The 204,173-nt window shown below is 37.8% G+C and overlaps 5 protein-coding genes across 16 annotated transcripts; 2 read left to right on the top strand and 3 right to left on the bottom strand.

Annotated features, from left to right (window-relative positions):
* Nucleotides 1-26,985: 26,985 nt before the first annotated feature.
* DRAM1 (DNA damage regulated autophagy modulator 1) lies at nucleotides 26,986-44,161 on the bottom strand. Its single transcript, XM_052669315.1, has 7 exons — nucleotides 43,875-44,161; nucleotides 38,054-38,121; nucleotides 36,717-36,859; nucleotides 33,841-34,018; nucleotides 32,732-32,790; nucleotides 30,482-30,574; nucleotides 26,986-28,229 (listed from the first exon to the last, which is right to left on the bottom strand). Exons 1-7 carry the CDS (start codon nucleotides 44,030-44,032, stop codon nucleotides 28,185-28,187), a joined length of 744 nt encoding a protein of 247 aa, XP_052525275.1. The 5' UTR covers nucleotides 44,033-44,161; the 3' UTR covers nucleotides 26,986-28,184.
* Nucleotides 44,162-54,967: 10,806 nt separating this feature from the next.
* Nucleotides 54,968-94,621, top strand: GNPTAB (N-acetylglucosamine-1-phosphate transferase subunits alpha and beta). 5 transcript variants are annotated; one of them, XM_052669296.1, is made up of 22 exons: nucleotides 54,971-55,133; nucleotides 58,954-59,039; nucleotides 62,800-62,919; nucleotides 64,708-64,749; nucleotides 65,672-65,877; nucleotides 66,526-66,590; nucleotides 66,878-67,012; nucleotides 75,136-75,297; nucleotides 77,103-77,282; nucleotides 78,304-78,474; nucleotides 79,819-79,942; nucleotides 81,380-81,583; nucleotides 82,659-83,764; nucleotides 84,783-84,982; nucleotides 85,229-85,448; nucleotides 86,474-86,587; nucleotides 88,296-88,381; nucleotides 89,340-89,438; nucleotides 91,161-91,328; nucleotides 92,520-92,610; nucleotides 93,285-93,364; nucleotides 93,688-94,621. In XM_052669296.1, the coding sequence occupies exons 1-22, from the start codon at nucleotides 55,017-55,019 to the stop codon at nucleotides 93,689-93,691; spliced, it is 3,780 nt and encodes a 1,259-aa protein (XP_052525256.1). In that variant the 5' UTR covers nucleotides 54,971-55,016; the 3' UTR covers nucleotides 93,692-94,621. The 5 variants fall into 5 exon arrangements, with proteins under 5 accessions (XP_052525260.1, XP_052525256.1, XP_052525258.1 ...); XM_052669298.1 differs by lacking the exon at nucleotides 93,285-93,364 and adding an exon at nucleotides 93,161-93,218; XM_052669299.1 differs by lacking the exon at nucleotides 54,971-55,133 and adding an exon at nucleotides 58,517-58,570.
* Nucleotides 94,622-94,733: 112 nt separating this feature from the next.
* Nucleotides 94,734-107,280, top strand: SYCP3 (synaptonemal complex protein 3). 4 transcript variants are annotated; one of them, XM_052669312.1, is made up of 9 exons: nucleotides 95,464-95,582; nucleotides 97,077-97,320; nucleotides 98,866-98,941; nucleotides 99,916-99,950; nucleotides 101,817-101,934; nucleotides 102,471-102,570; nucleotides 104,180-104,278; nucleotides 106,780-106,884; nucleotides 107,027-107,280. In XM_052669312.1, exons 2-9 carry the CDS (start codon nucleotides 97,191-97,193, stop codon nucleotides 107,078-107,080), a joined length of 717 nt encoding a protein of 238 aa, XP_052525272.1. In that variant the 5' UTR covers nucleotides 95,464-95,582; nucleotides 97,077-97,190; the 3' UTR covers nucleotides 107,081-107,280. The 4 variants fall into 4 exon arrangements, with proteins under 4 accessions (XP_052525270.1, XP_052525271.1, XP_052525272.1 ...); XM_052669313.1 differs by having other exon boundaries at nucleotides 95,496-95,582; nucleotides 97,176-97,320; XM_052669310.1 differs by lacking the exons at nucleotides 97,077-97,320; nucleotides 98,866-98,941 and having other exon boundaries at nucleotides 94,734-95,582.
* Nucleotides 106,890-125,662, bottom strand: CHPT1 (choline phosphotransferase 1). Of its 3 annotated transcripts, none has more exons than XR_008202937.1 (9): nucleotides 125,349-125,660; nucleotides 117,505-117,652; nucleotides 116,387-116,528; nucleotides 113,390-113,474; nucleotides 111,899-112,030; nucleotides 111,145-111,303; nucleotides 110,444-110,569; nucleotides 107,781-110,060; nucleotides 106,890-107,106 (listed from the first exon to the last, which is right to left on the bottom strand). XR_008202937.1 is itself a non-coding variant. In XM_052669307.1 (9 exons), exons 1-9 carry the CDS (start codon nucleotides 125,589-125,591, stop codon nucleotides 107,062-107,064), a joined length of 1,191 nt encoding a protein of 396 aa, XP_052525267.1. In that variant the 5' UTR covers nucleotides 125,592-125,660; the 3' UTR covers nucleotides 106,890-107,061. The 3 variants fall into 3 exon arrangements, 2 of the variants coding, with proteins under 2 accessions (XP_052525267.1, XP_052525268.1); XM_052669307.1 differs by having other exon boundaries at nucleotides 109,950-110,060; XM_052669308.1 differs by lacking the exon at nucleotides 107,781-110,060 and having other exon boundaries at nucleotides 125,349-125,662.
* Nucleotides 125,663-130,729: 5,067 nt separating this feature from the next.
* On the bottom strand, nucleotides 130,730-203,797 carry MYBPC1 (myosin binding protein C1). 3 transcript variants are annotated; one of them, XM_052668770.1, is made up of 29 exons: nucleotides 203,610-203,797; nucleotides 183,953-183,985; nucleotides 181,251-181,292; nucleotides 172,329-172,433; nucleotides 170,798-170,946; nucleotides 170,336-170,453; nucleotides 169,324-169,375; nucleotides 167,627-167,683; nucleotides 163,883-164,049; nucleotides 162,384-162,516; nucleotides 160,594-160,718; nucleotides 159,923-160,028; nucleotides 159,440-159,606; nucleotides 157,807-157,969; nucleotides 157,221-157,327; nucleotides 156,109-156,242; nucleotides 154,767-154,923; nucleotides 153,100-153,204; nucleotides 152,333-152,521; nucleotides 150,964-151,098; nucleotides 146,017-146,184; nucleotides 145,466-145,554; nucleotides 143,921-144,116; nucleotides 143,041-143,180; nucleotides 141,320-141,479; nucleotides 140,044-140,180; nucleotides 139,289-139,475; nucleotides 133,380-133,419; nucleotides 130,730-131,463 (listed from the first exon to the last, which is right to left on the bottom strand). In XM_052668770.1, the coding sequence occupies exons 1-28, from the start codon at nucleotides 203,632-203,634 to the stop codon at nucleotides 133,409-133,411; spliced, it is 3,357 nt and encodes a 1,118-aa protein (XP_052524730.1). In that variant the 5' UTR covers nucleotides 203,635-203,797; the 3' UTR covers nucleotides 130,730-131,463; nucleotides 133,380-133,408. The 3 variants fall into 3 exon arrangements, with proteins under 3 accessions (XP_052524730.1, XP_052524728.1, XP_052524729.1); XM_052668768.1 differs by lacking the exon at nucleotides 133,380-133,419 and having other exon boundaries at nucleotides 203,610-203,796; XM_052668769.1 differs by lacking the exons at nucleotides 133,380-133,419; nucleotides 181,251-181,292; nucleotides 183,953-183,985; nucleotides 203,610-203,797 and adding an exon at nucleotides 174,943-175,039.
* Nucleotides 203,798-204,173: the final 376 nt, after the last annotated feature.

Here is a 204,173-nt window from a genome sequence, read left to right as displayed (position 1 = left end):
TGCATATATTTGTCATTAAACAGTAATTTTGTTCATATAAGCATGCTGAATTTAATTGCTTAAGATATTTTTTGCAGGGTAGCTGTATTCTTTGGCACAGTTTGGTTGTGTTAGGCTTTTGGGAGCCTAAAGAAAAATGTTGCCACTTTGTTTTCTCTGCTGTATAGGTGATGGTATGCATTACAGTAAAAATCCAAATGATTGAACTATGGGAAAACAAGAGAAGAAGATAAAACCTTCTCTTTTACCTTCAGTTCATCAGCAGCCATATTTCTTCCACTGCCTTTGGACGCTCTTTCCATTAGCCTCATCTGCTAAGCTCATCCCTGTGCTTTTAGGTTGGAGCCAAGGCAGTCTGAGATGTTTCAGCGTAGGACACACGCTGATACAAGAATCTGTTCAGTATGGGAAGGTTGGTCTGTATTATGTCAGCTGTGTTAGTCCCTCTTGATCTACAGCAGTTTTCTAGTGAGCTGGTACTAACCCAGAAAGTTGGAAAATCCTTAACCACAAGCTAAATACTATAAGCAGGGAATATTCCAATTTGCTCATTATTTACCGTCTATTTTGGAATAGGAGGTGGATGGAGTACTTCAGTTTGGCTGTGTGGTGATCAGATATACATAGTCTGTTCAAGGGAAGAAGTCTTTTTAAGTAATTTTAATTTTCAGAAAGCTTTCAACAGCAATGATTTGTTAAAAATACTGTGTACAAAAAAATGTACCAGTCATATACGTCTAATGTACCCAAAATTTACATGGATTTACAATCATCGTGAAGGGCAATACTGCAATTTGCAGGCATGAGAACTGCTTCAGCTTGTTGCTGGAATAACTGTTGAACACACCTGTTAGTACAGACCATGTACTGCAATTGTAGCAATTGTACTGTTGTACTGCTAGTAAATTATGCAGTTCGTTTTTAAACAAATTATCACATTGCTGTCTTTCTCATTTTGCAGGTAAACTGAAATGCAGAGTACGTAGAGGTTAGTTTTTAAAGACAAGCATTTTAAATGCACGTAGGTGCTAAAGGCTTGATACATGCCTGTATTTATGTTCGGTTAAACCTCAAGCATGTCAAAGGCAAAAGCAACGTTTGGGCATGATTTTATCCTGAAGCACCGGTTTAGCACCTTAATTGTTGATCTGTTTCATCTCAATTGTCCTGCTGCATTTGAAAAGAAAGTAGATTGTCTTTTTTGAAAGAGGGTCTTGTTCTCTTGCTCGTTTTTCTTTCTGATGCATCTTGTTTACACCAGTGATTTTTGTGAACAAAATACCATAAGAAGCTATGGGCTGTATTTTGAAAAAGAGAACATCACCAAGATCATCAGTTTGAGTCACATGTGCTTTCCATGATGATATTTAGCAAGAAACTGAAGTTCATAACTGTCTTAATTTTGGAAGAAATACAGCTTTATCCCTGAATAACTGATAAAAGGATCGTAGAATATCTGGAAGGAACTCATAAGGATCATCAGGTCCAGTGTTGCAGTGCATTTGCCTGCACAACAGAGCATGTATTTTTATACTTCCCAGAAAATTTGGCAATTTCTTGTCTGACAATTACAAATCAAATGTTGGCACTATTACCCGAAATGTTATCCCCGTGATACTTAATGTTATGTTGTCTCCATTTGGACACTTTGTAGGTGAGATAGGAGCTACCACACAGCTCAGACCTGTGACTCACTTTGCCTTGCAGTTCTGTCTCTTATAAAAGTCAATTCTGAATGCTTTAACAGAAGATGTGAGAAGTACCACACTGCTCCTGTAGTCCCGTTGTCTGCCACCAGCTGTGAGCAGAGATTAATGCTTGGTGCTAGATTACAAGTTTGTTAGTGCTTCCAAAAACATTTGCATTAGTGCTGGAAGCTCTGGATATTCCTGCCTTGTGTTCGGCTGTCTAGCTTTGCTAATGTTTTAAGACAGTTTCAAGGATTGGTTCATTTTGAAGGAAATGAAGCAGAAAGTTAAAATTGTTACTCCGTGCCATACTGAAAATGAATGACAGAAACAAGCCGAGCATTGGATAACCCACATACTCTTATTTTGGCGTAACTTGAGGACAGATATAGCATGACAAACTTATCCATCTCTCTTTAGTCCAAAGAGATTATTTGGGGGGAAGAAGAGGCTGAGGAGAGACACTATTGCTCAAATACTTGAAACGTGACTGCAGCAAGAGTGGGGCTGGTATCTTCTCACTGCTGACAGGGGACAGGACAAGGGGAAATGGTCACAAGTTGCACCTGGGGAGGTTTAGGTTGGACATCAGGAAAAACTTATTTACAGAAAGGGTTGTTAAGCACTGGAATAGACTCCACAGGGAGGCGGTTGAGTCACCATCCCTGGATGTGTTTAAAAACCGTTTGGATGTGGTGCTCAGGGACATGATTTAGTGGTAGTTGTTAGAGTTAGGGTAGTATGGTTAGGTCATGGTTGGACTTGATGATCCTTAAGGTCTTTCCCAACCTGAGCAATTCTATGATTCTATGATTCCTTTTCAGTGTATTTCTCATTTTCAGGAAGTTTTGCTAATCAAGCTCTTGTATGATCCATTGTCTCAGCTTGCATTTGAATGCTCGCTGCTGTGTCTGAGGATATGTTGTTCTCTGTGAACTAGAAATCCCTATCTGTACTTCATTATCTATCCCAATCTGTGGGATCAGAAGCTGTAGTAAAGTGGATGCTAGGCTTGGGACCAAAATATACTGGAAAGAGCATGTATCTGAGTGCTGAAAAGGGTTTATCAAAGGAAGGGGATGTGAGAGTGCATTTTACATGTATGTGAACAGTGCTTTATGTTCTATCAACTGTTTAACAAACCTTACCCTTCATGTTACTTGTAGATGTGAGAATTACTTCAGTTAGACTGCTGTTATGAGTTCAGTAGCAGAAAAGGCCTGTTATAATTGATAAATCTACCAGTTGAGGTTATCATTTTTGCTTTCAAATTATCTCTAATATTCAGTTGACTTTCTCAGCAGAGTTCATAATCTGTGTTTGATTTCTTGTATCACAGTTTACATAATTTTTCAGGGACATGGAGAATCTTCCCCAGTGAGAGCTAAACTTTTCACAATGTGTTGAAGTGTTGATTTCTCCATATTGATTTCCAACAGCCCTTTGAAAACAAATAGTTTTGCATGCTGAGATGATCCTTTGATTTTTCGGGGCCAGTTTTAGGGTAGAGTTGAAGTAGGAAGGAGGATGGGTAGAGAAAATGAGTGTCTGTTAGTGTGTTATCATTTGCTATTTCCTCAGTACAGTGTTATTAGTGACTGCCAAATAGTAACAATGGAGACTTTTTCCGAGAAACCTTAAACAACGTTGTATCATTTACCCAGCATGGTGTCTGGCATCATCAAATTCAAAAAGAGAAATAGGCGACAGCCAGTGTTTTTGTAATAATTGATTAAGTGAAAAATGATTTGTAGTGCTTTATGATGTGTGTGGTGAATTTTAGAGAACTGATGTTAAAAGCTTGCCTATCCACACAAAAGCATTTGGTATATCACAAAGTTCATAGCAACTGAATGCAGTTAAAATATCTTTGTTGGGCCTGATTGTTAACACTTTTCTTACGGTGACTTCTCTCAGCCTCTGACTTGGTTTTCACATCGACTTCCTTTTCTGTTGTAAATGTTAAGGTTTATTATTATTCTTCCAGCTTCCTGCCATCCTTGCTCTTCAAATGTTGAGTTGGCTTGTTGTGGTAGGGGAAAGAGCAAGAATTCTCAAAATTGATGTGTCTGAGGACTTGATGTAATAAGTAACTGAGTAGGAGAGAGTGAAAGTGTATAGGTGTTTGAGCTGAGGAAAGTCTGCATCCCTAGTTCAAGTCGTTAGACCCCATAGACCTCATAGAATCATAGAATGAATCATAGAATGGCTTGAGTTGGAAGGGACCTCAAAGATAATCTAGTCCCAGCCCCTCTGCCGTGCGCAGACTTGCTAACCACTAGACCAAGCCTGGCCTTGAATGCCTCCAGGGAAGAGTATTCACAACTTCTTTGGGCAGCCTGTGCCAGTGCCTCACTACCCTCTGAGTGAAGAATTTCTTCCTAACATGTAACCTAAACCTCCCCTCTTTCACTTTAAATCCTTTCCTCTTGTTTTGTCACAATCTGTGTGTAAAAATTTGGTCCCCTCCTGCTTGTAAGCTCCTTTCAAGCATTAGAAGTGAGGTCTCATCTCAGTCTTCCCCAGGCTAAACAATCCCAACCCTCTCCTCTTCATAGAAGAGTTGCTCTAGCCCTCTGATCATCTTTGTGGCCCTCTGAACTCGCTCCAATAACTCCTCATCCTTCCTGTGCTGGGGGCCCCAGGCCTGAATGCAGTACTCCCAGTGGAGCCTCACAAGGGCAGAGTGGAGAGAGACAATCACCTCTCGATCCCTGCTGGCCACCCCTCTGCTGATGCAGCCCAGGCTACCATTGGCATTGCACACGCTGCTGGCTTATGTCCAGCTTTTCATCCATCAGGACCCCCAGGTCCTTCTCGGCAGAGTTGCTCTCTAGAAGTTCATCTCTCGGTCAGTACTCCTATCTAGGGTTGCCACAGTCCAAGTGCAACACACTTCACTTGGCCTTATTGAATCCGGTTAGGTTTTTGTGGGCTCACTTTTCATGCCTATCCAGGTTTCTCTGGATGACATCCCTTCTTTCTAATGTATTGACTGCACCACTCAGCTTAGTGTCATCAGCAGACTTGCTGTGAGAGTGCACTGAATCCCACATTCTAAGTTATTGGGAAAAATGTTGAAGAGCATCAGTCCCAAAACAGACCCCTGGCGAGCACCACTCATGACTGACCTCCAACTGGATGTAGAGCCATTGACAAAAACCATCTGGCCATGACCATCCACTATGGATGGCCATAACCATCTTTATCCACTGAACAGCCCAGTTTTCAAATCCATATCTCTCCAACTTAGAGTTGAGGCTGCAGTGTGAGACCATGTCAGAAGCCTCGCACAGGTCCATGTAGATGACATCACTTGCCCTTCCTTGATCACCAATGCAGTCACTCTATCCCAGAAGGCCTCACTCCATCTTAGAAGGCCAGTTAATGTCAGAAAGAGGTGTTATAAAGTACCATGTATGCTCTTCCTCTAAGGCCAGACCCTCTTATCAGCCAGAAACTTTTAGGTCTCTTTAGGTATATAGCCCTAATTCAATTCTAGAGTTGCCTCATGCATTTTCTTTATTCTGTCCATATTGATTAACGGAACCTCAGAGCACTGAACCATCTCAAGGGAGATTATGACCAGTGGCAGCCAATCTGTCTCACTGCTAGAATCTGAGGTTTTCTAAGCTGGGTTTCCATGAGTGTAGGGCCATGATTTGTTACTCTGGTGTAAGAAATATACCCTTAAAGAGTTTGCATCTTAGAAATCAAGACCAGTTGGACATGTATTAGAACTCCCTAGGAAGTCAAACTGTGTTAATTTCCCTTAGTGCTCACTGTTAGCATTCAGTTTCCAGAAAACATTTCAAAATGTGACCAGTTTGGATGAAGAGATATTGCCATGGTTTTGTGGAGACTGAAGCTTTGGCAGAGATGTCAGAAACAATAGGACAGTTCTCTTTGGGAATTATTTATACTGCGGGCCACAGTGTGCTAGTATTGTGTAAGGCAGTCCTCAGTAAATCAGGTGGGAGTAAAAGCTTATTTTGCCATGTAAACAGAGTGGGTTGCACAACACAACTTGTCTTTCTCCTATTCTGGATGGTTTTTTTTCCATCTGAATACTGTGTCTATATCATCATACATACCAGCACACATTGCTCTAGCTGTTTTTTCCAGGACCTGCCCTTCTGGGCATCTGTCTCTTTGCTCCATGACATGCTGTTGCCCTCCACAGGATTTTCAGGCATTACAAGGAACCTCAGCACCAACAGCAGAAAGTACAGCTACCCATTTTCAGGCCCCAGCTGGCGACTGCACACTGTGTCTCTAATCTCACCTCTCCCAGGGACTGAATTGCTCAATCTTGCCCAAGCGTTTGTCTCTGGATTCTTTCATCAGATGCCTTCACAAGGGCAGTGTGATAAGTAATGGAAGCACTGTCAGTCTAGTGGGATTTCCTATATTATATATAATGGGGTTCTGCTGACCCAATAACCTAACTCCAGGATCCTCAAGCCCCACCTTCCCTCGGAGGACTTCCCTTGTCCTTTCTTCAAATACGTTCTGACACGTTCTTGGCTATTATCTTCTAGTGTGTCTCTACTGGGCATCTTAACTACCATTTTATTTACAGAGTGAGCACACAATCAAGCTATATCAATTAACATCACAGAATCAGCCGTACAGTTTTGAATGCCACATTTCCGTTTCTCCTTATGCATTGTCACTGTGTAAGATTCATTGTCACAGAGGAGTCAGCATTATCATGATTGCACTGGCCATCACTTTGTTCATCCCTGTTGGGTTCCACATCTACTGGTTGCAAGCAATTGTTTCCCCATGTACTCTGTGTCCTTTCCCTGATAACACGTGTGCTTTTTACAGCTGGGAGACGACAGGCAGGATTTCTCATTTTAAGTCTACATAGCAGATTCACTTCAGTGTCAGTCTTCATTTAATCGCTTGGCCTGATCTTCTTCTCTATCCTATATATGAAATCACAGTGGAGAGAAAAGAGCACTCATGGATAATTTATTTGATTATGGACAACCTTTTTCCTTAAGTTTCAATAGCTTTTTTATTATATAAATTCTTTCACTTCACAAAAATGCATCTCAATGTACACTCTTCTCGCATGCACACTTCTGCCTTCCCAACATGTTTACATATTTTATTCCCATTTGCAACACTTCATCTGTTCCTGAGCAGTGTGTGCTTTTTTTATGTCCAAGATCCAAGCAAACAAAAATCCTTCAAACATCTTTCTGAATTAGTGGAGAAATGACAGTCAAAAAAAAAAAAAAAAAAGCAAAACAATTAAATTATCTCCCACTTAAATGAGAATTTTACTGAGGCTTGTTTTGTTACATCGTGTTATAGTGAAAACAGATGATATTTGAAACTTGGCTTTGAAGCAGTCCTCCCTTCAGCCTCTGCAGGCAGCCCGACGTATCCCCTCTGCACATCACTTCCAACAGCTCTTCAGTTCATTCCATGTTTATCCTCCAGACAAATTGTAATTGCTGATCTTAAGTCAGTTGTGTACAAAGAAAATGATGCGCTGTCAAGCCCAAATCCCATTACTCTCTATAAATTCCTTCTTTCATAAAGAATTAAATGAAATGAAGGGAGAATTTGTTGCATTTCTTCCTTTCCTTTTAAAATACAAGGATGGCTTTGGTGGAATCAGCTCCTCGGTGCATCAGTGAGCAGCATACCCAGTCAGCCCAGTTGGCTTCACCCCAGAGGGCTGAGCAGCGCTGCTGACACTGAGAGAGCAGATGTGGGATATACTTCTCCTAATCTGCGTTCTGTACAAAACGACTGTGAAACATTTATCAAAATGTTTAGCTTGTTTTGATAGCTGGACTAAATTGTAAACAAATGGTAACCACATGTTATTTACGGCAGAATAAGTTTGATTTGTTTGGTTTTATGACAGCGTTTACACAGTATTTTATGCAACCCTAGTGACCTACATAAGGTTTTGGCCTACAAGTTACACTCTTTTTCTGAAAAACGAAAGAATTAGTAAAATAGATTATGGCAGGGCTTGGTTTTAGCCATAGCAGCTGGTAACTCCGTGGGAAAAAAAGAACTTGAAAGATTTCCTTGGTGTTTTCAGATATCATAAATTCTCTTTTCTGCTGTCTCGATCGCCTTTAAAAATAACCAAGCTTCTTGTTGAAGTTCATTAAGTCGTGAGCTGATAGTATTACACATTGCAGTTCCTAATATCAAGTGAGTGCCCCTACTTCCCACCATCGCAAACCACTTCCTGGTTTCAATGCACCTTGGTCTGAAATGATTTTTCTTTCTTTTTTGTTTGTTTGTTTCTCAGGATTTGGGAAGAAGGGGGAATCTTGTGATGAAATCTCCTTCTGCAGAATCTTTGAAACTGTTACACCATGGTTATTACACCATGGCCTATTGGTCTTCAGCTGCGAGCCAAGATCAGACGTGTCTAGATCAGAAAAGAAACAGGGAAGGGAAAAGCCACAAAAGTTTTTCTCTTCCCTCACACTTCCATTCAAAGGTCCTGGAGGGAATTCACAAATCTATTAGCTCACCCTTGCAAAAATCCTTCCATAACAAAACAAATGTGGAAGAAAAAACAAAAATCGCAAAGCGAAACAGTAGGACGTGATACCTGAATTATTTCATAGTCATGTTGGAAAAGTTGTAGCTGAATAGATATGTGGCTCAGTGATTGTTTTCAAGACTGTTCCGTGAAGTTGCCTGAGACAGAACAGAAACCTCTTGAATGGGATTTGTAAATAGAAGACATCCTGAGGCTTCTGCCTCTCTGCTCTTCTGGATGATGGCACTCAGGAAGCCACTTGTAATTCCCTCTGTAAACAATGTGTGCTGCATGTGAAAGAAGGAAGAAAGAAAGGAAAAAAAAAAACAGGATAACAAACCCAATACACCCGCAGAACAGAGCACAGAAGATAAGTAATTTTTAAGTGTTTAATTTTTCAGGAAGGAGGGCTCCAAAGTTTGGTTCTCTGAGAAGGGACTGCTGCTTTGAGCCCTGTCAGCTCCATTTTTTCTTATCAGGATGACGTATTTATATATGAAGTGGAAATAAAATCACTCTGTGATTTTTCTGTGTTGCATGCACAGGGGTTTTCAATGAAAGGCAAAGGATTAAATCTCGGAGGAAAGTCTTTTCCCCATCGTTAAATCTCACTCAGCTTAAACAAGGACTGAGCTTTGGAGCCCATCATAGGAGTAGCCTTTTCGTTCCAGCTGCCTGGTTTATTTTCTTGATTCACAGGCTGTCACAGTCTTCCTTTCTTCTAAACCTCTTCTGTTTGTGATTCATTTACATAAACAGTCCCATGATGATAGTAGTAATGATGTTCAGCTCTTTCAGCTGAGGCATACAGCTCTATTTCTCAGAAGTAATTCAGCTCTGTAACCACATGCCACTTGAAGCTTCTGTCTCTTCTGTTACACTGTGATGGTGAACCTGTGTTTGTTGCAGCAACTCGAGTCAATTTTCAGCTCATGTTTCTCTGACAGGAGTGTATGGATCTCCCAGGGAAGGAAGCCTGATCAGCTGACTCCTTTTGCTTCCTCAAGCTCCTTTGTGATGCCTCACTGCCTTTCCCAATTGCCTCTTTCCTTCTTCTCTTTGTTCTATGGTCCCATTTCCTGCAAAATGGCACTGAAGCATTTATAAAAATTTCAGAGCTGCTCAACCTAATCTGGTGCTTGATGGTGAGGTGGTAGAATGGTGATGCACTGATGATGGTGAGCACTGGAATGGGCTGCCCAGGGAGGTGGTGGAGTCACCGACCCTGAAGGTGTATTTTGTGTTGAGGGACATGGTCTAGTGAGTACTATTAGTGATAGATGGATGGCTGGACTGGATGATCTTGACGGTCTTTTCCAACCTGTGATTCTGTGATTCTGTGAGGTGTTGGAACTGGCTGCCCAGGGAGGTGGTGGAGTCACCATCCCTGGAGGAGTTGAAGAACAGTGTGGATGTGGCACTGAGGGTCTGGCAAGTGAGCATGGTGGGGATGGGCTGGTGGTTGGACTGGGTGATGTAGACTAGTCTTTTCCAACATGAATGAGACTGTGATCTAGAGTGAGGCAAGCCTGACCAATGTGAGAGGTTGGAACAAGATGATCTTTGAGGTCCTGTCCAACCCAAACCATTCTATGATTTTAAGATTAAAGCAGAGTTTTAGAGCTGCCACATTTCAGCTGCTGGGGTGAAATACTCTTGGGATCACTTCTTTCTGACAGCTTTCATTCAAAATGGATTCTTTGGAAAGTTAGGGAGAAAAGATCAGTTGGTTTAGACCAGATTTTTAAAAAATATATGTTTTGGAGAAGGTCGAGTCTTCATTTTTACGTCAGGGAAGAAACCTCTGTCAGGGAGCAGCAGAAGAATGTTTCCTTCCCAAGAGAGGATGACAGGGAGCAGAGGTGGGGGGCAAAACTGGAGCAGAGCACAGAGCTGATCACACAGTAGCAGCAACTGATGTTGACCGAGAATCTAAAATACCCAGCAAGTCCATGGAGACGAGACAGGTCTGAAGCCAAACTGAATCTGCAGGTCAGGACCAACTCGCCTCAGCTGAAGAGCTTCATAGTGCCAAGTACAAAAACCACAAAGCAGTGGCTGCCCATGCTAGTGTCCAGGATGGAGAATGAATTTCTATGGAGTGTAGGCTCCCAATGGAAATACAGGGTATAACTATAAAATTCAGACCCAAATCTCAGTGTCTTTGCAGAGGAGTTTCAGACTGTATTTTCATACAGGTAGCTTTAAAACTGGCAAATTGCAACTTGACGTTTATGGGAAAAAATGCGTGATGGTTGCAAAGCCCAGTTTTGGCTTGAAATTTTAATACGTATGAGCAGTGGAGACCAAGAGAAAAGGATTGACTCATTCTTCTTGTGTGGGGAAGGATAGTGTGGAAAAGATACCAAATAGCACCTAATAAAAAATAGGCAGCAGTGCATATAAATTAGAGGGCTGGTAAAGCTTTATTTTTTGGCAGTAATAGCTTACATCGAAAGTCTCTCTGAGTATTGGAGGGGTTTCTTGAAAGAAAACTGAAAACTTCAATTGAAATAAAAAGAAATAGTTTTCTGACAGAGCCACAAAAAGGTGCAGCAACAAATGCCCTGATAAACATACCTAGTTGCCACAGGCACCTGTAATGCATCCTCTAAACACATTTTGGCTGACGAAGTGGAAAAAAAAGGCAAATCTAGGATTGAAGAATATTGCATCCCACTTTGCATGTCTGGAGGATGCCTGAACGGTATAAATTGTGTGTCTTGGCCATCCCCAAGTGTATAGGCAGGCACTTGAGGAAATGAGTTAGAGCTGCATTTCCTGATCATCAAAACTCAGTTGTAGTCTTCAGTAAACTTGTATTTTTCCATCTAGCACGGTTAGTGACTTGCATTCCTAGTGAAAAAAAAAGATATTAGCAAGTAATGGAGGACAGAAGTGGTGATGTCCAACCCATACGATTGCTACATTTTCTGTAATTACTTAGGTGGGACCACAAATATATTAAAGTTAGTTTTTCCCTAAAAATACAGCATAAAAACAAACTAGCAACCTAGTAAAACAGCAGCCAGCACAACTTTGTGTCATTCATTTGAGCTTGATGGAGGCAGTGGCTTAAGTTCCACAAATGTGAAACTCTCAGCCTTTGTGTGGAAGTTTTGTGTCCATCAAGTGAGTTCAGTTTATCTTACAAAGTGGATGTTTGAAAGATTTAATGGAAAGATCTGGAAATAACATTTTTTTAACTAGTTTTCTAGTTTTGAAACGCTTTGAAATACTTGGGAGAAGGTGTAATTGATTTGTATGAAACATTAAAAGAGTAATTATTGTCACATTTCCCTTGGAACATAATGAATTTTTATGGTCAGTCAGAAATAGTTGTGTAAAGATTGTCTTAATGAGGATATGATTATTTTATTCTTTTTATATTTACACTGTGAGATCTTTTGGGTTTCTTATTCATCCCACCTATCTGAAATTAAAAGTAGGAGTCTAGATACCTGTATTTGTTTTACATAGATCACATTTTAGATGAATTCATACTTAATCCAGAAGCAGTTTATTAGTGAAGCGGATTGAATGGTGAAGAGAGCCGACATTGTATTTGAAACATGCAAAAAGAAAATACTGTGTTGCATAGTTTGGCCTATTCAAAAAGCAGTAAGTCTTTCTAGTCTTTGTTATCATCGACACAACATTTGCAACATCTGCTTATTAGCAGATGCTTCCCTAGCGTCCATGCAGTGAAAGAACTACTACTTGCAAAATAAGGGATTGGTTTGCACCAAAGAAACCATTTCTGATGTACATAGTCGTACAGGTTTGTCTCATTCTTTCCTTTTCTTGTAGAGGATGATTTGCACATCTCTGAGAAAGATTCAAGGGAAAAGCATGACTGTGTGACAGCGTGGTGCAAGTATGAGTCCTTTGGTTTTTTGACATCTCTTGCTCTGCCTATACACTCACCATGGCCAGACAGAGAGAGAGAGAGCAATGTAGGCTAGCATGATAAATGTTTTTCAAGGAAGTGTGGGGCTCCTGCTGAGAAAACCTTTGTCCCACATCAGCACATGTGTACATGTGGCTAGAGGGTGACTTCTCCAGAAACGTGCTTGGCATCACTTGGTTTAAATCAATGAGCATTGTAAAAGCACAGCTGTGCTACCTAAATGGAAATGGTCACATCCGACTTGCTTCAATACAGCAAGGCAAACAAATGACAAAATGTGAAATTCCAAATGTCTGGAGAGCTTTTCTGCTGTCGGATCACTGTAAGGATCTCTAAAAAGATTTAATGTTAAATTTTCAGTTGTGTTTTTATTACATGTCCTGACTTGGCGGCGTTTGGTTCCAAAAGTGCCTGGTTTTGGTACAAATGACTCATAAATAAAATCTTACTGTAGAAGCTTAAGAGTTGGCACATAGTTTTCCACAAAGCAAAATCATAAGGAACTTATTCTCAAAATGGTAATACAAACACTGGAGTAAAAGCACAGGGTGGTTGGGGGTGGGACAGAGGAGAGCTGACTGCCTTTACTGCAGAAATCTAAAATTCTTTTTTGCTTCTTTACTGCCTCTTTTGATGGCAATCAGCCCAAAAGTGCTCAAAAGTCACATTCAATCAAAACTAATTCAGCATTTTAAATTTTTGTTTTCCTTTGTTTGAATTACTGACACAGACCTCAGGTCAAGTGGTAAAAGGTGCCAGACCAGTTGTATGGCAGACCAGTCAGTGGGAAAGGATTGATGAGATTGGAATCATTTCTTGTTGCTTTTGTGACAATAAATGAGGACTAAAACCAAACTTTTATAGAATTTCTGATTTTCCACATCTCGGATCTTTCCAGCCAGTTTATGGTTCCTGCACTCAAAACAGCAATGATTACCTTCCACTGGTGTAGGTCCACCAGGGGCAGAAGGAGTTCTCGTGGAGGGAATGCCTCAGGGCTGCCAAAGCTTTAGCTGCCATCTGGTCCCATGTATGTAAGCACAGGTCTGCATCTGCAATTTGTCAAGGATTTGTGCTGCTCAGACACACCTCATGTTGTCACAGAATCACAGAATTGTAGGTGTTGGAAGGGACCTGTGGAGATGGCCTAGGCCAACCCCGTGTCAAAGCAGCATTTCCCACAGTAGGGTCCATAGGAAAGCATCTGGACAGGTTTTGTTGTCCACCTAAGTAAGGAGCAGCAGGAGTGGGAGTTAAAGGAAAAATACTCCCTTGAGTATCACATCTATAGCAGTGAAAAATGCAAATTAGGATGAGGACAGAGCGAAGACTGGCTTTTCTTCACAGTCTACCACAATGACACCTACTCTGGATTTTGTCCTGCTCTCACCAATGGCACAGATCCTTCTGCCCTGGCAGCACCAAACAGGAGCACGGAGCAGATAGACACATGCAGCATCCAGCCCTCACACCAGGTTGCCCTCTCCTCCAGGCACTGCTGGCTCCAAGCTGTGCTCTTTCTTCAGAACCACAGCCCAAGCCAAGTTTGGAAGAATTAAGATGAACTAAACGTAGTGTGGTTCCATCCTTCCTGCTACTTACACTGGGCAGATGTGGGAACACCTCTTCTCGTTCATGTGCCTGCTCAACTTCGAAAAACAGTCCCGCCAGCCTCTGAGCTAGAAAGGTGAATACTCAATGTGAATTCTTTTTCTGGTAAAATGGAGACCACTACTCAAATTGTATTTTGATTTCAGTTTTCTTCATTTATTGTAGTTTTATTCACAACATAGTGACACTTTGGAAATACACTATGTGAATTTTCACCTATTATTTTAAAGAAATTATATGGACAGTAAAAAATAAAGGCTGTATTCTCCAGGTAATGCATTCTTCTCCCTGGAAGAACACATTTCCTGCAGCTGATTACATAGCAGGGAGAAAAATACGCTTCCTGAACTGCATGCTGCAAACCAGAGCGTGATCCTGAAAGCACTGCAAAATGAACTTAGCTTCTCTGAAAAACAATTGAAATAAAAAATATTCCAAATCAGTAATGATTTAAAGAGTTAAAGCACTGAACTACTGTCAAGTTCCCAATTATGTTCTTGCCTGCCAAGAGCTTGAAGTATCGGTCCTTTTGAGGATAGTTGCAGAAGACTATTGACCCACAAATTCTGCTTGGGAATCACTTTTCCAAACTGCAACTGAAATTTTAGCAACTAATAACTCAATTTTGGTGTCCATATGAGTGGCAGAAATACAGTATTAGGAGAAATTTCTTCTCAGAAGGAGTGACAGTGTGCTGGCACAGGCTGCCCAGGAAGGTGGTGGAGTCACCACCCGTGGAGGTGTTCCAGAACCGTGTGGAACTGAGGGACGTGGTCAGTGATGGATTATCAGTTGGCCACGATGATCTCAGTGGTCTTTTCCAACTGTAATGAATCTGTGATTCTATGATAGTGCCATGCAGCTATTCACGTGTTATTGTTTGCACAAGAACAACTGCCATTCTGGTGACTTCCCTGATGAACAGCTGTGAATGAGTGCAGCGTCTGCAGGTACAGCTGGTGATCGATTTACGTGGACATGGAAACACTGATGGGACTTGGCTTTCCTTTGGAACGTGAAGAATGCAATGTCAGCATTGTGACAGCTGTGTCACTGCTCACATTTTGAATAAACTTTGTTTTGGATTCCTGGGCCTGACTGCTTCTTAGCTCTGTATTTATTTTACACTTTGAAGTTCATGTTACAAGATAGGTGCTCCTGCCTCTTTTTTCCTCCATTTTGTTATAGATAAACAAATCTCAGTGTCACACAAAGTTCATAGAGATTACAGTTTGACTTTCTTCATTTGTTTGGCCTGCCTACAGAAAAGGACTAAATACTTTCTTTGAATTTGGTGATTTTAGGTGTGTTCTTTCAGAATGAATGGGCTTTGCTGCCCACAGTGTTGCCATTTGTTCCTGAATAAAACAGTCATTCCTGGACATACCAGCATTTTTTCATCTGCTGAGGTGTAACCTGGCATACAGTCAGTTATGGATAGTAGGTATTTCCTCAAATTCCTTCATTCTCAGGGAAGACTTTTCTTGGCTTGAATAAGCTTAGTGGGCATAATGGTCATTGGACTTTTTAGAGGTAATTTCCAATGATAAATGATTCTATCACTGTATGATTGTAATCTTGTCTAACACTTTTCTGTTCTAATCTAATTGAATTCTGTTGACCAGGAGTATAGATTTTTATGAGGAGAAATTTTCATCTGTCTCTGCTTGTTACTTTTTGAACTGCAAGAACAACAGGTTGAGTATTCAACAGTATTGGATTACAGATAACAGAACCAGAGTTACCTCTGGTTCACTGTTACCTCCACCTCCATGCATTTGTAGTAAAACTGGAAGATCTGTCTTCTGAATGACAGTGTTGCTTAGTTCATTCACAGGTTACACCCTGATCCCTACTATCCTGCACAGCAAATGTACTCTGTTCTAAGAGTGAGTGCCATCACAAAGCACATCCAGGTGATCCGATCCAACACAGGTTTGTGAAAGGCAGGATCTGCCTGACCCATCACACTGCGTGGGTAAAAGAGAGAGGGCGCATGCTGTTTACTTGGAGTCCAGCAGAGCATTGGATGCTGCTTCCCACAGCCTTCTGGATAAACTGGCTGCTCATGGATCAGATGGATGTGCTGTTTGCTGGGTGAAAACTGCCTGAGTGGCTGTACCCAAAGTGCCAGGGTGAATGGAGCTAAATGTGATTGGTGGTCAGTCACGAGTGGCATTTCCCAGGGCTCCATTGTGTTTTTGTTTAATGCTGGAAGAAGGAATTAAGTGCATCCTCAGGAGGTTAACAAACAACACCAAGTGGGTCAGAAGTATTATTTGTGTGATTGAGGAGGCTCTGCAGGGAGCATGACTGGGTTGATCAATGATTAGGCTGCACCTGTGTCATAAGAACCCCATGCAGCAGAATGGGCCTGGGGAAGACTGGCTGGAAAGCACACGGCAGAAAAGGACCTGAACGTCCTGGCAGCCAGCTGAACATGGGCCAGCAGAGTCCAGATAGCCAAAAAAACCAATGGTATACTGGCCTGCATCAGAAATAATGTGGCCAGTAGGACCAAGGAAGAGATGCCCCCTTTTTACACAGCAGTGGTGTGACAACACCTCAAATATGTGTCCAGTTTGGGGCTCCTTGCTGCAAAAAGGGCATTAAGTTACTTGAATACGTGCAGAGAAGAAAGACAAAATTGTTGAAGGGACAAGAAAACAGTTATGAGGAGTGGCTGAGGGAACTGGAGCTGCTTAGTCTGGAGAAAAGGAGGCTCAGAGGAGACCTCATTGCTCTTTACAGGTATCTGAAAGGGGACTGCAGCAAGGTAGGGATCGGTCTCTTTTCTCAGGTGACAAGCCATAGGACATGAAGAAACAGCCTCAGGTTGTACCATGTTTAGAATTTACATCTGGAAGAATTTCTTCATGAAAAGGGTGGTGCTGCTGTGGCACAGGCTGCCCAGGGAGGTGGTGGAATCACCATCCCTGGAGGTGATCCAGAGTCGTGTGGATGTGGTACTGAGGGACGTGGGCAGCAGGCAGTATTGGTGGTAAGAGGACAGTTGGACTAGATGATCTTAGTAGTCTTTTCCAACCTTAATGATTCTGTGGTTCTATGATTGTATGAAAAATGACATCTGTAACCTCTGCTGTTTACCTGCCTCATAAGTAAGTAACTATCAACCAGAAATAGTGAGCAGGATTTTTTTTCTGCAAATGGCTCTCAAAGGTCTTTTCAAGATAATTAACACTGAGCAGATAAGCGTGACAGGAACAGAATGTGATTTAAATCTGAGTGGAGTGGAAAGATTCCACAGGATTTCAGTATTTTTGAGTAAGTCCTCAAGTAAACATCCTTCTTAACACCATCGTTACCAGTCAGTGGTTATGAGATCTCCTTGTTCTTCTAGCACCAGATGTAACCACCTTCATCCCTGCTCCTTCTCTTAATGAATGTGGACAGGGTGGCTACTGGGCTCAGTCTGATTCTCTATTGTAATTGCACCGTTATCACCCGTAAGGAACCCATTAATGTGGACGAGGCTTTGAAACCAAAGTCTCCCTTTTCAGAGCCCTGATCTAGGAATGTTTTAAGGGTATATGCCAGCTCAAGAATCAGATTCATTTTGGTTCTGGGAATCAAACCACAGCCTCTGAAAAACAATGGAATTCATGGCTTGTTCCAGCAAGTTAAGCAACAACCTCAGCTTTTTGCTAAACGAGAGCTAATAAGGTTTGATGTAACATCAGAGGAGCTAATTCAGATCTAATAACAATAGTTGTTTTTTGAACAATTTAGCCTTTACACAAACAATTTCTCACTCCATAATTTTTCTTCCTAGGGCCTTCTTTTGGAATATTGTGCAGGCAGATGTCCTACTTAACAGGAGACCCCTCGTATTCTGCCAGTTTCCAGATATGTTGAAGTATTTGCTGATTGAGAACATTTCAACCATTAGGCAGAGAAGCCCCGACCATCTGTGTGGGATGCCAGATGTCAGCTGCAGTACTGTCTGCAGAGACAGAAGCTATCTCAAGTCTACCTGGCCAGTAGCATGGTGGGATTTGTCATTTCTGTCCTATTTGAAACAGCACTGTCCCTGTCTAGGAGTAGATGTTAGGAAGTAATGAATAATGAGTGACAGAGGAAAACTACAGTTTGCACTGCATCTGCAGAAATGTTGCTATGAACAATATGGAGAAAAGAATGCAGCAGCAAGCATGAAATGATTGCAAGAGAATGGATGTTTCAGAAAGAAACTGGACCTGTATCTCGGTTTGAGGACTTACTGCAGAAATGTTTGCTTCCCTCTTTGTAACTGCAGGTGCAAGCAACAGCCAGCTCTTATGAACTTTATAAGCAGCCAGGAAATAATGTAAGTTTATTTTGTCTCAATATGTTTTAAATTTGCTGTTCTGATAAGGAGTGGAAGCAAAGTCAGTTGGAGGAAAATAAGACTAATTTGTACCCTTTAAAATCACAGAATCACAGAATCACAGAATTGTAGGGGTTGGAAGGGACCTCCAGAGATCATCGAGTCCAACCCCCCTGCCAAAGCAGGTTCCCTATAGCAGGTCGCACAGGTAGGCATCCAGGCAGGTCTTGAACATCTCCAGAGAAGGAGACTCCACCACCTCCCTGGGCAGCCTGTTCCAGTGCTCCATCACCTCACTGTAAAGAAGTTCTTGCGCACATTTGTGCGGAACTTCTTATGCTGCAGTTTCCAGCCGTTTCCCCTTGTCCTGTCTCCACTCACCACTGAAAACAGTCTGGCCTCGCCATTCTGCCCCCCACACCTTAGATATTTATAGACCTGGATCAGGTCCCCTCTCAGTCTCCTTTTCTCAAGGCTGAACAGACCCAGTTCACTCAGCCTTTCCTCATAGGAGAGATGCTCCAGGCCCTTCACCATCTTCGTGGCCCTCCGCTGGACTCTTTCCAAGAGATCCTTGTCTTTTTTGTACTGGGGAGCCCAGAACTGGACACAGTACTCCAGATGAGGTCTTACCAGGGCAGAGTAGAGGGGGAGGATCACCTCCTTCGACCTGCTGGACACGCTCTTTTTAATGCACCCCAGGATGCCATTGGCCTTTTTGGCCACAAGGGCACACTGCTGGCTCATGGCCAACCTGTCATCCACCAGGAGGCTTAGAGGTGTGAGGTGGCTTAGAGACAAAAAAAAAATGAGGTGGCTTAGAGACAAAATTAAAAAAAAAAAATACTGGGAAGAAAATAAGTGAAAAAGATGGCTAGGCTTCCTGAATGGAGTTTTCACTGGAATTCGTGTCCTGTTCACAATATCTGCTGTAAACTTCAGCCTCTATATCTTCCTGTTCGCATTCTGCACAGTTCTGATGTAGCTACATGGAAGTGAACAAAGTAAGCTCTGTGTGCATGTTTATGCACAGCACTGGAAGGAAGATCACGAGCTGCAAATGAAATGGGTTTCAGAGCAGGCTTTATGATTATGCTTTAATTACCAGTGAGCCAACTGACCACTGCTCCAATCTGCAAATCTGAGATAAGCTGGTTAAAAAATGTGTTAAAATGCGAGGAAGTTGTAGGCGCTAAAGTGGCCATAAATAAAAGCTAAAGAAAACTAAAACTAGATGCTGAAATACAGACTCTCCAGATATGTTGGACAGGAGCCTATAAAAGCCTTCAGAAGAATTTTCTTCAGAACACTGTGAAAGTTAACAGGAAACTCTATAGGAGACTTCATGATAATTATGAAGATGTTGTCTGATGCTTTCTGAATAATGTGTTCCCTTGTTTAAAGAAAACAATACCAACAATTCACAATATCCCAAAAATAAACAACTGAGACAAAAGCCGTACTTTTTTTTCCAACAGCTCTGAGTCAAACTCTACTTGTCCTTTTCTTTCCTCCATTTTCTTATGTGAGGACTCTATCTTACCTGTTCTCTTAGCTTCTATACTATGGATCTGTGCTCACTCTGCATGTTCGAAGAGCAAGTGACAAAAATGCATGAGAACTGCTGGTCCTGTCATAAAGTTACATCACTTATTATAAGAGATAGTGACCCATCTCCAGCTCCCTTTGAGGAAAATCAAAAGATCACTAATTCTCATTTTGCTGGATCATTTAACTGTACAGTAATTTATGGCATACTTTCAATTCAATAACACAACCATAATATAGCTAGAATTTTGGTTTCTGAGACTTCTGCTCTTCCAGAACCCAAAGGCACGCTTAGAGACAGTGTGTCTATTCTTTCTAGAAAGCAGGAGAGACGTATCTTTCACCAGTCCTGAGCTGAATGATGCACAACGCTTTCTGCTCACCAAGTTTAATGGGGTGGTTTGAGTCATTCCTTTTTCATTCTTCTCCCCATACTCGGGAAGACTCAGCACTCTGCAGGGCTGCATTTTTATTCCACAAATTGTTCTCCATGTTGAATTTTATCTGACACTGCAATGAACAATTTCCAATCCTGTCTTTGTTTCCTTTCTTCTCACTCCTCTTTTGGCCTAACATTGTTAAATATTTTTGCAACCAGAAGGTATTTTTGGAGTGCATATACTGCCATGACTCTCTGTTTTCAATGGCAACGCTCAGTTCTGGCTGCCATGAGCAAACACAAAATGCCATGTAAAACTGCAAGTTGATTTTTAAAAAATCTGATTATATAATGTTATACCATTCCTTTTGGTTGAAATTCCAGGAAAGTAGCAAAGGGGATTTTGTATTGCCTACCCTAAATGGTAAGCATGCTTAAAATTCAGTTCAAGAATAAAAAGCTACACTAATACAATAACAACGTTCACATTTTAAAGCTCTTTGGCAAGGAGAGATACTGAAAAAATGTCAGCTTCACCCTTTGACAGCACTGGCAATCACCCTCCAAACTCTGCTGCAATACTATAATTGCCCCAAATATTTGGTTTAAACACTTTTAACCTAAGCAACTATACCAGCTCTAGGTAATATCTTGGTTCAGAGTTGATCTTGGTAGAGAGTCAGCTCAGAGAGCACCCATGACTTACTACCTGCATAGGTTCAAATTCCCCAGGCATCTCATGGAAACCACAAAATGGAGGAAAGTAATGCTAATTTGTTGACTGTCATGAAGAAAGATGAGTTCTGGAGCAGAATCATAGAAACCACATCCTAATACTAACATACTCAGAGAGCTGTTTGCCAATACAATTTGTGTGAATTGAGTATTATGTAACACAGAATGACAGAGGACAAAGGGAGAAATAAGAAATGGCGCCATCTCTGTGCCCCCAAAACCAACAAGAACCCGTGCCAATGGAAAGCTTCCACACTCCTGAGAAAATGAATGCTTTCTGATCCCTGGCTCCCATTTCCTCAGTTGCTTCAAAGACTGTTACAGCTACTTGGGGACTTCTCAGATCTTGCCACACTGTGATCATCTCTACACACAATAGCTTTTGCACTTGAATTAAATTTTATTAGAGATTAGTCAAAACAGCATCCTTTTGCAATCTGTGGGATTGGTATACCTCAGGTTTAAACACTTGACTTTGAACACTCCGTTTCCATTTTTTCAATAGGAAAACCAGTCAGGCTTAAGGATGAAGAGCAGAGCAAGCAGAGTCTTAGAGTTTGACATCTCCTTCAAATTTCTCACACATAAATAGTTATTTTCCAGATCCGTTCCAGAGGTTCTTCTACACACTCAAGAAGCTATCCAGAAAAAATCCCCAGGCCCCATGAACAATGTATGCACTTGCAGAGCAGTAGATGTACTAACCATTATAGTCTCAGTGAAAGACTTGAAATCTGATTTTGGCTGATTAAAAGCGTGATTGCTTTTCCTTGACATGGAGGCTCTTCTCTCTTACTGAATTTTAATCTGCAAAGAATGCCTATCTCTCTGTAGAAAAGAGTGATGTTTCATCAGAAGGAATATTTGAACTTGAGAGCTATGGTAAAAAGCCATTCTGAGCAGTGAAAGACTACAAGATTTTACATGTAAGCATAATGCAACTCCAGATCTGTATAATATTCTACTTACAACATATACTATGAAGGACTGTCCTGGGTAAAAGAACAAGAAATGTTTGAAGCAGTAACAAGCTTTCTCAGGTAGTCTATTTAAATTAAGCCCAGCACAGGTTGCTAGAAAAAGCACAGCCAGCCTGGAAATGTTGGGATGACGAATCCTGGCAGAGTAAGACCTTGTTTCAGATCATTTGATTGGAGCATTGGCGAAGTTTTTGAAATACCTGTACTTGGAAGTTTAGGGGAAAATCAGTTTGGTTTGAACAAAAATGATACCTCCAAATTGTGTTACTCGAGAATTGCTTTACGCACTCACCTGTAGGCAAATAGAAAATATATATTTCCGGATTCCAGATTCTATCTAACATGAACAAAAATCTAAAAGAGCTTCTATGCACAAAGACGAAAGCTAAGGCATGTTATATCTCATTACCAGTATTATTTCCTTTTTTCCTGGTTGGAATTTCCTTTGCCCTCTGCAAGATCTTTGAAGTAGTCTCTATAGACATTGATGTGGTTTCTGCCTTTACCGAGTGAAACCACAAACCAAAACCCTTGTTGCAGAGATGTTCTTCTCATCCCTACCCAACCCACCGTGCATATGTGTGTCTGTGGCCACTTTATCCATGCTGCCACCACCCTCATACTTCCCATTGCCACAACAAACTTGAAAATCATCTAATTTGTGTAAACTATTTGATGTACTGTAAGAGGAAGGGAAGAGATCTCTTCACATGGAGATCTACCAACTGTTAATATCTCTACTAAAAGTAGGCTGACGGAAATACTATTCTCCTGACTAGAACTCATGATGGAAAACAAGACATTCATCAGAGAAGCCTTGTTAAATGTAGCTTCCACTTAGCAGAGAATTTTATGAGTGTGTCTGTGGAGAGAACATGTTGTGAAGTAAGAAGGTCCCACTGCGTTAAAGATGTCTAGCAACAAAAAAGAACCCATACTCTGTTAAAGCATTTTCTATATTTGTTTAAAACAAACAGGCAACATTGTCAATGATTGTCTTTAGAAGTATATCTATGCTCAGTATTTGGGACTGAGAATGCTGAACTTCTGTAATTCCATGTAAAATGGTAGATGCTTGGAGGCCTCGATTACTGCTACACCCCACAGAAAACATGCAAAAAATGCCATTCAGCTGTTTAGTCAGGCAATGAAATAACTGGAAACAGACTTACTATGCATAAACAAAAGTAGATTTTAAGTAAATACAGCAGCTGTCTTCAATTTGGTTTTTTTTGCTCTTTTTTTTTTTTTTTTCAATCAATCTGGTATGTTACTGCTTCTGGGTAAGGTAACTTTAATTTTGAAATGTTGAAAGCTTGTATTTTCCATATTGCTGACACATGAATATGAAGTCTATCTTATGTTCCAGTGCTCTGTTAGAAAATGATAGATAAACTATTGAGTAAAATGTACCTACTATGCAATGAGGTAAGAAAAGTTCCTAAGGCAGGTGGCTTTAAAACAAAAGCTGAATTGCAACTCATGCCCTTGCTAACTACAGGAAATGTCTCCTTTGATTCAGGTTATTTAATTTGATTATTGAAGTTGCTGTGAAAATGTTGCAGTTACTAAATATATTTTCTTAGATTATGGTAGAAAGCGATGGAAAGGAAACTTACATCTGATTTTTTATTTTTTTCCACAAAGGCATAATAAAATATAAATTAAGCATCTCCCCATTTACCATTAAAACCAGCTAGAACTACCTATGAAGCTATTGTACTTGTTAGCAGTGGTCATGGTTTCTCCCTGAACATGGAAACTAGACTTTGATCATGTGGTCTCCTACCGCCATCTACTGTGTACAAGGAGCTATACACGTGCCAATGGTGAAAGCTGCCTATTTTCCCTTTTAATGCAACATGCCCTTTCTGCATCACAGTACTTGATGGAAAACATAGTGTTTGTGTTGTTGTTTTGTTTTGTATTTTACAAAATATAGAAATTGCATTCATTCATGTACATTGCAGCAACACACAGGACTTTAATGGTTGCACGGCTTCATCAAGCCATTGCTATCTGAGTAGGCATTTCTGTACAACTGTATGGGCACATGCACACACACACATGCACATACACACACACAGAGAGTGAAAGGCAGGCCCAGCTGTGTTAGTCTTAGTCACACCCGTGGAAACATTATCAATGAAAACACATTACTGATGGCTTACTCTATGTCCAAGAAGCTGCTGAGTGCTTTTCCCTCCCGGCATGACTATAGAATCATAGAATCATCTAGGCTTGAAAAGACCTTCAAAATCAGCAAGTCCAACCATAAACCTAACTTATCAAGTCCTACCACTAAACCATATCCCTTAGTGCCAGATCCACTCAACTCTCAGATACCTCCAGGGATGCGGACTTTACCACTTCCCTGGGCAGCTTATGCCAGTGCTTGACCACCCACTCCATGTAGAAATGCTCCCTGATATCCAATTTTATCCTCATCTGATCCAATTTGAGAACATTTCCTCACGTCCTATCATTTGTCAGCATGATGTGTCTGCAAAACAAAGGTCAGTAAATTCTGATGCTGCAAAGTCTTAGTGAGCACAGCAATTTGCTTCCACAAGCCAGGTGAGGAAGCACTACTCAGGGAAAGTCCCCACCTTCCTTTTCCAATGCTAAGATCTGAATTCCACCTTTCTTTTGTGGAGCTAAGTTTCTTAGCTAAATTGCACTCAATTCATCATCGAGTGGTGGCATAAATTTGATTACTCCTTCCTCCTGCTGTATTTGCCCTTCATACAGATTTATTGCATCTAGGTAACACATGCTGTATAACACAGAGCACTCAAGAGAGCAAAGACTTAATCTTTCTGATCGTTCTGTACATAGAACAAGGCTGTGTTTCTTCCACCAACCTTGCTATCTGCCTCTGTGGCTCAAGTTTCACTTGAGCTCTGGGTATGAGATTGTCACTCTGTTCAATCTCTGCTTTTCTGTGTTTTCTGGGAGAGCTCAGGTAATCCATTCTGCAATCAGAACTTTAGCATACTAGCATAAATTCTCTTCATCAGCTCTTTTGGGTTAATTAATGCTTTTTCCAAGTGAGCTTCGAGTTGGGAGTTAGGAGAGATTCTTCAGCTGTGGGTGATGGACACCAAACAGGGCAGTGATCATGGTCCTGAGCTGCCGGAGCTCAAGGAGTGTTTTGGCAATGCTTTCAGATATATATAGCTTACAGTTTAGGTGGTCCTCTGTGGAGCAGAAAGTTGGACTAAATGATCTGTGTGGGTCCTTTCCAACTTAGAATATTCTGTTTCTTCTTCCTCCATATGCCTTCTCACATTTAAAATCTCTCTTTTTGCCTGTGGCAGGACTCTGGAGTTTGTCTCACAGATTCCTGTTGGCCAGATCCCAGCACACTGATTCAATCTTCCAAATGAATATTTTGCTCTTCCCTGCTAAGATCTTCGGTGCTGGATTTCTTACAGTTTTCAACTGAGAGCCACTCTGAAGTCCATATTGGAGGGTGCTTTTCTGTAATCCTTTTGCTCCTGCATTCCTTAAAATAGCACAATATACTGTGATCTCTGGCTCAGCACACGTGGGAGACGACCAGAAAGTAAAGGTGTCCTATGATGAAGTGTTATTTAAGTAGTTTAAGTTGATTGGGTTTCATTTCCTTGTGATTTCTGACTGTGATAGAGAGTGGTAGCGTTCCATCATTAAAGCCAGCTGCACAGCCTAGAAAAATGAGGCTGTGCACCTTAGGAAGGGGTGGAGACAGGATTTAGTGTAACCATTAAAAAGATCAACTCTGATATGGTTTACTATAGTTTATACAAAAGTTTCTCATTCACTCATAATGAACTGACAGACAGAAAACATCATGCAAATGGAGTAGATTAGAAAAATATTTTTAGCATAGTTCCTAAGAAAGGAAGATCTCTATTTCTTGTTGCTAGGAAGTGTGAAGGCAATAGAAAAAGGGGCAACAGAATAAAGTAATAGAAGTATGCTGTGACATTATCTGTATGGCCTCTAGAGATCATTTGTAACAGATTGAACAGCATTACTCAACAAGAGTCATTATTCAGCTTGATAGAAGAAAATTCTTTGAATTGCTTGTAACATATGAACTCACACTGCAACTAAAAAATACATGGCATCTGGGATAAAAATATGCCTGGACTCAGAGAATAATCTAAGTATCTTCAGTGGTTGCTCACTGCACAGATGAAAAGGTCCATTGTCTGCACCTGCATGTTGACACCTCTGGCCTAATGAATTTAATGAAGAGGAAATTCTTGTTGATGTATTCTTTTGGGCATGACTTCAACTCATATAAGGTAGCATGTTAAGGCTCAGAAAAACTGGAGGATTTTATTAAACTATATTAGTGCATTAATTGAATTACTTTTGATTTTAGCAAAAAAGGTTTTAAATACATATATATATATATATATCCTGCTTACTCTGAAATGGATGTGGTTTGTTTTTTCTCCTCAGAAAACTGTAAGCACTGTGAAAGTGCTTACAGATTGGTTAAGATTATTTTGAGGAGAAGGGGATGTAGAGATTAAGTAAGCATGAACTCATTTCAGGAGACTTGTGTTGGGAATGATTGAAAGTTTTCTTCAGTGTTTGCTGCCTCTGCGCCTTAAAACTTGCGGAACATTGTAGTGATTTTTACTTGAGTCAATAAAGTCCAAAGAACTATTTTCTTGTGTAAGTGAATTCACTGTAAAAACATGTTAAACTTTACTAAAGGCTGAACTTCAAATTAGCATGATTTCTTTTGTCCATTTAAAGAGTTCCATAAACTGATGAGTTTACATCAAATCTCATTTGAAGTAATATTTTCAAGCTTCTTATACATTAGTTTGAGAGAACTAGGAATAAAAAGCCAAAGAACAAATCACAATACAATATCATAGAATCATGGAATCACCAAGGTTGGAAAAGATCTACAAGATCATCCAGTCCAACCATCCACTTACCACCAACAGTTCTCACTAAAATCTATGAAATACATAAAATACAGTCTTAACCTGGCCTTTGAAAATAACAGGATGTCATTTCATGGTTGGCATACAGTTTCTGATGAGTATTTCTGATCTTCAGACCAAGGAATATGTGCCCCTTGCAGGACACTTAACACGCAAAACAGTAAGTCTTGCATCTGATCTACGCTAAATATTATTTTCAGCATGATCATAACTATAAACTATAACATTTCAGGCTAACCTGAAAATTGTAGAAAGCAAATCTGTCAAAGGAAAACGTTTTTAATATTATTATTTGGAATAGCTTATTAAGAACACATGGATGCTTTTAAGTTGTGAAACAGATGAATTTATTACAGTTTAAAATACCCATTAAAGGAAATGCCAACAGAAGACTAGTCTTAAGGCATCACTCTCCAAAATTAACATTTTTTTTATTTTCACAAAATTTGATTGGTAGCCAGGTGGTTACTGCTTTAAGTGGAGGTCGTGAATCAGCCCATGAAAGAACATTTTGCCTTCAGATACTTGGTAACATGTGACTTCTCAGTTATGTCCTTTCCAAGTACTTCATCAGAGGAGTGCATTAATAGCAGTAAATGTGCCATATCTTAACCACAGAAGCTCTCCAGGATTATTTTTTTCATTTCTTTACATATATCACACTCATATGCTTATACATGAAAACTATCAGTGCCTCTTCTTGTTCTCTAGTCATTCTCAGTAACTTTTTGGAGACTTATTGTAGTCACTGTAGATTAAAACAAAGGCTGGAAAACTTCTGCTCCGTATTAACCACACAGCAGTATGATTTCTTTTTAGTACATCTCATATAAATGTAAATTTCCTTCCTATTCCACTTTAGTTTTGAGCTTCCTGTGTCCAGGAACGCATAAAAGGGGAAAAAAAGGGAATAGACTTTTACAATGTATATCGTGCAAAGATGATTAGAAAACATTTTTCATGCAATATAGTTAAAACTTCTACGATTTGTGTCCACCATCAAAAGCTTTTAGTATAGTGTTCCAGTCAACTAATTGCAAATATCAAATCTTGAAACAAAGTTGCCAGCTTCTGCTTCCTCCACGCTCCTTGCAACTTAAGAGTAGGAGTTCAGGTTTAGTGTTGTCCATTGTCTTTAAACTTTTCAAACTATTTCCAGGCTGTATTTTCTCAAGTTTAAAGCCAATGCAACTTATCAGACTACAACAAATGAAAAAGACTATGGCTCTGCCCAGAGGGGAATAACTGAGGAGGTCCACATCTTTTAAATGTTTCTGTAGATTACTTCTATTGCAGTATTTTGAATACATAAAACAATATAAAAATTACAGAATAATGCAAAAAGGGAGCAGGAATATTGCTGCTAGTATTTAAAATGTTTTGGTGGATGCTTTTAAAGATGTTGCAGAATTAATGGTGTGGGTTCTTCATAGAACTTGAAATCCCTGCTCCTCTGCAATGTTTTCCATAATAAAAAGAAACATAAAATATTCATCAATTCAAAATACAGCGTTCTCTGCTATCAGGAGTCTTCATGTATTTCTGTTGATATTCTTAAAGTAACTCTCTAAAAGAAAAATAAAAACAGATCAGCTTAAGATAAATTAATTTTACAGTTCTGTGATATACAAGGAATACAAGGAATTATAACAACAAAATACATATTTTAATGCAATATGTACTGTGAGAAATATTTAAAAATAACGAAGGATTATTTTTCTTATAGTCTGGTGTTTCGTTTCCTGGATTAATAGTTTGTCTTCCTGTGACACTGATTAAGACAAAAAAAGAGAATGCAATAAAAAAATGTCTTCGTCAAACATTGACACTATATGCCATGTTATTTTATAGCCTGTAAGTTAAAATATATACATTTCATTTAATTCTATTGCTTTTTTTTATTTATTGAGATCATAATGTTATATGTAGTTAAACTTTCAGTGTTTGAATTTTGTGATTTGAAGAGAGCCATTGACTAAGTTATTCTCTGAGCACTATGGTACTGACTACAAATGTGTATCTGCAAGGTATGACTTCAGTGGTAAAATCAATGCTATCAGAAATGTAATCATCAAACCATGGTGAACTGGCAGTAAATACAAGAGAAGACAAGTGGTAAATTTGATGATGGTGCTTGAATATTTTTTGTCAGTTTTGGAAGACAGTTACAGGCCCTTAATATAATTCATTCTGCAATTTTGATAAATTACATTTTTTTCAATACATTTATTTCAGCATAATACAGATTCCATTTTAATATGGGAAAACCCTACAGCCATAGCCTATTCAGTATTATTAGTCACAGAATCACAGAATGACTTGGGTTGGAAGGGACCTCAAGGATCATGACTCTCCAACCTCCCTGCCACATGCAGGGCCACCAACCTCCCCATTCAATACTAGACCAGGCTGCCCAGGGCCCCATCCAACCTGGCCTTGAACACCTCCAGGGACAGGGCATCCAGAACCTCTCTGGGCAGCCTGTTCCAGCACCTCACCACTCTCATCCTTAGCTGAAAACTGATTTTCACATATGCTCATGAAAGTTATGTATGGTTTATATATGGATAAACCACGTATGTGTTAACTATTCCCATGCTTAGCAAGCATGTAAGTGAAAAAGCAAGTTATGCTAATTACAAAATTTTATGTGATCTCATGTAAAACTTAAGTTTTATGACTTAGAGGGCTCCCACTATTTTCCTTACCTCCCATCTCCAAAAGACCCAGTTACAGTTTCCAGCAATTTATAGCAGCACCAGTTGGCTCGCATATGTGATCCCAAGTAGTTCTTCAGTTACACAAGTATTTTGTATCTATAATTTTTAACTTTCTGGGAATTGTGTGAGAGAATGGTATTTGTGAAAGACCTACATACGTGATACAGTGTCCACAGTGATTTAGTTCTTAGTTATGATGCAAAACAGCATTTCTCTGTCTTTTCTATCTTTAAATGATGCAGCCATGATATGGAGAAATCAAATATCCAGAACTGTGAGATGGGCAAGGAAACAATGATCTTCCTAACATGTACAGTGGCATCTTCAGTAGGCACTTACCATAAGCAGTGTTTTTTTATGTTTTTTGATGTTTTTTTACAAGTTCTTCTGCTGAATTTAAGCCTCGCATATTCATATTTTCAGCACTTAATATCCCTGCACTGAATCAAAAACCCATGAAACTGCAGCTAAAACATGATGGGTAAGCAAGAAAATGTGGGAAGAGTAAGCTGAAGAAACTAAGCTCAAGTCACATAAAAGTGTTTTCTTTTTAACTCATCTAATATTTTCTCTTCTTGTAGTCATGTTTGATGAATCACCAGAAACTGAAGCTACACGAAACAAAATGTTTTCATGTTAGTGCTATTCAAAATGTACTTGATATTCTTCACATTATGAGGGAACAGGTATCAAAATACGTAATTTGTGGAAATAAATGAAACAGCTACATTTGAAATAAAGTGCATTATTATATGAAATACCTCAGGTAGAAAGAAATGCAGTTTGAGTTGCAGCATTTGTTTTGGTGTTATATACTCTTTTAAGGGTCTCTTTCTACAAAGCCATTATTAAATACAGATACGCATTTATTGAGACATTTTTAAGACCAAACACCTATTAAACTGATTTATAACACTATTTTTTGTTTTAAAAAACAGAGGAAAATATATTCACAAGGTAGGCAGAAATGGCTTCTCACAGAAAATTTGTTTGTGTATAGCTTTGGTATTTCTAGCTCAGATAAAGAGTAGCAATTTTCTATTGCATTTGTTACTCAATTCATAGTTTTCAGTCACTGCTAAAAAATTCACATACCAACCTGAAAATCTTTAATGAATGTTAAGAAGAAGAAGACGAAACCAAAGGCCACTGTCCATTCACAGATTGCACTCATGAAATGGTAAGTATAATCCTGATGGAATGAGGCACAAAATAAATTTTCAGAAAAAACAGCTAAAAAAATAACTGTGGAATGTTATAAAAATAAGCTTGAGAATAGAAATTCTCATTGATGTACACAGCAGAAATATAGAATATTTCAAAGTAAGAGGGACTGCTTAAATTTTGCCATTAAACTTTTCTTATTATTTTGCATAAGAAAAGGAGATTCACAATAATATGAAACTTCATAAGGTATGTGTAAACAAATCCTTACAAACACCTTTCTACTCCCATTTTTTGGTCTGCGGTATGCAAACAGTTTTTATTATTTTTTTGCATATAAGACATCTTCTAAACCTGTAAACTCTGATGATGAATGTTGAAAAGGTTTTATTCCAGGCCACAGATTAGATAGTCTTACAGTGCCACCAGGTAGTATGGTGCTGGGAGTTCACAACAAGTCTGTCAGAAGCTTAGTGCTCTGAGGCTTTGAAAAGAGTAATCCCTAAAAGACAGTGTATGAGTTGAGAAAGGAGTCCATGTGCTTCAAATGATAAATCACTTGGAGAGATGTGTTCCAAGCTTATATAACAGGATCCTGGACTCTTGTTTAGGAGCTCCAACTTTACAATAATTAAACAGAACAGTACTATTCAAATACATAAAGATACATTCAAATACATACTATGTGAGCCTATATCACTGTAACATAAAAGATAAAATAAAAGCAATAACAAACCTAACAATCTTCTAAGCAACTTATACTCACTAAATTTAAGTGTGTTTCTTTTCCATCAATGAATCCACTGTGCTTGTTTTATGAATAGCTAGCGTTGTCACCAAATGTTATGCTATTTTATTTCAAAGGGAAATGAAACTGATTTCGTATGTAAAATCACATGTAGTTAGTTCAAGTCTTTATAAAGATAGGTATTGTTAAATGAGAAACATTCATAAATTCAATAAATATTCTAAGGCTTACAACTCATCATCCTAATGACTTATTGTATAAAAGTTAATAGATTTCATTTGTAGAAAATATTAAGTATATTTATCAAGACTGTATATATCCCATTAAACAATATGTCTTGTGCATAACTATGCAAATGCATGATGTATCTATAGTGTATAAATATGTAAGAAAATTACAGTTAGCACAAGATCAACACATAATTTTCACCTGATAAATATATGTTCATATGTAAAGAATATCAAAGTGCCCATATTCAAAACTTTAACTCAGAGTCAGTGAGTTCAGTAGTACAATCCCTTACAGGAAATTCTCACAATGTTTTTAAATGGATGGCAACCATTGTACGACTGCCCCTTATCATGGAAAGTCCTATATAGTATGACACAAGCAGAATTAGAAGTGTTTCTTCATGTGCTGTCAACAAGTGTGCCATCTTTCAATAAAAACATTTTTTCATTTCAATTAAAAAAAATAAAAAACAACAAAACAAGCCTCAAGAGGTAGCTATTACTAAGATTATCTAACTTTAGAAATACATTTATCAAATGTTTACTGTTGAAATACATTTACCAAATTTGCTTTTATGAAACACTTGAAGCTGGATAAACTCTCTGTATTATTTAAATTGATTTTGGAATATCTCCATGTGGGAAAGTTTGTACAAAAATAAAATTTGCCCTTCATAATAATCATTCTGATAACACCAAAAACCACTCAAATACCTGTTACTTAATTGAATACAACCACCCAATGTTTACCATGCTAGTAAAGATTAACTAGTAAGGAACGATAGCAAAAACTAAGAAAAGAAATGCAGCAGAAAAACTTGAAAGTGTCAGAATCAAATTGGTTCGCCTTTGTTCCATGTGTGAGATTCATTTTCAAGAACTGTGACCATAGAAGGAAGTAGAACAAGTCATTACCAGAACATTTGTTTTTTATGCTTTGTTCTACTGGTAAGTTTCTAGTGCCTAGTTAAAACGAAAGTCTAACTGTCTTCAGTTTTACCCATCCATGATTTCAACTAGCCACAATTTGCTAATGAAGAAATAACAGTAAACTAATAAAACCCAAAACACAGTGATCTTTTGTTCGTGAGAATGTACTCTTCAAAGTCTCTGAGGAGTGTGTAATGCTATACACTTTTAGACAAACATAACAGAATTCTGCAAATAGAATGAAACTGAGTAAGTTGGCTTCCTAATGGAATTTTACCTTTTCACTTGGAGTCCAATCAATTTTTGTCATGGAAATTCTTGAAGCAAACACAATCACTGGGGAAAAAACAGCGTAAAGGAAACTATAAAAGTTAATGACTGATAGCAAGAATGTCTGCTTATAAAAATAGATTCCATTTCCCCCTCCTATTTTCCCGTTCTCTAATACGAGAGATCCTGAACAACCAGAATATCACATCAAAATTTTAAGACAGTAAGTAAAGTGTGTTATTAAAAGGGAACGAATGCTAGCAATCAAAACAAATTTCTAAACAAATGAAGGTTTTGTGGAGTTCTTCCAAAGCACTGAGAGTATGGGGAGACATTCCAAAGCATAGCTCAAATTGATGACTGAAGACTGTGGCCACAGAGCCTGGCAATGTTGGAAGGGAAATGAGCTCATTTTCCATAGGTTCACAATGAGGACCTTGATACATTTGTATAATTTTCTCTCAGGATTGGCTCCCTCTTTAAAAATACTTTACAGCTGCTGAAAACAAAAGCAGACTGTAGCTGGATGACATGATAATCTGCTGCAACCAGATTTAACACTGGAAGATCACTTAAAATCTAATAAAACCAATGGAATTACTCAAATTTCAGCGAGCTATGGCAAAATCCAATAAGTGTATTGAGTGTGTCTTTAGGAGGCATTTGGTTAAGCCAAATGCCAGCAAACACGAACTAAAGCATCTGCTTAGGCTGGAAGGAAATCTGACGTATGCCAACAGTGTTTAGAGTGTCTGAATTAGATTTTCTATAGAAGTGGTACCCTATGTTTTGCAGATCTTCTACAACCCCCTATAAATGGAGGAGGTGGGGAAGCTGGTCTAGCTGACTTCCTGATGTTCCTTCCTATCTGAATTATTGTGTAACCCCATGAAGAACATCAGGGTATTGGTACATCTTTTTGAAATGACTCTGAAGCTTAACTTTATGCTATTAATAGTGTTCTGACAAGCTATCTGCATTATTATAGCGGAAATATTTGAGAGTCCTAAGCAAAGACTGTAACCTCATTTTCATCCTGTATTAGCAATGGTATAACTTCAAAGAATGATCATGAAGGCACAAAGGGAAAGCAGGGGGATACACTATAAAGGATACTGGGAATGAAAGAAATGCATGATATTACAGATATGAGCATCCTTATGTGACACACAAAATAAGTGTTCCATTGTGGGCAGGACTTGTAAGAGATGATAGATTGAAGCGTTATGTATACAACACCACAGCCAAATGCCACCAAAGCTCCTATGTCATGGACGCTGGGAACAGACAGCTCCTGGAAAGAGAATCAACACAGTGGTTAGCTGTTTATTTCTACCGTGGTAGGAGGCAGTGAGTCTTGAGAAGATGATAGCTACATTATGCTGAGCATGTAGAAGCAGCAGGAAACTCTCTCTTCTCCAAGTAATCTACATAGAGAAGATGAAAGAAAAATAGAAGGAGTAGCCCAGAGGGGTAGGCTAACCTTGAACAAAGCCAACAGGTCAAAGTCAAGCACAGAAAAAGCGCAGATAATTTTAAGTGCTGTTCAGCAGTTGATTATTGTTGATTACTGTTTTCACAGGCAGGAACTGGCTTGTGTTTTTCTTAAGAGATTCTTATACCTCCTTTTTCCCTTTACTTTGCTGAACATTTTCTTTCTTTAGTGTTGAAAGTTGAATCTGCACTTTTATGGCCACACTAACGGTGAGGTTTCATGGCAGCTGATATGAACCCTGACTGCTACGGCTTTGTCCCCCATGCTTCAGTGGGCAGTCACAAGGTCTCAGGAAATGAATCAGCAGAAAGATCTTCCACTGTCAATCTCTTGAATTATTCAGCCCTCTTACTCTTACTCTTTAGCACATCAACAGTAACTTTTATTAATTTTCCACAAGTGAAAATATCACTACATGTGGCCTGTATTTTTGTAAAAATCTGAACATAGAATATTCTCTCATTTCAAACACAAGCAAGTGAAAAATCTTGTAATGAAACAGTTTGAGATTCCAAAGAAATTGTTGTATTTCTAAATGTTAAAAAAAAAAATAAATAGGAACACTAAGTTACGCTACTCTGGAATCTAGCATCAAACAGAGACATTAGTTTCAAATTTATATTTTAATATCTTTTCTGTCTGGTGGCCACTGTTTTCTTTTTCTTTTAATGGGGATTATGTTCACATGTTCTGCTTCAATTTTTTTCTCTTTGCATTTTTTCTACTTATCTCCCTTCTGTCTCTCTGTGATGTATTAAGTTCTGACAAATTTTAAAGCATGTTTCTCACAGAGGCATTGCAGTGGTCTCTCATCTATATTTGGGCTTTCTTCTCCTCTGTCCCACTTTTTGCCTTCCATGCAGAAATGACAGTATTTGGTATAAAAAGCATTAAGCATAACTGCTAGCTTTTACATTCAGCCCTACATACAATATGCAGAGCTTTTCTTGTGCAGCTCTCAGTCTTGCTCCTTTCAAGCTGGCACAGCTTCCCTAAGAAACACATTACACATAACTCCTACAGAACTGTAGGAGATCTTGCTACATCTGGTGTGGTAAGCCTGCTAAGTCTTTTAGTCCAAGACAGTGAGATCTCTCTTTAATAATGTTTAATGTCCAAAAGGCAAAAACAAACCTACTGAGACCTGACTTTCTGCTTTGCCTCATTCAATAAGAGCTACAAGTCTTTTCATTCTATATCCAGTTGTATTCTTAAAGCTATCCCTTCACTGTCAGGCATTTCATTATTTAAAATAGAGAACAAACGCCTCATTCATGACCATAACTTATTCTTCCAGAATGTCTTTTGCTTTTAGAGAATTCACTGCTAGGGTTTTCTACCACTCTTATTCTCACTTTTGTTAAGTGTTCAGAAAGCAATGCCATTAAAATCCTATTCTACCTAGCATACCTTACCTTGCAGCAAAAGTATGAAAAATTTTCTTTGCAGCTAATTATACTGCTTAAAACTCATCATAAGTAGCATTAGATTTGTGTAAGTGTACATCTTACATATACATGAAATACAGCAGTATTTCTGAAGTCTTTTCAATAAACCAGGTATTTTGCTTAGGAAAGAGTGAAAATGAAGTGATGCCCAGAAATGTCAGTCAGATCTACTATGATACTTGAGTATGGAGGAAATATATGAGCAGGCAAGGACAGCCAATAAAGGTTAGATAAGAACTTCTGAAACATGAAGAGCAGAATTTCTACTTCCCTTACTCTCCAAATCACTTTGTATGCCTTATGTAGCTTTTCCTTATTAAAGCTGAGTTTGTTTTATATTTTAGGCCAGCAACATTGCTACCCATCATCTGATTTTTTTTTGTGCCACCTATAAATAAATTAAAATAGAGTAATATGCATTGTCTGTAATGTTTGCTTTCTACGTGCACTGCTTAGAGGTAAAAATAAAAAAGCAAGATAGCAGTCTAAGACAGAGAGATTAAATAGTTTGAAAACAGCATGTCAATTACATTCAAAAATTTCATTGGCTGATGCCTTCACAATCTTTGTTTTCCATTTCTCTATACTTTGTCAGGTTATTATATGAGCATAGCAGTCTTTACCAAAACATTTCTAAAAGTAGACCATCCTTTGAAGGAAATATTTTAGCTGTTCCCAAAGATTTAAAGGCAATATCTCAAGCTACTTGCCTGGTATACTTGATTTGACTCTGAGATGCAGAATGTATATGTAAAATATATTTATATATGAAGTTGTCTTCTAGTACAAACATGTTATAGGATAAGCACACATTGAGCCCCTTGCCTACATAGCTATGCAAAAAAAAAAAAAAAAAAAAAAGAATTGAGTTCAGAGGAGTAAACCAAGTCTGTAGTTTTAAAGCTGTTAAAAAGCCGGGGGCAAAAAAGACATTCTTGCTCCACTTCCCAAATATCCATACTAGAATAATATGAACCATTCCAATCGATTACATTTTTAACTGCTAAAAAACCTTTCATTTTATTTATGATATGAAAATATGATCCTACCTGAAAAGTTGCAACTATGCCCATTCCAGTACAACCCATCAGTCCAATACACAATGAAAACGTGTTGCATGAAGACCTAACAAAGCGCAGTGATTCATTCTGCTTCTCTATTATTAAATATCTGATATACATTGTAATTGCACCTGAAAAAAGAAACATTTTTTTAATGTTCATAAATCTCTTATATTTCTTGCCCTATAACAAATTTACATACAGAATTAAATGATAAGCATTATCCGATAAATAATACTGTCTTTAATTTTGCAACTATTCTTACACATCTTAAACTCAACACTGTATATCAGTGTCATCTAGAAAGAATTTCAAATTGGTTAAAGAAAATTATGAATTTGAATACCATACGAAGTACCAGGCACTGGCTTTCCACATTTGGAATAGCTGTTACAGTGAGAAGATCCACAACATGAAAATGGGAGAATTCCTTCCGCTTTGATATATAATTTTGTACTAGAACTACATCTTTTAATAATAGACAACCTGAAGAATTAATATATTTTCATAGTCTGTACACAGGAAAAAAAAGTAACTAGCTCTGTATTCAGAAAATATTCACAAAATTTTGAAGCAGTGTTGGCTAATCTTTCATACAACAGGGTCTCCTTTACACACACATTTTATTGCAACCTCTATGCAGTTCACTCCTGACAAAAACCTCTATTGATTTAGAAGGTCATGGTTCATTAGTGTATAATAAGTAGTAGACCAGATTCCATGAAAAAAGCAAAACTGTAATTCAGTTTGATAACACAGAACATTTTATCTACAGCTAGAAAATTAAACCACCTAATGTTGTTCGTGTACTAAGATGTTAATGAAATTCAACTAGACAGTATGACTGAATGAGTCTTTTTGAAAAAGTAAAATGTGGGATTTTACTCTGCATGAAGTTCATCACAGACTCCATACACACAGTCACATAGCTATTGACCCTCCATCCCCTAGAATTAAATAGGAACTGCCAAACTTTCTCATTCAAAATAAGCAGATATACTGGAGGAGTAGGCATCTTCACAGAAAACAAGTGTTGCCTTAACACCATTTTTTAACACCATCTTTCCTCCACTTCTTATTTCCAGTTACACCAACTACTTTGCACTGATTAAATGCTCTTAAGAGACAAAAGGGCCACTAAGGTGACAGTACTGGCAAGTACCTTGCCCTTGTATGGGAATTCCTTATCACTGATATACCATTAAATTGTTATTTAATTGTAGATTATTTTTTCTGCTGAACATTGCATGGACTCCAACACAAGCAGAGAACATTTGCAAGTTTACGTTGCTTTACTGTGTTCAGATCAAATAATTCATACATACCTAAAAGTGCTGAAATATTAATCATAAAGCCAAAGATACCACTCTCCGGAGGTTTAGTTCCAGTATCACTAAAGCAAGAAGAGAGAGAAGAAATTTAAGGTTAATTGAGATCTTTAAAACATAAATGAAATGGACAAATGAAGCCCCAAGAAGTATGTAGCTAGTGTGAACTGCTGTTATGTATGTATCACGTTTGAACATAAAAACTGTAACGTCACTTGCAGCATTCTTAAGCTTTCTTTGTAGTACTGAGACTTTGTTTTCAGAAAGAAATCACGTATTTGGAGCACAATATTTGAACTGCATTCCTTCTTCTTGTGTATGCAATATGCATAGATGTGTCAGATTGCAATACTTTCATAATAAATTAAATAAATGATTGTATAAATGATATTTTATCCACTGAACTAACACTGTGATAAACTTATCTAACGGCATTCAGTATCCTAAAATGTTAAGAGAATTGAGCTTAATTTCCTAACGTGTTTCAAAGGACCATACCCCAGAAGAGCAGTTGTGCTCCAACACCTGGGAATGTTGCTAGGCATTGTTTAATTTTGTAATGTAGGTGTAGCTTAAGAGTACTCTCAGTCCAAGATATTGCAAGCTTCTTTTGCTGAAGCAAATTGTTCTTTTAATGGATAATTAGAAGTTCCCTGGGCCAGAGAAATGGAGTGTGAGTGTGAGAATATCCATTCATTCATAAATGAATACATTCATATGAAAAATGTCATCTTTAAAAAATGTATGTTGCCTAGAAAATGGAATACCTTCATCACAGAATTCTTTTCCCTCTTTTCCCTACATAGGAGTTAACACCCATACCAGAGAATGCTTTTGCCTTACAGGACGGGCATACTCCTGGGAGGATAAGGATTCAAGTCCCCTCAAGTAGGACTCTTGAGATTATGTGAGTGCTCTGTGTAAATAAGAATACAGCAATGCCATCACCTCTTTGCATTATTTTTACTTGTCTAAAACACAACCAGTTGAGAATATCTATTAGATAAGACTCTCTTGGTCAAGCCAATAGCAAGTAGGTAGCTCATAAACCCTTAGATAATTTGGGTGTGAACTGAGTTTTCAATCCCCCACCGCTATTGAGAGGCTGTGGTGTAATTTCCTCATGAGTACTAACATGGTTGTGTATTGTAAACAAAGACACCCAAGGAACACTATTCTCATAAACACAGGGAAGATTTTAGCTAATGCCAAAATTCATTGGAAACTGAACATAGACTCTGAGAATGAAACTTTCTCTTAGCTATATGGTGAGGCAAGCAGCTACTAGCTAGAGATTTTCAGTATGTTTCACGAAGTTAAATCCGCTTCATTCCAGCAGAGGCTGGATTAGTTTTCATGCTGAACGCAGGCAAAATGACAGGATCTCATCATGAGTGCCTGTTCTCTAGCAGCCAAAAGAGAAAACTGTGTCTGCATACGCAAATGCTTTCAAATAAAGATGTTGACAATTTTGTTAACTTCAAGGCAGAAAATTATGGCCACAACAAAATATTTATTTGTACTATGAAACTACATTATTATAATTCCCTTGCACGTTATAGAAGCATCTGAGTTATCAGCTGACAGTATGATTTATAAAGAATGGGAGAAAGCTTGGAATGCAGGCAGAACCCTTTTCTATTACATGATACAAAACAGAACAATCTTTTAATTCCGTTTGATGTGATGGCTTCCAAATGTTCAGACAACGAAGGCTTGGGACACTCCAGCTTTTAGGCAAGTTTCTATAACTTCTCAAGCATTAAGAATCCCCACTCATAGGTATTCTCTTGGTGTAATGCCTTCTAAAGACTTGTTGCAGCTTGTATCCTATATTAGTTGTTTCTCTTAGGTATGGAATTGATGAAAAGAATACGGTGATTCTTATTTTGTTTGACGCTTCTGAAAACCATCTTAATCCTTTCTTTGTTTGGGCAGCTTTTTTAACCTTGAACTTCACATCTTTTCTTCATCTTTCTTGAGTGTTTTCATAAATACAGCTGAGGACTGCATTTAAACAGTGGGCCACTTGTGACAACCTTGAAGGACTTTTGCAAATCAGAGGCTGCTCTATGCTAAGTGACTGTGATCACTTCAAAGCTTTTGAAGGGTGTAGGTGAGAAGAGAATGGAATTGGAACATGTAAAGAAAGCAACCATTTGAAGTTCTTGGAACACTTCACCATAAGAGCAATCCAAATAAGCTGAAACTGCACAGATCTCCAGTCATTTTTTTAATTAAAGCTTTTCTTAAGCAAAATCCTTATAGGTGGTGAATTTTGCAATTGTAGACTTTTTAACTCAATGATTTTAGAAGTATGCTTTCAAGTTACTTCATACCGAGAATATTGTATCATATCTGCAATATATTTAGAAAGTATACAATCTTCCTAGCACCCTAATTTCAACCAAAAATATCCCTAAGACTAAATGAATACTTAGATATATTTTTGTTTTAATTCTGGTCTGTCACTTTGGAAAAAAAAGTTAAAGTATTCAGTGACAGTAACTGTCTTTTAAAGAAAAGGAAAAAAGAAAAAGGCACATGTGAAACAAAAAACTTGTGCTCATTTATTTGCAATTGTGCACAGGTGAGCAAGTCATGGACAAATGAGAAACGCAGTATGAAAATGACAGTATTTGAATCACCAGCTCCCGTAGCAAATTTTTCCAAGTCCAGCAGTCTTCTAAAGTCTTAAAAGAAGAGAAAGTAGAGCAGAAGGGGAAGAAATATTTTAGGGCCAAAAGACTCATCACCATCATCATCAGATTTTCTGTGTAGACATCCTAAGCTATTTCACTCTAAACGGAACACTTACATTTCAAGGTAGGAAGACTATATTCTGACATTGGCACAGTTTCAATGGCAAATGTAAATGTGGTCTTTCTCTCACTGAGGCAGCTGTCACATGATGAACAAATACAGTGAACAAGTTACCTGAAGGCATGCATAGGTTGCTTAAGAATTTAAAGAATTTGAGAAATGTTGAACTGAAAATTGTCAATACTTGTCTCCTTTGTCCAACAGGAATTTCCCCATGCAAATTCAAGTTCAGTTAAGATATTGCGCAACTGAAATCTTGCAACATTCTTCCTCTTTCTTTTTATCACATTAAGTTTCACTAAATCACTGAATCCCATGATTCAGATTTTCAGCCCAAAGCAACAATGTGCAAAATAAGTATGAACTATAAATATTGGCCTGAGTACATGGGAGGAACAACAGTATTCCCAAGTGTACCTTCTACAAAGATCATATGCCTGGACCATATATTTTTAGAACTACTTAAAATTCACCAACAGTGTAAAACCTGAGTAAAATGTTGCATTAAAAGATATTAAAATAAACGAAACATCTCTCTCTCAAAAAAAGATTTTTGCTAGATAATTCAGATGGCCTGAAATATTGCATTGGTTTGTTCATTTGTTTTTTATTGAAAATGTCTTAACTGTCCTGTTTGCTTTTTTTTTTTTTTTTTTTTTTTTTTTTTTTTTTTTTTAAGGTATATGGATATTTATAGATATTCCTTAGCTAAAGGATAAGAATGTTTTAGGGTGTTTGTTTTGTGCTGTTTTGTTTCATTTTTTCTACTTAGGTATTACCTGCACACAGCTTCTTCTTGAATTAACTGTGGCAGTTAGTTGCGATACCTTCATCAGTTTTACATCTGTGTAAATTCTTGATTTCATCTGCAACTTTAAAAAGAATGACACAAGCAACATGTCTTTGCTGTCAAAAACTTAACTGTAAGTATAATTGTACATAAAATATGCCCTATTCACTCATGTTTTACTCAAGGACTCGGCATATACTGCAACCATAGGAAACACTATTTGTCAAACTTTTTATTATAAAACCTCAAAGTCGTTCTGAGCACAAACCATGTACTGAGTGTAGACATAGTTACACCAAATGGTTTATTTTTCTTGGATAACACAGGAGAAATTGCATTTTTTGTGCCAATAAAACTGTATATAATCAGAGGAGAATGGAACTGTGACTGTGATTGTTGAAACTATAGATGATATTTGCATGTACAGGAACCAGGCTTTCTAAGAGCTGTATTTGAGTAGATGATCCTAAGAAGGATGACATAAGCATGAAGCTCAATTTTCTTTGGCTTAGTTTGAATGAAGCTCAACTTTCTTGTGGGTTGCAGTGGGTTGCATCACCTAACTTGCTTACGTTCACAGACTTAACTTTCAAGCAAATTTAAGTGTATATACAACTCAGGTTAGCAGTCTTACAAAATTGCATGTGTTCATAGATTCTGTCAAGGAATTTGACATAGATTTACTTTGAAACATGTAATTGAAAAGCTTCTTTAGATATCAAAAACCATTCTCAGATTTCTGTCTCACCTTTATGCTGTTAAGAGACAAATGCTAGTAATTTCCCTATTCGGATTTAAATGTTAACTACATATAAGCAATGATTTATACAAAACTGTGCTTCAATGACTAAGACAATGAGATGGAATGGAACTGAATAGAATGGAAAGGAATTGAATGAATCAGAATCATAGAATGACTTGAGTTGGAAGGGACCTCAATGATCGTCTAGTTCCAACTCTGTTCCATGGACAAGGTTGCAAACCACCAAATCAGGATGCCCAACACCCCAGCCAACCCAGCGTTGGGTGCCTACAGGAACGGGGTATCCACAACTTCTCTGGGCAGCCTGCGCCAGTGCCTCACCACCTTCTCAGTGAAAAATTTAACCCTAACATCTATTCTAAATCTAGAATCAAATTGAATGGAATGAAATAGAACAGAATAGTGCAATTGAAAGGATTGACAACAATCATTGCATCCAACAGTCTGATCACTTCGCCACCAGTATCCAAATACCTCTTGAATACTGGTGGGCATGGGGCATAAACCACCTTTGCTGCAAAGCCTGTTTCAGTGTTTGATCACACTCATGGTAAAGAATTTTTTTTAGCATCTAGACTGACCAGGTTTCTGGAGACAAGATACTAGAAAGAACATACCGGTCATAGAATAGAATCACAGAATCATAGGATAACTAAGGTTGGAAAAGACCAACCATCAGCCCATCTCCCACCCATGCCCACTGACCACGTCCCTCAGTGCCACATCCACACAGTTCATGAACACCTCCAGGACGGTGACTCCACCACCTCCCTGAGCAGTCTGTACCACTGCAACACCACTGTTTTTGAGAAGAAATATTTCCTAAAATCCAACCTGAATCTCCTCTGGTGCAACTTAAGACCATTATTTCTGTCCTATCACTGTTACATTGGAGGAGAGGCCAACTCCTACCTTGCCACAAACTTTCAGGTCATTGTAGAATAGTCTCCCCTGAGCTGCTCTTCTCCAGGCAAAACAACCCCAGTTCAGCCACTCCCCATCAGACTTGTGCTCCAAATCCCTCACAGCTCCATTGCCCTTCTCTGGACAACCACTCATTTCCCAGTTAGTCTTCTACATACATTGCTCCTATGGTGCAATTTTTAAAATGCCTACTTTTGTTTCCTAAACAAGCCAGTTGTGTCTCTACAAGTCACATCATCATCTGTTGCACTTTGGACCAGTTCTGGAGTTTTTCAAACGAACAAGGAAAAACCCTGCATTTACACAACTTAGTACAGAGCATTCAGCATCAGTTTCCCCAGGATCAGGCCAGCAGCACAACCTCGGCTCCAGCCAAAACCTCTTCCAGACCCTTTTTTGCACTTCTGCCAGCATGTAGATCCCGTGGCTCCGAGGGATCAGGATATGAGGAGGCAGTGCATGTAAAGCATGGTTCTGCCCGCTGAGCCCAGCGCCCCGGCAACCCCGGCCGTCCTCACCTGATGTAGGGGACGAGCGGCTCGACGTGACCAGCCAGCACGGCGATCACATAGGAGATGATGAAGGCGGCCGAGGACCAACCGACAAGCAGCGCGGGCACGACAGCCACCCCGGGCATAAAGCACAGCATCTCCCGCTGCCGCCCTGCCCCGGGCATCGGAGACCGCAGCCGCGGGGAGTCACCGAGGCCGCCTGGGGCCGGCCTCACCCTCCCGCCTCACGCGTGTTTTCCGGCTCCAGTTCGCTCGGGGATCCCCTCCCCGCCGCTCGCAGCCTGCCCTTATCGCTTTCGTTTTCCTCAGCGCTCCACGCCGACGGTGCCGCCCCGCCCGGCTAACGGCCGACAGCGGCCACCGGGCGGCGCGGGACGGTGGGCAGCTGGGGCCCGGCGGGCGGCCGTGGGCTTTGCGGTGTGGGTTTGAAGCCCTCCTCTCCCCCTCCCCCTCACTCCCACACACACACGCGCGTTCAAAACGCCTCTGACACACAGCGCGACCTCCTTTGGCACATGTCTGAGGTTTCACTTTTTCACACACTGAGAGGGGAGCAGGGTTTAATCCCAGCTCACGTTGTTCCATGTGCTCACTTTGGTTGAAGCCGAAGCTGTGAACAACTACTCAAGTTTATTTCTGTTTGCTTTGACTGCATGCTTTTGTCTGCATTCCGGACTAACACCCGTATGCACAGTCACTGTTCCCAAAGATGAGTGTGGGTGGTGATGTGAGGAGCCAGCAGCTGGGCTCGACAGTCACTGTGGGTCCCTTCCACCTCAGTGTGTGCTGTGGCTCCGTAGCTCCATAACCCATAACAATCTCATGTGAGTTCCACTTTCTGTGGAAGTTGACCAGAGAGGTTGTGGATGCCTCATCCCTAGAGGTGTTCAAGGCCAAGTTGAATGAGGCCCTGGGCAGCCTGGTCTAGTATTAAATGGGGAGGGTGGTGGCCCTGCATGTTGGCAGGGAGGCTGAAGATTCAAGATCCTTGAGGTCCCTTCCAATCTGGGCCACTCTGTGATTCTGTGAAGTTCCCTATACTGAAAGCATCGTAGGGTAGCAGCTCAGGACTCCCCCAACCTTCAGAGACACAAGGAACCAAGACACTTAGGACAGCACACCTGGGCGTAAATACAGAGAAGTAATGGCACAAACTGCTCTACAGTCAAGACTGTGGATATGCTGAAGGCATATTGAGTGCCTTTTGGAATAGCTCATACTGCTCATACTCTTCAGGTGCAACTTGAGTCTAATAATTCACTCATACTTCATGATTTTGCTGGAGTACTTTCGCACACATAAAATACAGCCCATCCATTTTCATGGTGGCTAGTTCAGTACTGCTCTGCAAGAGGGGTGTTTTAGATGTAGGAAAAACAAGGGCTTAAAAAAATACAATAAATCGCAGTTAATCTTTCCATAGCTCATCTGTCTCAATAATTGCAAGTAGCAGAAACTGTCTTGCAATGTATTTATTTCCTTATAAGTCAGAAATGCAAAAAAATAATGGGTGGAAATTAATATTTCACTTGCCTTAATATGCACTGTTATTAAGTTTTGTGTTAACCTCTGTGACAGGTAACCTTGTTTTGTCCTTTGAAACAAAAGAATACTGTTCAGGCACTATATCCAGACTCTGGTACAGTGAGCGTGTGTCAGACAACAGAAATACACTGTCCATGTATTAGACTGCAGAAGTGTATTGAGGTTTGCTTTAATTACAGAAATATATATATATATATTCATCAATAACTGTATGTCATTTTGGTTCTTTATAGATCCAACAACACATAAGTGTCAGTGTAGGAGACGTTGTTGGAAAAATGTCAAACATTTCATCCCCTGTTCTGCAAAACTATACTGGCTATGTTTCTGTAAGTGGCAAATAGCTCACTCTCAAGTGAGAGTTAAGTACTTAAATTCTTCACATGACTTTTTGCAGTGCTTGGGCATTGTTTGGTCTGAAAGCAGGTGGCAGCTTGCTATTTGATGATCACTAGCAAAGGCACTTTGTTGCTATGTAAACATTTATTATTGCTCATGTGATACATTTATTGCAGGAAGTAGTAAGAGCACAGAATTTGTAAGTGATGATCTTTGGATTCGTTTTGTCAGTGGCATTTTTACATAGTTTTTTACAAGATCATTAGCAGTTGCAAGGAGTAATAAAAACAGATTACTTACAAAGTTGAGGAGGAGACATTTTATTTACTGAGTTTGATAACATTAGTATGGTATTTCAGAGAATGAATTTTGATTTATTGCGCTTGGGACAAATTTTGTTAAAGCTCCAGCATGAGAACATGGTCTTTAATGTTACTGCTCTGGATTTAACAAAATGATTGAATTACTTCCTAAATATATGTAAAACGTTGGTATAAATTTTCATTTGCCAGAGTAATATTGTATCAGAATTACAAGAAAAATAAAGACAGGGTGTACAAATATTTGTGTGAGCTGAAAGCATGTAAGAGATCTAAAATAGATCACAATGCTGGTAGTTGTATATCTACTTCTATTTCATTTGCAGTCTTTTTTCCATTGGTTTTATATTCATTGAATATTTACATCTATAATGAACATAAATAAAAATAGAAGAATATTTTCTTTATCACATTACCTTCCAAGTAAAGTCAAGTAATTTCTAATAGCTAAGTTGTGTAAGGGATATTCAGTGCAAAATAAGAACTTCATTTATTTGTTCTATCACCTAAGTAGCACTCTTTGCTTTTTTGAAATACTTTGTCCTAGAATAAATTTTACCTCAGCATCTCCAATTTGAGGCCTTTTATATATTGATTTTTAAACATCTTCTCATTCTGCTCCCCTTGAAGTCCATAACTGTATTTTGATCCCCCAAAATGTACTTATTACTTGAATGCACACATACTGCCTTGTGGGTATGTAAACTATTAATTTGTCACTGGCAAAAAAAAAAAAAAAAAAAAAAAAAGCTGAAAGGTAATCCCTTTCCAGCAGAAACAGGCATAGATAAAACTAACTTGGATGGAAGGGCTAGTTTGAAGGGGCAGGACTGAAGCAACAGCTGGGCAATCACATTTCTAGCCATATAAACATCTCAACCAGACTATTGATTAAAAAAAAAAAGTGTTGAATACTTGCATATCACCTCTCTGGTATTTGTGTCTGTCAAACGCAGACCATTTTTTGTCTTGTGAATCCTCTCTTGTGAGAGGAGCTGAAATAGACATTGCTGAGGTCTTTGTTCCATCAATGTGGCCTTGATACCAATTTCTTTAGTCCTTCCACTTTGTGATCTAAAACTCTGTGCTGCCTGAGAAGTCTGCATGCACAGCTGCTGTGCTCTTAAGGGCAGTTCTTGGGAAATTAGTGTGTTTGGGCAAGTAGTAGACATCAGAGTGATCTCAAGCTCAAAAGATTCGGGTTACTGTAGTTGAATAAGTCAAAGAAGTAAGATAGAAGTTCTGAATACATTCCCTTCATCTGTTTTTACATAGCTCATAAACAGCAACCTAAATAAATTGTGTAAGCTGCATTGACAAGAAAATTATAAAAAAAAAAAAAAAAAAAAAAAAAAAAAGAAAAGGTGTGGGAGAAGATAGCTGAACTTAGATTTTGAAGGAGATCTAAATAAAAATGAGAAAATACTGTCCACAGTTTTTAATTTCAAGATCATTTGTTGTAAAGCAATGTGGAACACAAAAGACCTTCTTAGAAGTCACTCCCTTCCTGAATAAGTTGGTCTCCATTACTTTGGTTAGTTTTCAGACAGATTCTGTGGAGAACTGTTACAATAGCTTCTTCCTAATTTGGTAAGGAAGTTGCTGGAAGAGGTAAGAGCAAGTGAAACGAGAACATAGCAGCAATGGAAGTCTGCAATTTGAACAAAGGAGAAGCTAAGTACTTTGGTTAATTTTCAAAATCTTGTTTTTTACTATGCAGAAGCACAAGGAATAAAACTGTCAGCATCTCAGCAGCCTTGACCACTGAATGCTTAAACATTATTACCAAGACATGACAATCCTTTAACAAACACTACAGCAAAACCAAGTGATTTTTCTCTGACATATGTACTTTTAAAATGTGAGTAAAGGATCTGTCCCAGGCATCCTCTGGCTGTAATGCACAGACATTCAAAAACCCCAAATAAAATTGGAAACATTTATGTTTATATATATGTAAATATGTATATATCTATCCTTGTGGTTTCACCTTTTCCTTAAATTTGAGAGTGTTTCTGGAGTAAAAGAGAAACAAAAGGCTCTAAAATATTTTGAATACAAAAACAAGGCCTGCGCATTTTGAACTTAGAGATTATTTCTGGGGCTTATATATAAGAAACTAGGTCCAGGTATCTAGAGAGATCCTCAGCAACAACATAGCCTTTGGAATTCAGACTTATGGCTGCTAATAAGAAGAACTACATCTTTCCAGGGACCAGAGGGAGAAGAGAAAGTCTGTTGCTTTTCTAAAGAAAAGCAATGGATGGTTAAATAGAATAAGGAGGGTGCAAGAGTTGCGCAGCAGCTGGGCGCCACTATGGTAAAGATGAAAATGGCTGGAAAAAAATCAAATAAGTTGCCAGATGTAGGTTGTGCCAGAATTGGACATTTAGAGGAGGAATCAGATACACACTACCTGTGACTTCTGCAGAAGGCTTTATGAAGAGTTCAGGCTGGCCTTGTGGTACCTCTTCATTCTCAGTCACATGCCAAAGTTCTGCAGCCTTCTTAGTAATAAAAGCATATATCTGCAATCACTTATGCTGTGAGGCATTTATGATATTGTATTAATATTTCAGACAGGCAATATGTTTTAAAATAGTTGTCAGGTACTAACGAAGATGAGAAAATATATATTGCTCAGTTTGTTCTGGTTTCCTATTTGGTTAGCTAGACTGCTGTATCTAACCAGATGTCTAACCACAAAGCAGATAAAGTCTTTTCCACTCTCAAAAAAGAGCAGACACATCAAAACTATTGCAAAGTCCATTAAGAACTAGGAGAGGTAACTCCTGAGTTGCAGTTGTATAGTTTTCTACCTGACAGTAGCCTGATATCAGTAGAACTGATATTTCCCAACAATACTGAGATTGGGTAAGTTTTAGTCCAGAATTTCTGGAGAAGACTAACTCTCAAAAGGTATGTTTATAATTCATTTACTCTCTATTTTTGCTGTACAGCTTTAAAAGTGATGGTTTTCAAAACAAAGGTATTAATAGGGTAAACCTTATTTTCCAGAAAGCACAAGCTGCAGACTTCTCTGGGCTACCAGTAGCAAGAGAGAGATTATTCAGCTGCAGATGAGTCATTCTGCAGTGGCTTTGTGCTCTGAATGAAGTAGTCAACATCCTGAAGCAGGTAATGTGTGAATTTGTAGCTAGCATTTTAATTTCACACTGCATTTTTAGGAAAAAATGAACATGTTTTCAGGAGAAAGGCAGACATTCAAAATAAAATGGCATCTTTTTTACACGGCTTTGCCATCTGAGAGAAGTGCCTTTGTAGGTTTCTTACCAGAGTAAGGTAACTGACTATGACTTAGAACACAGTTGTTTGCTAAAGAGGAAGTCATGAAATTCATCACCTCGAGTTCAGTCAGGATGCAAAGGAATGAAAGAAAACAGATTCTAAACCGAGTGGATTTGATTGGTGTTGGAAATACTATTAAAAATATTTTTTTCTCAAAAAATGAGATCTTATTTTCATACATCTTCATACATTTTCATACAGAACCGAAATCTCTGTTCAGTTTCAGGATGTTGATTGGTCTTTCTCTACCACAGCATATTGCTAAATCTGGAATTTTCAACTATTTCTTCCTGTTTACACCAAGCTCACTCAGCACATTGTTGGCCTTAGTGTTTGCTCCTTCCATAAACTTCTTTCTTTCGAGTCTGTTGACACGAATATCTAGAACAGCCACAGAGATCAGATACAAATTCTTCAGGGTAACATTGTGAAACCTCTTTATGACTGAACTATTTGTTTCAAGTTGATACAAATCTAACAAACAAAATGTAATTTTACAAAACCTAAATGTTTTGTCAGATCCCTTTTGAGAATGTTTTTTTTTTTTTTTTTCCTCCAGTTGTAACAAACTCTGTTTTTCATCCTTATTTGGCCTCTGCCAACATCCTCTGTGGCTCTTCAATAACAAAGATTTGTGCAACTCTGATAAAACTAGAAAGAATATGAAATAAAGATAGGAGGATTGCTCCTCTTCTGTAAAAGTACGATGGCATCAATATAATGAGACATCAGTGAATGCTCAGCTTTGTACCTTGGGCACGGACACTGCAGTAACTTCAAGGAGCAGAGCAACATTTTGTATTATTTGAGTGAGAAAATGTGGACTTGAGGAAAAGTTCATTCAATTCTTAGGGAAAATGGAGAAAAGATTGTAGAATCTCAGAATTATCTAGGTTGGAAAAGACCTTAAAGATCATTAATTCCAATCATCAACCTGACCTTCTGAGTCCCATCCCTACACCATGTCCCCCAATATCATAAGTAGATGTTTCTTAAAAACTTCCAAGCATGAAGATTCCATTTCTTTTTTTCCCAGTGCAGCCTACACCAATGTCTAACTACTCTTCTCTATGAAGAAATTCTTCCTGATGCACAGTCTAAAACTTCTCTGGCACAACGCAAGACTCTTTCCTTTCCTAGCAACTCAAACGAGATCAGAAAGAATACGAAATAAAAATAGGAGAATTGCTCCTATTCAGTAAAAGTGCAATAGCATCAGTATTACTGGTCAGCTGAGAGAAGAGATCAACACTCTCCTTGCTGCGGTGTCCTTGCAGGTAGCTGTAGTGAGCAATACAGCCTCTCCTCAGCATGATTTTCAAATTTTTTGCAGTACTGACTGAAAACTCACTAGGTGCAGTTAAACAAAGTGCATGCACTCATGGAGCTACAGACTAATTCAGAGATAATCCACTACAAGGTACAACATCAGTTTCTGGAAGATGATTTTAGACCTCGATGCTGACCTCTGGGTGATGATCTCTGTGGGAATGAGTCTTATCAAAGACAAAGATCTCTGTAAACAGTGAGTCAAAATGGGATCCTTCTGAACGAGAGAATACAGATTGGTGTGTGTTACTTCACTCTGTAATGTCCTGAATGATTCATGTTGATTTTATCACTGTATTAGATAGTAATACTAGTACATTCCTTGTGCTGCACTGAACTACTTATCCCTATATGCCTAAGGTTCCTGCTTTAAAGAGGGCTTCAGAAGCATAAATGATTAAATTTAGTATATTAACATGTATTTTGGGGGAAGAACAGAGAGAAGACCTAGAACACCCTGCTATTGCCTCTCATCTCCTTTCCAGAGAAAGTAATAATGCAGCTCTTCAAAATAATGACAAATTCACCTGTAAGATTTGACTGCTGTTAAAGCCTTACCCCTCTACAGCACCCTCTGTTGATTTCCAGGAGCGTAGGGAAAGACAACTTCCTAGAGGAACAGGTCCTTAAGTACGTTAACATAGTAAATGAACATGCAACTGTAGCAGAGAAATCTTGACCTGCTTTAGTGAGGAGCTGTAGAGGAAGGCTGCAGATGGAATGAGGGCTGTTTAAAGTCTCATGTAGCCCACTGCTATTCTGTGTGTTAACAACGTAGTTTTATGTAGGAAATAAAATATTTGTACAAAGTACCTACATTGAAACATGGTTAAGAATGCAGAAACTCAGAAGTTACATGATTCCTGGGCATGTGCATTACAACAGAGTTAAAGGTGAAATATCTGGCTACTTTTTCTCACCTCCATTCTTCAATTGTGTTGGATGAACCTGTTCACAACTGTGCAGATCTTTTTTCTGCTGTGAGACCTGCTGTGAGTGGAGCAGGAATAGAAGTGATGGGTGCCTAATTACAATAAGCAAATATGAATTAGCCAATTACGCAAAACTTACATGACGATGGCCAGATCACTTCATACAAACTTCGTATGGGTAAATCATCACCATTCTGCACTTTATTTTTGTTGTCTGATTTGGCACACCACTCAGAAGTTCTGAGCATTCACAAATGTAAATGAAGTGTCTAAGAGCTCAATGCCGAGTCTTCAGAGTACTGCTGCTTAGCTCCTGCACTGTGGAAAATTAGTCCTAAAGTAGAAGGCATGAAGCTTGCAGAATTTAATCTCTGCCTTTGTGCTTGATAATATTTACTTCACAAAGATGCTACAATATATATTCTTGTTGTGGAACAGATCATACAGTGATGAACACTGAAAGCCTTTGAGGATGTTAATTCTTTCTTTAGAGCAAGATTTGAGGAGTGTGCGGTGAATATTATTCTTGGCAAACAGAGATGCTTAAGTGTTTAAGTTGATTGTTCTTGGTCCTCTGTCTCAACAACAGATAATTACATTATTGCCTCACACATTAAGCTCTTACTCTTCTCCCTTTCCAGTAAAGCAAACTGTAAAGATCTGGGAAAAAATAACTTCACAATACTTTAGCTTTTCTAAGAGAACAAAAGGGTGAGCAGTAGATTGCTATTTTCCCAGGGTAGCAATGAGGAAGAGTAGCAACAGCTCAAGGCTTACAGGATCTCCAGTCTCATTTAAAAGAACCAGTAAGTACTTTTTTTTTTTTTTTTTTTAAATAGGTTTTACTCCTCTCTTGAAAAGAAGGCCTAACTATAGACTTCAGAGAGCTTACTGAGATCTAAGACATAGAAGACAGTGAAGGCAACTTGCAGAGAAGTAGAAACAATATGAAATATGTTTTATAATGATTTGACTTAGGTTATTTCATATTCAGTGACAGGTGTGGCTTTGCTTAAAGTGCAGCTATGTGCTATGTGCATCTTCAAATTAGTAAGAATACAAGTACAGTTATCTAAATTATTCTAAGAGTCCATGGGTTTACATAGGTAGTGATTTGGCAAGGCCTTTAAGTATTTGCTTAATTATAGTTGCAGCCTGTAATTTTCAGTTATCCTGACACCTAGTGGAATTCATTGCTCCAAGCAGAATATATAGGTTAATCTGATAGAGCAACTGGAGAAAAATAAGAAAGTTGTGTAAGCCATCGATGGACAAAAATAACAAGATAGTCACCTGGACAACTACGTAAGCAATAAATTAGATAAAATGTGAAAAAGAATTTGACCCAATCCCTTCCCCTTTAGAAACATGCTAATAAAGCCAGACTAACTGTTGTACGGTCCCTGACCTGATATCTGATTTTTTAATGAAGATGGATTTCCTAGTTTCTTTTTATTATTACTATTCATTTTTGCTCCCCTATTTTTTTTTTTCTTTTTATCTTTTTCTTTCTATTTCATGTGGAGGCATCACAGAATTCAGCTTAAGTTACATTCTGATCTTCATTAATATAATGTGAACATACTGAACCCTTTTAGTGCCTCATCAGAAGGCAGAATCTGATTCCTTTCCTTTCCTTTCCTTTCCTTTCCTTTCCTTTCCTTTCCTTTCCTTTCCTTTCCTTTCCTTTCCTTTCCTTTCCTTTCCTTTCCTTTCCTTTCCTTTCCTTTCCTTTCCTTTCCTTTCCTTTCCTTTCCTTTCCTTTCCTTTCCTTTCCTTTCCTTTCCTTTCCTTTCCTTTCCTTTCCTTTCCTTTCCTTTCCTTTCCTTTCCTTTCCTTTCCTTTCCTTTCCTTTCCTTTCCTTTCCTTTCCTTTCCTTTCCTTTCCTTTCGCATTTGTTTCAGTTCAGATTCATATTACTTGAACACGAGTATTTTACAAAAGCAGACACAATTCCACCATCATTTGTGCATGACCTGTACAATTTATATCCTGGCTTGATATCTTAAGCACATTTTAGTCAATTTCTGTATTTATGTTCTTATTATTGACCAGAATGAATGTTCTTGTTTTCATAACTAGCATGCATGGCTGAATTCTCAAGCAAAACCTCAGTTTGCTCACCCAGAAACCCAGACCATCACTCACACTGCTGCTGTAATGCTGCAGTCAGTGTCAGTGAGGTGTTCCCTACCACTAATAATAGCTCTGTGCTTGAACTGGTGGTAGAGGTGAGGGAGGTACCAGCAAGTCACTAAAGATTACTTTCCTCCAGAGCAGTACTTCAGCACATTGAGGAAAGACCACACTTATGAGGAGAAAATGTTGGCAGTGCAACATAGTGATGAAATCTTGATTGGAAGATTCTTCATGCTGACACTGAAAGAATGAGTTACCATGGAGGGTACAATATATTTAATTAGCTTTATAACATGCAGTAAGGATGTGGTGCAAAGCACTTTGTGGTGACCTGTGAAGCTCTGAATGTAAATGAGAATAATTTTTTTACCTTTCCAATAAAACCTTGAGACTTTGGACTGTTTGGAGAAGGGCAATGGAGCTCTAAGGGGTCTGGAGCACAAGTCTTATGAGAAGCTGCTGAAGGAACTGGGGTTGTTCAGTCTGAAGAAGGGGAGGCTCAGGGGAGACCTCATAGCTCTCTACAGTGACCTGAAAGGAGGATGTGGTGAGATAGGGGTTGACCTTTCCTGCCAGCTAACAGTGATAAGACAGAGGTAATGACATTGAGTTGAGTCAGAGGAGTTACAGGTTGGATATGTTGAAAAATTTATTGTCAGAAAGAGCGGTGCTGCAGTGGCACAGGCTGCCCAGTGAGGTGGTGCAGTCACCATCCCTTGTGGTGTTCCAGAACCGTGAGGATGTGGCACTGAGGGACGTGGGCATGGGGCTGACAGGTTAACGGTTGGGATAGATGATCTTAGTGGCCTTTTCCAACCTCAATGATTCCATGATGCTATGACATAATCCTGAAGAATTATAGCTGCATGCAGTCCTCCCACAGCACAGCCACGTAAACACACCAGGACAAACTTCTGGAAACGGTCAGGCTCTGTTGCTCTGGGCAGGGCAAAAAAAAAGAGTCTCTTGAATGCCGACTGCTTCTCCTTCCTTGGCTCTGGTGACCAGAAGTGCTGATGAGACGTTTGTCAGCGGTGATCCCTACTCCGCCCTCCCGATCCCGCCGCCAGGTGGCGCCGTAGCGCTGCCGGAAGCCGTGCGGGACCATCGGCGGCGGCGGGACCCGCCCGCCCGGCCCGGCGCATGGCAGCGCGCTGAGGCGGGCCGCGCCGGGCCGCACCGCGCAGGGCCGCGCCTGGCCGGGTGGCTGCGGCGGCGGTGGCGGCCGGCGGGCCATGCTGCTAAAGCTACTGCAGCGCCAGACCTACACCTGCCTGTCTCACCGCTATGGGCCCTGCCTCTGCCTCGGTGGCCTCGTCCTCATGATCGTCTCCGCCCTGCAGTTCGGGGAGGTCAGTACGGCGTGGCAGCCCCTTCCCGCGTTCCCTTCCTCCGTGCGGCTGGGCTGGCGGCGCGCTGCAGCTCCTTCGCGCTGGGCGCCGCCTCCGGGGGAGCGGGGGCTCCATGGGAAGCGTACTATGCCCGGTGCTCCGAGCTCGTTTGGATTAGCAGCGGTGGAAGGGAAAAGCGGCTGCAGCTCGTGGGGGCAATCCGTCCCCAAGCCCGGTTTAAGCTTCTCGCACTTGTTGGCGCTGCTGGGTGCGAAATCCGCCCTCGCGGAGTCGTGCCGCTCCCCGGCCGCTTGCAGATACGAGTTTTGAGTGATTCGGAGGAGGTTGATAGATAGTTTTTAGCAGTCCCGGCTTGCTCCGGCACAGAGGAGCTGGGAATAGGCTGTGCGCCCCAGGTGTGTGCTGTCGTGACCTGTGCCACTGTTTGCACTGCCCTTCTGGGGTTTGTCAGTGCTGTTATTCTGGTTTTGGACGGGCTGGTGGGATTCTTCCACAGCCTTCACGTGGCAACCAGGAGCAACGGGGTCCTTCTCCCTTCCAGAGATTAAGGAGTTAAATATAGCCTGCACTGGACTGTGTTACACCGCTTGCTATTCAGTATAATTTTGTAAGCGATGGGATGCAACTTACTTGGTCAGTGTCACATGCAAGCAGACTGGTATTTCCTGATTCCAAGATTTCTGAAGGAACACTCTCTCGTTGTTGTGTGTTTGTTGGGTTCTCCTTGTTATCACCTGTTTTGTTTTGATCCACTCTTTCACACTTCAGAAAAGAGAAGAGCCAGTATTATCTGAAAGTCTGCAGTGGCACACAGTCAGAAGTTCAGTTTCGGTCAGAACTTGCAGTCTTGTCTGGCCGTGCTCCCTGCCTGCCGTCTTGCAGCCTTCAGAAATTCCTGAAAGGCTTTGTAACCAGGTGTGAGTTAATGATGTGATACTTTCAGCCATCCATTTGTTTGTAATTGTCAAATTGGTCTTGAAGCTGATTGAGATACATCTCTTGGTGCTGTTAAACTTTGAATAAGCCTTTGATTTTCTTTAGAATGAGGACTCCAGACAAGCTAGCATTTCTGAGAACTGCTTCAGTCCTTGTCCAAGTTATGGCTGACTTTGCTGAGTATCAAACCCACTAATTAGATGTTTTCCTCCCAAATCTTAGCTTTCTACTTCCAGCTATGTTACTATCAAAACTATTTAGAAATCTTAGGTACTATTTAGGCAACAAACAAATCACTGGCAAATACATGTACATACATTTTCAAAACTGTAAGTTAAGGAAAAAAAAGCCAGCTGACCAGAATTCTTCTAATGGGACTCTGCAAATGCATTCCTACTCCTGTCCTCCAAAAATAACAAACTGAACATCAGCACAAATACAAAAAAAAAAAAAAAAAAAAAAAACAACATCAAAACCACAATATCTTTTGTTGTCATTTTTAATACAAAAGTCAGTAAGAGATGTTTGCATGCATTTTGCTATTTATGTTTTAAAGTGTTCCTGTTTTGGCAAATAGTGGTAGTTAAAGGATTTGGTAGACTGAGCTTCTGAGAGTAAAACACTATTAGACCTCTTCTGGTAACCATACATAGAATAGAAAGCATTTCTGTTCTTTACTATGGTCTGCTAGGCAGTAGCTACTACAATATATGTAAGAATTTTATGCATGAAACCAAGACATCTTTCTAGTAATTATCAAATGAACTGTTTTTAACGTTCTGTGGGACCTTTCAAGGGCATGCAGTAATATGTTTCAGACCCTGTTATCTGAGCAGAGTATGTAGTTCCTTTTTTTTCCGCTGCACTTCAAAAGTAGATGATGACAGAAAAAACACTGAGATTGGAATAATATCCTAACAGCCTCAAAGATGAAAAAGAGCATCATTTCAAGAAAAAGATTAGCCCAGGGAAATAACAGTGCATTTAAGCATGATTTGGGAGCTACAGTGTACAGGATAGCCAGGCCTCAGCCAATGCTGTAGCCTGGTCATAAGTTAAACTTTGGAGTTTCACGACAGTTCGCCTACAAACAACTTGTAGCTGACCTTCCATTGATCACTCAGCCTTGTCAAATGTTTTTCAGTTAGAATAAGGGAGCCATTGTTTTCACACAGCTGATACAGTATCTCCTAATTGGGGGTATCTTCATTTTTCTCTTTTTTTTTTTTTTTTTGTGATGTTATTCCTTAGTGGCTTTATATATCTGTACGTAAAGTTGAAGCAAGGAGGCCTTAAGGTGCTAACACAGTGCAAAACAAACAGTAGAAAAAAAGAATGTATCAGATGGGAAATAGGTAACATCTTAATAGACGTCTATCTAAAGAGAGCTGCTATGGTTCTTTAGTATAGTTGCACAAACAGACAAAGTAAATGTTGGAATGGTTAATGTCACTCTAGTGGAGAGCAGTACAGCAAAACATTATTTTACTCAAATACTTCTGTACTTCTTCCAGGAGCAGGTCATTGTGCATCAATTCATAATTAACCATAATTACAAATGTTTATGTCTAGACAGCTTTCAGTGTGTATGGTTTTAAACTAATTATTTCGCAAAAGGACATAATGACTTGAGTGTGAAGAAGTGTAATAATGTTTTCGGTATTTAAGGAAGTAGGTATTTTTGCTCAACTTCCAAATCACATGTCCTTTGTCTAGGAGGAACGAGACTGTACAGATGTGATTGTGATTGCAGTGAGACCGTGTGCAGCTTTGGAAATAATTTTGATTGTCACTGACACATGATGAGGCTTCTCTGTCCTGTGTATGCTTTAGAACTCTTTAATTTACTTGAGCAGGCGTAAGGGTATAGAGACTCGTCGTCTTAAAATGGAGGGATGCAGCCTCAAAAATTATGGGTTTCAGTGCTATTTTAGAGAAATGGTGTGTTTCATAGTTGCCACAAGAAATAAGGAGTAGTGCTACTTGAATCTAGGCAAGTACTGCAAAGTAATACTATCATCTGGTGGTGTCCCATCCTCCCCCTCAGTACGTATCTGTAGGTATGTTATTGGATAAAATAAACCCCTACCCTTTTATCTCTTGTAAACATTGTGAGATGGTACTGTGGTTTTTCAAGTTAATCTTCTGCTGCAAAAGATATCGTAGTAAGTTTGTTTCAGAGTAAAATCTTTATTTTTTAAATTCATGTATTTTTCAGTCTTAAAGTAGTGGTCCATCTCCAAGACTTAGCTCACTGGCTCACAGGGCTGGGTGAAATTCAGTGTCAAGTTAAAGGGGGGAGGGAAGTTTGCAGCCTGCAGAAACACTGAGCTGCTGCATGAGCTGGGCTGCTGTGTGAGCCGTCACCTGCAAAGCGACTGACTTGGTTTGCGCCTGGGTTAATATGCATAATTTGATGTGTCCTGGCCTGACTGTTTGCTTTCAAAGGTCAGATTTCAGAGGTATGAGAATAGAAAGGAAGACCATGAAATTTGTGCAAGGTGAGGAAGTGGCTCTTGCTTGCTTTGAATCATATTCGCTTTAAGATCTCAGTTTTGAGAAATTGCTGTGTTTTGAAATGGTAAAAGGCAAGGCAGAGGTGATCAAAACAAACTTAAAAAGTGACTTAAAAACTACATCCAAAAAACGTGAAGCCCTTCCTTGCAGGAATAAAAACTAAGCTTGTTTTAAATCAAGCGTGCTGCAAGTTCTGCACCTGATTCCTACCTCAACGTAATAACTTAGGTTGGATTCATTTCTGGTCACGTGCATTAATACAGAGATTAGCTTGAATGAAAATGGTCATGCTTGAGCATTTCAGAAATAAATGCCTAATTTTAGAAGTTGGTGGCGTATAGTTGTTTATATTTTTTTTTCTTTACAGGTTGTGTTGGAGTGGAGCAGAGATCAGTATCATGTTATGTTTGATTCATACAGAGACAACGTTGCGGGCAAATCGTTTCAGAATCGGTGAGCTTTATTTGCAGTTGGAATATTGCATGTTTTACTGTTGAATGATTTCTCAAATATTTATATCAAGTATTCTAGATAAAGTAAGTAACTGTTGAGTATGACTTTTTGTATGGGCAATTGTATGAGTAATGAATTACTAACGGAGAGGTTCCAAAATTGTGAGTTAGTGCTTAATATCCCATTGTGAAAGTCTGGAATTTGTAATTTCTAATCATAGATATATAAATCTTAAATACATTTAATTCATCCAGTCTGTAAGGAAACAGCGAAATGACAATAATATTAACAGTGAAGGGGAAATATGATATATTTTCCATATTAAGATACAAACTTATTTTGAGCTTTCCATGACGTCTCAAAAAAGGGATATTATTTAGTAGAAAAGTCACAATGCTAACAAGAAGCAGCATTTTAAAGGTGAACACATTGAAGTCACCCACAGCAAATTGGAAGCCAAGTCAGATGGGTCATTTGCATCAGTTTTGCTAACTGCTAAGTAGGTTCTTGTGGTTTCTGAGTTTGTGTCTGAGTAGTCATGGGATCTGTTGCTCAGGAAGTCAATGGACTGTGAATTGGTAGGTGGAAGAAGCTACTAACAAGTTGTCATCTGAATCTTGAAGCACTGATGCACTTGACTGGAAAAAGCCCTGAAAGCAGATGTTTAATCTGCATTGAGGTTTGTTGAATCATGGGACAGCAGAAATGATCAGATCAGTTTGTCATGCTTGAGTGGGTAGGTGCAGGATAATTCCTTAAATGTGTGTTACATTGTATTTGTGAATACTACTCACTTCTATAACCTCATCTGACTTCCCTCCCCTAACTACCAAAGAAAGGCAGATGAAGACAGTGATACAACTCATATAGATCATTAGCTTTGCGTATACATCTTTCTGCAGAGTTGAAGTGAAAGTGTGATTGTCTGTACTAAAAGGTTGCCTTTGTGCTAAGTAATTAATGTTTTTATAAGATTGTACTGTCATGGTGTAGAAATAGTTAACTTCCATTTCTAGGCTGTATTGTTATATTTCATTTTGGATGTGTAAAGCATTCCTTAGTCAACTTTCACAGAAGTCAGCTCTTACAGTGGAGAGCTTAAGGGCGTAGTTGGACTGTACTTGTTCTTAAAAGAGGTTCAGCAAGGATTGAGATCACAATATGGTGGCCTGGGAGGGATCCAGAGGCTGCTGTACTCTTTAGCAACTGCAGACACTGAGACAATGAGGCTTTGTCTTCTGGCTCTAATCTCTGCTGCAAGCATGGCTCTCCCACATATGCAGACATCACTGGGATGGAAAATGTGTCCTGGCAGGTGCACAGACCTGCAGACAGCACACAGTGAGTCTCCTGTTCCTACAGCAAGAGAGGACTGCTCTGGCTTCATCTTCAGATCTTAGTTATGCTTTTTGATTTGTGTGTAGAGATAGGTACATTTTGGGAAAGGAAAAGTGTAAGGGATGATCTGAAAAAGATAAAAATCCTCAGTCTCAATGGTTTTTTTTCTGTTTGGTTGTTTTTTTGTTTGTTTGTTTTTTAGAGGCATTGAAATAAATCAGAAAGCTTTGAGAAGATGAATTCATTGCACTGTTACTGGTCCTAATTGGGGCCACTGTAAATTAGGAGCAACAAATTAATTATGTATATTTTTTATGATTATGTCTGATAGCCACTACTTTTCTCAAAGATGTATGCTAACCATTTTAAAATGCATTAAGAAATTTTTCCTAAGTATTCAGACAATTTGTAAACAAATAATCTAATGGATCTGCAAGCGAATCATTTATTTTGGTAGCTTTTTAAAAATTATCTCTTTTTAGCCATTGCTAATGAAGAATGAGCTTGCCACACAAGGGTTAATTCAGAGCTGTTATTCAGTGCTACAAATTGAGTGTAGAGAATTACATAGTTATATTTGCTGTTGTACAGAAATATGCTATTAGCAAATGATAAGTTGGGAAGGGTTTCACAGGTGTGTAAATAGTGCTAAAATTGCATCACACCATAGAACAAGTTGGAATTCAGTCTTTCCTTCTCCACATTTTATGTTCTTAAGTGAAGCCTGCGTAAATAAACTCTGCACTTTGCCTAGAAGACTGAGGGTTGTGATTTTGAAATCAGCTGACTTAAGTCAGATATGAAATGCTCCTCCTAGCTGTACAAGTCAAGGCATTGTCAAGCCAATAGTTTAATTGATCACAACAAATGCAGAACAGCTGATGGAGCTCCTGCCATTGAATTTCTGCTGCTAGACAAAATCTATGCAGAGATGTGCCTGTTAATGAACCAGAGGTTGCTCTGTCTCCTCTTGCTGGGTATTCAGATTGTCTTTAGAATGGCCCTCCAGCATCTTTTAGGTATCATAGAAGCTTTAGAGTTGGAAGGGACTTCTGAAGGCCATCTAGTTCAGCTCCCCTGAAATGAACAGGGACACCCCAGCTAGATCAGGTTGCTCAGGGCCTCATTTAGCATGATCCAGCCTTGCCATGAAAGTCTCCAGGGACATGGCATTAACCACATCTCTGGGCAACCTGTTCCTCACCACCCTCACTGTAAAAGAGTTTTGCCTTTTATCTAACCTAAAGCTTCCTTCACTGAGCTTGAGAATCAGAGGGAAGATGGAAGAGATGCTCGCCGTGTCTCTCTTTGCATGTTGTCTGAAGGGTGCATTGAGTGGGAAGGAGCACCTTTCCTTGAGTAGTTCATTGCTTGGTCCTGTAGATCTTAGCATTGGAATATTATCCAAATTCTGCTTTTCTCCTAGCTATGTCTTCACTTATCTTTCATGGAAACAAAGACATCAGAGCGAGAGAGAGAGATTAAATTCTGAGGATCTAAACTTATTAAGTACAACTTAATATGCTTGGCAAGCGATTGGATTGTTGCATTTTGCTGAAGTCTGCGTAGACCATCTACAGTTTAGGAAGATATTAGCGAGTAGCTTGATACTGAAGCTTCTGAAGTTACAGTTGTGGCTGCCACGTGTTGTGTGGGGCTGAAGGGTTTGTCTCTGGCAGCAGCCTGGAGCACCTGCAGAAACAAAGGTGTGGGCCTCAGAGTAGAGATAACCATCAGCAAATAGAAGAAAGGTACTCAGAAACCTTTCTTTGCTGCTTTTGCATTAAGTATGCTGGGACAACTGTAAGCAGTCAGCTACAATTTCACAGTATTAAATTGTGTCGGGCATAGATTTGATTGCTGTTTCTGGTATCTGAAGTCGTACAGCCTGCTGAGGTTGTTAGCTGGTGAAATCCCAAGTACAAGATCTAAAAGGTGTTCTAAGATAAAGACCTGGTACTTGTGAGATCTTACTCCCTCTGGGAAATTACCTGACACCACAAACGATTTAAGACTTTATATTTCATGCTGTCCTGTCTAATTTTAGCAGCTGGTGCATTAAGGATGTGCCTTAATGACGCTGGTACTGGCTTGAGAAATATTTAATGGGCTGTCGGGAGTTGGGTTATAGGTTAACATGTCACTGAAGTCTAGAGCATAAATTTCAGATTTCTTTAGTTACTGAGTTGTTATGCCTGTTCTATATCCTTTTTAGATTTTGTCTGGGCTGTTTTGCCAAAGGCTCATTTATAATTGAGGGGTGATATATATTTAGCTGAAGGGATGATTTTTTGCTTTGTCTTGTTTGCAGCTCAGACACGAAGTAATTTTGTTGTTTGACAGAAACTGCTATTGTAGGATGCCACAGACGCTTGTAATGTAATATTAAACAGCTCATGTAGCTTTCATCTGAATTATGTAGGCTTTGTTTACCCATGCCAATTGATGTGGTATACACCTGGGTGAACGGCACAGATGTTGAACTGATCAAAGAACTGCAACAGGTCAGAGAACAGATGGAGGAAGAACAGAAAATAATGAGGTAATAATCATATGTATTTTTTTCAATCCTACTGAAAACAGCAATCTGATGTACTAGCCCTCTTTCTTTTTTCCCATGTTGCTCAAAGCAAGTTTTTCTTTGTTTTGATTATTCTCAAATCCTTGTTTAAGTTCTACATTTAACTGGGAAACAGTGCCTAATCAAGAAGCTGCTTAAAATACAGAGCATAATAATTTGAAGTAATTAAAGCTGTTTTATCTTGAATTTGTAAAATGCTATTCAGAAAACTGTGCTTTGTGTACAGGTCATTTTGTATTGATTTCTGTAACTGCTTGCAAATAATAAAACAATCATAAAACTATACATTAAATTTTTGCTTGCACTGGGCTTAATAAAATATGTTTTTTTAAAGGCTCCTTCTTAAAATTTGATTTGTAGTCTCCAAACATAGAAACTGAGGAATATCATTCATACACATTAGAAACATATTTTTCAGCCTTCTAACTAAGGCAATAAGGAGGAAGATGTAGTGATTGTGCTACTCTGGCCTGTAAAAGTACTGATCTAAGGGCTTCAAGTAATACGTGGCTTTGTGTTTAACAAAGGCATTTTGCATTACCGTTGTCTGGGCATTGTAACCATTGATTTAGTTCTTTATAGACAACTCTGTGGTAATGTGTTCTGCTTGAACCAGAAAAATACTAAATGAAAGAACAAGGACATATTTTAAATATTGAACATAATATTTTAATTGAGAATAATCTGAAATTCACAAGTGAGTTTAAGATGGACCTGAATTTTGGCATGTTGTGACTTGCAATTAGGTATCTTTCACAAATGAAGTTGCTACTACATTGTTTAAACACCTTAAAGGTAGACAGGGCCTCTGCTCTGAAACGATTCTGCATTTATTATGCAAACATTTGTATTTTCAGCTCATTGATACTAATGGGCAGAGAGATGCTGTAATTCCCTGTTTTACTAAGAGGAAAACACACATTGTGTTCCCCCATAATGCTGATTTGGAAAGTGCGTCAAACTCAGGAGTAAGGTTCAAGTCAGTATCAGCTTCAGCATCTAAAGGGACAACCAGTTTCCCTTTTATGTAATGTTGGTTGGTTTTTTTTCCTGATGTATTACTGAATTGTTTAGCACAGTTAGAAGAAGTTATTTCTTGAAATCAAGGTAACTGCAGAAGGCAAAGGCAAAGAATCTGCAAATCTCTGCTAATGCGTATGTATTAAGTACTGCAGACTTAAACTTAGTAAATTGCAACTTTTTTGTTGATCCACTTGAGTTAAACTAGTCACTCTCCAGATGCTTTATTCTTCAGAAGGAGAGAGTAACTTGATGGATAGTGTGTGTAGGAGCTGCCCTTGTGATCACATTATGATGTTATTTTTTTCTTTTGCATGTGGCCAGTGCATGGTAGAACTTACCAGGACACACATGTTCACCAAAGCAGTGAATTCAGTCTTGTTTCAGCTCACTTCAGCCTGGTTTATTATTGTTGCTTTTCCTATAAACAGCAGTTTAATTAAATAATGTAGTAATAAGCCCTAAAAATCTTGTTGGCAGAGTGTCTCTGCTGCAGATCCAGCACAGCCAAGAATTTTTTGAGTTCTGCTGCACATGGGTGAACAGTGGGGAAGCACGTCAGCCTGCTCTCTCCTAAAGTAGGCCACAGGCCAGTCCTTGGCACTTTTATGGCTGGGCTATCTGTGCTTTCACAACATGTCCCTGACTCAATTAGAGCTCTGAAATTAGATTAAATTCTTTATAGTCAACTTAGTGTTATTTAATGTAGTTGTTTTAATTTTGTAATAGGGAAATCCTTGGAAAGAATGCAACAGAACCAACCAAGAAGAGGTAAGATGTTATTTTTATTTTTATTTTATTTTTTGTATTGGCTGTAAATTGAAATAAATTATGGTCTACTCACTTTCAGCTGAAAGAAAAATGCTGGCAGGGGGTAATGTTTATTTTTCTTATTTTTTTATTTTTTTCTATTTTTTTAATTTATTTTTTATTTTCTATTTTTTTATTTATATTATGCTTTCCTTCTATGCAGTTCCAAGAGGTCGACAGCTTGATAATATACATGCTAAATAACAGTAATGTGATAGTGACAAATATGAGCTCCTTAGTTGGACAATTTCTGAAGTTCAAAAATGATATGCTTGTCATTGGGTAGACATAGTTCATATTCTGCATGAGGATTTTTAATGTATATATATTTGGAGCTTTACAATTCAATGACATTAAGATTATTTTTTTTTTCAACTGTGTCTTCGCCTTTCATCTGTGTACATAGCACTGCAAGCACTTATTTGTGAGGGGCCAAGGCTCTTGAGTCTGAGTGCTGCCAGGAAGCAGCAGGGCCTGCTTTGTCTCATTCTTCATTTGGCTTAGTTGTTCTGCTGTTTAGAGATCTTTATAAGGTCTTATCTGCTTTGAATCTCAGCAAACTTTGAAATCTGAAAAATCTTCAAAATCTTAAAAAACAAACAAACAAAAACAAACAACAAAACAACACCATGAGTGAGAAAAGAAGTATTTGGTGGAGGGGCAAGGGGTGGGAGAATGAGTAATGGAAATGCAATAAACTGTAGCAGTGGGATGCATGTCTTCTGCAAAATAAGCATACTCTTTAATTGTTCCCTCCTTCCTCCAACAGACTTCAGGAAATAATTGTTCAGATTTTACAAAACCATCTTTTGTTGCACCTGATATTGATTTGTTTTGTGAATTTTATATTGATGTTAAATATACCTTTGTTATTTTTCTGTAGTGAGAAGCAACTGGAATGTTTGTTGACACACTGCGTTAAAGTGCCAATGCTTGTTCTGGATCCTGCACTGCTGACCAACATCACGCTGAAAGACCTCCTGTCCATTCATCCTACTTTACAAGCTGCTAATAATATGTTCTTTGTAGCAAAACCAAAAAATCCTTCCACCAACGTGACAGTGATTGTTTTTGATAACCCTAAGGATGGTAAGAGTCTGTCTGTCAGATTCCAGATGGTTTTCCAGAGTTTTTAATTTGGTTTTCTTTCATTGCTGACTCTGCCACTAATTTGCTTTTTGTCTTTAGCAAGTCATTTAGTCTTTCCCCCTCAGTCTCATCCTCTAAATGATGACATCAGAGATAGTGGCTCTTACCTACCAAACAGCTGATTATGAAAGATTAAACAGTTCTGTGCTTTAAAGTACTATTGCAAAAACAAACCTGTTATCTGAGAATCAGTGTTGCATTGATAATCTCACAAGACTGAGGATTAGATTTAGAAATGTTTTTTTAATTGTTGTAGTATATAGGCTGAATGTTGTGCAACAACATTCTGCCCTTCCTTAAATGATTGCACACCTTAAATTATCTGTATGTTCAACACACATAAGTAGGGTCTTGGACCAGGCATAGGCTTCTTATTTAAAGATGTAGTGCCCAGCCCATTACCACCCACTTGCCCAGACTTCACTAGTGTTTGTCTTGTCACAAAGAATTGTTTGCCAAGTATAAAGACAAATCTTCACTCCTTAAGCATTCTAAATTTTCAGTTTAAAAAAATGTACTGTAGTTACTGCAGTATAGAAGAAAAAAGACTTCCAGTTTTTGATTGCCAATGCATTTTATTTATCCTAGCTGAAGCTGCCCATTCTGGAATGTTGAAAGACAACAGCAAGCATATAGTATGGAGGGGTTACTTGGTATGTACTTTTAAAAGTTATTAATTCTTTTTGCTTTTGTGTATCTTAAACCTTGTGTGTTTTTAGGAAGTGTTTCTGTGCTATTCTCTCTCCATAGCTCACATATAGTAAGAAGTGAAAAATGTTTTAAAATTACCCTTATTTCAATTTTGCATTTTAAGTTAAATGACAAACTATATGCTATTAAATCTATCAGCTGCTGAAGGGTTGAACGAATGATGTAAATTACTATAGATGGTTAAAAAAAAAAAAAGAACTGCCTTTGTACCCTATATTCTTGTTTTTAGACTACAGACAAAGAAGTTCCAGGTCTAGTGTTAATGCAAGACTTGGCCTTCCTTAGTGGATTTCCAGCTACATTCAAAGAAACAAATCAGCTGCGATCAAAACTACCGGAGAGCCTGGCCTCTAAAGTAAAATTGGTAAGGACTTGGAGTAAAGAGTAACTTATTTGTATTGTTTTTGTTTGCTTATTTTGAATGCTTTCTACAGATCTTGCCTATCTAGCAAGAGAACTGTTGCAGTTGATGTCATCCTATTTCTGATAGTAATCTTTTTTTGTATGTATGTGAGACTCTTCTTGAGCTGTGAAGAATAGTAAACAGTAGATCAGTTGCTTTCAAAATGCCAATTTTCCTCTCTGTGACTGTAAGTTATTAGGTGTTAGATTTGTTAGCCTGCAATAAGTTAAATAAAATGGTATATTTATCTGTTTCTCTTAGCCATTTGCTATAGGCTACTGCCTTACTAAAGTGTACTGAATTACAGGATTGTTTGATGTGACAGAATTTTGTTTATGTGGTTTCTTAGCTTTTTTTTCTCCTTCTTTGGTTTTGGAAAAGTTATTGTAATAGTCAAAGCAATTAAATTTTTCACAGCTGAACATTGTATTTATCTCTTCCAGTGTTCTGTATGGTCCTAAGCCAGTTGTACATCAGCTTACCCATCTGCAAGGCAACAAAAGATCACAACTTATACGATTGTGTCACTCACTGACATTTTGTCTTTCATCCTCTTCTGTGTTTGCACACCTTTTGCAGTTACAACCTGGTTTAACAGACAGATAGAAAGCTGCAGAACTCTGTGAAAATCATTGACTTAGGCATTGGAGAGATGAGACTAAGCTCTCTTTCTGAAGTAAGAGCTTAACAAGGTGAAGAATAGCTGTTCTGCTACCAGTTAACTAAATCCAGTGTTCTGTAAAGGGAACAGCACAGAGACGGTGGTAGTGTGAGAGGGGCTGAGAGAGTGATGTGAAGGGAACTAAAGAGGTGTGTAGAGAATTGGGATGTCAATCCATACAAAAAATGTCTTCATTTGTCTAATGTCTACTTACAGGATGTGACAATTCACTTTATGACTTGTTGGTGCTTGAAAGAGCATGACTTGCTTTCCTTGTATCTCTTTAGCAGTCTATGTTATCAAATTGTGTATTGTGCTGCAGCTGAATAAAGCGTAACTGGTTTTGTAGGCTGGTCACACTCCAGATGAATGCAGTCTGAATTTCTTGTCTTGGCTCCTGTTAGAAGATTGGTTTAGAATCTTATTAACAGTGGTTAGGAATAATACTAAGTAAACATATTTGTACCTCTCTTCTTACTGCTCTTAAGTAGCTTAATATAAATAGCTCTTAATTAGCTTTTAAAGCTTAAATAGCTCTTCTCTTTTGATTTTGTTTACATCTTCTGTGTATTTGTGGACATAAGGTATGATGTTCTCCTAGCATTTTTTTGTTTCACTGGATCAATGAGGCAGTCTTCCCACAGTATTGGCTCTCCATTTCTCTTATCCTAATGACAGCCCTTTTCTGTGATGCTTCCACTGTGAATTTGTCTGTCTTCAAGATGATCAACTAGGATTTCATGCAGCATTTTAAATGAAGCATCACCAGAATTTTTAGACAGCGTACATAGCTAACACAAGGCTGCAGACTTATATGCTGTAACACACTCACTGCAAACAGTTTTGCCAGTGTTTCTGCGTGACATCCATTGTCTCCTTCTCCTGCTTTGTGTTAATGCAACTCATAAAATGGTCTCTTGCTGTTTGGGTGAACGATGGTAGGTGTACTTTACTGTGATAGCAGCATTCTTCCTCTTCTCTCCTAGTAGTTACATTGATTAGATTACAGTGGGTATTCATGAGGTCAGTCCAAAAGTCTGTGCTGCTTGTTTTTTATATGCTATCAGTATGTATATTTTCAAATTGCTTTAAACAAATGGTGTTTCCTGTAAAATCCCTGAGCTAAAATGCTATTCTTCATTTAAAAGCAAGTCGAAGCATCATTTGGCTCATATAACAATTATTCTCTGAAAACTGCTACCGCCAGATTCTCATTTCCTATGGGGTTCAGTCCCAACTTGTATCTGTAGACAACAGGAATGATAAATCAATAAAAGCAGCTTGCAGACTGGAATCATGCAGGCCTATCCATGTTGGCACATCTCACTTGCAATCAAAGACTGAAAATCTGCTTGGACGTACAGTATCTGAAGATCTTCTTGAGTACAAGTTCATCCTTTTAGGCATTCCTACTTCTTCAACACAGCATAGGTTAGAGGTTTCTGGTAGTTCTAACACCTGTGATTTAATGAAGCTGAATTGCTCAGAATACCTTTGGCATAAATTACCAGCTCTTTCCATTTATTCAACTTGCCCCTTAGCAATCAAGGAATTTAGTTACAAGGTGCTCTTTATTTTTCCTTCTGTTTTAATTTCAGATCAGTTAACTTACATTTTCTTCACCCAGAGTTATTTTCTAGGAGCAACTCTTCTGTAATGTCTTCATTAATTGACAAATTGGTATCTGAAATAATACTGCCTCAGTTCAGTGATAATTTGGTGGAAAACTATCTGCTTCCACATCTGGAAATATACTGGAGCACGATCTTAGATGATGTTTGTTCTGAGGAGCACTTGCTCTTCTGAAGTAGCATCTGGAAGTATATTCTATCTCCCTAGCAGAAGCTGCGTTCCAAAATAATTGACTGTTTTTATCCATAGTACCCTCTGTGTTTCTTTGTCAGAGTAGCTATTCTGTATCTTTCTTACATCATTAAGTATCTTTCTGCCCTTGATATTCTACCACCTTCTCATCTTACCTATATTATCTGGCTCATATTAATATTTTTTGCTGCTGAAACATTCTTTTTTTTTTTCAGTATTGGAATGCTGTTGTTTTGTGTTTGTTTTTTTTTTAATTCATCTCTCCTCAAGACACTTTCTAATTCTATTAGTTTTGATTATTTCTTTAAGCACATTTTCAAACTATTATTCAGTCAGTGTAAATGCTTCTTTTCTTTTTCTTTTCTCCTTTATGCTTCAGTCTGGAATTTTCCTCCCAGGATTGAGAAATTCATAATTTTCTCCAGGTTTTCTGCCACACGTCTGTAAAGCAGAGGCCTTATTCTCAGGCTAGCCTGTGTTTCTTGGGTGACAATGAAGATTTTTCCATCAAGAGATGCTTTCCTTAGTGGATGACTTAGAAGAGTGAAATACCTAGATTCCTAGATTTGCCCCTTATTACATTTGACTGATCTACTGGTTTTTATTCTCTTGTTTCAAGACTTGTTAGAGTGGAATGATTCTGCCTGGATCTTAATTTTTTTTACTGTCTTCTGCAACTACAGTTAATTATTTTTTTTTTCATTCCAGCAGTATTTCCTAGCAGTAGTCATTACTTCAGAAAAAGCATGGATAGGTTATTTCTGCATTTCAGTTCTGCTTCTTGCATCCAAGTAACTGGCTAGTCTGCTTTAACAAATTTTGAAGAATGCTATACTTTCTCTAGGGTTTTGGATTCCTTTTCAGATGAATGTTAAGATGCCAGAGATGCAGCGTATCTCCTTGTCTCTTCATGGGAATGACATCCAATGCCTCTTATCTTTCTACAGGATTTTTCTTTACCCTGTCTTGATTGTTCAATGTTTGTTAACAGTTGTCATTCTTTGTGTGCTCTTACCTTTCTGTAGACGTTATCATTGTGACCAGCTTATTATCTGTTCCTAAGAGCTCCTCTTCTGCAATTTGGTTAGATGTTTCTCTGTGTAAACAGTTTTTTTTTCCTCAGGAATCCATTGCATTCTGCAGATTCTCCACTTCGTTGTCATTGTGTCATTTTTGTCTGTGTTCCACCTGGTAGTAGAAGCTTTAGAGCATTTAACCTGAGATTAGTGTACTCTGTGTAGTTATAGTGAGGTAGGAGGCAGTTTCTTTGCCGACCAGTTGACTAATCATCAATTTATTCACGTTAAATCTATAACAGAATATGTGAATATAAACATAAGGTGCTTATTTACGGGGTCTAAAGCTTTGCATATTAAATGTAAATATAATTTATTGTTATAGACTCACGCTGGTTCTTCTTCTACTGGAAGCTGTAGATAGGCAGCTGTGATAAATATAACCAGGTGAGGTTCCCTCTTTACCAACTAGAGAGATGCTAGGTTAATGCTACTGCTAAGTAGAAGGGTTGGTTGTTCAGTCTCCACTGAATCATAGAATCCTAGCATGAACAAGCTTGGAAAAAGTCTGTAAGATCATCCAATCCAACTGTCCACCTAACACCAGTATTTCCCACTAACCATGTTCCTCAGTGCAACATCTAAAGGTTTCTTGAACACCTCTAGTGACTGTGACTCCACCATCTTCCTGACCATTCTCTTGGATGAGCAGTATTTCCTAACACCCAACCTGAATCTCTTCTGGTGCAATTTGAGGCCATTCTCTCTAGTCCTGTCACTAGTTACATGTGGAAAGAGGCCAACTTTCACCTCACCACAACTTCCCTTCAGGTAGTTGTAGACAGCTATTAGAAGATTGAAGACTAGTGATTTCTCTACCGTTGCTGCTTCTAGAATCTAAGGTCTGTAAAGTGCTGTGAGGTGCCTAGTGGAGAGGAATAAAGTTACACTTGCATTAGGCTAAACTTGTCTTATCACTACCTCCCATTTCTTAATGGATTCCTCCCGAGTCTCTTTAATGGTAGTTTCTTACTGCAGTGCTGAAAGCAAAGAAAAATTAACTTAAAATTTCATCTGTGAAAACATCTGAGCAGTTTTTAGAAGGGAAGGAATGTGGGAAGTGGAGACATGGAGGAATGTACCTTGCTGAGTATTGATAATGCTGCTTTAATCAGATCATTTTCATTTGATTTAAATCACTTCTGAATCCAAAAAGCAATAAAAATTGCTCTTACCTCTGGACCACACTTTTCTTTTTTTGTTCTAAAAACCTTCAGTGGTTCTCTGAGAGAATCAGTTGTGCTCATCAAGAGGAGGTTTCAAGGGTGTGTTATGTGTGTTACAGTCTCCTGAATTTTTGTATTTAACTGCCTGCGTTGCAGTGTAATAGTATGGAAACTTCACTCCTTTAGAAGGGTAAAAGCAGTATATCTGCTGTTGCATTTCTTGCTTTGCATTGCCTATGTTTTAACAGGTGTGGCTGGAAATGTTTGGCTTTCTATTATTTCCCATGCTTTCTTAATAGTGCATTAATAAACCACTAGGTGGGGATGTTACTCTGATTATGTGTTTGCTGCTAAGTGATTTTTGTTTAGAGACTGGAGAGATGTTAATTGAACTTAAAATGCTGAAGAGGAGCTGGTAAAAAATATTTTTTACTCTTCCTTCCCCTGTCCCTTACCTATGTTTCTAAATGAGACTGTTATTGTTCAGCCTAAAATAGAACCTTGTGACCCAAAAACTAGGGAGCTGGTAGTGATGTGAAGTTTGACAAGGGAAGGTTTGAAGGGTTTGGTTTGGTTTTTGAGACCATTGTACTTTTTTTTCTGCTAATATATAGTGCTTTTCTTTTTGCACAAAGGTGACTTTCTCTGAAGATTCAGTTTCCTTTGTGAAATTCTGGTTTCTCTTTAATGTGCACACACACACGTATGTGGACAAATTGTGTTAGAAACCAAGGTGCATAGTTGTCATTTACTGCCCTTATCTTACCGATGAAAGAAAATCTACATAGGAGCCTGTAGGCACTGTGAAACTCTGTGTTTCTGGATGCCCTGACAATGGAGTTCTGGGATTCCTGCTGCATGCTCTTATTGAAGGAGCAGACAGTTGGCATCAGGAGCTGTTGCTGTGTGTTCTCAAAGCCAGTTCTGGGAAGGGAGCCTTAAGGATTGTGTTGGTTTTGACTTTCAGAGAAGGTTCTCCTACTACATTAGTTTATAAACTTGGTAAGTGTACAGTGACCTCAGTATTTCATACTCACAAGAGCTTTTCCACCTCTTTGACATGACACAAGTCACCACCACCCCAGCCTCACCTCTCCTTGCTATGTGAGAGTGTGGCTTTTCCTAGTGTCCATATGGGAGTGTGGAAAAAAAAGGAGCATCTTACTTCCTATCCAGCTTACTTCCAAGTGTAGACTTAGCAGTGTGAAAGGTGTTGGCTCTGAAGGAGAACTTGTACTTGAAGTTACCTGATGTGGAAGATGCTGTTTTCCGTGGGTGGTGGTTGATATGCCATCCTGCTGGGGTGTCTTCTCAGCTGTTGCTGCTGGAAGCCAAAACTTGCCAGATCACTCTGACTCTTGGCACTTTACCTGCTTGCTTGTTTCTGTTCTGCTTTCACAACATCGCTGGTTTGTCTGACCAGTTTGATCAGGATGAAGGCAGTCTGCAGAATATCATATTTCAAGAAAATGGGTAACTGCATGCCTCCTCACTGAGAGAAGGATAATAGATATGAGACTTTAGAAAATCTGCAAGGGAGAATGCTATTTTACCAGCAACAGAAAGTTCCAATCAAAGCATGAAGAATTTTAAAGGTATGGTAAGTTATGTCATCGTGAGATTTCATTGGAATCTAAATTTATCCATAGCCATTCCTTATGAAAATACTTTTTTTTCTGAAAAAAACACACTATTGGTGTAAAAACTAACACAAGCTCCTAAGTTAATCAGTAGTACATACTTTTCTTCTACTTGTTTGTACTTGGACTGTTAATTTTAAAAACCTTAAGCTTAAATGCTATATTAGTTGGGAGCAATAAATCTTGTGGAAACAAGTTAAAGAGAAACTAAATAATCTTAAGTACTTCTTCTAGAGCAGCAATCTGGTTTGTCTTATGTATAGGTAACAGATTCTAAGGAACTGTGTGACACTGTTGTATTCCTAAATAAAGCACATGACCACTAATGGTAGCTTGGCAATCTGTAGTATTCAGATATTTTAGGGGTTGCTAGTTGCAGTCTGTAACTATACCTCAGCCACTGAACTACTGAAGCCACCCTTTCCACTCATAGGTTCAAATGATTCCCTGGAAGGTCTGAGATTTATCAGATTTTTCTAATGGCAGGCTTCATAAGTCAGATTGAAAGATCTCAAATAGCATATGACTCAAAGCATCAACAGCTTTAAAATGTCACAAGTGAGACAGCTGGTCTTGCTAAGGGAAGGGGTGCTGACTCTGGGACAAGTGGTGTTTTAAAATGAACAGAAACAGGCAAATTTAATAAATAAAAGAAAAAAATATCTGTAAGGGAATTATGAAGGTAAAAATTCAGTGTTTAAAATGTTATTAATTGCTTTTGCAGATAGCATCCAACTGTGAAAATCTGATAGATGTGCTTATTACTCTGATGCTGCATGAAAGTACAACAATTAAGCATTATATCTAATAAATATTGTTAGTGGTTAACTGCATTTATTCTCAATCTGAGTGTTGTTGAATGCAAGCATTTAGAGTGTGAAAGTGCAGCTGTACTTTGAGCACAGCATCTTCTCACATTCCTACATATGGTAAATACGGTGTTTTATTGGGGCTATGCTATATTTTTATGGAAATGTTTCACTGCCCTGCAATTTGTAAGTTATAATACTATTAGATGGGACATCTACTGCAAGCTCCTTCTTATCCTGTGCATTATGAAATCTGATAGCCAGAATTACTGGTGGCAAGAGATAAAAACAGCAAACAGATCAAACAGTCTCCAACTAAGAAATGACCTTAACAGCGTATTGGCAACCAACATTAAGGACTCAGAGACCTGCATGGATTAGTTCTGGAGCCCTTTGTATCTCAGATTTCTGAACTGTATGTTGATCTCTAAACCCTTCTGAATATTTCACGCTTCTGACAGCGAAGATGAATTGGTGGCCTTAATTTCATCAGAAAAGTAATAGTTGACTAAAAGGGGCGAAGTATGATTCTTTCAGCCATATGAGAGTTGCGGTGATTCACAAATTCACATTTTGTTGTTGGAGGTAGGAGACAATGGAGGAGACTTACTCACTTAAATATTTCTGACACAGCTTACTGTCACTGGATTATTGCGTTAAGTGCAATATTTGTTTTGGAAGGTGAAGGCTTTGCATTTAGAAGTGTTCTATATCTTAAAATGCTTTTTATTTCCTGTTTTGTTACCCCTTTTTTTTTTTGTTCCTTCAAAATTGTACTTCTCTAAAAACAGTGTTTACCAGTCATTTTTACTGATAATGCCAGCAAGAAAATAGAACAGAAAGATTGAGTTGGCCAAAGAACAGTGCTGCTGTGGGTACATGCCAAACATTATTTTCTCCATTTGTAGTTGCAGCTCTATTCAGAAGCCAGTGTGGCTCTTTTGCAACTGAATAACCCCAAGGGTTTCCATGAACTGAGCAAACAAGCGAAGAAGAACATGACTATAGATGGAAAAGAATTAACGCTTAATCCTGCTTACTTACTGTGGGACCTGAGCTCCATTAGTCAGGTAGGTAAACCCTGTTACAGAATGTAAAGGTTGCAGTGTGCAGACAAAGTGTGCTTACAATTAACTAATTAATGATGAGGAGCATGGGATTTCTTTAAAAAATTTGGGTGTGGTAAGGTATTTATTATGTTGTAATTAAATGCCATAAGAACACTGCCAAATTCTAAAATCAAAAAGGAGGAAGCATCATGAAGAGTGGCATTTCATTTATTAGACAATAAGGAAATTTCAATTAAAAATGTTGCCCTCTACATGTGTTTTTATAAGGTTGTGGGCAGTATAGTCCCAAAAAGCCTAATTGATGCTAACTGACAAACAGATTGCTTGTGTGTGGGAGAGAGACAGGGTTTTATTAACAAACGTGATTACCTTTTTCCCAGTATGCTTCTTAGGGTTTTGTTGTGGTGGGTTTGTTTTTTTGTTGTTTAGTTTAGTTTTGGGTTTGTTTTTTTTTTGCACAGTGATCAGTGTTACATTTGCTGAACAAATGCTGATCACTTCTCTTCTGTAAAAAATCAAAGAAATTAAATACAGGTGTCCATAGGGAAAAGAGTTCTAATTTGAACAAGGAATAAATGCAGGAATGCTAAGTTTATCAAAAGGAAAACAAACAAAATCACCAGGATAGCTCTTCCAAGATGAGATCTAAAATCTTGTTTTTTCCCTTAATAATGTCAAGTAGCATGGGTAAAGTTTCTAATAATGCTTAACTGGCTTTCTGTAGCCAGTTAACTTGGGTTTGGGGAACTTTTGCTTATTGGTACAGTCCATGAACTCAGACTTCGTATTTTCCCATGTTTACATTATTCATCAATTTATAAATGAGCACTTAGCTGATGTAGTTGTTTTAAATGTTTTCATTTATGTTTTGCAGAATCCATATGTTGTATTAATATATATTGGAAAGGAGACTTATTTACAGTGCATAGAATTTGCAGTGAAAATTCAGTGTTAGACGATTACCATTTTTTCCTCAAGTGTCCTTTTCTAATTGGGCATGCTTCCATACTTACTCTTTATGGCAAGTTTAATTCTCAGTTTAGGAAGAGGCCATTAAGTTCTTATAAACGGAGAAGAAATGTGGTAAAAAACATTTGTTATTTACCTGAGAAATTTCTAATTTCAAATGCTTCCCTTTAAAAAACTTATGGAAATCTTTAGTTCAGCTATTTGTAGTGAATATTAGGATTAGGATTAAATTAGCTGATTGCCTCCTTTTTTTTTTTTTTTTTTTTTTTTTTTAATGAAAGACCAGCAGATAATTGAAGAGCAGCTACATCACCACTCTTGCAGTATCTCTATATTAGGTGACACAGTTATATACGGTTTATGATGTGATGTGCTTGGAAGGCCCCAGTCTCTTAAAACAGCAGTTCTGAAAGATGATGTTACTGGTATGAAATGCAACTTGGCTTTTGATCAAGATCAGCAAATAATTGAGACTGATAATTCACGAGAGCAAGAGGGTGGGGTTTTTTGCTGTTTTTGTTTGGTTTTGTTTGTTGTTTTGTTTTTAACTGAGGTTCTTTCTCCAAGAGCTGGATCACATGAGGCACTGTCATCTTGCAGTGTGGTCAGCAGATGACTTAATGATGCCAAGTGGTGAGCCACTGATGTACTGTTCACCTTGACAGTTTAGTCAAGTATAATCCTCTAGAGGAATGTCAGTACTTGATCACTGTATTTTTATTTTTTTTTAATCTCTATTACTTGTGACCTGTATGGTAAAGGATTCTACTGTTTACTGGCTGGATTGGAACTTAAATGGTTTGTTTAAAATCTAAAAGATTCTTCTTTTTTAATAGTCTAAGCAGGATGAAGATATTTCTGCCAGCCGTTTTGAAGATAACGAAGAGCTGAGGTATTCCTTACGATCAATAGAGAGACATGCTCCTTGGGTGCGACATATTTTCATTGTCACTAATGGGCAGATTCCTTCCTGGCTTAACCTGGATAATCCCCGGATAACCATAGTGACCCACCAGGTAAAAACAAAAAACAAACCCCCAGAGATAAGCAACAAAAAACCTCCAACCCTGGGAGAGAAAAAACAAAGCAACAAAAAGCCACAAAGCCAATCAAAAAAAACCCCACCTAACAACAATAAAGGAAAAAGCACAAAAGTACCATCAGTAAAGATTCTGTTTTGAAATGCAATTAGCCCCTTTCAGCTGAAGGCTGCTTTTGTTAGGAACAAAGTGACCAACTCTCCCCCTTCCCATGCACTGTTTTGTTAAACCCCAATATGTTTTAGTACTTCAGATACAGATATCTCAGGTTAAGCAGGTAACTGAAGGTATATCAACCCTTCACTGAGTTAACTTCTCCAAATACTAAGATTTCAGCCAATGTGTGCTAATTTCCTTATAAAAGTATGTTTATTAAAAAACAACAAAAAACATATGGCAAGAAAAGATAATTTGTATCCATGAACTCAGAACTAGTGCTAACCTAATAAATTTGCTGACAGGGTGGACAACAGTTGTTGAAATGAAGAAGATGGCTCCAAAAATCAACTAGCTACGCATTCTGCAAGGCTTATTTAAAAGAGAAAGGGAATCCTGCAAGCTTCCCAAATAAGTGAAACAACAAAAATACTCTAGTAGTTTTTTAATACAAAATCAAGAGTAAGTTTGATCTGTGGATATGACATAGGAGCCATGAGCAACTTAAGTGGTAACAAGATACTAATTCAGCTTCTGTTGCTATCTGCTTGCTAAGTTATCTGAAAGAGATGGAAGAACGCTGTTTGAATGTTGGAACAGATTCAACTTGAAATTTTGTTCTTCCTGTACTGCGCAAGTAGTATAAATACATGTACGCTGGGCCTGATCCAGTAGCCAGTGAAATAGATAGTTTGTGTCTTTGCATTGAATGAGGTGCAGGTTTTTGTTAAGCATCAGACATGAAAATGGTTTTACATGGGAAAAGGAAATAGAGAAGTTTTAGTTTTTTGCTAATGTTTTCTCACTTTTTTCTTTTATATGTCTCTTCTTGTTCTTTCAGGAAATATTTCAGAATGTGAGTCACTTGCCAACCTTCAGTTCACCAGCTATTGAAAGCCACATTCATCGTATCAACGGTCTCTCTCAGAAGTTTATCTATCTCAATGATGATGTTATGTTTGGAAAGGATGTTTGGCCTGATGATTTTTACAGTCACTCTAAAGGTCAAAAGGTAAGCTCTTATGAAATAATTTTTTAGACTTGAAACTTCTCTGTGCTAATATAGCAAAAAGTGAAGAAACACTACTTGGAAAGAGAGAGAAAGGCACTATCCCTTCTCATCTTATACCTCTAATGGATCATTATTCTTAGATGGACAATTGGTGGCAAAGGTGCCATGTGATTGTATTGTGTTGATGCTTGGATTCTTGGATTGCAGAATTACCTTCTGGTATTTTCTCCCTGTTTTTTTTGTTTGTTTGTTTTGTTTTTTTTAATGGCATAATAGTCCTCTGTTTGGCTTCACTTTGTAATTTTTCTTCCACTTTCTGTGTGAGCACTCGGAAGACCAATTTCGTATTTGAAAGCTGCCAACTCATTCCATGAAAAAAAAATAATTCACAGGAAAATGTTCTGTTCCAAATAGATTCTTCCATGGTAATGCTGAGATCTGATGATGTTCAGACTAGTCTAATATTTAAATTTACCATTAACAATCTCTGTTCTAGAGAACTACAATTTCTTTGCCAAATCTTTGTAGAATTATATATAATTGTGTACAGAAAGGTAGTGCTTTTAGTGAACATGAAGTCGTTTAGTTTTTCAAAAACAAACCTATCGTGACTGGGCTTAAATAAAGAAAGCAGGCTGAGGACTATAGTTCAGCATAAAGACTATGGGGTACCAGCAGAGTTTTCAACCATCAGCTTGATCTACAGGAGTAACGTGGAGAAAAACTTTAAAACTTGCGTACTGTTTTAAATGTGCTACAGAAATCTTGAAACAGTAACGTCTAAAGGAAAATGTATGTGGTTTTTAATGCCCTCTCAGTTGAAAATGTACGTACTGACATGCCTTATTTTTATCTTGGTAATTCTAAGAATTATTTGATCAAAGAGAATCAGATGTTCAGTGTGTGCTTCTTATCTCATGACTGGTAAGTGATAAAGAAACATCTTTAGTTGTGGAAACAAGTGAACTTCAGAGCTATTTTAGAGTGAAATCTCCTCCTTTATCAGATTTTTTTTAAAAAGATAAAAATACTAATTTTCATTTGAAGATGTTTTGCAAAAGTGAATTTGGGATGTCCTGGTATGTCCTACTTCCTATTTTCAGCCATTGCTGCCATGCTCTGTAGCCAAGAGATCTCATTTAATATGAGGCTTGATCTCCTTCTGTTTGAAAGGGATAACATTTATTTCGCCTGATGAAGTTCAAATGCAGTTTAAAAGTTTAACTTTGCAGACACTGAAGACATTGTATACAGAGACTAATTATTTTAAGTCTATATTCCAAGAAACAAGCTCAGCTGACTTTTATTTGACAGACCTTGGCTCAAACTGTAATGTTGTTCCAGGTTTACTTGACTTGGCCTGTGCCAAACTGTGCTGAAGGATGTCCTGGTTCATGGATCAAAGATGGTTACTGTGATAAAGCCTGTAATAACTCGGCTTGTGATTGGGATGGAGGTGACTGCATTGGTAAGATGACAGGGTTAATTTAGGGCAAAAAAACCCACGCTTTCTTTTTTGTTAAAATTCTGTAATATGTGATTCTCCTGTAACTTAAACAAACAAACAAAAAATAACCTTCTGTAACAGGGGAAAAATAGTCATCCTAAATATTAAAGATAAATAAATTCACGTATACTAAAAGGTACACAAAAGAAACCTTTTTTTCTTTTAGCTATCAAAGTTGACTATGTGACAGGAAAATTTTTGAACCTCAGAGTCCAAATAATTTTGCACTTTCAAGGGAATTTCAGTCCTGGTTTCATTCCTTAACAAAATTGTCTGTTGTTCAGAGAAGAAAACAAGTAAGAAAAGAGAGATTGGTCGATTAATTAAGAACCATGAACAGAATATCACTATCTGAAACATTTAGTATTGTATATTGTAAATTGAAGTTCTGTGAATATGATGACAGTGTTTTGCACAGTAGTACAGGTTGTACTGTCTCCTTTCGCTTTCCTATTTTTTTAATATTGCTTGCTTCATATTAAGGTGAAATTTTAAGTTGACTTTGCATTTAAAGGTCTGACCAGAGTATTTGCTGGTAAGTCTTTTTGCACAAGAGTTTTATGATGCAGTTTAATTTTCAAAGTTCTGACCCACTTTCCCTTCATGGAGGAGGCTGTCTGTACACGCTCCTCTCCTAAATTTTACTTTATGTTTTTAAAGCCACAGTCAAATATAGTCTAAGTAGATATCATCACTTTTCTGATTCTGATCTGTGTTCCACTGCTTTTCCATTTTTGGATCAGTTTCCATGCCTTGAAAATCCTTAACACTATCTGGAAGTGAACACAATGGGGTAACTTTGATTACAAGGTTCATTTTTACTTCCTTTTCTATTGAACACTTTAAATAGATATTTATTTTCATCCTTTATGAAGCTAGAGGATGATCCCCTCTCTCTTTTCCTCCCAGAAAAGCCATGATGATTGTGACGTGCAGGAAAAGTGAATCATTTGACATGAAAGCAGTCAGAGCAGTCTAAGTTCATTGTGAAGCTGCACCTAAATTCAATTTTTCCAGGCTGTAGGTTATGAAAATGAAGTGAGGCTTCTGCACTGAGGAAGTGATGCAGTACTGTAGGGAACTGCAGAGTCAATAATGCAAGCAGAAGTAAATCAGTTTTCTGCCTACGTTTTTGAAGTGAATATAAAATACACTGCTGTTTTTGTTGCAGTTTTAAGTTGGTTTGCAAAAGTCTACAGTGAGATTTATATCTATATAAAATTATATAAAATAAAGATTGTACAATTGTACACAGAGTATTTAATTGGGTTTCAATTTTTCTGTTGATAAATAAGATTCTGCTGACTTTTCAATCCAGCTTTAACACTGTATACTAAAATGTCCTTTCCTCAGAAGGAAGAATTTCAAATGATTGATCTTTGTAATTTTTCTTTTTAGGTAACAGTGGAGGTAGTCGCTATGTTGCTGGTGGTGGTGCAGTAGGAGGTATAGGGAATGGACCACCATGGCAGTTTGGTGCAGGAATAAGTGGTGTTTCATACTGTAACCAAGGTTGTGCTAATTCCTGGCTAGCAGATAAATTCTGTGATCAGGCCTGCAATGTCCTCTCCTGTGGATTTGATGCTGGTGACTGTGGGCAAGGTATGTAAAATACATAGCTGTAAATCTTCTCTTGAATTGCATTAGGTTTTTTGGTTCCTTGTTCTCCAATAGTTCTAAGAGCCCAGCAGTGTCAAGAAAAAGAGCTGCCAGCAGCTGAAAGAAATAATCAGGCACTTCCTGTATTCACTAATCTAAATTTGAATTCATTTTTGCATGCTATTTTTGTTAATCTGTATTTACCAAGCATTGATAAGGTGAGGTGCTTGATGTCTTATGAAACAACGTGCATCAAAGTCATTACCCAAGAGGCTTACACTTAAAGTGCAGAAATTATATTTCAGCTATGCAAACTGTCTTTACTCAAATGAGAACTGCTGATTTGATGATCTCATAATGGTTAAAAAAGGAAATTAAAGGACCTCTGTGATGCTGAAGGTGAGAGTTAAGCCTGACTCTGCTCTCTTGCCAGAGGCTACTTTCAGTCACCTGTGGGTTCTGCTGGGGAGTGAGTTTTCTGCACGTGTCTTTTCCTTGTGTGCTGCTGGCTACAGAGGCTTTCATCTTATAATTGTGATGTTCAAATGCATAAGCAACTGGATTTAGGATGGGCTTTTGAATCTTACTGTGTTTAAGCCATGAGCTATGCCGCGAAGAAGGGGGGGGCGTCAGTAATGAATGCATGAGATTGCTATGTTTTCTCCGTGGCAAGGAAAATTTCATCTCAACGTGTCTGATTTTGGAAATTCCAAATCAAGATGCAATGTAGTAGTGAACAACTTTTGTAATGCGAGTGACAAAATATGACAAAAATGTAATATGAGCATGTTACTTACAACTGATACTTAATTTTTAGTGAGATGTAGTAATGAGCCAGCTAAGCTATTTATGTAGAAGGAGTGTTTTCTAGAATTACAGTTCTTTTTATAATTGCCACTAGAATGAATGCCAGGTTTATAATTCTGTTCTAGTAAACCATCATTAAATGCTAGTAAGAAATCAGAAGCCACAGTAAGTGTTCTTTCACAAAGTGGTCTCGCTGCTGGATATATTGCACCTAGAAAAGATTGGTGGAAGAAAAATCTCACTAGAAATTGACAGATTTATTTTTTTCCAGATCACTTTGAAGAAATGTACAAGGTGACACTTCAGCTAAATCAAACCTACTATGTTGTTCCAAAAGGTGAATGTCTGCCCTATTTCAGCTTCAGTGAAATAGCCAAGAAAGCAATTGAGGGTTCATATAGTGATAATCCAATTATCCGACATGCTTCAGTTGCAAACAAATGGAAGACTATCCACCTCATAATGCACAGTGGCATGAATACAACTGTGATCTATTTTAATCTTACGTTTCTAAATAAAAATGATGACGAGTTTAAAATGCACGTAGCTGTTGAAGTTGATACTAGAGAGGAACCAAAACTGAATACAACTTCAATGCAAAAATCCAACTCTGATTTTAAAACAACAACAATACCAGAAGCTGAGATGATATTTGAAGATATTCCTGAAGAAAAACGCTTTCCAAGAGTCAAGAGACATCGAAATGGCACAGGAGAGAGTCTCCATGAAGAGGTGATAATACCTTCAGTGAATCCATCTCTCCTTCCTGAAAGTGTTCAACTAGCACTGCAGAACCTAGACTTAAAACTAGCAAACGGTGATATCACTCAGAAGGGGTTTAACCTATCCAAGGCTGCTCTCCTGAGACCTTTTCAGTTCTTAACTACAGTAAGGAAGATTGCAGGTCTGGAAGAGAATGGAGTGCATTATAGTCTACAAGATCAGAAGAATGTAACCAGCTGGCAGAAGCCTCATGAAGATGTAAACAATGGCAAAATAGAAAAAACAAAAGCAAATGATGAATTTCTACCAAGGCTTACAGGAACAAAGGAGACTGGTGTGACAGTGAACACAAATAAACCAATTTCTAGGATAAAGCCTAAATCCGCACATCCAGCCCAGAGCATAGGAAATGAAAATGAACCAAAAGATAAAGTATTGAATGCGCTTATATTAAGGGGAACCCAGAAATCAAAAAATACTGCAAATGTAGAAGCTGGAGAAGATGCAGAGGGAATGGAAGGAAAGAAAGGGCATGTACAGTTGGATACAAATATAAGAAAGGAGTTAGTGGGAAGAAAATTGCAGTCTTATGCAGGAAGTTACCAAGGCTTTTTGCCATGGGAGAAAAAGAAGTATTTCCAGGACCTTCTTGATGTGAGTATCTCATACTGTTGTCTTAGTTAAGGCAGTAGGTTAAACCTGCTTATTAGACTAGTTAAAACTGCTTATTAGAATAGTTGCATCTTTCTGCATATTATTAATATGATTTGTAAATTTAGAATGTGACTTGCTTTTGATGCACCTATCAAGATTTTTTTGAAAGCTCTTCGAGTTTTCCTGTAAAAGCTAATTTGTTTATAATTTGGACCTCTCTCAGCTAGGTGGTAAAAGTCAAATAGCCATTTCTGTTCTGTTTCTACTGTGGGTTTTCTTGTGTATTTATTTATTTATTTTTAAAGTCAGATTCACTTCTTTTTCAGTGCATGTTGATGCAGTGATATTATTTGGATGCTATAGTACTCTAAAGAAACATTAGTTTTTTGGGGTTACGCTTATACCAAAGTGGATCCAATCCATAAAAGTATTCAAATACAAATGTGTTCTAAATGTTAAAATGAAAGTCTACCAAACTTCCACCCAAAGCATTTTGGCAGTTTTGAAAACCTCTAGAAGAGAAGATAGAGACTGTGTTTTGCAGCAACTGCTTTGCACTACTCCAGACAGCAAAGGTGGTATGTTTCTAAAAGCCTACCTCTTTCTGTTCTTCTAGGATTGGATTTTGCATGAGAAATCTCTATATTTGTAAGATCTCAACTACTACATGTGAAAAAAAATAAATAAATAAAAGGGCAGTATTACAAATATAGCAAAAAGTGACTGAAGTGTGTATATCAGAAGAGATGTCAGAAGAAAAATGAGTAATATCCACTATTAACTATTAATCACTTCTCCTCAGAGCATAGCAGTTTTAAGTAAGAAGTTATCTTCTATTTCTTTTATTTTTAAAGAGAAATCAGAAGAACACGAAGAAACATATTCAAAGCTTCTCTTTCCATTTTCACCTCTTAAAAAAGAACCAGCACCTGCCTGAAATGTCAACTTTCCTATGTGTTTTATGCTTTTGAGCATTGTTGATAATATAACATTAACGTATGCTTATCTTGCTGTTTAGGAGGAAGAGTCATTACTCAAAGAAATGTCATACTTTACTGATGGTAGACATCTTGGAAGGCAGCTGAAAGATACATTTGCTGATTCCCTTCGATATGTAAATAAGCTTTTAAACAGTAAATTTGGATTTACATCTCGGAAAGTCCCTGCTCATATGCCTCACATGATTGACCGCACTGTTATGCAAGAGCTGCAGGACATGTGAGTATGTCTTTCGTTGGAGATACACGTAACTAGATAATTCTGTATTTCTGTTAATGCTTTGTTATAATTACTTCTAATGTATTAGTAGCTATTCGTAAAAATCATATTTTGGAAAGGGAAACATGCTGGTTGTGTTTAGCTAAGGAGACTTTTGAGAACTTTTTAAAAATTTAGATGAAAATTTGTTTACAGATGAGCAATGTTTTACCAGAAACCAGTGTATTAACTTATCCTTTTATGTAGGTTTCCTGAGGAGTTTGACAAGACATCATTTCACAAAGTGCGGCACTCAGAAGATATGCAGTTTGCTTTTTCATATTTCTACTATCTTATGAGTGCAGTTCAGCCACTGAATGTTTCTCAGATCTTCGATGAGGTTGATACAGACCAGTCAGGGATTTTGTCTGACCGAGAGATTCGCACACTGGCCACAAGAATCCATGAACTACCATTAAGTTTGCAGGTATTTTCCTCAGTAATAACTATTCGAGTAATTTAATTTCTGAAATCCAAAACTGTTACAATAAAATGAATAAAATCTTTACTTTTCTTTAACATTGGTAACATCTGGCAATTCTTAAATTTTAGCTGGAGAATGCAGAGTTACTTTCTATTTCTTTACGGACCATTCTTCTATGGACTCAACAATTAAGTTGAGTTCTAGCAACATTGGAAAAATTGGTGACTGGTATCCTGAGAACAAGGAAGTGTGTAGTATGAATTTGTGAGGAAAAAATGTTCACTGCTAAAATGCAGCATGAAGTGTGGGATTCTGTTGTGCTTACTCTTGGGCTTGCACATAATTTATAAAACAAAACAAAAACCAACCACATTCTTGACTGTAAAACTTGTACCCTAAAGAAAGATGCGAGGAAAAGGGCAGCAAAGAAATGGTGTTACTGGTAAATACTATGACCATATAAATGATTCACATTTCTGTTTTTCTGGGAAACTGGTAAGAAAAGAGACATAGTTTTCTTGTGTCTTGTGCTCTTAGATTCAGTTGATAGAGAATTGTGTACTCCTTCTGCTTTACTGAGAGGGATCGGGGCACATATCAATAATGTTCTTGAAATGACATACATAGCTGTAATGCATCTCTGCTTTAATGTGTTCCTGGCCAGTACTTTAATCAGAAAATCTTCCTTTCAGTTTATTTTTTTTGGTTGCTTGATCTGTGATTTAATATGCCACCCCTGTATTGGGAATTCTCTATTCTCCTTTATATTATCTCTAAAGGTGTGTTGTGATCTCAATTCAACCAAGCATCATTTGCTTCACTGAAACATATGGGAAGTCCCATTAACTTTAGTAGTTAATGTACTGGGGTCTGCTAATGTGTTTTTTTTTCTTTTTTTTTTCCCCATAGTAGTTTGGAAACATTTTATGTATATAACATTAAATATGTGCATCCTTGACTTCAGGACTATCACAATGAGAAAGCAATATTATCTTTTTTTTTTTTTTTTCCTCTTCCATTTCTGATAGGATTTGACAGGTCTGGAACAAATGCTAATAAATTGTTCGAAATCTCTTCCTGCTAACATCACTCAGATCCATGTCATTCCACCAACTCAGGAAGCATATTATGATCCCAATCTGGTAAGAGATGTTGGTCCTAAAAGGTGTTTGATTTCTTTCCTAAGCAAGTAGTTACTGTGCTTGAAATGTTGGTGTGATTTCTAAAAGGAAATTATTCACAAAAATTTCTAATAATGTGTATATTAAATATTTAAATATGAAAGTTCTACAAGCTACTTTTAAAACTGTTAAAATTTCCTTCAAAATCAGAAAAGCTGAGCTTTAAAATTTTATGATATATGGGATTTAAAAAGTCATCCTTGTTAAGAAAATTCAGCATTGTGAACCAAAAAGACAGTATGTATAACACTTTCCTGATTAGAACTTTCTGATAAATAGCACATAGGACGTCATTCAAACAGACTTAAAAATCACTTGAAAATCTTCAGAGCCATCCTTCCTAATTCAGAGGCTTCTAAGTAACACCTTTTAACCTTTAAAGATTGAAGGCTTTGGACAAGAAATTCATTAAGGATTTATATACTGAATTTCTATTTTGGTTGTTAAATTCTCATTGAAATTTATGGGAATTGAGGAATTTATAGTATTTAGATCTGGCACTTATATCTACATTTTTTTTCAAGTGATGATTTAATTCCTGCCTCAGTCCATGCTTTTGAAAAACATGTGTGCATGAGCTTTGCTAAGTTCATCATGCTTTATACTTTAAAACCAGCACTGTATCAAAGCTAAAATAATTTTGAGTATAGGTCAAGAGCAACCATTGGATATCCCCCAACACATGCAAACCAGAAGCACAGGGTTCTAAAGTGTTTGTGTAGGTAAATGTATATGGAGCGTTGACTATTGATTGGCCTTGTTTTTTATGACACTGAACACCTATCCTGTCTTGATTTCTTGATCATATCATGTTACAAGGTTTTAAAAATATTTTTTCTCTAAGTATGAAGTCCAGCAAAACTGTATAAAATCATTGTGCCAGCTCGGTTTCATGAAATTAAAGTGTGGATTTGAGAATTCTGCATAATATGAGGATGTTACCTTTCTTTGTTTTGCCTCTTTACTTGCCTCTTTGACTTCTAATTAAGTTTGCAAAATTTTGTGAAAATAAACTTTTAAAGAGGCTGCCATGAGTTTGTTTTCAGACAGGATTAAAAATAAGTCTCCAATGACAAATTATTAAAATCTTGGAGAGTAAGTAAAATATTACTGTATGTAATATGTAAGCACTAATGCCTGATATACAAATTTTAAATGTTAAAATAGTCACAAAAATGTGTTAAGTGTTTAGCACAGAAGTCTTTTTTTTTTTTTAATTTTTTTTTTTTTCTTCTGTTGTCTGCAACAGATAAATTTCTAGGAGTGTTTTATTACCTTAGAAATGTCCTCTTAGAACAGGGATTTTTATTTCCCAGAGTAGTTTGACGATAAAAGTAGATAGAATTGTTGTGATGGAAATACAGTTAATGTGTATCATCTGTTCTGCAGAGTGCCTGGCCACTATTGTGGTTTCCACTGGAGGAATTTTAGAAGGAGCTGTGAAATGAGCTACAATTTCTGAATATTGTTCTGAGGATGAAATCTAGACAGTGTACCAGTATGATTTTTCTCAACAGGTGATCGAGAAACAGTATTATTTCTTTGTTCCAGGAGAATAAAGAATAAATAGTTCTTCACAGCTATAATGTAACTTTCTAGAATGCATTCCCTTATAACAGGCTTCATAAATACTTCAGTAACCTATAAACTAAGCCATATTTTCTTCCAGCCTCCGGTGACTAAAAACCTAGTGACTAATTGCAAACCTGTGACTGACAGAATTCGTAAGGCATACAAGGACAAAAACAAATATAGGTATGTTATGGCTCTGTGAAAATCAATACTAGCTTTTGTAGAGTAATAAAAAGAGGTATAAATACATAAAGTCCAAACATTCTGTATTAAAATAAAGTGAGCTAACACTAAAGTGGAACTGAAGAAATATAGTGATAACTGCTTATAATTATTTATCTTGCGGAATGATGTGTTTGTTTTTCCATAGTTTATTTAGTAGACTAAAGATTTCCACTGTACATGTTGGCCCAGACCCCAGCTTGCAGTACTCTAGTAAGAAGCTGGAGCATTCCAAGACAGCTACATAAATTGATAATATACGATCAGTGATGGCAATTAGAACAGCAGAGAAAGGCAGAAAGAGATTTTCCTGTGCTTTGAAATTCTATGCTGTAAATCTGCTTGATTTTCTATTAAAGCTTTAAAAATACATAAATATCTGTAACTGCTTTGTACTTTTCCTGCAAGAAGTAAAACAAAACAAAAAGCCCTAATTTCCATCCCCTTTTGGAAAAAGCTGACCAAACCATGACTTAGGTTTGTTTGAATAATTGTACATGAGCAGACCTGCCTAAAATCTAGATTGTGTATGATCTTTGCTCTTTGAAACCTGAAAACCAGTTTGCTGGCATAGAGCTTGTAGACCTCTCTTGTCCAATGCCTTACCAACAGGTTGGATGGGAAGAGTGCTGGGGCTCTTCTGAAGCATGCATTTGCCCCAGGAGCAGTGACAATGTCAAGTAAATCTGTAGAATTAAGAAGGTTACAGGTGTCACTTAGGGCAGCATTTGGGCATTGTTATCTGATCATTTATAGTACCTCAAGCTGTGTTGTGTGCTCTGTAAGAGAGCGGAAGGAAATCAAATGTCACATTCTAATGAAGATTGGACAGTTTGATTAGAAGTAAGTTGTAAGACTATTAGTATTTATTGAATCTGACTTCAAGCTGTTTTAAATAATGCATAAATATTTTAATAAGGTTTGAAATCATGGGAGAAGAGGAAATTGCCTTCAAAATGATTCGCACAAACGTGTCTCATGTAGTTGGTCAGCTGGATGACATACGAAAAAATCCCAGGTATCCTGTTTTGTAATTTGTACACTACGGGTCATCTATTTAATTTCTGTTATTATATATCTAAAACATTGAACATATAGAAATACTTCAACTATTTTTGAGGCTTTTGTTTTTGCCATTCTGGAGTTTACACAATTCATATTGCAGAAAATTTTTGTTACGGGAAAAAATATTTTGATCTGTTTTACGTAGCAATATTAAAAAAAGAAGTTTTTTTTATTGTAAAATCTGTTTTGTATAACTACTGTGCTTTCATGCTCTGTTACAACATAGCAAGAGGTCTTAAACATTTTTTTAATATTTAGTGAGAAGTGATCCATAGCAGGAAGTTAGTCCTTTGTTTCTCTACAACGTAGTGATAAAGCATTTAGATGCTCAAATCTGTGAGCTGATTTTCACAGTGCAACTTCTGCATTCCTGGGTCTAATGAACTGCCAGCCTGAGGGAGCCTGCCTGGGATAGTCTGGGGTAAATCCTCAGATACAGTAGACATCTGATTGCCATAACCAGATACTCTGCATAGGATCACCATAGCCAGCTAAGCTTCAAAAGGGAAGGCATATTTTGCTTTTCTCAGATGTGGCAACTCAGTTCATTGCATGAAATTGTCTAGAGCAGGATTACCAATTATGCTGTATTCATTACAGTCTGAGGAAAAGCAGTAATGTCCTCAGTAGGCAAATCAATGTGCTCTAGAGTTTTCCTTACATCCAGCTTCACATAGCAAGCCTGAACTTTACTCTGCTCTTCAAAAGAGCACACTGTGCTATAGAGAATGCAGCTGACCAGAACCACTTCTTCACAAAGATTAGCAATTGCAAAGTCATCAGATACAATTTTACCCTCTGGGAAAAATGTAAGGTCTTGTGTCTCACAATATAAATAAAGCACATAACCTTGCCCATATGGGGAAAGGGGAATTTTTGTCATCAAGTATACCAGGTCAGAATTGCCAAGGGCACATAGCAGCCTAGCAAACTAGCTGCTGCTTTAACTTCAGCAGTTTTCAGTAATGTAGATGCTTGGGTGTTTCTTCTATGAGAAATAACTCTCTGCAAGATATTTTATTGGGAGCATGTTTATTTGGTCATAGTGATTTCCACATGAATACTATTCCTATTGTTTGTATTTTGGCTGATTATACAAATTAAGTTTGGGTTCTCTGATTCAGGTCATGTTACAGTCATTTTTATAGTTTTCTCAAAAACTGAAAGCCTGAGGACCAAACTTTGCCTTTCCCTATACGTCTTCTAATTTTTTTTCGTTGAGCTTCTCTGAAGAATGTAGCATATATGGTAAAATATTAATAACTTAGTATATTTACATCCTATAATAGATGTAAAATTTATTATTTAAGATAACTAACTCATGGTAACTCTATATTAAAACTGTGAAAGAATTATCGAGATAATAATCCTTCTAATCTGCTGTCTACATCTAGTGTTAGGCTTTGAGATGATGCACACTAGTGCCCATTAGATGGCAACATTAATGTAAATAGAAGAGAGCTTTAGCTCATCAATGGACTCCTCAGTTTCTGACTCACTGTTAGCCTCGATGTACTCTGAATTGCAATCAAGTTAATTTAAAATAATGCAGCAATAAGGTAGTTATCAGTATCAAATATATCAATTTGGTTTTAAAGGTTTATGTTCTTGTCTTGCCAATATCTTTGCCATATTATCAAAGGAAATAGTCTAACAAAGCATTTTTCTTTTCTAGAAAATTTGTTTGCTTAAATGATAACATTGATCACAATCATAAGGATGCTCAGACAGTGAAAGCGGTGCTTAGGGATTTTTATGAATCAATGTTTCCTATTCCTTCCCAATTTGAACTGCCAAGAGAATATCGGAATCGTTTCCTTCATATGCATGAACTCCAGGAATGGTATGTTAGACAGATTCGCTTCAGGTTATTGCAGTGTACTAGTATATGATTATAGAGCATATTGGTACAAGCCCTTTTTTATCCCAGTGTTGTTGTGAAGGAATTAACAGTGAGGATGACATGAAAACATATTTAAATGGATTAAAACTTCAGATTTGCAGGATTTGGATTTTCTTGTTCTGAGTTGTTAATGCTTCACTGATTGTTCACAAGTCATTTAAAACAAAGTTGTTTTCTTTTAATTAAAAAAATCAAGAATTGTGGATTTTTTAAATGTAAAAAAGCCAGAACTGTTTAGAATGTGTATGGCAAAAACGAAATATAAATTCTGCTATTATTGCTAAGTAACTTTTTCAAGATGTTAGAAATAATTTAAAGATGTTTAATGATCATCAGAGAAGATACTCGTGCATCTTTCATATTTTTATTTAATGTGTGAAATTTTAATGTGCTTTCCCTGTGCCATGTTACAAACGATATTTAATTTAGAAATTGAGTAAGTTGATTTGGGAATATAAACAAAAGGTCATCAGGTATAGTGATTAAAAATGAAACAAGAAGAGTAGTAAAATAATTTTGTTGCTGATCAACGAGTTATGAGAAGTATCTCCCTGTGAGGAAGGAGAAAATATTAGAGTATGAGAAGTACTGTAGGTGAAAAGAATTGGGTGTGGACTGTAGTGCTACAAGTCCTGTTGTAGCAGAGGGAGTGGAGGGTAAACTGAATTCTGCAGTTAGCTGTATAAACTTTGGCTGGAGTATTAGAAGTATTCTTGGCTCTGTTTTTGAGGACCACCACCAGGACTTTTAGCTTCGGAAGGCAGCTTATTACTTTTTTGTGGTTGAAACAAATTTCTGCTGGGATGGTGGAAAGCATGTTGAAGTGCTGGTAGAAATCTTATCTGAAAAATAAGTTTTCTACCTTTATCATGTATGGTAATCATTTTTGGTTTAGGAACCAATGTAACTAAAGAAGATTAACAGTAGTTTCAATATTAAGTTGAAAGCAAGGAAAGAAAAGAAATATGCAGAACTTGAGTTATGAGCAGTAAATAAGCATTTTGCTTCTTATTTACGCATTAACTTCTGTTATTACAAAAACATTTTATTTTCTTTTCCTGTTTCATGGTAACCCTTTGAAGTTTATATCTGATTTATAATACATGAAACTCTGTTTCCATCTTTCTGCAGGAGGGCATATAGAGACAAGCTGAAATTCTGGACCCACTGTGTTCTAGTAACACTTATAGTATTTACAGTCATCTCATTTTTTGCTGAACAGGTAAAAAAATTATATCTTATCAAAACTATAACGTTTAATACGTTTTTTTGTACCTTCAGGGTACTTTAAGATGGATTTTTTAATAGAATAGCTAGAATTTTTATTAGTAAAATGATATGCAAATGTTGATTAGGTTGCTTCAACTTTTAAGCTATCATGTTGACATTCTTAGAGTAAGTATGACTACACCTGGGGGGGAAGGAGAATTGTGTTCCCTTTTCAGGCGTCTTGTGACAGTCAAGTACGTCAGAATGTGCTAAATTTGGGAATTCAAAATCAGTAATTGTTTCTGAAAGTCTTGGTCTATTAAGACATATTGTTTGTAGTGCAAAGTTACTAAGAAGAAAACTTGAGTAATAGCAATACCCTAGTCCTGGGAAGATCTTAAGGCATTTTAGGAGACTAATCCAATCTCATACTTTGAATCAGACACAAAAAGAAAAAAAAAAACCTCCCATTCTGCAAGCACAAAATGGTTTTCTTGAACATATTAACCCTGCAATACAAAGAGGGAGACAATGGAACAAATCACATGGGTAATTCTTTGCAGGTTGGGGCCTTAAGTAACCCTTTCCGTGGTCTGATGAAGAGGGTGTAATTCTTGAAAGGTTGGCTTTTGAATTTTTTTTCCCTCCACTTGTAACTTTTGCATGAATCTTTCCCTTAATTTTCAGCCTTCTGTATACATTGAAAACTCACCCTGCGTTAGTAACTTTATTTTGGAAGGGAGTATTCAACTCAGTAGGACAGCTAGGTATGTAAATACTACCAGCATTGTGTTCATCTTCTAGAAACTCAATGTAGCCTGCTTATGTAAATTAACTTCAAATAATCAGAATATACGTATACTGTGTTTTTCACTTTCTGCTTGTATTCTGATTATTGAGAAAATATGTATGTGTAACAGATGAATTTGAGTAAATAACTCTTTCTTCCTGTGCAGTGGAAAAAAAAAAAAAGAGTATTGACTGAATTACCATGGATGACAAAGATTCTATGGCTTCTAGGATGAAAGACTAACCAGCTGTGTACCTCTGTCCTAGAAGGGAACTAAATACTGTATTTTCTTCTTCTCAGCTAATCGCACTTAAACGAAAGATTTTTCCAAGAAGGAGGATCCAAAAGGAAGATGGTCATGAACGAATCAAAGTGTAGAAGAGCTTTATTTTGGAGATCAGACTACCTCAAGATGTGATAAGCATTTAAAATCTCTCTTGCATAAGTGTCTTTTATGGTTTGATATTTAACCGAGTTGATATGAAGAAAAAAAATCATGCATGTACATCTATAATCTCTGCAGTACTCTATGATATACAAGCTGCTGAACTGTGACAGAAAGCTAAACAAAAATGGCAGGAGCCTGTATATAGGCAAATTTCAAGTGATCTTACTTTACAAATGTTGGTTCATGGCCATGCTATCCTTTTTTATAAAAAGGGTTACCTAAAGAAATGTAGCTGCATTTATTGCAGAGGATGTTGCCAACTACATATAATGTTGGAAGGCAGAGTTGTTTGGGATGAGCTTAACAGATCCTTGATCTTGCATTCCGAAAGATTTCTGCAGAATTCTGTCACTGCTTTCTTTTTTTTTTCCTCCAGCCCTATGGGAATTACTTAATTTGTCATTTACCCTTAGTCTACATTTAATGCCATTGGCATTCCTTAAAGCACAGTGACAATTCACTCCGCCCAGTTTGTAGTATTTAATTGGGATTTTGAAGAAATGCATGCTAATAAGAATACATGGTAACAGAACAGGTAGTGATTATTTTAAAATTACTTTACATTTTATCTGGTGTATTATATTCCAAAGAATACAGTGGATGTCGTATCTTGATTACAAAGAGAGGGTTGTAATCAAGTGAAAGTGATTAAGTTATATTGTTTTAAAAGCACTGTAAATATGACAACAAAAGTGCCTCTCTATCTGAATGGGTAATGAACTGCTTTAATGTAGCAATGTGTGGGAGCAATGTTTCACTTCATAAAACAATATTTATACTGACAAATGAAGCTTTGTGGTTGTTTTTTTTTTTCTAAGTTTCACAGGACTTAGCCCTGTATTTGTTTGAGACATCAGACTGGTATGATTTTATGTGGGGGGAAAAAGATACTTTTCAGACAGAACTTTCTGGTGGTGTAGCTTCATTGTACAAGCAGTATTCAAAGAATGCTTCTTTTTTTCTTTTTTTTTTTTTTTTTTTTGTAATTGGGTGTACAAAATGTATGTGCATATGTACTGTAAAATACTTGGTTTGCTTTGAAATCAACAACTAAAATGTGATGAAAGGTTTGTCTGTTTCTGTTTTGGAGTACAATGAAACTCTCTCATTTTGATAAAATAGCCATTAATGCTTATAAATCCTTGTGGTACTTATTTTCTTAAAACTTTCCAACAGTAATAATTTTAATATTAATTTGATGCATGAATGGGTACTCAAAGTTCAGTCAAACTTCCCGACGCTGTAAAATGCGCTTTTAATTTAGGGTTATATTTTGTGCTACCGCTACTTAATACGCTGGAACGTGCAGAAACAGTGGAAGCCACTGCTAACAACCAATGGCGGGCAATGGCAACTGAGGTACAAACGCGAGCGCGCCCCCACCCGCTGCGAGCGTGCGCATGCGCTCTTGCGGTGCCTGCCGTCTTTCCCGCTTTTTTCTGGCTATCGGGGTAGCGGGAGGACCGCGCTCAGTAGCAGGCAGGCAAGGCCAGGGAGGGCTGCGGGGCGAGGCAGGGCAGGCTCGTTACCGCCTGCTGTGGGGAGTGAGTGAGTCGGAGGTAGGCAAGGTAGGCACTGAGAGCGTGGAGGGGGCCGTCAGCAGGCGGAGCGACGAGGCTGAAGGGTGGCTGGGTGGGGCAGGGCACCTCGTCAGCTGTGAGGCTGTCAATGGGAAGCAGTCCCGCACGTGTGGGACTCACAGATACTGCTTTATTTCAGATCTTTGCAGGCTGAGAGAAATAAGGAGGTGAGTGCCTCTGAAAAGTCGTCATTAAATACACATCTGTGGCTTGGGAATGTTGGAATCTACTAAAGCAAAGAGCTTTATCATGATTATATGGGGCTGCAACATTGTTTTATTGCATATAGTGCTCTGTAGGCTGGTGTTTTAGTACAAAGGAAGATGTCTGTGTGCGGTGTGAGATGCGTGTAAGCTGCTGCCCTGCTTCCATCATGTTTTCAGCAGCTGCTGAAGTCATTGAAGCTTGGAAGTTGTGCAGTGCCCCTAAGTTTTCTCTCACTTGAGGATAATTACAACACAAGAATTTGTGATCTTCCAATTAGCAGCAAAAGGTGAAATTTTAATTTCAAGAGAATTTTAAGTTCTAAACATCCTGGGTTCATGCTGTATAGCGAAGCATCAACCACTGAAGAAGCTGTGATGTCAGAAAATGTTTTTCACTTAACAGCTTAATGTGATTGTTTTCTGTATATATGGGATATGTGGCTTAAAAAAAAAAGTTTTTATAGCTATGAGCAGCTAGTTCAAAATATAAGTATGGAATTCAGGTGTGCACTACAGCTGTTGCTGTTGGAGGATCTCCTTGCCCTGGAAATTCTGAAGATCTTTACTGGAGTTCTCAGTTTTGTGTAAACTTAATGTTCAGAACTATATTTCCATGGCCTTTGAAAAATCTGTTGTTGTGTTGAGCTGCACTGAGAAAGAAATTTCTTCATTGCTAAAGCTTAGAAGACCAAGTACTTCGTGCTTGTTTTTTTGTTTGTTTTCTCTATTGTTTCCATCTACTATGTAATCCTGTGCTGTTTTTGGTAGGTTATTTAAAATTATATGTCCCGTAACACTGAATTAGAAATGCTTCATGCCTTTTGCTATGAGATAAAGCTAAAAGAAAAATATTTCAGTGAGGTCACTGTATCCTGCTATTTTCTGCTGCATTTGTATATGATTTCAGATATTGAAGTCCTAAGGAAAACATCTTATTTTTTCCTTCTTGCATTTAATGGCAACAAATATACTTTTCTTTCCTTCTAAGTAGACATTTTACTTCCTAAAATAACACATGGAATATATAAAAATGAGTGTTACTAAAAGAAGTGTATGTGTAAAAACCCAAATATGGAAGCTGCATCAGAAACTTACAAAGAGACGCAATGGCTAAAAACAAATAATTCAGACAGTGAACGTTGACCAACGTTAAAATTTATTTTTCTGCTCAGTGAGGAAAGGCTGTAGAGTCATAAATTTTTCTTGAGCATTTATGATATCTGTATTTTGTAGGATAGAATATCAGCACAGCTCTTTGGGAAGGTGGTATCAAATGTGAAAAAAATGAATCTTACCAGGCAGGGACATTATGAGCAGTCTGTTCAGAGCATTCCTTGCTTTTCAGCATAAGAAATATGATCCTGTTTTCATTGCTATTTTTGCTTATTTTTTACCTTGCTCTTAAAAAAACAGTGTCAAGGTTAATCCTGTGTGACTACTTGGATATCCTTACAGGTTACAGGGGAATATGTAACAGCTCAAGGTAAACACAAAAACACATTTATCTTCAAAATACTGTGGGAAAAGTTATGTTTCAATACTGTGCCTCAATAGGAAGAAAATTTCGTTATGGCACCATCAGGAAGAAAGCATTCAGGAAAAGCTGCTAAAGCAGCACAGGAAGAGCAAGCCAGATCTGCCTATGACTTTCAGGAGGAAAGGAAAGACCTGAGCGGATCAGAGGAAGATATTGGAGAAGGTGCTTGTCTGCTGATTATTATGATATTTTTTTTTTTTCTTAAACAAGGTTTGTAGTGTTTCCAACTCTGAGCAGATAGGAAGATATTATATGTCAGTGAACAAGCATGCTTCCTAATGCTTGTGAGAGTTTCCTGGTGTGTGGTTTGGATTAGTAAGAGAACACTATAGAGCTTAGTGCCCTGCTGTGTCTTGAACTTATTGTTAATGTCTTTATTAAAGCTAGATACTATTGCTAGGCTGCATATAATGCTGTAGGGTCAGGACAGCGAAGGAAAGCTCTGCTTGCTTGGACAGAGAGCAGAATTGGATATAAGGCAGAGCTGGGGTCTCACGTTCACAAAGTACTTTGGGAAGAATCTCAACAGAAAAAAAGCAAGAGGTACAGACGGCTGAGAAAAAATGAATGAAAGTCAGCCAAGGGATTCTCATTTAAAGTATGAGGGATTGTAGCAAAGAGTGGATTTAAAATACAATTCTCATTTTTCAAGTGATATTTTTTGGCAAAGTTTGATGTAACTTCTGGATTTTGTCTTTCAGCAGTCATCTCTGGGTTTTGTCTCTCTTCCTTTCCACTCCCCCCTCCCCCCCATCTGTCTGAACTAAATCCTTTTCTTCATTTCTATAAGACAGTGAAATGTAAGCGCAAATAATGAAACTAGCATCTTGAGTGTTCCCTGTGAAGTTTGCTGTGCTGCTTTCTGTGAAATATCTGACAAGTCTGGTCAGTATGTCCTAAGCTTCAAATAGCAGTGGCCACCCAGTTTGTATTAGCTGGTGTGTGGATCAGAATGTACATTTCTACAACCTCCTGAATGAGGGGGTTTGCAAAATTGGGAAGTAGGTATGGAATTGGGAAGAATCTTTTTCAGTTTTTGTTTAGTTTGCCAACGTAATTTCTCTAAGAATAGCTGAACAGCCTTACAACATTTATAGATGTCTTGTTTTCAGGATAGCTTGTATGGCTGTGTGCACTAATGCTCACTCTTTCAAAACAATCCATATTTCTAGGTATTCTTTCACAATTCTGTTTTTGTCTTGAATTAGTTATTATCTTTCTTGATCTTTTCCCCCACCTTTGGTAACAGAAATCTAACAGCCAATTAATTAATCTATTTTGAGAGAATGTAAATATATCTCTCTGTGGTTTTGCTTCCTTAAAAGTCAGAGTACGCAGTTTCAGTAGTTAGAGTAAAATGAAATGCTTGTAAGTCTTTTTTTCCATGATTTTTAAGATCAATTTTAGCTTTCTGATAATTGTTACATTGTGAAGCTCAAGGTAATTGTGTAGCTGTAGACTGAGGAACTCCAATTAGTGGAGACCAGCACTGAGGAACTCAGGGCAGTGCCAGCTCAAATCCAGGCATGTGGGGTCCATCGCTATCTGTCAGTTCTTTGCAGTCAAGTGTTAGGAGCTGGATGTGTAAGGGATGGGATAGATGTTCAAAGAAGTGATTTTAGTGAAAAGTAATTACACTTCCAGGAATTCAAAAGGCCCCACAAAATATAAAGTGTCTTTGTAAATCTTTTTGAAATTTACATTAAGGTGAAACACCAGTAATGGACAAGCATGGCAAGAAAAGACCTATGGTGACTACTCATGTGGTTCCAGATGATATGGGGTAAGGTTTAGAATATGCTTCTTAAAAAAAAAAATTAAGTCCTTAAATTTTTTTAATGGTGAATTTTTTTAAAAAAATTCTTTATTATATTTTCCCCCTCTGATCTCAGTTGCTTGAAGATATTAACAATATTTAAAATGATCTAAAAAATACATGAAAAATATTTTTGATAAATGGAATGAAAGTGAAAATGTATTGGCTAAATAACTACAATGCAAAAGTATGTGTTGCAGAAGCTCTTCTTGAGATTAAGGCCGTTGAGTTGAATTTTTTTTTTCTTCCTCCCCAAAAAACAGTGGTATCCTGTGGAAAAAGTGAGACATAAATACATAAACACAGTAACTGTTTTGTCAGCTGTCATACCAGTGCTTTACACACTGCTGATACCATCTTAAGTGCTATAAAAACAACCCTGCAATCATTTATCTTGGATGGTTATGTTGTGTTTTTTTTTTTTAAATTTCAGTTACATTAACTTTAATGAAGTTGTTCTCTGTTCTTTGATGCTCTGCATACCTTTTTCTTTGGGGATGGGGGAATGATTAGCTTTATTTACCATTCTCTTTCACTCAGGACCCTTTAAATGCCTAATCATAGAATCAAAGAATCATAAAATGGCCTGGATTGAAAAGGGCCCCAATGATCACCTAGTTTCAACCCTTCTGCTATGTGCAGGGTTGCCAACCACCAGACCAGGCTGCCCAGAGCCACATCCAGCCTGGCCTTGAATGCCTCCAATGCCTCTTTATTGAGAAGCTGATAGATTGTAGTAACCTTTTCATCAAGAAACTAATTCTAAAAGATTTTTTTGCAGGAGGGGAAGGAGGAGTAAGTTTTATTTATATCTTGTGGAGCAGTAACAACTCTATCACTGCTTACAAGTAACAGGCTTGCGATAAAATTAGTTTAAGGCATTTACATCAGGTCTTAATCAAAAGTCCAGAAATACTCAAAAATCATAAACTGTTTTTTAGGGGTGAAGTACAGAATATGCTGGAAAGATTTGGAGGTAAGTACACTCATGTTCTAACAAATTGAAAAGTAATGTTTAAGTTACAGAATTGGCAATAATTCATTTCTGCAAGATAACTTATGAGATTTGAATAAAATGGCTGGTGTTTGTAGCACTGCCTACAGCCAGTTTGCAGATGAGAACTAATATGTGATATGTCTGGAGCAGATGGATAGAAGAGAAGGGCATAACTGTATATAAGGAGAGAGAAAAGTATTGTGTGGACTCTGTTATAAAGGAAGAAGGCAAAGATGCATGAGTACTTTTGATGATCAATTCCCACTTTAAGGAGTGGTTGAGAGGCAGTGATTATATCACAGAGAATGTACAGTGTGAATTAAAAATCCATTGCCCTTATTCAATTTTTTGTTGTAAGAGTAGTGATTGCAAGACTGGAGTGAGGAAATGAAAGGCATCTAAAGCAGCTAAATGGAAAAAGTAACTCAAATTCAAGATAAGGAATGACTGTAAATTGTAGCTGTGATAAAATGGAGCTAGAAAGGTAGCAGTCTGTACTGCATCTGCAGAAGTCTAGAGAATCTGGGAACCTGTAGAAATGAGAATTTCAGCAGTCAGAAAGGAGAGTAAGAAGTTTCTAGCATAGCCAAAGAATGAGGGTATTTAATATTGGCCATGTAATGTGGAGGGATTTGTGTTGCCTATGTTGATTTAATTAAGTCATAATCAAGTGAAATCCTAGATGGCTTTACTTAACATTCAGAATGATGAACTGAATTCCAGACAACTGGCAGCTTAGAGAAAAAGTTCATTGCACTCGCAATGAATTCATTCATACAAATTGTCTAAAAAAGCATCAAAAAGGGAGAACATTGTAATGCTGGCATTACTTAGTATCTGGTTGATAGTTTCATGTATGAGATAAAAACTAACTACAGTTGTTGTTTGCATGCAAATCTCAAGGTGAAAGAGTTTGAAGAATTCTTTAATTAAGGAATTAACTTTTTTTTTTTTTTTTGCAGTTAATATACATGTTAGTATGCTATTTTGGATCTAGCAGTATAGACAAGAGAGGGATTTCAGTGTTTAATATTAAAAAGCTGGGATTGCTTTTTAATCAGGACTCAAAAGATGGAAGGAAAATAATGAATCAAAGAGAGGATTGATTACTGATTAAGAGTAATAGGGTTGGCAGTAGCAGGGGCAGATGCCTCAGCAAATTAGAGAGATGTTTTCCAAAGGCTACAGTAGGAAGGAAAAGCAATTGCTTTAAACACCAACCTTAAGCTAGCTGTGACTTGTTCCTTAGATCTCCAAATGTAAATTAAAATGAAATGAACATATTAACTTAGATTAACCTGAATACTTCTTTAAAAATACTGGAGTCTTTCTGATGTATAAGTAGTAGTTTGACATTCATTCATTCAATATGTTGACAATGGCAGTAATCCCACACAACCTCTTATTTCTGAAATCTAGGCAATTTGCTCGGATATTACTCTTCAAACATTTGAGCCAGTGTTCTTTCTTGAGAAAAATCTAAGAAGCATTGGCCTAGCTGAATTAGTGGGAGGCCTGGAAGTGTTAAGCTAATTGTGTAGTGAAATAAATGAGGAGAAGGGGTGATGTCCAGTTGCTGCTCCAGATGCCTGGTGTAAGGTAGGCTCTATGGGGGGAATAAAGAAGCAGCTCTCATACCTGTGCCAGCAGCAGGTGGAGAAAATTCGTAATTTAGCAGACATGAGCCCAGATCATGTGAGCTTCTTTCTGTTAGAACATGCCTTGCTTGCTTTTCCAAAGCATAAATTCATCAGCATCTTTAATAAAATGCTCTGGTGTCCAAGTATGCTTAACTTCTAGGTATGCTTAAGGTATGCTTAACTTCTAACTACTCTTTGATTCTAGCTGACATTAACAAAGCTCTCTTAGCCAAGAGGAAAAGATTAGAAATGTATACAAAAGCCTCACTCAAAACCAGTAACCAGAAGATTGAACATGTTTGGAAGACACAGCAGGAGCAGAGGTAACATTTACCCTTGGTTTTGAGACCTGTGATGTCTGATACAATAAGCAGAGCAAATCGTAAAAAATGAGATGGAAAAAGTGCAGGACTTGCAGCTGTCTTTTTGGTTTTATATATTTGAAACTTGTATTAACCAAATGTTGTTTACATAGAGAGACTACAGCATCATGAACTAAAGAATGGGCTGATTTTCTTTTCATTATAAACTTGTCGATGCCAAAATCTGTAATTTGGTTAAAACAGTAATTCTGTAAAATGCTGAGACAATTCTGCTGAGAAAATTTTGTTGTTTGTTTTTAATCTGTTTCATCTATCAGTGCTGTGTCACTATATGTATATAAGTACTTATGTGTGAGTGTTCCTTTTTTATTTTTCTAAAGCATGATGTTCAGTTAGGGACAGATTGAAAGTAGCCTTTTTTTTTTTTTTTTTTTTTTTTAATTCACACCAGCTCCTATTTGTACATGTAGAACCTTTATCTTTCCTTGTCATCCTTCGGAGTGTTTGTAGTACTTACAGCCAACATCTGCTTGTAGGCACAAGCTCAATCATGAGTTCTCCCAGCAGTTCCTGACTGTGTTTCAGCAGTGGGATGTAGATGTGCAGAAAGCAGAGGAACAGGAAGAAAAACTAGCGGTGCGTTTCCAACATGGGATGTGTTTCACAGTGTATTATTCACAGGGAGACCCCCAGTGTCACATTTTCAAGTGCAACAGGACAGGGGCACCCCTTTTGGGGAGAAGGAAAGAAAAATGACCCAATTAAGATAAGGAGAGAGAACGTATTTACTACATATGGTAAAGGAATGTAAGGTGATGATAAGGAGAGTTACAATTAATCTCTCAAATGGGAGAGAAAGGAAGGCTTTGACCGTGCCTGAACCAGGAAGCCATGTCATCTCTATCACCCAGAATTGTAGATCATGTGGAGGCCCTTGCAAAGTATAGCATATCTTCCTCTTGGAGAATCAGAACTCAAGTGAGACTGCTAGGGCATGAGACTAGGAAATGCAACTGTACAGTGCACTGTGCCTCTACACCCAACAGCCTGACACGTGGGGCTTCACAAGGCTTGTGAAGGGCTTGGAGAATATGCCTTATGAGGGGGGGCTGAAGAAACTGGGATTGTTTAGTCTGTGGAAAAGGAGGCTGAAGGGAGACCTTATTGCTCTCTTCCAATACATGAAAGGTGCTTACAACAAGAACAGGGTTGGTCTCTTCTCACTGGTGACAGGACAAAGGGAAATGGCCTCAAGTTGTGCCAGGGTAAGTTTAGATTGGATATCAGGAAACACTTCCATACAGAAATGGTTGTTAAACATTGGAATAGGCTCCACAGGGAGGTGGTTGAGTTTAAAAGCTGGATGTGTTTAAAAACTGTTTGGATGTGGTGCTCAGGGACATGATTTAGTGGAGGGTTGTTAGGGTAGTATGGTTAGGTTGTGGTTGATGATCTTTAAGGTCTTTTCGAAACTGAGAGATTCTATGATTCTTTGATGTCATGATATGGAATACTGATATAACCAGGTCACCCAAACATGTAAAGATGTGAAAATACCGTACATAGTTCAGACAAACACATAACTCTTCAGAATTTCATTCACCTTTGGTGGCTCAATAAATGTTTGAATTTGAGAATATGTTTCAAAGTGAAGAAAAAAGTGAAGTACTTTATTGCGAGTTTATGAATGGGAGTAAATGAAGCCCTAGGCCAATGTATGGCCTGAGAAAAGCTGAGGTGATTTCAGAGAAGAAACTGATGTGCTGATTCTGAGCATGCACAGACTTTGCATGGGAAGAACAAAGGAGTACAGGAAAGTGCATCTAAGCAAGCGTTGCTTAAAAATATGTCTCCATGCAATAAATCTATGAGAATTTCATGATGAAAGGAGACAGTGGAATACAATCACATGCTATTGGTGAATTTGTACCCCCACTATGTTTGCAAGTTCAGCACATCTCCCTGGAATACTTTCAGATACTGTGTTGGCCAGCTGTTCTCATAGGATGTCACAGACTTCCCTTTGGAAAGGCCTGCAGGTGACAGCTCAGGGCTTAATCCAATCTTTAGTCCTTTTATTAATAAAAACAAGGATAACTCTCCATGCAGGTGTTTCAATTCTATGAGCCAGATTGTTAATGAAGGTAGAATCTTTTCATTCTGATAAATGATAACCAGTGCTGATGTCAGAGTACTTTGGGTCAACTAACAGCATTTTTTTTTCTTCTTTTTGCTTCTGCTTCAGAATATGCTTCGTCAGCAACAAAAAGTTTTTCAACAGGCAAGAATAGTTCAAAGTCAGAGACTGAAAACTATTAAGCAACTATATGAGCAATTCTTAAAGGTACAGTAAGTTTTCATTTTAGAAGACAGCTGATCCTTATCACATCATTAGGAAAGCTGTAGTAATCCATCCTTTCTGTAATACAGAAATTTAATGTTTCCTTAAGGAGGGACAACAGCTTAGCATGAGTCTTCATGCTAGTTAGTTCTCTTTATTTAAAAATGAGTTGTTCTTTCCAAATACACACACATACGGTGCCTGTATATGAATGCTTTATAAAGTGTGTTCTTGCAGGGGTCTGATGGGCTTTCCTGTTTCAAATATTTAACCCTCAGAGCATGCCTTCTAACCCAAAACTTTATGTAGACAGTCAAATTATCAGGTTTTCTGTCTCAACTGTCCCTCAGGTTTTTTGTACGTGTTGAAAAAGTGAAAGTCAGCCATAAGTGAAAGTCAGTCATAAAATTAACATTTTATGCTGTAATTGACTACTTCTAATACTGCTGGCACATGCACTCTCCATGAGAATTTGATGTCAGATTTTTTTTGGCCATGAACCTTTCTAGCTATTGCTGCTTCCTGCAAGAAAAATGCCCACAAATGACTTGTAATTCTTTTAAAATTATGCAATTATTGTTTGTTTTTTTTTTTTTCTTACTGCTTCCTTTTCCTCTTTTCTCCCTAACCAACACTGATTTGACAGGGTTTTCCTTCCTATAAGCTGATACAAAAGATAAATATTTACTCAGAAACTAACTTGAAGAATCTGACAAATAGTGGCTTTTGGTGAAAATAGGTCCTGCAGGATGATTTCTGCTCAGTCCTGTTTCATTGCAGAATCACAGAATGGCCCGGGTTGGAAGGGACCTCAAGGATCACGAATCTCCAACCCCCCTGCCACACACACAGGGCCACCACCTTCTCCATTTAATACCAGACCAGGCTGCCCAGGGCCACATCCAACCTGGCCTTGAACACCTCCAGGGACGGGGCATCCACAGCCTCTCTGGGCAGCCTGTTCCAGCACCTCACCACTCAGTAGAGAACTTGCCCCTGACATCCAACCTAAATCTTCTCTCCCTCAAAATCATTAAAACTATTTCCCCTTGTCCTGCTGTTGTCTACCCTTTCAAAGAGTTGATTCCCCTCCTGTTTGTAGGCTCCTTTAGGTACTGCAATGAGGTCACCCTGCAGCCTTCTTTTCCATAGGTTGAACAAGCCCAGCTCCCTCAGCCTGTCTTTGCAGGGGAGGACTGGCTGGGCTTGTTCATCCCAGTTTAACTTTCCTGTTCATTTATGAATAGATTTTGTATTTGCTAGCAGCCCCTACAAGTATAATTTTTGGACACTGCTTACATAACGTGCTGTATTTTAAACACAAATAATTATCAGCCTTTTTTAAAAATGGCTGATATGCTAGACAGCAAACAAAAAATGACTGAGTACTATTACTCCAAATTTGGCTTTTAATAAGAAAGACAATTGCTGAAAGTCATCTGGTCTAACCAGCAGCTGATCTAACAAGACTACTTAAGAGTCTTTCAATTATCTCTAAAGATGGTGACTCCAGAGCCCCTCTGGACAACCTGTTTCATTGCTTAGTCACCCCATCAGTGAAGAAGCCTCTCCTGATGTTGACAGGGAACCTCTTGTGTGTCAGCTTGTGGCCTACTGTCCTGTCTCTGGATGCCACTGAAAAAAGCCTAGCTCTGTTTTCTCCATCCTTCTCAGTTACATATAGAATCTGATGAGCTCCCTTAGAGCTCCTCTTCTGCAGGCTGAACATTTGCAGTTGTCTACCTTTCCTAACTGTCCTGTTTTGAAATTTGCTTGTTATGGTATGTTTTTTCAAGTCAGGCAGCTTTGACAAATAAATTCGAAACAGAGGAACACTTTGATAGTTGAAGTTTACATTATAGGACGTTACAGAGATGTTCATAAACAATAACCATTTTAAAAGGTCTAAACATCTTCAGCAAAGTTAAAAAAAATAAAATTGCAGTTTTTCTTCTCAGAGAAGATCAAAAGGTAAAAGTCAAGCCTCAAATATGCTTAACTTTAAGTACAAGTCAAAGAAAATGCAGCAATGTGCATTCAGTTAGGCAAACTATAGGAGCAAAAGGGAAGGTAACTAGTGAGCCTTACCTCAGTTTATTTAGAGTGAAATGTGCAAAGAGGAGGGAACGTAACATTTTCTGTAGTTGTTGCTTCAGGTCTCCAATGTTGTCACGATATTCAACTGTACCACCCCATACTTCCTGACAGATAGATCTAGACTTGTAGAATTGTCATCTTTATTGAAATGCAGGATAGTAGCTTACACCTGGTAGATGCTGAGTGGAAAGGACTGTTTTTGTCACAGGGTATGTGTTGTTTAAGCAGCGGTGTAGATTGGAGTCCTATACAATTTTCTTTTCCAAGTTGATGACAAAATTTATCTGCAACTGTCAGTGACCACTACTGCTATAAAAATCGAACTGTAATCTGAATAATGGATTGTCTGTTTTTAAATTGAACTTCTGATAGTGAGCATTCTGAATTAAGATTATCTTTAACTTCAGAGCATGGAAGAGCTAGAGAAAAACAATGAAACTCTTCTAGCTGGTGCACAGAATGAACTTCGCAAAGAAATGGCTATGCTACAGAAGAAGATCATGATGGACACTGTAAGTATCAGTAGTTATAAAGAACTTTGTTAAATACAAAAATAGAACATTCTATAAGGGAGTCGTTAGACATCATTTAATTAGATTAAGGAGTCATATTGGTATGGCATCTGTTCAGAATAATCTCCTTTTCTTGTAACAGCAACAGCAGGAGATGGCAACCGTTCGCAAGTCTCTTCAGTCCATGTTATTCTGACGGCTCAATGGAGAAACAACTTGTACCTAAGTAACACGATACAAGTATAGGCGTTAGCCATGAAGAACTTTATCTTAAGATTTAAGTGTTTTAAAGCTCCTATTAAATACTTTAGTGGATTGTTCTAATCTTGTGTCTGATAATGTTGTAAGAGGGTATATTAGTAAATCTGTTTCTAAGGGGAACAAACCCCTAACCAATTATGGTCTGCCCATTATTCACTTTCATTAGCAGTGGACTGTTCGATTGTTTCACTTTTTATAACGCTCAATTGAAACAATAGGTAAAATGAATGGGAAAAAAATTGAAGTTTTGTATAGAAACTTAACAAATCTGGGTACACTGCAAATAGAAGCCTTTTACAAAAGCCACAGCTTCAAGACTTTCACAGTTTCAACATATAGCCTACAGACCTGTCAGTAGTTAAAGTTCATGGGTTATGAAAGGTGGTTTAATGATGTATGTTATGGTAAATGAAACATGAGGCCTTTTGTTCAGGCCATTGTGATTTCTTTTTACCAATAAGAGATGTATCGACTGCTGTAACTTGTCCAAAAAGCAGATTTCTTTAATTGAACAATGAGCGTAGTACCACAGCTTGACAGGACATCTGGTCTAGTAAGCATAACTGAGTATTACTGCATGCGTTTTGGGTTATATATTTTTGCACACTTCTGCTGAGGTAATCTAGCTCACTTACTTGAAATGGAATATTAATTTTTGCAGTTTCAAATGATTAGCAGTTCAGGGAGGTCTGTTCTAAGAATGAAGCATTTTTCATTTATGCATCTCATTACAGTCAGTGATTATAAATTAAAACAGCCAGCCTAGCTTGCATTGTAGTTTGTTTTTACAGAAAGTCATTACACTTGAACGTCCACTTTTACAAATTAGGTAGTTCCTAAAATACGTGTTGTTAGGTTTCATATAATAGATAACACAAAAACCACCCACACAAGCAGATCTGATTACTTTAAAACAATGTATTTCAAAACCAGACCGTACAACTTCTTATCTGCAGCTTACTAGGATTTTTAGTTCAGAACCAACATATCTGATGACTGCTCATCAGTGCCAGGAGACAGATCAGTGATAGCTAATTTACAGAAAATTCAGTTTGTGGGTTGCAACTGAAATTGAGCAAGTAGCCCGTATGGAGCTGTCTTGTGTTGTGTCAGATGGCACTCAGGGACAGAGCAAACACAGAAATTACATTGCTAGGATGATGCATGAGGTAGTATGGATCCATGGTGAGTATCAGATAACTAGCAATGCTAATTTTAGCTGTGGTGTTCAGTCTCTGCCCTTTAAGGATAATTAGATGATGCTATGCTATACAGTTAACAGGTTTTGCTTCCACTCTTCTATACTAGGTGATTTGTTGCCATTACCTCTTGTTTCTGGCTTTCCAATGACTTCTGCACTTGTTTTCTACCATTTCCTTACCTCTACCATAACTTTACAACTATTTATACCTAGTACTGTACTACATTTTTGAGGTCTCGGGAACATGTTGCACAGTATTTTCTGTCCTATATCTCAGGCAGGCTTTCTGAATTCAGCAGCTAGGAAGCTGCAGTGTAACATTTTTGCAACAAATAATAGCACTATTTATCGTACAATTCAGTAACGTCTTTATGAACTTTAAAGCTCAGCTACATGGCAGCAAGTAAAAGTGACAATGTGTACATTCAGCAGCTTCTCACAAAAATAATATTAATGTATTACCTCTTTAAAGGAGCTTGAGCATTTAGGTTTTGTGTGCAAGTTGGAATTTGCTAGTACAGACAGTAAGCTACTTTATTTTTTCACTAATGAAAAGAAAAAAGGCTGATATTAGGACTGACCTTCTATTTTGTAGAGTTTTACTATACATAGGTTTTAGTTCCTTATAGTTTTGTTTGGATAAAGTATGGTGACAGTAACAAAATAAATTAGATTACAACAGAAATTAATACAAACAATGGCAAACACAGTTCAGAGGGAATTAGTTACACACAGGTAGGTTGCATTGTCATATTCGGGTGTGTTGCATTGTCACGGTCTAACAGACATTAAAGTTCAAGGAACTTAGTCATTCAACTTACACAGTTTCACAGATAGATAAAAAAAAATTAGGGTAGGTGAAGCTACAGTCCTCCAGTACCTAGATGCCCACAGCCTAGATAATGGGTACAATGAGGCAAACCTTATTATAATCACAAAAGCAGACACTGCCATTAGAAAACAGCCTCTAAGCTACAAGTGTGTTTAGTAACAGTAAGCTAGATACTAGAGAATGCATGAATCCTAAAGGCACTGCCAACAGTATCTTGAAATAGAGAACAAGAAAATTTTCCTCTATTTCCTTCATCTTACTGGTGCACTATCTTGTTCTTTAGAACTTTCAAAGCAGATTACTATTTTTACCCCAAGGATCCCTCATTTTTACCAGTCTTGACAATGCAGTGCTGTATCCACCTCTGACTACCATTTCACAGTAGAATACTTCAGAAACTAATGTTAGAAAATCAGTCACTTGCTTTAGGAAAAAATAATTCTGTTTTGTAGCACCTTGGTTTGCAGCTTACAGTCTGAGACCAGAAGTACATAATTAGGAGTACTTAACAGGAGACAACAAAAGTTTCAAATGTGACAGTTATGGTATGAAGTAACAGCTCCAATGTCTAAAACTGAAACAGAATCTGCAAGACTTTGTATTTAATAACTCTAGCAACTGGTAATTTCTGGGATAGCATGAGCTGTTTTCTCATGAAACTAGTTTACTGAAAAGCTTAATCTGTTTTCCCAGAGAGGCTGCTTCATTCAGCATTCTGCTAACTGTTTATTTTCTCCTTGACCTATTTAATCAGTCAGTATGGTTCTGAACCTGTTCAGGAGCTTGATGAGATGAAATTCGGAAGACATGTATATGAAGATGAGCAGCAATCTGTAGGCATACACCAGTGGCATATCTCAGCATATCAAACAAGGATATGAACTTAAAAAGAACAAAACAGAACAGGTTAAGAACGTATTTCACAAAATTGTCTCTGCTATAAATTCAGCTTTAATCAGAATATATCAAATTTTATGAAGTTTGATATACACTGCACAGTTTGTAGTTAGAGTAACATTAAACAAACCACCTGAATTAAAGCAGAATTACAAAAAAGAGATCCATAATTTTACTTTCAGATCTCTTTTCTGAGGAAAGAAAGCCAATTAGCGCCCAAAGCATAAGGTTATGCAGTATCCTGGCACTCTTTCCACAATGACAGGTGAAATTGAGTAAATCTGAAATGGCAGAGTGGAATGATGGAGACAGTTCTCAGTCCATTCCTTTATATATGCCACATCAAAAGTATAAAGCAGAATGCTTACCAGAGCTATCCATAGAACAACATATTCATCAATGACACTGTTGAAGTACTGGTCCAAAAAGAGAAGTCCTGGTCCAATAAATGCAGTGTCTTGAAGACTGATTTCACTTTTTGTCATGTGAGCCACCTATTTAAAAAAAAAAAAAAAAAAAACGACCACAAAAGGCACTACTGTGAGATCACTGTAATTACCACAAAGCCTCCACTTCAAGAGAAAGCACAGTGTCCTTACCTTGCACCAGCCTCTTTGAAGGGCCCTCTGGAAAGCAATCAGCAGGCAGGTCAAGAGCCTGCTGCTCTCTCACAGTTTCTTTGTCAAGGGCTAAGTAACCTGTCTGCAGGTTGCTCAATCAATATACAGCACTTCAATCAGTGATATCAGCTATTTGAATCAAGTCCTGGTGGTTTTTTTTTTACTATTACATAGGAAATATAACACATGACCTTCTGTGCTCTTTTTAGTTACATCTATCCATATATACTTGAGCAATCAGCAAGGCTAGTAACTTGTAAGCAAGCCCCCCCCCCACATCAATATCATATTTGATTTCTATAGGAGACTAAGCCTGTGTCAGTGTATAGATAGTAACATAATGTGGTAGCAAAGCAAATCTGGAAAACTTGCACTGTCCTTACTGCTTCAGAATGCATCTGTTAAGCCAACAACTGGTTGATGTTTAGGGCTGAGAGAAGATTCCTTACCACTAACTTCTGTGAGATTTTAGCATTCACAAATCCAAATGTCAGGACATACAGGCACGGATGTTTCTCAAACAGCTGAATTGTAGATTTTTTGTAGATCACAATGGCCAGTGTGACAAGTAGCCCAATGTGGACACCTGGTGAAAGAACACTTGTTCCCTGAAATACAAAGGGAGAGAAAACTCTTCTTTGGCTTCAATCGCACAGCAAGACCAACATTTTATATATAATAACAATATATATTAATATAATGCAATAATAATAATATAATATAAAATCAATATATTAATATATGAAATATAACAATAATATATATTAATATAATGCAATAATAAGAATATAAAAACCAATATATTAATATATACAATATATAGTAATATAGTATAATAATATATATATATATAACAACACCCACTGAATGAAAGCAATTAGAGCTGTCAAATCTTAGGGAAAGTCCATTTGCACTGTGCTGCTGCTATTAATATCCTTTATGATAACCTCTGATCAACTTTGAAAGAAAATTCACTGCTGCTTCCTGGGACAGAAGGAGTCCAGTAACAGGTACAGAGAAGACAGCTAAATAAGTCTTTGCTTTGACCATCCAACATACTCAGATTAACAAATAAGTATTTCTAATGTGTGAAATTCATATGCTTGTCTGCTTAAAGAGACAAAACTCTTTTGATTACCTGGAGTCTAATAAATTACGAATGTAAATTATTCAAACCCTATTCGGAACGTTAAAACAACTTACTGCTATTGTAGATCCATTCTTTCCAACCCCTCCACCAAAGATGACACGGAAGTAATTGAAACATGAAACTGCTGTTCCACACAGTATGCCAACAACTGCAAAGAACTTCAGTTCTAGGCCTATCAAATGCACCTTAGCAGGAAAAGCAAGAGAAAGATATTGAAGGTCACAGATACCAGCTTTACTTTTGCCCCCCCACCCCAGGAGGTGATTAAAAAAAAAAACAAAAACCACCACACTACTGACCCTTTCAAGGAACTGTTTTACTTGCATGACTGTCTTGCTGAAAATAAGCTCAGGAGGACAATGCTTGGAGTTTATTTCCTTATTAAGAAGGCATCACATTTCTTTTAGGAATAAAGTCAAATTCAAACAACTTCTGGCCTTTACACTGAACTAGATTTTACTGCATGTGCTTATAGTATTCTTCAGGTGCTTTTTTTTATTGTATAAGCAAAAGCTTGCCACAGGCTTGCTCCACCAGGACATGGGAGGGGCAGGAAGGACAGTTCCTTCCCTCTCAGTGGGTACTGCAATACCAAACCGCAGGAAACACAAACGCCATCTGCCTGCTTTGTGTTTTAATACTCGTTTATATGCTGTATCTTTGCACTTAAAATCATCTCTGGATGAAAATTTTTGTTAAACATTTACCTTTCAGAATCAATTGCAGTTTCAAGGAAACTTCCAAAGGCAGCAGAGGATTTAAGAAAAAAGAAGTAGCAATAAATTGAAACCACTGACTATATTTTTTAATATTGATTGTTTCGAGATACAGCATAACTGTCACAGATTTTAATGTTGAAAAAAAAAAGCAACTGTAATTCATTAATATTTAAAGTTGTTTTCCAACGTGAAAATAACTGTGTGAAAATAGAGCAAGTGCCTTGCAGGAAACAAACCTCAGCTAAATACTTTCTAACTGCTGAGTAAACTGGTAAACTAATTTGAATTACTGGTCTAATGCACTTTTGTTGCATGCTAAAGTGAATATTTAAAGTTGGAGTGAAAGCCAGAGATAGGCAAACAAACGCTTTTGGACAGAAAACAATTCTATAAATATAGGATGTATGTTTAAAGTCAGCTCTGACATAACCATTAAAAATCAGTACATCTCAACTGACACATAAATATGGATTTTCTGCAGTAACATAGATTTGTTAGATTAGAACAGAATTAGAATAAAAATGCCACTCTTGCAGTAAAATACACAGAAGTAACAAAATATGTTTTAAAGCTTCACTATGAGCAGAGTATGAGTGACAGATGAGTAGTTTGCATACATGGCAGATGGAGTCTTTTTTTCCTCTACATAGCTCTAAATTTGTGCACAGCGAGTCACACCGTTACATCTAAGTTACCTACAACGTAAATATAACCCATAGTTGTACAGGAAGCCCAGGCAGAACATCAGACAACTGGCAGGGGTTGATTCTAGTTGAACTGCATAGCTTCAATTACCATAGGAAATGATGTACTTTATACACTTACCTTATAGTCCCATATTGCTGTTCCACAAAATGCAGATACCAACAACAACACCGTTATGGCTATTTGAACTTCAGTTACATCAACTCTAGGGGGAAAAAAGTAAATGTTAGTGATTCAGTAAGGTTCTGTTTGCTTTAAGTGTAGGGAGATGGGGGGCAGGGAGAGCAAAGTAAAATTGAGTTATTTCAGATTACCCCTTAAGCCACAAAGTACATATAGAATGTGATTTTCCTTATCTAAGAAAAATACTGTTTGGAGGCACACATTTAAAATGGAACTATGTGCTTAACCTAGAGCAAGCTGAATGTAATTTTCACAGGGAAACAATGTTTAATGAATACACTGTTAACTATTTTAGAATTTTGAAAAATCTACAGCCTTCTTATGTGAATAACCATGTTAAATATTAAGTTCATAGAAAACACACTGAAAGTATCATACAGAAGTAGGCACCACGAAGAGCAGAATGGGACAGATGGGATTTCTTTAAGTTGTTGTATCATGAAAACTTGACAGATACAGCCCAAAGATCATAAGAGCGGTATTTTGATGACTGAGTCATGGTTAGCAGAAGACACTCATCACTGACATGTTGCTTTTTTCCATAAAGCATTTTATAAAACAGGTGGTCTTCAATCCCTTCTATAGTTGAGACTCTGAATTCCACTGTTATTGTTCTCAGACATGGCAGCCAATCTATCTTACTGTCTCTAATTTCTGAAACATTTTGAAAGAGCTCAGTATGTAAGTATATATATACACGTACATTTATATATAAGTATGTATTAAAAAAAAACCCCAGAGTACTAAAGTTACTAGCAAGCAGTAACAATGGATGTTTAAAATATATTTCCATAAGTAGTTAGAACAGACGTGCTACTTTAAAGTACTGACCAAAATCAAGATGCATCATTCCCTGCTTAGCACACAAACTGTTTGCACAGGAAGTGGTGTTTTTTTAAAAGGGGATGGGAACCAGCTCCTGGCTAATGGAAAACACTTATCTGATCTTGATATTCACAATAACTTCAAACTTTTTAATGTAAGATAGTGACACAAAATATGCCAAGTTCCATTGCAATCTTCAGACTCTTAGAAGAGCCAATGTTTTATGTACAACTAGATAATGTGCTGAGATGCTTGTCATTGCCAAAAGCTGTAAGTAAGAAGGGGCACTCTTTTCTCCCTCCTGTGTCACTGTGCTCCCTCACTTCTCCTAGTTGTGGGCACTGTTCTGACTGTAAGATGAACCAATTCAGCTTGCAAGTCTTGTGCGAGTTTGTATTTTCTACCTGTTTAGTAAAGTGACAGGACTCCAAGCTGAGTCATTATATGTGCCTAAGTTTTGTACTTAATTTTACAGAGACTCAGACAGTTGGCTGCAGTGCAGCTCAAATTGAAGGCCAAAGATTTTATTGAGCCCTGCAGTGTTCTATCTGTACAGCCTGGCAGTGGTATAATACCCAGCTGTGCTGACTCTTCTTCTTCCTGGCCATCAGTGCTGAGACTCATCAGTAATTCCACTTCCAAAATCAAATGCCATTAATTCAGGAACAACATCAGTTAAAGCTTTCATCTGTATAACATAGTTAGAGTAGTAGAGTATATAGTAGAGTATACTACCTTTATTTAGACTCTCACAACTATTCATTCTTAAGAGAGAAAAGAGCTTCAATGCCTTCTTGATATGGAGAAATCATTCTCACATCTTATGCAACAGAAGGCACAGAAAAGCAATCCTTGTTACAAAAGCCCTGAGCTTATGGCATAGTTCATGTCCATCACTGGACATAGTCCACTATCACTTACAGGAATTATCCTTTCACCTATCATTCTAAAGCATCCCTTTCTGTCTACACCACAGAATGTCCTCTGGAGAAAAGCAGGATGGGTAAGCAGGTATAAGAGTTATGGTTTTTATGGCCAGCAAATAAGAGCTCTTAGCATTACTGCAGAGACAGCCTGCCTTTCAGATAGATACCAAACAGCATGCAAATAGCTGATCATTAGCCTGCATGCCCATTGGTGCTCTGATTTGCTAAAGTGCTTCTTGCAAGACAGAGCTCACTAGTACTCTAAGCAGGCAAGGACTGTCAGAAGGACAGCCTTCACCTCTCACATATTTCAGATATAGCTGCTGAGGAGGTCACTTCTCATAAATCATTGTCAAAGTGCAGCTCATTGCTTAAAGACAGTAAAACACCATGCTAGGCACCATCAGAGCTGCAGGAGGGCACAGCATTCTCCACACTTTCGGGAGTTAAATCAAAACTGTTATCTTTTACGTGATTGTCAATGACCCCTTCTCCCACAGTTTAGTGAGAACAGACTCAATGTCTACAAAGTCATGAACAACACGACAGAATTCAAGTAGAACTGTGATTTAACACAAAACCTCAAGGACATCAAAGTCAATATGAGCCAGCAAAAACCCCAAATAAACCTGGGGTAATTCTCCAAGCACTGGCACAGTTCTGTGAAACTCCCTGCTTAGGGATGTGCTGGATGCAGAAAGTTTGTTTAAAGGAAGACTGAACGTGTTCACGGAAGAGAAATCAATTACCAGGGAATTCTGCTACAAATGCACTGATTCAGAGTCCCCTGTGCTGGATCTGTTCCAGGATGGCAGGGTAATTATAATGGGAAGTATCAGAGATGCTTGCTCTGTTCCTACTCCTATATATGGTGCTTGCTTAAACTGCAGGCAAGACAACTCAAGTCTGTGTGGATAAATCTGCAAATAGGAGCTAAATGCATGCAGATGAAACACAGATAGCTAAAATCAACTACTAAAAGAACAAGTACTCAGTACTCTTGTACTCAGTATGACACAGCTTAAAATTAAAGTAAAACAGAAGTCTGCTAGGGCAAAAGGGAGACTAGGAAGAGGGTAACAGGAACAGAGAGCGTGGGGAAAAGAGAAGAAGAAGAAATGGAAATCAAGTAGCTAACAGCCTCAGACATTGTCATATGCAGTTCTAAAAGGTACCTACTTACTTTCCAAACCTTAATGTGCCTGATACATATGTCTGCCAGTGAGCAGAATAGAACATGAACAGTCCCACAAAACAACAGAAAAACAACCAGTCAGGGTTTGTTCCTAGTCGGATTGCTATGCAGGATCCAAGGACAACAAAAACTGAAAAGCAGAAACGAACATGTTAGTCACATACCCTCTATGCTTGCAGTTAAGAGAAAATCACAAGGCATTTCAGGTCACTATAACAAGGTTAGGATATGACTGATACTTAAGTAGCTTACATCAGGGTCAGTGTTGGTGGGACAGACCAAAACACAAGACTCCTTTCCTTCCAGGGCAAGGCCACACCCCTTAGCCTACTGCAGTCATTCTGTCTTTGGGCCTTATAATTTCCTCTTCCTTATGGCACAGACATGAGCTCCAACAGAAGAGCTATGCTCAAAGACTGATAGTGCTTTGCTGGGAACTGAGCTGTAAAGAACATCCCAACTCAAGGCTATTTAAACTGTCATAGAAACGCAGGTATTGCCACAAACAGCAGCTAGGTTGCAGAAAGTAAAACTGAGCAAGGCTTACTTTTTAGAAACCCCCAAAGAACTTTTTTTTAAGCTCATTCTTTTAAGGAACATTTATAAACCACGCTCCTCCTAATTGCCAGGCTGGATGCCCACAAAGGGTTTTCTGGCACATCTTACATAAAGCAGAACCCTTAGCTACATGTTCCAGCATCAGCCTTATAGGCACGTAAATCCTATTTATCAATTGTACCTTACTGGAAAACATGAACTATGCATAATATAATCTCTAGCAATGCTCTTACTGTATATGTTGTTCATTATTAAGCTCAAAGTGCATGAAGATGTACAAGTGCAGACTGTGTATTACCCAACACCTGCTAAAAGTGCTTCTGAAATACCCTCCCTGATCTGGGATGCAAATGTCGAGGGCAGCCCTGGCTGCAGTGACTGGGTGAATGGTTGATGGTGAAGGGAACAAGCTGCCCTGATCATGGGCCTGAACCAGACAATCTCCAGAGGTTCCTTCCAATTTCAACAAATGTGTGATTAATCAGCTCCTCTTGAAAACAGCTACCTTATTTTTACAACTAAGATGCGTAACAGTAGGTTAAGGCTACCTGTAGAAATTGAGTCGCAACCATGATCAAAGAGCTCTCCTAGAGGAGAGCTACTGTTTGTTCTTCTGGCTTGCTTCCCATCAATGGCATCCAGAGACTGGTAGATAAAAAGTCCTAATGCACCCAGGATGTATGCCCAAGAAGGTGCCTGAAAGAGATTCACATAAAAGGTCACTAGGTGGTTCCCAATTTCTCAGCCAATAATCTATTTAATTAAAGGTAAAATACTGTGCAGCACAAAACTGCTATATTCTGTATACAATATACTGTACTATTTGTGCTGAAAAAAAAAGTTTGAAAGAATTAAACTGATCTTAAAAAAGAAAGTAGTACGAAGGCACTTAGGAACATCCTCAGCAGCTTAAATATTAGACATTTAGATCATTTGCTCAGATTTACAACATACAGGTACTAAAACACATCACTAAATAGAGATGTCAATTCTTATGGAAAGGTTTTTTTTTCCAACACAGAAAAACTGGCTACATGTGCATTTTGGAAATTGGATTAAAGAAATTTAACCACTCACTAAATTTCACAGAGCAACTCTCTACTTAACACTGACTCTTAGTTTCAAAACAAGCTGTGGATCAGATGTATTAACACCACTCTGGGGTTTGAAGGAGCTGCTCTACACAAAGTAGCTTTCAGAAGCATCATTTTCATACACAGTCAGTATGTCCTCGTTAAGGAATTATTTCGTACTAAAAATTACTTCTGAAACTTCTTGAATGAGGTACAGGTTACATTTTGCTTCAGTAAAACCCAGCAGTACCCTTAATATTCAAAAGTGCTGTTCATGAGAGCACCGAACTCAGGTATCAATGGTGGAAACACAGTTTGCAGATTTTAATAAGCGAACAGCTATAGGCAGTCACGAAGCTTAATTCTTTTCCATCTGCAGATAGGAGGTTGCTTCTGTGGCTTCACACCTCTGCAACTCCTCTCCTATAGTGCAAGTAGACCAACATGATTATGTGTATTTCAGAAAGCAAAGGCTATTAATTAGATTTAGACAATTGATCAAATGTCTCAACAAGGTGAGCTTTGTCCATGCTCAGATAAGCCTAGTGTTACCGTTGGGGAGAAGTCAAAAATGATAATTTCAGTCAATTTCTTGGGAGGGACAGAAGAAGGCAGCGATAAGAATGACCATGAAGAGAGCCAGCCAACGTGGTCTTCTCATCACCATGCTCCACAGCTTCAGTTAAAGTTATGCCTTTGCACTGACCATAGAACACATCTTGTATTTAGAAGAGGTTCAGTTCTAAGCCTGAAAACAGCAATAGCTTTTTACTGGAGACTTTCTCCTATATCAAAGGCTGTCGTTTTTTTTTTTTTTGTGGTGATGACAGCAATACATGTTTGATAGTTACCAGTGGAATTAGTTGAGTTGCATAGATTTCTTCTCTCTTGTCAGCCCAGCTCAACTAGAAGCTATTTTGTTTTGTGGAAGAGGTCTAAATGAGTCTGAATTCTTAAGTACTGTTTGAAAAACTTTTGCTCCTCTAATGAAGGAGGAAAGGCAGAGCTGTCAGCAACAAGAGGAGCCAACTGCTGCAGTGGCTGGATCTGAAAGAGCTGTTGGGAAGGGGAAAAAGCTTGAGACTTTCACTGGTGCAAGCTTACCCGGTGCCACTCTCCACTGGGCAGCAGCAGATGCCTGGCAGCCCCCACTCCTGCCCTTGCCCCTCTCAGAGGGTTCTTTGCCACAGGTTAGCCGTTTCAAGGGGTAAAAGCACAGTGAGGATCCCAATGAAGCTAAGATCATTTTACTTGTGATATAATTCAAAGATGAAAGCTACTGGAGCAGCTACAGGGGCTTTTTCAGGACCACTTTGCTTCATGGAGAATATGAGATAGTCTCAAACAAGCCAGCTCCCAGCAGAGATTTATAAAGGAAGCATTATGAGCAGAAAGCTAAGAGAAACAGAGTTTCATTCCTATCCTGTAATAACTGTGCAGATATTCCCAATTTTATCACCAATATTCCTTTGAAATACCACTGAGGTAGTTTGCAGGGTTTTATGATGTGCCTTCACACACACACACAAGTTACATGAAGACAGTATTAGATCTACTGATGACTGTAATCTCAGGATTGAGGCCAGTAACCAGGTCACACCTGGCAATGCTTCCCATGCTCCATTAGGCTCCTCTCCTTTTGCAGTATTCTTCCTACAAGTGAGACAGGCTGATCGTAGTTAACTTGCTGAAGTCATGGGGTTCTTCATATCATGGAGAAAAGCAGACTGTACCCAGTGCTCAAACACACTAGCCACATTCCTCCCTCCTACCCTAGAACTCCACAATATAAGATACAAGAATTCTTGTTCATGGTAACATCATCTCTGTCTACCTTACCTCAAAGAAGCAAAGTAACTTGAAGTCAGACCATTCTATTAGGTGTTTTGGCACTACAGTGGCTTTTGTCTATTTCCAAGCTGTAGTACAGGCACAGCATCAAGAGTGCTGATACATGTTCTGCTTGCCTCAGAGCTCTAGCTGACACAAATCAGAGCAACAGCGCCTCCCAGGCTCCCAAACTAGAACCATCCTCTCCACCCCACTGCAAAGAGGGGGGAAGATTTTTTGTTCTCCTGGCAGTGAGGATCATCTGTGTCCATTAACACCTGTAAGGGATGAGTTCCTTATAACTAAAGCTGCCATCTCCTCACCAGCCTCCTCACATGCCTGGCTCTCCATCCAGGGAAGTCCCCAGCCGCTTCCCACGTTGCACCCAAGCAGTTTGCAAATTAGAGAAGTGGGAGCATTTGAGAATGCTGATATGGCTGAGGAACTCAGTTGAAAGGTCAGGAGGCTCCCAGTAATCATCAGCTTTTCACTGATGAGGTGTTTATTATCTCAGCCCAAAGTTATATCCTGTCCAAGCAAATGCATTATTTGGCTAGGAACATATGTTACTGTAACAGAGCTAGAATATAATACAAGCCCCAGTGAAGAGAAAAACAAACAATCAAACAAAAAAGGCTTCTCTGCCTGAATTCAAAAGAAGTCTGAAAGATTATACAGGATCTCGTCAACTGCAGATTTGGTAAAGGTCAAGTCACGTGCTGAACCCAGGGCTTGAAAATGCCAAGAGAATGCAGACATAGCATTGGGCAGGACTGCGTGGCACGCCTTGCCTTCAGGAAGCCACACAGGTCCAACAGCAGCCCTTGTTTTGTGTCCCTGTGTGATGGCTGACCATGGAACAGCTGCAGGAGAGTGGATATGCTGAGAAGATCCCTTGCCACTTATTTCAAGCAAAGTTCAAACCCACTTCAAACCCAGTTGAACAGCCCCAAAACTGCAACATTTAAATATTCACCCACATCTCATTACTCACTACTTTTATCATAATGTAATTCCCTCAATTCCCACTGCACTAGTTCTAGCCTGTAGTGCCCCTTTCTGGCAGAGATGCACAAAAGGTCACTGGACTTCCTCCGTTTCCCCCCCAGAACTGGAGAATTTCCCTCACTTGTGCTCAGCATGAAGCCTTCAGTACAATTGTACTGACAGCAGCAGAATGAAGGGGGCTGTTTAAATCTGCATTACAATGGGGCAGAAAAAAGAATAACCATAACACATCCCTAGAGCACTTTCTGCACAGCAGGGACTTCTTGCATTCCTCCAACCTTCTCCTCTCTCTAATAAGCTCCCTCAGGTTGGATATTAAGAAACATTTCGGTCCCTGGAGGTGTTCCAGAGCCATGTGGATGTGGCACTGAGGGACACAGACGAGGTTGTACAGCTGCCCTTCTCTGTTTGCAGTGTCCTCTGGGAAATTACAGACAATGAGAAGAAATGCTCTGAAAGAACACAAACAAGTGAGAACAAAAGAAGCCAAGAGCATGCAGGACAAATCTTTACCAGTGGATAAAATCCACTCTAATCAGTTTTGGCCATTCTTTGCTTAGATCCTGCTATAGCTACTACAGGACTTTTTAAATAGATTTAAGTTCAAAACAAAGAAAGGGCTGCTGTTAGTATGAAAACCCTGTGTTAATGGAGTAACTGCAGCTGCTTCAGAGAAGTTGGCTTGCAAGGAGTACTCTTTGCAGCAACAAAAACTGTTCACTACTACATGATGGGGATAAATGGCACTCCTCAACTAAAGTGTGCTCTTTCTACACTCCAATATTAGCACGGTGTCCACGCTGTAGGTCAGCAGAGCTTTCAGTGAATAAATATTCTATGATTATTGTCAGATCACCCACTTCACTGATCTCACACTTCAATAGCACAGTCACTTTTTGTCATATCTAGGAAACCCAGCCGTGCTGTGATACACTGAGAAACCCAGGAGACTGTCAGCAATGATTATCATCCTTAGTTCTTCCTTTCAAGAGGAGAACATAGGAGAATAAATCTGCTAAGGAGACAAAGAGTGGGTTAAAGGGAGATGCTGCTTCTGCCAGAAAGCATTACCTCCAGAATTACAGTATAGCAGCTATGATTGTTCAACAAACCCAAGGGATGAGATGCCATCCTAGAGACCTAGATAGGCTCAAGCAGTGGGCCCCTGAGAACCTCATGAGGTTCAACAAATCCAATTGCAAGATTGTGGCAACACTTATTATCAGTACAAGTAGGGGGATGTAAGAATGGAGCACAGCCCTGCTGAAAAGGACTTGGAAGTACTGGTGGATGGCAAGCTGGGCATGAGCCAGCAAAGTGTCCTTGTAGTACATAGAAAGCCAACTATATCCTGGGCTGCATTAAAAGAAGCATGGCCAGAAGGGTGAGGGAGGTGATCCTGCCCCTCCATTCTGCACTGGTGAGACCTCACCTCAAGTACTGCATCCAGCTGTACGGGAGAGACATGGAGCCATTGGAGCACATCCAGAGGAGGGCAACAAAAATGACCCAAGGGATGGAACACCTCCTTGTTAGGACAGTCTGCATGAGCTGGGGCTGTTCAGGGTTCCAGGGAGACCTGAGAGCGGCCTTTCAGTTTCTAACAGGGAGCTGGGAGCTGTAAGAAAGAAGGGGACAGACTCCTTAATGGGATCTACTGTGACAGGACAAGGGGAAATTATTGCCAACTAAAAGAGGGGAGATTTAGACTGGATATGAGGAAAAAGAGAGGTGGCAGATGCCCCATCCCTGGAGACACTCAAGGTCAGGCTGGAGGGGCTCACAGCACCCGATCTAGTTGTGGGTATCCCTGTTCATTGCAGGAACGTTGGACAACATGACCTTTAAAGGTCCCTTCCAACTCAAACAACTTTATGATTCTAAGAGAAAGTAAGAAAGAATTGAGTCTTCAATTATAGTAAAGAAGATACATCAACTCTGTACAGGGCATGAAATGTGCAGGCAGTGTCCCCCTGCCCCAGCCAGTGTAATGTGATTTATTTTTGTAGGTGGCTGTCCTGTTTTCAAACAGAAGGAAATAGGACAGACACTGTGAAAATCCACACAATTCGATTTTAGCTACTGCAGTGCCTGTGGGGTGTGGTCTGCTGTGACTCAGAGATAAAGAGGCTTATGCTGAAGGGTGCATTTATAGAAGACGGCAATACATGTCATGTTCCTTCTACACAGGAAGGCATTGCTCAAGCAGGCAGCATTTATAAAGCTAAAACATGCTGCTCTGGTCAGCAGCAAATTGGCATTTAGTTGCTATTGGTGCTCATGAAGATGCCAAATACAGTGTATAATGAAATAGCTACTACACAGTAAGAGGACAAGGAAGCGTTGTATGGTTTCAGACGTCAATTGCATTGTTTGGGGCAAGGAAAGCATTATTAAACTGTGGAACTCACTGCAACAAGACATAATAGAATCTGAAAGCATTCAAACAAAGAATTTAAAAGGCAAAATCGAGGGGAAGTTGATCCACCAGTTGTTCTAAAGGTATCTCAGTAGAATCCCTACTAAGAACTCCCTGCTCCAGTCTCTGGGATGCACACACCAGGGCAAAGCATTCTACTCTCAGCATCTGCCACCAGAGGCTCTCAGGGAGCTCTGAGCCAGATGGACCTGGGTCTGACCAAGTACCAGAGAGCTGCCATCCATGGGCTCGGTTTTGCCACTTAACACTTAATTGTGTGCTGTGTGCTTCAGTGTTCTCAACAGGACTATTAAGGATGGTTTCTTCATGGATGGAGGAAGAGGCTCACAAGCACAGTGAGGCAACGTTTACATGCACCATACTACTAGTTCTGCTTGTGCTACGCCCATCTTTAACACAACTTTCAGTTCCACCTTCCCCCAGTCCTTCCAGCCTGCACACTAAAAGCACAAAGCAGATGTTACAGTAGTACATATAACGCTTGGTAGTGCTGCAGCAGGTTTAGCTTTTTTTTAGAAAGCCATTCAGTCACCATCTTCAGTTGAGAAAAGCTGAAGAAAAGCATAAGAAAGATAATGATGGTGAGGGGAGCAAAAGCCAGGGCATACTTACAGAGCAGAGGCAACATAAGTTTTGTCTCTGCTCAAAGAACAATGCAATAGGAGGAGTATGCTTTTATGCTACACGCTTACAATTGATATACTGATGTCTAAATGGGAAAGTTTGGTCCAGACTGTATGTTCTCATAGAAATCAAGCTGTGTGGCAATCATAAATGTTCCTAAAACTCAACCTGAGCTTTCCTGGAAGAAATAATTCCCCAAATGTCTGCAACATAACATTTTTGTATGAGTCCTCAAAGCAAAAAATAACTTAAAATTTACTTGCTTTATGATAAAATATGGCAAAGAAAGAAAAGCTAGAATGAGTACCATGACACGCAGCTGGCACAGAACTGATACTTACATCACAACAGTAAGCTGAAGGTATCAGCTCTACAGTCATTAGAATCATAGAATCACTGGCTTGGGTTGGAAATGACCTTAAAGCCCACCAATTCCAATGCCTTGCCATCGGCAGGGCTGCCTCCCAGCAGCTCATGCTGCCCAGGGTCCCATCCAACCTGGCCTTGAGCGCCGCCAAGGATGGAGCACCTCAGCTTCTCTGGGCATCTATGGCAGTGCTTCACCACCCTCAGAGTGAAAAAACTAAAATCTCCCTTCTTTTAGTTTAAAGCCATTTCCCCTTGTCCTATGCCTATTAAACCATGTGAAAAGTTGGTTCCCCTCCTGCTGATAAGCTCCCTTCAAGTACTGGAAAGCCACTGTGAGGTCTCCCTGCAACTGTCTCTTCTCCAGGCTGAACAATCCCAACTTCCTCAGCCTGTCTTCATAGGAGAGGTGCTCCAGTCCTCTGATCATCCTCATGGCTCTCTTCTGGACTCACTCGAGCACTTCCATATCTTTCTTCTGCTGGGGACCCTAGGCCTAGAAGACGACAACCTGCAGTTTCCAGCCCTTTCCTCTCTCTCCTTTCTCCTCACCGCCTGCAGCTGTGTACCAATGAAGCCAAAAGGGTTAGGCCAAGATGAGTTAGTTCTGACCTGGATCAGTTTCTTGATCTGACTGCTGCAAGCACCACTGCTGGCATGAATGGCAAAGCAATTAGGGACAAATAAGGATGCTTCTGTCAACAAGAATGCTCATGGAAGTAAATCCAAGTCATATATACATATATATATATATTTATATATATATAAATCCAACTGCCAGCCCCCATCTCTGCCATTAAGATTTAGGCCCATCGGAACAACAGAACAGCCAACCTTCAGGACACAAAGCCCTCCACACAGAGGGACTTTCCCCTGATATTCCCCACTCCAACTACCACGAAAATTCCGTCCTGGGAAACTTCTAGGTGCAACCCGCACACCGCCCCAATTTCAGGGCAAACCCACCGCACCCTCCGCGGACACAGGCCCGGCTCTCCGGACACTCCGTGCCGGCGGGGACCGGGGGAAGCCGCGTCCCGCAGGGCGGTACCTGCTCGGTGGCGGTGGGGCAGGAGGCGATGAGTGGCAGCGCCGTGAGGCAGTTCAGCAAGAGGCCGCCGAGGGTGATGGCGTTGGGGGCCAACCACAGCGGGAGCCGCTCCACCAGCCAGCCCCAATAAGGCTGCAGCCAGGGCTCCAGCAGCGAGCGTCCGGCCGCGCTGTAGCGGTGCTGCTCCAGGCGCTTCAGCTGCGCCGGGCTGAGAGGCGCGGGCAGAACCCACGGGGCGGCCATTCCAGACGGGCCGCGAGGCACCGAGCTCAAGCGGCCGCCACCGCCGCTCGGGGCGGGGCTGAGGCAGCGGCGGAAGAGGCCGACGCCCCACGGCCGCCTCTCCTCGGAGAAACCGCCGCCCCCGTCGGGCCTCGTCGATTTGTCTGAGTTCTTTCGTCCTCCGCTGGGTTGTTTCTCTCACCTCGGAGCGCGGCCGTCTCCTCAGGCGGGATCGCGGTGCTGCCCGCCCGGCGCCATTTCCCGAGCCTGCGGGCACGGCGCCGTGGGCTCAGGTCTCACCGGCCTGCGGAGTGTCGGCCCTGTGGCTGTGGGGCATCCAAACCCTGTGTGCCCAGGACATCTTTGGCCTCCTTGGCCTAGGTCAGGCTCCACAGCCAACCTGGCCTTGAGCACCTAGGGGGATGGAGCACCCACAGCTTCTCTGGGCAGCTCTTGTGCCAGTGCCTCACTACCCCTTTTGACAGATCTTCCACCTGACATCTAACCTGAATTTCCCTTCTTTCAGTTTAAAACTGTTCCTGCTGGTTCTGTCACTAGCAGACCATATTAAAAGCTGGTCTCCCTCCTGTTTACAAGCCGCCTTTTAAGTGCTGAAAAGGCCACAATGAGGTCTCTCTGCAGCCTTCTCCAGGCTGAATGAGTCTAGCTCTCTCAGCCTATCTTCATAGGAGAGGTGCTCCAGCCCTCTGAGCATTCTCATGGCCCTGCTCTGGACTCCCTCCAACCGCTCTGTGTCCTCCTTGTGCTGGGGGCTCCAGGCCTGGGCACAGTACTTCAGATGCGGCCTTACAAGAGCAGAGCAGAGGGCGTCAATCACCTCCTTCTCCCTTCTGCCATTCCTTTGCTGATTTAACCCAGAACACAGTTGGCCTTCTGGGCTGCAAGCACATGCTGCTGGCTCATATCCAGCTTCTTGTCCATCAGGACCCTCAGGTTCTCCTCAGGGCTGCTGTTAAGGACATCTCCCAGTGAGTACACGTATCTGGTATTGCCCCGATCCAAGTGCAAATTAATCCATTGGGGGCCAGAGGCTGTGGCCTTTTGGTCGGTCACAACAGTCTTTTGATGCGGAGCAGTTTCCTGTTACTCAGTGTAAGCCAGTTCCCTTTCCTTGATGAAGCCAGTAAGTTTTTGAGCACGTTTTTCTACGGCAAATGTCAGGAGTGCTTGACATACACAAAATGATCTTAGAATCATTTCAGTTAGAAAGGACATTTAAAGGTTACCTACCTTAGCTGCCCTGCAGTGAAGGAAACAGATGAGTGTACCTTATGTCCAAAATACAGTGACAGTGACTGGGGATTAGGGCTGGAGCAGAAAAGAAAGGAACCACAAGCAAATGGAGGGATAATGCAATAACAAAGTAAAGATTCAATGGCAGCCAAGCAGAGAAGGGCAAAAGCATACACAACACTTATATTCAATGCCTGCCAGATCCCCAGGACATTGGAATCACTGGTCTTGAAAAAAGGTGAAAACTGCTGCTTTGAATTCCTTGAGCATTACTGTTGTCAAGGAGCATAAGGGTATTGGTATTTAGAGAGATCGCTCAAGCTCTTTTCAAAGCCAAGAGGAAAAGGAGAAAAACAGTTTTTTGAAGAGTTGTAAGTGAAACACCACTGCATCCATTTTTTTTAAAATTATTATTATTTATTTATCATAAAAAAGATAGGGACTGAGTAGATTTATTTATTATTGAACCCAAAAAGGGACTTTGCATGTGTTTTTTTGGTTAGCTTGTTTATTTTAATATACTTTGAAAAGTTCCATAACAAAACATAGAACAAGAGAAGGTAGAAATCAAAGTTGGATGTGTTCAGGTTTCCAGAACTTCCTCAGTATTCAGGATATGCTTTTACTTTCTGTTGTCTGCTTCAGCAGAACAGCAGCTTTACTTGTCAGTCAGGAAAGCAAGCCGTGAACCCAGTGACCATAAGTATTCTGTGCTTAAAATAGAATGCCTTTTGCTCCAGAATCTCAAAATACAACAAAAGGCATTCTAATAAGTGTCATTTTCAATGCTCTGTTGAAGTGAGCTATACTACGTTTTTCCCTGTAAACAAAGTACAAAGTACAGGAAACTTACAAATGTGGGGTTTTTTTGGTTTTTTTTTTTTTTTGTTGTTGTTGTTCTTTTTTTTTTTTTTAAAAAAAAAAAAAAAAAAAAAAAAGGAATATTTAAAAAGAAAATCTGTCTCTCAGTCTGGATTTCTGAATGAACTCTGCCCTGCTGAGGCCACATGTGAAATACTGGGCTCCTCAGTTCAAGAAAGACAGGGAAATTCTAGAGAGAGTCCAGCAGAGGGCCAGAGATGATGAGGGGCCTGGAGAATCTGAATCTGCCTGAATGCTTTCCTGTGGATCCTACTCTAGGGAATGTGCTTTGGCAGGGGGTTGGAATTCGTGATGTCTAGAATACATTTCAAGTCCTTACAATTCTTTGATTCCATGATATCTTGATTCAAGCACTGTTTTTCTCCCACTTTCTTTACTTGTGTCATTATCGTCAGTGAGGAAAACTGGCTGTGAACTTTCCATGCAAATGAGAGTCTATCAAGTTCTACAGATAGTGTTTAAGACAAAATGCTTATTTATGTAACAGAAACATTTACACTTCAAGTGCCCTTTCAAGGAGAGCAAGCCAAAAGAAGCCAGCAGGGCAAAATATTTTCTTCTGGCTTCTTTAAAAATAAGTACCATATCTTTTTATTAACTTTGATTTCTCTTTCTTTGTGTAGTGTGTGTATGTACACATATGGGATGGCCTTTTTATTCCAAGCAGTAACTTTCCTTATCCTATTTCAGTCAAGCTTAACATCAAAGGAGAGTTTTCAAAAGTAGGAATTTTCTACCAACTTTGTGAAAGTAAGTGGAAAAGAGAATCCTTATAAATTGTGCTACTGATGGAGATCTGAACAGTAAGCTCAACACCAAATAGTTGATGATGAGTGCAAATAGCAAACAGGTAAATAGCTGAAGACTAAACTAGTTTCACATATAATTAAACTTCAGGGAACACAGCCATAAGCTATAAAATCACTGCCAGTTTCATTTCTCCTGGACCTCCTGTATTTTGCTGTTACTCTATATCACATGACCAGGTTTTATTTGCTGCCCTTTACTCCTAGATCTCTTTCATGGTCACTGATTTCTTGCAAATCCCATGTGAGCCTACCTGGGAGAAATTTCCTCTTGGTATCACTGGGCCATGCCTTCTGCATCATGATATTCTCCTGCTGCTCCCATTCTCTCTTGGTCATTTTGCCTGTAGTTTTTGCAATATTCCCTTCTCATGAGCTGGTATTAACGTCAGATTTCAAAATTAATCTTGTTTGTCACTTCCCTTCATCTGTTGAACACCATCCTTGGAGAATTCCACCAGGTGACACATTGTAAATCAAAAATTTATTCTCTATTGAAGATTCTGCAACCTGCTAGAATTTCCTTTCCTATCCCACTCAATGCTGTAATTCCTCTTAAAGTCATATTCAAGTAATTCTTAATCCAGAGACTTGACTGGTTATCTTCACTAATGAAAGTATGAACCTACAGCATACTAATACTCATCTAAATTCCAGCTACGGCCAGATATCCATTATTTCTTGCTGTCATGGTGCATCTCACTCAATGGTAAATGTCAGGCAATGCAACTCAGAAGGAGTTAAGGCCATGTGAACATCACACTTAGTGTTCACTCAGTGAAAAGTAGCTTAGTTCAGCTTGTCTGCCAGCACAGTTGCTGTCTGGCACAAATCAGAGAAGCTAATTCCATCACTGAAGCCCCAGTGGAAGGTGAGGTTTATAGCTGGCCACCAAGTTATTGTGTGTGGTATGTTATGGCAGAGCAGGCAAATAAATGAACTGTGAACTGGCTATGCATGTATTCCTTTGTTTAGTGAAAAGCACAACCTCACTGCAGCTGTAGCTTTGGTGCTGACCATAGTATATCCAATTAGACTCATACTATTTCAAAGGAAGGATGAGATTAAAGCTATATGGCATATATTCAAACTGATCCTCTCCCCGTGCCTTTTAGGCATCAAAACAGATGAAGGAAAACCCAATTGACTGGTGAGATACAGAATGAAGATAAGTAAATAATCACGTGTGGAATATTCTTCCTAATACTCATGTTGCCTTCCTTGATGTGTAGGTGTGAATAGAAAAGAGGGATATGGTTTTGAGAGGAGTAGGTTGAAATGCTCTATGGGGAGTGTCCAGAATCATTGGAAGTAGAGAACTGCTTCCTTGCATAGAGGGAGGACTGAGGAAAGTGATAGGAAGGAGAAAAGGAAGAAAAGAGTCCTCAGAGTGAATAAAATTTACAGGGGGAAAAAAAAAAAAAAAAAAGACATTCAGATCCCCAGGTGAAAGAAGTGGTAATTCAAACACAAATTCACCAGCAGTGGTGATGCATAGTAACAAATTCATGTATTCATGCATAATTATTAACTTCTAGGTGTTTGGAAATGTGCTGACATCAGTGTACACAATGGTACTACTGGATTTAGTGGATTCTTCACAAGCCATAACTGAGGATTGATCAGTAATCAGTAACCACACAACCTATCTTATCTCCACAGCTGGAGTGAGAACAGGCAGGTAAATAAATGAGAAGGTGATAGGGAATTGGCAAGCTGGTCAAATTGCATGTGACCTTCTGTCTCACATGCGTCAGAGTTTGCCAGAGCCTTACAGATGATCAGACTTCTGAAATACTGCTGGTATCCAATTCTCTTGGAGGGTAATGACCGTAGAGCTGGAGAATTAATGCAGCAATTTTTGCTTAGCTATGGTGTTTTGGCCTTGCACCATAACCTCACAAATGATATGCTGTAACTCTATTCCTCTGATACTTGTAAAGACTGCGTGACTTGCTCAGAAAAGTGACTGGTCCAAACTGATCAAAGCTGTTACCGATGGAATTTATAGTATTTTAAATATTGAAAACACACAGATATTAAACTGCACGTATCTGATAGCATCTCTCATTCGCACTCAGTCTTAGGTATGTTAAAGGGTGAGTTTGGTGGCTCAGGAGACTGACCTGGTTGGTGCTGTGTGCTCATAATGCTCTGCATTATGCATCAATTACATACGAAATATGGTGAGATGAGAAAAAGATAGTAAGCAACAACTTGTTAGATCTTAAACACTTCATATTTATTGTACATTAAATAAAACAATTTCAGTTCAGTTGAGAGACTGGTGAGTTGGATTTAGGAAATCAAAACTTCTAAAGGAAGATATGTTCAGATTAAGTGATCATTAAGTACATGTGAATTAATTACTTTCTAGTAAAACCATATTCTGTTAAGCAATTCTCAGGTGGATAAGATACATTATCAAAGAGGTATGTATTCCAAAGGTCTTATTGCACATCTACTGACAAATCCTTGTACCTTCAGTCTGCGAAAGATTTGCACTGTACCACCCAGTACAAACTGACTGCCTCCTCGTACACATCTTCTCCTCTTTCCTCATTAAAAAAAATCAAAGCACAATATCAAACAGAAAATAAAGCTGAACATTACAAAGAGTGTGTTGTCTTCAGTTCATTTCATTTCAATCCCAAAGCAATCCATGCGTATTCTTTCTTTTCAGTAAGAGCAGGCAGGGAAAACAGAGCGACAAATGAGGGGGAAAAAAAAAAAACAAGAAGAAAAGAAAATCTCCAGCCACACGTTTGTTCTGTTGTTGCAAGGACTAAAATGCTGTAACTCTGGCTGCCCATTCCCAGCGCGGTGGCAGGAAGCACTGCGGTCGGACTCTCACTTCCCCTCAGTTTTGTCTGCCTGTACTTCGCGCATATATGAATCAATGATATGCGGAGGCACTCCATCCATTAATAGTTTGAAGAACGAAAGCCCACCTACAAGCAAGGGATAAGACAGTTTTCAGGTTCAAAATCCATGGAGAGATGAATAGGTTTGTGCCCTTAATTTCTGCCGTAAGTGGCAAAGATTTAGTCAGCCCCTACCATATATTTGATTTTGAGACAGCATAAAATTCATCCCTGTTCAAAAGTTCAGCACAAGAATTAACCATTATTTAATCTCTGTATTGCACAGAAACTTCCTGTTCCCTTGCTCAGGATGAATTGCATTTCTGTTTGCTGGTAAGTCTCATATATGGTCATTCATCTCACCCCATGCAATATTCTCTGATTAGCAAGTAACCCTCCTGGATTTCCATCAGGCTGGGTGCAGAGCACTTGAAGATGGAAGTCAGCGCAGAAGGAGAAACGGCGAAAGCACCCGGCACCAAAGAGTTGTGGAAAACATGCAGAGACATTCATATTATTTCAGAGTTGGGTCTTGTACTGGTTTATAAGTATTCAGCAAAATATTTACCTCACTGCTTGAAAGTAACACCTGGTATGGCATGTGTAATATAGATGTGTGTGTATACATAAACAGAAAAAAACCACAATATTTTAGATAGAGGGGCTGACTGAAATACAGACTCCAGAAATATCTGACTACAGTCAAAGCCTTTATGTCCTGGGGAATTATTTTGGGTTCAGGTCTGAGTGAAGAACGTGAGCTGCCCGCTCCACGGAAGCTCTGCTTATGGCTAGGGCTGCTCTGCTCTTCCTAAGTTGCACCAAAAGGGCACAGGCAAAAGATTTTTGGAGTAGATTGAATAATTTAGGAATCCAAGACAAAATATTTCTTTCAGTGCCCAGAAAAAGTTGTGTGCAGTGTGTAACACACCAGCCAGGGCATCCCGATGTATCAGTGATTGAATAAAAACTACCCAAATTAGAACTGAAATCTCATTCTGTTGGGGAAAAAAAAAAAAAAAAACACTACAGAAAAGCCATGGAAATCTATAGAAGAAGTGAAATGCATGGCTACTTCTGTTAATTTCATTTGGAATGTGGAGCGGAAAAAAAGATAAATATTTTGCTAAAACACGGGAGGCTGTCCTTACTCAAGGGAAAGGGTGGCATCTGTGGTAAAGTGCTAAGTAACACCAATCTTCCTCGTGTAGTTCTGCTAGATGCTCCGCTCTGCCAAATCACCCTGAGCTGCCAAATCACCCACTGATAACAGCACTTACCTTTGCAGCTTTTTCTGGAACGCACCAAAAGTTTTAAAGCAAAAGTACATTGTCAGGATGGAGATATCACTGTCTGCGAATGCTTCAGCTAAGTGCAACCGAGCTGATACTTACGTACAACATTTATCCCGAGTGCACAGTTTAAGAACCGATATCCTTTATTGACACAAGGATTATCCAGTTAAGGTGCTATTAGTTTCTAGCGATTATAGACTGAACTGTCTTGTTTAACACTTGCATTGCTGCAGAACTTTGTTCCCGACCTTAGGTGGATGCACAATGCAGACAAAAAGATACATGCTTTTTAGCATTCTTTTCAACTTACGTAGTGCAAATTTTGATAAGAATCATTCATTTGCAAATGAAATCAAGTGCTGGATAAATATTTCATTTATGTAGAGGCATATTCCTATGTGAAAATAACTGACTGTAAATGCAAAATGTGTTTTATTCATGCTTATTATTTCTGCTATGTCATGCTTGTGGTAAATTCCACTGAAACATGCACTATTAGAGAACAGTGAGAGGTTGTACTGCCAGGGTTTACTGTAACAAGCAATTATTCTAAAAATCAAGTTTTACAGGCATTGAGACTATCATACTACTCATTTCAAAAACCATTTTCATTAAGAAAAATAATGAAAATCATGCCATACGAGGCAGACGTTGTATGACGTGTAAACAGACATAAGCTTCATATGCAAGTACCATATGAAAGCTTACCTTAGATGACAATATACATTCAAAAATCCTTATTCTGTAACTAAGGGAGAGAGAGAAAGAGAAGTAACAATTTAATGCAAACACAAAAGTAGAGAGAAAATGTTGAGTGAAATTATGCTAACAATTATTTCAAGATGATGTTTTAATCCTTAGTCTTGTAAAATATATGGGAATAAAAACACATGGAGAGTAAAAGGCGGGGATCCAGTTCCACTTCAAAATTATCAGTAATGTGTAAAAGCTATATTAATAAGTACAATTAACTATAAATTCTGTAATTAGTCTACGGTATAGATTGGAAACAAATTATGCAACTGATATGTATTGTAAAAGTTTCCAAACGTAGCTTCAAAGAAGCTAACACATATATATATATTGTATTTTCCACCAGGGAAAAAAAGCACACACGTAACACTGAAACATATATATATATGTCGAAACTCTATAAGGCAAAATTATCAAGTACAGACTAATTATGTACCTGTGAACTAAAGTATGTACTTTGTCACATATCCACATTTACATTAATTACAACATGCCATTGGCTCTATAGGAGCCCTTACCTTTAATGCAACATTTTGACTATATAAAATGTCTGTATTTATGTCCCTATAAAAGCACTCAAATTTGTACCTTTCACAGCCATTTTAGAAAAATACCTTAATACTTCAAATGCTACAGGAACATTGTATAGCCTGATTTCTTAACTTGTTTTAGTTTTGAAATAATACATTTGGATGTATAAAATACTGGAAACTGCTTTCTGGGCATCTTAAAATTGCTCTGCTGGTATTCTGGACTTGGGCAAGGTTGCAAGGAAACACATTTCTATGGAATGGGCCACATTCTTTGCCACTGTAATTCCAATGAATCCACATTTAAAATAAGCTGTAAATGCATCAAAATTTCACATTACTAAAAGTATAAAATTTCAGCAGATTTCAATTGGATCAGGATTTTATCCCTAGATCCTGTTGTGCAAATTCAGGCACAGATTATCATTCAGAGCACTATCTGTAATAAAAAACTAATCTGTGATAAAGAACGTATTTTAAGCACAGCCAATGACTTCATGATGCTTCTGTTATTTCAATAATTCTGCAAACAGACCCAGAGCCAGTTGCTGAGATACAAAATTCTGTCTCCTGGAAAAGTCTAAGTGTTCCGGCAATAGGAGGCACAGTTACTAAATTAATTCTTCATATATACAAGTAACTTTATCCTCAGTGACATAGCAGAAGCATAGCTAAAACTTTTGTAATTCTGCTGTTAAATTCCTATATTCTTGATTAATTTGGCCTTCTTTGCTCATGTGGCATAGACTTAGTATGCCATGAGACACCAGCTAGTTTAATCTAAAAAAAGCAAATAAATACACACTTTGCATGCAGAAAATGCGTTTCAGTGTGAAAAGAGAGGAAGGGAATGAAATGGAATGGCCAGAGGATTATACTCATTATAAACCTGCTTATTCCCCGCCATGAAGATTGGTTCTCCTGGATTAATTACTCCTTGATATATCACTGCAGAATTAGAATATTTATAGTGGTATTTATTCGCATTTGAAATTCTTCCAAGTCGATTTTAACACCATATTTTTATTATATTTTTTCACACAGCATCTTTGTTACCATCAAATGACCACCGATCTTCATTTCATTCTTAAGACAAATGTAATCTAAAAACACATTTCATGATGAAAAGAAGTGCAGTGCTCTATCTGATTTTTTTTCCTTGACCTGTGAAGCTGATACAAAATCATTTCCTTGCATAAACAGAGATTTAAAGTCACATTTAAGGATCTACCTCAATGTATTTAGAATACGGATTTGTTGATTTTTTTTTTTTAATTTTCCTTAGTAAAATGGTATGAAAAATATGAGATTCTGTGCATGCATCATCTTTCAAAATAGAGGTATTCTTGTTTCTAAGTTGTATTACATGATCTTTTTCAGCACAGTTATATCTATAAAAAAAATTGGATATGCAAGCATATGGAGCAGCTCTCTGAGCAGCCTTCTTTAAGTTCACTCTGCAAAACTGAAAACAGACGAGTGAAGCAACGTCTCTCTCAAGTAACATCACCAAACATGGAATCTTTTAAAGATAAATAAAGACTTATTATTTTTACTTATTATTATTGGTGCTCTTAATTGTCATAATTAGCATTAATACTTTTTCAGAAAATGAACAATAAATTTAGCAGCAAGTAGGAATTTAGATTTGTCACCTGAAGTACTGTAAATGGCTAGAAAAGTAGAAAATTGTAGCATATTGATAACATTCATAGTCAGAGTATTCATGGAATCATGAGTCATGGAATCACTAAGGTTAGAAAAGACCGCTAAGACTATCTGGTCCAGCAATAGCTTTCATGGCTGTTCTGTTGTTCAAACACCATGTAAAACTGAATCCTACACTGTTCTGTCTGTAATTCTTCCATGGCATTCCTCAAATTGAGCATATATACACGCACGATAATCTTCAGATTTCCAGCATGCCAGACATAGTTGGCTAGAGATTCTTTTCTCCATTATGAAGAAAATGCAATTACTGTAATATCTACTTCTGCATGGAATGGTGCTATTAAGCATGACTTACCATGCTAATGTCTGCAGTAATACAACTGTAGCTCATACATTCACCAGACACAGAGCATTGCCTAGAGCCTGTTGGTTGTGGTCAGGCAATATTCAACTGCACCTCAACATTACAGATTCATACCCCGATCATTATTTTCTTGACTAAAGTCACACCAATTTAAAGACACATAAATACACACATGCGCACACACATATCCAAACACACTGCAATCCTTTTCTAGCAATTCAGACTCCATAATTCTGTTTGTCATTTTGAACTGCAGTCATCTGAAGAACCCTATTAAATGAACAGACAAGCTGGGAAACTTAAAGAATGTGAGTTCAACACATACGTCGACAGAAGGTTGAAATAAGGTTCAATTATGTTTCTATGTCCATTTAATACTTGTTGCATTTGTCTGTGTCATATAGCAAACCCCAGGCCTATGCTGGTTTGTCAAGCTACAGCTTCTGTCTTTGCTTAATCCTATTTCCTTTGAATTCATCAGTTGAACTGCCAGTCGTGTTAAGAGCATCAGCACTGAATCCTTGCAACAGATGTCTGGTGTCTAAACCCTACGGACTGAATTCAGGAGACTTCAAACAGTGGCCAACAGACCTGCCTGGATGCAGAGAGGGATCTCAATGAGGGCAAGGACTCACAGCCCACAGTGCTGGGAAGGAAACACAGATCAAGCAGGCGTGGTAGGAAGGAGTGGGGCTGCACCAGGTGATGGTATGAGATTGGGCTCTGAAGCATGCCATAATTAGGAGCTTTGTGATAATGAAGGAATCTGTCACATAGCTAAGGGAAAGAAACAGCATGCAGCCCAGATGGGATGCTTAATGAACTGCATTTTTAGGGATTTCTTTCAGGTGTGATGCAAACTCACAACACTGTAGAACAATCAGATGTTCTGAGTAAGATGTCTGTGGAGTAGTATTATACTTTTTCAGTTGATCTTTTAAAGAAAATATTATTTATTTGAGAAAAAAAAAAAAAGGTATTTATGAATCTAGAAGTATCTGTGCTACAGACATTCCAGTCAATGAATGTGGGAGGGTTTATTAAAAAAAATGAGAAGGATAGTCTGAACTTTGTCTACAGAGAGAATTACATTCTCATTCTCGCTTAGCAACTATTGGACCCAATGTGGATGGGTTCAGTTACAATCCCAAGATAGGGCATGAGAGCAAGTGAGGCTGCAGGATGTGCTGCAACCAGCGAGTATGATGATTACAACAGTCCTCAGGACATGATGCCCCAAGCCCAATCTCTATCTGAGATTTCCTTTGAGACGGATGATCAGAGCGATGCTTGAATTTGACTGAGGTGCTAGGGTTTGTTGGCAATGTTAGGAACTGATTTAAAATCACAGAGCTAGAAGCAATCTTGAGACATCATTTAGTGCATACCGTAACCCAACAATAAATTTTACTGTTGTCATTCCTCTAAAAGTCTCATGGTACCAAAGGCTCTACAACCTCTGCTGTTCTAGTTCTTCACTATTCTCAGTGTTATCTATCCTAAGTGTAAGTTGCCATGTAGCAAGATACATAAATATATGTATTTTTATATAATCTTTAATTCAACCATTGTAGAAAGAGTCAGCTGTAGCTGGGAAAGACCTGGAAGCATTCAGACATAATGGATTGTGTGCTCTCATTTCAGGACATTAGTCAGGAAACTGGACATAGGAACAGTAGATAGATATTTCTCGGCAAAGATCCTCAAGGACATAATATCACGTGTACCTAGTAACCACTTTAGTGAACAGAACTGTAACTTTTTTTCTCCCTAGATAAATTACTTTTATTTGATTGGAAAAGTATCCAACCATTTCCAGCCTATTTCAGATAGCAGTACATAAACATGCAATTGTAAACAATTAAATTTCTGTCAGTATTGATCAAAGGTGATTTTTATCTTTTTTAAGGACATGAAGGCCTGGGGACTTAGAAAGTTTGATGGAATAGCAAATTAACTTGGACTTTGCCTGCTGTATAAAAACAAAGATGAATATATATGAGTATAAAAAATAGATGAAGCAACCTTCCCAGATGATGAGGTCTTCTGCTGTGCTGTGAAATAGAAAATTTTCTTGTGATTATGGAAAAGATTCATATATCCAGTTCAAGGACATTACCTTTTAAACAACAACATAAAAATAAATCATAACAGTTAAGAAATGTGATATTATGCGTACTTTCATTATACTAGTTAAAGTTCAGGTTCGTAGGCTAAATATTTATTGCAGTGGCTTCTTGCTAGCAGATTTGAGCTGTAGGACAAGATGCACCAGAAAACACAGACAAAGGAAATTGAAATCTAAAATCAACACAATACAATGCTTGAGGATATTAAACAGTATAGTTTTCTTTATAGGCAAGCATGATAGAAGTAATAAAATTAGGACCATATTTTGATAGCCTAAAATCCCTCTACACTCCTGACTTAAAGACTTCCTATTGGCTCTGTGTAGCCAACTTTCCTTACTTACAACTTCACATTCATTTTTTCAGAAATGCTTATTTCATGGTTGAAGCAAAAGCCTTTGGTGAAAATTAATACAGTTAAATATGACCACATCTGTTGCCAGGGAGTAATTTTCTGAAAGTACAATTTTCAGAAAAATTAACTAGTAGTCCAATTCAAATCCTCTTGTCATTCTTGGTGCCCCAGTCAATGCTAAAATGCTTCTCCTCTTTCCCTGTATTTGCAAAATAACATTTCAAATACTTTGCTCCTAAAAAAAATTCATCAGTTATATCAGCTAGCTTGTGTTCTTGGCAACAGTTCTTGTGTTGCTCTGTGATTTTGCTAACAAACTACATTAACAAGTTTTCCTTGGAAACAAATGCTTTGTTTAATGTGCCATTTTAAAGCAAACAGTATCTGCCTTGAATTAATGTTTCTTCCTTCTCCTCTCTTTTCCACTTCATTCAGAGGCCTGTATCCTTCAGGATAATTTTTTAACATTTCTCAAAAAGTTCCATGGCTGAGTCTTATTAGTGTTTACCAGGTAAGCTGCAGAGCTTTGGAGTTATGTTCTATCACTGTGTCACTTGTGAAAGAGTCCTTTCAAACACTGAATGTTTGAATTGGGATTAAGGAGAAGAAAAAGATACAGCGTAAATACCACACAGCCCTCAAAGAGAAAACAATGCTGCCAACATAGTTCATTTTGTACTAACCCCAAGTTACTTTCATCTGGGAAAGCTAAAAACCTGTTTAATCTCCCTTTTGCTTTTGCCTTCCTTACTTTTGTCTCCTGTGTAAATGGTGTTCAGATGAGCAGTGCATTTGCAATGAATTAAAACCCTTACCTTTTACTTCCAGTTTGCAATCAACTTCTGCCTCTCCAAGTTCATTGACAGCTCTGCAAGTGTAAGTGCCTCCATCATATGGACTGGGTTTGCGGATCTCCAAGGTGCAGACACCTTGGTTGCCGAACATTCGGTACCTTGGGTCATTCAGTATAGCAACCTTGTTTTTCAGCCAGGTTATTTTGGGCTGTGGTAGAAACAAAAGAAAACCTACATGCAAAAACCTACAAATGGAAATGTTTTACAACTGTTCATAATGCTCTGTTAATGCTGAGTAATTCAGAAATGGTACAAAGATAAAATGGAGATAGAAGGGAAGCTAACCATTAACTAAACATAAGCATGGGCTACGTCATGCCCCTGTTTCTGAGTTGTTCAGTGCAGTTCCTATCATGTAATTAAAGTCATAAAAATAAACTTGTTATCAATGTAAGATGTTTTATAATAACAGCAGACACCTCAGCTTTATCTTTTGATATCCAGTTATTCTGAATGAGAATAGAAAGCATGTTTTTAAAAGTGATTTTCAGAAAGAACAGCCACAACTGTTGGAAAGTGAACGTATTCTTAAGCTCTCTGGAGTTCTCATTTTACTAGATTGGATTTTCATTGCAGGAAATAAACCTCATTAATATGTAACTCAAATTGGAAGATACTCCTTTTCTTCAGCCAGCTTTGTATAATAAAAATTGTATTACAGTTTCTGTTTTTGGGTTAAAGTTTCTCATGTGTTAACTGACACTGCTGTGCTGTACCTTGGGGTTGCCCCGAACGCTGCAGTTCAAAGTAGCATTGTAACCAGCTACAGCAAACGTGTTAACTAGAGGCTGAGTAAACAGTGGTCGTTCAGTGAAGTCAAAGTCATCGTAAACTGGGTATTTGTAGACTTTACCTATAAAATGAAAACAATGCATTAATAAAGACTAGTGTTGCAGTATAACTAAATACCCAAACATCTTGAAATGTTTCAGAGACTCTGCATCTATTCTGACCTGCACTCACTCAGGAATCAGTCTGGTGTAGTAATTTCAATCGTTAGAGAGGCTGGAAGGGGATTTGGGAATTGACTATTGCCCTTGGTTTTGATATAGAGTTCTGAGAGCTTCTCTTTGTCTTGTGAGTAGATGGTGTACTAAATAAAGACAGCTGGACAGACTGACATCTTTCCCTGTGCACAGGCTCCACCAGATATCTTTGTTGAAACCTTTTCCAATCTGCTGTACTGGCTACAGTGAAGCTTAGGCCTGACATTTACTTTCATGACAGAGTTGAGTAAGCAGTGATGAAAAGCAATTCCTATAGCTCTGTTTTCATTTGTGATCCTGTTTCTAACAGAAATACACTTTTCTTTTTAATAGTGGAAGTGTATTCCATTTATCCCTGACTTCCAATCTTTCAGCCTGTCCACGTGAGTTGCACAGATTGTCTATGCTCTATATCATTGCAGTCATGTATTCCTTCCTTTCAGAAAAACACAACCAACCAACTTCGATTTTCTTCAGCTAAATTATCAATTTGTGGAATTTTCATTGCATAAAGAGACACTTATTTTTTCAGGTTTACATTGCTTTTTTAAGCTGACAGTTTCTGAAATATCAGAACTTTTGATAGCAGAGATTCTGTTTGTCCAGGTTCACATGCTAGAGAGGTGAAGCAAGAGGTTAAGCTTATTTGTTGGCTTGGCCCTGAAATGTACTGCAGCACTTGCATAGCTGGAGCTGAGTCTCCATGGAGAGGCCACGGCTCACGGCTCTTAACAGAACCGCTTTGCTCCTCTTCCAACTCTTGTTGACTTACATCTGCCAGTGGTGTCATATGAGTGTGATATCCAAGACCACAGTAAGTGACAGAACATGGAAAAAATGTCCTACTCCATAGAAAAACTTATAAGCTATGTAGACAAACAACAAAGTCCTAATATGAAATGTCCTAGCTATCTACTGTGCCTCATCTATGGCTTTTCTGTCTAATCACCTTCCAGACTCCGTGCACACCCCGTCCCTTTCGATAAGGAAAAGCTAATTAGCTAACCATCTTTTGCAATCAAGGCACTCTCTTTGGTCATCGTTGCATCCTCACTGAGGCCGCACATGTTTTCAGCGAAGACTCGGAAGTAGTACTCGTTTCCTATGACGAGCTCATTAATGGTGGCACTGGTGCGGTGGTAGTGCTCGATTACCGTGAACCATTCCTGAAACATACAAACACAGAGGCTAAGCTTCCTGCAGCGCAGTGCAGCTTTCACACGTATGTTGCTTGGAAGGATCACTGACGGGGGGATAGTACAGTTTTCTTTTAAAGAAGTGCTGATGAAGAGCAATGTGCTGAAGTAAACAGTAATTAATTATTCCATCTGACATGAGTGATAATGAGCATACGCAGAGTTCACTACTGAGATGTGAAGGCTGAATGGAAAGCGGCTCCTATTGAATGGTTACACTCTGTTAGCCCAAAGGTTTCTGTTTGGGAAATTCAGCATTACAAATTTTATTCCTTGTGAGGTGAGGTAGACTTCTACACTGCTGACTGAACAAGAACCACTGCAGATAAGAAAACTGCAGACTGGAGAGAAAAACAAAGCCCTGGGCTGTGACACATACTCACGAGCGGCCAATGCATTAATGTACCCCCCTCTTCCACGGGTTGAATGTTTGTGAAGAACATACATTCAACCAGGTGATCCTTCTGGAGCAAAAGAAATGTTTAAAGACTCAGGTGGAGAGAAAGATTTTAGCACTTTGGTCTTCAAGCCATAATAGGACATGTAAACTATATCCTAGCACGTAACACCTACATAGCAAACTAAGATTAAAAAAAAAGGTTTATGCTAAAATAGAATTAATATTAAGTAAAGTATGACAACAATGTTTTTGCTTTTCCTGACTCTGCCTTGCACAGTTTTTTCTTTTTTTTTAAACACACTCTTGCTGAGCTTCCTGTGCCTTGGTATTTGATTTGATTGGTATTTGATTGTCTTCAAAAGTCCGTTTATTTTAGATTTCTCAAAAATTGATGGACTGCCATCCCATGTAACCTGTGGCGTTTTCTGTACTCCTCTGAGGACCTATTGCTAAAGAGCTGTCTTTTGGCAAAATGATTTGCTGTGGAATGACAGCTATGCCAGAATTGCAAAATTCATCACCACAAAATTCATCCTCCACATGGAGGAACTATGACCTGAATGACCCATTACACTCTGAGCCCTAGACACTGCTGTTGTTGCTTTCTTCCTCTGACAGGAAGGACTCAAAGACAGGAGACATTTCTTCATCTGGAAGAAGATCTCTTGCAATCTGAAGGCAGATTAAAATTGAAGAATGGGAAGGGAAATAGATCCACAGGAGGAATGAATTGATCAGAGCATGAAGCAGGTCAACTTACTTAGTTTTCTAGGTAGTGGGCAAAAGGATTCCTTTAGATAACACAGCTCCCAAAATATTGTCCCAGTTTTCCAGTGTTTTAATTCGCAGTAAGCATTAAATGTAAGAATCCAACTGCTGTCTTTTAAGGAAGTTTACATTTCATGTTAGTTTAATGACAATGATAAAAAATATCTTGCTTGTTATTGCTGTTTCATGTCAAAGGTTTTTAGAGCCAGAAAACCCTTAGAATGTTTAGAAATACCTTGTAGATTTTCGTAAAAATTAACCAGTCAATGCTTTGTCCTCTTTCATTAATTATTATAAAGCTTTATATTTTTAAAAAGAAGAGCTTCGTGAATACATCAGTCTTTTAAGCATCTTGTTACTTACCATACTCTTCTTATCTGCTTTTTGAATAGTGTACCCAGTAATGGCAGCATTGCCATCATCTTTTGGTGGCTTCCATGATAAATTTACATTCTCTCCCCAGACATCCTCAATAGTTACAACCTCTGGTGGGCCTGGGCGATCTGTAATGAAAATATGGCAGTCATCATTTTTCATAATATTTCTGTTCTTTCTCTTTCCTACACACATCTTCCACTTACTCTTTTGTCTCTTTTCTATATATACATTCCACTTCTTTTACTTTGTCTCTTTCTTACACATGCATATGCCAAACTCAATGTCCAAAGAATGCTGAGGCTGCAAAATAACACTTTCAACAGTTAACCCATGCCAGAATCATGAAAATCCTATCTGGGTCACTTTGTGAATATGGTTTATAAGGTACATACGCTCTTCAGTTGCAGGTAGGCATGACATTTTGAAAACCTGATAGTTGTAAATTTGTTCTTAAGATAGATCATTATTATGCATACTATGTAAATAAATATGTTGGTAAAAATTGTAAGTAAATGTTTTTTCTCATCTTTCTTTCCTGCTTTCATGCACTTCCAATTTAGAATTTCTTCCATGTTACATTTATGACAAACTTACTATGAAACCATTTCTGTTTATGGATACCAGTCAAAAGGAAAAGGCTTGCATCCTAAATAAACAAGAACATGAAAAAGAAAACTGAAAAAAAGAGACTGGCATGTTCAGACAAGCTCATTCCATTGTGTACGAAGGTTTACTTAGAGACTACAAATCTATAGCCGAGTAATTGGATGTAGAGAAAAGATTCCTCTGTTTTTACAGCTATAAGATTGGAATGGCTGGAGTCTTCTTCTCTGGCATGCATATGCTTCTGTTTCTCAAAACATACCAACAATTTGAATATCTATTGTGGCTTTATCCACCAAATTTTCTACTTCCACTTTCATGTCATATTCTCCAGAGTGGCTCCTTTCTGCCTTTCGGATAAAAATAATGGTGTCATTCTCAGTGTTGCGGATGTTGATTTGGTTCTTGTCTATTGGAGAACCATTTTTCTGCCATGATACTTTTGCCCTTGGTCTTCCCTGTAAGAAGTTAGGAAACAATTTATATATGCTTTTCAGAGAGAAAAGAGCATTAGCTACAAAGAGGAAATTGTCTTGAAAGAAGCATTTTTAAATCATACAGAATTTCAGATGCAATCCCATTAATTTACCTAAAATGCAACTTTTTTTCCTTCAATAGACAAAAATATTTGTATTTTCTCTATTTTCTGAATAAACTGAACAAATATTTAAATATTTTCCTTCCTTCCTTCCTTCCTTCCTTCCTTCCTTCCTTCCTTCCTTCCTTCCTTCCTTCCTTCCTTCCTTCCTTCCTTCCTTCCTTCCTTCCTTCCTTCCTTCCTTCCTTCCTTCCTTCCCACTTTTTTTTTTTTTTCGCTTTTCTTTTTTTAAAGAAAATCTGTAAAAGAAAAGAAATTTCTTCCCCTTCTGGAACTGCCTACATTTTCTACACTGCTGGGCACCTAAATAGTGGATTAAAGCTCCAGGAATTTTGAATTCTCTTTTTTCATTGCAAAAGCAGTTGAAATACTTTTAGTCAGACTGGCTTGACATCTTTTGAGGAGAAGTGCATATAGTTGTGGCATGGTAGTGCCCAATTTTGGTGCCTAAATAGGAATGAATTCCACTTGCTTTACCATGAGATTTGCCTTCTGGATGCAAAATATTTACAAATGCTGTCCAATAGTCTCACCTCTTTTGAAATGTCTAATTTTAGAGAACATTTCTTTAGTTTCTCTGAAACAATGTCTTTTGTCATGTATTGGTGATCAAGCTTTTATTAAACTTCTAGTAGCTTTGTAGAAACAAGCATTTTTATGTGAGCAGAGAAGATTTCAAATTACAGCTTTTAATTCATAAGAATAAGGGCCCTATAGGTAGAGAGGCAGTCGTTGTTGTGAAAGGTGCTATATCCTTGGAGATGTTCTTGCTATAGATGTGATCTCAAGGATTTAAAGCTGCATTTCCTATAGGAGATTGTGAAATTCTGCCCACTCTTCACCTCCCTCTCAAGACAACACAATGATCAAATATTACTGTATCTAATTACTGCCAGTCTAATCATTTTGCACTCTGGTAGAGATTATCTTGCACATAATATCCAGCTGTAGAATTGCTCTGTGGATAACAGATGACTAATCAGTTTGTCTGAGCTAGTTATGCAATTCAGTATTTGGCTTGTCATCATTTATTTGAGACATCAAGACATAAACTCTCAAGCGCCTGTGTACTTCTTTGTGCTCTCTATCACATCTATTCAAATGAACTCACTTGACTCCCAAACTTACATAGAAAAAAAGAAGATAAGAGGCAGTAACATAAGGAAAATGAGTATTGAGTATTTTCCTGTCAGCGTTTTTAGTTCTTACCTGGAAAGGAATAACAAGATTTACAGTTTCTCCAACTCTTCTAGTATAGGTTTGTTTTAAGTGTCTTGGTAGGCGAATCTTTGGAGGTTCTGAAAAAACCCAAAAGTTTTGAAATTTATTTTCTTTTCTAACCAAGGCAGTACTAGTGGGCATCGATATAAACAGAAATCTGCATTTTCTGCAGTTCCCAGAAGTGGCCAGTGAGTGATATCTTACATTTCTTGGTCCCGTATTCAGTACACCTTTGGTGTTTGTAACACCACATGCTGTGATGGTAAGAATAGGTGGGTACTTAGTGCTACTTAAAAAAGAAACATCAATATCTGTAGAAGAAGACTTTAAAGCCTGTGCAATAAAGGCTCAGAAATGAAATTTTAAAAAATTACAGATTTTTTTAAATACATTTACATGTCTTCTAGTCACTACAAAATGGTTTTGTAAGGCCATATCATCAGCTTCTAACTAAAAGTATTAGCCATAAAAAAAACCCTATAGAACTAAACATGGAAGCAGAGTGTATGTGTGGGAGAACATAAGCAGGAGGATCTTACCTATCACTTCCTTGACTAAGATAGGCTGTGGGTGGTACCTAGGTTCGCTTTCACCTGCAGCATTCACCGCTTTTACTCTCACAAGGATTTTTGAGCCAGTCGGCAGACCGTTGATTGTAAACTTTGTTTTGTCTGTCAGTTCTGGGTTAGCGACGATCCACTCATCAGCTAGTTTAGGAAAAGAGGAGGATGAACCAAAAGAACAGGGAATTATAAATATATCCACTGCCCCAGAAAGGAAAATTACATAATGGTAATTGATTCAATATATACTGATGCATCCATCTCATTTTTTTTTTATGTTTTCTTCAATAACGTGATATGGATTCACTTTAATTATCACTGAAAAAAAAGCTTCAACTCTTAATGGATTTCTGTCAATTATATATATAAATAAGTAAATGTTTTAATAATGTGTCTATCACTTAATTGTACCAGAGAGATTAGCATTTTAATTCAGCTGATAGAAAACAAGAAGGACGTAGAGTCTATCTCCAAAAACACTCACCATTGCTTTAACAACTTTTTTGGAGAGAAAAGGGTTTGAGAATTCATTTAAATAATTTCACATTCAAAACAAGTACTTATCTTAGATAATACCATGGGGATGAGAAAAGAACAAATTATTTACACATTGCAATGAAATGCCATCTCTGCTGGTGCCTTTAGAAGAAGAAGTCTGTATCCAAGTTATTCACTTAATGACGACATTCTCAAATTTTTGGCCTACTCCTAAGTGGACGCATGTAATCCATGGAGTGATCCTAACAGTACAGTCTTTCAGATAAGTTTTGATACAAACAATACTTTTTTTTCACCCTATCTTGAAAACATAGATCATTTCAATGCTGCTGGCGCCTGGACCTTAGGAATCAGATTTGTGCAGTAGTAAGTCACTGCTGATACTTTCCACATCATGTAAGGACAGCATTGTAATCCTAGCATAAAAGACAAGGGAACTACTATAAGAAGTGCCCTGCAGACTAAGCTACAACACTGCGATACATTTGTGTAAGTGTGTGTCTTACTTTTAGGAATTAAGTTCTCCTTCGAGCTGCTTCCTTCAGGTTCTAGTAGAAGAGGATTGTAATCAATGAGTGCTTCCTGAACACCTCCCCCTCCCTTATACATGCACTGCTGCAAACTCTGAGAGTGCATGTACTCTCAGGAATTTCTTTACTTTTACAAAGAGAGTTTTCTTTCACTAAAGAAGTTTCAAATCCCTTGTTGTATACTCTACCTTCCAGGTTGAAAGGTGGCTCCATCAATTCCTCAGACTGATCTGTCGATATACCTTGTGAGAATCCAGCTTTAAAATTAATCAGAGACACTCACTTTCACACAGGTGGAGCATTTTGTCAGTGGTTACAAATTCCTGTTAGTAAGATGCTAGATTTTATAGACTTAGAGGACCTATACGTAGGGAGTCTGCAGGTAGAAAAGAGGCGGGAAGAGGTGGGAAGGAGGCATCTAGATCAAGAACAGTTATTCTCACAGGAAAGCTAAAGGATAAAGAAAGAGGAGGAGATGAAGTTGGTTCTTTCTTTGGGCTGATCACAGCCCTGGAAAGATGAAAAGAAAGAGATGAAAGAACACTTGGAAAAGAGAGAAATGAAGCAAAATGATGATGGGAGAAAAGAAAAACACATCATAGAAGAGAAAACATCATAGAAGAGAAAAGGAACTCTGGGAAGAATTTTGAGAAGAGAGACAGAAAAAAAAGTCTTGAAAAGTAAACTTAGGGAGACAGAGGAAGAGAGCACATTTAACTAAAGGCAACACAGAAAGAAAATCACAGATGATGACAGATATAGTGTAATCACTAAGGCTTTATTCCCTGATCAAAGCTATCATTGCCCTGGATTTCCTGGAAGCCTGAACTTGGCTATTTTCAGGATAATAAAAATTCTTCTAGTATTTACGCATGTTCCTAGATGGGAACACTCACAAGGATCTCAGCCAACAGAGACTCTCTGAAATGCCTTTTTACTAGCTAAAAAAACAGATTATTTGCAGGTGCAGTGGCCCTTTAAAGGCAGATAAACATAACATCCAAGGGAAAATTAAGCTAGACTTGAAATATCACAGAAGAACCAGCCAGCAGAGTACATTGCTAAGAATCGGCTTATCCAGTGTCAACAAGACTTGGTCTATTCTAGCACACCAAAAACAAGAGGTTCAAGTTGAATGTTGTAAGCTAGCCCTAGGGAAGGGAGTTCTTTATCCATACATAATGTATTATTCATTCCCATGCAATGCCAGATGCATACACACATGATGAAACTCCTATTGAGTTATATAGAGAGAGCTGTCAAAGGCGCTACCTTAACTAACGAAGCCCAAAAGTCCACCATGTTGATCAACTTATGAGAGTCAGGCTAAAGGGAAATACCAGTTTTCACAAAGACAAACTGATGTCAATCATACATGATTCCTCTAAATTATAATTACACAGATAGATGACACACATATTCGGACTTCCTATTTTCAGCCTGTGATTTCTCCTAATGAATGCCGAAATAAGGAAGCTCCAAAAAACCCTCTTTAAAGCTATGTCAGTGATGACGGTGAAGGAATGAAGACAGATGAGTTTACAAACAGAGAAATAAAAAATAGGTACAGCAGAAGGAATATAGACACAGTCATAAGAAGTATCTTGAAGTTAAAAAGATATTAAACGGTATAGAATAAATTAGTCCAAAACAGAAAAGGCACTGAAAGGGCTGAGAAAGGGAAGCACTGAGATATTGCAGGAAAGAAAAAAAAGTTAACATGTATAGAAAATACTGTATATTTCAGTAACACAACTCTTCTTACCATTTTCTACTAAGCTTGATTCTTCCTAGCCATTTTCATAACATATATACATTAATAATGTCAACTGTGCACACAAAGGTGTATATACATGTACAGAAGACATATAGATTTACATAAACAATCAGAAACTTATGCAAAATACATGGTACCCATTGTATTTTAACTGAGTTAAATAACAATAAGATGACGTTCACTGACATTCTAAACACATGACAAACATATGTTTGTCATATCAAACATTATGTTTAATATTGTAAACGTATCTGAAAAAAAATTGTTTCATTGAATGGCTATACAGTGATCTTCTTTATAACAGCCCTTAAAAGGTACATTTTGAAGATTCGTTTAAACACCTTAGTTTGGATTATTGTATATACATACATTTCTCATTCTCTCATTTTGCCATCAATCACATGCTATAATGTCAAGGATCTTATGACTGTGACACATTACAAACACTTCTTATTTTTCACCATCATCCTACAAATGCTAAACAGAGTATAATATACAACACACACATTTTCAGTTTCCTTTTACCTTTTGACTATGGAAATGAAACAGACAGTGGTATGTGGACAGTCAGAGTAAATGATCTTGAAGGTCTTTCCAACATTGCTAACTCTGTGAATCTATGATTATAGTAATGCTGCACCTTGATCTGACACTGTATGCTTACTCTTTCTGACTTGTTTCCACAGCTCTCTCCCAGTATTCAGGGAAAACCCTTCCTGTTGTTCCTGCTGTGTCCACCTTCAGGTAATCTTCTCCAGACCTCTGAGCTTCTTGCAGTCTTCCTGTTCCTTACAGATATTCATCTCAATGCTCTCACATGTGGAGTACTCTCGAGAAAAACCAATGTGCTTCACTCCCTCTCTCTCTCACTTAAGTGGGAGCTGAGGATTCTCTGCTCCTGTGGTATCTGACCTATTTTGTAAACTACTAGTTTCCTAGATTTACTGAATCTGAAATATGTGACATTGTGAATGACAAGTTCTCTCCTCTACCTCTTGTATCCAGGCTGAGAATTGTATTCATGAAACTCTTCTACTGAAATAGATGTCTTTATGAAAAAAAAAATCCTTGAACTCATCACTTGTTTTACAACACAGTGAAGAGCAGCAACTGACGGGAATCAACATTAAAAAGTCTCATTCATCCAAACACTCAACATTGCTGAAGTTCCATTGTTTAATGTTTGCCCACAGAGGCTGGATATTGCACACACCAGTCTTGCCTGTTTGGTACTCACCTAGGAGTTAACAGTCACTTTTTTTTTAATAGTTTTTAGTCTTTTTTTTTTTTTTTTTTTTTTTTTTTTTTTTTACACTCAGAAGTTACTTTTTGAAAACAGACTTCATTTGATGTCAACTCAGAATAAAATCTGTTGAAAAATACTAAATTGCTCTGCTTAATTGCCAGAGCTGCTGGTTGTAAAATATAGGATGTTTCCCTATTCCATCCTATTTTACTTTATTGTCTTTATTGTCTCTTACATCTTTATCATTCTCCTTAAGCTATATGTAGTTTTATGACAGATAGGCATAGTTAAAGATCCTTTATCTAATTAGCTTGAAATGTTGTGGAAATTCAATATTCAGACATAAAGTTTACATGCCTAGCTAATTCCTATAGCCAGTTGTTGGGAAGGCTGTCCACCTATATTGTGAACTGGCACTTGAAGTAGCCCGTTAGTAATATGTCAAGATAGAGATGATTACACTGAGGACCTCCTGTCCCTAAAACCCAGCCAACCTACACACAATCTGGATCACACATATATCAATTTATTATTTCCTATTCATCCATCCATCAATCCATTCACACTCACTTTGTTGCTTCCACTTTTCATCGAGCTAAAAGAAGAGGAAAGGCATTAGTGTGTCTTTACCTGAACTGCAACACATTAAATAGTTTTTTGATTTGTTGTTCATGTCATATGTAAAGTGGGTTAAACTACAAGAATGAGTGGGATCTGAAATATAAACTAAGGAGGAGCTTGAACAGAATCCTGATGCTGGGGGTTTCTAACTGATTAATCACCCCAAAGTGAGTGCAGCTGACACCTAAAGAAATAATGGAGGTCTCACATATTTTCACTTTGAGTAACATACCACAGTCGTCGTCACTTACTTCCTTCAAAGCAGTACTCTACAACATAGCCATCTAAACCTGCTGCTCCAATGTGGTCTGGTGGCCTCCATCTCATCGTAACTGAGGTGTCAGTTACTGAATCCACTGCCAGGAGAGTTGGTGGACTGGTAACAGCTGAAACAAGAAGGCAGCAGGGAGAAGGCTGAAAACTCCTGTTCTCATAAAAGTTTATATTTTTGATGTTTTCCTCTAATCTGGCATCATCTAGATCTCAGGCAAAAGGCAAAATCCAGGCATTTCCAGTCATCCTGGAACTTCTTTCCCATTTAGAACCAAACCAGAACAGATACCTCATCCTGTACCTGCTCACAGCCTGACCTGAAGAGTCAGATTCCTCCCTCTGAGGAATGAGGAGGACGAAGGGAGGTGAAAGGTGTGGTAGAGAAGTTTTGGGTAGCATGTTCCATGACAGTATGTATTTTCACAAAAGAAGGAAGCATGCTGTAGCAATACTAGCGGTCACCTCCTTCCTCTTCTGCTGAGCAAGGTGGAAACATTTGCTAATTTTCAAAACTGACACTTATTTTACAAGGACTTCTGACCATAACAATAGTTTGAACAATTCTTTCTTTACATTAAAAGGCCAACAAATTAGCATTCATAAGGAAAGTGACAAAGCCTCTAACTGTTGCATTAATATAAAGTACAAATAATAAGAGAAAATAAAAAATGGTGTGAAAAATGATCTAGCCTGATTTGGTTTGTAGTTGGAAAAAGGTATTGATAATATATGATTCTTCTGAAAAAAAAATCCCCAAAACAGAAAACCCGCTACCATACTTCAGTTAATAAGGATGAGTGAGGCATGCAAATTCATTTATTTTTATTTCTACTGATGGACTATATACCCATGTTGGGTGCTCTTTTTTTTTGATTTTATTTTTACTTTATGTTTAGACTTCTGCTCACTTTTTCTGGCTATTTTTCACCAAAGGTCCTTGTCTGGCTGAACTTACAACAGGAGAAACAGAACAGCTAAGACAATATTTCATTATTCTCAATTATCTAAACTTCCAGTAGTTTGATACGATTGACTCAATATGCAGAGACATGAAGCTGTCAATTATGGTCCTTGAAAAGTATTGACTGTAATATATTGGGCTCACCTATAGTATGTCACTACTTTATTGCAGTGCAACATTTTTCTGTCTGTACCTATTTTGTTTCTTGCTTATGAAAGATATATATTTAGATATATTGAATATATAATTTACACAGCACCTAGTATAGACAGATTGTGAGCAACAGAAATGTAGAAAGAACTGCAGTTATATAATTAAATGACTGCAATAATGTATCAAGAATAATTGTCTAATGCATAGCCATTTCTCTAAACTTGTTTACTTACCTAAAGGAACAAAAGACTTTGAAGGCATACTTGGTTTGGAAGTGCCTATTGCATTAACAGCAAATACACGGACCTCATAAGCAACACCTTCAATCATCTTCTTTGGCTCAAAGGTTGTTTCTTTACACAACTCAAAATTCAGCCTCATCCACCGTGAGCTTTGTTTCTTTTTCCTTTCAATAAAATATCCTATAGACCAAGCAAAACGGTATCATAGCAAGGAATAGCAAAAAGTTCAATAGTGAAGTGTCCATGTTTTAGTGAAAGTGACCTGTAGTTCTCAATATGGCTCAATATGTCTTTCTAGCTTCAGAGTTCTTTGGGAGTTACTGCTTAATTTTTCTCCTTGCGGATTAGCTGCTAGTCACATGTTTGGCCTCTATGGCCATGTACAGGCTTTTTTCAAATTTCAATTAATTTTTTAATTTAACATTTTAAATTTAATTTTATTTAGTTTGGAGAGCCTGATTCTGCTGGCCTCTGATCTCCTGTCACCTTCTTCTATATTACAGTTGGTTCTGAAATTGCTGCTAACATTCAAACTCTTCAAGTTTTGCCTTTATAAAAAGTCACCTGTCAAGTAGGGAAATGGATAACAGATAAAACATGATAAAGTCAAAGACTGGATGTAATATTCTTATGATAGACCATTCAAAGTGCCATTCTGCAGTGCCAGAGTTGAACTCTGATACTCTGATGCCCATTACTTGGAATGAGTTTCTTTTCTCTATATTAGAGCATCACCAAATGAAAGGAAAAGTATTTACCTAAGATAGGTGATCCACCATCATTTGCTGGAGGTTCCCATGTCATAACACACCAGTCTTCACCCACTTCAGTCACATTTGGTGCCTGAGGAGGATCAGGCACATCTGTGGTTGAAAAAAAAAAAAATTAAAAAAAAAAAAAAATTTATATATATATATAATAAAAAGAAAAAAAAAAAGATCTTTCCTTTTTATGCCTAGCCTGTAATAAAATACCTCAAACAATAAACAAATCTGATTAGTTTTTGAAGTCGAATTGGATAAGTTAGAATAGAAAATGTAGAGTCAACCACAAAAATAATCCTGTGTTGACAAGAAACGGTGAGAATGAATGGAGCACAAGTACATTGGTAAGAATGGAGCAGCAGAGGGAGACAAAAACTCATCACTAAAATGTGAGTGACAACATTCAGAACAGTAAGTAGGAGACATAGATACTGTGAATATACTTGGCCTTTCTGGACTAAATTCTTCGTAGGTAAGATATTCTAGCGTCTATTTAATGTTCTGAGATTTGAGAGCACCTGCTTTGCTAGTCCTTCTTCTCTGATCTTCTGTAAGTAATTCAAGTACAGTCTCACAAAGACCCATGGGCACTTAATGTTTTCTATCATCTTACATGACATTTTATTCATATATATATGTTAGTAAAACAAATCTATGACTTAGAGAATGTTAGGGGTAATGCATGGGGAAAATTACAACTCTTAGAAGGGGTTACACAAAGGCTGGACTGGGAGCTACATGAGGTTGACAATAGAAAAATGACAAGGTAAAATGTCATAAACTCATTTTAAATGTTCTAAATCACTGTTTTCTGGGATAAGCACGATAATAATGCAGGGAAGTCCTCCAGGTACATAAAATATATTGGTAGCCCTCATTTGTACTTAACTCTCTGGGGTAGAGAACTTTGACCATAGGTGCTTCGATGGCATTGCACATTTGGCTCAGAGCATCTCAAGCTGTTCTTTGCACAGTTTTTGGATTCAGTAGTAGCAGTGCAGAGCCCCCATTTAAGGCACTTCTGTGGGAGACACAGTTCTGTAACTCCTCTGAGAAAAAACTGAAATTAAATTTCCTCATTTGGAATAAAATTTCTGGCCAAGGAGCTACAGCACAGTGATTTTTTTTTAAAGTAACTTTTGCATCATTTTATATGGATACTGATCTGAGAAACATGACCTAGGAGTTCCTAATCAGAAGAAAGAGAAAGGAGGTCTCTGTGCATCCTGACAAGTGGGATAGGTAGGGATAAATGCCAAGTTCTTCAGCACTGTCAAGACGCTTGAGGGGCACTTGAGGGCATGTGCCAAGAAAGAGCCACAGCCACCTGGAAAATGCAGAATGCTAGAAGCAACAGGAGGCAACCTCAGAAGCTTAGCCTCAGCAAGGTGAGGTGGCAGCAGGGGTGGTAATTAACTCCTGCTTAAATCCATACAAAGCTATTGTGTCCTTAATTAACTTTCTGCCTCAGTATCCTTGCATCTCAATTTCACACCTGGAAATGAGGAAAAACAGAGGGACGACAGCATTTACAGGAGAGATAATAGGAAGAAGAATGCGGATGATATTGGAGTGCAGAAAAGCAGTGTTCTCAGGGATAATTTTTTGAAAAGAGCCGTGGTAAATGACATTGCTCATGTGCACTTTTCCACATGACTTACCAACTACTTTTATGTTGATAAGGGCTGAGTCCTCCCCAGCTTCATTCTTTAATGTTATTCTGAAAGGACCTGAATCTTCTCTCTCAGCTGTGTCAATGACCAGGCAGCTGCTGTCTGAATATGTTTCTGCACGTATTCTTCCACTGTCTGTGATCCACTAGGAATCAAAGTAAGCAGAGGGAAAAAGCATGTTTTCTGCTTTAAGAATCAAAATGTTCAAAAATCAAAGTTCAAGTGCGTTACTGAACACTTCAACAAGAAGTTTCCAAACAGAAAGTCATATTAAAGCTTAGTATTTCAGTCATCTGATTATCACAAAAAAGACAAACTAACCAAGTGATAAATAAATAAATAGCTTTAAAATACTGTAACTGTTTAGTACTCAGGTCAGCCATTACATCTCAGAGGAAGGTTCAGTAGGCTCGATTACCGTGTGAGCAAGAACATGCTTTAATCAACGCTACTTGATGAAAAGAGGGTAGTGGAATCTTAAAAAAGATTAAATGTAAAAGATTTTTAAAAGATTCTTAAAAGAAAAAGAATCTGTACAAGATTTTTAAAAGATTCTTAAAAAAAGAATCTTAAAAAAATTGAAATGTAATTCATACAGTTGAATGATGAGATGGATTGTGAGGGTCAGTAGTTTGTCCTCATCGTTTTTAAAATTCTTACACATTTTTGAATAAGAAGATCTCCTAGAGGAACTTCTCATTTGAACAAGGCTCTGGTCTTAATAATACCAGTAAGATTTGAAAAATACTAGTAAGATTTGACCAGGTAGTTCTGAGAAATTCAGCACATACCAGCAATGTTGCACATACCAGAATTAAAAACTAAACATGGAAAGTCTGGCTTTTTGATATCACACAGTCAGGAGTACGTCTTGGCAAAGTTTAGCACAAAGACTCCATATGCAGAACCCAGGTGAATGTTTCATTTTAGTTTTGACACTTCATCAAAATTTATTTATTTCAAAACCAGACCTTACTATGTCTACCTGTCAAAACTGGAATTCTGGACATTATATACACAATGAGTAGCTGCCTGGTAGATTTTCATTAGATTTCTTCTGCATCTAATATATCCCTCTCCTTTAAATTTATTTTTAGAAAAAGCATAATTTTTTCCTTAACAATGTCAAGTGTTTCCTCAAAAAGATCCATAAGATTCTAAACACTGTTTGTCAATTTCACCTTCACACTTGAGAGAGGAGAGTTTTTAAGTGCAACAGGTTAATGTATCTCCTTGTTATTTCCTTCTATATCTCCACTGGACTAGAGATTATTTTGGGGGGAAAAAAGCTCCTCCTCGATCTTTAAAAACACATATAATGCTGATGTACCTTATCCCCTTTACTCCACATGACTTTTGGTGTTGGCTCGCCAGTGATAGGGATCTCAAGTCGTAGTTTGGTTCCTGCCACTACTGTCACAGTGTTATTTTCTCCAAGACCATCAAGGTGAAGTTTAGGAGGATCTGGAAAAGAAGAAACCGTCCAAATTTTCATAGGACTGCCGCTTAGAAAATTTAAGAACCTGGGAACAAGTTTGAAGTACAGAGAAATATGCTCCACTGTTTGTATTTTCCTGGCATTTTTACTCAATTAATATCTGTTTGGAAGAAAAATAGTGAAGAAAAATTTTTGGAAGAAAATAATAGATGAAGTTGTTTATATTTAGGTAACATGTGAGAGAGACTTCCTCAAAGTGGCTCTTGAAAATTTCTGTTGCAGACTTTCAACATTAGGAATTGTCATGCTTCAGGCATCATTATTCTAATATTTTAAACATTTTCTTTATCTAAATACTTTTCCTGAAAATGAAATGGTTACTTCTGTTGTATTCCATGCATACAGAGAACAACTGATGAGCATACTCTTATTTTAATGTATTAGAAGATTTTATTTTGAGAGTACTCTTCCTCCCCTCCTTTAGTCATTCTCCCTAATTCTTGCCAATCTTATTTCTAACAGAAGTATCCCACTTCTTTCAGTATCAATTGCAAGTCATATTTTCTAAAACCTTGATTTGTATTGCTGTCATTTCAAATTCACAGGCCGAAGTTAAATGTCAGTGGGGTACTGTTGTAGGAAGAGTCAATACCTTATTGTATTTCTTTTTTAAATTTTTATTTTTTTGAAAGACTGGAGTTATTAACAAACCTTCTAATTAGATTACTGAATAAATACTGACCAGGAACATTTAATTCTCTGGATTTAAGTTTAAGTTTAGGAATTCAATCACCCCAGGCTTGTAAACTGTGACCAGATCCTGAGGCAAAGTACTCTCTTACTAGCTGAATGTCACTTTGCCAAAGTAGCAGCTCTGTATTTTGAGGTAAGCACCTGCTCAGAAGAAACAAACTGATTGTATTCAAGGATATTTCACACGGTTTTCACTTTCCAAAGGCCAGAGAAAGAAATGAAATTTGTAACTTGTTGTGCCAAGTACTTACCCACAACGTGTACTTTGCATGGAATATTAATATTGTAAGCATCTGGTACAAACATGTATTCACCCTCATCATCAACAGCAGCACTTGCTATAATAAATCTGTGGATTCTGTAAAAAATTGAAAAAGAAAGCCATTTAATTATTTTTGAAGACTACTTGAGACTGTGAGGAAAAGTCCTAAGAAAAAAATTTAGGAGATCTGTGCAAGTGTGTAAAAGGTGCAGAAACCAAAAAACAATCAGAAAATAGTGTCGTTTTTAAATCTGAATATTCTTTAATGCCCTCAAATTATTTTGATCTTACTACCTAATATCCCATACTAATAGCAATGGCAATATCCAGGAAAAAAGAATCACTTAAAAATAGATGTTTAAAGGATTTTTTTATTATTGTATTTCACAGCCAAAAGACACAGTATGAAAAAGGACAAGGAGATATGGCTTTTATGATCATAAAACTAATTGTGTTTAAAGGACAAAGTTTAGGCTTAACACATTGATTAATATATCATTTTCAGAGAAATAACCGTCATATAGGTTGTTTCTCTGAAGATGAAGTTACATCAAATCAATATTCAACATGCTTACCTTCCTTTATGGTAAAGCTTCACACGGTCACTAGCTTCAATCAATTGTCCATTTTTGTACCATTTCCCTTCCACATTCTCAGATATCTCACATTTCAGGTGGATTTCCTGTCCAAGTCTCACTGTCTGGTCTTCTAGTGCAAGTGAAATCTTCAGTGGTCTCACTTAGGAAAAGAGAAGTAGAGATATTAATGTTAATATCAAGTAACAGCTTAGAAGAAAGGTTGATCCAAAATATCCATGCCCTGATAAGAAAACCCAATCTATATTCACTTGGAGTGTATTTGAATTCTGTCCCCTTTCTGGTGTTTCAGTGCAAGATGAGGGCACTTATAGCCCCTAGAATCCAGTAAGAAACTTTTGAAATCTGTAAGACCTGTGTCCCTGGTCCTACTCCTAAAAGTGCTCCGCTCTTAGAGAAAGGTCTACCTAGCATTCCTGCAGTCTGACTACTTACAGAGGTTTCTCAGATGACACAAGATAAATTGGAGACTTAACAAAGTAGTTAATTACAACTAATAGCTGTCTTTATGAGCCTCTTGTGTCCGGCTCTTATCAAAGGACATGGTGGATAGTGTCAGGTTATTTCATACATTACTTCTTGTGTTTGCTAAGCTGCCTTAACCACCCTTGTGAGAACACAAAAATACTACCAGCTTTTGTGAAACCTGAGCCTTTTCCATTTTCTGAAACATCAGATGCTGTAGACATGAGTCCAGGCTGAACACACAGCACTGTGCATGTGCACTAAATATGCCTGCCTATAAACTGACATATGAAACAAGGAATGGTGGAAAAAACTGCATTTTGTAGAAAGATGGATGGAATGTTCTCAACAGAAGAAGCATAAAACACTGTGGTATTGTGGTAAGATGATGGAGCCCAATAGCCACAGTGGATAATTTTCAGCTTGGTAAGAGACCTGTGAATTGTTTGTGCTTAGGATGTCATTTTGTATAAAATAGTTAAAAGTAGAATGTTTGTATGTATGATATATGGTAAGTTTACAGCGTGTAACAAATTTACCACAAACAGGTACTCAGAATCTACCTTGTTCACTAATGCCGGCAAGACCGAATCTACATCCAGTTGCAAACTAACCAATTGCCTAAAACCAAAGTGGCAGATTATAAGGATACATACATTTTGCTAGAAACCACAAGTGTTTTAAAGATATATTCAAACAGTGCTGAGTGAGATACACGGTCTCATTTTAGTGCCTTTAGTTTAGTTCAAATAGTCTTGATGCATGTTAACAGTACACCTGGTAGTAGAGTATATATATTTTTTTCCAACACATTTTTTTTCACTCCTTTTATGTAAAAAGTCTTGGTTTTGTCTTTCCTGTAAAAGCCTGAAAGGATTCAAGAAAAGCAAGTACTGCCACTGAATGTCTCAGTTTGTTGACCTATTATATCTTTCCATGGATAGCTTTGTTTTCCATCTTAATAAACTGACAGGAATTTTCAAGCAGGACTAATTCATTGTCAGTCACTGCAGACTGGAGGTCTACAGCTGAGAAATTGCTATGGAACATAAAGCTATCTTTAAACTCAGAAAAAGGCAAGCAAATTATTTCTGTTATTTAGCAAACTATGACCGCCAGTATCAACAGCAAGATATATTATACTTACAGTCAACAGAAAGCTTAGCTTCTGATTGGCCTCCTGTTGTCATTACTGAGTAAGTTGCGTTGTCATTTTTTGCAGCCTCCTCTATAATCAAAGTGTGTTTTTTACCCTCAACCTTGATTCGATACCGAGATTTAGGTTCATTGGTAAGCTCTACACCATTCTTAAACCTAATAGAAAAGAAAAAGTGATTATTTTCCCAATAAAAGTCCTGTGTGAGTAAGAATCTCATAGACTGAAACTTCTGGAGAAGACTTTGCAAGACTTAAGAAACAAAAAAGTGTTAAACCCATGAATGTGTAAGAATGTTCTTGCTGTTACTACTTCACTGAATAATGTTCTCCTGAGTTTTTTTAAACTGATACCTGATACAGAAAATGCTCTCCACATTTATGCCTACAAATAAAATCTTTCTTTACCTCCTTCCCCCTCCCTGGCCCCATCTCTGTCTCAAAGAAAACAATATCTGTTCGAAGAATGACGTACCATTTAACATTTGCATCATCCTCAGATACTTCACAGCTCAGTTCTACACGTTCACCAACATAGGTACTGGTATCCTCCAGGCCTTTGGTCACCAAAATTGGAGGATCTTTGACAAGATAAAATTACAGATTTACAATCTGAGAGAGAAGGATGTTTTTAAAATCATGCTATAGGAGATAAGACTATCAACACTACAGGATCAAAAATATTAAGGGAAAGATCACTCATTCGTAGATTTTGGTAGAATCTTCCCTTAAATATTGGCAGATGAAACTAAAATCAGTATTTGAATGCCTGATTTTAGAGTATTTGGAACAGGTCAATTGGACCATTATCAGGGTTGCCAGGTTCCTAAGTGTGTAAGGGAAGGCCAATACAGAGACAAATGAGTTCCAAAATGGCTTTGAAACTATGAGGAGGACCACAGTCCCACTGGATCCCAGTGGACAGTATGAAACATGAAATAAACAGTATCTCCATTTCTGTGTTTTCACTAGATTAGTAAGTACGGGATGAATAAAAATGATCAGGAATCACAAAAATGCATATTAACCCTGCTAAAGCAAATGCAAACATATACTGAGCTATATCCTTCCTCTTAATTTTTGCTGCAGTTCAAGGAACCACATCAATTTACACCAGTTGAAATGGGAACAGGCTGGTGTAGTTACCTCTCACAAACAGTTCTGTGGAGCATTTCTCATCACCAGCTGTTACGTAATAGCGAGCGTCATCTGTCATCGTACAGTTATTGATGAACAAAATTCGCTGGTTACCTTTGTGCTCAAAAATGTATCTGTTTGAATAGAATACAGCAAAGATGCATTAGCAAAACTGCTGGAGCTCTTCTTTATGTACATAGACACACATATATAAAATCTTTTAGCAATCACTAGAGGGGAAAACCCTGTTTCTTACGTAGACCTGGAAAAAAAGTCCTGGGATGCAATTTACATGTTTCAACAGAAAATTTAAGAACAATCATAGACTTTGTAGCAGAAAGAGCTATGGCTAGAGTGATAACAAACAGTTTCTGGTTTGTTACAACATTCCAGGCTTACATGATACAAAAATATAATAATAAAAAAACAGGCAGAATAAAATGGAGACTGAAACTCTAGATGAGTAAAGATGAAAATAACCAGTAACAGGAGACCATCCTCATTCCAACACTCTTAACATTTTTATGAAGTATAATAATAGCCAAGGTTAAGAAGTTAATATTATTGGTAGGCCAGATGGCACAAGAGATCAGTAATGGGATATGGGGTTTTGGTAATGGGATATGCGGCCTTTCACCTTTATGTCACCAGTTTAGTTCTGCTCCAGGTTTGCAGTGACCAAAGCTCATTAGCATCTGACAGCTGCTTCAGCAGCCTGGAAGAAATGCACTGGAGCATTCAGTCCAGGTCCTTCTATTGAAGAAGAATGCATGTTTGCAAGGCAGTTCTGAACTGCTCACAGAAGTTAAAGAAAATATACCACTTTTATCACTTTTTCTTTGTTAGTGACATATATTAATCCAAATTCTTCATTGACTGAAGCAGTGTTAGAATAAAAGAGATCTTCCATTCCTCATAATAGGATTTTTGCTAATTGCAATTTTTCACTGGGCCAGAAAGAGAAAATTGAAAGGTTTCTGTGCTTTCAAACAATATTTGAGGAACATTTCATTTTTATGCATTACCATTCTTATCTGTGTTTGACTGTGGAATGCAATTTTGTACTCCAGGTTGTGAAAGATATGAGAATATTAGGGATTGGGTTCAAGTTCCAGCCATTGCTCTTCCTGCATCCAAGAAGCCTCTTGCTTATTATAGGTAAAACCAGAGTGTAAACCAATACATAAGTGACACAGATGATGGAGAAGCTTGGGCACAGTAGATAATTTGTGTGTGTCTGAAATTGCTGTGAACTAATTCAGGTTGTTTGCTTCATTGTGTTAACCAGATAGTGGAGAGAGAGAAAAAAAACCTTACTCCTCTTTTCTCTATATGGTTGATTACCTATTTAACAGATAGTGTTGATTAGAGATAATTTTATAGGTATCTTATGAGCCAGGTAGGCTTTATGTTAAAGGTCTCTCCTTTTAGTAACCAATTACTACAGAAAGATTCTGACCTTATTCTAACATAGAACTGAGGAGACTTATTTTTTCAAAATTCTTCCTGGTTTTGTCTTTGTTTTAACCTACCAAGCAGGAAATGGCTCTATGCTTTGTTAAGGATCTTTAACTCTCTTCTCTCGAGATAAAGCACACAATCTATGTCAACAACTAGTATACAGTGCATATTTTTGGGTCATGAGCAAGATAGCATATTTTACCTACTTCTTCAGTGTAAAGAAATGTCAGAAATAAAATTGGTGTAAACTTAATCAAAGATATAGATCTATGTGAGACACATCAAGGAAATATATATATATACCTGTTTTACAGCTAGCATACAATAAAACCACTTACTTTGCACTTGGTCGTATTTCTTGGCCATTTTTATACCATTTGAGTTCCACTGTTGGATCTGCTAGCTCTACCATGAACCTAACTTTGCCTCCTTTATCCACCTGGTATGCAGGATCAAGTCCTTTGGAAAATGCTGTTGTGGAAGAGAGATGTTATTGTAAATGAAGACCGGAAAATAAATAATATGAATGTTGAAATGACATTGTATAAACCTCATGAAAGTTATCAGAATATATATACATGCCATGTTATGCATCACTCTATATTCTTGGGCTAGTTCAGTCAAATCAGTTTTTTTTCTAGTAGTACCAGTAGAACTACTGAGTTATGCAGTTATGCAGCTCAGTTTATCCTGATTAGTTAATATCTCTTCATGGCTTTGCAGTATAACATGGTTCTGATTAAGATTGGCTAGATATAACTTTGATAGCTTGCTGAGAACCTTTACTTCAGAGTAAAACAGTATATAGCTTGTGCAATGGAAGCATCTAGAATGAATCTATTAGAAAGGACCTCTCTACCAGCAACACCACTTAGTTAACAAGGAATTTTAATCTAATTTTTTTTCTCTGAATAAAAATAAATGGTTTGTCTAAAAGCCAGTTTAATTTTCTTGATTCTGTCTGTAGGTTGCAACTCCACTTGTGATAAATGTTCTGGCTGCAAAACATTTGCAAAAATGCATGAAACCAGGCAAAAATTCACTTCATGAATCCTAGTGGAGCTTTTTGAAACAATTATTTTATATGAGCAAAAGTAGACCAAGTTGTTCTGGAAAATGTAAGGCCAGAACTCAAACGTTTCAAAACACTTCAGCATCAACATTTAGCTACTGCCAGCCACAAATGTTAAACTCAGGGAAGCAGATAATCTGTGGCTCAAAAATAAATGGTGCTTCAAAAAATACTGCCAATAGCTAAATTATCAGCTTCTGGTAAGATTTATGTCATGCATATGTCTAACTGCAGAAGACTGAATCTGTCAACACAGCAGTAGTAGAACTACAAAATTTGAACAGAATATTTTATTTAATTGTTTTAATATATAATTTATTTAATTTATTTAATTTAATCTTACCGTTTACGAGATTTCAATTTATAGTAAAGGTAGCATGAAGTGGAAAACATCCTATAGAGACGTTTTGCACACCATATAAGGACCTTTCTGTAGGTAAAACCATGTCTACTGAAAAATTCTGATACAACTGACAGCACCTTCCTACCCATCTGACCCAACTGCTGAGAGGGACCAGACAAAGCGGTTCCAGGTGCTAAGGGTGCTCCTTCTCCATTTTAACTTTTCAGCACCTCTCTGTGATGAATCTGGATAGAGAACAGCTTTCTTCAAGCTGAACAATTCGTACATAAGCTTCCAGTTCTTTCCTTGTATCAGACATATAGGCATAGAGGTAGAGGGAAAGAATAATACAGTATTTGGGCTTATTGGGTGCACAGTTATGTTTGACCAGTGAACATAATAATACTTTGCCTTATCCATACCTGCACTCTTCTTCACCTCTCTTCGCATGCGCTTCAGACGCTTTAACATGCCTCTCAGGTCAGTGATACCATACTGAAAAGCAATCTTCTCGTATTCACTGGGATTGGCATTCTTCAGGAGCTCCCATACATCCACTTCAGGTTCTTCTTCTTGCTGTTTGACCTCCCTAACAGTGGCAAAATAAAATTGTGGGAGAAGAGTTAGTGAGACCTTTTCATATCAGAAAGACAGAGTGGAATTGAATCCATGGTGATATTATAAATGTTTTGCTCAAAATTTGAAGGCCACCAAGATATTTTTTATTTCACTTTGACATCAAGCTTTCCAAACGTCTGTAAATAAGTGAATTCAAGCCCCAGTTCCACTCAGTATAAGTGGCGTAGTTGAGAATGACATTCACACCTTAGTTCACAATGCTCCAGGGCACAGTTTAGATATAAGTTTTTGTTTGCCATTTTCTGATGTAATCAGCAATAAGAAATGTTGTATTTCTTCATTATAGTGTGGAATCTGTTTGAAAATGTAATATTTTAGCAGCATACCTGCTTAAATTGATTTTGCCTGTTGTAACTTTACTAGAATCAGGGAAAATTTATGACAATACTACTAAGATCTGAGTCTAATCCATACATTTCATAGTTATGCAAAAATGTTTTTCAGTTTGGAGACCCTGTAACTCTTGCAAGTGGTGACCTGTGAGAGGACATAATGAAACCCAAGGGAATCTGTTTCAGTTTATAGTTACGCCAACTCTTCTAAGAATCACTTAAATCTGGAGTATGGAGAGGAACTGGAGATTCTCAACCAGTTTGGACTTGCAGAATGGGTCTGATGGCTTCCATGTTTGTCTCAGTCTTAAGAATGGGAAATGTTTTAGAGGCCTGTGTAAATATCATCAGTTATCTTATGATATCCTACTTACTATCTCCAGCTCTAGGCTAAGACAATGAACAGAAAGAGATTCAATTATTTTCACGCTGGCAACCATTAGAAGAGGGAAAAAGTGGAAGAACTCTGAGCAAAATTGCAGTTTTCGGGAATGACTCGAATTGAACTGCTCAAACAATCAAGGAAACAGAGCTGAAATTTAGGCATTTTTTTTTAATGTAAGATCATTAAGCTCAGGTCAGGATCAGTCTGACTTAATCATATCAGTCTAATGAAATCATTTTTTTATTTTTAGTGTTTTTGAAAATAGAATAAGAAATCCAAATTGAGGAATAAACAAACAAAGAAGAGACTGAGCTTTGCCATGATACTCTGTTAGAGCTGAGCACTATCGAATCACAGAATTGTGTTTAACAATAATACAGAAACAACACTGGGGAGCCCTGTAAGGTTGTATGAGTAATTATGGAAAAACACTTTGCTGTTTAATTTCTTAGACTTACTAATTTTCCTAATAAGCCAGTGATATTTTATAAAGGAAAAAAAAAAATCTGATTGGGTCATGTTTGAAATACGTTGATAGCTCTGAATAATTCTTAGAAAATCTATGGTATTTAATTTTAGATTTTGGGTGTTTTTTTACTTTTTTTTTCTGTGTTCACAATCACTGGAGAGTGACTACGTACTGTGAATGCTGGAGCTTTGGTGAGATTCCTTCTGTGTGACAGCAAGATGAGATCAGCTTTCAAACCTATGTAAATCTGACACACCTGCTGGAGTGCCATTCTCCTCTCCCAGGACTGGCCACTTGCCATGCAACTTCTGTCTGTTCTAAGGAGAGCTACATTCCACGGGAATTGAGGTAATGTAACCCCAAGCAGTGGCTGAGAATGAGGATCAATGAGAGCATCTTGATTTTCAAGCAGTTTGAAATAATTTATTCCAGGCTATTTTCTTCCTCTTGCATAACTGGAGAACAAATTTTGAAACAGGGCAAACCAACCTTGCTCTGAGACCATGGCAGTTTCTGCTGTGGGCAGCAGGCAAACAGTGCTGCACATTTCCTCAGTGGATTGATCTCTCTGCAAAAGTTCTTTCAGATCTTATTCCTGAAAATGTGCATGTTGCTGAAAGATGTACTATTAAAAATGAATACCTAAATGTGTGAGTGTTTTTTGAGATCTTGTGCTCTGTGGAATTTCAGGCTCTTACCGATGCACTGAATTGAAGCATAACCAGTTACAGAGTGGCTTACTTGCATAAAAACTGGTTGGTTTTTCTTCAAGACAAGCACAAAGGGAATATGTAGATTCTGTGCAGCAAGTTTTTTTGTGTGTGTGCGTGTATGTTTTTAATAAAAACAGGTATTTTTTAAGTATTAAGCACCATGAGTGAAAAATTAGCTCTCTTCTTGGCAGTATGACCACACAAAAGAGAGGGAGTGCACCTGCAGAATTTCCTGTTCAATAATTGAAATGCAAACACGTATTTTTATAATTGAAATGGATACTAATATCCACACTAGGGTCTGAGTAGCAGTCTTACCGTTTAATTAAGCTCACAGAGGCTGCATTTAAGTGCTTGAAGCTAGAAGGTGATGTACCAATTTCACCACTAGTAAGTAGTGATGTTTATGAATTAAAAGTTTGCTTTGCCCATTAAACACAAGATTCTTATTCTACATTTATATGGCTATAAAAATATTTGTCTTATAAAACATGTTAGTTGTTAATGAAGTTACAGTGATTTTTTTTCACACTTCTCTTTCCACAAAAACCCACAAGACCTCTTACATGCAGCTCATGTTTCTAATAAAACACACCACAGGCAGTTATAAGAACTGTTACAGTAAGTTGTATTAGCAAGACAAAAAATCAAACTGAAGATCCTAGTTAGGGATGAAAAGGTTTAGAAAAAAAGGCCTGGTAGATTTGAATTGGTTCAGGTAATATTTTCTCTTCCTTCAACCTTCCTGCTTTCACTTCAGTTGCCTAAATACTCTCCTTCTCATTATAGCCCACAGGCCTACTGTGAAGTTTAAAATGTAATTGATATTGTATATTTGGTTTTTCTCTTTCAGAGTAATTGTTTTTCTTGTCAGATATTTTTAATGATAAATTTTTAAAAATTAGGATTTCACCAATTAATGTAGATCAAGGTTATGTAAGGTCGTATTTTCCGTTCCAGGAATTGTCTTACTCTATTAAGAAACTAAACTGGATTTGAAGTCTGAAATAGCTAACAGCATAGCTGTTGTATCATCAGATTCTCAAGGTGAACAAGAGAAATACGTGTCCATGTTTTCCCATTTAAGAGTTAGTAGGTGAATGAACCATCATTGAATATTTGTGTGCATATATTGAAACAGAAAGTTGCAACAAATTAATATAAGTCTCAATGGTTTGAAAATGATATATAATTTATTGTATCACAGTGCTAATAACACCAAATAAAGATGAATGTGAAGAGGTTAATCTAATCCTTCCATCTTTTTGCTCTTGCACCCGAATCAATTTTCTGAACTGCTCATCCCTGTGTAGGAAATTCTCCCCCATGAGACTCCATGCAAACACAAAAGAAATAGCAAGTAGATTAAATGTTATCAGTCTCTTTATGTTGTGGCTCACTTTTTTTCCTGGTAGACTCAAGTCTGAATGTTCTTTTCAGCACACTTAAAAGGTAGAATTAAATGAACATTTGCATATTATAGCATGAGAATGACAGTTAGAAACGTTGTAAAAAAAAGAAATGTCAGAAAAGTCTTAAGAAGTTATTAATGCTACACCTGACTCTTTCTGTGTGCTAACCTAATGGTTTGCAATCCACACCTGCTCACTGCATCACTTGGTTCTCACCTACGTTTCAGGAGACCACTAAAGTCAAGTTCTCCTGCATCGTCTTGTCCATCACCGCTGTTATTAATAGAAAAAGATCAAATCTTTGTTTAATACAGAAAGACGTAAACGACACACACCTTGCAAACTCTCTTCATGTCTCTCATACTCAACGCTGTCCAGACACACAACTAATGGTATAAAATCAACACAAACTTGTATTCTTTTTCACACAAGTTATCTTACCTGAGGTACTTGTGAAAAATAACACAAAGGTTTGTATTGCTTGTCATCATACTTTGATGGCAAATTTTTGTAACTGCATACATAAATTTGCCAGGATTTGTGTTAGATTTCAGTAACACAAATAAACGTGAGCTAGTCAACACAATGAGCTTTGTTTTTCATTTCCATATCAGATGTGTATAAAAACAAAGGGCTTGTGCTGATCTTACGCTGTGAATGTAAAAACAAAGATTTGCATTGCTGTATGGTGCTTTTAACAGCATATGTCTGTCAAACACCAGATTGCGAAGCATATAATTAAGACTTATTGTTTCTCTCTAAATGAAGGGAAAGATCGGTTAAAAACAGCACATTTTACATTTTTATAGATGAAATCATTGTGTTATGAAGGTGCATATATTTCTATGATGTGACTTTAAGCAGTAAAATTGTGTTGTTAAGATGCATATAAACAAAATAATTCCCTTAACGTTTGTAAACAGTATGGTCAAAATCCAACAAATGTTAAGTCAAATGGTATCAGTATTTTATCCTATATTTTGTATGCAAAGTATCCCCTACAACAAACAGAAAATATTCAGAGATATCCTCACTGTATGGGGCAGAATAGTTATTGCAGTTTTTAAAAGATGTACAGGAGACAAGTATGCACCTTTAATACAATATCATTTCTCTTTACTCTTTAAATCAAATATTTCTAAACAAAAGTAGTTAATTTTTAGTCACAACTTTGCCTGTATGCGTGAATTAATCAGCTGCACACATTTTTTGTTTATAAAACATTTTCAGTCTGAATACTTCTGCCCTTATAAGACAATTGTTTTCTATAAAATATAAAGGTGACATCTTTATACTGGTATTAATTACTGTTTTATAACAAAGGTAAATAACATAAAAGACTTCAGACACAATGCTTTACATTACTGCCCCTGCAATATTTCAGTATATTTTATATATATTTCATATATATTTATGTATATTTTATATTTTTATAGTTGTGTATGTTATTTGAAGTTTTTCCACAAAGATGGCCACATGACACTTCTTTGTTGTAGGGTAAAACAAGGCCAGCTTCTGTCTTGCTGAAATCAGTATAAATTTTGTCTCTGCTTTTGATCAGTGCAGGACTTGGATCAGAATCTTTCATATCATAGCTCACAATTTTCAGGAAACATGGTGAAATATTACAGAGAATGAAAATATAATTTTTAAAACCTCTGAAGAAACGGACAGTTAATATCTTTGAATATTGCACCTTTGCTTAAAGCAATGACACCGCACTTTCAAGGGATTCTGCCAGTGAATTGTAACTAGTTAATTCTACCAACTACCTTAAGCCCCAGTTCTTTAATCTTTATTTCCAAAACCATTCTGAAGGTACTTGATAAAACTGCCTGCCAAAATAGAGGTGAGTTCCATATGCTACCACATCCATTACTGAGGGGTTTTGCAGGGTCACTGTTTGAAGTTACCTTCTTTTGAAAGCAGATCTGATGTCAATGGATGGAGCAGCTTGAGAGGATTCTGTGAAGCAGTAATAGGACAGAGGTTAAAAACATAATTTGACATAATTTTAAATTGATGTAGTTGACATAAGTAATGTAATTTGGCATGAGAAATTTGTTCAGTCTCTTGCTAAGTGATCACAGTTAGTGCTCCTTTGGCATTAAGTTCTGGTAAATGTAAAGCTGCTTGACACTAAGCCAAGTTTACTCAATGCATTTCTCTGGCCTAGCTCCTACAGCTCTGCATAGGAGATCGATCTGTCCTCGCAGTGTTTCTTTCACATCCTTGCTCCTGCCTGTACGCTGGCTCTGGCTTTTTTTCTTCTTAATGCCAATGCTTTCTCTTCTACTTGTACCTCACTTCCCTGGAATTTTGGAAGACATTCATCTTTCTCAGGCTGATCGTACAGGTATGTGTGCACTCTTGTGCTCTTGAAGGAAAAGGTAAGACTACGGAATAACGTTTGTAGAGTCAGACCTATTACAACATGGAAAAAGACAAAGACATGAATCTCCAGCACTCTCCACATTAGGCTATTGTTTATTTTGGGGCATTGTGGAAGAACTGTGGCTTTCTAAAGTATGACTGCACCATGCACGAGCAGGGTGCAAATTCTGGAGAGCCATTCCTGAGCCAACTTCTCTCCCTTCCGGTCCTACTAGATGAATTATCTCTCTCTGAATAGCCCAAAGCCTGCTCCTCTCTTGTGTGCCAGAATCTGATCTGAATTCAATAGACTTATCTGCCAGCTTTCCTAATTTTTGGATATAACCTAAATGTTTCACATACTAGCTATCCCAATGTCTATTTAAACAAGAAATCACAGATGCTTAATTCTCTGCAGTCTATGCTAAAAATTTCTTCCTGCTATGATTAAACATTGCTTCATTTAATGGTTATAAACAAAATTATGTGGAATTTCAGATAATAAAAAAATCACATATTTATAAAGCTTTACAAATACAATTGGAATCTTACCAGTGACTTCAAGGTCAAAAGAGCAACTGTCAAACTTGTCCTTATAAGAAACCTCACAGCGATAGTTCCCTGCATAATTCTCCTTAGCTTGAATGATATGCATCTCAAATGTGTGTATCTAAAAATCAAATGTAATTGTTTATTAATGTGGGACATACATTTGCATGAAACAAATAGAAAATTTTATCTTCCAGACCCAAACCTAAAGGAGTAAGATATAACTTGAATAAAGGGTTGTGAAAAGAAAATGAAACTCAAAAAAGCAATTGAAAACATGGATTTCCACACCACCTCATGTTCTGTTCTGGGAGAACAGAACAGAACTGGAGATCGTCACAGAAAACCGTGTCGTGAAGCCAGGTTTAGAATCTGCTTCACTTAAAATTCTGCCCACTGTCCAAATCTGATCTTTAAGCTCTCTTTGGAGCTTTGCCCCTATATGAAGGAAAACCAAAGACAGACCTTTGTGTGACGCTCAAATGACTCCTTCAGCTGCAGGTGCTTCCCTGCTTTGCTGGCCAGGTCCATCCATTTTCCTTTAAACCACTTAACGTTTGGCTTTCGGAGAAGATCTTTGGCTTCTACTTTGGCTATAAATGTAATATTCCCACCTTGTCAAAAGAGAAAAAACAACACAGTTATTGAGGAACTTGTGGTTGCTTGGTCACATTTATACATGTTTCTTTTACTATGACTCCTTCCATGTGTTAGCTCTACCATGATAATGAGAATCAGAAGGAGTCACATGAGCTATGAAAATAATGCAGAATGTTACAGAGATTAGTGATTTTGAGTCTGGAAGCCTTCTGATCATGGCAGTGTCAAGCCTGAGACAAACTAAGAAGCAGAAAAAAATTAGCTGATGCAAAACTCCATGTTGTCATGGCCACTATGCTTCAAGTGGCTGAATTTCTTTGCCTTTAAATAAGACATATATTCCTAAGCTGCTAGGTAATTGTAACACAAATACACAGCAGAATCTAGAAAAATGCCTCTTTATGCATCACAATCACTAATTCTTGAAGTTAAAAAGAGAAGGAAAAGAGTCCTCTGTAAACAATATTTTGGGAGTCTCCATCCAACATTCTAGAAAAGAATACAGCCAATACCTTATGTTTGTTTTCCAAATAAATCCTCCCCAAATGATCTTTCTGTTGTTCTCAGAAGCTCAGAAAAATAGTAGCAGTGTATAAAAAGCACATCTGCCCACTTATCAATGGGCACCTATCCCAGTACATAGCAGACATACTAGGTAGCCTGTACTAAACTTGGCACCATAGTTGCAATGCTGCTACCCTTCTTGCATTGGAATGTTGTAAGTATGGCACTGAAGTGCAGTTAGGAAGTGAACCTCCTTACTGTCCTCATGTATCATGCTCTGGCTTCCTTCATAGGAAGGTATTGAAGTACTTGGACTGGATTCCTCCGGGGTTAAATTAAAACTAAAGATGTGCTCTGACAGTTTACCTCCTGTGCTCCAATTGCTGGAAGACATTCAGGCCAAGGACTAGAAACAGTCCAGAGCAAATCTCCCACAATTATTATAGTAGGGGTGATGGTTGCTCCCTGCCAGCCTCTGTGCAGGTCTGCTCCTATTAGTCTAATTGCTTTAGCTGCGGCTGCAGAGTATAAATGTTGACCTGGGAATCTCTAAGCTGACTGAAGGCCATCATGCAGATCTTCCTGATCTATCAATAACATTATGGCTAACAGTATTATAATAATGAGTTCTCAGAAAGCATACCTCTTGTCCATTGTGCCAAGTAAGCTATAACATTTTGATTTTGTTTTGAATTTAAGAATTCTTTTTTCTTCTTCTTCTCGTACATTCTGTTTTGTCTTCAAAGAAAGGAGTTCACATCCAACTAAAATCAGTGGAAATATTTGTAGCTGAGGGCAGAAGGTGAGTGCTACCTGAACCTCACATACATCTTTTCAGTCTCTGTGTTGCTCTCTTCAGAAATGGCTTCTGATTTTCTTTCAAAGCACTTACCAACACTCACTGAACCACTCTGAGGTTTTTCAATGAATAAAGTGGATCGTTGGGAGTCATCACGTTTTTCTGTCTCTTCTGGAGCGCTTTCTCCAATAGACCATACTGAGATACAGAGAAAGAGGAAAATATCAATTATCAGCCAATGTTTGACTCTCTCCAAAATACACTTACCTGAACTCACTAAACTCTCTAACCCTATTACCTCTCTCTTCAGATGTCCTGAAAGATATGTGTTTGTTCATATTGACATCCACTGCTTGGCTGTCACATTGCATACAGTTCCTGAAAGAATGCTACCTCTGGTAACAGAAAATGAAACTCAGAGAAGAAGACGTGGCAATCTGATCAGCCAAGGCGGGTGATGAGCAAATTGAATGGCACCAGCATTCAACCATGAGTACTTTACAGAGGCAGTAGACAAAGGTCAGCTCTTTGTTTTTCAGAAAGGAAAATGGAGGTGGAAGTTCTGAAAACACAAACAGCTGTAAGCACATGCAAGTCACAGATGATGATAATTCCTGTGGGTCTCTGTAAATCTCAAACTCAGCTGAGTATAAGCTAGTTTTTCTTTTTTGCTCACATACTAGACCAGTGATGAAGCTTAGTTCTCAGCTTTGTTCTCTATGATAGAAACAGAGAGTTTGGGAATCAATCAGTAGAGAGAAATAGTTTGTTAGATGGAAATGATTCTGTCATATTCAGGCAGAGCGTGTTCTCTTCTGGAAATTGAGATTTTGGAAATGAAAGGGAAGGAAGAACAATTATAGTGAGAGAAGAGGCAGGTAAGCAATTTATCTAAGGCTGAAAACATGTTAGCTCAGGTATGTGTTTCTGACGGTTCTGACATCTGAACGTCCAGGGCTTTGTGCTGTGCAGTTACATCTTTGGTAAATATATGCAAAACTGTGCTCAGAGCTAATTCCTAACAGAAAAAGACAGGGAAAGCGCATGATAGTGACAGACTTTCTATACCAAAAGAGAATCCCTCCATCTCGAAAGGCAAAGTAAGTCTCATGCTCAGAGAAAGAATTTGTGGAGTCCAAATGTCCTTGTTTGAGGAGTTCTGGTTAGTGCATAGAATAGACTGAGTAAAGCCAGTGCTAGCATGGAATAGCAGAGCAAATGTGTATACATATGACTGTATCAAACAAAGGAGGCTATAACTTTCAAACCAGAGCTGTATTCCTTGTTCCCATTGGAATTCTAGTTGTTTCTAAATCAAAGGTGGATTTTTGTTATTTATCCAATACTCTTTTGTTTAATAACTAGTACAAATGATGAACTAATTTGGCAGCATTTCTCACCTACTCAATTCTGTTCTTGAAATTTAAATTTATTTTCCCTCTTCAATATTTTCCATAAAAACTCATTTGCCAGAAGACAAAATTGCCTTTCGCTTAGAGCTAACTGCTACAGGAACCTTTTCAACTCATGAAAATTGCCTCTGGTGACTAATGAAGCACAACTCATGACAACCATAGGAAAACACAACTAAACTGCTTTTATTGTCCTTAAGTCTGTAAGAAATTTCAGAGACACATAGAAATGCTGGATAGCTCTGCTACAAAGTCTTTCTCTTTAGCTCTTTCAATGACTTACAGCTGGTATGCCTAATATCTCTGTATATTTCTGCTTGTATAAAACATACATGTATGTACACTCATGTATAAACACACATATGGAAACATACACAGATACACATGCACAGAGAAATGTATAGATACATATCTATATCTACTCTCTGTAAAAAATGCAAACTATTAAAATTATGCTGGTATGGTATACTAGTGTATGGAAAGACATAACACAAGAACAAGTGAGAGTTACAGGTATGAACAGAAGGATCTGACAGTGCTTGAAATAGGAACTGGTCAGGTGCAGTAATGAACCTGAGACACGACGGGGTGAAATGGAAAATGGATGTTAATAAATGAAAGTGGTATACATGGACTCATGAATTTGGTACCATGTAATGCAGAAATATTATCATCATCTCTGGTTATTAGCTTTTTCCTGTCTGTTAAACAATCAGAACAGAACGTAGGTCTGACAGTGGCTCACAGGCCTGGCATAGGCTGTTACACCAGTTCAGTAACTATGGTTGAAGTACTTGCTGCTCATTTTGTTCCAGAGGCTGCAAATCCTGAAACCACAAAAGTGGGCGCAGTATGCGTTACCTGGCAGAGTAGGAAGAAAGAGGTTATGACTTTGCTAAGTTCTCCCCACCATCCTCTGTGCTGTGAGAAGAAGCCATTCTCCCACAATCTCCTGGAGCCTGTGTATGAGATTCAGGTAAGCCACTGCCACCCTGTAGGCTGAGGAGGAATGGAATAGTTGCGTATCTATCTGTATGGAAAAACATGCAGATAGATAGGTATGTATGTATGTGTCTGGTATGTGTCCTGTATGGTACATCAGAGTCTTCTCTCTCTCCCATTTTAGCTGCTAGAAAACTACTTAAGTTCCTAATTTTGAAAAGCATTTGAAAAGTTAGTGTTCAATACTGTGTAAATAGTGGAATTAAAAAAAAAAATCTAAGAAATAACTCATTAATAATCATTGTATCGTATAAAATTTGGACTGTTTCAACATGCTGTTCAGGAGGTCTCACCTGAATCCTTTCTTTCCGCTGCCTTAGACATCCCATCTGAAAGGGAAGAGCAATTTAGATGATACCAGCTCAGAGATCACAATTAAACTGACCTCAGGTCATGAAGATTTTAAGAACAATGATTCTTCATGCAAGAAGATTAGAATAAATACCTAGGACTGTACCTATGAGAAACTATTTGAATACCAGAGGAAGTGAACTGCTGAGAAAAAAAAAAGTCAGAAATCTTTCCCCCATTTCTCTGGAAAGCCTAAATTTAATTTCCACTCAAGATTTCCTTCGTAGTAGTAGAAGGGATTTTTGAAGCTGATACTTTACTCATCCTTTGGGGTGATTCTAAATAACAGATATTTTTATGTAATTCAAGTTGAACATTATTATTATTATTATTATTTGAAATTAAAAGATAGAGTTTTGTGATTCAAAGCTTTATTTATATTGTTGGCTTTGTCAACGAAAATCTCTACCACTGTTGATCAATTCACTGCTACTGATTTTTCAGATGGCATGCAGCCCATGGTTAATAATGCCATTTTTAAAAATAAATCAGGAAAATTTAACACAGTGAAGATGTGATAAAGCCATTTTCTTGTTAAAAGTTTTAAAGCAAGAATGAGAGTTTTTCATTTGATACACTAGAATGCACGTTAATGTTCAAAATCTCTGTTTCATTCAAGTTTAATCTCTTTAAAAGACATACTAAGCAAACCATGTTGAAGTCTTGCCAAAGTCACAACAACCATGAATGATCCCTGTACTGTCACTTTTCTTCTGCCAACTAAAGGCATTTCATCTGCCATCTTGAAGTCGTAAATTAAAACTACCTGTCTTCTAGACAACTTGTAAGGCTTATGGCCTAAAGAGAGGTGACAGACAATTCTATGGATAAGTGTATTTTGAAATCATAAGGCATCTATTTTATTTGTAATTCTGGAATTTGCTCTCAGGACAAAACTTAAAAATGCTTTCCTTACTTTTTCAATAGTAACAGTTAAGACGGATGCCTTCAGAGTTGCTAATATTCTACCTTCCAATGCCAGAAGTTCTAACAAAAATTCAAGACAGGACCAGAAATAAACTTGTCTGGTATGAAGGTCTTGTACTTCTGAACATGGACTAAATTAATTTCGGACACCTCAGAAATCTTATTCTCTAATGAGTATGTTATGAATTCAGTCCAAATGGTTGGACTCTGTTCATTAATAGTCAAGAGAAAAATACATACATACATACACATAAAAAAAATATCATGGTCCTAACCTGCTGGTGGTGTGCTAACTGTGTCATCTTCATCTGTGAAAAGAAATACAAATAAAAAAATACATAAAGAAACTCAAAGCACAGTCGATCATCTGCTCTAAAACAAATATGTGAAAAGGTAAAACCTGCAAAAGAAAGGGAAAAATCATAATAGTCAGGAGCATTCACAATGGAAGCTTCAAACTGATGAAGAAAGCTTTGCATAATTCAGTAGCTGAAATGGTAAACCTTAATGTTTCAAGCAAGTAGAAGAAAAATGAGATGTGAACTGTGATCTATTATTAAATCATGAGTTTGTATGAAAGCTGCTGAGTGGTTCTGTTTGTTAGAGATGGAATCCACAGTAAATACAAAAAAGCCACAATAAAATCAAGGTCAATCACATATCTGACCTGAGGATGATGCCATTTCTCTGATGTCCATGTCTGCAATTAAAATGTGTACCACATATGCATTCAGCATCATTAGATAAAGTATGCAAAAGTAAAAAATATTCTCCTATATTCATACTTTATAATTTACTTATTAGAATATTAATCTTAAAAGCAACAAATATATAACTTATTTTTTTCACATATTATATGCCTTAAAATACAGATAGAACTATTATCCCACAGGATTTTCCTTTCAATCACACTAAATGCTGGCAGTCATTAGGTATCAAATTACTAGAAACAACTGCTACTCAGGTATCTCAAAATGATTAATCTAATAAAGTACAGTTATGCATACATATTTGTATAAGCCAAGAGCCTGAAAAACATGAAACTGACATTAAAACTGAAATACTGTAATCATGCTTATCAGAAATCCAGAATAAGTTGAAGACTCTTTTTACAATAATCTCTTAAATTTTAGGTGTTTACTGGAAATATCAAAGATAGGAATGTCTGATAAAAATGTACAGAATATTTTAGTGTGTTAAAATAGAATAAAATACAATAAAATTTAAAAATTACCTGTTGAACAGTTGAAAAGCTAGAATAAACTATATATTTATTTAGGATTTAATACGTACATAAAGCAAAGATAATAATAAGCCTTTTATAATCTAATGGAAAATAATCTAGAGAACATTTCAAAGTCAAGGAAAAGATATCTGAAATAGAATTATTTTATGAAATGTATTTACTTTTTTCAGATTTGGGTTTCAAGAATCAGTGATTTACTTTTAATTATTATTTGATTTTGTCTTAAAGTTCAAATTTGTCTTTATTTTTTCAAGGACAAATGCAATAGCAATGGCAAAAAGCACATAAAATCTGATTACATGTAAAAAAATTCTGGTTTTATTAAATGTTATGCTTTATTAATCACTGAAATGTAGTTGAAGGTGTGATAGAATTTAACTACTTAGCCATGACATTTTACTCATTCCTTTTTAATGATTCATCAAATTTCATTTAAAAATCCCTTGGCAAGAGGATAGAAGTTTTAATTGTAGGCCTACAGATGAAGGATTAATATATTATCTTACAAACATGATTTTTTATTGAAAAAAAATACAAAAACGCATAGCTTATGTGGACACATTCTCACCACCTGCACCTTCCATTGGACTAAGCTGACATAGAATATGTTGATTTTCAATGAAAGCACAGTAATGATAAATCATGTCAGTTTTCTGAACATATTGTTCTAGCAACTAAACAAATGCTCCTGGAACAGCACCTCGACTTTGATTTAACTGGTGAGCTGAGCTCATAAGTTTATTAATCTTTTTTTGCTGATCACCCGTTGCTCACTGATGACCAAGAAGGAGAGGTGAACACATCAGAGGCACTGCTTTGCACCTGCAATAGCACTCAGAATGCCTTAATGTTTTTTGTAGTACTGCCCATTGGAGTAAGCATTCAGGGCTAAGGCAAGAGATAGATAAACGTCATAAAGGGTGAACCACTGTATTCACTCTACATAAACAAATCCACAACAACTCAACCAACTGGTTCTGTCATTTTTGCTGAAATTACTGAGCATTGACTCTTCCAAGAGTTTTGAAATTAGTTGCTTTCAATTATCCATTTAATTTGCAAAGTGTTCAGCACTCCTATCAAGGGGCCTTGGCCCTGTAACTGAAGTACATACATCAGCAATGGAAGTTTTAGTAGAGAGATGAATGGATGAGTGAAACCTGGAGGAATAACAAGAATGAAACATGCAAACATTTTAGTAGATGACTGGATGGAACCTAGAGAAAAGATATCAGTAAATCATGCAGAAATCTGAGTAGCTCTCTGAATAGCTGGATTGGACCTAAAAAGGAATGAGCAAAATGATATTAAAATTCATTTATTCCAGCAACTGGAAACACAATTACAACAGTAATCAATGTTTAAAATAATGCTAAAATTAAAAACAAAAGCAGACATAAAATGAGTAAGAATGGGATAAATGTGGTCAATTTGGTGAATGACATTTTGATCTGAAGATAAAATGTATGTTCTTATGTATCCTGAATTTTTTACTAAATGCTATTTTTCAAACTAGGAATACTGTAAAAAATTCTGTACACATACAACTACTGCAATAAGCTGCTGATTTACTGCAAAGTAATGACAAGATAAAGACTTTATGACTCATCCTCAATTTTTTATCTTTACAGTGAACATAAAGGGACATAAATATTTTCTTTCACATAGACAGTAACTACTACAAAGAAATAGAACAGTAAGACAGACAAACAGGAAGATATACTCTATTTCTTAACTTCTGCAACTGACTTTGTCTGAGAAACACGGGGAAAAATATAGACCCCATAATTATGGACCAACCTTTCTTACCTACACACTACATTCAGGCATTGTCTGACTGTGCTGCAGAGCGCTGCCCCAGATTCCAGTGTGCTGTTTGTTATAATTTGGTAACAAAGGAGTCACAACTGCTAAAGTGCAGTATCATAAAATCACTGTGGAATTGAGATATGAAATATTTCCTGTCTTAAACCCATACAGGGAAGTACCCAAATCTGTTATTTATGAAACTAGAGAAACAATTTTAAAAAAAAAAGCTTACACAAAACCTAACCTCCAGGTGTTTCTGTCTTCAGTTCATATTGATTTTGGACAAATGGGAGAAACAGAATCTTTTTCCTCTTTTGTGTGTTATGGAAACAATTAGAAAGATTTGCTTCTGGCAAACAAACATGAAGGAATCACTCTCAGAAAATGTACTGTCCTTTGTTTGGTGATACTCTGCAACAAAGCAGGAGTTGATAGTAGAAACTGCATAATGCTGTGTAACACATATATATGTGTGCAAATATATATATTCCTGTCATTAAATGAGAAAAACAGCAAATACTTCTGCAGAGAATGCAGAGTGTCAGGCATTGACATCAACGTTATTTGCAAAGTTGACAGCTCAACAGAAAGTCATTCTTTCTACATATTGCTATTCAGAATTTCACTGGAATTCCTACTGAGGTGGCTACTGCCACTGTGAATTGAAACTGGAAACACTTCCCATAGAAGAATCTCAAAAAAAAATTGGGACAGCAAAATCCTACTAAATATGCTGAGCTCCAATAAAACATTTTTTTTCTCTAGGAAATCCCATATTCTCCACTAAATTCAAAGCAGAAATGATAAAATAATGTATAAGAAAACAACTGAAGTATTAGATGTGATACCTACCATGTTTTCTTTTTAGCTCAATGAAATGTAGACTTGTAAGCAGTGGAGAGAGCACTGTGCATGTTCAGTTCAGGAACAAACATTTCTCACAAGAAAATTAAACCAAGCAGAACTAACTGCTAGAATAGCCTGAGGCAAGACCTTCATCGTTTTCTTATCATTAGGCATGCATGCATTATTCCTGAATTATGTTTGCATTACCAAGATGACAGATTTGATTACTCACACAAAATGTTGTTTGTCAAAATAATTGCTCAATGCAAAAATAGCTAGCAAAATAACATGCACTGAAGCTTGGTTTGTCATTTTTATATTCTAAGGAATATTTGAATCACGCACTGTCAGTGCATTTTTATTTTGCTGAGAAAAATGGCCATGCATGACTTCGCCAAACAAATTTCCAAGTTTCAGGTGTGAATCTGGTGTCACTAAAAGGTAAGACTTTGAGTAAGAGATCAAAAGGCAGAATGTATTTTCAAGAAAGACATTTCTTGATTTGCCATGGAAAGCGTAACTGTGACAAATAAAAAAAAAAAGCAAGCATTGCATCTGTTGTAAGTATATTTTGTTCTGGTTTATCCTTCTGTGAGAATGAAAAACAAAAGGATTATCCATTTCAAAATAAGCTGCTGAGCTGTTTGAATTCTACTTCAACAGGGAGTAGCAAAAAGAAGTGGAATTTGACCCAGTTACCTCAAAATGTACCTTCTTAACTAGAAAAGCTACAAACAGAGCTGAAGTCTAATTGCAGCGATGTAAAATTTGCACTGAAAATGGAGCACATTTTTACTTGCACAGTTTGGGGTTTGTTGACAGTAAAATGTCCTCGGATACATTTTTCAGAACTTGTAATGACCACAGTCTCTGAACTTCCAATAATGAAGAGGAATGGAGGAATTTCTTTTTCTTAGATAAAGAAGCAATATAGAATTTTTATTTTTATTTTTAATAACTCTATCGTACTTTGCTAAAAGATGGAACATGCAATATCAAGTGTCTGGTAGAATAGAAACAGCTTAGAGTAATAGGAGATTTCCCCCACTGATTAAAAGCAATGGATGTGCACAGTAACTGAGTTTAGGCAAGATTGGTCAGAGCCAACATTCACTTTAGTAGAAAGATGTCCTTCTGCTCATGCAATGCACTTGAAATTTGATCTATTAAGAAAGCATTCTGCGTAACTACTGGTGCTAAGCAGTGTCAGTCTTGTTCACAGAATTTTTAAAGATACTTATAAGCATCCTAGCTTCCTAATGCTAGATAAGTCATGCAGAATGAGGATCTAGGAAGCTTCACATCACACTTTTAAAATTTGGCACCAAATTCCCAAGTTATAACTCAAGCAATCTAGCATCAGACCAGCATTTCAGAATGTTCTCTTTGCTGTCCATTTTTGAAATATGATTTCAAACTCACCTTTACCCTTTTCAGTTCCACCATCCTGTGGTATTTTTTGTTCTGTGTAGGAAGTACAAGTATGTTTTTGAGAGGATCTTAAAGTAAAAAAGAAAAACTTACGCAGAATTTAAAAATACATCAATATTCTAGGTTTGCTAGTACTGAAAAATGATTAAAGATTTATAAGTATACATGTATGTACAATTAAAAATTGTAAGTCTTTAAAACATTTTTTTTTCACAGATGCATGCATATCAATAGATTTCCTACATTTTGAATGAGTCACGGGAAATTGATGTTCCTGTACTTAGTGGAAGCAAAATACTGTTGTTGTTTTTTTTGCTTGTTTTTGTTTTGTTTTTTAAGTAGCAATTGTTTGTCATTTGCTCTTGGTGTTATATACGAAATCCTTTGAAAATAATTTAATAACTCTGTTAATACGAATAGTATTTAGTATGTCTTGGATCAGACATGAGATACTGCCAACTATTAATGCTAACCAGAACTCCACTGTCTAACTGATTTATCCTTAAAACAGTACAGAGAGACAATGTGTTGGGAGTGTCCTTGGTTATTTCTGATTATCTTCTTCATTACCATCATCATCTTTCCTAGGCTATTTGATTTGCATTTTTTTTACCAGAAGTGTTGCTAGTTCACCACGTACTCCAATGAGGGGTATGTGAAATATCTCTAACATTCTTGAATTCTTCTCATTCATGAATGAGAAAACTTGGACTGTAGATTTAATAACATCAAATTCATTGTTGGATTCTTGTTAATATTCCTATCCCCTTTGGTTTCCTATCTCATATAGTTTGCATACAAAGCAAATTCAGAAGCTTGTCAAATCATATCAGTTGTACTGTCTTCAAAGTATAAACACTCAATAGTCTAGTTACAGTGAAAAAAATCTTTGTCTAGTGAACTTACCTGCTAAAGGCCTGGATTAACTTGGGTTTTGATGAAGGCCAATGGACTAACAACATTAAGGTATAGCTAAGATAACGTTTGTCCTGAAGGGAATAATTGCAAGAGCCAGGGGATTTGATTCCTATTTTTTTGCTCATGTGTACACAACTACAGTGACTATGAAAATAAAACTTGAAGTGAAGAAGACAAGCCCATATTTTGTAAGTGTGACAGACCCTCAGCTGCTTCTATTTGTCAGAAGCTTCCAAGGTCCAACCTTGAAAAAAGAAAAATTGTTGTCTGTCAAACCTTTCTTTTTGATGGTGATTCTGCTATACTAATACATGACCTTCCCATTAGTAGCTGGGATTAGGAGAATTCGCTATTCTTGGAAGCTGGTAACAAATTTAAATCCCATTGGGAAGCTTCATTCAAGTTTACTAGCCCGACAATGGAATCTAGATGAAACAGTTACAATGTCTTCCCAGAAATTTCCTGGTATAGTTCAAAATGCTGACTATGTCCAATAAATTATTTACATGTTTTGGTTTCTTGAACAACTAACTTCCCTCTTTGTGTGATAGTCCCCAGGAATATATGATGACAGTATCTTGGCTCATATGGAAGGAGGTGAAGACAAGTGGCTGTCATTACCAATAATACTCTCATGTGATTTGTGCTTAACCATAAAGGTCTACTGACACTCATTTTACAGAAGATTTTAAGAAGTAGAGGTATATTTACAATATGAAAGACCTCATCCTATCATGAAAATTTCTTGGGGGTTATTTAAACATGAAACTCTTTGTGGCAAATGATACTACCGTCCTCATATTTTGTCATTTTTATAAATGAAAAGGTATATATTTTAAACAAAAATGTCTTGAATTAGCTTTGTGGAATGACAATTTGCAAGACTGTTAGTAAATGCAGGTTTCACATGTGAACTGGGAAGTATCTATTTCATACCACTGATCAAATAGCTACCGAGATAATAAACTCACCAAATGATTAAATTAGACAAATATATGTAATATATATGTATTAATCAGCATATGAGAATGTAAGTTTCTCAATGCATCTCTGATCCATGAGGTTATGCTACTTTTCCATCTCCCACTAAAGAAAAGGTAGCAGCTTTGCACAGAGCTTCAGCTATATCTGAAACTCCAGTCCTTTTGCACGAGTTTCATCTCAGCTAACTTTGACTTCCTTGAAAGTATTCACCCTCTTAGGCATCTATACTTGTTGAGGCAATTATGTAAACATAGACAGCCAGTGACATTTTAGTTTCATTTTCCAGGAAATGTCCATTAGATGAGCAGCCATGACCTGGGATCTTCTCCACTGTTTATAGACAAAACACCAGATCTTCAGATGGCTAGAATTAAGTAAAATGAATCTCATGCTTGATTCTGTCATCTTTATTCAAAGTTCACCTTCCTTCAACGGGAAATGAAAGGGATTATTTTGGTAGTTAAATATTGTTCACTATCAAAGAAGAGAATAATTAAGACATGGAATTTAAGCGGTCGTCACTTTCTGGTACTCTGATGGGAAATGTATACGAAAATGTATATTTTCATCGTTATGAAAATATCAAGTATCTTAAACAAAAATAACCTGAATCTGAAAAAAGAAGTGGACACGGAAGAAACATGAAGTGAGGCTTTCTTACCATTCTTATTGTCTCCTTACTTTCAGAAAGACGGTGAACACAAAAAGTATTATGGCTACGTAGTTTCTAGTCACATGCAATTCTCTTGTTAGTATTAGAGCACCAATAAGCTTTTTTTGTTCATACCAACCTGGAGGAGGTAGAGCATTTTCAGTTTCAGTCTCTGAAAAAAAAGGAAAGAAGACATCTATTGAGCTTCAAAATCAAAAGCATATAGTTTTCACGCTTGTGGTACATAGTTACTGAATTTTGACATTTTGGGTTTTGGGTTAATTTAATGTTTCAAAGCAGTTCTCAAATTTTGTTGGCTTTCACACAGGCAATACTTAGCGTCTTTAGAGTGGTGTGGTCAGAAGGCTAAAGTTTATGTTCTTTGAAAAGGAGGAACTGAACTTGTTCAATCTGGAGACATACTGTAATTGTCTACCTGAGTATTTCATAATAATTTATATAGGAGGACCCTAGAACTTTTCTGGAAATCTTGTCAAATCCAGTTTAGAAAGACAGTTTTGGAATGCTAAGGAATCTAAATTGAATTTCAAGTTTGTGTTGGATTTTTCAATTGGTACTTACAATGTTAAACTTACTAAACCAACATCATAACTGATATTCTTATGTCAGAAGATAGCTTGTGTTTGAGCAAATTTTCTATCAGTTGAATAATATCTGATAGCACCTTGGTTGTGAAGATTAATGGTGTCTCTCCTTCCTTCCTTCCTTCCTTCCTTCCTTCCTTCCTTCCTTCCTTCCTTCCTTCCTTCCTTCCTTCCTTCCTTCTTCATATTTTTTTATTTAAATCATTACCCTTTTCAATTGTGTGAGAAACTATCCCACTTGAATGTTACCCTTAGTGGAGTCATGTCCTTGGTTGTGTAAATAGAAGAGTAAATTAACTAGACAAAGCTTATTTTTTATAATAGATAAAGGAATTATGGAAGTTTATGGTCAGCCTATGAGGATTCTAGACAGTTTGAAAATAGGAATATTTATAAGAGATAGTGTTTTGACTTATAATTCAACTAGTTCAACATCTTGCAACAAGCAATGATTTAAAAGTTGAAATCCTTAACAGTAACATAGATGGCTGATACTAACCTCTGTCATGTTATGAGTATTAACCTTTGGGACCCTATCCCAGGTCATATTCAGGAAATAAGTCTTAAATTTCTACCACACAGAAATGCTGGTAAGACTATTCCTTTGCACACTATTCTAAATGTAGCTAAAACATACTTTTCATTCTTGTCAAATTCATGCAGTGTTTAAAAGGGAGAATGTTTTTAGTGCAAAGATAATTTTAGGCTGAGCGTGTGAATACGATATGGTTTAGGAACTTCCAGTCAAATCCACAAACACTAAAGCAAATCATTGTGGAGTACAAACAGGGCCCTCACTAGGAGGAAAAGGTACATTGCTGTAAGCCTGATCACAGCACCTATCATAGAACAAAAAGGAAAATGTACAGTAAAGGCCAATAGACACAGAATCTCATTAGAACATAATAGCTTTACTTAGATTTATAGCAATTTGTTTTTCTGCTCTACCAATTAATATAGTAAACTTTGCTCTATGGCCTTGGAAAATATGAAAAGGAAAAGTAAGTCTTGGAACATTACTCCTTCATTACTTTGAAATCTCACATTGAGAATAAAATAACATCTCTATCTTACGAGCCTAAAACTATCAGTGTGTACACATTTGAGGTTTAGATACTGCTGTTCCAGAAATCTGTACTTTGCAGTGTTGGAATATAGTTGCCCATGATAACCAAAACTCAATATCCTGTGCAGTTTTACAAATATTATAGGTCTCCTATCACAAGTTTTGGTCAGAAATTACGCACCTTTGCAGTCTTGTCTTAACTATCAGTAGGCACAATTGTTATCCAAAATCTATAGTGTAGACCAGACCTAAACACTACTATTACAGCCCAAAAGTAATTTCACATGTTCAGAAAAGTAAGGAGATACACAAAACCTGAGCAACATCATGGCCAGCATGCTCTACTGACTCTGTTCTAAACAGGGAAGTTAGAATAGACAATCTCCAGAGATTCTTTTCAAGCTCAACTGTTCTAATTCTGTGATGGTGCTGTGGTTTAACCTGCAGGTGGCTAAGCAACAGGCAGTCATTCACTCACTTCTCCATACTTCCCAGTGGGATGGGGAAGAGAATAAAAAAAACCAAACAACAAAGTAGAACTCATGGATTGGGATAAAACTATTTACTAAGAGATAAGAAAAAGGATATTAGTCATGACAATTTATATATACATACGAATGTATATGTAACAAGTGATGCACAAGCAATTGCTCACCATCCCTCCAACTGATGTTCAGACAGCCATCTGGCGAGCAGAAGAGAGGGAGATGAACTTCCACTCCCTTCAGAACTCCCCTTTTGCATGATGTCATATGATATGGAATATCCCTTTGGCCAGTTTAAATCAGCTGTACTGATTCTGTCCCCTCCCGGCTTCTTGCCCTCCACACCTCTAGCCCTTTGCTGAGAAACTGGAATGGCCTTGGCTTTGTACAGTAAACACTGGTATGTTATCAACATGGTTTTTCTCTTAGAACCAAAACATTGCATCATACTAGACACTCTGAAGAAAACAATTCAGTCCCAATTGAAACTAAGACAGACAGAAAGATGGCTGAAGCCAGATCTGGAAGTCAATGGTTTCTTTCCTGAATCACAGTTCAAGGCTATTAAAGCTATTGCTAGGAAAACAGGCGAAAACTGAGCTGAGAAGGGAGTCCTGAAGTATGGAGTGGGAAGCAAAAAAGGAAAGGAGAGAATTCCAGGCATTGGAAGTGGTAAAGACATGGGAGATACTTCATCATAATCTTTTGGTCATGTGCAATCCCTTTCATGGTCATGCTGAGCTTACAGTTCTATTCCTGAGGACAGCCAGGAAAAAACCATTAATAGCAGAGTAGTTTCCACCTCCCTAAAGAATGATAGCCCTCTCTGGATGACCTCTGAAACAGACTTGTCAGCCAGGAAAGGGCTCTGTGCACTCAATAAGCAGCTTACTGTTGTGGTCCTTCCCTAGGAGACATGCTCACTGGAGTTCCCAAATGCCATTCTCAATAATCCCATTGCCTAATATGGTGCTTTGTCAAGGCATTGTCAGGGGACTGATGGTGGAGAAATTGTTTCCAGCAGGAACTCTTCAAACCTTTGGGAGAAGAAGATTCTTCGATGACTTGGGACCAGCCTCTTGACTGCTGGGGAAGGAGGCCATTGAAGATTTGTTGAATCCTGTGAACAACTAGATCGATCGATACTTCCGATCCGTTTTGTCTTCTGCTAAGCAACTAAATCTAATTTCTGTGTTCCGGTTTTTAAGGAAAAAAAAAAAGGTTTCCTCTTTGCAGTTCTTTATTGAAGAAGTCAAGACTGTTGCATTTCAGTGGATTGTGTTATGCTAAAAGCAGACCTTGGTTTACTCTTTGGATTTGAAACTTCCAAAGCAGTTGACCATATATGTTTACAAAAAGAAAATGAATTAACAGTGTTCTCTACATGGCTATTAAGAAAGAATAACATATTAAGAAGTGTGTTTAGCAAATAAAGTGAAAGCACAAATGTCACTTGGTATAACAGATCCAGAAATGCTTTCATCTCTCAGTCATGTCATGAGATGCATTCAGGATCTAGTTTGATATAGGATATGAGCACTTGGAGCCAAGACATTTTTCATTTGTGATTTATAATTATACATGCACACATACACCACTGAAAACCAGCAGGAGATGCAACTTGACCCATTACCAACAATTTTCCATTACTGTTCCACATCCACTACATTCAACTTTTCATGTAAAATAAGACTTAAAGTCTTTAGCTATGGATATAGATAAATAAGCTTTAAAAAGTTCCACAACATACCTATGAGCTAAAATTATGAAAATGCTTAAGAACTTTGTCAGTTGGGGCTATCATTATTTAAAACTTTAATTCTATTTTAGGCCTTGCTGTACTGACATCCAACCTGCAATAACCACAAGGTGCTTTGGCGGGAAATTGACAGGATACTTACATGTAATGGACAGTTTTCAAAGGCTCTAAATTCCCTGTTCCACCATCTTATATGACAGCAAGAAGCATAGAAACTCCCTGACATCATATCTATTACTTTTCACATTGAAGTGTAAACATAATGAGACATGCTGACAGCTCTAAGAGTCCCCAGGTCCTACTTTACTACCATGCTGGAGTGTTGCAGGTAACCTCCAGCATACTGAGAAAGTGGTCTGGTTGTATGATCCTTCTTATCTTCTGACTTCGTAATCATGAGCAGATTTGCTTGGGGCAGGCTTATGAAGAATGCTCATCAGTACTGGAAAATGAATAATGTCTCTTTTCCCTCCGTATGAGAAGAAAATGACCTTGAGCACTAAATCAGGGCTTGCACAAATTGTAAATACAGCATTTCAAAAACCCTGGGTTAGAACATTCACAGGAGGGAGGAGGAAAGTTTCCTGCATTTTTTTCTTCCTGCAGTTAAATGTAGATTGTTTGCAACCCAGCAAAGATTCTGATTTGAACAACCAAAGGATTCAGGATCTTACCCAGTCTGACCAGAAGGCTTACTCCCATTTACCTGAAAATGAAACCAGATCTATAACTGCATCACCATGGATACAGATACAATATCTGTTTGTGCAACAGCAGCATGTTAAAGTGACTTTCATATGTCAAAGAGCACAAGGATGATCACCTAATGCTTTTTGTCACAAAGGCCTGTCAACTTGTGTCACATTTAAGTAGGTGGATTAAGTTCATGGATACAGCTTCGAGGGATCAGACAAATATAACTATTACGTAGACATTCCCAAAGTGCTGACTCTGCTTGTCAAACAAAAATAGACAAAATACTAGTTTGAGGAGAGAGTATGGCTCACCCCAACCCTTGAGCAATTGTATGTAAGGAGTCTCCCTCTGAGTGCAGCCACAAATGATTTCACCATTTTCTATGAGTCACTTCATTCCGGTCTGTACAGAGTCATAGGGTCATCAGTGATGTGATGAAAAGCTACAGTCTCATCTTTTGGAAGACAGGAACTTGATCAATTAAATGAGAGATACTAATGGAGCTTAATGAGCATTATTTTGGTAAACAGTAATGTTAGGTGAACTCAGTTTAAATGACCTGGAAGACAGAGACCTAGAACCAAAACCATTTGTAAACATTGGAAATGCTTCTCTTGCATTCAGTTTGACTTAACTTGAAATCAATACACGCTTTTGGGTTTTTTTTTCAGTAAAGAGCAGAACACTCAGCAGTCTGCAAAACATGAGCACAATCATTCAGACAGGGTTTTCTGTCTGCTTCATGAGTCTGAGCTTTTCACCGACAAATATAAACACTTGCTTTTTAGAATATCCATAGACATGGATATGTCTATGTTACCTTTAAAATAAAGCTACAGAAGGCATTTCAAACACAATTCAATCCCAGGTCGTAAGGTGGTTCAGACTCCAGACTGTAGATTAAAAAGGCTGAATTGAAAAAGCAGTGGTGTTCTCATGCCTTGCCTACTTTACTATTATTGTGGTCAAGAATGTGATGGAATCAGACTGATAAAATTATTATTATTTCTATTTTCTGCTTCTGGTTGTAATGATGATATAGACAGATGACAGTGTCTGATTTGGCTCTCTTTTACTGTTTCTGATTAGACATGAAAGTGATGGCCTCAGGTTAAATTCTGTTTGTAATTATTTATGTTTTTCAGCAATTAAAAGCTTCATAATCCAGTGATGCATGTACAGGTGGAGAACAGAGCAAAAATTAAATAAGTAAAGAATTTGATTCAAGGTTTAGTTTTATATATGATTAAATTTAAAACCATACCTAATGAGGAACACACAACAACAAAAAAAACCCACAAGAATAATAACTAGTCTCATCATGCAATCTCATCTACAATACTGATTCAGAAACTAATTATTTCCAATTATATAGGATTTCAGGGGCCACAGAATCAGGTCAAACCATCATAAGATGAAAGCAGAAAAATCCCTGATTAAGAAAGATTAAAAAACTGAATAAACAGTTAGAAAAGCCCAGCAACAGTGAATTCTGTGGAGTAGAAACCAAAGCAAGAGATTCTGTCTTCATTGTTACTGTGAGTATGGTGGTGCAAAGAAACAGATGTCATTTGGGTAATGTTTGTGTTCCTTGCAGGTCCCATTCTCCTATGATGATGTTAGTAAGTCAAGTCAAACATGTGAGTGTCCACAACTTCCTCATTTCTTATGAGAACTTTGCTTTCATTTAGAACTTTACTTTCATTAACAAGTGAAGAGCATTGTAACCATGAGCTTCAACAAATATCATTTCCTTAATAAACTCTGTGTTTTCATAACTGTGTTCTCCTAAGTTTGTGCAAGTAGGCTGTCCAATAAAGGGCTACATCACTTATACATAAGAAATAATCCTGAACATATATCACATCTGGTAAGAAAGAGGAAGCCATCAGCAGTTAGCACCCTCATCAGGTGGTGCAAGACCTCCTTGGCAAGCTTGACATTGTGTACATACTGTAATGGGGAACTAGAAAGCTGCCAAGAGTTGACAACATTTAAAATAGAAAAAATAAAGTTAAAATAGGTGCTGTAATTCAGTTATCAAGTTATCATGCTTTCTCAGGTTCATTTTTATCCTACTTAATCCACAAAGCACCAACATGTGGGAAATAAATTTCATTTGTGTTTCCTTGCTATTTCCACTGTATTTTTCTTCTCTTACTCTTTATTCCAAAAATGAAACCATAAAAGATGGCTGCTGAGCACTTACACATCTAAAAGAAAAAACAGTATTTATGCTTGTGTCTCACAGACTGGCTACAGCTTGAGGGCCACAGTTAGCTGCATTTTTTGACTTTCTAATTAATTCCTTCATTAAAAAAGGCCTATTTTTAACTTCCAAAACTGAAATTTTTGCTATTGCTCCCAAGATACTGTAGTTCAGCTATGAATATGCACTCTGACTTTTTTATAATGTATGTTTAAAAGGTCTTAAGGTCTGTAAGCTGATCATGCACGCTCCTAAACCTGATGGTCTCCATTGTGTTCGCTAGCGACCCATAAGTGGCGCTGCTGGCCAGCAACATTCGCAACACTGATCTGAATCCCATCCCAGGTGTGGCTGTTTCCCAGGGAGCAGAGAAGAGGCAGAGCAGGTATGATTCCCATCTTAAGGTTAAAAATTAATAATCTGGCTCAGAGATCAAAATTCAGTGATCCGTGTTTTAGCATTTACTGTGATAAAAGACACAAATGCGTGGAAAGGCAGATTTTGTTATCTGTGAAATTCAGGAGACAATTTTATACAGAACAAGATGCACGAATACAGCACAATTATGATATCTTTAGGCCTACTCAGTATTGCTACAATTTTTTTATGTACCAGGTTGCGCATAGAATAATTTGTTTCTGGCTGCAGGTACTAATAAGAAACAAAGCACAGCCAAGTGAAATTCTGCTTTAAATAGCCCACATTTAATTGATATTTGTTTCGTATTTACTGAAAGATGTCAAGTCACTCATCAGAAAAATGTGTGAAAAAGTATGGCAAAAGTATACTTTTTTCTCAATTTTTTTTTCTTTCATTGCAATAGTTTGTAAATGATTTTTCTGTGAAAGCAAATACTTTCACTTAGTTCAGAAGATTCCCTAGGGAAAAATGGAAGCAAAAGGCACCACAATGTGATACCAGAGATAGCAGGGCAGAGAGGAATGCTGAATTCCTTTTTGAAAGCTGAAAAACATGATAAAGGGGACTAAAGGTTATTGGATTACAAGCTTCAGAAAACAAAGATCTGCTGCTTGGGAACTGCACTAATTTATTACTCACATTTAACAATATATTTTCTATGACAGTTGTATGTCTATCTATAGAATAAAAGTCAGCAATAAAATTGAAAGGGCAGTCATACTGAGTACATAACCATGAGAACTTTCCTACAGATCATTCAGATAATTTCCCAACCAGGTCAGGAAACATTCTGATTAGAAAAATCACTCTTGCTTGACCCAAATCACAATATCTTGTTTTGCTGAGCCATCCTGAAATATTTCACTCAAAATCAAGAAAATAACTCACACTATATTTTTACGGGAGCTGTGTCATAGATCCAATGGTCTGCATAACTGGAGTGAGTTCCACAAAGGACCACATCTCCAGTGCACTTGTCCCAGGTTGGTCCTGAGAGTCATGCAAGTATGTGCCCATCGGTGGGAAGCCATTTCTCTTCACTCTTAGGGGAAATGAGAGCATCAGCATAAATCTGCCATAATATGAATTCACATGACATATTTTTTGCAAATTAAAGTGAAACTTTTGAGATGTGTTGATGGGTTTTATTTTAATCAAATTTTTGAATAAAATATTTCAACAATTAAAAATGGAAATCTGTAGGTATTCCCATCCCATAGTTTTTGAAATATCAACTTTTCTTTGAAGTTCAGAACAAAAACAAACATGTAAATATTGAGATTTTCCCAGAGGTCAATTTCTCAGTTGTTATCTGCTCTTTGTCAAAGCAGTAAGTATTATAAATGCGTCTAAGCACTGTCACCAGCGTGATCAACTAACAAATAAAAGAATTTGCTTCAGGATTACCTGACAGTGGGTGGCAGATGATCTGATACTCTGTAATTTTTTTCAAGAAAGAGAAGATTTCAAGACTTCCTTCATGGAAGAGAAGTCCCCTCAAATGTGTACTTTAGTACTGAGCCTCCTCTTATGAGACGAATTCTTATAGAATAGTATTGCAACAAGAAACCACGACACAGGCCTGTCAGGAATGTAGGTGATTAGAGATCATTTCAAATAGCATCATTAACAATCCATTACTTATGTCTACCTGATGCTAACAATGCTAATTTTCAGTCATCAGGCTTGCGGGGAAAAAAATCATGACCAACACTTGCAGCATTTCAGTTGAATTTATTTATTTTTCTTCACTTGAGAAGTAGGGTAATGGCATCTGCTTTCTTAGTTTACTAAGGATAACATACGGGCTACGAAATGTAGAATCATAAAATGGTTTAGGTTGGAACAGACCTTAAAGCCATCGAGCAGCTCAGTCTGCCTAGAATCCCATCAAACCTGGCCTCCAGTGATGGGGCATTCACAGTTTTTCTGGGCAGCCTGTGCCAGTGCCTCGACTACTCCTTGAGAGAAAAATGTCCTCCTAATGTCCAACCTAAATCTTTCCTCTTTTAGTTTAAAACTGTTCCTGCTGGTACTGTCATTATCACACATAAAAAGTTGGTCTCTCTACTGTTTATAAGCTGTTTTTAAGTACTGAAAAGGCCACAATTAGGTCTCCCCAGAGCCTTCTTTTTTCCAAACTGAACAAGCCCAACTCCCACAGCCTATCTGCATAGAAGATGTTCTCCAGCTCTCTGAGCATCCTAATGGCCCTCCTCTGGACCCACTTCAACAGCTCCACAACCTTCTTGTGCTGGGGGTCCCAGGCCTGGACACAGTACTTTCTTACAGTATTTGCCAGATGTGGAAATATTGGTGATAGCTAGATGGCTGGATTGGATGATCTTAGAGGCCTTTTCCAATCTTGGTGATTCTGTGCTTCCATGGGACTTGACAAAGGCGGACCCTGCTGCCAGGCCTTTTTTGATGCAGCCCAGAATGCAATTGACCTTTCGACCTGCAAGAGCACAGTGCTGGCTCATGTCCAGCATTTCATCCACCAGGACTCCCAGGTTCTTCTCCACAGTGAGTTTTTCTCCCAGTCTGTACGCATATCTGGGATTGCCATGATCAGCTGCACTTGGCCTTGTGAACCTCGTGAGATTCACATGGCTCCACTTTTCAAGCTTAACCAGGCCCCCTTGGATGATATCGCTTCCTTGTCTCGTACCAACTGCACTACTCTGTTTAGTGTCATCTGTCAACTTGCTGGGGGTGTACTTGATTCCACTCTCTAGGTAATTGACAAAGATTTTAAAGATCTCCAAATGCAAAATGGACCCATGAGGAATGCCACTTATCACCAAGCTCCACCTGGACATAGAGCCATTGGTCACTATCTTCTGGCTGTGACTATCCAAACAATTCCTTATTTGCTGAAGAGAAATTTAGGGGCATTTGCCACCCAAAAATAATTTGTAGTTAATTCTGGAGAACAACTTTTCAGAAAGCTTAACTGGTAATTCAGGAAAGATCCCAGCCACTGAAAGAATGAAATGTTGCCCTAAAATTCAGAAATGTAATTACTTAATGGGATTGACATGTCTTGGCCTTAGTTCTTTTTTTTTTTTTTTTTTTTGTAAGCATGTTTGATTATGAATATTTATTGTGGATCACATGTTTGGAATTGTTATATTGAAAAACATTCAGGAGCATTTTGCATATGGGGAGAAAAAGGACATTTTCTGTACATAAACATTTAGGACATCTAATGTATCAAAGACATATGGCACTTTGGTGAATCACAAACCAATAGTTGTATATATGACAGTCATTTATGCCCCTATGTGGTTGTTAGGCTCAGTAAATTGCATACATCCTTGTATTTTAATACAATTACATTTTTTACTTCTTAATTTCATTCTAAAATATTGAAAGTAAAGCATCTGATAACTGTGAGAATTATAAGCCTTCACTTCAAAAAATCATTTAACTTTGTCTTTAGGGAAAGCAACACAGCATGATGTTTGCAGACCAACTGTGAAGGATTGCATCAGTAAATCAGTTAAGTGTTATATATAAGAAAAAGCTCTTTACAGTGCATCATAGCAGAATGCCTTTGAGACGCTGTTGTGAATAAGAGTCACAGCTCACTGAATATACTTTCTCTCCAGCTGAAAAAATATTCTGCGTAAGAGGAAAACCTTCATTGCAAAACATGGAAACAAAAAACAAGGGCAAAGAAAAAGGGGCAGAGGACAGAGGTCAGATTTCCCCTTTAAAAATAGGGCTAAGGAAAGCTTAGATGAAAGATTAGTAAGGCTGGAGGGAATGCCGTGGAAAAAATGTCATCAGGCATCTGACCCTCTGTGCCTTCACCAAAGTCTGCATCTGTGGAGGAGTGGCAGTCACAGCCTCCCTTGGTATAACAGCTCCTCTTTGGGTCTAAAATAAGGTTTTTGGCCTAGATACTATGCTCTTATAAAAACAGATGATGCCAAGTGTGCTGTGTTGTGTGTATGAATATCTGCAACTGTGAATATCGCAGCACGAGGCCCAGAGGCTATTAGTTGGTGAATTACTCCATCTGCATGGCACTTCTTGTGCGACTGTTCCTAGATATCTCTAGCTAAAGACATTCTCCACATCACCATAGATGACAGCTATTCAGCAACTGTGTCTTGTTGGTCTTTCTAGTCCATTGCCACACTGGAGTGGTGTCTAAGGAATAAAATCTATCCCACTATCTGAACCAGTAAGTTTTTCATCTTTGGTCTCCTTCAGATTTAGCTGCAACTGTGTTTAATTCAGTTTCGTCACTGCTTCAGGGTTTTGAGAGAACACAAAATTTGGAACAGGCTTTCAGACTGGATTTGCATTATGGCTGAGCAAAACATGGATCCTGATGAAGAAAAAAAACCAATTTGATCTACTTTGTGATTTAATTTTCTCAGCCTCAAGAATGTTGCATTCAAGTTGGTTCTATAACAATAACTGGAGCAAATGCCTCTGCAATTTATGACAATGCACACAGACCTAAGAGTTATAAATCTGTATTAAAAGAGAATCTTTCCTCATCTGTGTCTCCGTGTTACCACCTACTGGCATTTATGACCAAAATTAGGAAGGTATTCTGAGCCTGTAAGACATTATGAGTGTGTATTTTAATACAGATGCCTCTCAGGAGGCATCATGGTGTGATTGAACGCTTTCAGAAACTCACTAAAACCACCATTTGATCTTGTGGAGAATTAAATTAGAACAGAGCTTTTTGAAATAATCACCCGATCAAAATAACTTGCTGTAGCCACCACATACAAGGGCAACTGTCCTAAGAAGTAGATCACATTCTACTTTCAATTAGACGTAGGGCCAGGGTATAGCAAATTATGTAAGAAATGGTTTGGAATCTCTGATGAAAGGAGACCAGTGACTCTCCTGAACATGTCCCACTGCTGCAAGACACAAGAGGATTCTCTTCATGCTGTCGTATCATTACACTCTGGGGAGTATGGAGGCAGGATATAGGGGGCCTCTCAGTATAAATTGAATCACCCAGCTGCGCTCCCAAACCCTGATACTGCCACTTTCTGTACTGCATGACAGCCACATTCACTAACGTGCTCACAAATTGTCCTGCTCCTCAGGGTCTTCTGGAACATAAAACTTCCTCCAAGACTAAGCCTGGGGAAGTTTCTCAGATGTGTTACTCCTTCAATGGTACAGACAGCACAGATAAGACAGTGTCAATGACTCTCCTCTGGCAGAGACCCTGAATCCCACTGACTGCTCTGTGGAGATGCCATTAGCAATGCAGATATAGATAATGGGGAGAACATCCAGAGAGAAATTGTTTTGTGAGTGCTGTCCTTTTTCAGGTCTCTGAACAGAAATCTGTCAATCTTCATACTTCTTGAATCCACAGTTTCTTTCTTTCTGATCCTACAATCTCTCAGGAGAATGTGAAGTTTGACTGGAACTGTCATCAAAACTGTTGCTGGAATATCTTCCGAAGTCATATATATTTTTTGTCAAGCACAGAACCAAACGCTGGCTTTAATTCGCCCTTTCTGTAAGAGCCTGCATCTTGCTGATGCACTTGCTAGTTCAGTGTGCTTCAAAAACAAAAATAATACATGATAAATTAGGGGGAAATAGGAATTAATGAAGATTCCCAACTCTGCATGTGTTTTGCAGAGCACAGTGCAGAATTATCGTAAGTGCTTTATTATTTAACATATAAAGGGCTTGCACCTCATGGCTTGAAATGTCCATGATGTAACCACTCATTCATTTAAAAATCTAAATTTCTTTTAGAATCTGAGCTAAAAGTTAGGGGAATTATATCAATTAATATTTATTTGAATAGGAATGCAATTTACTGGTTTTTTTCATCACCAATATAAAAAAGAATAAGTAAATTTGAGTTGATTTAAACATTCATCTTTGCCATGAACCAAAATGCACTGAATCTTTCATATCAGAAACAGAAAAAATAAAAGCAACTAGATCTCTCAAGTCACAAAATGGCAGTAGTAGCACCTTTTTTTTAACCAATTACCCTGTTGATCAGTGCACCCAGCAGGCTACAGAAGTGTGCATCCTCCTCTACCCCAAGGAATCTGATCCCAAATATTTGTATACAGTGACAGTACAACTAAGTTATGCATGCAAATAATGCTGGAGTTGAACACTCCTCGTAAAACTGCCCATTACTGAAACTTTGTAAATGTTAATTGGGAAAATTACAGAGAGTAACTCTTCAGCTTTACTGTTCCTTGACATTCAGATTCTGCAGCATATCCTTTTGGTTCCTAGCTGTCACTGCAGGATGTTGCGGATCTGCAGTCTCAGGTCCTCAGTCTTACCTACCAGCCCCAAGTGGTTATTTCATATGGCAGTAGGCATCTATGTTTAGGCAACTGCTGGCTGGTTAGCTGAAACTATTTTGGGTTCCACCGAGTTCGGCAAGAGAGAGGACAGAAGCTCATTTGCTTCCATTTGTGTATCTGTTTCCTAACTTGGACTTCAGCCATTGCAGTGTAAAGATCATCAGGACCTTTGTATGACTGAAAGCATATAAAAATTTTCAATGGACTGTCTTGGACACTCATGTCAAATCAGTTTTCTCTTCCTAACTCCTAAAATGCCATCAACTATCCAAAGCAAACTAATAAAATCCTCCAGAGTACATCAAAACCCCTGGTGAACAACAGAAAAATGGCTTCAAATGTGAAAAAGAGAAAGATTCTATTTTCTGGAGTCTTCAGGAATGGCACATCTGTAGTGACTGAGAATGAGGTGAGAGGGATGGATGGGATGAGAAACTGATGACTGCAGCTGCATAGCTGTAACAGCTACATTGTTCTACATGGTCCAGAGAAAAAGACATTTGTAGTGAGACTGAGAAAACCGTGCTTACAGCTAAAGTTAATGATGTTTCTGTTCTTTTGTCTTCTTCTTTTTACTGGTGTTTGCATTCAGTGCAAAGCCACATATTATTGTCTGAATGAGAACAAATTTTCTGCCCTCATTCTAAAGTAATTATTACATTAGGATCTCCAGTTCAGTGGAGTTTCTGCATTCTCCTGAGTGGGGCATCTGGTATTTGGCCTTATCCTTAGAAAAAAATCCATAAGTATTTTCTTTTTTAACATGTTTTGTACTTTCAGTTTAAGAAACCCCCTGGATGTCCCCTCCTGAAATAGATTCTTTTTTATTATAAGACATATCATTCCCAAGGACCACTCATGCATGTGGCAGCTACTATTGTTTTGATAACCAAAGTCTCCCCAGTAGAAACTCCCATCTTGTTTAGTATAAAATGAAGGAACTCATCCAGTTTTTTAAGGATCAGAAGCATACTGTATTTTTTTTTTTTTTCAAAGCTCTCTTAAAGTGATATATTTAGGAGGCATGAGGGGAAAGAACTGGACAGTCCTTTATTTATCTTCCCAACAGGTGCAGCATAGGGAGGCACAAAGGCAGCATTTGCTAATTTCAGTTCTGCCAAGTACAGGCACCCTCTGTTCTGCTGAAAAGACAGTTCCCAACTTTCCTCCTAAACTCAGAGGAGTTTTGATTTTAATGTGATCATGTTAAGTATATCTCCCATGCACAGATGCATTGTTTTTTTCAAAGGGTGATGAGATTTTTAACTCATGTAAAAATAACAGATCAATCTGCCTACACTAATATTAAAATAAAATTAGAGCACTGTATAAGAAACTTTCCTACAATTTACACCATGGGAAAAAAAAAAAAAAAAAAAAAAAAAAAGATAAATGAACCAAACTGAAACAGATCAGATTTGAGATTTTCTGTAGAGCAGCCTTAAACTTTAGCATGGTGGAGGTGGGATGTCAAAGAGCAAATCTGAGGCGTTCTGGTATCTCAGAAGGAAGTGTGGGAGCAACACTTGGAAATGAGCTCTGAGAGGGCAAGGGAAGTCTAAGAAAAACTCAGATCCCAACATGCAACAAGATCTATGCAGGAGGACACAGCTCTACAGTGTTCAGCATGGGAGCAGTGCCCACCGCAATGAAGATAATTATAACAGTAAGGCATACATTTGCTTTCCAATTGTAATAGCTTTAAATTTATCAGCAAGAGCTGATAATTTTCTGAAGAACTGTTAGAGAAAAAAAGATAAGGGGTTAGGGTTTCCACCTCCCCTCATCCATCACAATTCATTCACCTATGACTTCAACACAGTGCCTGTAAATGATTCATATGGGCCTGGCTGTGAGTGATTGGGCTCTGAGGTAGATAGAAGTAATAGGAACGCGTTTTACAGTCAGCCCTGCAGAGGGGCAATGATAATGGCAGAAGATAAATGTCTGTGTGCTTTCCTTGTGTCTTACTGAAGCACATATCTACACAGCAAAGACAGCAGCAGCTGCACTACCCAGTATGGTGCCATAATAAAATGATTATACAGGTTCAGCCTCCTCCATGAAAAGCACTAAGCAATGTTATACAATATTGACACGCAAGGTTCCTGAATTTTCAGGAAAACTTTCCATCAGCAGTGTTAATTTTGACAGAAGTCAAATTTACACACTTAGGCTGAATTTCCTTTCAACTTTTTGTCCACCTCTGAAAACGTATCTAGTCTGGAAAATATAATATTAAAATAAATATCACTTTAATTCATTTTTCTCCATCCTTAATACTGAGATTGATTTCCTGCTGGAATGTTGCTTTACATGAATACTTACATGATTTATGTGACTAGCTTAGGTAAAACTTATGGGGTCTGTTACGTTGGTGCACCTGATTGTGTTTTTAAATAGTTAAATATTATAAGTATAATGCAAGTATAACTATATAAAAGACATATAATGAAACAAAACTGGTCATATTTCAAAGTAACAGCTGTTTCAGCTGGGTTTCTTCAGGGAGAGTAGTGTTGTCACATCTTCAAAGCAGTCTCTACTGATAAGCCTGTTTACCTCCTTTCACAAATTGCTTTATGTTTCAGGGACTGTCCTTCAAACAGACAATATTTGCACATGCTTATCTTCAGAATTTTAAAATCTCTGTTGTTTATAGATCTAAAAGAGTTTTACTAAAGCACTGGATAACATAAACACGCTGATTTTTTATTTTGATTCCTTGCCAATATGTGACTGCTCCGGGCAGAGCTTGCATACCCTTAGAAAATGAAGTTGGCAGACAGTTGATAAATGCTTTGGCTTAAAATTTGGAATGGTCTCTTAACTCATGGCCATGACTTATTTCCTAGATTGGAGAGAATAAATAAGGCAAATTTAAAGAGCTGCCTACTGGGGACTGACTTGCACCTGTCCCTGTGGGATGATGCCCACAAATAGTCTGAAGCCATTGCTCTTGAGAGACTTGGCACGCCTACAAAAGCATATCCAAATGCCATGGCCTGTCACAGTTTAAGAGGACACCTAATTAATGGGCAGACCTTATTATGAATATTGGTAAAAGGAAAGGGAGAGAGAGGAAAGATCATCTGACTGATTATAATAAATTACAGGAAGTAATTAGGTGAGAGAGGGTTACTCATTAGTTACCAGAAGAACGAAAGGCCATTAAAGTTAAATGCACTGATAAAGGTCTTTGGCATCACAGTCTTATTCTAGTCATCCACTGGGATCAGCTAACAGAGTGCCCATGATCTAGTCTTCACCTTGTGAAATTTTAAATAGACCGAGATAAAGCTATCTCACAACAGCATGGCCACGTACCTCGAGAAGGCTACAGCTGATGTGACTATATAGGACTTTGACTCTTTAGGAGTACAATAGAGGCCTTAAATCATTAGTTATGGAAGTCTATTTCTACAGTGACAAATTCCATTAGGCTGAAGTGCTCCAATAAACTTCTCTAAGCTGAGTGGTGAGTTTAATTTGGTGATCCTGTTTGTTAAGAGCATTTTGTGAGGCTCCACTCCTATCAAGCCAGGAAATTTCTCACTTTAGTAATCTAATGATCTTAAAATATCTCAGAGCATTCGACCTGAAATAAATCAGCCTGAGATCTTGCTTCTGCACTGTCTTTGAAATTCCTATTTACTTTAGAGACTACAGTGACAAAAATTGCAGAGCTGAGGTTTTCTTAACATTGAACTGTTAGCCAGTTTCTGATCACACAGCTGCTTCTTCTTGTGTATGCTTTTTTTAACTGAAAGGTCCTATGTGTGTAAATTGCTTCTTTTTGGAAAGCACTTGCTTAGGTGCTTCTGTAGAGCAGAAACTTTTTGCATTGCAGTCAGCTCAGGTTTCTCAGAGAGGGCATCCACAGATCCCTGCCAGAATGCAGTCCATGGTTCATTTTCATTACTTAATTGCCTTCAATACTTCACACACTGGAAGTTACCTTGGGAGTAGACATTTAACTGTAGAGCTACTACCGGTAGCTGCCCTGGTACTGTACTATTAATCGCACCAGTACCGCTACAGATAGTCTTGCCACTGGTAATGTACGTAATACATGCACTGCCACCAGCTCAGGTGAGTTCCTGATCTACAAAAAATCTTTTGGAAGCAGCTAATCTCTTAAGCACAATTTTATATATATATAATATATAAAATATATATTATATATTTATATATATAATATTATATATATATATATAATATAGATCAGGGTGATATGCATATATATATGCATATATATATATGCATATCACCCTGATATATATATATGCGTATATATATGCATATCACCCTGATCTACTGGCTACAAATAGGCTAGGTGCAATGAAGAAGAACCACCGTGCAGCCCGTACGAGTCACTTCTCCAGAGCTCATTCCTACTACAAACTCAAACGCAGTTAATGTGTAAGGCTTCAATACTGTTTATGTTCTGGTATTTGTTTCAGTATAAGTGTATGTGTTTTTTAGAGTCACTAACCTGTTTTGTAACACAGCAACACCATAATTGCTTTTCTATTAACTGTATTGTAAAGACATATTTAAAACAATCTAGTCTGAAAGACAATAACAGTCTTTTAAAGATAAGCCTCTGAACACTTTTTCTCCAAAACATATCTTTTACAGGTTCAGAAATATTTTAGTTTTTTTTTTTTCTTTTTTTTTTTTTGGTTGGCAGTCACAGAATGCCTTTTGGTTACACTGTGTAATATCCAGTCAAATAACAGATCAAATAAAAGGGACACTTAATACACATGTAAATCATTTGAATTACAAATAAGACACTCTAGAAGGGGCTTGGCTCTAGGTCTGATACAGAGGATTAGGCTTTAGTATTAATACGTGCACTTGGTGTAGCTATTTTCAGAGGAATACTTCATCCATCATTGTCCTCGAGCACTAAGGAGGACCAGTAAGTAAAATGATCACTTTAGTCTGTCAACACTACTTGCTGAAGATTCAGTTGTGCAAAAAGTTTAGTTTTCACATGTCCCAACCCCTATGGGGTGCTTCAACTGCCTAATGCTCCTGATAGTTGCTCTGCTCTTAGCTTCCACATAAATAGAAAATATTTTAAATGCATCTCAAATAAAGCAAGTTCTATCAATAGGATCAGAAGTACTCATTCACACTACATACGCGGGCTATCGTATCTTCCAAAAGTGGTGGGAAATAAATGTTACTTAATGATTTCTTTTCACAGTATCATCTTTAATCTTAAATTCAGTTTTGCATTTGGGAATGCATTAGGAAATCTATCTGCATACTTTCTTTGCCACTACTTTAATGCATGTACAGTTTGCCCGTTTATGACTTTGTAGAAGCTGTGGATATCACCAATGCTAAACAATAATCAAAATTTCTTACCAACACAACTAAACTAGAATGAAGACTTAATGAAGGGCTATAGAAGTAATGCAAGTGTAAGAGTCTTATTTAACTTAAATGTCCAAAATAGTTAAAAAAAAAAAGTGGCTAGCTCTTAGGAAGTTGTGAACTAATAGTCTCTCAGTGTTTCACACATGTTTGTATAGCCTCCAATGCACGTGATGTTGCATCTTGCTAGGAGACTATGTAAAGAGTTTTTTTTGCTGTCAACTCAATAGTTGACTAGTAAAGGGACTAGTATTACTGTTTTTATGTCTTTCTGAAATATAAAATAATAATTTCTGTAGTGTGGTAAAATGCATAATTCTAGTTCAATCTACATAGAAGAACTTACTACATTCTCCACTCTTGCATTCATTAGAAACTTAAAATTTTCATAAACATTTCTTCTCTGTTGAATTCCTTATGCAACTTAATTTTCAAGGGTAATGAAAAACATATCAAACATATCATGCTGCTTTTTTAAAGCATAATGAATGCATGTACCCTGTTTTCCAGAGTCTAGATACCAGTAACTGCACTTCAAAAATTCTAGTCAGCACAGTATGTGCTCAACCAAGTATTTTCTCAGTATCTCTGCACAGCCATTATCTAATGTCTAAAGTAGTGGGAGTCAAAGCAGTTCTGTCTTACATCTGAAACTATTCTCAGTTTAAAAGTATTGATGATCTGCCTTGATGTAATGAGGTTATACAGTTATCACTATTAGATGTCATTTGTTGCTGAAATGTTCAAGATGATCTAAAAAGCATTTTGCTCTTGTGTGTGTACTCATAATTCCTATAATTAAGAAATGTTCTGGTAATATTTGTTATGCTTACCATCTTTCTTGGTGGGTTCCGGCATTGTTATAAAGTTTCTTTATTCCTAGGGAGTTTCAGCCTTTCAGATGCAGTAAGTAGTAGCCCCAAGTCCAGCTGAGAGAGTGTGCAGATCAGTATGACAAGCAGAGGGTGAGAAGAATTCCTCTGCTTTATATACTGCAACTGAAATATCAATCAAAATAGCACCTCCTCTCTTTTCAATGCAAACACTTTGAAAATTGACAGTTATGGGAACCCCTCTCACATCTGTTGTCTACAGCCTCTGCTCCCTTGGCTTTTGGAAGGAATCTCTGCTGCATTGCATGGGGCTGATGAGAACATCTATAACTTTCTAAATTCAGCTGCAGTACTCACTCTCTGTCCCTCTTTGTAGCATGCAGACATGCATATGCACGCAGACAGAGGTTGAAAAGTGACTGCCAAGCTATTAAAGAACCCATTCTGCCTGCAGAACTTATAGGGACTTCTTGAATACTTTAATCCCATTTTCCACAATATAAGAGGGACAAATAAGTACGAGCAGAATGCTTTCAGTCAAACCTCACATCCTTCCTTGGAGAG

Source organism: Tympanuchus pallidicinctus, unplaced genomic scaffold (assembly GCF_026119805.1).
Source record: "Tympanuchus pallidicinctus isolate F22 unplaced genomic scaffold, pur_lepc_1.0 scaffold8, whole genome shotgun sequence".
Lineage (NCBI taxonomy): Eukaryota > Metazoa > Chordata > Aves > Galliformes > Phasianidae > Tympanuchus > Tympanuchus pallidicinctus.
This window is presented reverse-complemented; position numbering and strand designations above follow the sequence as displayed.

What these genes read in the sequence shown, in the direction of transcription:
- DRAM1 (XM_052669315.1), bottom strand. Translation starts at nt 44,032, where the DNA reads ATGCCCGGGGCAGGGCGGCAGCGGGAGATGCTGTGCTTTATGCCCGGG. An exon ending in GCATAGTTGCAACTTTTCAG is followed by an intron (nt 34,019 to 36,716) that starts GTAGGATCATAT and finishes TTCTCTTTCCAG; the next exon opens with GAGCTGTCTGTTCCCAGCGT. An exon ending in ATGCATTTCTTTCATTCCCA is followed by an intron (nt 32,791 to 33,840) that starts GTATCCTTTATA and finishes TTTTTTCCCCAG; the next exon opens with TGATTGTGTTTGCTTCAAGA.
- GNPTAB (XM_052669296.1), top strand. Translation starts at nt 55,017, where the DNA reads ATGCTGCTAAAGCTACTGCAGCGCCAGACCTACACCTGCCTGTCTCAC. An exon ending in TGCTGGTGACTGTGGGCAAG is followed by an intron (nt 81,584 to 82,658) that starts GTATGTAAAATA and finishes ATTTTTTTCCAG; the next exon opens with ATCACTTTGAAGAAATGTAC. An exon ending in TCTCATTTTTTGCTGAACAG is followed by an intron (nt 92,611 to 93,284) that starts GTAAAAAAATTA and finishes CTTAATTTTCAG; the next exon opens with CCTTCTGTATACATTGAAAA.
- SYCP3 (XM_052669310.1), top strand. Translation starts at nt 95,236, where the DNA reads ATGCGCTCTTGCGGTGCCTGCCGTCTTTCCCGCTTTTTTCTGGCTATC. An exon ending in TATGCTGGAAAGATTTGGAG is followed by an intron (nt 99,951 to 101,816) that starts GTAAGTACACTC and finishes CTTTGATTCTAG; the next exon opens with CTGACATTAACAAAGCTCTC. An exon ending in AGAAGATCATGATGGACACT is followed by an intron (nt 106,885 to 107,026) that starts GTAAGTATCAGT and finishes TTCTTGTAACAG; the next exon opens with CAACAGCAGGAGATGGCAAC.
- CHPT1 (XM_052669307.1), bottom strand. Translation starts at nt 125,591, where the DNA reads ATGGCCGCCCCGTGGGTTCTGCCCGCGCCTCTCAGCCCGGCGCAGCTG. An exon ending in AGAATGGATCTACAATAGCA is followed by an intron (nt 111,304 to 111,898) that starts GTAAGTTGTTTT and finishes TTTGTATTTCAG; the next exon opens with GGAACAAGTGTTCTTTCACC. An exon ending in AAATCTCACAGAAGTTAGTG is followed by an intron (nt 110,570 to 111,144) that starts GTAAGGAATCTT and finishes TTTTTTAAATAG; the next exon opens with GTGGCTCACATGACAAAAAG.
- MYBPC1 (XM_052668768.1), bottom strand. Translation starts at nt 203,634, where the DNA reads ATGCCGGAACCCACCAAGAAAGATG. An exon ending in AAATGCTCTACCTCCTCCAG is followed by an intron (nt 181,293 to 183,952) that starts GTTGGTATGAAC and finishes CTTCCTACACAG; the next exon opens with AACAAAAAATACCACAGGAT. An exon ending in TGTGGAGTAAAGGGGATAAG is followed by an intron (nt 154,924 to 156,108) that starts GTACATCAGCAT and finishes TTTGATTCCTAG; the next exon opens with TGGATCACAGACAGTGGAAG.